We start from the raw sequence: 258,751 nt of genomic DNA, 5'->3' as shown, positions 1-258,751 counted from the left end.
CAGACACCATGCTCAGTGCTTTATATTTTTTAGCTTATTAATAATAAGACCTTTCAAAATCCATTTAAGAAAGCCATTTAGGAACATTAGGGACAGTGGGAGAAATTGGGTAAGACACTCCTTTTAAAGGAAAAAAATGGAGATAATATTTCTAGAATCTAGTTTTACTGTCTTTTTTTTTTTTTTTTTTTGCGGTACGCGGGCCTCTCACTGTTGTGGCCTCTCCCGTTGCGGAGCACAGGCTCCGGACGCGCAGGCTCAGCAGCCATGGCTCATGGGCCCAGCCGCTCCGTGGCATGTGGGATCTTCCCAGACCGGGGCACGAACCCGTGTCCCCTGCATCGGCAGGCGGACTCTCAACCACTGCGCCACCAGGGAAGCCCAAGTTTTACCGTCTTTTAAAACACAGAAGAGACACTGATTACAAGGAGTACAGTATGAATGATAGAAAATAGGTGTGTGCTGTGTGGGGTAGTTATGTATGGTGGTAACTAGGGTGTCATTTTTTACGCATTTGGAGAGTTTGTCTTATGATTGCTTTAGCTAAGTGAGTTAGTTCATCTTGTAGAAAGTAGAATATCCAAACCATCCCTAGAATGAACCGTTGATAACAATTCAGAAGCTAATCCAGAGCCAGTGTTTGCTTTTCTCTTAAAATATTCCTGCAGTAAGCTGCACAGACTAGCAACTTACACTTGAAAATAACTCACAAAGTCCCAGAATTACTGTGCTCTGCAGATTTACTGCATTCACTGGTGTTGTCGGAGACACAAGATAAATGCTGGCTTAGAAATTCTGTCTGGTGAAGCAGATAAAATGATAACTTCTCCACACAGATTTATCTTCAGAATGAGAATGGCAGTGCAGGGTATGGCCCAACTTGGTTGTGAAAAGTGTTGCCACAAGATAGGATTCTTGCCATCAAAATTCATTCTAGGTACTTTATTGCCAGATAAATTGCGTTATAGGAATCACTTTAATTAGTTAAGCATTAAGAAACTTTGGCAGTTTTAATACAGAGGAATATTATATACTCTAGTGAAATTTAGAGTAAGAACCCAGGACTCAGTTAATACATAGCTGGGTGCCTCTGAATATGTGGCAGGAGATTGTTGAGTCGATTTAAGCTGACAGACTTTACACTAAATAGAAGTTTTCTGAAAGTGAGCTGCACCTACACCTGTTCCCACAGAGCAGCTGGGAGGCAGAGGCTCAAAGGCTGCCTCTCTGTAGTAAGTGCTTCTCCCCATCAGTGGAGGCTGCGGCTGCATATCTGCATTATTGAACTGTTTCATAACAAGCGTGAAAATTTCCCCCCTTATTTCATCTGCAGTGGTCTAGTTTCACCACTATGTTTAGATACAGATTTATTTTCCTCTTGTTCAGCTCCCACCTCAGGGTTTTTGACTAAGAGAATTCTGGATGTTCGTATTTTGTTGAATATCAGCTCATCCCTGTTCGCTGTTCTTCTATTCTGGGATTTCTTTTAGCCTTACATTGAACCTATCCTCTTTCATATGTTTTAGGTTTCTTTGTGCTGTATTCTCGGTAACTTAGTATTTATCTCACTAATTATGTTCTCAGCCCTGTCTAATCTGTTTATCCCATTTGTTGTAGTTTCTAGTTTCGTTAATTGTACTTTTCATTTCTGAAATTGTGCTTGATTCTTTTTCAAAATTTGCCTGTCCTCTTTTCAACTTTTTCTTTTTTTTAACTATAGTTCTCATCTTTTAAAAGGGTCATTTTCATCGTACTTATTTTATAGTCTTTAGTCTGTGTTCTTGAGTGTACTCATTTTTTTTCTCTCAGCTACAGAAAAATTACTGGTGGTTTGCTTCCTCGTGGGGTTTTTAGGATTGTGAACTTATCTTCAGTAAGGGCTGTTTATTTTGTGAGTTGTCCCTGTCCCAGGGTTTTGCTACAGAGTAACTTGGAGGTTTCCTTTGCTGTCTTCCCAGTGATGAGGCGGTATAGTGGTCTGGACCTCTGTTGCTGTTTTCTCACCTTGCGGTGGTGAAGGTCCACTAGGACAGTTGTGCTGAGTGTTTGCTGGTTCTTGCAGGTGACTTCCATATGCAGTCCCCCGGCCCCAGCAGGAGCTGGGTTTTGCTCTGGGCCAGCAGGCGGTCCATGTTCTGCTTGCCTGGGCTGTGGGCTGCATGGCGTGGTCCTGTGCTTTGTGCACCGGGCCCTCTTCCTTGCATGGACTTAAAGCCATGTTTCCTGTCCCCATCTCCAGCCCCCGAGGCTTCTCCTTAAGACTTTGAGTTCTTTGTTCCCTTATGGCACCTGGGCATTTCTTGTTTTTTTAGGCTTAGTCCTAGATTAAAACAAAAATTAGTTCTAGTTTATCAATTTTATAGTGGAAGGAAGGGGTCATCTTGGCCAGTTCATTCCACCATCATACACACATACAAATAAATGCACATTTATTTTCATATGTGTGTAGTTTTTTTTTTTTTTTCTTTTTTGCGGTCGGGCCTCTCACTGTTGTGGCCTCTCCCGTTGCGGAGCACAGGCTCCGGACGCGCAGGCTCAGCGGCCATGGCTCACGGGCCTAGTTGCTCCGCGGCATGTGGGATGTTCCTGGTCCGGGGCACGAACCCGTGTCCCCTGCATCGGCAGGCGGACTCTCAACCACTGCGCCACCAGGGAAGCCCCATATGTGTGTAGTTTTAGGAGATACAGTTATGCTAAATCATGTTCCTTTGGGTTTCAGTTTCTCACCCATCATCATCCCTTTTACCAAATCTTAAATTACAAAGAAATTTATCTGAATGCCCCTTCTTTTCCTGGCCAAATCACATGTTTAACACAAAGTGAGAAATTGGAGAGACGCTTTGATCCATCCTTCTGGATCATTGGCTTCTGAACAAAATGCAGATCTTTTTAGTTCCACTGCATGAAGTAGCGGCATGGATGTGAATTTTAGGAGGTACCACCAGAGGAGAATGACTCTTAGGGTTCAAACTTTTGAGCCCCTGAAGCAAAGTTCTGGAATTTCCATGATATTTACCTGGCAAAACCCAGAATTCTGAAATTGGGACTGACTCCTTCCCTTCCTACCAAAAAAAAGGCACTGAAAGAGGTGGTATTTAGGATTCGGTTTTTCTGCCATTTGTCTACCTTACTAAAGGGACATTCAGAACACAGTTGATGGGAATGAGGAAAATATTTAGGCAAAATACATGTAAAGCTCACAGAGGTCACAGTTCATGTTGGAGAGGGAGCTTCACATTAACATGTTGAATGGGAAGAACAGTGAATTAATGCAGACAAGACTGGGAGTGGATGCGGCTTTGCTGTTTTGGAAGGTTAGAGTGCGGGCCGAGGACAATCACAGAAGTCCCCTGGGAGCCAGTTTGCCCTGGAGACATGCACCCGACAGCGGGGAATCACCTCACTCCCTACCTCCTATCCTTGCTTTCATGATACGTATTTTTCCTTTACTTTAACAGCACAGTAAATCCTGTCTTCTGCTGATGTTTCTCAAGAGACAAAATGCACCTCTCAGTTTAAGGAGACAGCTTGTTCAGTAGCTTGATTACTTATAACAATAAAACACATATTCATGCGGATTTATTATGTGAGTGCCCCAGTCTGTGTACCTTAATGATTTCTCTGCATTTTGTATACCATTTTCTTGATATTGGTGTTGATTTCTGTGGTTTAAAACATCATCCTCACCTGCCTTTTAAGCCTTCTTGCCTGCAGCTTGTGTACCCTAATGCCCTTTGCCACTAGCGTCTGGTCTGCCAGCCTTCTGACTTTCTCCATGCATCTGGCTTACGGCAGACCTTCCCATACAGCTGTAATAGTTGGGGGCGCGTACCTTCCCTAGTCTTTGTTTTTCTTCAGCGCTTTGTGACTCAATGTGGATAATTATTTTCAGACTGTCTGGTTTGGCCTGTTAAATACGCTTGGGTATTTCCACAACCCCCTCCATATAATCTTGTGTCCTATGACGTAAGTTAGCCGCGAGTGTTAGCTAAGTGTCCATTGTGTGAGCACACCAGAGGGACATGTCTCCAGATAGCAGGTCTCGCTCTGGCAGAAACAGGCTCTCTAGCTTAGTGGCCAAGAGCGGTCTTAGAGACAATGATCTTAGATCATTGTTGTGGTTTCCAAACTCTGAGTCCCAGCTCACTTGTTCCCCTCGTCCTTCTCATTCTCTCTCCATTCTCTATTTGTGAGCCAGGGAGCCTCCCAGCCCACCCCCGCCTTTAACAAGCACTGCTTTTTGACTTAGGCCCTGGCAGCTGGTCCATTCTCTTCTGAAGCCTGGGATCGTGACCCAGCCTTGCTCTTCGCTGCCAGCTCCCCACTCCTTTGTTATGCTGCCTTCCAACCCGTGTCAAGAGGGCTGAACCCAAGCTCTTTCTAGGGCCAGAATTTTCCTCTCAACCATTTCCCCAGGTGCCCATTTCTCTTAAGTTTTTGTCCTGCTAAGAGAAAAATTGTTAGGAAGTTTGAACTTCGGAAAAACGAGCTGAAAACATTGACTGAGTGCCTGTTGCCTAGTTTTCATTATTCTACGTCATGAAAGAAATAGTGAGCCTGGACTGAACTGTGAGAGGTGCGGCCATGGGGTCACCAGGACTCGGTGCTTATGTTTACAAATCTGGGCGGGATCCTTTTGTGGAGAAGGAAGGGTTTGGGCATCAGAGGGGGGATGACTCAGGGTCCTCATACCAGAAGCTCCTGTAGGAACCTGAAGCAGGGCCTTTGGCTGTGTCGGGCACCTGGGGAGCTTTGGGAACCCAACCAAGAGGAATGGGCAGGGGCAGGGTCCTGGATGTGCAGTGCTGCTCTCGCGCTGTGTGGGGGGCACAGAATATCACATGGAATAGTTTAGTATTCTCATGTGTAGGCAATAGTCTCTTGCTTACGCATGGAATAGTTTCAATCTCATACGGGAGGAGGAAAGACCCATAAAGAGGAAGGAGGGAGAAAGTGAAAGGATTAGACGTTTGTTGAATGTTCACACAGCCAGGCACTCTGCGCAGGGTCGTCCCCCGAACATTAACTCACTGGAAGCTCGTAGTACCACACTGGGCAAGTAGTGTTATCCTTGTTTTGCGGATGGGGCAACTTGCCCAGAGGTTAAGTCATTCATTCATTCCTTCCTTCAATGACCGTTCACTGGGGGATTTAGTTTTGCCAGGCATTGCCTAGCCAGCAGCTGGAATACCAAGAGGAGAGATCCTGTGGTTTTCTTGGGAACTCAGTCTGATTGCCCAGGCCACCACCATCTTTTTGGTTTTTTTGTCTGCCCGGCTTGTGGGATCCTAGTTCCCCCACTAGGGATCGAACCCGAGCCCCCTGCAGCGGAAGCGCTGAGTCTTAACCACTGGACGGCCAGGGGATTCCCCAGGCTACCAACTTCAACAGCTCTGCCTATTCTACTGTCCCAGGCAGCTGTTAGGAAATAATGTACATAGCTAGTATACCATTGACAGTGGTACTACTCATTGTCAACAATGAATGGGAACAATTCCAACTGTCAGGTGACTCCCAAATCCCTATTTTAAATCTCTGTTGTTTCTGATGTTCTTCAAATGAATGTCAAGGTAAATAAATATTACTTGCATGCTGCTGTTTAGAAAATTCCTTTATGTAGATTAGCTGATGTGCCTTAGTCAGGAGTGGGCCGGGCATTCTGCTTTCTTTCCAGAGCTCAAGCTTGTGCTCATCTATCTTCCTCACTCTGCACTGCATTTACCCTCTCTGATGAAACGGCAGGTTACAGCCTGGGTGGACTGCCCTTTCCTGAACTGGCTACGTTTTAAGATGTGTTTTTCCTGACATCAGGGAGCTGATTAATTGTTCTGGTTTAAAGTCTCCTGTGGGGTCACTGTTAGGTAAGCTAAGCAGGGGTGGTACAGGGCTTAACGAGTAGTTGAAAGCAGGCTGGGCCTCAGGGAAGCAACATGTTAGTGACAGATCTGGGAGTTGTTGAAAGTGGCCCAGAGAGTGTGCACGCACACCCCATTTATCCTAGTGGGCAGTAGGGGCTGTGAATGACAGGAATTACTAGAACTGTGATTCAGCTCTGATTGCAGAGGAGGTAAAAAAAATTTTTTTTTAATGATAGAGAATTAACTCATTTAAAACATGCCAAGTGTAGTCATGGGTTATGTCCCAAATTTGTACTTTTCCCACCTGGATGGTCCTTCTCCACAGACAGGCTGTAAATAGAAGAAAGAACAGCATTGTTTCTGCCTTTGAACTAACTCTGTGAATGGAAAACCCCTGATAGGAGCAGCATTAGTGATACTAAGTTGCTGGCACTTAATGGTGTGATCCTGAAAAAGCTAACATTCCTGTTTCTCAGTTTCCTTGTCTGTAAATTAGGACTAAAAGAAAAAAAAAAGTCCTATTAGAGAGTTGATGGGAGAATTATATTAGAGCACGTAGAAAGATCATACCAATATGGTAGGTCTAAAATACATAGGAATTTAAAACTAATGATTACTTCAAATATTTTGATTGGGGAATTGGGAAGTAAGGTGAGACTTTGGTTTTGAAATGGCAGGTTGTTCATTGTTCTTAGTGTACGTAAGTCTACAAGTGAAGAGCTGACACTTCTGGTCAATTGAGTGGTTAAACAAGGAAGCCATTGAGAATACCGGAAGCGCCACATTTTATTCATCTCATGAATAAATACTAATTTCAACAAACATTTATTCAGCACTTACCAAGTGCCATGCTGTGTAAAAGGAAATCTTGTCCTGACCCTGATGGAGCTTACAGCTCAGTGTGGGCCTCAATTAAATCATCATACAAAGGCAGAAAACCACAGCTGTGGTTAAGTGCGCTTCTAGAAGGAAGGCACCACACACAGCAGGTTTCCTGTAAGAGACCAGGAGCAACTGGTCTCGCATAAGAGGAGGTAGGAAGGAGGCACTTGGGAACTCTGGTTTTAAACAACAGGGGCGGAGGTGCCCATGTGGCCAACCCGTCACAGATTGACAAAGATGCCCGTGACTGTCAAGGGGCCCCCTGTGCTCAGGGCTCATGGGAAATGGAGAGGATTTCTGGAACGTGTTTGCAATCACTTCCCGGTTCTCCACCGAGATCCGAACGCTGAGAAAATCTTCTGGCTCGCGCCGGTTGGCCGCCCTTCTCTGAGTGCTCTCCTGGCGCAGGGCCTGCGAGCTGCCGAAGCCGAGCTGTCCTCCCAGCTGCCCTCGAATGCACGCTGCGCACCGACTTGTTGTGGTTGATCCACGGAACTGAGGAGACAGGATCTCGCTTGTCCTTGATGTGGTGCCTGTAGGTTGATTTCAGACTTTCATTTAAATAAATAATTCAAGCCTTCAGCTGGGAGAGGGGTTGCTACATCACCGGGCAAGGCCTCTGGCTGCTAAAGCAGCACGTGACCAGCCAGGGGGACTTCCCCCACATCCCCGTCCAGGTTGCTGGGAGAAGTAACTATGGGTCTTTGGCAGCTCTTTCCCAAACTGCATGATGAAGGTTGGGAAACACTGAATAATGAAATAAAGGAAGGCAGTCGGCGTGCTTCTGTCATCTTTGGCTCATGCATCCTAAGTTAGAGTTATGAGCTCAGCTTTGTGATGGTGTATCACAGGCTGCCTTGCAATTCTTCAGCAAGTTTTTTTCAGTGTGTTCTCATCAACAGACTCAGGAGGCAGGAGCTGACCTGTGAGTGACTCTGGGTGGTTATAACTGGGAAACGAGTCAACGCTCACCCATACTGTCTCAGCGGGAAATGAGGAAATGGACAGGATTCCGGAAGGCTGTTGTTTGAAGAGGCTCCGTTCAGTTCCAAGAATACAGGGGAGGAGCAAGAAATGTGAACGTGTTTACTACCCATTCATTGACTCACACGGAAATTGTCCCCATTTGGGGCCTTGTGACCCCTGCTATGTCAGAAGAGCCACCGGGAAGTTGTGGAGACAGATGTGTCCTCCCCTCCTCTCTAATGCTCTGACCTGGGCGGACATACGGCCGCTTTCCTGAGTCTTCCAGGGTCGACTTTTGCTTCTCAGAGCTGCTGCCTCGTTCTTTTTCCTCCTCAGATCACTGTGTTCCAGGCACTTCTTCCCTGAGTGGTGTTGAACTCAGGAGTGGGGCGGGGGGCGGAGAGGGAGGGGGGGCTTCAGAGGATGTCACCTTGAGACACACTGATACTGACAACGGAAAGAGTTGGCCTGTCCCAGGATTCTCTTAATGGTGTGTGTGTGTGTGTGTGTGTGTGTGTGTGTGTGTGTGTGTGTGACAGGGTTTTTTTGTTTTTTTTAATTTTTATTGGAGTACAGCTGATTTACAATGTTGTGTTAGTTTCAGGTGTACAGCAAAGTGAATCAGGTATACATATACATGTAGCCATATATCTTTTTTAGATTCTTTTCCCATATAGGTCATTACAGAGTACTGAGTAGAGTTCCTTGTGCTGTACAGTAGGTTCTTATTAGTTATCTGTATTACATATAGCGGTGTGTATATGTCAGTCCCAGTCTCCCAATTCATCCCCCATCCTTTACCCCCCTGGTAACCATAAGTTTGTTTTCTACATCTGTGACTCTATTTCTGTTTTGTAAATAAGTTCATTTGTACCATTCTCTAAAGATTCCACATGTAAGTGATGTCATATGATATTTGTCTTCCTCTGTGTGACAGGGGTTTTTAATGTGCGCCTGTGCACGCATGTGTGTGTCTGTGGGAGTGTATTTTCTGGTTCACAATTACTTCTTAAACTGCTAAGTTTTCCTCTAGGAGAAGTACCCCAGTTTGGGTCCTCTGTCTAGATGCTGTTAACTCATTTTGGACCACAGAGGGCGTTCGATTCACAAAGCTTTCTCCTCATTTTGTCCTTTGGATGGCAAGTCTCTTATGCCCCGGGGCCCACCAGACACATCCTCCTTGTCCCCGGTGGGGATGGATCAATAAGATGTGCCCTCACAGGGGCTGGGCTTTTCTGTCCATCTGGGAAGCCTGGCAGGGGTCGGGGCAGACCCGCCTGCCCGCCCTTGCACCTGCTTCGGGCCCTCGGAGCGCCCCGCACTGCCCGCCTTGACATGGGGATGCGGAGAGAACGCCGAGAACCAGCGCGTGAAAATCACTGTCTCACCACGAACCCCACCCCCGGCCTCCAAACCCAGCTGGGCGCGTGCCAGTCTTCCAGGGCGCTTGCGTCCTGTCTCCGGGGCGTGGAGGCCACTGCAGCCGTAGGCCTGGCTGATGGGCGACAGCTCACCGGCGCCTCCCAGTCTCAGCTGAGCGTGGGGTTTTTAAACAGACGCGCCGAGGACGGTCGGCCTTCTATCTGTGCCCGAAAGCATGGTTCGTGGCACAGAACCTGAGGCTGCTTCTCCCCCATGCCACCTCCTCTGGGTATCACTGCGCCGTCTGGCAGAGTTTCACTCCAGCGTGGCAAACAGCAAAGTAGTTGACCTCGGCGTGTATAACATCACTAAGAAAAATGACCAACCTTGACCCTACAGCCTCTGATTCAGGCCCATCCTTGGTCTCTCCTGTTCTTGCGGAGCTGCTCACTCCTACGGCGACAGCTCCAGCCCACTGCTCCCTGCCGAAGCCGTTTAGAGTTTGTGTCAGGCAGTTGTGTCCTACTACTTTTTTTTTTCTAATAAAGTTTTACAGTGGAAGAGTTTAAACCTATATAAAAGTGGAGAGAATAGTATAATGAACCCCGTGTACCCATCACCCCGTTTCAACCATGATCCACATCCGGCCAGTCTTGTGTCTTTCATACTCCCGGACTCTGCCGTCCAGAGGAATCTGAGATATTGCACAACTTCTTCATAAATTCTTCAGAATGTATCTCTAAGAGACAAGGGCATTTTATAAACATAGCCGTCATTCTGTTATCATACCTGAAACAAATAATTCTTTAATATGATCAAATATCCAGTGCTCAAAGTTCCCTGATAGTCTCATAATTTTTTTTTTTTAATATTTGGTTTTTCTGAATCAGGGTCCAAACAAGGCCCATATGTTATATTTGTTGATACATTTTAAAAAGTCTTCTAAATGAATTATCCACCCCAAAGTGTCAATAGTACTGGTGCTGTTAAATGTTGGTGTCATTTAACAAACGATCAATCTCTCTCACTCCTGTAAACTAATAGACAGCAGTGCTTGATCACAGGCAGATTCAGTTTTTTGCAGGAATATCTCATAGTGTTTCTGTGCACATCCTACTGCATCACATCAGGAGGTACCCAGTGTCAGATTTTCTCCTTCTTGTGAGGTTAAGATCGATCTGTGGGTTTGGGTGCTGAGGGTCTGACTTCTATCATAAAGTTCCCCATCAGCTAATGGTTTTAGCTAATGATCATTAGGCACATCCATGATTTCATTTAGATTCTATCATTATTTCTACACTTTTTAGGTGCAAGTCTTCTCTAAAGAACTTTCCTTCATCCTTCAATACCCCAAGGTACAGTGCACACAAGACACTTTTTAAAAAGCCATTATCGGAATAATGATTTGGTTCTCTAGCATGCTCCAAAGGTGGCCAGTGAGGGTTTTTTTTTTTAGTACCATTATAAACTCATGAATTTTAACATAGGTCATGTGTAACAATTCAGCACAGTCTTGTTCTCTGTGATGCCCCTATTGTCCACCTTAGGCCAGTGGGAGCCTATTTGGGTTTTATCCTGTGTCCTCTGGACATGACCACAGGAGTCCCCCTTGCTTTCTGATATGACAAGGTGCTTGCTCCAGTTTCATCTTACACACATTCCCTGTTCCTGACCTAGACTCAGACATTTCTCCGAGGATACCTGATTCTTTTTAGTAGGAAAAGGGTATTTAGAAACCACAACCAGGTGTGCCCAGTTTTTGAAGACTTTGCATAAATAGCAATGAGCCTGTAAGAGATCTGTATATACAGAGGGGACCCAGGTGGTACACAAGGGCGTGATTGATGGCCACTGCATTTTTCACCAGGTGCATTAAACATAATAAATCCCACCTGAACCTCCTCAAATAGACTGTGCTTTTGTAGACCCTGCCTGAGTCTGATTCCTAGTCCTCCTCCTGGGATGAAGTAAATTTACCCATAACCGTTAGATTCTTTCCTCTCACCCTTCCTGTGAGCACAGGCTTCTGAGAGGGGAGGTTCGGGCCGAGGATTCTCTGCGCTCTAGAGGTTGCTCAGACAGAGCTGCCCTGCTCTGTGAGATCAGCAGGATTGCCCCACGCCTTCCCAGATGGTGCATGCCTTCAGGGAGGTTCTCACACACACGGACCTCCTAACTCAGGATTGCTAATTTCGTTGTAAGATGTTGCCTGCAAGGCTTGGGTCCTGTACCCTCACACAGGCTGCAGAATAGATCCACTGGTGCTCAGATGACGTAGTCTTAGATCACTTCCCATAGACCCCCCCCGCTTAATCTGTCTCCGTGGTCTGGGGCCAGGTTGCCAGTGGCCCCTTGCTGCTGAGAGAACCCGTAGAGGGTGAGCTCTGAGTCAGTGTCCTGTGGATGTCACCAAGCTGCCCGGTACCCTCAGCTGCTGAGTTGGAGGCATCAAATGTGGCTGGCCCCGCGTTTACCAGGCGGGGACGGTGAGAAGGAAGGTAAATGATGGAGAAAAGCCAGTGACATTTCAAGCTCTGTAGGAGTATATTTTTACATTAGCAAAGTTATTTGCAAATTTCCCCAAAGCCAGTCTGAGCTTCCTGTTTAAGGGGCAGGAAAACAATGCTAGTTGTTATACTGTGGAAGTGATGCCAACTCACCCCTCGTGGGGGACACGCTCATCGCAAGCTTGTCTACTGCTTCCCGGGCCTCGAAGGGTCTCCACGCAGGTATGTGATGGATGTTCTGCACAGTCGCCCTCCCGGTCACTCCCAGACGTTTTCTCCCACAAATCTCCAGATTGACTTTAAAAAATCCTAACGTCAGCAGCCTTTAAGCCTTATCTGAGAACAAAATGCAGTTCATTTGTCTCCTAAGTGTTACTTATTTGCAGCTGGGTTAAAAGTCACGGATGCCTCCTTGCTGTGAATAGGGAGGGGATGGGGAGGGCGGGGGAGCCGGCCGTCAGGATGGGCCCACGCCGGTGCAAATCCTTTCCTGCCAAGCACTCCATTGCCCTTGGCAGACCCAGGGTCCCCAAGAGCCAGGGAGCTAGATGAGGTTACCCAGAATTTTAGAATAAAAAAGCACCTAACAGGGCCTCCCTGGTGGCGCAGTGGTTGAGAGTCCGCCTGCCGATGCAGGGGATACGGGTTCGTGCCCCGGTCTGGGAGGATCCCATATGCCGCGGAGCGGCTGGGCCCGTGAGCCATGGCCGCTGAGCCTGCGCGTCCGGAGCCTGTGCTCCGCAACGGGAGAGGCCACAGCAGTGAGAGGCCCGCGTACCGCAAAAAAAAAAAAAAAAAAAAAAAAAAAAAAAAAAAGCACCTAACAGACTTTAGCACTGTTATTTTCCTTTGGGTGAAATCTAGCCCAGATCCCCAGTATATGAAGCAGAAGTAAAGTGGCTGGAGCACCAGAGCCAAGGTTTTGGGGGCTCTTTCCATGCCCTGTTCCCCGCAGCAACTCAGGGCTCCAAGAAGGGCTTTTTGAGAAGTGCTCATGGCAGATACTATGGCAAACTTATCCTGAGTCTTGGCTCCCCTCACGTCCCCCCACGATCAACCCTGGAAGTGAGAAAAGAAAATAAAACCCCAGGAACACTTGGGCTGCAGAAGATGCGTGAGGAGCAGGGATGGATGCTTGGTGACATACCCTGGGAACAGGAAACGGGGGGGGAGGGGGGAGGTGGTCATGTCCTTTTCTCTCTCCTGTATAGTACCTTTAGATGCATCATCACCTGCTTCATCACATCCCAGGAAACAGAAGATAGCAGTGCCAGCCCAGTGCCACCAGGTCAGTGGGGTAACATTAGGGCTGCATTCATCCATGCTGGGGTAGGTGCATATAGCATACGTGCAGGGAGATCTGCCAGCCATATGGAGTTAACACGTGCCCCCCCGCCCCCCCATTCCCCAACCCCTCCGGGCCCCCAACTATCCCCCTATGCTTCAAAGGAAAGCTGATGGCAATCCAGGCAGATGAAACTTAGAAAATGTGATGGGGATAGAGATATGAGGGGCAGAGTCACTTGCTGGGGTGTGGCAAGTGGAGAGTGGTTCAGTCCAAACGGCAGCACAGAGTATCTCCCGCCCTCTCTGCTGACCCACCAGGGGTTTAGCTCCCCTGTCGTAGGTACACATCACTAGCCAAGGGAGTCAAGATCCCCAGGCGAGTATGCGATCACAGAAAAAAAACTAGACATGAAATAAGATGGTAGAATTAAGACCCAACATAATAGTAGAACAAATGTAAATGGATTAAAGTCACCAATCCAAAGATAGAGATTTTCAGATTAAATTGTAAGAAGAATATTTTAGCAGTATGCTGTCTACAGGAGACATAAAAGGATACAGAAATGTTTATATTAATTCAGACAAAAAAGCTTTTTAAAACATCAAAATGGACAAGCAGAATATTAGAATGTTATATTTGGGGAAGAGGAGCAATATATCAAGAAGATATAATCATAAAGATAAATCCATTTATATTGCCTCAAATACATAAAGCAGCTACCAACAGGGCTAGAGGGAAAAATAAATCAACAATTGTAATCAGAAATTGTGTATGTCCCTCTCAGAAACTGACAGATCAAGCATGAAAAAAAGCAAAGATAGGAAGATGTGAACTACACAATTGATAAGCTGTAGCTTATTTATTCATATATATTTGTAAAAATCAACCATGTATCTTTTTTTAAAATAAATTTATTTATTTATTTTATTTATTTATTTTTGGCTGCGTTGGGTCTTTGTTGCTGCATGCAGGCTTTTCCCTAGTTGTGAGCGAGGGCTACTCTTCATTGCGGTGCGCGGGCTTCTCATTGTGGTGGCTTCTCTTGTTGCGGAGCACAGGCTCTAGGTGTGCGGGCTCCAGTAGTTGTGGCACGCGGGCTCAGTAGTTGTGGCTCGTGGGCTCTAGAGTGCAGGCTCAGTAGTTGTGGTGCACGGGCTTAGTTGCTCTGCGGCATGTGGGATCTTCCCGTACCAGGGCTCGAACCCGTGTCCCCTGCATTGGCAGGCGGATTCTTAACCACTATGCCACCAGGGAAGTCCCTCAACCATGTATGAAGCCACAAAAACATGCCAGCATTTCAAAGAGTCAAATCGTCAAGGACATAGTCCTTTGACCATAATGTAATAATAACTGAAATACAAAACAAAAGAATAACTCTCCCCACCCCTGCTCATTTGCTGAAAGCTAAATAACTCACTCCTAAATGACTTTTTAAAAAATTTTTTTACTGGAGTATAGTTGATTTATAATGTTGTGTTAGTTTTAGGTGTACAGCAAACTGCTAAATGACTTTTGAGTTAAAGAAAGAAACATAAGGGAAATTTAAAGTACTTAGAACTAAAATTTAAACATTAAAATTTTCAACAATTGTGGGAGATAAAGTAGTACTTAGAGGAAAATTTATAGCTTTAAGTCATTTATCCAAAAACAAACAGGAAGACTGAAACAAGAGTGATTTTTTTCTTTTTTTTCTGGCCATGCCGCACCAGAACTAAGAGTTCCCTGACCAGGGGTCAAACCCAGGCCCCCTGCAGTGGAAGCTCAGAGTCCTAACCACGGGACAACCAGGGAATTCCCACAAGAGTGAATTAAAACAAACCAACAAGCAAACAAAACCCCCAAGAAGTAAGGCAATAAGAAAGATAAGGCTAAAAATCAATGAAATAGAGGACAAAAGAGGATGAGAAAAAGAGAAAATTAAGAAAGTTTTGAACTTACTCTTCAAAAAGGTTAATGAAATAAACCATTAATGCAGATTGGCTAGACAAAAGAATAAAAGACAAGATGAAAATAAGACACCAATGAATAAGGAAATAAGTACAGACTGAATGAAGGTGAGGAACGTCCACTGGCTGCACCAGAGTTTGGCTGGGATGTGACGGGTGGCCTGGCATGGGGTGTCAGAGACAGAGATAGATGGTGAGGGGGCCATCTACATGAGGGAGGGGATGGATGTGGAGACGAGAGACTGGCTACATGCAGAGAGGTTAATTAAATATAAGTAAATAAATAAAGACAATGAAAGCCAGATTTCCCATGGTTGGAAAGGGAGCTATAAATGTGAAAATGGGAAAAACAAGATTGAGCTCTGGTATTGGATTGGAAATGGTGGTGTTGGTTGGTGTGAACTCTTAATTTTTAATATATATAGAGAGAGAACAGAAAATATTACATAAGGTTTATCTACGAGTGAAAGGATAATTCAACAATAGTGTATCTTACTACACAGATTATAAAGTAGAAAGTCACACAAATTTCTCAATATTATATTGTTAATTATATTTAATTACTATCACTAATTAATTATGATATTTAAAATGATGATGTAAAAACTCACCGAGTACTAGAAATTGAAGGGAAACACAATAACTCAACAAAATTATATAAGAAAAGTGTGTAGCAAATATCAATGATGGGGACACTGAACACTCTTTAAGATGGGAACCAGCAAATAAGCCTGCTGGCACGATTGCAACAGACCAGTCCTGGAGGGCCTGGCCACTGCACTAAGACAGGAAAGAGCTGGCATAGAAGGGTATCTACAAACTGCGAGAACTAATACAGAGCTCAGCAAAGGTGCGAGTGCCCGATGACAAGAGTTCCTCTACACCAGCACTAACCAACGAGAAAATAGAATAGAAAATAAGGTATCACTTATTTTACCATAGCAACACAACTATAAACTAGAAATTAAACTAACAAAGCATGCAGAAAAATTTTACTGACAACATTTAGAACTCTTATTTCAGGATGCAAAGAATGACTGAATAAATGGTGTTATGCTATGATCGTCATAGGAGATTGGCTAAAAGTTGTGAAGATCTTTAAAGATTGTAATTTTCATGAAATTAATATGTAAATTCACCACAATTCCAATCAAAGGTCCATCAAGCCTTTTAAAATGACTTAACAAAACTCTTCTAAAATTTATACACAGGGATAAAAAGCCTGTCCACAAATAACTAAGTCAATTTTGAAGAATAGAGCGAAGTTGGTGGGGGACTGGGGAGGAGTTGCTCATTCCACTAGATTATGGCTATGGCTATGGGTTAAAGCCATAGACTGAGTATGCAAAACCAGATCGTGTTTATAAGGAACGGGGTACACAATCCAGGTGACACCACAAGTGAATGAAGAAAGGGGAGACTGTTTAGTAGATGGTGATGGCAAACCGCCTACCTTAGGGGGATAAAGTTGGATCCTTATATCAGGTACAGAGGTGAACTCTAGATAGTCTGAAGGCCTAAAGGTGATACATAAAACCATAAAGGAAGAAAATGTGGGAGACTATCTTTGTGATTTTGGAATGAGAAAGGACTTCTAAAATTTAAATAAGACGACCCACAGTACAAAACACATGACAAAAACTAGATTTGACTGTGTCAAAGTTAAGGATTGCTATTCAACAAAGTATACCGTAGAAAAGTTAAGAGAGAGTTGAACAAATGAGAGAATTTGCGGCACATCAAACTGACGAGGGAGACTAAAAAGGAAAAGGTAGTCAGCCCAACAGGAAACATAGAGAAGTGTAAATGTGGACAGATATAAGCAATAAGACCTAGGTTTATATTGTCAGATTGGCTAAAAATAAATAAATAAATAATAGCTAGTACAGGAAGGATGTGGAGAAATGGGAAAACTCAGCCACTACTGGGGGCCGTCTAAAGTGGTATAGTTGTCCTGGAGAACCATACAAGAATAGTGCAATTGAACATGTCAACATGCTATAGCCCAGCATGCCCACCGACCAGAGCAGAGGAACCCTCCAACAGGGCTTTAAGGAGACAGGTAAGAGGATGTCCATCACAGCCCTGTTGGATGTGGCAGGGAGTTGGAGGTTAACATGAAGGGAATGGAAAAGGAAATGGAATTCCAAGCAGTCATTGGAAGCAATAAGCTAGATGCACATGCAGATAAATCTTTAAAACATAGTGCTAAGGTGGGAGGGGGGTGGGGGAGAAGAACGAGATTTACAGCATAATCACTTTTATGTAAATTAAGGCATATACTCACAAAACAGTATGTTTTGCAAAGATATGTCCATAGTCAGTTTATATGTCAAACGTATTAGAATGAGTAACTAATGAAGGAAGGAGATTAAAGTGGAGATTAGGAATGAAGAGGAAATTATTATAAAACTAGAAGCTGAGAGGCATCACAGTGGTTAAGAGCAGGGACTCCAGAGCCTGGGTCTGAACTCCAGCTCTCCCCCTTACTAGCTCTGTTTCCTTGGGCAAATAATTTACCCTCTTTGGTTAAGCTTCTCCATCTGTAATAAGGGTCTGGTAGCTAATCTCCAAAGATGGCCCCAAACAATTCTGCCCCTCCCTGTATGTGCAGGCAGCTCCTCCCATCAAGAGGAGAGACCTGTGACTGCTTTGAACAATAGGACCAGAGGAAGTGATCCTCAGGGACTTCCAAGCCCAGGCAGGAAGCAGGAGAGAAGCTTCTTCCCTCTTGGAGCCCTGAGTGGCCGTGGAAAGAGGGGCCCTTTAACTGAGATGCCATGTGGAGAGAAACCACAGGAGAAGCACCTGGGCCGTCTGACTGTCTGAGACATATAAGTGCAACCAGAAAAGGCACTGCCCACAGACTGCCTGGTGAGCCCTAGCCATCCCATGGAACAGTGAGGTGCCATAGAATGGTTGTTTGAGACCACTAAATTTGGGGGTGTTCTGTTAGGCGACAATGGATGAAGTAATTGTAAGAATTAAAGGAGGCAGTTTTCAAAGTGCTGAATAGCGCATGGCTCGTGGGAAGTGCTTGGCTCTATGTACACATTTGTGGAATAAAATAGAACAGGGACCTGTAGAGGCTGACGGTGCCAGAAACTGTGTCCTGGGCTAAAGTATAGGAGTAACTCAATTCTTTGCACCTGGTGCCCACAAATAAGATAAAAATAAAACCTACAATAGGTCCATCTATTCATTTCCTTGATAGGGTAACTGTGGCCCAGGAGGTGAAAAGTTTATCCAAAAAAAATTTTTCAAAACGATGCAGGCCTCCCTGAGCCCATCTCTTCTGCTGTCTTTGTGCCCGGAATTCAGAGCCTCCAAGAAGGCACTAGATATATGAGCTCAGTGACTCACGAGTCCCTCATTTCTGGGAACACAGACAACTGATGGACTATATTTGTTTTCCTCTGTAGCTCTAGAGCCAGAACGAGCACATTTTTTATCCGTGATGAATTCTCAATTAGCCATAGGCTCCAGTATAAGGAAATGCAAGGATAAATGAAATCCACGCGTAATTCAAAGATCTCAATCAGGTCAGTCATTTCAACCTCCAGAAGGATCTCTTACAATTCTTTTTACTCCCAAACACAGTGTGCTCAATAAATATGTGTTGATTATTTAAAATTAATCCCTCTTCTTTTTGAAAAGGATTTAAAACCGTTTATGGTCCTTCAAATCATTGATCAAAGTTGTTTGTCAAAACCCAGGCGATAGACCAGACGTTAGCAACGGCGAGTGGAAGGAAGGGGTGGGAAGGGTGATGTTCATGCATGAACTGCTTACTGGGCACCTTACAAACCTTACAGGGACTGTCTGAGGTAGGTATCGTCCCCATTTTACAGAGGCAGAAACTGAGGCCTACATAGGTGGGACACCGCCACTGGGATACTGCAGAGCCCTATTCAAACTCAGGTAGCCTGACTCACAGCTGGTCCTCTCCCACTCTGTCCCACTGGGAAGCAAAGATCCAGACTCACCCCAGAGCAACTCAACAGCAAGGGGAAGGCAGTATGTCCCAAAGCCAACTCCAAGACACTAAGACTTTTGTAAAGTCAGAAAAGGTGGACTGTGGAACCTAATAGCCCGTGTATTTCTGCAGAACTGACACATTTTGGAGAGGGTCTGCAGTTCCCTGGGCATCACTATTTAGAGCCGATCTCTCATGACTGTAGCCTCCGTGGCAAGAAGCCAGCCTGCAAGATCCTGCATGTGCGTGTCTGGGAGGGATGGCGTCCAACCAGGTCCATCCTGGGCCCAACCTCTCCACCTAAAATAATCCCGAACCCCGTCCCCACCCACTGACCCACTTCCCATCCCACTTAAGCCTTCAGAATCACAACCTGTAATTCTGATCCAGCACGAGGGCTGCCTGCTCTGTGGCTGGTCTGCAGGGAGCTTCTGGGAAGACATTGGATGAAAGCGGAGAGGAAACATGTGCCGCCGATTCCCTTCCCCAGGTTGCTTCCTCCTCTGGGTCTTTCGGCCTGAGGACACCCCCTGGGAGGGCAGGTTGAGGACAGAGGTTTTGTGCGCACCAGGCCTCTCTGTAAGCTGCGTGAAGTTCCGGGCGAGGCAGACCCCGGCCGGGCCCAGGCCAGTGCCAAGAGGGGAATGAGAGGCCCCGGGGTAGGGAGCCTCCAGCCGGCTGGGGCCCCAGTGCAGGTAGCCAGGCTGCCGGTTCACTTCCATTTTCTCCTTTGGCTTCTCCACGTCCTCAGATGAGTGACTTTCACTGAAAATAAAATGACTGTGGCTACAGCCCAGCCGCACGCAAGTGGCCACCCTGGGTGCTCGGGGCACAGGGAGGGAGACCTGGACACAAAAGACAAATACACACAATTTCCAAGTCATGCCATTTATTTTTCCTTAATTGGGTTTCACAGCCCGTCTGAGCTTCTGCTCAGTTCTCTGAGGAACCGGAGAATTCGTGTGAACGCTCTGTGTCCCTGGCCTTCCCCAGAAGAGAAACAGGCAGGCACGTGAGTACACACAGGGGCCAGTGAGAGTGCTCGGCACTTGATTCTGTTGTTACTTTCCTCTCTGGCTTCACTGTGACACACGTTTGTCTCCATCTAATATTCTCAAGAAAAATGGTCCAGACAGGATACGGCGAGGGATGCGGGGAGAGGACTGTGTAAAGGGGTCGGTGGAGGGAAGCAGTGAACCAGTAGGATCATTTACCTGCCCCTCGTCGTTCCTTTTCCTGTTTCATTCTGGATTTTTCAAAAAGAAAGAAGCAGAGAGAGCGAGAGAGAACAAGACCACTGGTAACTCGTGCAGCACCCCGGTTAGCAAATGCACCCACCTTCGGACAGGTGCTGCGTGGCTTGTTGACATACGCAGAGCCTGGACCGAAGCTCCCGCTGCCTCTGTCCTCTTGGCTGGTGTCTTGTGCTTATGCTGCAGTTCCCGGACTCTCCCACCTTGAATGACCTCAGGGTTATTAAAGGGCCAAGAGGGGATGAAGTGTCTTCCAAGAGCTTTCAGAATCCCAGATGGGCCCTGGTGCTGTGGAGATCAGAGTCTCTCACTGGGCAGGGAGGCATTGATGCCTCCTTTGGCTGCCAGGGTGTCCTGCCCACCACCCCACATGCAACCCACTCCTTGCACGTGGACTCTGCTTAATCTCCCAGGGTGGGAGTGTGCAGTGGGGGGAGAGAGGCGTGGCCCAGGCACAGTACTACCATGCCTACCTTCCCAGCCCGGAAGCCCCAGCGAGCTGCCGGGGAGGGACCTGCCTGCTTTTGATATTTCGCTTCATTACATCTCATCTCATGAACCAAGACAGCAGGAATTTTCTGCAGCCAACCTCAGCAGGAAATGATCCCGGGAATCTACTGCTTCCTTAATTCATGGAAACAACAGGGAGGAGAAGGGGCATGGTTCTCTCATGAATGTTTGCATCACTCCGTTGAGAGGCTGGTTGACCTGACAGCTCAGGGACCAAGGCTGGGTGGACATCGTTTGTCAACTATATTACAGGGCTGCAAGTCATATGCTACCAAGCTGGACTCTTGGCTCTGGAAATTTAATGTGTGACAGCTGCGTGCAGCCAGTGGTGTCCAGCATTTTAGAAAGGTCAATTAAGAAACGGTTGATGGTGGTGCAGCTAATGACAGCCCAGAGGGGTGAGCAGGGCCGAGTAAACAGAAGGGCTGAGATGTATATTACTGGAATTGAAGTGTCGACGTGAAGCGTGGTGGGGGAAAACCTATTGTCACAGGCCATAAAGCACATCTGAGTTTTGCAGCGGAGAGCAGTACAGCTGTTTCTCTCCCCAGGCAGCGCGGGGAGCGGTCTGTGACCGGAGGGCTCGCCAGACAAAGGCAACACCTGCATCAGCTTGATCAATCTGCAGACAAAAATCATTACCCTCCTCACTGCCTGTTCCTTTGCACTTCCTGTAGCATGAGGCAGATGCTGGAGTGATAGTTGCAGTGTGGGTCATGTTCTAGAAATCCATATTTTAAGCATTCCCCAAAGCTGGGCTCCGCCTTCTCTTCGGGGCTGTGGGTAGGCGGGCGGACGGGAGCCTGAGCGCCAATCTGAGCGAGTGCTCACCTCAGACAGCATGTCTGCTCCCTGGCTTCAGTGGACACGCAAAGGCAGGGAGCAGTCTAGACCCTTTACACTGCGATGGATAAAAGAGGGACATGGAGCCCTTAGAAAAAGCCTATTTCAGCCTGTGACAGAATTGGCTCATGGTTGGGGGAAGGCACCGCGTGGGGCCTTTTTCTTTGTTTTTTTTTGGAAAATCAGACAAAGGGGTCTTAGACTGCTCGGACAGGCTTTTTTGGCCACGTCTACCTGTCAAGCCGGAAATTCGGCAGAGCAATGGGAATGCTAATTGATATGCAAAATAGGTCCAGGGTTCCTAGAAATGTCTAATGATCCTCCAGTTCAATGCGAATGAAGAATTAAGACATGCGCTAAATGAAATGGGAATAGGAACACCAACCTTTCTGCTTTTGCTTTTTCTTTTTTCCTTTTTCGAATCTACTTTGGGAAACTTCACAGGTTTTGTGATTTAAAAAAATAGTATTGCAATCAGTGGGGGTTTGTCTTTCACACACTGGATATTTATTATTAGAAAATAGCTTCTATCAGCTGTCATTACCAAACAAGTTGAAAGGAGCGTGCTTCTCACCATAAATTGTTTTCTCCTTAATGAAATTTAAGTAAACAGTTCACTGTGGGGAGAGTTGCCACGCTTGTTTTTCCTTTAAAAACTGAATAGTTAAATGAAGTTTAGTACAAAACATCCTTCAGATATGACTTGTCCTGCAGCTGTTACGCTGTCCCCTTGAGTAAGGGGCATGGAAGAGATGGAAAAGACACTCAAGCTATCAAATTACCCCAAAGAATCTACAGTAGAAACTGGGAAACAAACCAACGAACCCAAACAAAACCCATCCAAACCAACCATGAAATCAGTTTTAACATTGGCTTTTCAACTTTGATTATTATCTAAGTTTAATATATATATATATCTATATATATATATTTGAAATAGTAATAAAAAAGGAAGAGTTGAATTGCATCCTTAGCAGGACAACCTTCCTCATATGTTAAAGAGGTGTTCAGAAAATTCCATACAGTATCTGCTAAATAAACATGTTTGGCAGCTTAGCAAATATCATATGATTGCAGCATCCATGATGTGAAGTCAAAGAGCGATTTCCTTTCTTCAGGCGGAGTCTGTTGCTCAGGGCGACGTGATAACACGGCTCTGGATGTTCTTCGACCCACGGGCTCGAGGAAGGGTTTCGGGGTGGCCCAGTGCAGAAACTTCCAAACCCCAAACAACAAATCAGCCAACCAAACACACAAACATCAAACAATCGTCTCCTTTGAGTTCCTCTTGACAGAGTGGAGGCCCAGCAAGGACTTCTGGTTAGAAGGGACGTTGACAGACTTTGGAATGAGGAGAATCACCCTCTGATTGGTCCGACGCCATTCATTGTACAATCGACAGTGGTACCTAAATGACACCTGGGGTCAGGAGAGGAAAAATAAGGGAAGGTTTCAGGTAAGCGGAAGCTGATTATCAATCCAAACAACATACACGCCATTTCAAACAGCTCCAAACAGCAGTACAGCGGGGCAAGAGCCTGGGGGAAACTGCTGTAGCAGGCAGCTGAGCGCTGGGAGACTGGCCCCAGCCCCAGAGCACCCACGTGTGAACAAAGGGCAGGTCTCCCTCGTGCCTCTTCAAACTGGGTAAAGTCGGAGTATTAATAGGAAATGAGGTTCCTCCCGAGTTTGGATTTATTTTCAGGATAGTGGTCTGGGCCCCAGAGTATCAGTGGGGCAGAAAGGTGGCTGGGGGCAGTGGGCAGAGAAGGTACGGCGCCAGCCCTTGCCCAGCTGTGGGACTAGGCAATGTGCCTTTCTGGTCGTCAAGTTTCTCTCTGTTAAATGAGAGGGATGCTGGGGCCTCACGCACCCTTCTGTAGGTTGGACACTGCACAACTCGAAGGACCCCATTCACGGTATGATAGGAAGGGCACCCTTTGTACTGTGCTGTGGACAAACTGAACAACTGTGCTTGGCGGCCCCTGTGGGTGATCCCCATTGCCTCCAGCTCAGTCCTTCCATGGCATCCAGTGGGGAAGCTTTGGCCTGGGCGCCAACTCCACTGATGAGTTCTTCCTGAGCCAGTGCCTGTGCCCACCTCAGCGTGGCATCAGTGCCCTGTACACCACGGCCCTTGTTTCTCTCTCACCCTGCACTAGAAGCATGTTGAGGGCAGGTCTTGTGTTGTATTCATCTTTGCATGCTGTGTACCTATCACAGTGTCTGGCGCTTAGGAAGCTGCTTAGTTAAGTTCACTGAGTGACTAAGTATCCTGTACCTTCTAATTGCAACACTGCTTTAGATTTAGGCCTCTCTTACATGATACAGGACAGCACGAGCAGTAAACGCATCATCAATTGTGACATAACTTGCCCCCAAAGTGCTTGTTTCTTGTGTAAATAGACTGGAATGAGATGCTTACATCTGTGGTGTGCTTTGGAGAAGGCTGGCACAAAGCACTGATGAACCGCCCAGGAAATTCAAATAATCTGTTCTTCTGAAGATGTACAAACTGCCTTTAAAAGTGGCAGTAGGGCTTCCCTGGTGGCGCAGTGGTTGAGAGTCCGCCTGCCGATGTAGGGGACACGGGTTCGTGCCCCGGTCTGGGAAGATCCCACATGCCGTGAAGCGGCTAGGCCCGTGAGCCATGGCCACTGAGCCTGCACATCCGGAGCCTGTGCTCCGCAACGGGAGAGGCCACAACAGTGAGAGGCCCACGTAGCGCAGAAAAAAAAAAAAAAAAAAAAAGTGGAAGTAGGTTCTAGTTTGAGTATATCCAGATAACTAGGTAAGTGCTGGGGAGGAAGGTGCCCATGACCTGAGAGTGACAAATTATCCAGGTATGGGCTGTTTAACCACCTGGGTTGTGTGGGTCATGTTGACCCTGGTACAGGGTCTACGTTGGTCAAAGAGTGGGCTGACCCTGTGGTTTGAGCTCGGTGTTTCTGGAAGTAGAGGAGAATGCAGGCCCTTGATCAGCAAGGGCTTGTCTGTCTTCATGGCAGGCTCATGAAATCCAAGGCCACTCACTTAGATTTCTGAGGCTAGAAAGCAGATGCCACAGGCTGAATGCCAGAGAGATTTGAGTATGAAAATAAAAGCTTTTAAACTCACACAGATGTGCTTTTCTCCAAGAGGCTCTGAACATGCCAAAGTGGATCAGAGGTTTTTTCTTTCTTTTTTTTTTTTAAGCTTGATTCTCTTTAATCTGTTCTGTTCTGTCCTGCTGCTGCTTGGTGCTACTCATGAATGTAAGAGGCAGGCTGGAAAGCGTGCTGCTCAGGGCCAAGGGCAGGGATGGTGTAGGAAACAGACAAGTACTAATGAAGAGGTGAGGCAGTACAAGAAGTCTGGAACCTGGAAGTATTACAGGAAAGCTGGATTCGAAATCAAGAGTCCCTTCGTCCGGGAATGTTAAAGATCTGCGCATGCTTGGCGTCTCCCGTAAGCAGCAGAAGCGGCTGCAGCTGTGCGCAGGAGCGAGCAGCCCGAGGGCTCCGGCCGGGCGCACCGGGCCGAAGCCCCATCCTCTACGGATGTCTCCGCGACTTTGGGAGGGTTGTTTGCTGCCTCCAAGTCCTGGTGTCCTCGTTTGTAAAATATGAATAATGATATCAGAGATAATGCATAAAGAGCACTTAGCACAGTGCCACTGCCACACGTTAGTGTTCTTGGCCTGTTATTTCTGATGGGTTACATCTGGAAAAGAAGATAACTTTGTGACACTCCTTCTTGGATACAGGAAACTGGGGGCAAAAAGAAAAAGAGAGGCTGGTCTATTTCCTTGAAAGCCCTGCTCTCAGTGTGCCCCTGGAGGCCGTACCACCTGGGAGCTTGTTAGAATGTGACACCTGTGGGCTCCGCCCAGACTTAAGGAATCAAAGCGTGCATTTAATAAACAAGATCCCCTGGTGATTCGCACGTAAGTTCAAGCCTGTGAAGCCCAGGGCAACGTGGGGAGTCCATGACTTAGCAGGTCTCCTGGTTCCTTGGCCGGGAAGTAGAAAAATCAGCCCGCTTGTTCGGACAGACGAACGAGATCTTACTAAGCATTAATCTATCTTGATTGCCGTTCACCACCACGTCTGCAGGCAAATTCAACCGATAAGAAGAAAGCATCATGAAGATGACGCTGCATCGGGGAAAAGGAAGGTAGGTGCAGGGCAGAGGGACCGTGGGTTTGCAGTCGCCCTGGGTAGTCCTGGCTGTGGTCTCTAGGAGCGCCAAGACACTCCCTCCCCTTGTGGAACAGAAGCGGAATAAAGCAGGTTTGATTTACAGCAATAAAGAGGCAGTGAGGAAAAAATAAACAACATGAAGGAAGAAGAAGCTATGGCAGTAGTAACACTGGGAACTTCATTTAGATGTTTCTTACATTTCTGAGGTTTTAAAGAAAGACGGTGAAGAAAGAGCACAGGGCCACTATTCTAAAAACACTACTCTTTATGGGATGGGTTTCTTGAAGTGTCTTCATTTCTTTATCCAAAAGCTATTATTTATTAACCTCCTGTCACGGGCAAGGTCTGCACAGAGAGTTGCGGTCATGTGCATGGCACACAGAGGGCTGGAGCATATTAGCATCACCTCTCCCTGAGGGAGGTGATGGGCTGCACTGCAGCTCTGCTGTAAAGTCACAGCAGGCTTTGGGAAATCTCATTACGAATTTTGATTCTGCCCTCTCGGGAGTTTATGGTGCGCCGGAAGCATATTGGTGGGGCCAGGGCTTTGGAAGCTGCCTTCCCGGAACTGGGCCCAGCTCACTGACCTGTGATGGCACGTGGAAGAGAAGAGGGCGGCGCAGGTGTGAATCAGCCACACCAGGTCGTGCTGGACACCCTCGGGGTGTGTCTAGACCCGCCCCACAGTGAGCCTTGCCGGGACAGTGTTCTATGGGAACTTCCCCCTTCGTAAAGAGATTTTAAGTGATTAACCCGTGGGACTGGGAGTCAGCCAGAGGAGCCGGAGCATCATTCATTTCATCCTGTGATTTAACTGGTTTCTGGGCTGGGCACTGGTTGCATCAGCGACGTGGTGGATGGTGGTACCTCCTGGGGGTCACTGCACGTGGGCATCGCTACACTGGGCTAATGCAGATCCTATGTGGACACTTTCCAAATGCTTCATGTGGACTCAGTTCTCACCTACTCTTCTCGTGTCTGTCCACGGGCTTCAAATGGTTGGTGACATGCACAGTGATGTTTCTGGGGCATCTTCCCCACGCCCCCCAGCTCTCAGGGAGGAGGTGGTAGAGGTCTTGGCCTCCTGGGTCCCAGATACCTGTGTTTCCGCACAGTAGGTTCCAGAAGGCAGAACTCCCCGAGTCTGCGTCAAGCCTGGGCCCCTGTGGAGGCAAGGAGCTCCCAAGGCACCCGCAGGCAAGCAGCAGGGGCACGGGTCTCTCCTGACAGCGCCCTGCGAGGCCCTTCCAGGAGGGCTCCTCCGAGGAGCCGGGCTGGGACTGACACTGTGTTTGTTTATCTAAGACATTTTCACAGCATATTCTCCTTAAGCTTGACAGCTTGTTTACAGTGTGTTTCTGCTGGAGGGCAGTTTCCAAGTGCTGTCAGCTTCTGAATTACGGCTCTTGCTAGGGCCGCTCAGTACAGCATTTATCTGGGAAGGAGTTAGTCTAGATTCGATAACCTGCTGCTGAGCTATGGCCGCGCAAGGGGAGAAGCGCTTTCTTTCCCTCCAGCTGCTCGGCATTTTACAGGGAAGCCGGGGGCAGTGCGGGATGTGGTGGAACGCAGCAGTCAGAGGAAGAAAACCCATCCTCTGCCAGGTGCTCTGATGGATGTTCCCGAAGTCATCCCATCTCATCCTCACCATAGCACATTGGCCCAGGGGTTAGCAGTCGTTTCCCCAAGTTTTTGCATTAGGAGAAGGATGCTCAGAAAGGTTAGGGACCTGTTTGAAGTTACACAGCTATCAGGATGCTAAACCTTGGGTTTAAACACAGAGGCTTGGGATTCCGAAGGGACGTGCTTTTTACCACACAGCACTGCCTTTTGGAAGCATTTCTGGAATGACGTATGTTATCAGTCTCCTGAAAGAGCCACTCCGGGGACCTTTCCCTCCCAAATTTTCCTTTCACCTGGGATGAGAGATGAAATAGGATCACATCCTAGGTAATCTCCTTTTTTCTTTCCCTCTTTTGCCCACCCCCCTCTTTTTTTTTCTTTCTTGTTAGGTAAGTGTGTGCTTTACAAAGCAGATTTTCAAAAAGGCCTTAAGTTGGTTTGAATGCCCATCATTTAAGTCTATATCTTCATCCGTCCTTCATCTTAGGCACTTGTATAAGAAAAATCAGAGACTAGCAAACCTCTAAACATGGTAAAAACTTACACTTAATTATTTTCCAAAGCACTTTCCCATGGACACTTTCACTTCAATCTCGTAAGACCAGGGGAAGTTGGCAGGATGGGTATTAATCTCATCCCCACTTTACAGATGAGGACACTGAGGCTCAGAGAAGTGAAATGACTTCCCAAGGTGGTTCAGTAGTTAGACAGTAGTAGACAGACAATTTCTTTCTTTTCTTTTTTTTTTTTTGTTGGCCACACCACACAGCTTGTGGGATCTTAGTTCCCCGACCAGGGATTGAATGTGGGCCCTCAGCAGTGAAAGCTCTGAGTCCTAACCACTGGACCACCAGGGTATTCCCTAATTTCTTTTTTTTTTTTTTTTTTTGCGGTACATGGGCCTCTCACTGTTGTGGCCCCTCCCATTGAGGAGCACAGGCTCCGGACGCGCTAGCCCAGCGGCCACGGCTCACGGGCCCAGCCGCTCCGCGGCATGTGGGACCCTCCCGGACCAGGGCACGAACCCTCATCCCCCGCATCGGCAGGCGGACTCCCAACCACTGTGCCACCAGGGAAGCCCCCTAATTTCTTATTTTTAAGCCTCTTCCCATCACTGTGTCCTTGTGGCTTCTGAGTCAGCCTGGTTGCTTGATTCACAGTGAATCAGGACACACTTTGGAAGCATAGACATTTAAAGGAGACAATAATAGTTTTGCTTGGGGGCTTCATTAGGCTGGGAACAGAATGCCTACCTTAACCAGAGGACTCTGATAAAGCTCCAAGCATCGGAACACTACCTGCTTACCAAGGCTCATGTCATGCCCCTCTCACTGAGACTGAAATGTGTCCCCCAATTATTGCCTGAAATTCCCCCCTGAGAGGAGGCAAAGAGCTGGACAAGAGGGAAACGCAATGAGCAGGGGGTTGCGGTTGGTCAGTGTGGCAGGAATGGCAGCTGGTGGCACAGGACTCGGGAGACAGAGCAAGGGAGCAAGTGTGAGCACTAGAAGCTTCTACGTGCCGACACTGTGCTGCCGGTATGGGAATGGGACAGTCTAGACAGGAAATACATATTGAATAACAATGGAATGTGCTCGGATTAGAGATGAGCAGGCACAGGAGAGTCATGCCAGGAAGCAGGGGGCCCGGTTTCTGAAAACCTTCTAGAGGATCGTGACATTCTTCCCTGCAGGTCTCAGAGGGAAGCATTAAGAGACGGCAGATGCTGCGCTTTGTGGGCTCTGCCAACTGGTACCTGAGCAATCATGGGGTTAAAACAATAAAGAACCAGAGAGGGTTAAAGATTTTCCCCTCATATACAGCAGGAACACTTATTGGGAAATGGTTTTTCTTTAGTGACAGCTTCTCAGCTAGATGAATTAGTGTTTTTATGCGCAGCAGAGTCAATATCCCAACCCAGAATAATCATCAGGCGAAGTGCAGCTCCACGTCCAACAAGGACTTTAGGCCGCGTCAGGACATAAAAAGAAAATAACCAGCAGGAGGATTCATGATCTGTGCAGGCAGCGACAGCAACAGTGGCCAAGTGCATCATTCACCATACATTACAATCCCGGCAAGAGAGAGGAGCATAAACGAGAGAAGGAGAACGCCAGGCCTCCTAACAGATGGAGTCCTTGGCTACGAGAGGAGAGGGATGTCTGGGGTGCATGTCTTTGAGGAACTTTCAGAAGCTGGGGCTTTTTCTTTACTTCATCTGCTCTTCCCAGCAGTGCACACACACACACACACATACACACACACATTCACGTGCAGTAGTAAACCGAATCACACACTCTCGCCAGCATTTGAAGGTCTGTCTGCTCCCGGGTGGGTGAGGTGAGCTACAGACAAGAGGGGAGGCTGTGCCAGCTGGGGGGCTGCCAGCTCCCACCGACCTAACTCCCAGGCCCTGGGCCATACTTACTAGTGTCCAAAAGAGGTAAATAGTGAAGAGTGCGACAGTGAGTGCAATTAGTCCGACGGCTTCGAGCCGACTGCTAAAGTGCAGGTGGTCCACGGCGCCCCGTAGGCAGAGCCAGCCCGAGATGGTGGCCAGAGGAGTGATGAACAAGAAGCACACCATGTCTCCAAACAGAGTCCGCTTCTCGTGCTGGGGGCCTGGATTTCTGAGCCACTGCCAAGGGAAGGGAGACAGAGAAAAGCAAGGACAGGGTTAAACGCCAGGGAGGAGTGAAGACACACTACTCTGAGGTTGTCCTTGTCTTCAGCATCTGGAAAAAGGCACTTCTGACCTGTTCTGAGATCACACGGAAGCATTAAGGGCTCATTCCCATGCCCTGTCCCATGAACAGTAGTGATTATGATGTGAGTATAATATGACAATAGTGATTATGATGATAGGAATAGTAATAATAATAATAATAAAAGCATCCTTGCTGTAGGTGTCCTGCTGGTTTTGAAAAGAGTTCAATGGTTATTTATTATGAATCACAGTGACCCTATGTGGAAGGCAGAGAGGACCTTATTTTTGGAAGGTAACTGAGCTGCAGGAGGTGCTGTCATGTGCCAGAGCATTCCTGTGTCTTGACCCTGGGAATGTGTGCAGGAAAGGGTTAGCTCAGCAGGCCCCATTTGAGTTAACTCAAATCCTGCACATTCCTGAGAAAGCCCTGTGTTTTTTTTTTCTTTTTATGCGGTACGCGGGCCTCTCACTGTTGTGGCCTCTCCCGTTGCAGAGCACAGGCTCCGGACGCGCAGGCTCAGCGGCCATGGCTCACGGGCCCAGCTGCTCCACGGCATGTGGGATCTTCCCGGACCGGGGCACGAACCCGTGTCCCCTGCATTGGCAGGCGCACTCTCAACCACTGCGCCACCAGGGAAGCCCAAAAGACCTGTTTTTTAAGACTGGCTCCTAAGAGAAGAACTCTGAGTCCTTGTAATAATGTGCCTCATAAGAGCGTTTTTTGTATGCCTGAGGCCTTGGGCCACATGGTGCCAGTGTAAGCAGATAGTTTATGCCAACAGTGTGATTTATGCTGAACACCTATTTTTGCTGTAGGGGCTGGAGTCTGAGTAGCTTGAGGTCTTTCATGCAGGTGCTGCATGTCTTTTGTGACTGACCCCAATAAACACCCTGGACACATCCCTGAACACCCCTGAGCATCTCAGGGATGCTCACCCTGGAGGCTCGGGCGAGCATCCCTGAGAGATAATGCTTTGCATATGTTGTTACAGATTGTTGCTAGAAATATTAAGCACATCTGTGTGATATTACTTGGAGGGGACATCTGGGAGCTTGTGCCTTGTTTCTCTTGGACGTTGCCCCATGCACTTTCTCCCTTTGCTGATTTTAACTGGTATCCCTCTGTTGTAATTAACTGTAACCATGAGTCTAAGAGCTTTTCTAAGAGCTTTGTGAGTCCTTCTAGTCAGTCTCTGAGCCTGAGGGTGGTCTTGGGGAATGAGACTCATCTGACTCCATGTGTCTTGTAATGCCCCTGCCTCACGTTTTAGGACCCTGAACCTCCTACGTAGGACCATCTCTGACATCTTAATTGTGCTACCATCTTGACTGAACCAACTCCAGAAAGGGTGGGGAAAACGTCAGCTTGTTGAAAGACTAGAGATGAGCATTCCTGCAGGACGGGAAATAGGGTTGTTGTCCTCCCACTTGGGGAACTGCTAAATGCCTGCTGAGATGTTTTCCATAATCCATTCTAGGAAATGTCATGCTTACATATTGGAGTCAGTGCATAGTGGTAATGAAGCCAGGTGGCTTTCCTTTGGATTAGCATGGAAATGTGCCCAAGTAATTTGACATTCCCATCTCACTATCCCATGTAGTAATGACAGAGGCCAAGGAGTCCAGGGAAGGAGTGAGGTCACACACAGATGATAGGGTGGGGTGGGAGAGACACTGGCTGGCTGGCTTCCATCTCATCTCGGGGACTAGCAGTGCTGTGGGCTGCTGAGCAGATACCCCAAGAGGCCAGCATAGCATTTCCTACAAAACCATTGGTGGGAGGGAAAGGACCATGACAGGGGAGACAAGAGTGGATGGAAGTGACTGGAGAGAGGGGGAAGGCCAAGCTCAGGGCAGAGACAAGAGACATACGAGCTGTGAAGAGGGCGAGCGAGTTGAGGAGAGAGCTGTGTCAGGGCCAACAAAAACCTCAAGGAGTGAGCACAAGAGATGGGAGGTCAAAGGCACAGAAGACAGTTTTCTGGAACGTTTCCTCCCTTGAATGTTTGCCTGAGGAGAACAGTAAATGACCCCGAATGCCTAAATTACCCCTTTCCAGTGACAATCCGCTTTAAAAATGGGCTGAGATGCTGAAAGAAGTCACCTCAGCTCAAAAATGGAGCTGAATACATATGAAAACATAGACTATGGGGAGTTGACTTGTCTGTGAATATAAACGCAGTATTATACAAATTTAATACAATACCAGAATGATCAAGTGCAAACAGTATTAGCCCTGCTACGTGTTGTCGTGCTACCTCAGACATCTGGGCAGCTTCAAAGAAATTCAAAGAGCTCTTAGTTATCAACGTTTTCTTCTCTAAATACTGGCACTCTCTCTGTGAAGTGGAGAGTAGAAATGAGGCCTTGTTATCCCAACTTTACAGAGGCTCAGTGCGGGAGAATGACTGCTCCAGGTGATACTGAGAGGGGGATCAGAATCTCTCCACTTTCATTCAGATGTCCTGTCAGTAAACTATTTGAACATTGACATTGCAAGACATGGAGAAGTCCAGGTTCTTTACCGACGTGCCGACCTAGCAGCCGCCTGACCCCCCATGCCCTCCCCTCAACCCCGACGGCCTAGATTCTCCCTGGAAGCAGATCTGGGAGCCTGGCCTACTTTCCTCTGTGTCCCCACTGGTTGGAACATAGTAGGTTCTCAACAACTGCGTGACAGATGTGCACAGACAAGCTTACCTCATTGGCTAGGACTCCCCCCCAGTTTCTGTTCCTTGGGAATTCTGAGTACGTTTTATTACAACTACCTTAGCACTTTATGTGGCCCTTGACATTGCTCAATGAAATGACTCAGGAATGCAAGGAGGTAATTGTGGATGACTACTGAGCTCTGTTTGATGTAAAATGAATTGCAAAGGCAAACTAGAAATTGCTATTGCTTGTTTCCAGTTTCCTATTTTCTAATCGTTCTTTGATCTTCTATATTCCTGAAAAATTTCCAGGCCACTTTTTATGTTCATGACCACCAGTACCTGCATTCTGCACCGTATTAACACTATACGTGTTCTTCTTTGGCTCAGTTTACTCTTTGTATTGTTTGCTGCTGGGTCACGTTTAGGTATGAGGTTCTTCAAACAGGTACTGCTATGTTAAAATCTGTGACTTCTTCAGGACCCTAAGTATAATTTATCTCCTACACAAATGCAGGCCCCATGAATAAGACCACTGGTAATGTCTGTTGAGGAAAAATTTACCCTGTGCCATGGTAAGAACCTCTGCCAAAGTATCCAAATAGGCTGATACAGGATATTTACACAAACAGAGTTTATAACAGAGAAAATGGGATCTTGCCTCAAGTTTCCAGCGATAGGGGATTGTCTAACTACAATATGGAATTTACTTAAAATAGACTACTATAAAGTAATCTGAAATGGTAACGTATATTTTATATTTACTGACATGATATATTGCTGAACAGGAAAAGAATTCTACTAGACAGAATGTAGAGTATGATCCTGTATATGTAGTGAGGTATTTACATACACATGGACATTTAATAGATTTAGTGAATTTACGTAGACAAAGACCAGAGGGATACTAGCAAAATAGTTGCTGCTCTTGGTGGTGGAATCAGAATGGTCTTTAATTTTTTTTTTTTATTTTTTGCGTTACGCGGGCCTCTCACTGTTGTGGCCTCTCCCGTTGCGGAGCACAGGCTCCGGACGCGCCCGCTCAGCGGCCATGGCTCACGGGCCCAGCCGCTCCACGGCATGTGGGATCCTCCCGGACCGGGGCACGAACCCGTGTCCCCCGCATCAGCAGGCGGACTCGCAACCACTGCGCCACCAGGGAAGCCCTAATTTTCTTTTTGTATGTATATTCTTGTTCTTCTAAAATGAACATGGATTACTTGTGTAAATATATACATATATACATCCAGAGGGAGAGAGGGAGGGAGGGAGACAGGGAGAGAGGAGGGAGTCAGGGGAGGGAGGTGTCTAGTGCACAGCAAACTATAGCAATAAAATAAACTATTACAGAGCCAAGGCTGGGGCACGCCACTGCTAGCTATTTGGAGTGTCTTATGCAATGTCTCGTTGAGTCTTCACAATAACCCCGTGAGGCAGGTGCTAACATTATCCCCATTTTACAGATGCAAACACTGGGGAGCAGAGTTTAATAACTCGCCTAAGGATAGATTGCAAGTGGGTATTAGAGGTGAGATTGAAACCAGCCTCACTTCTGTTCCTTGCTCTCCATATTTATGTTTTCTTTCTGCACCAAATGGCATTTGCATGTGCGTGCGGACGTGTGTGTGTGTGTGTATACGCCTGCACATACACACACTAGATGTTTTGCAGATTTTCAGCTTGGTGGAATACGGTAAGTCCTGCTGTTTTATTGGTACATCAGATAACTGAATGGTTGGCTGGCCAGGATGTTATCATGGTAACTTTATAAAATATTTTTAGGCCGCTGTTCTGTTCTATCTTAATTCTTTTACTAAACCACAATAAGGTCCAATTTCTGGGCATTTAATCTCAGCTACATTGTCATGCATTTTAGCTTAATTCTTTTTTTAAATTTATTTATGGTTGTGTTGGGTCTTTGTTTCTGTGCGAGGGCTTTCTCTAGTTGTGGCAAGCAGGGGCCACTCTTCATCGCGGTGCTTGGGCCTCTCACTATCGCGGCCTCTCTTGTTGCGGAGCACAGGCTCTAGACGCGCAGGCTCAGTAATTGTGGCTCACGAGCCCAGTTGCTCTGAGGCATGTGGGATCTACCCAGACCAGGGCTCGAACCCGTGTCCCCTGCATTGGCAGGTGGACTCTCAACGACTGCGTCACCAGGGAAGCCCTAGCTTAATTCTTAATAGGCAAAAGGTTGATCTCAATTTTTGTTCAATTACATTTCTTGCTTTTATATGTCTTCTGCCTCTCTTACCAGTTATACTTATTATATAGAGAGTATTATACCTATCCTGTAGTAGCATCTTCATCTCCCACACATTCAGTAAAGAGCCTGCTGAGGCAGAATGGCAGGTTTGTTGGTGTGTCCGTCTTCCCACTGACCTGAGGTAGGCCCTTACCTTTATGTCACTGGCATCTATAGCACATTCAACGTTCACAAGGTTGAATGAATGACAGTAGCTTAAGTTTACATGTTTACTCAGACCTTACAGTACGCCAAGCACTATCTTATCTGCTACATGTAGTAACTGGTCTACTCTTCAATAATCTTTGAAAGAGGTACCATTATTATCATCACCATTTTATAGATAGGGAAACTGAGGCTCGGAGAAGTTAAAAAACTTGTAGAAGTTTGGCCTTGGCTTTGATCTGTGTGGTCTAGCTCCAAGGACTGTGCTCCTATTATATAATCATTGTCAATAAATAAAAGGGGGGGGGGAGGAGGAGGAGGATTGCACCTTAACTGGTGTTATCAGTGCAAGAAGGAATATTTACTTATCATGGTTCCCCTGGTACAAAATACCCGTTAATTTATCCTGCTGCTTGTGGACAGCTTTTGCAGCTAAAATATCATTCTTGAAGAGTCTTTAGTTTGACCTTAGTCCTCAGCTTGTACTTGGTGGTTAGCTGTATTTTTTTTTTTTTTTTTTTTTTTTTTTTTGCGGTACGCGGGCCTCTCACTGTTGTGGCTTCTCCCGTTGTGGAGCACAGGCTCCGGACACGCAGGCTCAGTGGCCATGGCTCACGGGCCCAGCCGCTCTGCGGCATGTGGGATCTTCCCGGACTGGGGCACGAACCCGTGTCCCCTGCATCGGCAGGCGGACTCTCAACCACTGCGCCACCAGGGAAGCCTGGTTAGCTGTATTTTAAGAGCAGAGGTCTGTGATCTAGAATGCTAATTTGCATGGCATCTTTCACTTGGCAGGTCCACCCATATGGCTTCCAGGGGGTCTGTGGGCAGCCCAGGGCACCTTCCTGCCTTTTGTTCTCTGATTCCATCAAAAACATAAAGCAGACAGAGATTGTGCAACTGAAAGCCCTAGCAGTGAGCTGCCCCTTTTTTGTGGTGACCTCATTCCAATCACTGACTTGTTCCCGAACCATGAGATTGATCTACTCTTGGAAGTAGGTACAAAAACAACCAACCAACCAACCAATGAAACAAAACAGAAACCTCCACCGTAATCAGCAGTATAGGGCCTGAGACAGCAGAAGGAATTAAAGCAGCATTCCATTGCCAGGGACACAACATCATTCACTGGCTGTAAATGTACATCCAAGGTGAGCCAGGCACTAGTGGTTACTTTCAAGGTGGGTTAACTGTAGGTTCAGTTCTAATGACAGTGTCAGTTTGTTAAATCCCTACTGGCGGGTAGGGGTGAGAGGGTGCAGTGCTACAGGACATTAGATCCTGCCTCCCAGACTCTTAAGTTAATCGGCTTAAATCTCCAAAGCAGACAGGACATCAGGCAGGTCAGTTTGTACTGGAACCAGATTACACTCTGGTGGCTAATAGCTCTGATCGATTACAACCTTCCCCATGAATCTCCTTAATAAGAAACCATCATGAGAATGAAAGAAACTGATAGAAGGGGTAAAGGTGATAGAACCATAACAAATTTATGGAGTAGAAAAAAAAAGAAAAAAAAAAGGCATGATCTCAGAATGTTTACTCAGAATGTTCACCTGCCTGAGCATCTCCTGTTTATCTGACACTTGGCAGAGTTATTTACCAAGCGCTTGCCTTTCTTGGGACAGGGCTTTTTTTTTTTTCTTTGCGGTACGCGGGCCTCTCACTGCTGTGGCCTCTCCCGTTGTGGAGCACAGGCTCCAGACGCGCAGGCTCAGCGGCCATGGCTCACGGGCCCAGCCGCTCCGCGGCATGTGGGATCCTCCCGGACCGGGGCACGAACCCGTGTCCCCTGCATCGGCAGGTGGACTCTCAACCACTGCGCCACCAGGGAAGCCCTAGACAGGGCTTATTCTTGAAGTCCAACACAGCCTGCACTGAGTTGTCTTGCTTTCCTGGAGAGCCACAATGTGAAAGGGGCAGTGCGAGGATCAGAAGTATGTGACAGGTCCTCTGCATAATTTAAAACTGAAGATGAAACCTGAAAATCATGCATTTCAGTTAACTTGAAACAGCAGAGAACAAAACCAAACAGACTCCCGCCAGTGTTTTAAATCCCCCAACTCCGCAGTCTGTCAGTGAATTTCCAGGACAGCTGAAGCTGCTCAGAAGGTGATTCTGATTCCAGGGCAGCTAAGGAGATGCTCGCTCCAGACATCCATCAACCCCGACTGGAAACAACGCACTTCAAATGAAAACTTCACAGATGATTTGCTCAGGACCCTAAATGCCAATCTCCAGCCTCAGCCTCTTTCCAAAGCTCCAGATGTGCATATTCAGCAGCCCACTCAACAGCTCCACTTACATGACTAATAGACAACTCAAACTTAATCTGTCCACAACCAAACTCTTGATTTAGCACGGACCTCACGACCTTTCTTTTCTGCAACCTGAATCAGTAAATGACACCACCAACCACCCAGTCACTTTGTCATCCTGTTTCCTTTGTGTGTCTTACCCTGCACCTCCAGCCCTTCTGTAAGTCTGGTCGGCACTCTTTCGACATACATCTGGAATCTGTGCACCTCTCTCCATGTCCACTGCTGCCATCCCGGGGCCACCATCACCTCCTACTTGGGAGGCAACAGCCTCCCTGCTTCCACTCTGGTCACCTCCTAGGCCAGTTCCAAAACAGCAGTCACAGTGACCTTGTAAATATATAAATCAGATCATGTTGCTCCTTTGCTTAAAATTCTCCAGTGGTTAGAATATAGCTCAAACTGTTTACCTGGGACTACAAGAAAACCTGACCTCACCTCTGCCTTCCTCTGTGTCTCTCCTATTACCTCTCGCCCTTCATTTTCAACTTTACACGTGGCTGTTCTCACATGGGGAATGGGCTCTGCCCATGTTCTTGCACGGTTGGTTCCTTCTCATCATTTAGGTCTCAGCTCAAATGGCACCTTCTTATTGAAAATGCTCTTTGCACCTGTGAGCACTACCTGGCTACATTTTCTTTTTTTTTTTCTTTTTACCTGGCTATGTTTTCTATAGAGCACATGACACTCTCTGAAATGATGCTGCTTATCTATTTGCCTGATTGCTTGTTTATTTTTTGCTCCCCACTTCAGTGAGAGCTCCATGATGGCAGAACTTCATTTTTGTTCCTTCTTGGATGCCTCGATCCAAGAACAGTGCTGGAACATTGTAGATGCTTCATGAAAATGAATGAATAAACATCTGAGATGCCAGTAGCCCTGACCAGAAATGATCTTACAATATTAGTTAGACTAATCAAATCAGTTGGTGAGGAGAAACTTTGTTGGCAGGTAAACATTAAGTCCTGAAGTTCACTGCTTTTAGCCCTCTAGGTTAGAGGTAGCATTCCTTATGTATCACTCCCTTTAGGTTCCCAAGAGAAATATCTACATAGTATTTTTTTTAATATTTAAAAAATTTGTTTATTTTATTTACTATTTTTGTCTGTGTTGGGTCTTCATTGCTGCGCATGGGCTTTCTCTAGTTGCAGCGAGCGGGGGCTACTCTTCGATGTGGTGCGTGGGCTTCTCACTGCAGTGTCTTCTCGTTGCAGAGCACGGGCTATAGGCACGTGGGCTTCAGTAGTTGTGGCTCGTGGGCTCTAGAGCGCAGGCTCAGTAGTTGTGGTGCACGGGCTTAGTTGCTCCATGGCATGTGGGATCTTCCCGGACCAGGGCTCGAACCCGTGTCCCCTGCATTGGCAGGTGGATTCTTAACCACTGCACCACCGGGGAAGCCCCTACATAGTGTTTTGTTGCTACAAGGTGAAAAACCTGTAGTTTCTGTTCAAGCTTTTTTTTTCTAAGATGTAAATAACCGTGGAATACCATCTATTTTTCCATAGATCATGAAATAGCATGAGAAATCCAGTAAATTATTCAAGGTCCTTTGTACTGTTTCCGTCACAATTACTATCTTTTTTTTTCTAGAATAAAACTACCTTGAAATATATGAGAAAAAGAGAATACCAAGTGTCCACTTAAAAATTATACAACTTGGGACTTCCCTGGTCCCAAGACCCAACGCAGCCAAAAATAAATAAATTAATTCATTAAAAAAATATATACAACTTGAGTTCAACCAAAAATATGTACTGAGTGCCTATTATGTGCCAGGTATTTTTACTGAATTTAGTAACACCAGGTGGTGGTGTTATTCCCATTTTGAATTAGGGTATTAAGCCTCAGTGAGGTTAAGTGACCTGTTCAATGTTATGTGGTGGAGGAGCCTGTATTTGAAATCTGCAGCCTACTTACTGTTCTTTCACATCTTCCCTTGAGCTTGCTTTTGTGCTACATAAAACCTTGATCCTAATTTTTGTTTGCTTTCACAATGGATAAGGTTGGAGAAGTAGCACTAAGCAGAGATAAAACACGTGCTTGGAAGCAGGAGACAGGATGCTGCTTCCAGGTGCCCCCTCTTGGTTCCCCCTTATGCTGTGTGACCTTTATCAAGTTCCGTCACCTCTCTTGGGGAGTGAAAAATGGGGGGGGGTCTCCCTCAAAGGAGTGGGAAGGTGCAGCTTTGAGGGGAGTAGTGAAAGCCCCTCTCAAGTTGTCTTAACTTCCCACTTTTGTTCAAAATGTCAGGTTCAACTGTAGAGTGGATATGTCATCTTTTGACCCTACTCTCTTCTGAGCCCCAGGCTTGTGGATCCTGCTGTGTGTACTAGATCTCTCTCCGTGTGTGTAATAAACATCTCACACTTCACCAGGTCCACAATGCCACACTGGATTCACAGCCACCACCCTAACTCTCCTACAAACCAATTCCACTCCCAGGTGGTTCCACACCAGTACACGGCAACACCAACACCCAAAGGCTCTTGTAAGCAACCTCCGTGCCATCCTTATCTGCCTTTCCTCATTCCCCGCCCCCTCTACCCAATCCATCAGCAGGTCCTGGCAGTTCTTCTGGAACACATCTTGAACACGTTCACATCTCACTCTCTAGGGCCACTACTCTTTTCCCAGCCACCCTTGTCTTTCACCTGAACCATGTAAGAGTCGCCTCACTGTTCTACTCCTGTTATCCTAGAATCCAGGTTCTATATATAAAGCAGCAATATCACACCACTTCTCTGGCTTAGATTTCCCCAGCGGCTCCCCATAGCGCTTAGTCTAACGCCTTGCCGTGGCCCAAGAAACCTGCGTGATGTAGCCCCGCTGTTTGTACCCAGGGCTCCACAGACCCCAGGGGGTCCAAGGAGAGGATTCACGGGATCTGTGATTTTACAATGGGGGGAAAAATCACAGCTTTATTTTCACAGCTTCTAATTGAAATTTAGTATTTCACTGAGTAATGCAGAAAATCTTAGTGGTATGAGCAGTACCTGTGACTTTGTCACCTAGAGAAACCACAGACATTTCATATCACATTACAACTGTTTCAGACAAACTGTATTTCATAGTTAGTTATTAGATCTACTACGAAATGTGTTAAAGCAGCACTTATATTATATGTCACAGCTTTGTCTTTTAAATATTTTGATAGCTGTATTATAATGTAATTGGTCTTCTTTGCATTCCTATGTATTTTTGTCTTATGTAATGAAAAACATGATTATGAGAAGAGATCCATCTGTAGGCTTCAACAGACTGCCAAGGAGTCCACGACAGAAAAGTTGAAGCACCTTCAAATCTAGCTCCTTTGACCCCTCAAACAGTGCTCCTTTGCAGTGTTTTTTCCTGTTTCAAAAAAAACGAACTGGCCTGGCTCAGAGCCTTTGCAGTGGCTGTTGCTTCTGCCTGCTACTCTTCCCATATCTGGTTCCTTCTCATGGGTCATGGGTTCACATGTCACCTCTTCAGAGAGGCCTTCACAAACCCCTACCTTCTCTCTCTCTGGTCATCCTTTACCACAAGAGCTTGTTTCTTCCTTTATAACTTGTATCACCATCACAGATAATCTTTTTATTTATTTACTTGCTTATTCTGTCTTTCTTCCTAGCAGGTAAACTCTATTAGTACACAGCGTTCTTCTGGCCTATTCACAGTTATATCCCCATTTCCTAAAATATTTAGTTTGTGCTTGATAAATACTAGCCGAAGAAATACACAAATGCTTCTTAACCTGGGGATTGCTTTGAGTAGAAATCAGATGGGTTTAACTGAAATGTATACATATATATATAAAATCACTTCCCCGACTCTTCTGATCAAATCCAGTAAAGTAATTTCTGTCACAGACACATGCTTAGCAGTTGCTCTGGGCCTTCACAGCTGTGATGTGGCTGAAGTGTACATCATATTCAAGGATGCCCTAGATATCTGTGATGCTCCCTGAAGTCCTCAGGCCGGTAAGCCAGTTAATGGGCTATAATGCTCCATAAGTATTATATTTGTGTCTGGAACATTATAATTTGGCTTCAGCATTATTTAAATAAATGCTACACACACTCACACCAATGGTTTGAAATTTTCCAAGGATAAGATTAGAAGCATAGCAGGATTAGATGGCAAAATAACTTTATATATTCACTTGCAATTTCAGATATAAGTAAAATGCGAATCATCTGGCTCTAATTAGTTTAGATCATCACTGTGTGATCACAGCCAAACGGAGATTGCTTATCCAAAATATGAGAAGCGGGACTTCCCTGGCGGTCCAGTGGTTAAGACTTCGCCTTCCAATGCAGGGGGCACGGGTTCCATCTCTGGTCGGGGAGCTAAGATCCCACATGCCTCGTGGCCAAAAAACCAAAACATAAAACAGAAGCAGTATTGTAACAAATTCAATAAAGACTTTAAAAATGGTCCACATCAAAAAAAATCTTAAAAAAACAAAAACAAAAACAAAATATGAGAAGGTACTGCAGAATTATGTGGCATATGTGATCCATGTAAAGCCGGAAACATAAGAAGATGAGATAAACAACCAAGAGAGGATGAAGAGAAAGAAAACAGAAATTTGCAGAAATTCATCAAAAAAATGCATAGTGCCAGCAATAAAAATGATTACTCTGGGAGCCAATGGAATCATACCGTGTAGTCTACTGTAAACAGGACACATACAGCAGCTCCCAGTTCCTGGAGCTCTGCTTCCTTTTGGCTCTTATGGGGCCCCTGGCCCTCAAGCTGGTAAAGCTGCTGGCATCTAACACCCTTTCTGCTCATCTGTGGTTGGAGCCCAGGTTTCTGGAGCTTCGAATAATTACTTCCAGCAGAAAGACAAGATCATGGGGTAAAAGATGCCAGGACAGGGTACCAAGTAAGAACCCCAGTTGGAACACTGTACAGAAGATGAGAATATGATGAATAACATGAATAAGGATAATACATCCCTATTTTAAGAATTGGGGATATATAAAGGAATAGAGAGGGAGAAATCAAATTCACAACCAGGTCCTCAAAATGGGACCACATTAAAAAATCTGTGTCCCTCAGATGTAGTGAGAATGTGAGTATGAAAGCTACCCAGGCAGAGTGTGGTGGAGGGATTTCAATAAAATATGATGCATGTGTAAAATACAGGATAGAAGAGACAGTCTCACCAGGGCCATATATTCCCAAAGTCAGCAAGGATGGGAATACTGTGAAAAGAGTAACTTTCTGCTAGATGGACAACTGTGAGAACAGAGGAACTTTTACATTCACAGTGCTTACAGTCCAATGTTTTGCTGCCAAAAAGTTCCCCAAATATTTAGGGCCTGTCTGACCTTGCTGACGTTAGACACATCTTAGCAACGAATGGATCTGGAATCTCTCAAGGCTCCACTGGAGGCAATGGCTTAAGTTCATGAGTTGCAGTATTTGCTGGAACCTCTTTAGTTTTGTTCGACACTCCTGCCCTCAGATTTCAAGGGGAGCCCACCAGCATTCATGTATTTTGGATCGTGCTACGAACGTCATGCTCATGTTATCTAAGTTGTTCATGATTTGTAAGATTTCAGACATGCCCTTCCTTAGCCTCCTCACATCCAGGTGAAAGAGTCTCCCCCTCTCTGTCCAGGCTCCCCCAGCCACCTGTTTTTACTGCTCCCCTGGACCCTTCAGATACCCTCCATTAGGTATGGGGCCTGGAATATCAGACCACCAGGTAAAAATACGCTGCAGTGTCACGTGAGGGGAGGGTGATGGTTTCCATTTTGCTGGCATTACTTCTTTTGATTATGTTCAATGTTTGTAGACCATTTTGCTACAAATCTCCCAGAGCTGCCTTCAGGGAAGACATTCTTAATGGGTAGAGGCAACGGCTCCATGACAGGGGTCATGATGTCAGGGACTGGCATTTACAGACGGGCAAGCAGGAGACTGGCTGGATGAACACAGCTGCTGCCTGTGGGAAAGCTCGACTCCAATCGGGAGACACACATGCATTTTTAGCTTGAGCGATCCTGAGACATGTGCCCTCATGGCAGAACCAAGCCAACCATGGAAGAACCCAAGTTAATAACTAGCCCAGTCCTGTATATGTGCAGAACGGAATCAGCAGCCCTCCCATCAAGACTAGCAAATCATATCTGCTGTTGTGGCACCCCAGAATTATAATGTGGCCTCCTCACAGAAGAAGGAATTTACAGTGAAGGGTTGATAAGTTTCCCTTACTTTTCATGCTTAAAACATTTTAAGGGTGCAAGAGACACTTTTGGAAAATCTACATGTTCCCTTGCAGCTTATATAACTATCCTTCTAGGTCAGGGGTCTTTGACCCTGGGCGTAGGGCTTCAGAAAACCTTTGTGACTTTATTTGAACACTGGGTGTCTGTGCATTTCAGGGGAGAGAGTTCAAGCTTTGATCTGATTCTCAAACATATTTGTGGAGAAGAAGCACTGTTCCAGGGTATCTTCCTAAACTGTCTTAAGACACTCTTTGGTCTAATGCAACTCTCTGAGCTTTGATGAATATAGGAATATGGGCAGTGGGATTTGACTGCCTTCTGAGAATCCATAATCTCTCCTTAGACCTTGGTTTAAGAAAAAATCAACCTAGGGCACAAACTATAATATTTAAAAAATTAATTGTGCAGTTGTAGGGCAGTAGAATCATGAAAGCAGCCAAATTAAATTAAAGGGCTTAAAGAAAAAAAGGACTTTTACTGGACAAAGATGGCAAAACTTCAGACCACATAAAAAAATCAATGCACAGATGATTTCCACACAATAAAAGAGTAAAACAAGTGAACAGGGTTTCATCACATAAATTGTGATAGGGAAAAGACAAAACTTTAAAAGGGAAGTAAACCATCCACACCTCTGTGCTAGTTTTCTCCTTTCTAAAATGGAGAAGGTTGTACATACAAATAGTAGAACACGAAAGTGCCTAGAACAATGGCACAGGGTAAGGACTCAGTAAATGGTAGTATATTAAGGTAAATAGGATGTTGAGGAGTCAAATAAAAATGATAGCAAGGAAGGTTAAGATACGTTTTCTATAAAATCTGACACTGAACCTTGCAAACCTTATGCTACGTGAAGGAAACTAGTCACAGAGGACCACACACTGCAGGCTTCCATTTATAGGAAATGTCCAGAATAGGCAAATCACAGACATATAAAATAGATTCTTGGTTGCATTGGGCTGGGGGGAGGGGGCGGGGGCAGGGATGTGAGGACTGGAGAGTGAAGGCTGAAGTGTGTGAGGTTTCTTTTTAGGGTGATGAAAATGTTCTAAAATTGACTGTGGTCTCCTCCTCCGGGGGCTCATCTCATCTTGAAGTCGCTGGTATATATTGTCACTTCTAAGTAGGGGAATTCTTTTTCAATTTTATTTTTTATTTTTGTAATACTTTTCTTTTTCCCACACATTTAAAAAATTGAATTATAGACACCTCCCTGGTGGCACAGTGGTTAAGAAGCCTCCTGCCAAGGCAGGGGCCGCAGGTTCGAGCCCTGGTCCGGGAGGATCCCACGTGCCGTGGAGCAGCTAGGCCAGTGCGCCGCAGCTGCTGGGCCCGCATGCCTGGAGCCCGTGCTCCGCAGCAGGAGAGGCCACCGCAGTGAGAGGCCCCTGCTCGGCCCCCGGTCGCCGCAACTAGAGAGGGCCTGCGCATTGGTGAAGACCCAACGCAGCCATAAAAAAAAAAAAAAATTGGACTGTAGGTGATTTACAATGTTTCAGGTGTACAGCAAAGTGATTCAGTTATACATATATATGAGTGTGTGTATATATATATATATATATATATACACATATATGTATATCTATATTTTTCAGATTCTTTTCCATTATCAGTTATTACAAGATATTGAATACAGTTCCCTGTGCTACATAGGCGGTCCTCGTTGTTTAATCTATTTTATCTGTAACAGTATGTATCTGTTAATCCCAGATATAGTAGTGTGTATAAATTAATCTCAAACTCCTAATTTATCTCTCCCCCTGTTTACCCTTTGGTAACCCTAAGTTTGTTTTCTATGTCTGTGAGTCTGCTTCTGTTTTGTAAATAAGTTCATTTGTATCATTTTTTAAGACTTCACATATAAGTGATATCATATGATATTTGTCTTTGACTTACTTTACTTAGTGTGATAATCTCTAGGTCTAGAGTAAGACAACTCCTAAAATTTTTTTAGCACATATAAAAAGTACACAAATCATAAATAAGCTGGTTGATGGATTCTCCCAAAGTTTAAAACCCATGGAACATACAGATCAAGAAATAGAATATTCCTAGAGTTACAGAACCCTCCTCCCCCTCCCATGCCCCCTTCCAAGGGAAATCACTAACCCTGATTTTTAATATCCTAGATTAGTTTCACCTACTTTTGAACAAGAACTTTGCCTGTTTTTGAGTCACCAGTGCATATACTTTAGTGTCTGGCTTGTTTTGCTTAACATTATATCTGTGAGATTCATCTATGCTATTGTTGTAGTTGTAGTTCATTTATTCTCATTGCGTATAGCATAATTTATTTGTCCATTCTACTGTCATTTCTGTGCCAAGCCATCCTGGAGCCTGAGGAAAAATCAGTAATACTGATCCTGCTTTTATTTAAAAATTTGATATTTTGTTTATCATGGAGTTTTTGCATTACTTTTGATTGAAAAAAGCCATTGCATTAAAATATTATTTATCTTGAGTATTAGATTTTTGGGCACCATTTAAATTTTGCTCCTGAGGTGAGTGCTTCACTTACCTCACTCTGGTTCCAGCCCTGTCTGCTAGAGATGGACACATGAATTTTATACAGTTTTTGGCAAGTATAGGTAGTGTTGCTCTGAACATTGCCGTACATGTTTCATGGTGAACATAGGTATGCATTTCTGTAAGTATATACCTAGGAGTGAAATTTCTGTAGACAAATTAAAAAATATTTTTTATTAAAAAAAATTGACTGTGGTGATGGTTACTGAACTCTGTGAATACACTGAATGTCACTGAATTGTATGCTTCAAATCCGTGAACTATGTGGTAAATGAATTGTATCTGAATAAATGTGTTTTAAAAATCTGAGACCGAAAAACAGCCTTGGTAAAAGCGACTTGAAGTGTCTTGTAGATTCCCCTACAGACCACCCCCACCTCTTGCATGAACCCTGTTTTGTAGATATTTCTTTCCGCCTTGCCATAGCTTCATCCAGTAGGGTCATTCTTCAGACATATGCATCTGTCAGGTACATCTTACAAGCAGCCGAAAATGTGTATATTTTGATGAACGAATGACTTCTGGGTTTCAACATTACACTCATAGCTTTTAAGCAGATGAGCCAGTGTTTAGCAAAATATGAGAGCCTTTTTCTTACTTTCATCTCTCAGGCCTTGTCTCCCATCATCTGCCAGCTTTATTGCAAAGATCTAGCCTTTGGAAGTGAGCAAAGTGTTAGGAGGGGCTGCATAATTTTCTAGGATGGTGAATGTTTTCTCTTCATCTGCTGATTTCTGTTTTTACTGATTCTACACAGATATGTCCTTAATGCCTATAAACTCTATTTTACAACTCTCCTGCCATTCCTACCTGCCAGCAGCATTTCACATATACTACACTAGCCATTTTCCCTCAGAGCCCTAAAAGATTTTGAACTTCACCATTTATGCCAACTTTCTGTCTCTAATAGGATCGCTGGAGGTGAAGTGATGATAAAATAATGAGTAGAAAATATTTCATTTTCTTCTTTTAATCTGACCTCAGTCTTCACAAACAGATGTTTTACACATTTTAATAGGTGGCACACTGAAGAATTAAGCCTGCTTTTCAGTATTCTAAACTAAAAGCTTCAAAAGACTTTTTTTTTTCTCTTTCATGTTAGACACACACAAACATAACTTTGCTCTCATGTATCCATCACAGCATAAACCTATCCCTCTAGCTCTGTAGTAATGAATGGCAAAGAAACAGTTTTATCCCAGACAATCTCACGGGGTCCCTGTCTCTTCACGAATGAAGTCAGGCAGCCATGAGGCACCGCACAGGAATGTAAGTTTAGTGAACAATATGGAGGAGGAAAGCAAAGCGACAAGACCTGGAGGGTCTTTCTTATCTTTCCCCAAATCTGCGGCACCTGTCAAGAAAGGGAAGCAAAGAACGGAGGCAATTACATACAGAATTCAAGAGAAAAACCAGGGTTCTCCTTCATGAGCTGCAAGACCAGTGTCACCAATCCGAGTTACGTAGATGACAGTCTTTAAAGAAATTTACCTCGCGTGTGTGTACAACCATATTATGAGCGATTAACCTTCACAACCTGTTCCTGAAAGGAGGGAAAAGGCTCAAACATTTTGAGTTCACCAGGCTTTCTAATAACATCTCTCCCTTAGGAGAGATCTCAGAAGAAATGGGTGACATAGTGACTCACGGAAATGAAGACGCAAGTGCCGAGAAAGAGTAACTAGATGGAAAGGGAAAAAGACAGGGTGTGTAAAGTTCCTTGGAAATGAAGAATGAGTTTTCTGGCTTCTAACAGGGTGGTGTACCTAAGAGCTTTGTTTCCCCGAGACCAGGGTATCAGGAGCACAGAGAAGAACTGCCATTCCACTGTCCCAGCACACAGGAGTCTGGCACAGCTCGTTGTGGTTGTGTTGTTGTAATGCACTTCATTTCTTAGAAGTAGTTTTAGATTCACAGCAAAATTGAGTGGAAGGTACAGAGAGGCCCAATACACCCAGTGCCTCCCCACATGTACAGCCTCCCCCATTATCAACATCCTCCCCCCAAGACTGGTACGTTTGTTACAATCGATGGACCTAGATTGCCACGTCATCACCACCCCAAGTCCACAGTTTACATTAGGGTTCACTCCCGGTGTACACTCTGTGGGTTTGGACACATGTATAACGACAGGTAGCCACCATTGCGGTGGTGTACACTGCCCTAAAAATTCTCTCTGCTCTGCCTGTTCATCCTTCCCTCCCCGCTAACAGCTCTGGATTTTACGGATGAAGCCAACGTCAAGAGGAAATCAGGGCTTTAATCATCACTTTTTGCATTCTCCCCTTTTTAAGGGACATTTAGTCCCTTAGAAAGGCTGGCTGTTGGTAAAGAAGCCCTCGCTTCTGTGTGTGCTTGCACCTGTGTGTGTCAATAAGCAAGTGAAAGAAAGCAGTCTTGAGCCAGGAAGGAAGAAGCCAGGTATGGTGGCAAGTGTGTGGACTCTGGAGCCAGAGGAACCTGCATTCTCCTTCTGCCTTCTCTGCTTACTAGCCCTGTGGAGATAAGATGACTATATAAAGTGTATAGCACATAATATTTCCTCTCTGCCTAGGAAATGGTTAAATAATTTAAGAAGAGAAAACTCTGGAGTGTGAACATCTTAAGGATAAAAATAGATGGAGTCACAGCGAAATGAATGAATGCCCCTGGATTGGAGTGTCATGTCAAGATCTGTGCCTGTGCTAGAAAACGAAGATCTTAGCATAAATGGGCAAAGCAGGGTGTTATGCAGTGAATAAATGACCACTGAGCTCCCACTGCCTAACTGAGGATACTTCTCCACTTGGCTCATTCGAATATAATTGCCCATTAGGCAGCATTTAACCATAATCATGTACTGCTCACAATATTTCACACCATTATGTGTTTAAAAATGTGTATTCTTTCTCTGGATTTAAAAGTGTCAGGTGTTGGCACTTAAAACTGAAAAGGCAAGAGGAGGGCAGGCACAAGCCCTCAGCGGGGAGTTTCATGCTTATTTGGTAACTCTGCACCTGAAGTCTGCACCAGGGCTTATGCAATTTATGCCTCACTTCAGTTCAACCTGGTGCCTTCTACCTGCACAGGGCAGCTCCTGTGAGCTAAATGTGCCTTGTTATTTTGGCAGGACTTAGGAGAGAGATGATTACTGGATGTAGTCATTCTGTGACATTTCACTGCTCCTGGATCACACTCGCCTTTACAAAGCTCTCCCGCCAGCTGCCCAGGGACACTTTCCCCTCCACCCGCTGCCCCCCGAACTCCCATATAGTAACTTCGAATGGTCTGCCTTTCCAAGAAATGGACCCCTTGGTGGCCAGCACTACCTGTACTGTTTGTTCTTACATTTGGAGGTAGCTCAAAGGGGCTGGAATCTTTCAGGATTATCTCCCTCATTCTGTTTACTTCTTGTTCTTGGCCCAGGTGTGCTTCAGGGAAACCTGGCTGAATTTTCTCCTGTCTTTGAGACTACCTGAGGATGAATTAGTGACGATTCCAGACATTTTCTCCCTGCCCCCTCAAGAGGCTGTTCTTTGAAAGGTATGCCACTCACAAAATGGTGACATTCGTTAATTCTAGGTGGTAGATACAAACCTGTTTATATAGTGTTCTTTGCCCTCCTCTGTATGTGTTAAAGCACAGAATAATTAAAATTAAAAAGTTGTGTGGGGGGCTTCCCTGGTGGCACAGTGGTTGAGAGTCCGCCTGCCGATGCAGGGGACGTGGGTTTGTGCCCCGGTCCGGGAATATCCCACATGCTGCGGAGCGGCTGGGCCCGTGAGCCATGGCCGCTGAGCCTGTGCGTCTGGAGCCTGTGCTCTGCAACGGGAGAGGCCACAGCAGTGAGAGGCCCGCGTAACGCAAAAAAAAAAAAAGTTGTGTGAAACAATTCTTGGTGTTTTGCATCTTTGCGCCTTGCTGCAGGAAACCCTCAGATGGGGAGGGGTTGAGGGCAGCTACTAGGACCAAGAAAGGTCCTCTTGAAAACCTGAATTCTAACTTGTATTTCAACCCAAGCTTACTGTAAGTATCAATACAATTTAAAATACTAGAATTGGTCATGTAATTCTTTTAGTGCATGGAACAGGATTTCCCCCCCAAATTAGTCCTTCCCCAGCAGTGGATGGGCTGAAAACCCAGGCACCAGGCAGTTAGCTCCCTTCCATCTGGCGTGGCCATGTGAACACTCAGTTGACTTAGTTTTTTAATGAAGTGATTTTTAATGAAGCAAGCTGTGAACTTAATAGGTACCTTAAAACAGCTTCTTTGTAACTAAGCTTTAAGTAACGAAGCAACTGCCAAATTAATCACCAGAACCAAGAGAAAAATCCAAGACTGAACAACTGTAGGATCAAGCATTGCTGGACTTAGGTCATCAGGCAGGTCATCTCAGCTGCTGGACAAAGGATGGGGAGGCTGGTGGCTTGCTCAGCAACCTTATCAGAGGTCAAGGAAGTGCTTGGCCAACACTAAGGGATGCTGCAGTGCAACGTACCTCTCACCACTGTTGGTGCTAGTACCCTGTCTCTTAGTGGTTCATTTATCGTGTGATGTTGAACCAGCCATCGCGGCTCACTAATAATGTGGGGACAATAGAAGGGAGACCATTGAGTTCAGTCTGTATTACCCTGGAAGAAAGATGTTGGTAGAAAGAAATCACATAGCATTAGCGAACTCTTTTAAACTCTTTGAAAGACATCACCCAATTCTGGAATCTCAAATGTAAATAGTAGGCACATAATGCAAGAGGGTGAAGAGGGCTGGGTGGGTGTAAGCACAAGGCAAGGCCTGGGGGAACTGGAAAGCGCATGCATGCCCCACCTGAAGGCATTCACACTAAAAAAAGTGTTAATTCAATAAAGCACACCTGTGTGCGTGAATGAGGTCGCCAGGTGGCTAGTTCTGCTCTGTTTCACTGGTGAGGAAGCTGATGCACTAAGAGGAGAAATGACTTGTTCAGGTTCTCACTGAGGTGGTGGGCAGCCAGCTGGCTGTCTCACGGTTCTAGAACAGTAGCCACAGCCAGGATGTTAAGCCCTGCTAGGAAAAGTCACCGGCACAGATGTCACTCAGCGGGTCTTTGCTGTGTTGTCCGGAAAACAGACACAAAGTCCCTCCACAGGCTCCCCTTTCTGGTACATTATCTTTCCTTTGTCCTTCACGCTACGAGTCCTGACTGCTTTAGGAGGCCTTAGCTTGGACTGGAGCGGGTGGAAGAGCTGCCTCTGCGAGATGGAGCCGTAGAGGAGGGGGCCTCATCAGCCCCAGGGTAGCTGAGGACCTGTGCTCAGTGCACGGGAAGGTGGGAAGTGGGAACTCCTGGCGGGTTCAGGTAAATCCCTCCCCCATCCCACTGCGCAAATGCTGCCGCGGTGCTTATCTTCCATTCGTCCCTCCAGCACACAGAAGGAGAGAGCGAGGCCTGAGTGTGGCTCCTGAGACCTTCCTTCCTCCTCACTGGGATCTTGACCTCACATAACCACCGGAAACCTGTGTCTTCATCTACCAAATGGGTAAGTCGATCGTTTCCCCCAAATACTATGGTGAAGCCTTTGCTTGCCCGGAGTTTGGATTCAGAGAAGCTTGACAAACGCCAGCTGGGCCTGAATCTATCCAAACGGCCTGGTCCTCCCCATCCCCCAAAACCCTCCTCTGACTCGGGCCAGCGTCTCCCTGCCAAGCCCTGAAGCACACGTTTTCTCCCCACTGGCTACCAGTGGTACAGGGCTCCTGCCACCTGCCATTCTTGAAAACCTAATGGAGGACTGATGACCGAACGGGGAGCCAGGATTTGTGAGAATCATCACATTTGTTGTGTGGCTCAAAGCAGTGGTGCTAGTTTGTGTTATATAAGCCCTTGTCCAACTGTGTCTGTCCTGAACTGTAAGGGCAAAGGGTCATTTTTTTTTGATTTACAACCACAGGCCCCAAATACGATACAGGGTTTGCAACTGGGGGAGGGAAGGTTCTCCATTCATCTGTTTATTCAACGAACAGAGGCTTCGTGATTGCCTGTCACATGCTGTGATTATGGTCCAGCCACCTTCCTCACTGGCCTGCCCTTTGCTCACGGGTTGGAATGAAGAGGGGAGCTTGCCTGCCTCCCTTCGAGAAAGTAGGTGGTCCTCATGCCTGGGAAGCTTTCTCAATCAGTTTATACCCCCTCTGGTGTCATTCCCTAATTATCCCAATGCTACAAGGGTTTGCTGATGAAAATGAATACTCTGAAACACAAAGCTCACGTTTTTACTTACAAGAATACATTAAAAATCAAAACCAGGGACTTCCCTGGTGGTCCAGTGGTAAAGAATCTGCCTTCCAAGGCAGGGGACGTGGGTTCGATCCCTAGTCGGGGAACTAAGATCCCACATGCCGTGGGGCAACTAAGCCCGCACGCCTCAACTAGAGAGCCTGAGTGCTGCAAACTTCAGAGCCCATGTGCTCTGGAGCCCGTGCGCCACAACGAATGAGAAAACCCACATGTCACAACTAGAGAGAAAACCGTGTGCTACAACTAGAGAGAAGCCCGTGTGCCGCAAGGAAAGATCCCGCACGCTGCAATGAAGATCCCACGTGCCGCGATTAAGACGTGACGCAGCCAAAAATAAAATAAAATAAATAAATATTAAAAGGAAATCAAAACCAAACCAAACCCACTACAACGAAGCGAGCAACGTCCTCACCTAAGTCTGATAGAAACACAGTAGGAGGGTTTCAGTGAAGTCTCAAATCTATTAAATAGTGAAGCGCCAAGGTACAAAGGCATTTTTTCACAGCAGTTCAACTCTGCTCCCTGTTGTATAGCTGGAGATGACAGTGAATCCAGGGCACACTTTAAAACCATTTTCCTCAGTGACTTAAAAAAAATTATAAATAAAACGTTTGAAAAAAAAATCCTTAATCCTCAGCTCCCTTTATATCCCATTATTCTGAGTAACTGATATGTGTGAAAACAGTCTGTTTCAATTTAGCTCAACCTCTGACTCACAGGGAACAGCTTTTAAATTGTTCATACAATTCTTATCAGTCAGCTGGGGTTGGGTAAAGGAAATAGGAATATGGAAACCTAATCACTCCTTCTGTGAAAAATCACCATGTCTCCCTGATTGGAGTAAGATCAGATCCTAGGAAGCCTTTCCTGCAGATTTCCACCATTTCCTGGCTGTTTCACTTTAATCACGACGTTGTTGAGCTGACCTATTACTTCATGAGTTTCCCGGTCAAGGGTGGGTGTTACTGATACACGTCTTAGGAAAGCCCACTGGCAGATATTCCCATCACTAGAAGCTGATGTTGCAAGCACGCTACTTGCACATAGCAAACTGGGCTTCCTTGGCAAACTGCTCAATCAGATATGCAATCATGGCAACAGGCTGAAGTCAAGGCACACATTTTTGGGAACAAACTGTGATATTTTTATTGGTTTGCTGTATTTCACCCTTATAAAAGAATGGTATTAGAGTTCAACTTACAGAGAGAAATGAGGAAAACTGAAAATGAGCAGGGAGGAGACCATAAAACTACCCAGGCTGGTCATTCCATGAATCCTTTTATGGTTAGTGGATGTCTATTTACTGCCAATACCAGGTCAATATTTTGGAGCTAATTCATCTGACAAATCGCCACTGGGTACGTTTTCCATCATCAACAAAAAATATGTAGCTTTCATGAGAGAAGTGCTGGCTGTGTATGTATGATATGTATGTGGGTTATATCTGCTCTTCCTTTTTGCTATGGACGGTTCGAATGCTCTCCTTTCAAGCTTTGCCCAAGTAGGCACAGATCTTAGGAGATTTACCTTAGCTGGACAGTAGAGGAAATCCATCCACAATTGAATAAACCGGATGATCGCAATGTATCTCTCTTGGGTTGAAACTAACTCTTGTTATACTTGCTTACTTAGCACCAAGAAAATATTTAGGGTATAAAACTGGCAACGGACTTAAAAGACTAAAAGATTTAGTTCCACCATGTAGGTGGGTAGGTAAGTAGACACACACAAGCAACTTACTGAAGTATAATTTACTTACCATACAATGTACACATTTTAAGTGTAGAATGTATTTTTTTGCCCAAGAATTTGAGGCTTATAGAGACCAAAGAGATCACAGAGAGCCTGTAGCTCATCCTCCACACTGCGGCTCAGAGAAACAGCCACGCCACCCAGATGGTCAGTGATAAGTGGAGAGGTGATGCCCTATTTGGAGAGGCTAATAGTAACCAGCCTATTGATTTGGCCATTTTGAGTAGAAACTCACCCTTTTGCAGGGAAAGGGAGGAAAGACTTTATGTAGCAGCCTGTGTAGAAGATGGCTCTGGGTTCCTGATATGTTAAAAATGAACATCCAACCGCTGGCTGCAGAGAGTGTAGGAAAGGATGGAAGGGGAAGTGTCTTCCCAACAGGAATACTGAGGAAGACAAAGGCTTACGGTGAATGAAGGACTGAGAGTTTACTAAAGAATGGGAGTCTGAGGTGTTACAACAATTCCGACTGATGTAACGTCTGGATGCTGACAAATAAAATTTATAAATGACTTTTTCAACCACTTCCTCTAGCAATGGAGTTGTTATTACCCCATTGATTTTGAAATGAAATGTTATGGAATTTTCTCGCTTTAATGAGGAGGCAGATCCAACTGGTAAATAAAGTAATGATTAAAGCAATTAAAAGAGTGAAAATGAGAAATAAAGTAACAGTACTCCTAATGCTTAACCCAAATAGGCAGGTTTTGCTGATTTACTAAAAAGATTCATGTTCATCTAGAGGTAAACATATTGAGAAGCAATGCTCACTGTGAATAAACCCGCCCTTTGGTAAGAGGATAAAAGTCAATTAGTAATGTCATTTGTTTAAAAATCTGCCTGCACCTGGTTCTCATTTGTCCTCCAGCTGAGAAACCAAAGACAACTTCTTTTTATTGCTTGTGGTCAAACAGCAAGTTCATTTCGCCATGGGATGATCAAATGGCCAGCCTCCCCGGCTTGAGAAGGTCTGCCTTTCACTTTCAACTTGTTCAATCATCATTAACTCTGAAAAATGTCACATTCCATTTGTGCAATGAAAATTTCACCACCAGTGACCGTTTGGGTGAAGTTTTTGTAGGCGAGGCCCTAAATCTTGCAGAGCACCTCACACATTCTCAAGGTCATTTGCCTCGTTTCCTTGTTTAATGACAGTTGCCTAAGATGCTGGAGTCCGTCTATAGCCTGACATCAGCAGCTCTGAAGAAACCTCTGTGTTGGGGTACGTGTCCCTCTCTGAGACTGAAAGGGTTCACACATGTGTGTTATCTGACACGCACACACATACACCCCCTCCTTTGTTATCTATTGTATTATGCATACACACACTGGGTTTTTACCAAGCAAAAGTCTTCTTTACTGGGGAGAGACTGGTAAAAAAAAAAGACCACTGGATGTAGCCCATTCAAAGCAGGGTTTCCTTACTCTGGGAAGTCGGCTTCCCTGGAAGAAGATGCAATATCAACTTGGGAAGGTTCCAAAAAGTTTCTGGAAAGGAGAAATAGGCTTCTTTTTTTTCTTTTTGCGGTACGCGGGCCTCTCACTGTTGTGGCCTCTCCCGTTGCGGAGCACAGGCTCCGGACGCGCAGGCTCAGCGGCCATGGCTCACGGGCCTAGACGCTCCGCGGCATGTGGGATGTTCCCGGACTGGGGCACGAACCCGTGTCCCCTGCATCGGCAGGCGGACTCTCAACCACTGCACCACCAGGGAAGCCCTAGGCTTCTTTTTTTTTTTTTTTTTGTGGTACGCGGGCCTCTCGCTGTTGTGGCCTCTCCAGTTGGGGAGCACAGGCTCTGGACTCACAGGCTCAGTGGCCATGGCTCATGGGCCCAGCCGCTCCACGGCATGTGGGATCTTCCCGGATCAGGGCACGAACCCGTGTCCCCTGCATCGGCAGGCGGACTCTCAACCACTGCGCCACCAGGGAAGCCCCTAGGCTTCTTTTTAACGTTTGCCACTGGGCTTGGAAGTCTTCACCTCCTTTGTTTATTATTTAATTATATTTCCCCCTCTGCAGAGAAGTTCTGAAATGCAAATCCCAATGAATGCAGCATTGGGCCAAATCCCTCACAGCACTCTACAAAAACGAATTTCTGGAAGTGGATGTCAAGCAGCAAGATGCCTAAATTAAGAGGTCACTTGATCCAGAATCTTAAAAAGAAGCATAGAGCTTATTGGGGCAAGTCAAATAAATTTTGTGCCATTTGGCAAGCAAGTCATAGTTAAAACAGGCCCCAGTTAGAGGTCCTGATTAAATTTTCAAGGTCAAAACCAAAAGAATGTTTAAGCAGAGCTCCCTATAGAGTCTTAGTGCCAGGGTGCTAATACACCATTTTAAATAGCCTCCAAGAAGGGCTTCTTGATTTCTAGCTCTAGTTTAATGTCAAAGTTCCACTGGGTCAGCTGCTGAAATAAGGAGGAGGTTATCAGCCTGACTGGATTATAGCCACAATGTGTTGGTCCCTTTCAACTAGCTATGCTTCATAATGTATTAGAATATTTATTGTTGCCAATATCCAAGTTTTGAATGACTAGAAGTTGGGGGTAGGAGAGAAGGCAAAAATAATCTAATAATTTTTTCCAATTCCCCCAGTTAATACAAGACCAGACCCTGGGTCTAAAGAAGCATCATATGGCCCCTAAAATAGGAAAAGGAATGTCCTGACATTTTAATGGCTGAGTTGACAGCATCACTTTTAAGAAAAGAGATTCCAATCCTAAGAATCTCTTTAAGAAAAGAGATTCAGGTTATTAGCTGAAAAAAGCTTGCATGTAATTTCCTAGGAGAGACTGAGACTTTTCTTATTCAAACACTTGAATATGTACCTGGTATTATAAGTGTATAGTAAATATTAACTCATTTAACCCTCATAGTAATTCCAATAGGTGAAGTCACTTACCTAAGGTCGTAGAACTATTCAAACCCAGAAGTCTAAGTCTATATGCATTATACAATGCAGCTATTTTTTTTCACAAAGACTTCTCAGACTAGGCAACCCAAATGCCCATTTATCTGTTGCTTCAAGGTGAGCAGAAGGTGTGCAAAGAGAACAGTGTTTGATCTGTTTGCTCCACGTCACAGGAATGGGAAATGGAGATCAAGTCTCTAAACGTCCCTTCTCCTCACACTGATTTCGCCCACTCTCTCGTCTCCACCTCGTGGAGGTCACCTTTCTACTGTTGGCTCCTGAGTGCTGGCTCTGTCTGTCTGTCTCTCTCACATACACGCACACACACACAGAGCTATTACTGTGCTTCAGTGAAGCTGCACAGGGTTTATGATCTGGGCATAAAAGCAGACATCATTTGCTCATTAGAGTTAAGTTTTCAAGACGTGCCCCAATTACTGACCTCCACTAACGGCCTGGGTTTGCGCTCGACTGCAAACCTGAAGTGGCAGAGTTCACAGTAGCTGGTATTTGAGGATGACAGCCAGTGCTCCAGGCAGCTCCGATGAATTGTCCCCAGGGTCCCTGTACATTCACATGGAGAGAGCAAGTCCTCTTGGCTGCTGCCCTCGTGGCAGATCCTGCACATCGGCCGGTCATTGAAGGGGCTGCAAGAGAAGAAGGGGCACCTGCTGGTAACGGGCTGGAAACCACCGCCATGCCGTGGTCCTCTGGCTCTGTGTCCTTCGGACCCTCCCCCGAGGCAGCTGCTCAGAACAGACACCTGGTTTACAACCCGAGATCTATACTGGCACTCGGTAGTGGGAGCTGGGGTCTTTGGGCGTCTACTTCTGTCAATACAAAGAAATAGGGGGTGACCAATACCAGAGCAGGTGGGCCCAGGGCCATAAGCGAGTGAAAAGGAGCAATGTGTTAATTTTACCTTAGACATCGATGTAGTTCAGGCAAACTACCAATCAAAAAATAAAAATCATCCCTAGCTATTAAGAAGTTGTTTGAAACGACACCAGTTGTAGTTTCTAGACAAACTGAATCTTTTGAACCAGGGTGGGACACTTCTGAATGCCCAGAGGTTCCTTTCCTTTCTTCTTTCAGTGGGATGGGCGAGTGAGAGGAGGGAAACGGACTGGCAGCCAACCCTGAAGCTGCCACACAGAACTGCAGTCTGAGCCAGAGCACGACGCTGTGGCAGCTTGGTCCTTGGAGCTTTCCTAGGATGCACTTTGGGACACTCAGGACGGTAAGCTGAAAGTGAGTAATGGTACGTGCTACCAAGGTGGCCTCAGTCCAGAGCTTGGCCTTTAACCTGGAAACACCACCCCTGCACATTCTGTGAGGACACACAGGGTAGTGGTTTTTGAGGCAGGCTCTGGACTACAGCTGCCTGGGCTCGAACCCAAGCTCTGCTGCTCACGAGCTGGCTAACTTTGGGTGAGTTACATCATCTCTCTGGACTTTAGTTTCCTCATCTGTAAAATGGGCACAAAGCGTGGTGCCTTCCTCATATGGCGACTTTGAGGATGCGAAAAGATAGTCCAGATTACAAGCTTAGAAGAGGGACCAGCACGTGGTAACTGCCTAGTTAATGGTAACTATTTTCACTTGTAGAAAAACTCAGGTTGGGGAAAATCAAAAAACATGGCACTCATCACATAAGTCAGAGGCCAATGGAAGGCTCAAACCAAGATGGCCTCACTTCTCAATGGATACTGGAGGACTATCCCTCTCTGATGAATGTCTTCTTATATTGCTAGAGGTCCTTACTGGGTATTAGATTTTAAAATGTCATCATTGTATGCGCCAACCCAAGGACCAGACTCTTTACCCACCCTCTCCCGCCTCTTCCTGTCCCCCAAAGATGACAGTGTTCCAGGCTTATGCCCACCACTCTCTTTGACTCCATCTTTGTGGAAAAGCCTTTCTGGGGATGATCCTGGGAATGAGTGAAGGCTAAAAGGGGATTAAAAGAGGAAAGGATCTCCTTCCCACTCGCCAAAAGACCCCCTCATGCTCAGGGGTGGCAAAAGAAATTTTAAAGAGCTGACTGTTTTCTCATTATTACTGGCCTCCGTCCTTCACACTGAGCCAAATGCGTGTAAAGCTGTAAAAGCTCTGGTTTACATTTCTACGTGGTAGGAGAACACACACGTACACTCACGTTGGCTCACAGGTCTCAGTTGTTTCAGCTCTGCAGACTGTTCTTCCTGATCAAATGAGGTGACTGATGGCTCCAGGGTGATGGGGGCATATGCAGACAGATCACTATCTGTCTCACTTCACAGCAGAGCAACGATGCTCACTGCCTCATCGTATACTGAGTTCTACCTAACCGATTGTTAAAAGTTTTCCCAGAGGTGGAAAAATATATATTGACCTTTTTTTTTTTTTTTTCCCTATTTCTTCCCTTTGCAATAGCCGCACAGGTTGCAAGTAGATGGCACATGGATAATGTTTACAACACATGGCGGTGTGTGAGTCCATGTCTGGTGGCCACCATGTCCGGGGCTAGGAGGGGGGACAGAGAATGTTGTGGTGTCACTAGGAGTCCTGCTGCAGGGGCACGTAGGTGGGCCTGTATCTGCACCAGAGGGGTTGGCTGAATTGCTCAGACCAAGGTAAGCAGTTGAGGTCTGAGTGACTGACCCAAAGTTTCAGGGCCGGAAGTGTCAGCACTGAAATCAGTGGGCAAGTCCAGTATTTTACAGTCGTAAGTCACAATCTCACTTACCCATTCTGAAACTACTGGAGAAGCCAAGGAGTACCTAGTGGCCAGGCAGCCTGTGGCTCTCAACCTGCCAGTGGGCAGCAAGAGCACCAGAGGAGACCTCCAGGGACCAAGTGCCGGGCCTGGATAAGCCGTCTCTGGGCTGCTCAGAGCCTTCATTCTGGCTCTGGTTTATCACTTGGGGGAGACAATAATACTTCACGGGGCAGAGTGTGTATGAAGGATCGTGGCTGGGATGCAGGGAGAGTGAAGGAGGAAGCAGCAGAAGAGGCCCCCATGTGGGGATGTGCCAGAGGAGACTGCCCCAGGAAGTAGCTGTGGACAGCCCCCATCACGGCATGCTGATTAGCGTGCACATCAGAATGTCACTTCAAAAGTTTTGCCCACATATCCAATCACTTTGGCTCAGTCATCTGAAACCAGGTGCCTCCTTCATTCTATTCTAACAAAGGGCTACCTTTGTTAGCACCTGGAGACAATGAGAATGTAATTACTGTAGTAAGGTCAACATAACAAATGTTAAGCAAGCAACCCTGTGCCTTGTGGGATCCTCCCCTGCCTGGCTCTCTGCAAGTGTGACTTTAAGCGGAAAAGTCCACAACGTGAGTTTTATCTTTTTGCCCCATTGCTACAGAAACGGCAATGACAGAACATGTGTAGTTTTTTTTTCTTTCCTCTAAGTACCTCCTCTCACCTGACACAAAGACCTGAGCACTAATTACATTCCCTTTAGCATTTCCCATCTGACAGCCCTCCGGATCGATTACCGATTCATTGATTTTAACTGTGGTACTACCTCTGGGTGGCAAGGGTCCGCACTACTGTTGACAGCAGCTGCCCGTCCTTGGCTGAAACTTGCATGACATACTGCGGCTGCCCATTCACTAGGCTGCCACAGTCCTCCACGGTCTTCACCACGGGTGCAGCTGAACTGGTGCAGTCTGGCAGCACTTCGGGCAGGTGACTGCAGCGGCTGGTTGTCATGGTAACGGACAGCAATTACTCTGCTAATGGCTTCCACATTCATACAGGATTTCCATCTAAGAGAGATCAGAAAACAGTTTACTTGGTCAGGGTGGTTAATAGAAAATGGACAATTACAGGCCACCATCATCATGTCATTATTTAATAGAAATAACAGGGGTGGCCTAGATGCGGTACATTATCTTGCTACCATTTAAAACACATGTGCACACTTAGCCCACAAGAAACAGTGGACGTGGTTATGAACAGGACCGGGAGCGTGTCGGTGTCCGTAAACATCGAGGATCAGAGAGGGGAGGCCACGATGGCCCTGCAGCCAGATCTGAAGTGAAGATAAGCACTTCTCCCACTCTGGGCCAGAGAAGCAGTAAGTCTTTGTTCTCTCAAAGTTACTAGAACCATTATTAAAACCGCTTGCGGGGACTTCCCTGGTGGTCCAGTGGTTAAGACTCCACGCTTCCAACGCAGAGGGCCTGAGTTTGATACCTCGTCGGGGAACTAGATCCCACATGCTGCAACTAAGACCCGGCGCAGCCAAAATTAAAAAAAAAAAAAGCACCACCTTTCTGACTTTTCCCATATCTGTGTTCCATAACACAATTATCTGCTCAATGTGTCTTGAAAATTACTTTCCTTTAAAAAGTTAACCTATTTTAGCCTTGTCTTAAAGTTATTCATGAAATGATAAGTTTGATGAGCTTGTTATATATATTTGTAAAGGACATTACAATAAATACATTAGTACTAAGTTTTTGGTTATTTGTGTACCACTTAAAATCCAGGGACACTGCCTTATCATAGGGGAACACATAGGCAAATGCAAGAAACTGATGAATGAGATCTCTACCACTTATTAAGAATAATCCATTCTTAATAGGGCCTTACCTCGCTGACACATAGTCTACCACATAGACTGCAAGAAATTCTGTTCCCAATCTGTGTGCTGTGGGCTTGAACTTGACCTCAAGTTCAAAGCATTCAGATCCAGTGGAGTAAGGAACACCGCTGCATCCAATAATAGAGCTGCATGTGATGTGTAAGAAATAGAGGACTTAAGAGAAACTTGCAGGAGGAATTCTTTTTTTTTTTTTTTTTTTTGCGGTACGTGGGCCTCTCACTGTTGTGGCCTCTCCCGTTGCAGAGCAAGGCTCCAGACGCGCAGGCTCAGCAGCCATGGCTCACGGGCCCAGCCGTTCCGCGGCATGTGGGATCTTCCCGGACCGGGGCACAAACCCGTGTCCCCTGCATTGGCAGGCGGACTCTCAACCACTGCGCCACCAGGGAAGCCCAGGAGGAATTCTTTATGTCTAAAGGTGAGAGGACACAGTTTCATGGTCTGTACGGACCATCTCTGCCCAGTCTGCTCACCTCGAGCTCCTGAGCCTGGGACAGCCTGGACTCAGTGGACAGTGGCAGGCTTGATGGATAGACTGAGTTCCTGTCAATAACCAGTCTGGGTGGTCAAGGCCCCAAGTCTAAATAAGTTTGCTTCCCAACCCTAAGAGCATGTTTGGAATTCCTCAAAGGGTTATTTTCTCCCAGATATTTGTTACATTTTAGTCGACTCTTACAGGTTTGGAAAATAGGATCTGCCCAACTTCCAGAACAATGTGCATCAACTGGACGTTCTCAGGAGGAGAACGCAGTGTTTCCAGATGAACTTGAGCTGACACTGTCCCTGCTGACAAGCACATATCCCACAGGCCTGACCATTGGATGGGAACGGAATCCCCTTCTTCCTGCCGAGGTGTCTGGCTGGCTCCCTTTCCTGTTCTCCTAGGCTGCCTCTAGTCCTCTCAGGGTCTGCGGTCTGGCCTCTTCCAGGAGCCCTTTGGAACCTGGCAATGGGGCGAGGGCTGTGGACACCAGCCCTGGTCTTAGGCCTGATGTGGGGCAGAGGCAGGGCTGCCCCTCCCATGTCATTGTCACGACTCCGGTGGGCTTCTCAACCCCCAGGTACCAAGCATTCAAGAAACACAATGAGACGATTAGCTAGTATACTTTTCCTTGTTAACTAGGATTTGTTGCTTTTTTTTTTCTCCACATTGCAAAAACAAGAATATACGTTACAGAAAGTACAGAACAGCACAAAGAAAATAAAAATCACTCAAAACCCCACCACTTGAATAACCACAGTAAACTTTTTAATTTTTGGCAGGGTTGGCAGGGTGGAGTCGATTCGTAGCTGGGGCCACAGAACAAAAAGGATGTTCAAAGGTCGGCTTCGAAATCTATGTCTAACCCCTGTCCCCTGGCCTGCCCTTATAAATCCCCATTGACATGATTTTAAATTCTCATGATGCCTCACAGTCACAAAGTGTAACTTCCTGGCACAGCTCTCTTGCTTCACAAGGCAGCCACAGATTAAGAGCCAGGGGTGTGTTGGCAGGAAAAGGAGACACAGTGACCTTCTTGCCGCAAGGAATCATTATGTCTGGGTGCAGTCTGAGAGTCTATTTTCGGGTTTTGCATTAACTCCAGCTCAGAGGGCCAAGCATTCTCTCCCTCCACTCCACGGAGCTGGAAGGAGGCAAAGAAGGGATGCAGAGTGAGAAAAGGAGGCCAGGCTGGTCAACGGTGAGGCTGCCCTTAGTGAGGGGAATGCCACTCAGACACACAAGGTTCCCAAGTTCATTCACTTATAACTAGACTAGATTAAGTCCTCACCAAAGGAAGTAGTTCTAAATGTCTGACCTAAATCTGCAATAAAATGCCCTTCAAACAGTTCTGGAAGTAGAGTTTCCTTAAAACTGTAGTTTCACTTCTGGATGATATTCTTCATTTCACTTGTCTTCTCAAGGGTGAAAGGGATATTACCCACCATCTGATCAGTTTATTCCATTCACAGAGAGTGCCAGGCACTGAGTTGGGCATAAAGAAATAAAAGGCTCCTCTACCTTGCCTTCTTCTGCAAGCAAGCCCTGGCTGTTTCCCTCGTGCCATCTCTGCAGAACCCTGAACCCAACTTAGGATTGAAATGATACTCGAGTCCAGCACTCACTGAAGAACACGCCAGCACATCCACTGACCAGCACACATCAGAATAACCCTGAGATGCTAAAGTCCTGCACGCCAGGGTGAGTCCGCACACTCCTCAAAGACCATGTCTTGAATTGAAAGTGGGGTGGGAGGGGCTACACAGAGGATGGGCACCTCGATCCTGGTGGGAAGCACTGAGTTGGTTCCAGCCCCAGAGAGGGAATCAAAATCAGGTGGAGGAGGAGACAAGGAAGCACACCTCCCCAACCTCAGTCAAAAGAAGCCCAGGGTGGGCTTCCCTGGTGGCGCAGTGGTTGAGAGTCCGCCTGCCAATGCAGGGGACACAGGTTCGTGCCCCGGTCCGGGAAGATCCCACATGCCGCAGAGCAGCTGGGCCCGTGAGCCATGGCTGCTGAGCCTGCGCGTCCGGAGCCTGTGCTCCGCAACGGGAGAGGCCACAACAGTGAGAGGCCCGCGTACCGCAAAAAAAAAAAAAAAAAAAGAAGCCCAGGGGGACTTCCCTGGCAATCCAGTGGTTAAGACTCCGTGCTTCCAATGCAGGGGGCACAGGTTTGATCCCTGGTCAGGGAACTAAGATCCCCACATGTTGCGTGGTGCGACTGGAAAAAGAGATCAAGGTGTGGGGCAGGAGTGGGCCTTGCAGGCTGCGGGCACCAATTGGCATGCATATGTTGCACCTCAGGCAGTGACAAATGGCCCACTGCATTTCCCTGTCTCTTTCAGAGCCACCTGGGAAAACAGCAGGCAGGCTGTTGCCGGGGATGCTAGAAAGAGCTGAGCTGTGGGTTTGTAGCCTAGCATTGTCTTCCACTGATCTTTCCGCAAAATTTCAAGTGCCATTTGACCGCTTTCTTATCAATACCGCTCCTAGGAAGTCCACCCAAGAGTGCTGCTCTCTGGGATTTCTCTGGGAGTGGTGTCCATATACACTTGAAACCTCAAATTACACTGATGGGAGGAGTTCTTTGTTGGCCAGGCTTCACACCTTATATAATTCCTCAGGCTGAGAATAAAGCATGATTTGGCATTGGCCAAATTCAGCTGCACTCAGTGGGAGGGCTGGGAATAGGTGGACGAGAGGGAGACAAATAGAAAAGGAAGGAGTGGCTACAGAAATGAAAGCCTGATTAGACAATTGTGAAGATAAAAAGGCCTGTCTGTGAAACTGTGACCCCTTTAAGGGACAGAGTACAGTTTCATAAAAGCAAGGACCCAACCAGGCTGCAGCTAATTGTGGCTGCGTTTCTGCTGTCAGTAAGTGATTTCCATGGGAACATGGTTGGCATCACGAGGATGCGTCCAGAGGACGAGCGGGAACGGCAGGGAAGAGAGCCCTGCTCACCTGTGCAGCCCTCTTGCCTCACAGCCCCCGAACCTCCATAAGGACCACAGAGTTATGGGCAAGGCTCTGTTCTTAGAGGCAGGACACCCAAGCTTGCACCCTGGCTCACCACACACCAGCGTAAACCATTCAGTCTCTCCGACTTTGCTGAGATTACTTGCATTTGAAATTAGGGTATTGATACTTCCTGAGCCACCTCATCTGGTTGTTTGTGAGGCCTCAAATAAGATGAGACATGTGAACGTGCTCTGGGAGCTGGAATGAGCCGTGCACAGGGAGCCATGCACATGCGTATTTTATTACTATATTAACCTTTCCTGCTCTTTTTCTGGCCTGGGTTGCATCTCGTTTCCGTCTTGTATAACTGCTCTCCTCCATGGCTGGTCAGTTTGTACCCACTGCTCCCTCTGGATCACACTTGAGCCCTGACCTTGTGCCACTCCATCCCTCCCCACAGGGAGCACAAAGGGAGTCTTGCTCACACCCTGTGTCTCCTCACCCTCCCAAGACCTGTCACCTTCACGTCCCCCAACACAGGTTGCACTTTTCCATGAAAATGTTTAGTACAGATACCCGATGAAAAACTGCTATTATGTTTGATATTCGTGTCTATTTGTTCCAGCAGCTACCATTATCTTAGCTAAACTAAATACACTGGAAAAGAAAACACAAGCCGCACCCAGCTGCCTTTTTAAGTCTGCTTCTATCAGAACTGTATTTTCAGTGCCAAGTCAACTTTAATCTCTCAGATGTAGGATAAGAAGGCTATTTTGGGGAGGTGCCTGATGCATTGGCATCTCTATTTGGGTATAAAAATTACCCACAGGATTTAAAGGTGAAAACAAGAGCATAAGGGTGTGTGCGCCCTGGCGCTAATTTGGTCGTGTGGGCTGCCTGGGCAGGCCCAAGCTCCGCGGGGCAGTCTAGAGCCAGACTGGACCTCCAAATTCAACCCTAATGCTAATTCCAGAGATTTTATTTTATTTTATTTTATTTATTTTTTTATTTTGCGGTATGCGGGCCTCTCACTGTTGTGGCCTCTCCCATTGCGGAGCACAGGCTCTGGACGCGCAGGCTCAGCGGCCATGGCTCACGGGCCCAGCTACTCCGCGGCATGTGGAATTTTCCTGGACCGGGGCACGAACCCGTGTCCCCTGCATCGGCAGGCAGACTCTCAACCACTGTGCCACCAGGGAAGCCCTAATTCCAGAGATTTAAAAAAGTAGGCTCCTCAGGTGCTCAGTATGGCCTGGAAGGGCCCTGTATGACCTCCAAAGCCAGAGTTGGCCAACAAAGCAAATCAAAGGATTCGTTCATTATCTTATCCATTCAAAACAAGCATTTTTTGAGAACTTACTAGGTATTCCTAGGAAGTTTCTGGTGGTGCAGGGTCTAACCATTTCAAGTCCTGCTTTGCATTTCCCAAGGGAAAGCACAGGCCACCAAACAGTATGGAGTGTTCCCCAGACCCTCTCCAGGGCTGCAGAGCCATGAGGACATGGCACCTTCCCCCTAGCAATCATGCCCTTGCCAATTCAGGGGATACCACCCAATGCCCTAAATTTGAGGGAATGAAAGTGCAGAACTATGGTATGGCTAGATGGCTTTCTGCTCCCACAGAGCTGTGCATCATTAATGCTGTTCCAGGATTCAGAAAACTGACCCTTAGTTTTACACGAGCAAATCTGCCTCAAAAAGGATCTCAAAAATGTCCTTTAGTCTCCTTCGAGGAGCTGCATACTCAGGGAGCAAGGCCTCCTCTAATGAGGCCAAGGAATGTATGCTACAAGTCGGTCAGTGATTGAAAGGGGAAAAAATAGCAATAATGGCCTGTCCAGGAACTTTCCCCTATGAGTTGGATTTTTAGACTTTGAATTCTAAGAACAGTCTCTGAGAATAGGATCGCTCTTTGATAGAACATTTCCCTGGCTTTTCAGGCATGGTATAAACAGACAGTGCACTGCATGGCTGATGAACTGACTTAAGAGTATCCTGAATGTTCAGAAAAAATGAAGACAGGCAGGAAATCACACACTGACCTTCCTTTCCAATGGAAATGGAGCACATGACTAATTTCAAAACCATTAACATGTAAAAGCAGCATATTTCTTCTGAGAACATGGCACAAAGGCTCTCCAAGGAGATTGCTGGGACATGATTACCAGCAACACTTAAGTTTTCGAAAACGCACCAAGGAGGCTATTCACTAAGAGTGTGTTAGCGGCAAAATAGCTGCTTCATTAAACTTAAATAGCCGCAGCAGGGCTGTGCCTACAGACCCAAGTTACCAAATTATACATTTCTTTTCTGGATGCTTCACTGACCTCATTATGTAGAGCAGAGAGTTTGTCATTCCAAATAAAGTGACCATCCAAGTCTTTATAAACATGTCCATCAGGTGCTTGATGAGTCTGCAGAGTGAAACACTGGGAGCCCAGTGAATTAAAAAAACAAACAAACAAAAAACCGACTTCTCTTTTTGTCGTTTCATTCTTCCCTGCTACGTGCTCATTGTCACGCTTACAGAGCAGAGTAAGCAGGTGAAACGCCTGTTTCCGAGCATGAAGGAATTTTTGATTTGGGGGTTATGGCATTTTATTGAGAAACGTGTAAACACCAACGATGAACCATGGGAAGAAAAAAACCCAGACCAGCATAAGGCAAGTTGGATCCAGAGAGAGTTACAGCTTGTTCCCAATGTTCTTTTTGAAACTTATATCCAGAGTTATTTATCATTTCCCATCCACGTTATTAATTCTGATTCTCAGCCACAAGAAGTATCAGGCTAATTTTACTTCCATTTAAAATTACTAAATTTTTTTTTCAGCCAGGTAAAATCCTCTAGTTCTGCTGAAGGCAAATCAAGTAATGATTATAATATTTATACATATTTTTTCCCCTCAAGAAGTACTCATGAAATTAATTCAGATTTTGGAGGCTATCCCATTTTTTTCACTTCATTTTAATTATATAGAGGAAAATGGCAATTAAAATCCCACAACAACCCTGTGTGTTCAGAGACACAGCGACAGCTGAATCACACTTGTAAATAACAACTGGTCCTGCACAAGGAGCCCTGCTGAGCTAGGGGAGCCACGGGGAAACAGAGCTGCCCGGTTGAGTTCCAGGGGCTCGGGAACAATCAGGGCACATCAGAAAAGTTTAAACGTCAAGTTTAAAAAATAGAGGGGAGCAGGCAAAGCAGAATGAGATGTTCACGGGACGTTACTCAAAGATGAGAAAAGTGTATGCTTCAAATGATATTCAGGGTGCCCAGTGCCAAACGGCTACCTGTTCAGCATAAGGAAGGTATGGAGGGTACGGCACACTGACCAGGATATCTGATGATATGGAAGGAAAATATTTTGGCTACAAATGAGGGCTGAACACGCTCTAAGGACTACAAGTTCTGGATTTGTGGATAGGTTCATACACATCTTCCACCAGCCTCCAAGTGAATGCCCGCCATTAAAGGAAGTTGATTTGGGGTTCATTCCAAGTCGTATCTCACCCTCCTCCATACAAACAACTCCGTACTAGCTACACAGATGTGCTCCATCTTGACCCCAGCCTCCCAGAGCCTGGAATAAGGCCAGCTGTGGCTTATTTTAAGCCCCAGGGTTCCATGGGGCTTTCCCTAGCTGCATTTCACCAAGACCATGGGGAGGTTGCAGTCTTGCTCTCTCACGGGGTAGGGTGCAAGCTCTGCATTCTGCCAGGCTCGGGGGCCCAGGTCTCCCTGCAGTGTTTGCTGGAGCCCCAGGAGACGTTTGGCTGGTGGACCTCCATTTACACATGAGGATATCCGAAGTTACTCAGCTCGCCAAGAAATAGTAAGGCAAGTGCAGAGCAAAGACCAAAACTCTTTGGATTTTGCTCTTTAGCTGTCTTTGGCATTATGGGTGGGCTCCCTATCATATGCTTCATATTACTGAAAGTCCCCCAAACGCCACTTGTTCTTTCCCATGTGGTCAGAGTCTCCGGGTGTTTCTGTGTTGCCTTTGTACGTACTTGGCTTTGGATTCAGGGGAACCTCTGGGAGCCTTTGTGGGGGAGGGGACAGGGCCCTAGTTTTGGATCAAGGAGTCCTGGCTTTGAACTGCTACTCAGAATTTACTTGGCACTAAGCCTCAGTTTCCTCCCTGACACGCTGGACCTGGGGTAGGTATGTGCCTGGCCTGTGGTGGTCACTTGGTAACCGGCAGTGCTTAAGATTGCAGTGCAGCAGGGTCAGCTCATATCAGCCGAGGACCAGGGTGGAGAAGAGAGGTCCCTTCCAGACCCTACCTCTAATCCCCTTGCCTAGCCCACCTCTCTGTAGTCATTCTTACTACCCTGCCATCTTCCCAAGCGAACGTCTTATGGGGGCAGAACTGCTGACAGTTCTGTTTCGACAGTCCTGTATAACACAGGTAACAAACACAGAAATGCTCCCTGGAATTACTCTTCTCAGCTCTTGGACACTGCTCCCCTTTCCCTCCACTACCCACACACTCACACATGCACACAAAAACCACAGTTTCTTTTTATTGGTTCCCTAGAATGTGTCCAGTCTTTTAAACCATCAAGATATAAACAAGCACAAGAAAAAGCTAATACTTAGCCAAGGACCAAGTTATCTGAGATCACTTTATCACTTAATTTCTTGACAGTTGTATCCTCTGGATTCTTGTGGACCGTGAAATTGGTGGCAAATAGGGCCTCATTCGTATTGATACTTCCTATTTACCTCAATGCAAAGCACTTCCAAACCCCTTCAAAGGGGCCTCTTAGGCCTTCTGTTTTCTAAGCAGAGCACATGCCCCCTCCCGCACTTGCTCCTCTGGCCGTCTGTCCCATCTTGCCCTGCATCTTGACATTGGTGGTTGCGTTGGCCCCGCATCTTACACAGCCCACACCCATTGGAGTGTCAGCTTCATCCGGCATTTTTTAGTGTGAGAACCAGCCCACTCTCTCCCCAAGCCTCCACGGGAGCCGAGTGTTTAAAGTCTGCTAGAAATGCTCCAGGGCATCAGCTTATGTGGAGGGCTGTCTTCCCTTAGGCCACTCAACCACTCAGGAGGAAGGTCCTAAATAAAATATCTGGTCTGTTCATTTCTTTGTATATTCGTCCTTGAAAAAATAATGAGTGAGTTTCCTTAAAGTGACCCCTCTTGTTTGACAGAAACAAAAACAACCTTACATGGACACTGAATTAACCTATTATCCAAGACCAAACAACCAAATATTAAACCAGAGGTCTACCTTTACTTTAAAATTTTCGTCTGATGGTAGTTTTCCTTCAGGACAGACAAAAAAATTACACTATTAATAGCAATAGTGAGAGTCTATTTTTCTACTTTCATAGCACTATTCATTTTCTATTCTCTAAGTACTTAATAAATACAGTGGGTCTTTACTGCCTTCGAGGGTGAAAATAACAGTTATACCTCTACGGAGCTCGTTCATTTACTTTATGGGCTAAAAAATCTCTAGTGTGTCACAAATTAACACAGTGTTCCCGAGGACTGTGTTTTACTCTTGAATCTCCAATTTCACTAATAAATGTGAAAAACACATGTAGCCAGATAAGTCCCTAGAGACCAGCCACTGCAGATGCTGAAGAAAGCAAGTTATTCCAGCTCAGATCAGCATTCACTTTCACATTGGAGACTGTTTGTCTCCCAAATTCTCCTGCAATTGCTTGACATGAAGCAATGAAATTGGTTTCCAGTGACTACCCCCAAAATCTTAGAAAACTAGTTTTCTTTTTTTAAAATAAAGGGTATCTTCAAAAAAAAGAAAAAAACATAAAATTTTTGATCATCAGATAATGACCTTTTTCTAATCACATCTCCAGTGGATTCCCCACCACCTTCTGAGAGAGCTGTTACTCTTTTTAAAAAATATTTTTATCAAGAAAAATTTCAAACAAATAGGGAGAAAACTACAGTAACCCCACATATTCTTCATCATCCCAATCTAGCAATTAAGATTTTGCTACACTTGTTTCACCCTTGCTTCCTTCCTTCCACCCTATTAAGATTTTTATGCAAGTCTCAGAAATTGTCATTTTACCCCTACATACTTAAGTATGAATTTCTAAAAATATGAACATTTCTTATAGAACCACAAAACCATTATCATACCTAACAAACTTAATAATTCCTTGGTATCATCTGTTACCCAAACTGTATTCAAATTTCTCCAACTGTCTTGAAAAATCGTTTATGGTTGCTTTGTTTAAGTGATCCAGACAAGGTGTAACATTTGGATACATCTAAGTCCCTCTCACTTGCACACAGCCACCTCCCTTTTTCCCCCTTGCCAATGTCTTGCTAAAGAAACTCTCACAGGGCTCCTCTTAAGCCCCATCCCAATAGCTACGTTCTTAATTTGTCTTGTAGTATCATTTAACTTGTTCTTCTATCCCCTGTATTTTCTGGAACCTTACCGATTGGTTTAAGTTCAAGTTCAACGCTTCTGCAACAATAGCTCATGTTGTGTGCTTACTTATTGCATCATAGCGGGGAGGCTCCTAAGATAACAATGAACCACTTTTAGTGGGTTCAAGTGAGGGCAGCCTGATTCCCCCATTGTGGAGTTCCCCATAACATACCTAGTGGTCTAATGATTGCATCCCATTTATGACAGGTGCTTGAATCAATGATTTCATTTGGGGGCTACAGAATTATGCTTTTCCAATTCTAACTTCCCTTCCACGTTTAGTGGCTAGAGTTCTCATGTGAAAAAGAATTTTCCTTCATCAACACTTGCAATCTGGTCATTCTGAAATACAATTTGCACAGAGAAGGCATAATAACTGCTTAATTCTTTCCTTTGACTACCAGTTTTCAGAGTAAGGAATTGATGCTTTAGGTACATCCTACAGTAACTGAGTTGTTTTTGTTGCTTTCTATGTTATTCTTAAAGGTCCATCTGTCCTTATTGAAATTAAAAAAAAATCAAATCACCACCCAATAACTAACCCTTCTGCTTGAGTATAGAGAATTGGATTTGTAATGAAAAAGGACACAAAATATGTCTGAGCCCAAGTCCCTGCCATTGTGTATCTCTCTTCTCACTGGAAGGCCAGGCACTGTTTCCCTTGCCTACTTTGGTATATGACTCTTGTCTTTAGGGTTGATAGAGTCTTTCCCTAGGCTGAACACTCCCTGAAGACAGAGGTCTTCTGCATTTACTGATCCCTTAGGAAAACAAGAACAATCTGAAAATCTACCCTCTTCGGCTTACTGCGGCACAGTTGACTTGGTGTCACTTGCTCCTGTGGATTTCCACTGTCTTATCATTCACTGAATATATCTGAAGGTGCCGCCCGTGTAGAAGCCAGTCAGCAGAACTACACCACTTCAGACTGACTAGCTAAGGTCATCAAGTCTGTATTAGATTTTTGGGCTTCATCTGTGACCCATCAGGAAACCACTCCTGTCCAATGAAGCCTGCAGGTGCCATCTGGCATGGCCACACCCAGCTCCAGGCTGCAATGGTGGCACATTAACACGATGGGCAAGCTTCCACTAGGGGAAGAAAGAAACTGCATGTGGGTGAAACTTGCACATGTATGAGAAACAGCTCCCTTTTCACCTTCTCACTAATAAGGGTGAAAACATTCAGGCCATTCAGAGGTATTCGCCACAGAGGCATTTATAAGTCTTCCCTAACAAGGGCTGACAAGTGTCTCTGTGACTACAGGAATCCAGGGTCTTTCTTTTTTGCTCTCTAGGAGCAGAGATATTTTCTGCCCATTATTGCCTTGTTTTACTGACAGGCATCTGTCAGTTAGACATTAAAACAGAGTGATAATGGGAAGATAATATGCTGACTTTGTCCACACATTCCAAGAGGGAAGCACTCATGAAAAATGTGTATTTTGGTAAACCTAGACGCTCATGTGCCCATCTGCATTTCTATTAAGTTGGAAACTGAGTATAGCATAGCAAAGCAGTGAGAAGAGGAATAACAGAGGGATGGGATCAGAGGAGATTCCTAAATGGCCCTGCAGACACCAGTGTGGGGATCCGCTGCTCTGCGCAGGAGGGGGATGGGTTAGGAAATGCTCGCCAAAGATGATGAGCAGGATGGCAGCAGTTTTTTTCTGGCTTAACTGGAACTCACTGAGAGCTGCTGAACCAGGGAACTGGCAGAAAACATCTTCCATGGCTCTGTAAATGGAGGATGTTCACACATTCTGAAATAGCGTAAATACTCCCTTTTGAAACAGAGGTAAAAAGGGAAATGCACACTTTAAATAAACTAATAAAAGCAATTCAATTCCTACTGAGAATCTTCTAGTAAATAGTTCTCTGTCAGAAAGTAATATTGTTACTCAGATATTTGAATCTCCAGTCATACGTTCAGGTTCTGACTTCTTGGCTAATGCAAGTAAAAGCATATCCTACACACACACACACACACACACACACACACACACGTGCCCCGTATAACGCCATCTTTTTTTCAAACAAATAAAACTTTAATTTATTCAATTAATGATTATAATAGAATGCCATGCTTATGCTGACAATTCACCATAAAATCTTACCATTCTGTACTGAGCCATGGAGCCTAGAGACTATTCAAGTATAATCCCTACTGTAAAGTTCTAATATGTGCACAGTGGGAGGAAAATAGGTGCCATTGTATTCAGTGGCAGTAGTCAACTTGAATAGTATAGAAGCCAGAAATCACTAGCCTCACCAGTAAAAAGTGTTACAATTTTCTCTTTTAATTAAAAAAATTTTTTAAACATCTTTACTGTAGTATAATTGCTTTACAATGGTGTGTTAGTTTCTGCTGTATAACAAAGTGAATCAGCTATATGTATACATATATCCCCATATCCCCTCCGACTTGTGTCTCCCTCCCACCCTCCCTATCCCACCCCTCTAGGGGGACAAAGCACCGAGCTGATCTCCCTGTGCTATGCAGCTGCTTAGCACTAGCTTTATTTTACATTTGGTAGTGTATATATGTCAATGTTACTCTCTCATTTCGTCCCAGCTTACACTTCCCCCTCCCCATGTCCTTAAGTCCATTCTCTATGTCTGCATCTTTATTCCTGTCCTGCCCCTACGTTCTTCAGAACCATTTTTTTTTAGATTCCATATATATGTGTTAGCATTCCTTTTTCTCTTTCTGACTTACTTCACTCTGTATGACAGTCTCTAGGTCCACCCACCTCACTGCAAATAACTCAATTTCATTTCTTTTTATGGCTGAGTAATATTCCATTGTATATATGTGCCTGCCATACCTTCTTTAGCCATTCATCTGTTGATGGACACTTAGGTTGCTTCCATGTCCTGGCTATTGTAAATAGTGCTGCAATGAACATTGTGGTACATGACTCTTTTTGAATTATGGTTTTCTCAGGGTATATGCCCAGTAGTCGGATTGCTGGGTCATATGGTAGTTCTATTTTTAGTTTTTTAAGGAACCTCCATACTATTCGCCATAGTGGCTGTATCAATTTATGTTCCCACCAACAGTGCAAGAGGGTTCCCTTTTCTCCACACTGTCTCCAGCATTTATTGTTTGTAGATTTTTTGATGATGCCCATTCTGACGGGTATGAGGTGACACCTCATTGTAATTTTGATTTGCATTTCTCTAATGATTAGTGATGTTGAGCATCCTTTCATGTGTTTGTTGGCAATCTGTATATCTTCTTTGGAGAAATGTCTGTTTAGGTTTTCTGCCCATTTTTGGATTGGGTTGTTTGTTTTTGATATTGAGCTGCATGAGCTGCTTGTAAATTTTGGAGATTAATCCTTTGTCAGTTTCTTCATTTGCAAATATGTTCTCCCATTCTGAGGGTTGTCTTTTTGTCTTGGTTATGGTTTCCTTTGCTTTGCAAAAGCTTTTAAATTTCATTAGGTCCCATTTGTTTATTTTTATTTCCATTTCTCTAGGAGGTGGGTCAAAAAGGATCTTGCTGTGATTTATGTCATAGAGTGTTCTGCCTATGTTTTCCTCTAAGAGTTTGATAGTGTCTGGCCTTACATTTAGGTCTTTAATCCATTTTGAGTTTATTTTTTTTGTATGGTGTTAAGGAGTGTTCTAATATCATTCTTTTACATGTAGCTGTCCAGTTTTCCCAGCACCATTTATTGAAGAGTCTGTCTTTTCTCCATTGTATATTCTTGCCTCTTTTATCAAAGATAAGATGACTATATGTGTGTGGGTTTATCTCTGGGCTTTCTATCCTGTTCCATTGATTTATATTTCTGATTTTGTGCCAGTACCATACTGTCTTGATTACTGTCGCTTTGTAGTATAGTCTGAAGTCAGGGAGCCTGATTCCTCCAGCTCCATTTTCCTTTCTCAAGATTGGTTTTGCTATTCGGGGTCTTTTGTGTTTCCATACAAATTGTGAAATTTTTGTTCAAGTTCTGTGAAAAATGCCAGTGGTAGTTTGATAGGGATTGCATTGAATCTATAGATTGCTTTGGGTAGTATAGTCATTTTCACAGTGTCGATTCTTCCAATCCAAGAACATGGTATACCTCTCCATCTATTTGTATGATCTTTAATTTCTTTTATCAGTGTCTTGCAGTTTTCTGCATGCAGGTCTTTTGTCTCCTTAGGTAGGTTTATTCCTGGGTGTTTTATTCTTTTTGTTGCAATGGTAAATGGGAGTGTTTCTTTAATTTCTATTTCAGATTTTTCATCATTAGTGTATAGGAATGCAAGAGATTTCTGTGCATCAATTTTGTTTCCTGCTACTTTACCAAATTCATTGATTAGCTCTAGTAGTTTTCTGGTAGCATCTTTAGGATTCTTCTCTATGTATAGTATCATGTCATCTGCAAACAGTGACAGTTTTCCTTCTTCTTTTCCGATTTGGATTCCTTTTATTTCTTTTTCTTCTCTGATTGCTGTGGGTAAAACTTCCAAAACTATGTTGAATAATAGTGGTGAGAGTGGGCAACCTTGTCTTGCTCCTAATCTTAGTGGATATGGTTTCAGTTTTTCACCACTGAGAATGATGCTGGCTGTGGGTTTCTCATATATGGCCTTTATTATGTTGTGGTAGGTTCCCTCTATGCCCACTTTCTGAAGGGTTTTTATCATAAATGGATGTTGAATGTTGTCAAAAGCTTTCTCTGCATCTATTGAGATGATTATATGGTTTTTCTCCTTCAATTTGTTAATATGGTATATCACATTGACTGATGTGCGTATATTGAAGAATCCTTGCAATCCTGGGATAAACCCCACTTGATCATGGTGCGTAATCCCTTTAATGTGCTGTTGGATTCCGTTTGCTAGTATTTTGTTGAGGATTTTCGCATCTATGTTCATCAGTGGTATTGGCCTGTAGTTTTCTTTCTTTGTGACATCTTTGTCTGGTTTTCATATCAGGGTGATGGTGGTCTCGTAGAATGAGTTTGGAAGTGTGCCTCCCTCTGCTATATTTTGGAAGAGTTTGAGATGGATAGGTGTTAGCTCTTCTCTAAATGTTTGATAGAATTCGCTTATGAACCATCTGGTCCTGGGCTTCTGTTTGTTGGAAGGTTTTTAATAGCAGTGTCAATTTCAGTGCCTGTGATTGGTCTGTTTATATTTTCTATTTCTTCCTGGTTCAGTCTCGGAAGTTTGTGCATTTCTAAGAATTTGTCCATTTCTTCCAGGTTGTCCATTTTATTGGCATAGAGTTGCTTGTAATAATCTCTCATGATCCTTTGTATTTCTGCAGTGTCAGTTGTTACTTCTCCTTTTTCATTTCTAATTCTATTGATTTGAGTCTTCTCCCTTTTTTTCTTGATGAGTCTGGCTAATGGTTTATCAATTTTGTTTATCTTCTCAAAGAACCAGCTTTTAGTTTTATTGATCTTTGCTATTGTGTCCTTCATTTCTTTTTCATTTATTTCTGATCTGATCTTTATGATTTCTTTCCTTCTGCTAACTTTGGGGTTTTTTGTTCTTCTTTCTCTAATTGCTTTAGGTGTAAGGTTAGGTTGTTTATTTGAGATGTTTCTTGTTTCTTGAGGTAGAATTGTATTGCTATAAACTTCCTTCTTAGAACTGCTTTTGCTGCATCCCATAGGTATTGGGTGGTTGTGTTTTTATTGTCATTTGTTTCTACGTGTTTTTTGATTTCCTGTTTGATTTCTTCAGTGATCTCTTGGTTATTTAGTAGTATATTGTTTAGCCTCCATGTGTTTGTATTTTTTACAGATTTTTTCCTGTAACTGATATGTGGTCTCATAGCGTTGTGGTCAGAAAAGATACTTGATACGATTTCAATTTTCTTAAATTTAACAAGGCTTGATTTGACCCAAGATATTATATATCCTGGAGAATGTTCCATGAGCACTTGAGAAGAAAGTGTATTCTGTTGTTTTTGGATGGAATGTCCTATAAATATCAATTAAATCCATCTTGTTTAATGTATCATTTAAAGCTTGTGTTTCCTTATTTATATTCATTTTGGATGATCTGTCCATTGGTAAAAGTGTGGTGTTAAAGTCCCCTACTTTGATTGTGTTACTGTCAATTTCCCCTTTCATGGTTGTTAGCATTTGCCTTATGTATTGAGGTGCTCCTATGGTGGGTGCATAAATATTTACAATTGTAATATCTTCTTCTTGGATTGATCCCTTGATCATTATGTATTGTCCTTCTTTGTCTCTTGTAATAGTCTTTGTTTTAATGTCTATTTTGTCTGATATGAGAATTGCTACACCAGCTTTCTTTTGATTTCCATATGCATGGAATATCTTTGTCCATCCTCTCACTTTCAGTCTATATGTGTCCCAGGTCTGAAGTGGGTCTCTTGTAGACAGCATCTATATGAGTCTTGTTTTTGTATCCATTCAGCTAGTCTGTGTCTTTTGGTTGGAGCATTGAATCCATTTCCATCTAAGGTAGTTACCAATATGTATGTTCCTATTGCCATTTTCTTGTTTTGGGTTTGTTATTGTAGGTCTTTTCCTTCTCTGTGTTTCCTACCTAGAGAAGTTCCTTTAGCATTTGTTGTAAAGCTGGTTTTGTGGTGCTGAATTCTCTTAGCTTTTGCTTGTCTGTAAAGGTTTTCATTTCTCTGCGAATCTGAATGAGATCCTTGCTGGGTAGAGTAATCTTGGTTGTAGGTTTTTCCCTTTCATCACTTTAAATATGTCCTCCACTCCCTTTTGGGTTGCAGAGTTTCTGCTGAAAGATCAGCTATTAACCTTATGGGGATTCCCTTGAATGTTATTTGTTGCTTTTCCCTCGGTGCTTTTAATCTTTTTCCTTTGTATTTAATTTTTGATAGTTTGATTAATATGTGTCTTGGCGTGTTTCTCCTTGGATTTATCCTGTATGGGACTCTCTGTGCTTCCTGGACTTGACTATTTTCTTTCCCATATGAGGGAAGTTTTCAACTATAATCTCTTCAAATATTTTCTCAGACCCTTTCTTTTTCTCTTGTTCTTCTGGGACCCCTATAATTTGAATGCTGGTGCGTTGAATGTTGTCCCAGAGGTCTCTGAGACTGTCCTCAATTCTTTTCATTCTTTTTTCTTTATTCTGCTTTGTGGTAGTTATTTCCAATATTTTATCTTCCAGGTCCCTTATCCGTTTTTCTGCCTCAGTTATTCTGCTATTGATTCCTTTCAGAGAATTTTTAATTTCATTTATTGTGCTGTTCATCATTTTTTGTTTGCTCTTTCATTTTCTAAGTCTTTGTTACACGTTTCTTTCATTTTCTCCATTCTATTTCCAGGATTTTGGATCATCTTTACTATCATTACCCTGAATTCTTTTTCAGGTAGGCTGCCTAGTTCCTCTTCATTTGTTTGGTCTGGTGGGTTTTTACCTTGCCCCTTCATCTGCTGTGTATTTCTCTGTCTTCTCATTTTGCTGAATTTACTGTGTTTGGGGTCTCCTTTTAGCAGGCTGCAGGTTCATTGTTCCCATTGTTTTTGGTGTCTGCCCCCCAGTGGCTAAGTTTGGTTCAGTGGGTTGTGTAGGCTTCCTGGTGGAGGGGACTGGTGACTGTGTTCTGGTGAATGAGACTGGATCTTGTCTTTGTTATGGGCAGGACCACGTCCAATGGTGTGTTTTGGGGTGTCTGTGTACTTATTATGATTTTAGGCAGCCTCTCTGCTAATGGGTGGGGTTGTGTTCCTGTCTTGCTAGTTGTTTGGCATAGGGTGTCCAGCACTGTAGCTTGCTGGTTGTTGAGTGGAGCTAGGTCTTAGGGTTGAGATGGAGATCTCTGGGAGAGCTTTTGCCCTTTCATCTTACATTGGCTGGGAGGTCTCTGGTGGACCAATGTCCTGAACTCGGCTCTCCCACCTCAGAGGCACAGGCCTGAGACCCGGCCGGAGCACCAAGCCCCTGTCAGCCACTCTGCTCAGAAGAAAAGGGAGAGAAAAAAAGAAAGCAAGACAGAATAAAGTAAAGTAAAATAAAATAAAGTTATTTTAAAAATTATTTTTAAAAATGTAATTAAAAAAAGGAAAGAAAGAACAACCAAACCAAAAAACAAATCCACCAATGATAAGAAGCGCTAAAAACTGTAGAAAAAAAAAAATGGATAGGCAGAACCCTGGGACAAATGGTAAAAGCAGAGCTATACAAACAAAATCACACAAAGAAGCATACACGTACACACTTACAAAAAGAGAAAAAGGAAAACATATATATATATTTAAAAAAAAAAAGGAAGAGAGCAACCAAATCAATAAACAAATCTAACAATGATAATAAGGTCTAAATACTAAACTAAAATAAACATAAAACCAGAAACAAATTAGATGCAGAAAGCAAACCCCAAGTCTACAGTTGCTCCCAAAGTCCATCGCCTCAATTTTGGGACGATTCGTTGTCTATTCAGGTATTCCACAGATGCAGGGTACATCAAGTTGATTGTGGAGATTTAATCTATTGCTCCTGAGGCTGCTGGGAGAGATTTCCCTTTCTCTTCTTTGTTCGCAAGGCTCCCGGGGTTCACCTTTGGATTTGGCCCCGCCTCTGCATGTAGGTCATCTGAGGGCGTCTGTTCTTCGCTCAGACAGGACCGGGTTAAAGGAGCAGCTGATTAGGGGGCTCTGGTTCACTCAGGCCTGGGGGAGGGAGTGGTATGGAATGCGGGGCGAGCCTGTGGCAGCAGAGGCCAGCGTGATGTTGCACCAGCCTGAGGTGCACCGTGTGTTCTCCCGGGGAAGTTGTCCCTGGATCATGGGACCCTGGCAGTGGCAGGCTGCACAGGCTCCCCGGAGGGGAGGTGTGGATAGTGACCTGTGCTTGCACACAGGCTTCTTGGTGGCTGCAGCAGCAGCCTTAGCATCTCATGCCCGTCTTTGGTGTCCACGCTGATAGCCGCAGTTCACGCCCATCTCTGGAGCTTGTTTAGGTGGTGCTCTCAATCCTCTCTCCTCATGCACCCCGAAACAATGTTCTCTTGCCTCTTAGGCGGTTCTAGACATTTTCCCAGGCTCCCTCCCAGCTAGCTGTGGCGCATTAGCCCCCTTCAGGCTGTGTTCATGCAGCCAACCCCAGTCCTCTCCCTGGGATCTGACCTCCGAAGCCCAAGCCTCATCTCCCAGCCCCCACCCGCCCTGGCGGGTGAGCAGACAAACCTCTCGGGCTGGTGAGTGCTGGAAGGCACAGATCCTCTGTGCGGGAATCTCTCTGCTTTGCCCTCTGCACCCCTGTTGCTGTGTTCTCCTCCATGGCTCTGAAGCTTCCCCCCCACCACCCCCGTCTCCACCAGGGAAGGGGCTTGTGGAGTGGAGACTTTTCCTCTTTCACAGATCCCTCCCAGAAGGAGGGAAGAATAGGGTCCCGTCCCTATTCTTTTGTCTCTGTTTTTTCTTTTTTCTTTTGTCCTACTGAGGTACCTGGGGGAGTTTCTTGCCTTTTGAGAAGTCTGAGGTCTTCTGCCAGTGTTCAGTGGGTGTTCTGTAGGAGTTGTACCACATGTAGATGTATTTTTCATGTATTTGTGGGAAGGAGGGTGATCTCCATGTCTTACTCCTCTGCCATCTTGAAGGTTCCCCAATTTTCTTTTTTAAAAACAAAGTTGGGGAAGGTTATTTTCTGCAGTGATTCAGCACGTGAGCTGTAGAACTGGACACCTTTGGTTTGAGTTCCAGATTTTCCATCTGTCAGTTTTGTCTTTTCAAATGGTGGGGTAAAATGGTGCCCATCTCACATTTGAGGATTCAATGGGATAATGTATATAAAGTGCCTAGCATAGAGCTTGGCACACAGCAAACACTGCTACCTGCAGTACTGTGCTAGGGCCACAGCAACTTCAGATGTCTCTAGGGTGAACTATTGTTTGCGATATTTCTGCTCAAGCCACAGACGTTTATCACATTTATCACAATACTGATACTAATATGGGAAGCAACACAGTACTTTGAAAGGCACAGTGGAGGATCAGAAAAAAAACATGAGCTTAGGAAGGAATCAAGCACATGGCTCTGAATACTGGCTCTTGCCACCAGCTCCCAGGGTTCAATCTTGGATAAGCTGCTTCTCTGCATGTCAAGTCGCCCACATGTGAAAAAGTGAAGGATGGCTGACTTCCTTACAGAGTCATTGTGCAGTTAGCCCACAGGGTATGTAAAATGCTCTGCCCAGTGGGGGGCCCTCTCAGTGGTATCTCCCATTATTATTAGAATGTTATATAAGGCTCTGGAGACTGACAGAGGTGGGCCTCATGAGTGCTGCCACTAGATAGTGTGATCCTGGACTGGGGCAGACAGGTCAGAACTTGCCAGGGGAACTTTTGGGTGGGACTGAACACACATCCCCAGGCACATCAGGAACCTAAAGAAATTAAGTGCTACTGGAAGGTGAAGTGTGCAGAGTCTATTATCTTAAAACACAGCATCAATATAATACAGAATAGAAGATTAGCTCCCTCTGTCTAGAGGGCATATATGAGGCTCTGGGGAGCCAGGTGGTCCACTATAGCTCTTGGAACTTTCCCTTTATCCTCCCTGGGTTTACTCAAGAGCTAGGTACCATTTGGCCCCAGAATGAGGTAACTACTCTGAGGCATTTAGCATTGGGGACGATGTGTCTTTGCACTTTCCTAACAATAAAGGGAGAATCAAATTGAGTCTGTAATTCCACTTCCATCTGTTGATGCCAACATTCCTAGAACCAGGCACTCTCTTTATCTTGTTTACACAGTACTCAGCACAGGGCCCACTTAGATGTTTACTAGGTACATTAGGGAGAAATGGATGTTCTTTTAATAAAACAGGGATATGCGGACAGAGAAATTTACAACTTTTTGGATATCTGGGTCATAAGGATCTGCACACTTGAAAGAGGCTGGAATAAACTGCGTCATGATTTTTAACAAGTTCTACTTTCAAGGTGACATAAAATATGTGTCCTGTCTGCTAGGGGAGAAAATGCAACCAAAGGTAATCCATGATGACAGTGTGTATGGATACAAATGAGGCATGCTGATTTCTCCTGCTTCATCTGTTCATAAATTGGACTCTCTTCTTAGATTTACAAACGATGATCACTATGGTAAATTCAGTAATAAAATTTTCTGCTCTAAACATGGCATTCTTCTCAGTATCTTTTTAGAGCCCTTAAGTGGTTTTGATGTACATGAAAGTAAAAGCTGGGGGAATTAAAAATTACACAAATAATGAAGGTGAGTTCCTAGGTGAATTACCCATTACTGTGGAGGTTTTTGAATATTTTCATTAAAAAGAGTAAAAAGGCCATTTAAAGATAGTTGTATATCTACAAATGATTGTAAAGTCATTCTCTTTATTTCTTTCCAACTCCCATAAGCCTCTTTTATTAGTTTCAAGGAATAAAGCTCCAATCTGCTTCAGTAAGCTGCATTATTTTTTAAAGTACAAAACATACGTGGTTTCTTTACATGAGCAATCTTCTTTAATGGCAATGCAGTGACTGGGAAGACTGCATTAAAAGGTATGTTTTATAGATCCTCCCTCCACCTTCTATACCTCTCTACTTTCTTTTTAAAAAGAATATTAACACAAAAATAAACTCAAAATGGATTAAAAACCTAAGTGTAAGGCCAGACACTATAAAACTCTTAGAGGAAAACATAGGCAGAACACTCTGTGACATACATCCCAGCAAGATCCTTTTTGACCCACCTGCTAGAGAAATGGAAATAAAAACAAAAATAAACAAATGGGACCTAATGAAACTTAAAACCTTTTGCACAGCAAAGGAAACCATAAACAAGATGAAAAGACAACCCTCAGAATGGGAGAAAATATTTGCAAACAAAGCAACTGACAAAGGATTAATCTCCAAAATATACAGGCAGCTCATGCAGCTCAATATGAAAAAAACAAAAAACCCAATCCAAAAATGGGCAGAAGACCTAAATAGACATTTCTCCAAAGAAGATATACAGATTACCAACGAACACGTGAAAGGATGCTCAACATCTTTAATTATTAGAGAAATGCAAATCAAAACTACAGTGAGGTATCACCTCACACCTATCAGAATGGCCATCATCAAAAAATCTACAAACAATAAATGCTGGAGACAGTGTGGAGAAAAGGGAACCCTCTTGCACTGCTGGTGGGAATATAAATTGATACAGCCACTATGGCAAATAGTATGGAAGTTCCTTAAAAAACTAAAAATAGAACTACTATATGACCCAGCAATCCCACTACTGGGCATATACCCTGAGAAAACCATAATTCAAAAAGATACATGCACCACAATGTTCATTGCAGCACTATTTACAATAGCCAGGACATGGAAGCAACCTAAGTGTTCATCAACAGATGAATGGATAAAGAAGATGTGCATATATACAATGGAATATTACTCAGCCATAAAAAGAAATGAAATTGAGTTATTTGTGGTGAGGTGGATGGACCTAGAGACTGTCATACAGAGTGAAGTAAGTCAGAAAGAGAAAAACAAATACTGTATGCTAACACATATATATGGAATCTTTAAAAAAAAATGGTTCTGAAGAATGTAGGGGCAGGACGGGAATAAAGATGCAGACGTAGAGAATGGACTTGAGGACACGGGGAAGGGGGAAGGGTAAGCTGGGATGAACTGAGAGGGTGGCATGGACTTATATACACTACCAAATGTAAAATAGATAGCTAGTGGGAAGCAGTCGCATAGCACAGGGAGATCAGCTCAGTGCTTTGTGACCACCTAGAGGGGTGGGATAGGGAGGATGGGAGGGAGACACAAGAGGGAGGAGATATGGGGATATATGTATATGTATAGCTGATTCACTTTGTTATACAGCAGAAACTAACACACCATTGTAAAGCAATTATACTCCAATAAAGATGTTTAAAAAAAAAGTATTAAGACCCACTTCTTTTTCACAAGTATCTGGCATAATACTTGCTGACTCATTCAATGAATAATGAATTCACTGTCTTGATATCAAATTCTGCATCCAGGTCATCAAGTCACACAATCAGGGCTGATATAGACCTCCACTTTAGAAATACAGTATACTCTATCTGGCTTAACTTCTAAGCAGTCTAGTATCCCCTCTACTATTTGATAGTTACCTATATTTTAATCTTTTTCTTGAATTTTGAATAATCCTTACGTTCATTCCCAAACTTGAAACCAGGCACTCCTATCTACAGGTCATTTAGGAATGGTAACCAGCAGACCATGAATTTGAACTCTTAAATTGGAAATGACTTGCAAGCATCTCTAAAACAAAGAATTTCTAATTCCCTTCCTCACTTGTCCCTATGCATGTAGTCTTCTTAAGTTGGCATGGAGGATACTGTTGAAAAATGAAATAAAAAATGAATGAATGTAATGAATAAATAACTGTATGAGTAGACAAAGATACATAATACTTCAGAAGTAAAGCAATTCCCATTTTCCTATCAATTCAGGACATTTTGAAAGTATAGAAAAGGAGGCTCTTGGGTCAAAGATCTTATCCTGTCTACCCAGGCCCAGGTTCCTGATTTGCTGTATGAAGCAGAAGCATGGCGCAAGCTGCATGTTTCTGGCATCCTGATTTGGGACTCAAGGGTACATTTTTCCCAGTGGGGATAAAATGGCTGGTTAGAGTTGAAATGGTACCCTTACTTCCACATTCAGAAACACTATTATGTGACTGGGCTCTTAAGAGCTGGTGTTGGAATCTAACCATCACATCATCAGGTTTCTGTATGTCACAACATACCATGTTTGCAAGTTAAGGGAAGCCTGCCCATTCTGTTTCTGAATGACGTGAAGTAGCAAAACCACCAGAAAAAGCTCCTGTCCTAAAGAAAAAAAAATGTTGTTATTTCAGTCCCCTGAAGCTGTTGGTTTGGGTAGACAGGCAGGCAAAGGTGGCACAAGAGTGTAAGTGTGATGGTTAATTTTATGTGTCAACTTGACTGGGCCACAGGGTGCCCAGATATTTGGTCAAATAGTACTCTGGGTGTTTCTGTGAGGGTATTTTTGGATGAGTTTACATTTAAATTGATAGATTGAGTAAAGCAGATTGCCTTCCCTAATGTGGGTGGGCCTTGTCCAACCACTGGAAGATCTGAATAAAACTAAATGTTGATTCTTCCCTAAACAAGAGGGAATTCCTCCTGCCTAACTGCCTTTGAGCTGGGATATTGGTTTTTTTCCTACCTTCAGCTTTGAAATAAAACGCTGGCTCTACTTAGGTCTCAAACCTGCCAGTCTCTGGAAGGGAGCTTATGCCACTCACTCTCCTGGGTCTCCAGCTTGCCAACTCACCCTGCAGATCTTGGTATTTGTCAGCCTCCATAATTGCGTGAGCCAATTCCTTATAATAAGTCCCTATCTATCTATCGATCTATCAAATCTATCATCTCCCTCCTATCCTATTGGTTTCGTTTCTCTGGAGAGTACTGACTAACATAGCAGGAAGCACCAAAGAGCTGATAACCTAAAAAATATATATGTATATACATGTATATATGGCTTTAAAATCCATGAAGTAAAATCTAAGCAAATTCCCAATTACCTTCTTGTTGACGCTCAGGCTATTGTAAAAAGTAATGCACAATCCCGGATCACACACTAAGAGTGGATGACAGGGTTCTGCCAGGCAGAAAAATCACGGGTTCTTCTCAGCATGTGAGGAGCCCTCACACACACCGAAAAGTAATTTGGAAGTGTGTATCAATGGCCTTAAAATGGTTGTGCCTTTCCTTTTAAGAATCTCTTTTTAAGACATAATGTTTGAACCTCTTCTTAGGGAATCTATTTTAGGGACATAATCAGAAATGCAAACAAGGACTAAGGCACAACCTTCAGTGCTCTTTTATACAGTGCAGTATTCCTTTTAGTAGCACAAGACAACTGTCCAACAGTTGGGGAAATGTTAAATAAATGGAGTACCTCCAAAAATGTATTGTTAGTGGGACCATCAACATTAGTTTTATAATCAACATTTAATGGCACTGAAAATACAATACAAGGCTATGTGGGGAAAAAAAAAAGTAGACTATACAAGTATTTACACCTATAATTTCAACTACCAAAGACAGAAAGGTGGTATATCAATGTATGAACAGTGGTTCTCTCCGGGTAGTAAGTGATTCTTATTTTACTTTTAATGTTTATGCTTTTCGTATTTTCTAAAATAAAAAAAAATATTTTTATTGTATTTAGGAAAAAAGGATGAGCAAATAACATTTTAGAGCCCTCAAGAGCGGAAGCATATTAAACTACCTCCTGAGAAAGCAAACAATAAACACAAAGACCAAACCAGCCAAACCCAAACTCAAAAAAAGCACATGCCCTCATCATAAATATTCCAAAAAGCAGCCAAAAGGATTTCCTTTATTCCATAGGTGCAGACATGACATTACAGATCTCCAGGTAAGGAAATTTGACAACCCCCATCCACAGGAGCCTGCCCTAGGAAATGGCTAGTTTAGTGGGATGATCCCTGGGTCGGGTCCCAGAGGCCCCAGGCTCTTTGCTGCTGACTGGCTGGGGCCACCAGGGTGTTGTTTACTTTCCCTCAGCTTCGGTTCTTTCATCAGGAGTACATGAGAACTAAATCCACCTCTATGAGCTACACTGGGGGTTGTCAGAGTAAAATGAAGTGGTAAATTCTCAAATACCCCCAAGTGCAAAGTACTGTAGCAGTGTGACCAACGGTCATCAAGGTCCCCACCACCAGGTTCATGACTGAATCCTCCGGTGGCCCCTCCTACTCCCCTGGTGCCAGACACAGATGTCAACAGTGGAGAGACAAAATGACCCAGACAGGATGCTCTCTCACTCTTTTTCCCCCATATAAATACAATGTGCCCTAAATTAACATTTGGTTGACTTTTTTCTTTTTTAACCAGAAACATGTCAATTTAGATTAAAACCCCATACTTAATGTGAGTCATATCCTTGCTAGAGAAGACAAATGTATAAACAGAAGCTGTAATAACCAGCCAAGGTTTTCTAAAGCATCATTTACTATTCCTGTTTGGAATTGTTATAATTGCCTGGCCATCGATTGTATATTTAAACCACGTGGCCTTATGAGAATTGATGAGCATTTTCACCTCTGTTTCATAAATGAGGAAACCAAAGCAAAGGGATTTTATGATTTTCTCCACACCCTAGCGGAAGAATCTGATAACTCCATCTCTGACCCCAATTTCTGTGCCTTGTTACCACTATTATTATTTAATACGGATCAAATGCATATATGATGCAAGGTACCCTTAGTCATTCTGGCTGGGGTGAGAGGGGGAGAGGAGGAGGAGGAGGGAAGGGGACATTAAAAAAGTGAAAACCCTTTTCCCCAAAGTTAAGGTTAACACAGTAGGTGATTTCTCCAGTTATGACAAATCTTTGATATTCTACAAAAGAATTCCTGAGTGTCCTAATAACACTGAGTAGGATTGAATGCTTAAAGGGAAAGTACATGTTCTTTTGATTAGACTAAAATTTGGAAACAGGAAGAATTCTTGGTATTTAATGGTTGGGCAAGACAGTGTGTAATGGTTGCAAGATTTCATGATTGAATCTTACAAAATACACTGGTAGTGGCTATCACATTGATGTGTACCTCAGATTTTTTTCAGTATACATTTTACTTAGATGTGAGTAGAACATGATTCTCAGTTGATCATAATTCTCATAATTGTCTGTTGATCTGATGCTATACAACTTTTTTTTAACAAGTAGAGCACAAAAGTAGAAAATAATTTTAAAAACCTTGAGGCCGAATCACCTTCCTTAGTATTCCCAAAGGCTCACACTGTGGATGAAACTTATCTGTGAATCATCACACGTTTTATTTATTTATTTATTTATTTATTTATTTATTTATTTATTTATTTATTTATTTTTTATTTTTTGCTTTATCACAAATTTAATCAGTTATATGTATACATATGTTCCCATATCCCCTCCCTTTTGCGTCTCCCTCCCACCCTCCCTATCCCACCCCTCCAGGCGGTCACAATGCACCGAGCTGATCTCCCTGTGCTATGCGGCTGCTTCCCACTAGCTATCTACCTTACGTTTGGTAGTGTATATATGTCCATGCCGCTCTTTCACTTTGTCACAGCTTACCCTTCCCCCTCCCCATATCCTCAAGTCCATTCTCTAGTAGGTCTGTGTCTTTATTCCTGTCTTACCCCTATGTTCTTCATGACCTTTTTTTTTCTTAAATTCCATATATATGTGTCAGCATACAGTATTTGTCTTTCTCTTTCTGACTTACTTCACTCTGTATGACAGACTCTAGGTCCATCCACCTCATTACAAATAGTTCAATTTCATTTCTTTTTATGGCTGAGTAATATTCCATTGTATGTATGTGCCACATCTTCTTTACCCATTCATCCAATGATGGACACTTAGGTTGTTTCCATCTCCGGGCTATTGTAAATAGGGCTGCTATGAACATTTTGGTACATGTCTCTTTTTGAATTATGGTTTTCTCAGGGTATATGCCCAGTAGTGGGATTGCAGGGTCATATGGTAGTTCTATTTGTAGTTTTTTAAGGAACCTCCATACCGTTCTCCATAGTGGCTGTACCAATTCACATTCCCACCAGCAGTGCAAGAGTGTTCCCTTTTTTCCACACCCTCTCCAGCATTTATTGTTTCTAGATTTTTTGATGATGGCCATTCTGACTGGTGTGAGATGATATCTCATTGTAGTTTTGATTTGCATTTCTCTAATTAGTAAAGATGTTGAGCATCCTTTCATGTGTTTGTTGGCAGTCTGTATATCTTCTGTGGAGAAATGTCTATTTAGGTCTTCTGCCCATTTTTGGATTGGGTTGTTTGTTTTTTTGTTATTGAGCTGCATGAGCTGCTTATAAATTTTGGAGATTAATCCTTTGTCAGTTGCTTCATTTGCAAATATTTTCTCCCATTCTGAGGGTTGTCTTTTGGTCTTGTTTATGGTTTCCTTTGCTGTGCAAAAGCTTTTAAGTTTCATTAGGTCCCATGTGTTTATTTTTGTCTTTATTTCCATTTCTCTAGGAGGTGGGTCAAAAAGGATCTTGCTGTGATTTATGTCATAGAGTGTTCTGCCTATGTTGTCCTCTAAGAGTTTGATAGTGTCTGGCCTTACATTTAGGTCTTTAATCCATTTTGAGCTTATTTTTGTGTATGGTGTTAGGGAGTGATCGAATCTCATACTTTTACATGTCCCTGTCCAGTTTTCCCAACACCACTTATTGAAGAGACTGTCCTTTCTCCACTGTACATTCCTGCCTCCTTTATCAAAGATAAGGTGACCATATGTCCGTGGGTTTATCTCTGGGCTTTCTATCCTGTTCCATTGATCTATCTTTCTGTTTCTGTGCCAGTACCATACTGTCTTGATTACTGCAGCTTTGTAGTATAGTCTGAAGTCAGGGAGCCTGATTCCTCCAGCTCCATTTTTCGTTCTCAAGATTGCTTTGGCTATTCGGGGTCTTTTGTGTTTCCATACAAATTGCATCACACGTTTTTATAAGCATCACAATTCATCCACTTCCCATCTTGTGCAATGATTTAATTTTCTCCACAGCACTTTAGAACTGTGGGCTAGAAAGTTCTGTGAGCTGTCCTACTGAATTACAGAAAATTAGAGTCCAGTTTGAGGGAAATAACGTCACATGTGCATTACAATGAAGAAAATGTGACATTTCCTTGGTTTTACAGAAGCCAAAATAAGTAATTTTTCTTATTTCTTACAGACAACAAGAAAAACCCACCTTGATCTCCTTTGCTATTAAAATCAGGTATTTTGGGAGTGGGGTTGGAAATCAAAGATTGTTCTCCCATTGAATGAAAGTGAATTCTGTGGATACAGCAGTCACTGAAGTTGCAAATGGCTTTTTTTCTTAGAAAAACCTTATAAAGATTGCCAGAGGTTTCCCCCTTTTTGGATATTGTGTAATAACAGCTCATGTACAAATTCCTGTTAACATCCACCTACAAGCATAACCTTATGCTACGGTTGATTTTAACAGGTGACCCCCAACTTATATACCATTAGTATTATTTATTCATTGACAGCTCCATCCTCTTGGCTATACTTTCCCTATAGGAAAAGGCTGGATCAACATCTCATCCACATAACCCCACCCTTCATGCCCTTTCCTGAAAGGAAGCCTTCCCTAGTGGTATAAACTTTTTGGCCAGGGTGAGCAAAAGGTCTCAGAAGTGGTTGGGATGGGTAAACACTTACTAATACTTCCCTGGCTGCCACCCATTTCTTCATTCCCTTCTTATCTCCGACCCCTTCCTATATCATCTGTGCTGGGTGTTCAGCCTTCAGTATGGTTCTTTTTTGAACATGGTACAGTATTAATAAAATAGAGAATTGTAATTCTCTTGGAAGGACTGGAAGAAATTCTTGTTAGCACTTTGAGAATAATTGTTGTAATTATAAAACACAGTTGTAATTTTAACAGCCAGAGACTCTTCTGGACTAACAGTACATAAGCCCCAAATCTAAGACTTGAATAGAAAGGAAATCCAAATGTAGTTGATTCTTTTTATTTGAGGTAGTTATGCTTTATAAATTGCCGAGAACACTGAATTAGGGAATACTGGACCTTTGCTCCTAGGGGAAATACAGGGTCAGGTTCCTGTGAGCCTCTGGTCACATTTTCATCAATTGATCAATACATAGCCTTGCTTCATGTGTGTTTCTGTTTAAAGATATCTTATTTAATATATATTGTTGATTCATTAACATTGACCTCAGGGCTAACAATACTATAACTCATGCCTGAATGAGATTTATCTAACTTACATTTTCTGCATAAGGCACATCACAGCCTTCTTGTGCATAGGAACAGGTAGACAGCACTTCAGCGCTATGCTTGGGCCATTTTAAAGAGCAAAATTAGCAACAAAAAACACAAAAGTAGAATGTGAAGAAGACACTTGTTCACAGTATGAGAGTTGAAACAAGAAGGCAGAGCAGAGCGCTGCCTTGTTTGACCTCGGCTGGGAATGTGTGCATAGGGTGACTCAAAATTTTCACCACCCTGTGCATGTCTGTATATTGCAGTGAAAACACTACAATTATTGATTTTGGGTTACCAATAAATTTCAGCAAGTAGGTGTAAATTGTCAAATATGGAATCCACGAATAATAAGGATCAAATGTAGAAATTCTGCCTTTTATCCAATAGCAGATCATGCTTTGTTTATCTCCTTTTCTCCTAAGCACTGATAGTCTCAATTAAAGTGACCTCTCATGCTGAACACTGAGAAATATCTTTATGCTAGATGGCCATTACAATTTTAGTGCAACTGTATATTATTTATTTGCTTGCTTGTTTTTGTTTTATTTTTTCAAGTAGATGAGTGTTAGAAGCTTTGATTTTCAAAAACTAATGAATGTTACTGTGAGTGGTAGAAAATATAAAACTACAAGTTCACAAAATTTCCTCCAATTCCCTGTTATAGAAAAAGATAAAGTGTTGGGTCTGAGTTCTGATTTGAAAAGATACAGACGTTAATTTTTATAATTCAGGTAAAACTACCAATACTGCATTATAACTTATTCTGGTTTGGAAATGGTATGCTCAGAATTTGGTAGAAGAATGATGACCAATTCCTAAATGCTCTAGAAAGGGAGAGATTCTGAACTGAACATGTGAAAATGAGGCTTCTGTCTTCTCAAGCCCTTTTATCCTGAGTTGCATTTCAGGAACTAACACTCCAGATAAGATTAGAAGTTCAAACCTATTTTAAAAAGGTTGTCATCTTTTCTAAACTGTGGAGAAAATTTTTGACACCATCCACCCAATAAGCAGGTGTAATAAATAGGAAAAAAAAATAAACAACAGGTGGGAAAATTCACACTTGTTAGAAACAGTTTCAGACTTGTGCCTGGGTTTTCAAAACTTAAGCCAAAGCATGTGTGGTATGTGATAACAGTGTCCCATGGAGTAGAATCTGAATAAGGCAAGACTGACTTGCATCTAGGTCTAGGGCAGCATTAAAGTAAGATTCTGGCAGACTCACTGTTTGCATTTGGGTCAGGACCCCAGGAAAGCACATTCATTCGTTCATTTGTTGGTTCATTGGAGGAAGTGCCATGGAAGTGTCTGGGGGCCCTTCTGTTGGTGGAGCTGCCGACAGTCACCCTGACCACACCACCACCATTGTTTCATCCCAGACAGGTTCCCAGGCACTCCGCCTGTGGAAGACGTCCAGGAAGGAAATGAAAGTCAAGTGATATAAGGTATAAGCACGCAATGAGGGTATCTTATAATAACAACAAACAGATCATCCCAGTTAATCTTCTAAACAGCCCTGTGCAATATCAGTTATTATTGCTGGTTTATAGATTACTGGTGTTGTTTGAGACTCAAGGTTGCAGTCGTCCTGTCTTGTGCCTCTTACCTAAAATGAACTTCATAGCTATCTTAGAGTCCGAAAGTAAGCCTTCTTGAGCATCTTGAGCTATTTAATCCCACTGTAGCTTTAAAAAAACTGGCATCGCATCGCAGTTTCTACCATTCTCCATGTTGTTTAAGAAGCAATGAAAATCTTGAAAGCCATTTTAAGACATTGAAAATACAATGACAATATGGCCATTGTCGTATTTACTGATGAAACCTCAACTTTTAAGGGGATCTACTAGTTATCCTAGGCCAGGAGTCAGCACAAATCTTTTCTTTACAGGGCCAAAGTGTAAATATCTTAGGCTTTGCAGGCCATTTGATCTCTGTCACAACTCTTCAACTCTGCCATTGTAACATCAAAACAGCCACAGACAATATTAAACGAATAAGCATGGCTATAAAAAACTTTAAAGTGTTATTTATGGGCACTGAATTTTGAATTTCATATAATTTTCCCAAGTCATAAAGCATTAGTCTTTGTTTTTGTTTTGTTAAAAACCATTTAAGAATGTAAAGACCGTTCTCTTGGTTCAAAAAAGCAAACATAGTCCCTGCCTGAATGGAGTTTACCATCTAAAGTGATGACTGTGGACACAGAAATAAAAACAAAACACAGAGAAATAAGTATAACCAGACATGGAAAGAAAACAGGAGAGGATAAGTCATTTATATTAGATGGAGTTTAATGTCTCTGTATGTTTTACTCAAGATGGTACTTTGCAAAGTATTATCTTATGCTTTGTAAAGCCACCAGTAAATTTACATGGAGAAGGAAAATCATCAGAGCTCTCTACGAAACAAGTCCAAGTGGTCACTGGCTTCCACTTTAACTCTGTGACTGTCTCAAGACAGTTTTTTGACATGTTTTAGAACTTCCACAAAACAGTAAAATATTCCTGAGCTCAAAGGCTGGATGGCATTGTAGCCCTACTAATGGCACTTGCACTATTGGCAAGGCTTTTTTTCCTATGATTTACATCAATAAAAGATGCTTAATCACCTCAGTGTCATAAAAAAACACTGATAAAAAGAGAGAAAGTAATAAAAGGTACAAAAACAATACTGAGTGTTCACTCCACGACAAGCACTGCTCTAAGCATTTAACATGAATTATCTTATTTAATTCTCAATCAGTTATCTGAAGGACTATGCAAAAAAACCGTTAGTAGTAGGAAATGATGGCATTAAAAATATTACAGGCTCAAGGTCACACAGCGAAGAGGTGGAATAGGATTTGAACCCAAATTCCTGAACCTCTGCTCTTAACCACTCACAATCCCACCTCCCAATACCAGGAGATTTTGCATTAACAGCTGTCACTCCCTTGGTATTCCTTTCCCAAGATACGGTGTCATGTGTGCTGGCCCCTGGTGTCATGTGTGCTGGCCCCCGTGCGTGCGCACGCAAACACACAAACATTCATCATACCTGGACAGTCTTCCCTGCACCATTACCCTCCCCAATTCTACCTGTGCATGTGTCCAAATATCTGCTTTCACAGTGTGAGCAGGTATGTTGATATGGGAAGTCACCCTGAATAATAAAGGAATGTGAGGCTAGAACTCAGGGGACCTTGGTTCTAGCTCAGGTATGAACTGTGTGACCCCCTATGTAGATCACGTCACCTCTGGGAGACAGTTTCTTCATCTACTGAATAACACCTGTCCTTTTAACATTTCTGTGAAAATGACCAAATGACACAAAGCATGTGGAAGCATTTTACAATCTACAAGGAAGGGGTGGGTGATTGTTGGTTGTTATTTTTATCACACACAGCCTTTATTCTTTCCTCTCCCATTCCTTCTTTACTCGTTGTGACTTAGTATTTCTCAGAACACCAGTCCCTTTTCCTGCCTGCCCCTTTCTCTCCTCCTTTTTATCCACTGAGGAGTTATACAATGGTCAGCAAAGCAAAGATGATCTCTCTCCTCTGCCAGGTCAGAGAAGACAAGACAGACGTTCAATGGTGTTCTGGAGCCAGTTTCTTTCCAACCAGTTCTCACCAGTTTCTTTCCAACTCCATGTTCAGTGAAGCCATGCTGATGGCTTGAAATGGGCAACAGTGGAAGTATTTACACTATGGAAACTAGCAAACGCTAGAAATCCCTCCTTCCTCCCCCTTTTCCCAGAGAGCTGGATGTTGAACTTTTACCAGCACACCACTGGACAGAGAAGCAAAATAATAAAAGGGCGCAGGTGCTAGGATGGAGAAAGCACAAGAGTGGTCTGGGAGCATACAACGAGGCACTGTCATTGCTGCTGGGGTGGGCAGAGGCATTCAGAGAAGGTGTCCCGGAGGAAATGAGGTTTAAGCTGAGGCCTAAATAATGAGAGGAGCCAGGAAGGCAAAGGGGAGGGAGAAGTAACAACTTGTGCAAAGACCCAGCACATTAGAGCAGCTGACGGAAGTTCCTTAAGGCTACAGTGCAAAGCGGGAGGGAAGCAAGAAGAACGAAGCTGGAGAGGTAAGAGGTTCAACTTGACCCCGAGGGCAACGGGCGGCTACCAGTGGGCTTTGGGCAGGCAGGGTCAAGGTTAGGAGTGTGGGGTTCAATCAGAGCCATGGCATTTGATTTCTGGCTCCACCAGTGGGGGGACCTTAGGCAAGCTTCTAACCCCACCTGAGCCTCATGTGGGAGTGAGAGTAATTATAGTGCTCAGACCTCCTGGCGTTGCTTGTGAAGCTGCAGGTCACGTGCTCAGCACAAGGCGTGGCCCCTCAGAGCCTCTTGGTAGGCGTCCCAGCACAGAGCAGCTAACTGAGAAGCAGATGCACACGTTCTCTGGGAGAAGAGCTGTCTCCGCAGCCTCTTTCCACCTTTAAAATACTGCTCTTCTGCTAGTCTAGGACAGTGTTTTTCATACTCTGGATGGTGACCCACTAGGGGGTTGTGAACTCATTTTAGTGAGCCTTGAGCAGCACGAAAAGAAAAAGAAAGGAAAAAGAAATAGAATTAAGTGGAATTAGAAAGAAAAAAAAGCAAGCACCAGAGCCCATTGTACGTTGCAAGGTAAGTTTTGTGTTTGTGTGTACTGGGTTGCTGTGTAAAATTTATTTCTGAGGGTTACAGTTAAAAGGTGAGAAAGCCCTGGCTTCCACAGGAAACTTCCTGTGAGCTTTGGGGGTTGGGGAGGCAGGATGAGAAAAGCAGGGCCACCCTGGTTTTCTCCTGCTTCCCGAGCTGGAAATGTCTCAGGAATTTGCTCCCCTGAGTTTCCAAGGCTTTTTAGCTTCCAATAAGAATTAATGCTCCTTGGGCCAGGGAGGACCCTAGCTCTAGTCTCTCTGCTGTCTAGTGGCCCATGAAAGTGACCAAAAGCCAAAGGCCGGGTAGGGAAAGTGTTTCTTCTAAGTCGGGGTGGGTGTGTGAAAGGGGGGAAGGGGTACTAAGGACCTCCAACTGCCCTGTGGTCACTAAGCCCAGCCCTGACTAAGTCAAACTCACTAAAACCATCCAAGGCAGATTGCTGCCCAAAGGCTTGGTGCACGAAGGAACTGAGAGGTGAAACAGACATTTAGTTTGGAAAGATAATTCTGTATGTGAATAGGTTTTAGGATAATTTATTTTCATCATGTGTCAAAACATATCCAATTTGCCCTTTGGAGCTGCAAGAACCACTTGGCATTTCTTTTTCCTTTGCAATTTAAAAAATGGAAAGTAATGGCAGATGCCTGGTATGCATTTGGGAGAAAAAACAAGCGCCGCTTGTTTTAAACCACACGATGATTTAGTTTCCTTGAGTTTCCACAGGGCTCATTCCCCAGGCATATGCAATTGGCGCTAGATTAGCTGCCGGCCTTTATTGACAAAGGAATTAATCTTCACCAATGATGTTTTTTAAAGCCCATTCTTTACAGTAAGTTGCCACAGAACCAGGGCTTCTTCACTTTCCCTTTTCCTCCTTTCCCTTCTGACAAGAGTGGCTAAAAATAACTTCTTAAACCCTTGATTCCATTGACGAAGGTGAGGGAGCAAAAGTGCAGAAGAACATCTTTGCCTTCATGCAGGCAATCGCATGTCCAGTTCAGGCAGTCACTGAAATCACAGCCATCAGGAGATCACCTCTCACCCGGGATTAGGAGGATGTATGTGGGTGTGGGGTGCAGGCAATGTGATAACAGATACCCTAAACATGACAACTGTGTATTTGGTCAGAGAAGAAATTTCCATCAGTGATCTGCAGGTACCCACTTCTTGGCTTAACTGCATTTTCCTACTTGCTTTTCACTCACCAAGATCATCTTTTGGTGGAGGGAGAAAGCAATATATAGTTCCTACAACAATAAAACAATGCCAGGCCAGGAACTGCCCACTTGAGTTTCCCAAACACCACTGAGAGCCCCTCCCACCCCAACCCTGGGCAGCCACTGCAAGGCTTTGTGGGCTCTCTTCAATGGGGCTGCCCAGTTTCTCACCTGTCTGTTGATAATTGAGCATCCACTGTGTGCAGCAGGCCTGGGCTTGTGCAGAAACACACAAAGACATAGAGAAAACGTTGTCCCTGATAATCTCCATGCTCCTTGGAGAAACAATGCATTGAATGAAACAACGTGTGAGAGTTGAAAGTAGCCTAAAATTGTGGTACTGGAGTTTCTCTGTTATGTGGCATTCTGCATAATGACCTTTGGGCCAGGTTCAACGGGGGTTATTCCTTAAGTGCTCATAGATTTCATCATGTCTATGTTATCTGTGACACAGGCCAGCAGCCTGGAACTTGGTGACACTTATGGATGAAAAGACTCTAGTGTGTAGAGGGGACACTGAGATGACAGAGAACTAATAAAGGTGGATGGACCCTCCCTAAGTCGGTCCTGACATGGTCTTAAATATCTGTGTGTGCTTGGTGGGGCAGGCTGAGGAAGTTGTCATGGTGAGGGCAGACTTCTTGGTTTGAAAGCATCTGTTGTACGTGTTCTGTGGGGGTGTGTCTTTGCTGGTGTGCAGCTGTGGAGGTAGGCAGCCACACCTGGCCATGTGGGCATGTAGAGGGCAGAGAGGAGTTTTCCCACCATGAAGGGAAATCTTCCTTGGCAATCAACAAGCCTTATAGTACCAGCATAAAGGAATTCTTTCTTTTGAAGTGAGCTTTAGCTTTATTAAAGGAAATCCCAGTGGAAGAAATACCTTAAAAGACAAGGCTTAAGAGGCAAACACAGGTTTAAATACACACAAATCTAAATTCCAACTCTTTCATGTACATATGTTAAAACAAGGCACTAGCCAGCTAGTAAATGACACAGAATTTCAAAGTCATCCTCCCTAAAGAATTATTTAATTTTCCTGTTAAACTGATTTCCCGTTAGAGAGCATAACACACAGGCCATTCAAACCAAGAAAAATATGGTGACACCACAATGATTGGTGTATCTCCCAATAATATAGTGGTTCCGATGGAACAGGAAATAGAGAATATCTTCTAGGGCAGAGTGACAGATCACACTCCACTCAGCGAGAGACGTAGAAAGGTGGAGCTATACCCTGCAAAACTTAAACTCCCTTTTCTTTGCAGTTCTGGACCAGGGAGCTAGAATTTCAGCTGTAAAAGGGAAACACTTCACCTATGTCCATTCTAATGCTTCATCCAAGACTCAGTTCTTGACAAGGTGGGTTGCCCCCGAGGAGACCCTGGAGGGACAGGCATACGGCAAGTGGACTGGTTTCCCCTTGCTTTCCTTCTGGTTCTCAAAGGAATCACAGAATTCCCAGCATAATTCAAGGACAGATGTTAGAGTTGACATCACAGAGGCAAAGGTGCTTAAATAGAATAGTTAGATTGGGGTTAAGTGATCTGAGAATGATGGGAATGAACATGGCAGAAATTCCTGGGCTCTCAGGGAGAAACAGCAATGACCAAGAAATAAGAGGTGGCGGAAGTAAAGAAGATGGCTTTCATGATCCTATAGACTTACCTAAGAAAAGGGTCCTAACTGGCTAAACAAGCTCTGTACACACATATAATGGAACACTGTGCCATGTGAATACTCTCCGACCACCACCCTTACCTTTCCAGCTCCCTACTTCCAGTATCCCAACCCCAACAATCTTTTGACTCCCCCAGGACCTCCAATCCATTGAGTCTACCATCTTTTCACCCTCCCTCTCCCCTTGGATGTCCTTTCTTCCCTCCTGATCCAGTTTAAACAAATGGTCCATCATTATAACTAATCTCTTGCACGCACTCACAAGTCTTTGGCCTCTCTTGCTTGTCTATTCTCTTGGCAAAACCATGATCCAATTCTTTGCCAACTCTATGCCTGCATCCTTGCTGTTGAACATGGCAGGAGGAAAATGTACAATTGCATTGAATGGAAATTCATGACCACAAGACTCATCAAGCCCTAAATGCTGCCCAGCAATCATTCCTTGCTCCATTCCTTTATACCTTGTCAATTCCCTTGACAATGATTTTACTATGACCTTTCTCTCCTCAGACCTCCAATGCCTTCTTCCCTATCCTCATTCTCAGTTCATGACCTTGCTTCCCACTTCATGGAGAAAAGTGAAGTGATCCAAAGAGAATTTCCACAGACACTCACCACCCCATCTCCTCCCCTACTGATACCTGTACATGTAGGCTTGGCTTCTCTGTCACCATAAGTGAGCCACCTGTGTTCCTCTTTCTTCATTTGTGCACTAGATCCCATCCCCCTGCAGGCCTATCTACTCTACAGGATTCACTCTCCCAACCCTCCCCTCTTTAACAGCATCAGTTTCTCTCTTACTGAACCATTCCCAACAGCATACATATGTGGTTATTTCTCCCACATCAAAAAATTCCTTTTACCCCACTTCTTCTGTAGCTATCACCTTACTTCTCTGATCCCCTTGCAGCTAATCTCCTCACAAGAGGTTTATTCATTTCTTTCCTCCCACTGTCTCTATTTTTCAGCTTTATTAAGGTATAACTGAAGTACCCTAAAGTGCAAAAATTTAAAGTGTACAGTTTAATCAATGTATGTACTGTGAGACCATTACCAGAATCAAGATAATGAACCTATGCATCATCCTCAAGAGTTTCCTTTTCTACCTTTCCTTCTCTTACACCCACTCCAATCAGGCTTTGGCCACCACCACTCCAAAGAAACTTCTCATCAAGTTACCTCCTTATTGCTAAATCCAATAGTCAATCTTCAGGCCTCATCTTATTTGACTTCTCTGTAGCATGTGACCTAATTGTTTTCTCCTTCCATCTTGATACATTCTCTTCACTTGGCTTCCAGGGCATCGAACTTGATTGGTTTTCTTCCTACCTCATCGACACTCTTTATTAGTTCCTCTCCTCCTCACTAGCATCTTATGCTAGTGAGCACCAGGGTTCAGTCCGTGGTTCTCTTTTCCTCTCTATGTACACTCAATCCCTTCATAAGTCTCAACCAGTAACATAGTTAACCCCAAATTTATATTTCCAGCCCAGACTGCTCTCCTCTACTCTATTCTTGTATATCCAGCTGCCTATTTGACATCTCCATGTGGCTGAGTAGTGACTTCTCAAATTTAACATGCCAAAGCTGAACTCCTTAATCCTCTACCACCAGCAAAAACCATTCTATGTGTAGTCATCTCCATCTCAGTCAATGGCATCTCCAACCTCCCAGATGCTCAGGCTGCCAAAAGACTTGTAGTTATTCTTTTCTTTTCTTTTCTTTTTTACTATAGCCACCAAATCCATCAGAAAATCTAGCTGGCTCTACTTTCAAAACATATCCAGAATTTAACCACTTTCACTGCCTCCACTGCCTAAACCCTGGTCTGAGACACTGTCATTTCTTGCTTGGATCATGACAGTGGCCTCTTAATCTTCTCTCCCCTATAGTTTATTCTCTGCATGGCAGCCATATTAATTCTTGTAAAAATGATGCCAGGTCACATCATCCCTCTGCTCAAAGCCCTCCAATTCTCTCAGAATAAAAGCCAAAGTCCTTACAATGGCCTAAAGGGTCCTGTATGTTCTAGTCCTCCCCCCATTATCTCTCTGACCCCATCTTTGGCTCACTCACTCCACTCCAGCCACAGTGGCCTCCCTCCTGTGCTACAGCCATGCTTTTGCATTGGCTGTTCCTTCTGCTTTAAACACTTTCTTGCTGGCCCAGCCACTTTGTAAAATAGTCTGGCAGTTACCATGTGATCCAGCAATTCCACGCCTAGGTGTATATCCAGCAGAACTGAAAATACATGTTCCCACCAAAACTTGTACATGAATATTCAATGCAGCATTGTTCATCATAGCCAAAAAGTGGAAATAATCCAAATGTCCATCAAGTGATGAATGGGTAAATAAAATGTGGTATATCTACACAATCAAATATTAGTCAGCCATTAAAAAAAATTCATCCATGCTATGACCTGGATGAACTTTGGAGACATTTGCTCAGTGAAAGAAGCCAGACGCAAGAGGTCACCATTGTATGATTCCATTCACATGAAATGTCCAGAATAGGCAAAGCCATAGAGATAGAAAGTTGTTTAGTGGATGCCAGGGACTGTGGGGAGGGGGCAATGGTGAGTGACTGCTAATGGGTACAGGGTTTTTTGGGGGGTGATTATAATGTTACAGAATTGGATGATGGTTGCACAACTTTGTGAATATACTAAAAGCCAATGAACTATATATTTTAAGAGATTGAATTTTATCTTACGTGAGGTATGTCTCAATTTTATAAGTGCTTTCTCCCCAGATATCTGCCTGGATTACTCCTCTACCTCCATCAAGGCTTTGCTCAAATGTCATTTTCTCAGTGAAAACTTCAATCACCTTACCACCCTCCTAGCTCTCCTGATCCCTCTTACCTTGTTATATCTTTTAATCCATGTTGTATGTTTCAGCTTCCAACATAATATACACGTCACTTACTCTGTTACTGTCATTTTCCCACACTTAAATGCAAACTCCATAAATTCATAATTCAGGGATTTTTGTGGGCTTGTTGACTTGTGTAGTACAAGTGTCTAGAATAGTGCCTCGCTCATCAATAAATATTGATCGAGTGAATGAATAAATACCAAGCAGACTTTAAAATTGATATTGCAGAGGACTATGGAATCATATGGAATAATATCCAATTATTCTTAGATGAAAAAAGTTGATTATCAAGCAATATATTGTGTGTGTATATATATATACATATACACATGTACACTCTATATAGTATAGATAGAGATTCATGATCCCCAAATTGGTAAGAAATAGAAAATGTGTCACATGTGGAAAGTACGTTGGGAGGATGAGAAACATTAAAGTACCTAAAAATCAGAGGGTGTTGAGACTATAGTATTAATTTATTTCTTAAAAAATATATTCATATTTTCTAAACTCAGAGGTTTTGGAATTGGGCAGATTTGGGACCTATGCACCATTTCTTACTGGCTATATAATTCTGAGCAAGTTATTCAACCCTCAGTGACTCAGTTTCCTCATCTATGATTGGGGACAGTAACAGTACTAACCTCATTGGAATCTCTTGAAGATTAAATGAAATAATACACATAAAGCACTCAGCACAGTGCTTGGCATGTAACAGGCATCTGGTAAAATGTTAGCTATTATTATTTATTATTATCTTTAACGGAGTTCAAAATGTACTACTTGCAGAATTTTTTTGTGGTATACTTTGAGTCATACTTTGACTTTCTTTGAGCGAACAATGAATTTGAGTCTAGAGTCTCACCTTTGTTGTTGTATCTCTGTATATTCCCTCGAATCATTTTGAGCCCATCCGTTTGTTTGCTGACTGGCTTCATGAGACACATCTTTTTCCTGCTAATTTTGGATAATGTTTGATTCATCTGGATAAGAGTAGCAGGTTAGATGTACACTAACAGCATTGTCTGTAAGGCACTGACCTTAAATATTTTCATTTGATTTCTTTGGACATTTTTGTCAATTGTTCAGTGTTTGCTCTATAGGTTTTTGAGTTTTGGCCAAACTGTAATCTAGGCTCTTTACTCTCTAAGAAGACTACCGAAATTACAACGCAAAGAACTTTGACAGAAAGCTCTCGCCCTTTTCTCTGGCTCAACTCTTTTTACGGAGTGGTGTTGGAGGAATTAGCAAGGCAGAGGGAAGCTTACGACTTTTTATCTCCTTTTTAAAATTTATTATAGAAGTAATGAATTCTCACAGTAATACAAATTCACTCACTAAAGTAGGATATAAATGGAGGCATAACACCTCCAGATCATATACTACCCCTGGTTCCAGTAACCACTTGCTAGAATTTCTGGTTTTAGTTCTTCTTGCAGTACTTATGCCTCCTCTCTTGATTTATCAAATTTTAGCAGCATCAATTAACTTTCTGTTTTAAAAAAATTAGAAATTTAGCTCACTACCTTTTCTTCCCTCCTTCCTCCTTTCCCCAAATTTTGCTATATTTTTTACTTCTAAGTTCTTTGTTAGCTTTAGAACTTTAGATAACATGCCTAAACATTTATTTCTTAATCCATCAATTTAAACCGTATCTCTTAATTGTGTAAGGTGAGGAACCTGGCACCATTTAATCTTCCTCCATTGCTCCTCTCTTCCATCACCTAAACTCTCTCAGCCATAGCGTGTATTTTGAATTTTAGGGTTTATAATTTAAATTGTCTGTAATCTCAATTGCCTTCCACAAAGTCTCTAGAAATAACCTTCAAAAAATGAAAACCAAGAAAGAGCATTTCAATATTATGATTCTATAGATATCTCACTCACTTCAGACCCTGACAGAAAGAGATACTGGGTTGCTTAACTCATGTTGCTTGAAAGAGAATCCTCCAAGCCTTAAGGTCAAAACTTTTAAAAATTGTATTATATTGCACCAGTTGCTGAAAATCAAAATACGTTTTCATTGTTTCATAGTCAGACAATGTATGTATTTCTTGTGAAGCTTTTTGTTTTTCCTGACGGTTTCAATTGCCTTTGTTATTGTTTTGTTTCTATCTTGTTGACAGTAGCAGCTTATTTTTTTGGCTTAATACTAACTTCATACAGTTGGTTAATCAAATCAATAAGAAAATACACATTTTTCTTGAATATTTCCTGTTGCTTTCTTCATGCTGTAATTCAGACATACTGTTATCTAAACATATGTCTAAACATATGTTTCTGGAGCTCTTATTAATCAGATGTTTGACTTCTAGGATTGAGTGTCCATGCCCATTAAATTTTCTCTTGAATATTCTATCTTCTTGTCTTTTTGGTCTAAGGTCTAGGACATTTACCTGACTTTATTTTAAATCCAGTAAATGAATTAAATCATCCACTATATTTTGAATATCCACTGTTTTTTATTCCTTACTCCCATTTATATAGTTACACCTTTTCTTATTTTATGAATAAAAAGTATTCTTTTTTTAAAAAAAGTTTTTTTGGGGGCCGCATTGGGTCTTTGTTGCTGTGCGCGGGCTTTCTCTAGTTGCAGCAAGCAGGGGTTACTCTTTGCTGCGGTGCGTGGGCTTCTCATTGCAGTGGCTTCTCTTGTTGCGGAGCATGGGCTCTAGAGCGCAGGCTCAGTAGTTGTGGCTCACAGGCTTAGTTGCTCCGAGGCATGTGGGATCTTCCCAGACCAGGGCTCGAACCTGTGTCCCCTGCATTGGCAGGCAGATTCTTAACCACTGTGCCACAAGGGAAGTCCCTAAAAAGTTTTATAATCAGAGAAAATAAACATGTATTTACAAGTCAGATATTTTTAGATAGTTTACACTTTGTCATTTGTGCTTCAGATGAGTTTTTCTTATTAGAAGAAATAAGACCATAGAGGTAAACTGAAGTCTCCTTTTGTTTCCCAACTTCTACTCTCATTTTCCTTCTTCTCCCTTTCTCTTTCCTACCATCCTTCCCTTCTCTCCCAGAGGCAACTACCATTAAAATTTTGTGTGTTTTCTTCTAGACTATGTTTTAATATTTTTACTACATATACGAGTGTCTATGAACAATATGTAGTATTGTTTCCTGTGCATTACATTTGTTCCATAGTGTACAAATTCCAAAATCATTTTGTTCACCCAACACTTTCTGAAATCAACTGATGTTGATACATACGGATCTAGTTGATTCATTTTTAATGACGTAAGTTGTCCTCCATATTCATTCATTCATTCAACAAATATTTATGCGCACCAGCAGTGTTCCTGGTACTGTTCTGGTGGCTAGGGACACAGCAACCAAGGAAACAAAATATGAACATAGCATAATTCATTTTATCTTTGCTCCATTAACAGATATTAGGTTTTTCCATGACAAAGAATGCTTTGGTGAATGTCCTTGTACAGGGCTTCTGTTGCAAGTGCTTCTCTAGGGAATATTTCTAGGGGTAAAATTGCTGCTTAATAGACCACATTTTCAACTCTACCAGGTATTGCCAACTTGCTTTCCAAAAAGTTACATCAGACTGCATACCTAGCAAGCTGGGAAAATGCTCTGTCCCATTCATCCTGCCCAACATTTGAACAGTCATACTTTATCTTTTGTCATTCTGATGGCTGAGGAATGGTACCTCTTCGTTTTAGTGAGCATTTCTCCTAATTGTTAGTAAGGCTCAGCATCTCTCTTTTTTTTTTTTTTTTTTGCGGTACGCGGGCCTCTCACTGCTGTGGCCTCTCCCCTTGTGGAGCACAGGCTCCGGACACGCAGGCTCAGCGGCCATGGCTCACGGGCCCAGCCGCTTCAAGGCATGTGGGATCTTCCCGGACCGGGGCACGAACCCGTGTCCCCTGCATCGGCAGGCGGACTCTCAACCACTGTGCCACCAGGGAAGCCCTTCCCACTAATTTTTAATGCTTTAATTTACCCTCTGCCAAATTCCCACATAGATTTGGGGGATTGTTTCTGGGGTTTCTATGCTATTACAATGAATAGATCTGAGATTTTAGTCAGATTCTCTCTCAAAACAGTTCTCTTCTGGTCCCTAAATTTCCCATCTTTCTCCCCGTCTCAGGGCTTCTCTTGTCTTCACTTAAACTGACCATATTTTTAAACCCACCTCTTTGTTCACAGATGAAAAAACAAAGATGCAGAGTTCTTACACTTCCTGTTCAGGTTCACACTGCAAGACAGAAAGCTTGGAGTAGCTCTTAGCCTGCATTCCATGCCTCTTTCCACTTATGCTCCCTCCCCTACAAGTTTCCATTTTCTGTCAAATTTTTACTTCCACTGCTAGTGAATGAAACTACTCATCTCACTGAATCTTTCTCAAGACTGGGTTTTCATTGTTTTAAAACATCTCTTCAAATTGGCAGATCAAAGACTGTATTTCATTATTAGTTTCTTGATATAAATAAATATTTAAATACACAAATATCAAGTAAATAAATACTCCTTAAAAACGTTATCATGGGGCTTCCCTGGTGGCGCAGTGGTTGAGAGTCCGCCTGCTGATGCAGGGGACACGGGTTCGTGCCCCGGTCCGGGAGGATCCCACATGCTACGGAGCGGCTGGGCCTGTGAGCCATGGCCACTGAGCCTGCGCGTCCGGAGCCTGTGCTCCGCAACGGGAGAGGCCACAACAGTGAGAGGCCCGCGTACTGCAAAAAAAAAAAACAAAAAAACCCCAAAAAAACAAACAAGCAAAAAAAAAACAAACAAAAAAACGTTATCATGGAGACTTCCCTGGTGGTCCAGCGGTTAAGACTCCACACTCCCAATGTAGGGGGCCCAGGTTCGATCCCTGATCAGGGAACTAGATCCCACATGCTGCAACTAAGACCCAGCGTGGTCAAATAAATAAATATGTAAAACAAACAAAAAACTTTATCATGTTTTTCTTGGCCCATAGTATTCTGTCTTTCTGATTTATCTATTCATGCCTTTTCCCTAGTTTTCTTTCTTTTGTTGTTGTTTTGGGTTTTTTTATTAGTGGTGTTTAGAAATTCTATGTATATGTTAAAGACAGTAACCTTTGCCATATATGTTTAACTTAAAAAAAAATCCTGTCATTTAGCTTCTAATCTTGTTTATAGTCTATTTGACTCAGAGGTTTTAGAATTTAAACCTATCAATCATTTTCTCTGTGGTCTCCTCTATTACTCCTCTACTTAGAAGGGTCTTCTCGGGACTTCCCTGGTGGCGCAGTGGTTAAGAATCCGCCTGCCAATGCAGGGGACATAGGTTCGAGCCTTGGTCCAGGAAGATCCCACATGCCGCAGAGCAGCTAAGCCCATGTGCCACAACTACTGAGCCTGTGCTCTAGAGCCCACGAGTCACAACTACTGAGCCCATGTGCCACAACTACTGAGCCTGTGCTCTAGAGCCCACGAGTCACAACTACTGAGCCCGCGTAGCCCGCGTACCACAACTACTGAAGCCCACGCACCTAAAGCCCGTGCTCCGCAATAAGAGAAGCCACCACAATGAGAAGCCTGTGCACTGCAATGAAGAGTAGCCCCTGGCTCGCTGCAACTAGAGAAAGCCCACGCGCAGCAACGAAGACCCAACACAGCCAAAAATAAAAACAAATAAATAAATTAATTAAAAAAGGGTCTTCTCATTCCAAGTGCAAATATTCAACCTAGATTTTCTATGACTTTTATGATTTCATAAACTCTTCAATCCATTCATAATTTACTTTGGTGTATGGTGTGATGTCAAAAGCTAACTTTCATTTTCTCCAAATTGTTTGTCACTTGGTTCAATCCTATTTATTGATAACTTCTTCATTTATGTATCACCTTTATCGATAGTAAGTTCTTACACATACTAGAATCTCTTCCTAGGTTCTGCTTCACTAATCTGTCCATTCTTATAAAACATCACATTTTAAAGTTATTTTAGCTTTATAATTCATTTTAATGACTAGTAGAGGAAGATGTCCAACATTATTGTCTGCCAGATTTTACTGATCATTTCTGTTTATTCTTCCCTATTTTTCTTTTGAGTCACCATTTAAAGATGAGATTTAGTCTTCCCAACTAGAAACACAGCATTTATGCTAATTTTCTTTTTTTCTCTCAGTATTTAAATTTCCCAGATATTATTTATTACTATTTAGTATTTTATATTCTAGTAAATGGGATCTTTCCCATTATATTTTGTAGCTACTTATTGTCCATACACAGAAAAGCTATTGATTTTGGTTTATTTTGTACACAGATTTTAATTTTTTAATAAATTTTTATTTATTTTTGTTGGTTCTATTACATTTCAAGGTAAATAGGAATATAACATACAAATAATGATTATCTTTTTTCTCCTTTCCTCTGACTTTTATTTCTTGGGGGGGTTGTAGCTCCCAGAAGGATATGGAATGATCATGATGAAAAGCAAGTCTCATTCCTGATTTTAATGCAGTGTCTCCAGCTTGCCATTCCGTATGCTCTAAGTTGTTTCTCTGGCTGAGGAACTCTTGATCATATTAAGATGAATGTTTGTTTAATAAATGGTCTAGTGTACTTATCTTGAATTTTAAGCCTATTTTTTTACACAGCTCCTTTTTCTTATTTCTAAAAGTGCACTGCTTTTGTATTCTGTATTTTTTTGTCTTCATTATCTAATTCTTCATATTCCAGTCTTTGTCCCTATTCTGATCTAATCTGTTTATCACTGCTTTTAAAAGAATTAATCTTTGAATCCAAAAAGGGTCTCATGACTGGGTAGTATATACAAGGAGAAGAAAGATCGAGGGTACTGAATAATCTTCTAGTTAATAATCAAATGTGACTCATTTAAAAAAGATCCTACTTGTTCACTTGAATAGAAATTTATTGATTACTGAAATCCAGGAGAAAAGTTGATAACTACCAATTTGGCTGATTTTTATGTGCAAGAAACAATTAACTTGAAAACAAATAATCACGAAAACCCCACAAAAAACAAAAACCCACAGTGGTGAGGGGTTATGTCAAAGAGATATAGGATCCAAGTGTTAAGAACTCCAGTGGCCAAAGGTGGAACAATCTGAGAAACAAAATTAAGTAGTACTGCATTATAACCCAAAGTATAAGAGTCCATACTGATACAAATAATTGATTGAATAAATAATGGGAGGGGGGCAAGAGAAGAGGCAAATCTCCTGTGAAGAAGAAATCCAAATAATTTACGTACACACTCCGACCTGCAGGACATGGAGCATACCTCCCTATTCCTTAAGTGTGGGCTGTGCATAGCAACTTCCTTCCAGAGTGTACAGTACGGAAAGGGGAAAAAAAAAGTAAGTTTACACTGGAGAAACCTGACAAATACTACTTCAGACAGGTGATCAAGATTAGCATCAACAATAAGTCATGGTAGTATGTACCCTTCATATGTGATGACATTAGCACTTTATTTTGGTCTTCTCCAAAACTCATAACCCCAGTCCATTTATGAGAAAAATATCAGACAAATCTCACTTGAGAAACATTCTACAAAATACCTAACTAGTGCTTTTAAAAACTGTCAAAGTTGTCAAAAACAAGGAAAAGTCTGAGAAACTGTCACAACCAAGAGGAGCCTAAGGAGATGTGACAACTAAATGTAATGTGGGATCCTGGATGGAATCCTGGAACAGAAAAAATGGATATTAGGTAGAAACAAAGGAATGTGAATGAAGTATGGACTTTAGTTAATAATAATGTATCAATATTGGTTAATAGTTGTAACAGATATACCCAACTAATGTAAGATTTTTTTTTTTTACTGTCTTAGGTACTTTCAAATACACAATACAGTATTATTAACCATAGTCACCATGCTGTACTTTACAACCCATGACTTATTTATTTTATTACTGTACCTTTTGGCCCCTTTTACCCATTTCATCCACTATACCTTTCTCCCCTCTGGCAACCACTAATCTGTTCACTGTATCTATGGGCTTGGTTTATTTTTGTTTATTTATTTTGTTGTTTTAGATTCCACAAATAAGTGAAATCATACAGTATTTGTCTTTCTCCGTCTGCCTTATTTCACGTAGCATAATGCCCTCAGGGTCTATCTGTGTTGTCATAAATGGAAAGCATCCATTCTTTTTATGGCTGAATAGTATTCTAGTACATAGATATCATATCTTCTTTATCCATTCATCCATCAATGGACATTTACAGTGTTTCCATATCTTGACTATTATAAAATATTGCTACAATGAACATGAGGGTACATATATCTTTTCAAATTAGTGCTTTCATTTTCTTTAGATAAATACCCAGAAGTAGAATTGCTGGATCATATGGTAGTTCTATTTTTAATTTTTTGAGGAATCTCCACACTGTTTTCCATAGTGGCTGCACCAATTTTCATTCCTACCAACAGTGCACAAGGGTTCCCTTTTCTCCATCCTTACCAACACTTGTTATTTCTTATCTTTTTGATAACAGCCGTTCTAAGAGGTATGAGGTGATATCTCATTGTGGTTTTGATTTGCATTTCTCTGATGATTAGAGATGTTGAGCATCTTTTCATGTGCCTGTTGGCCACCTGTATGTCTTTCTTGGAAAAATGTCTATTCAGATCCTCTGCCCATTTTTTAACCAGATTGTTATTTTGCTATTGAGTCATATGAGGTATTTATATATTTTGGGTATTAGCCCCTTATAAGATATATGATTTGCAAATATTTTTTCCCATTCCACAGTTTGCCTTCTCATTTTGCTGATGGTTTCTTTTGCTGTGCAGAAGCTTTTTGGTTTAAGTCTCACTTGTTTATTTTTGCTTTTATTACTTTCACTTTTGGTGTCAAATCCAAAAATCATTGCCAAGACTGATGTGAAGGAGATTACTGCTTATGTTTTCTTCTAAGAGTTCTATGGTTTCAGGTCTTACACTCAAGTCTTTAAGCCATTTCAAGTTAATTTTTGAGTATGGTGTAAGAGAGTGGTCCAGTTTCATTCTTTTGCATGTGGCTGCCCAGTTTTCTCAACACCACTTATTGAAAAGACAGGCCTTTCCCCATTATATATTCTTGGCTCCTTTGTCATAAATTAATTGACCGTATATGCATGCGTTTATTCTTGGACTCTTTGTTCCATTGATCTATGTGTTTTTATGCCAATACCATACTGTTTTGATTATGATAGCTTTATAATGTAGTTTGAAACCAGGGAGCATGATGCCTCCTGCTTTGTCCTTCTTTCTCAAGATTTATTTGGCTACTCAGGGGTCTTTTGAAGTTCCATAGAAATTTTAAGGTTGTTCTATTTTTGTGAAAAATGGCAAATTGGAATCTTGATAGGAATTGCACTCAATCTGTAGATTGCTTTGGGTAGTATGGATATTTTAACAATATTAATTCTTCCAATCCAGGAGCATAGAGTATCTCTCCATTTATTTGTGTCTTCAATTACTTTCATCAATGTCTTATAGTTTTCACTGTACAGGTATTTCACCTCTTTGGTTAAATTTCTTTCCAGGTATTTTACTCTTTTTGATGCAATCATACATGGGATTATGTTCTTAATTTATCTTTCTGATAGTTTATTCTTAGTGTTCAGAAACACAACAGATTTTTGTATATTGATTTTGTATCCTGCAACTAAATTCGTTTATCAGTTCTAACATTTTTTGGTGGAGTCTTTAGGGGTTTTTTATATATAAAATTATGTCATCCTCAAATGGTCTCAGTTTTACTTTTTCCTTTCCAATTTGGATGCCTCTTATTTATGTTGCCTAATTGCCATGGCTAAGCCTTCCAATACTATGTTAAATAAAAGTGGCAAGAGTGAACATCTTTGTTTTGTTTCTGATCTTAAAGGAAATGCTTTCAGCTTTTACCATTGAGTATGATGTTAGCTGTGGGCTTGTCATATATGACTTTTATTATGTTGAGGTACGTTCCCTCTATACTCACTTTGTTGAGAGTTTTTTTCATAAATCGATGTTGAATTTTGCCAGATGCTTTCCCTGCACCTACTGAGATAATCATATAATTTTTATCCCTCATTTTGTTAATGTGGTATATCACACCGGTTGATTTGCAGATGTTGACTCCATCCTTGCATCTCTGGAATAAATCCCACTTGATCATGGTGTATAGTCATTTTAATATATCGTTGAATTCAGTTTGTTGGCTTTTGTTGAGGATTTTTGTATCTATGGTCATCAGGGATATTGGCCTACAACTTTGTGTGTGTGTGTGTGATGTATTTCTCTGGTTTTGTTATCAGGGTAATGCTGGCCTTGTAAAATGAGTTTGGAAGTATTTTCCCCTCTGCAATTTTTTGGAAGAATTGTGAAGGATTGGTATTGATTCTTTGAATGTTTGGTAGAATTCACTGATGAAGCTCTCTGGTCCTGGACTTTTGCTTCTGGGGGGGTTTTTGATTACTGGTCAGTCTCCTTACTAGTAATCAATCTATTCAGATTCTCTGTTTCTTCATGATGCAGTCTTGGAAGGTTGTATGTTTTTCTAAGGACGTATCCATATCTTTCAGGTTGTCCAATTTGGTAAGATGTTAATAATAGGGGAAACCAGGTGTGAAGTGTATGGGAACTCTGTACTATCTCTGCAATTTTTCTGTAAATATAAAACTGTTCTAAAAAATGTTTATTAAAAAAATCACACCTTCAGTAATAATATCCAATAATTCCTAGGTGTTCTTAAAGCTTCAATTATTATACCACCATGAAAAACAACTCAGTAACTAACAGACAGCTAGCCCTGCTTGGTATTCCAACCAGCATCACTTCCTGGACTAATTACCAATGTACCTTTTCTCCTAGGTTATTGCTTAGTTATAGTTCCACAGAGGGTACTCAGTTATACTCTAAGAGCTCCTTTGAGAAAACAGCAAGAACAAATGGACATAAATTGTACCTGGAGGGTTTTGAGTTAAGAGTTTTGGAATGCTATGAATTCAAGTTATGTGATATTCCTTGCTAATTAATCTTTTTTTTAAAAATAAATTTATTTATTTATTTATTTTTGGCTGTGTCAGGTCTTTGTTGCTGTGTGCAGGCTTTCTCTAGTTGCGGCGAGCGGGGGCTACTCTTCGTTGTGGTGTGTGGGCTTCTCATTGTGGTGGCTTCTCTTGTGGAGTGAGGGCTCTAGGAGCGTGGGCTTCAGTAGTTGTGGCATTCAGGCTCAGTATCTGTGGCTCGCGGGCTCTAGAGCACAGGCTCAGTAGTTGTGGTGCATGGGCTTAGTTGCTCCGTAGCATGAGGGATCTTCCTAGACTAGCGATTGAACCCGTGACCCCTGCATTGGCAGGCGGATCCTTAACCACTGCGCCACTAGGGAAGTCCCGCTAGTTAACCTTTTAAAGGGTGAGATGACAATACATCGGTGTGGTCCTGCCTGAATTTCTACACTTTCCAGAAGGTTTTTATATCTTAAGTACAAAATTTACGTAAACTAAAAGTTGGCATAAGTGATACTGATCACATAGAAATTGTTCATCAAATTATCTATGGTCTCTGCCATTCTCTCCATCAACACATGATTTATTAATTTTGTTCCATAGATTTGAGTTCAGGCTGCATAAATCATGAATAAGGATTAGTTTAACAGTCATAATGCCCCCTGGGACAATGCTTCAAGTGAAGAAAACTCAAAATTGTCATGATGTGAAAATAATGACAGTCGTACCAATATTGGCAAGTTGAAATGATATTCAACACCCTTACAGAGGCAGAACATAAAGCTTATTTCTGCTTGTTTTATGCAAACTCTACAGCTTTTCCTTTTAATGTTTTATTAATATTTGCCCTTGTGAAAATGTTTTGAAACCAAATCTAAGACCATCTTGATCTGCCTCTAGCTATTAAGCAACACTATGAGACACGGACCTCCTGCTGCCTCTTTGACGACTTAAATCCTTTAGGAAAACAAGACTTTACCAGGCCCCCAAGCCATTTACAGCAATGATATTTTGCCACCATTTGTGATTAAAGAGAGAAGTGTCTGGCGGTGTGGCCCCTGTGTCCGTTGGCTTATTCCACCTGATTCCTTAACCTTTACAAAACTCTAATTTTTTGTACACTCAAATATGTTATAGTGATTTAGAAAAATGACCAGATAATAAATACTCTGGTTAGAAGTTACATACTCACCAGAATAAATAAGAAGTGGCCAGGAATAAGGGAAAATGGCTCATGGAATAGATAACTGAATTTTCTGTTATTTACATGATTCTCATGGAGCTGATGGTGTGGTTAGTACAGATGATATGATGATGTGTTAGAGGCAATTCTAGCTATGACTTCATTCATTCAGTGGCATCTCTTGTTACAAACACTTACTCCAAATGAATGAATACTGGGTGTGCTGGATGAAGAAAAGAGAAAAGAGCAAGCAGAATGGAGCAAACCACAAAGTCCACCACATAAATTCTGTCTCCACTTCACTAATGATATGTTGTTGGAAAGGTTTCAACACATTCTCTTTGACAGAAATGAGAAACATTGATCTGCATGCAGGGTTTGCATAGAGGTTATCAAAATAAAATTTTAGAGAATCATTAAAGGGCTGAGTACAGCATGTTAAATCCTTAATCAGAGATGCCAAAACCCAGAGTCAGACAGCTGTCTTTCAGAAGCGACCACCATAAGGCTGATGAAAGAGGGTTCATGGAAAGGTCAGGAAAAAAATGCCAACAGTTATGCTTATTGTTATAAAAAATATTTATGGTAAGCAATATAATTTGTTACTTTTTTTGTCCTATGTTGTCCCCTATTAATTTGTATAAACTACAGTACTGAATTTATTTCATTAGCTAGTATTGGAGAATGAACAAAGCTTAATTAAAATTCAAATTATAATTCTATCATGATGTATTCTGCTCTGGTATTCTCTGGATCTAATAAGAAATTATGCCTCATCAAACATATATAATTTGGCTTGAAACGGTAATAGTAGGAAGCCAAAATTATAGTCATAATAAAGTTGTCTATGCTGGATATTTTCATTTCAGAGTGCAATATGCGCTGGGTAACCCGAGTCCCCAGACAATCATTTAGTCATCCAGGCTCACTCTGGGTGGAGCTTGTTTACATCCTATAATCACACCATTAACACTCACTGCTAAATATAAACACAAGGAATGGATATTAATGTTTGTTTCACAACTCCAGAGATACTACTACCCAATTATATTGACAGGCTCGATAGTGAATACACTGAAACTACCATGGTTACTCTTTGAGAGTGTAAACAAACAGGCATCTGCAATACTGGACAGCAATATACAGCATATTTCTTGGTCCACGGAGGTAGGGAGGTGGCATCATGTGAAGAAACAAGGATGGGTCTATGCCATGAGCACGGTGGTTTTGCAATGTGAGAACTCAGGGAAGGAAGGAAATTTTGGACAAACTACCAGCCTTTGAGGAACTCATGTTCACAGGAGGCACACAATATACATCTGCTGATTGAGTCTGGAATTCATATAGCTGGCTGTGTCCTTGGGGGCTAGTCATTTCACTTCCATGAACCTTAATTTCTCCATCTGGAAAATGAGGGCATTAGATGTTCCATGGGAATTCCTTTCCAGTGTAAGGTTATACAATAGTGATCATATATATGTGAGTGTTTATGCATATATATGGTAACTATGTGCTTTCAACAGTAGCAACAATGATTAAGCTAAATATGAACTTGTGATTCTGTAATTTGTTACTGAGTCTATTTTATTATTTTTTAATAACAAAAGATTTTCTTTCAGTCCATGTGACTGTGGGCAAGTTAATGTTCTCCAAGTTTTCGTTTCTTTTTATATAAATTAAGCTGATAATAGCACCTATCGTTGTTTATAGCATGTTGTGAGCATTACCCAGATAATGTATATAAAGTTCAGCCCAGTGTGGGGGCCACAGTAGGTACTTGATACATTTCTTTCTATTCCTTTCTAGCCCTCTTTATTTGGTTTATAAGACAAGTGAGCAAAGAATGAATAGACTTATGATTGTCCACTTAGAAGGGAAACTATTTTTAAGAATTGTTACAAAAAGACTTTTTTTTTTTTTTTTTGCGGTACATGGGCCTCTCACTGTTGTGGCCTCTCCCATTGCGGAGCACAGGCTCCGGACGCGCAGGCTCAGCGGCCATGGCTCACGGGCCCAGCTGCTCTGCGGCATGTGGGATCTTCCCGGACCGGGGCACGAACCCGTGTCCCCTGCATCGGCAGGCGGACTCTCAACCACTGCGCCACCAGGAAAGCCCCCCAAAAGACTTTTTAATGAATTACAGTTATTTAGAGAAGAAGCATCTGAGTTTTGGAAATACATTTTTTCAACAGAAAGAAGGGATCCGAAAACAATGCGATCCTCCTTTAAAAGATAGAGTAATTATACATTGGTTTTACTATTTTGTAAATAAACCTAGACAGTATTAACTGTAATACCCATATAAAACCAAAATAGAAGATGTCACCAATCTTAGGTAACATGTCAAAGTTATCAAGGAAAAAAAAAATCCTTAGACTGTTATTGCTAACAATTGAAAAAAAGGGAGGTGGGGGGAATGCTACATATGAAAAGAAAATTAAACCAAGCACCCACATTTTCTGCCTGAGTAAATGGCGTAAAAGATGTTTGCTACAGAGACTGACTTATTAGTTAGAACTAATATAAGATAAATTTGATCTAAGACACTAAACATTTTTAGAACTAGAAGCTCAAAAAAATTTAGTTTTAAAACTAGTAAATCTTTCAAGAAAAAATCTGGTGAGTTTCTGAGGAGTTGAAGAAAAGCTAGCAGAGAATCCTGATTCTTCCTCAACTGGTATATACTCTTCTGTCAGGAAAACCAAGGAAAAATAGACTAGGATGTCAAAATGTCAAGGGTATTGATTGTAAACTATTGAAGCTCATCAAAATAATTCACCAACATTTTCTGTCGTTCTCTCTTTTCTGTGTAACAGAGAACTGACCTGAGGGGCACATCAGAGGCCTAAAAGCCTCTCTAAAGAGCATTCCTACTTTGGGGCCTCCTTTCAATATTTAGTACAAAATTTGACTGTCTCACACCTTCACCAATTCTGGTTGAGGAGACTCAGTGAGTGAGCTAGATGGTAGCTTGGACCAAGTGGTCAGAGATGCAGGCCTATCCTTCAGCTGGTGCTTTGTAGGGAGGGTATTTGACAGAAAGATCTTGACCTAAGGTTAGCATGACTTCATCCCAATACTGCCAGACCATAACCTCTGGCTTCCGCCCCTCTTCCTCTGTGCTATGCCTCATCAGTCCTTGGCATGAGGTGGAACTAACACCATAGGGCAAAGGGCACAACACACACAAAGGCGGGGATAACAAGATTTGCCTCAATGTGATGTTCAAAATAGTAGTTGATGCCATAATGCTGGTTCAACCTGAGTTTCCCTGGTTGCTCTATTTGCTAGATATGTATAAACACATTACAGTTCTTAATTAACTTACTTCTTGGTATGATTCATTTACCTCCTGACAGATTTCAGTTTCTCCAGATTCAGGAGCTAGGGAAGATGCAGTACTGGCTACTCCATAAAGGCCCTATGTACAGATGTGAAGAGAAACGTTTACCAAATGGTCTTTAAATTGAAAGCTTGAGACAGGGGAGTTTTCCTTTCTTATGGTCCATGTCTTTGAAAAATTAAACTTAAAAAAATGATTTTCTGGACTTTTAAGATGTGAGTCCAGTGAGTTTTTTTTTCCTATTGTTCTATTATGGTTGTTTGAGGCTGGGGTCCACACAGCAGCTGCATCTTAATCCCTCAGCTCACAGGTCTTGTAATTCTCCTGAGCATGTGGGATGTTCATTAAGGTTAAATTCTGGAGGGAAGCAGGTTGTTTCAGTGTGAGATTAGATGAAACAGCTAGGCAGAGGGCAACATGGTAAGCTAGTTTTGAGTCCAGGCTTCTGAGCAGGTGAGCTTGACTGGAACTGGTGAGAGAAGGGTCACACACACCGCCCCCCCTTAGACTAGACAGCCCCAGGAGGAGTGGAAGGTGGGGAGGGAAAGACCTCGAGGAGGCTGGGTGGGAAGCTAATGGAATGGGAGTCTCCCTGATGTCCAAGGGGAGAGAGGGAACATGATTCTGGTCAAAGCAAGGAAGAGAGAGAATTCACGTTCTAGAACACACCTTGTGTTTCCTGTGATGAGTTTTTTCTTCAATGATATTGGAACACATCTTTTTTAAAGCTTCCATTTGTTGAGCAATAAATATGGACTAGGAATACTGCCAAAGACTTTATATACATGAGATCACTGTCCTCAGAACAATCATATGAGATGTGTATAATTATGACCCACCCCAGATTGCAGATGAGGAAACCAAGACTCTATATGTTAAAGAATGTGCCCATGGAAAGAAGCCAAGATTCTCACACTCGTCTGACTACCTCTTAAAGGCAGAGCTCTTTATCTTTAAACTGTCCTACTCTTCTTTCATGAACAGAGGCCCTGAATTCCACAGAAAGTTGATTTTCAAAAGGGTAAACAACAAAAATTGCCAAGATGTTGAACGGTCAAGGATTCATTCATTGTTATTGCCTACTTATTAGAAAGGAGCATAAATAAATGCTGTTTCAGAAACAGTTTTTAGCTACCAGTGCTGGGAAAAAATATTTTGTGTTTAAAGTTTTAGTTTTATTAATAGTATATTAATTATATACACTGTTATTTATGTGTATATATATATATAAATTACATATGTAATTAATTAGCAGTATTTCAATATTAATGCTGGTTGAAGCCTAAAAAGGGTTTGGAACTGTATGAAGAATGTTTACATAAGTAAAAGGTGAAGCTTCTAAAGCAGCAGACAAACTAATGAGCCAATGAGAGATGAAAACCATTGAAAGAGAGAGGGAATTTTCTCTCTACTAATTCATAAGCCAAGGTTATGGGCTTTAACTGTCACTCTCATGCATTGCCAGTGGGAGTATAAAATGGTGAAACTACTTGGGAAAAGAGTTTGGCAGTTTCTTATAAAGTTTAACATATATTTAACACATGGATATGTCCATAAAAAGACTTACATATTTTTATTCATAATAGCCCCAAATAGAAAACTACAGGTGAATGTATAAATAATTTTGGGTATATTCATATAATGAATACTACTTAGCAGTAAAATGAAATGAACTAATAGCATGCAGTAATATACATGTATCTCATAGTTACCATGCTGAAAGAAGCTGGACACTGGAACACATACAGTATAAGTCTAGAGGCAAAATTAATCAACAGTCACAGAGATCACATTCAGTGGTTTCCCGAGGCAAGGCAGGTATTGGGGTGGGGAACTGACTGCAAAGGGGCACAGAATTCTGCAGAGGTGGAAGTGCTCTGAGTTTTGAAGGGACAGTGTTTACATGAGTGTGTATACATTTGTCAAAGGCATTCAGATGATATGCTTAAAATGTGTAAACTATACCTCCAAAAGTTGACTTAAAAAAAAAAAAAGACTACTGGCTTAGAAGAGAATATGCATTAAAAAACAAAAATTCCTCCATCTCAGTTTCTCTCCTCCACAATGTTTTCTGTAACCAATGCTTGTTTCAGGAAGTTTATATCCTGTTATTTTTCCTTAGTTGCAAGGTAGATTTTGTTTGTAAAAGCCAAGGAGAAAAAAAAATTATTAGACTTTAAAATAAAGCGATTAAGAATTTTTAAACAATCTTACCCAGATAATCAGATTTCCTCTCTATATAAGGTTTTACCACTCAGAACATTCTTAAAATGCTATTTTCTAAAATGAATAGTTACCTCCATATGCCTTAAATAACATTTACTGAATACAATTTAATCCTCTCTGAATGCCTCCAGGTCATCATTATGAATATCAAAAGTTGTGCTATTCTGTAATACAGTGATGATTTCAGTTTGTTATGGCACATAGGACTGTTTGCTTCCATGCTAAATGGCCTCAGGGTACTGAGCTTTTTAAGTTTTTGTACTTGTATCTTATTCTTTCCTATTTTTCTCTGTTGGGCTGTCAGCAATCTTTTCTTTTTGCTATTGCCTATTTGTCTCTCTGTAGGAGTTGCTTTCCTCTCTTCTAACTTCTAAGATATCAAATTATCAGGAACATACGTATAGAGCAGTGGTTCCCGCCTATTGATTTTCAAACCAGCAATTGATTGGTTTCAAACGTATCACCTGGAAACTTGTCAAAACTACAGATGTGCAGGCCCCATCCTTGGTGATTCTAATATCTAATTCAGGATGCATCACACATTATTTTTTTATTATGGAAATACGTTTGTGTATGTCTGAACACAAAAGTAGAAAAAAATAGTGTAATGAACTACTACATCATTCAGTTCAACAATTATTAGCATTCTGTCAATCTTTTTCATGTATCTGCTCCCCGCCCCACCCCCCCTTCTTACACTAGAACTAGGATTGGCAAACTGTGGTCCCACAGGCCAAATCCAGCTTGCTGCCTGTTTTTTAAAAATTGAGATATAATTCACTCATAGTAAAATACACCCTTTTATTCAGTGGTTTAATGGTTTACCAAGTTGCACAATCACCACCACTATCTAATTCCACAGCATCACCATCAGCCCCAAAGAAACCCCATACTCCATCACTCACTCTCCACTTCCCTCAGGCCCTGACAACCATTAATCAACTTTCTACCTCTATGGCATTACCTGTTTTGGGCATTTCATACAAAGGGAATCATACAATATGTGGCTTTTTTGTGTCTGTTTTTTTCACTTAATGTTTATAAGGCTCATCCATGTTGTAGCATGTATCAATACTTCATTCCTTTTTATGGGTGAATAATATCTCATTGTATAAATACACTACGTTTGGGGGGTAAGGGAGTGGTAGAGATAAGTTGGAAGTTTGGGACTGACATATACACACTACTGTATATAAAAAAGATAACTAATAAGGACCTACTGTATAGCACAGGGAACTCTACTCAATACTCTGTAATGACCCATTATGTGGGAAAAGAATCTAAAAAAGAGTGGACATATGTATATGTATAACTGATTCACTTTGCTGTACACCTGAAACTAACACAAAACTGTATGTCAACTATACTCCAATAAAAATTTTAAAAAAAGCTCCCTCTAATTGTATATTCCCATTAAATACAAAATGAGTCCCAAAAGGTTTACTGTAAAGCATAACAAATACAAAGAGTGCAGAAATGTTTATTTTTATGTTTTTTAAAAGTATCAATGTTTATAATTTGTTATTTTAAGTAAAATCAATAATAAAGAAAAAAGTTAGTATACCACATTTTATTTATTCATTCATCAGTTGATGGACATGTGGGTTGCTTCCAGTTTTTAGCTATTATGAACAATGCTGCTGTGAACATTCATGTAATTGTTTTGTCTTCAGTCCTATTGGGTATACACCTAGAAGTGGAATTGCTGGGTCAGATGATAACTCTATTATAACTTTCTGAAGAACTGTTAGACTGTTTCCAAAGTGGCTGCACCATTTTATTCCCGCCAACAATGTATGAGGCTGCCAATATCTCGAAATTCTTCCCAGTATTTATTGTCTTCTTGATTCTGACCATTCCTAGTGTGAAGTGGCATCTCATTGTGGTTTTGATTTGCAATTCCCTGGTGATGAATGATGCTGAGCATCTTTTTGTGTGCTTATCAGCCGTTTGCATATCTTCTTTGGAGAAATATCTATTCAGATTTTTTGCCCATTTATAAATCAGGTTATTTGTTTTTTGTTTACTGTTGATTTCTAAGAGTTTAAAAAAATATATTCTAGGTACTGGACTCTTTTCAGTTATGTGATTTGCAAATATTTTCTATCCTGTAGGCTATCTTTTCACTATCTTGATAGTGTCCTTTGAAGCATAAAAGTTTTAAATCTTAATTATCTAATTTTTCTTAGTTTGCCTGTGCTTTAGGTGTCATATCTAAGAAACCATTGCCTAATCCAAGCTCACAAAGATTTACACCTAAGTTTCTTCTAAGAGTTTTGTTTGTTTGTTTGTTTTTTGCGGTACACGGGCCTCTCACTGTTGTGGCCTCTCCCGTTGCGGAGCACAGGCTCCGGGCGCGCAGGCTCAGCGGCCATGGCTCACGGGCCCAGCTGCTCTGCGGCATGTGGGATCTTCCTGGACCGGGGCACGAACCCGTGTCCCCTACATCGGCAGGCAGACTCTCAACCACTGCGCCACCAGGGAAGCCCCCCTTCTAAGAGTTTTATACTTTAACTCTTACATTTAGGTTTCACGCATCTGAATTTTTAAAAAGCTTCTCATATGATTAGTTTTGGAAAGTAAGAGTAAATAGATTCTGGCAGCCTCCAAGAATTTTTTTTTAAGTATGAACTTTGGTGCACAGTTTTCTTAATAAGTTGAATGATGAGAGGTCTTTCTAATCTACTTTTTGGTTTTTTGCTATATTGCAGAATGCTGAGATGTTCAGAGAGCTGATTCAGGCAAAGTGTGTACTACTATTTAGGTGTATGGTTACCTCTTAGTACCCCAAAACTAAAACGGTCCAAACATATTTAGGAGGCGCTCCTTAGAGTTCCAAGTTTAAAAACACAGACTGTCATCTTAAGTCACTTTCAATGTATGGTGCCCCTTGTTCTGATCCATGTAGTGGGAAATGCTGGGGAGAAAAGAAAGCAAAAATCAGCAGCTGGGACCTAGCTTCTAACGAAAAGAGGACAGCATGATGGCCACACTTTTCATCTGCAGAAAGAAAGACATCCAGATACATCCACAAACCTTCAACTGTTAGTTGACAGTTTGTTCCAGACCCTGAGGCCAGTGGTTCTCAAACTTGAGTGAACATCAGAATCACCAGGAGAGCTTGTAAAAACCCAGATTCCTGGGCCCCATCCCCAGAAATGCTGTACAATAGGCTGGGTAGGGCCCATAAATTTGCCTTTCTAATAGGCTGGGAGATTATGCTGATGATTCTGGCCCTAAGACCAGAGGATAAATGGGCTGCCCATCCCACCCTGTTGCTTACTGAACCTTGAGCAAGCAAGCTTTAGGCCAGGAGACTCATCTGGTGCTCCACCTTGGTCAGGAACATGCTAATAGTATACTAAGGAAGTCACAAGGCCATGAGTATAGTTTCCAAGTTTGTTTTAAATTCTTAGTCACTGACAGTCTCATTTCAGGTTCCAAGAATATGATCATTTTTCCAAACACTATTCGGTCACTTGGGAATGTATCCTGATTTCAATAAAATTAGCAGGGATTATCTAAATTATTTTGTTTTTCTGATTTTTTTGGTATTTGACTTGCTTGATGCATGTGGATGTTAGCTGTGGTTAGGAATGCTATTCAGGAACATCCACTGTGTTTGTGATAATGGATTTGACCTACAGCCAAATGGTACTCTTGAAATGTGGTTGTGACTTTGACAGATTGAGCCAAAGTTAAATTCTGATGAACTGCAAAGGAATTTTATCAGGCCCAGGATGTTTGCTAGCTGAGTTGGGCAAAAGAGTGAGCTTCCAAAACGTCCTGAGCAATCCACATTTATTCTGTCACCTATACTTCCTATTTTCTCAAGGGTCAGCTAAAAACTTCATTTTCCTACTTTCTGTCATTTCTAGGACCCACAGGCTTAAACCTGAGAACCAAATATTAAGCTGTGTTCCCGTCTCTTACAAATCAGCAAGGGCAGAGTTCAGCAAGCAGAAGGGAGTTTACAGTTTTGCTGATGTCACAGAGGCAGAACGAGACCTCAGCTTATTTGGCTATTCAGTAGAGAAGGTAAGTAGAAAATGTTTCTGTTGGTAAATTGAGGAGATCTAGGAACAGAGAGAAATCCGACAGGCTGGACACAAGAAGACATTTTGCATTTAGGTTCTTATAGCAATGCCTGAAGTCAGCTCATCATTTTTTGAGAGAGAGAAATGGGACAGTGGCTTTGAGAAGAAGAAACAAAAGTTCTATGCTAACCCTGTCTGCAACAACCCTGCTGCAGGCCCAGCTCTGCTCTAAGCTTCATCTGCAGACTCTCAAGCTCTCTGTCTCCCAGACCACCCACAGGAGGGATTCAGCATCCACCCCATAGCAGCCTTCCAAAAGGAGGAAGGAAGCTTTTTATTTTAAATAGACTGCAACCCAACCCAAAGGAAAGCCAGTTATCCATACAACGACGAGAGGGAAACATACACGTGTAGCATTTTAATCCCAGTGAGAGATATTAGTCACCAGGCTTCTAAGAAGTTTGATTGTGTTATTCCTCTCCTATTTTCTAAATTACAATGGCAAATAAGTGCATTTGCACAGAAATCACCCTAACTTACTAGCTACTACATTAAATGATCCCACGATTCCTATTTTACGGGTACAAAAAAGTTGATCTCATTGAACTGGCAACTTAGAAACTTGAGGCAAATTAGAGCAATTACTAATAAATTATACATGTCGTAACTAACAATTTGTCTATCACCTAGAAATATGAGGAAAAACTGCCAGACTCCCTGGCCCTGCAATTCTAAACAGGTCTTTTCATTTTTTCCTTTCCAAGACCAAAAGCTTTTATTATCCATGCCAGTTCCACCATTACTGTTGATGCTCTAACATTTATAATACAAAGTTAAGAATACAAGGGATGGGATTTGCACTCCGTTTGGAACAGAGGGTGTGGCCGCTTAAAATTAAAAGATTTTAAAAAATACGCAACAAAAAACACCCCACCCTAAAAAAACAAGTGAGCTTCATTTCAGTTTTCCCTAAAAGAGTTAGTTCATAGAGGAAATAATGGCAAGAGATAGTAGCAAAATATCTTCTTGTTTGTAATCACTGTTCATAATCACTACTGTGTCTCGCTCCTGGGTAAGGCGGTTTGATAAAATTAAAGGAATTTCCGTGTTATAAGTCATCTGTAGTTCTGGGGGAGGAGGTGAGATTAGGTCAATTAACAAGATAGGATCTTTCTCTTTTTCCTGCTTGTCTCACCTAGCCCTCGGGTGTGCCATTCAACATGAAAGGCGTTGACGTCATTCATTAATTGAGGGCCAGATTCCTCCATCAGCATATTCCTCCCACCTGGTACCGCCTTACTGCCAACCACTCACATCCCCATCAGGTTTCATCTTCTGTGACGGCTGTTAAAATGTGAGAGGAGGGAGAGAGAGAGGCTTTTACTACTGAATGCTGGAATTCATTCTTACTGGTCTCCTGTTCAAATGAGGAAAAAAAAAAAAAAGTATCCAGATTCTGGGGAAAGGAGGTCCAATGACTGGGACCTAGTTGTTGAGATAGGATGTAAGAAACAACACTGAAAATAAAACTTGCAAATTCAGGAGGATTTAGATATGAATCCCAAATACCCTCTGGCAATGGAGGAAATTTGTTTCCTGCATAATTTATACACTGCATGTCCCCCCCTCCCCGTACCCAGCAAAAATTATATACCTATTTCTCTACATCACATGATCATCATGTCAGTTTTAAAATAGTTTCTCTCTTTTTGCTTTGAATACAAATGATACCTTTGTTCATAATCGCATATTTTCACACTTTACTTTTACTTATAATTTCAGTATGTTTTCCCAGGCTCTTCATTTAGCTATTTTTGCCATATACCTGGTTACAGGACCTAAGTCTATGTCATCGTGTCTCCCTGGAGAATAAAATGGCAAACATCTCCTCTGAGAATCACTAATGTTAGAGAGAATAAAGGGTAATCAACATTCATTGTTTTCTACCAGTGCAATAAGCAGAGTTTAAAACAAAACCAACCTCCCAGTGAATTCCAAACGTCCTTCTAAATTACCAGTGGTGCTATTTCACAACCTGACCTGCATACTTCCTTCAGGCTGCAGTGGGAGTTGTGACCACTCTGTGTCCACATGTTTGCGGGCGGGGTCATGGTAACTGAGTAAACACATTCTGTGGCAGCCTGTAGTTTGTGGAGGCCTGAGTGAGTGCATCCCAGTGAATTCCATCTCTGTGGGGCTCCTGCCAGGTGGGGTGAGTCAGAGGAAGTAAGGCTTCCCCCTGCAGGGGATGCACCTGCAAACCTGGCGGCCTGGAGGTCACACAGCTCCTGATTCATGCGGTGTCTGAGCATCTCACCTAGTTAGATGCTAAAGCAGGCAATCCCAGAGCAAAGAAAGTAGCAGAGAGAGTTTGGGGGAACAGTCCTCAACTCTCACATCTCTTTTGCCTAAAATGCATTGTGATGACTCCACTCGGTTCAGTAGTGCTAGAAAAGAAATGTTTGCGTGTGGATTATTGTTTCTCTTGTAGTTATAAAGTAAGAAGTGATCTCTGTTAGTGAGAACATATATACATCTTTGTAGTTAATCACGATACAAAAGCTGCTGAAGTTCATGGCAGAAAAGAACATTAGTTAAAAACATTATAAATTGGGGGCCAAAGGATGTCTTAGAGGAATATATACTTCATATCCATAATACTAAGCAAAAGCTATTTTTCAAGATGGGGGCCTAGAATGAAGAAAAGATGGATAGGGAACCCTCCTTCTACCAAGACGATCTGATTGCTGGGGATGATGGTCCAGGCCCCTGGCTCCCACTTTACTCTGTCAAAGCTACACCTAACTGAGCAGAAAAAAAATCCTGGAGACCACCACCCAAGGAGGGAGAAGTCTCGTCAATATGTTCTACTTCTTTTATTTAGTTATTTATCTATCTATCTATCTATCTATCTATTTATTTATTTTTGGCTGTATTGGGTCTTCGTCATTGGGTCTTTGTTGCTGTGCGTAGGCTTTCTCTAGCTGCAGCGAGCAGGGGCTACTTTTCCTTGTGGTGTGCGGGTTTCTCATTGCGGTGGCTTCTCTTGTTGTGGAGCAGGGGCTCTAGGCGTGTGGGCTTCAGTAGTTGTGGCATGCAGGCTCAGTAATTGTGGCATGCAGGCTCAGTAATTGTGGCACGCGGGCTCTAGAGCGCGGGCTCTAGAGCGCATGCTCAGTAGTTGTGGTGCACGGGGCTTAGTTGCTCTGCAGCATGTGGGATCTTCCCGGACCAGGGCTCGAACCCGTGTCCCCTGCATTGGCAGGTGGATTCTTAACCACTGCACCACCAGGGAAGTCCAATATGTTCTACTTCTGAATTCTGTTCTTTTGACCAAAAGAGGAGCCGCTTTCCTCCATATTTGGGCATTGTTATTCTCCGGATAATCAGAGGTGGAGGGAAAAATAAGTAACCTTTTTATAATACTCTAGTTCTTGTATTTTGTTCAAAACTTTCTGTTACCAAGGAAATGATTAAGATCTTTAATTAGGGGTTTTCAAATCAAAAGCATTACAAGGATCAGAGGTGGCACCTTTCTAGCAGTGTTCATATGATGAACTCATTTTAAAATAGATTTCAGGGAGTCCTGACCAAGATTTCAGATCAACACATTAAATTTATGGAAACTGTCTATTTAGACATTCAGAAAATGGGTATCTTTTTGTAAGCTGCACTCTATTAAGTTTTTACATATTCAGTCACGTTCTGAGTATTACTTTATTCCAACAAATTAATTTTTATCTATGACTTAAAAGTCTTAATGAAAAGCTATTTAAGTTTCCCGTGACAGTTGAAGTCACCTGGCTATCATATCCTTAAATCTATTTTAAAATAGAATATGGTATTCTAACACTAAAACTTTATTATTGCATTTTCTTGTTTTCCCATGTGTAAGTTCAAATTATATTTTCACTTGCATAATATTTGGGTAAACTTATACCAGAATTATACCAGAACCTAAGCTGGGGTCATGTTTCCTCATCAATCACATTCTGTCAATACAGTAAGCCAGACATCCTAGGAAGCTCTTTGTCAGCAGCCTAGAGGGATGCAGAACATGGGAATGAGGAAGCCTTTCTCCCAGGTATAGCAAAAGCAGTCTGTTAGCAAACTGATGTGAAGGGAGGTAGGTTTTTATTTTTTAATTTTTTTTAAGATTTTTTTTTTGATGTGGACCATTTTTAAAGTCTAAATCGAATTTGATACAATATTGTTTCTGTTTTATGTTTTGCTTTTTGGCCTCGAGGCATATGGGATCTTAGCTCCCTGACCAGGGGTTGAACCCACACACCCTGCTCTGGAAGGCAAAGTCTTAACCACTGGACCGCCAGGGAAGTCCCCAAGGTCTGTAGGTTTTTAAACAGTGGATCAGAGTCTGTGTGGGTGAAGCTAAAACCCAGAACAACTCTACTGGCTAAAACTCAGGATGATTTGAAACGCAAATTTTCGCGTGTATGCACCTGAAAGGCATCAGGGAAATTTAAAGCCCCTCGAATAGATTGATCTCCTCTAACAGGAAAATGTACCTCCTTTTCTCCCCGTGCCATGTCATATCCCCAACAGACCTGTCCCAGTACCTCTTTTGGTTTCTTTTGGTCCCTTTGGAGGTGCCTGCTGTTCTTACACCCCTATCTCTCTTTTGTGACTCCCCAGAGTAACACTCAAAAAAAGCTCCTTCAGTCAGGTTCTCACTGTTTTTTTTCTCCTTGGATAACTTTCTCCTCCTTTTTTCTACTTTGTCACCCAGGGAATGACAAAGGAAGATATTTCCCTTTCTACATTCTTGGGGCTGAACCACATGTTTTTAATTCTTTTTTCCTGCTCGTGATGCATTCCTGACATGTCCTCTACAGGACATGGCTGGGTGGCCACACTACAGTGCAGGGTACCTTGAGGGTAAAATTATCCACAGCTCACTGGGGTTTGGGGACAAACTCTTATGTGACTCAATCAGTTTTGTTTTCTGTTTTGTCAGTCCTGACCCTTGGAGTCTCTCTCCTTTCTTGCTAGTTTGCCCTGCTTTCAAATCCAGGTCCAAGTCCAGCTCTCTCTTAGCAAGCCTGCTGCTTGGTATCTAGTTTCTCTCCCTCTGCTTTGGGTCGGAGCTTCCTTGCAGAGCTGTCTGACCCTCTGCAGGGGCACTCAGGCCCTTGATGATTTCTGTGACGCTTATCTTCTTTCTCTCTCTGCCCAGGCCTCCTCCCATCCTCCATCGGCTCTCCACCAGTGGCACACCTAGGGGGCTGATTAGCGCAGTCTCCCCACCCAGCTGAGCTCACTCGGCTCCCTTCCATCTCCACTATCCAAGGTCTGAGCTCTGGAGCTGAATTTCCCCAGGCCCCTTCAGAAGCCCACTCTTCCGCACGTACCATTTGCACAGGTGGCCCCTGGCTCCTCGTTGGCTCCAGGGATCCTTGCCCCTAGCCCCAGGCAGCATGGAGAGCACAGCCATCCGGCACTCCTCCCGCTCACCCAGCAGGCAGCCCATGCGTCCTGCCTGGGGTGTCCTCTCAGGAGTGTTCTCCTGACTTGCCTTACACATACTGACTGACCCAAATTTGCTTCTGGTCTCATCCTCCAAGGCAACTCCCAGAAGCTTTTAGGAGAAAGGAAGGTCTGCGTGCTAGAGAGATGATGCCTGCTCTGAATGCCTTGCTATCTGGCCACGTTCAGAGGCAGGGACTTGGTTTATCAGTCTCGGCCAGGCTGCTCCCCACCCAACATCATCAGTACACGGGCACCTCAAGATAGGGCTCTGCTCTTGGGCAACACGTTTTGGGTCTGAGAAAAATGGGCAGATACAGGGGTGCTGTAGGGTTCACATGAGGTCACACTGCTAAGGCCACTGTCTTACAGTACAATGTTCTTTCTAAGAAGCTGCCAAGCCATGGCTTTGCTTTCAGGTGTGGAGTCTGTAATTGATCAGTGTCCCCTCTTTACATTGGCTGCTGGAAAGCTTAGTGCCAAACCTGAGGGTTGCCTGGGGCATACGATGAAGTTGAATGAATTTGTATCATAACCTTACTCACCAGTCCATTTTATGTCTTTATCTTTGTTTTTCATGTTCCCTCCCATCCACCTCTCATTTATATTCCCCTGCTAACCACCTTAAACCCTTCCTGGATCAAGGTGGGACATGTATAAATAAACATACAAAATGAGGTAATTTTATGGCAACCTGAAATAGTCTCTTTTACACAGTTGGCTGGAAGATAACTTTCTGGACAGCCATAACTACTAAATGTTTTAACGTACATATTCATGAAATAGAAATACCTAATCCAGAAGTTTATCCTACAAACATACACAAGTGCGCAATATTTGTCTGACTGTAGCATTGTTTGTAATAGAAAAAAAAGGAAATAAAGTAAATGTTCAGGAATGGCTGAATACATCATGCTACACTTATATGATGGCACACTGTGCAGCTGTTCAAAAGTGAGACATGGGTTTACATGTTTAACACCGAGGATGCCTTTAATGTATTAAGTGAAAAAGAGAAAAGCCTGTGGTGACGGGGAAGAGGAGGCTATATTTGTTAATTTAAACTTTCTCCCAACCCCACCACAAACAGCATGAACACTAAGGGGGCTTGTTGCTGATTGCCTGGTATAAACAAAACCGTCATACTCTGCACAGAGGCTTTCTCATATTCAAGGCAGTATTAAATAACAGGAATGAGGAAGTAACATTTGCAGAAGCTCAGGGAGCTACATTCTCTGAATTAGCACACGCTATAGAGTAAGGAGAGGGGAGGGTAAAGAGGAAAGACGAGGGAGGGGGCTGGCCTTTGAAAGAGACAAGCTTTGGCAGCTGAGGGTTTTCTTTTGGGAGTTTTGGTGTGAAATGCTATAAATTTCCTTTTCACTCTGCCTGCCAAACCTTCAGTAAAATCTACCTGTTTCCCAATACGTTTGTAGTTGGATTTGCTTTGGAGGGAATGTGATAAAGGGTTGCATCCAACCTAAAGGTCAGAGAGGGTCAAGGGCAGAGACGGCAGAGAATGACCATCTGGGTCATCAACAGATAACCAGATCCCATGTGCAATCAGTTCTGTGCATATTGGGAAGGGCAGGTTGATGACTAAGACGAGACTTGAAAAAAGGGGGAAAGTGCAATAAGTCAAACCAGCCTTCTGCAAAAGCGGTGGTCTGACTTAATAAATACTGAGATTAGTTTTCATACCCAGGATGACATATAGCAATTCAGAAAAAAACTGTGAAAGGATCACAGGTGAGAAGATGATTTCAGAACTTAACTTATGCCAGAATAGCCACAATTATTTACATTACAGATGCACAAAATGCTAGCTCTGACTACGTTAGCTTTTATAGAAATATCTTCTTCATCTGAAAATAAAAAAAAGAGTGATATCTTCATTAAAAATTCCCTTCACTGCCCACTTCACCTCTGTGCACCTCAGCCCCTTGGCCTCACACAAAACAGCCCTGTCTGACTGTTGTTTATGTGCAGCTCTCTGTCTCTTCCAGAATCACCTCTCCTGGAACCACTGCTTCCACATCCTGTGTGACCAACCCAGTGAGAAGGTTCTAGAGATGAAGCAGGCCCTGTGGATGGGCTTCAGGGGCTCCCAAACCCTTGGAATGTCATGCAAACTATTGTGTGTGGACAACTTTCCAGGGAAGGGGTCATACTCTGATTCAAATATCCATGGGCTGATCCCCTAAATGTCAAGGGCTTCTGATTTAGAAGCCTGATATGGAACTCCTCTAAAAAAAAAATCTCTTATTTCCAAGGCCTAACACAAAGCTTGGCATTCAGTTGCTCATATTTCCAAGGCCTAACACAAAGCTTGGCATTCAGTTGCTCATATTTCCAAGGCCTAACACAAAGCTTGGCATTCAGTTGGTACTTAATAAAAAAAAAAAAAAAGCTCACAGTGACTGAGTATACAGAGTATGCCAAACACTGAGGTGTTTGATATTATGTTCCTTATTTTATAGATGAGGAATATGAAGTCCTACGTGCTGATCCATGTTTGCAAGACTCAACCCTCAATATCAAGTGCACTTGATAAATGTTGAATGAATGTTGAATGAGAATAAAGGTGGCAGTTACGAAAGCTTCCGTCATGAAAGGTAAGGAAGCTGACCTCTAATCAGCATGGGGTGAGGGGAGTTGAGTCAAAAACTCAGGTTACCTGTCTTCCATGCAGTAGGCATTTCCTTATACATCTCTAACTTTGTTCGAAATAGTCTTTATTCCTTATTAGATATGAATGTGGACTCTTGTATACTAAATTGAACTCATTTCACCCGTCTCTGAATTCAGGACTCTGGCATGTGTATGATAGCTTTGTTCATCAGTAGATCAAATTTCATACTGGCAGGGACTTTGTCAAAAAATCTTTGCTCTTCTGGGCTCCTTCTCTTGTTGGGGTTTCCAAACCCAAACGCCTACAGGGACTAGTAGGGAATGGAAGTGATTCAAGTGGGCTGGGTGAGAACTGGGGCAGCCCAGCAGGGAGCCACATCCAGTGTGAAGGGCACAGCTGCCCCTTGGACTCACCACATCACTGTCACTTGAGCATGTGGGCCCAGGATGTTCAGATCTTCTGAATTTTAAGAGAAATCAGAAACGTAGATTTAATGTGGAATTTCCTGAGTTTTAGATGTTGACAACTCATTCAAACATTAAAAAAAATAGAGTATAGGCCAAATAAAACACATCATCTATGGCTGGGTGGGCCTGTGAGCCACCAGTATGCAAACTCCGTTTTCGTTTGGGGAACATCCGGAATCATGCTCTGGTCCAGTCAGGCAGATTAAGTGTATGGAGGGGAGGTGAAAGGAATATTTTCAGTTTTGCTGCTTGCTAGATACTTTACTGAAAGGTTTGTAAGGGAAGTGGTTAAAAGAGAGGCTAAAAATTTTAGACTATCTGTGGATTTGAAAGAAGCCATCCATGGCCCCAAATGGAACATCAACTTGTATGTGACTTCCTCCCTTAAGCTACCAGTCAAGATCACTGCTGCAAAGCCTTGTCCCAGTGTGGACTGCCACATGACTTCAGCACTCCTCAAGCTGCTTGTTAGCATGCAGCACTCTGCTGAATCTGCAGAAAAATCCACAACCCGCCGCATGTCTTCTTGCATTGCATGTGCTTCTGCGGGGCAACAAATCAGCCTCCAGCAGTGAAAAAATGACTCTTCCCAAGACTTCTCTGGCTAGTTGGTGTCCACTGAGGAAGACCAGCTTCTCAGAAGAAGGGACCTTCTCCTAACAGGGGGCCCCTACTTCACCTTGTCCTCTGTCAAACAAGGCTGTACACAACGCCAAATAAATCTGGATCCATTTGGGGATCAATTACTCCAGCATTTGAGCACCTGGGGCCCTCAGCCCGCTTTCTGGACAGTATAGCCTCTAGGGTTTGATGGAAGAAGCCATGCAAAAGCATAATGGAGAAGATGAGATTTTTGAGACCTTTAAGCATTAGTTCCTGCTCCAGATCTAAGAACTGTATGTGGAGAAAATTTCCTCGAGCTTTCTTCTCTTTAAATACATTAGTGAAATGGAAGCAGAATACTAATGTATTTTTCAAGGCTTTGGTAATACTGAACACAGTGTTCTCTTCAAACTGAAGGTGTTGTATACGTGTTTAGTTTGGAGTGAGATCTCTGTTTATGCACGCACAGAACTTCCCTCTCATCACACCAGCAAATTGAGAATTTTCCAACCTTTCTTCTTTGAACAGCAACAAAAGAAAATATCACATCAGATACCTGAGCCAACAGTAACAGAGTACTGAAGTGTGGACAGTATCAAATATTATGTTTGGAGTGAAGCTTAGCTCTTCACAGGCTGCCAGGCATGCTCGTTTTAATTTTACAAGGAGAACACATGACTTGACTACTATGGTATTTAGAATCCCTATACTGGAGTATTCCCAAGGTTTTTTGTGAAATATTCAAGGCTGTTTCCAAAGAGTACTTTCCACTTTTGTTAACACTTTCCTTTCCCTTTAAGTCAACTTGAAAAATAGTGCCTAAGTTTCAGGTTAACTCAGATTTTTCTATACCCATGTTTTTCCATAAGGACAAACCAGTGATCATGAAACCTGGTACCACTGTCTAAACATCTGCACTTTTCAGGTTTAAAAACTGTGGACCGAGATCAAATTCATATTTTAGTGTCAATCTCAAAGAAAGAATCCGTTCAATCTTTCCTTTTCTACCCCACTTTTTCAACTCCTAAATATGTAAGAACATGTATGTTAAATAGAGGCCAAGTAAGAATGGTTCTCCCAGGGAACAAACAAGGCAGCAAAGGATCATGGGCTCTTCTCTCCTGCAAACAACTGTGGTTCTTTAAACAAAGAATCTAATTATTCCTTAAATTGCTTTCCCATCTCCTCATTCACAGGTTTTTGCTTCTTGCGCTGACAGTTAAGGTAACATATGAAGGGGAGGTAAATAAAGATGTGAATTTTCTCTGCATAAGGAATCAAGGTGTCCATATGTACTTGAGTTAAAGGTTGGATACAATTTGGAATTAGTTTTTTGTTTGGGTTTTGTTTTCAGTCAAGTAAATAATGACAATTTGAACAGGATATATGTATATACCCTTATATATATATATATATTTTTTTTTTTTTTTTTTTTTTTTTTTTTGCGGTACGCGGGCCTCTCACTGTTGTGGCCTCTCCCGTTGCGGAGCACAGGCTCCGGACGCGCAGGCTCAGCGGCCATGGCTCACGGGCCCAGCCGCTCCGCGGCATGTGGGATCCTCCCAGACCGGGGCATGAACCCGTGTCCCCTGCATCGGCAGGCGGACTCTTAACCACTGCGCCACCAGGGAAGCCCTATACCCTTATATTTTTATTGATATATAATTCACATGCTGTACAATTTACCAATTTAAAGTGGGTTTTAGTATATTCATAGAGTAGTGCAACCATCACCATAATCAATTTTAGAGCATTTTTATCACCCCCAAAAGAAATTCCACACCCATCAGCAGTCAGTCTCTACTCCTCTCTGCCCCCAGCCCTGAAAACCACTAACCTACTTTGTCTCTATGGATCCACCTATTGTGAACATTTTATATAAATTGTATCATACAATATGTGGCCTGTGTGTCTTTTTTTTTTTTCCACTTGGCATAATGTTTTCAAGAGATCTATACACATGTCATACACACACACAAGAGTATTGTCTGAATGCTCCAAAAGCACCTCGGTGGCACTGTTCTGCTGTTAACTTTCTCACCTTTTTCAGAGACTTCACCTCACATCTCAATTCATTTAGGAAGTCGAGAAGTCCTGTGGTCTCTCATCACAAATGTTCACTTGCCAGTAGCCATCTCCTGGTCCAGTTCTTCTAACACCTCACACTCAGTGTGTACAACACGACCTCAGCATTTTCCCTCTCCAAACATAATATTCCTCTGCGTTTACTTATCTTTGTTAATGAAAAACCTTCTGCCACACTAACTTGAAAACCTAGTCATTTTTCCCTCATTCAAATCTCACGCATCCATCCCTGTGCTAGATGCCGGTTCTTCCCTTTCTCCCTCCACAGCTTCTCCTGCCTGCCTGCCTCTGAGCCCTCAGTGACCCTCACTGGCCCAACCTCTGTCACAGTCTCCCTGCTCGGCTCTCTGCCTGCAGTCACCTGCTCCAGTCTTTCCTGTACCATGGCTGATCCCTAGGCTGAATGAACTGCAATGAATGGCTTCCTTCCTTCCTTCCTTCCTTCCTTCCTCTTTCTTTCTTTCTTTCTTTCTTTCTTTCTTTCTTTCTTAATTTAATTGAAGTATAGTTGATTTACAATGTTGTGTTAGCTTCTGGTGTACAGCAAAGTGATTCAATTATATGTACATATACACATTCTTTTTCATATTCTTTTCCATTATGGTTTATCACAGGATATTGAATATAGATCCCTGTGCTATATCGTAGGACCTTGTTGTTTATCCATTCCACATATAATAGTTTGCATCTGCTAATCCCAAACCCCCAATCCATTCCTCCCCCCCCGCCTTGGCAACCACAAGTCTGTTCTCTGTGTCTGTGAGTCTGTTTCTGTTTTGCAGATAAGTTCATTTGTGCCATAGTTTATATTTCATATATAAGTGATATCATGTGATATTTGTCTTTCTCTTTCTGACTTACTTCACTTAGTATGATAATCTCTAGTTGCATCCATGTTGCTGCAAATGGCATTATTTCATTCTATTTTATGGCTGAGTAATATTCCATTGTATATCTGTACAACATCTTCTTTATCCATCCGTCGATGGACATTTAGGGGTTTCCATGTCTTGGCTATTGTAAATAGTGCTGCTGTGAACATAGGGGCGCATGTATCTTTTTGAATTATTCTTTTGTCTGGGTATATGCCCAGGAGTGGGATTGCTGGATCATATAGTAACTCTGTTTTTTTTTTTTTTTTTTTTTTTTTGCGGTACGCAGGTCTCTCACTGTTGTGGCCTCTTCCGTTGCGGAGCACAGGCTCCGGATGAGCAGGCCCATCAGCCATGGCTCACGGGCCCAGCCGCTCCGTGGCATGTGGGATCTTACCGGACCGGGGCGCAAATCCATGTCCCCTGCATCGGCAGGCGGACTCTCAACCACTGCGCCACCAGGGAAGCCCGTAACTCTGTCTTTAGTTTTTTGAGGAACTTCCATACTGTTCTCCATAGCGGCTACAACAATTTACATTCCCACCAACAGTATAGGGGGAGCTTCCCTTTCCTCCACACCCTTTCCAGCATTTATTGTTTGTGGACTTTTTAAACCATGGCCTGAAGGCTTTGTCTTGAGGGAAGAGACGGGGAAGGAAGAGCAGGGGAGATGGTGGTTTTACTCGGACCTATGCCGGGCCTGGGGCGACGGTGAGGCAGGCTGTCCTCTCAGTGCAGAAGAGGAAGCCGGGTGCTTGGCAGCTCTTCCCTAGGCAGCCTGGGCCCCACCTGAAGAGGTTCTGACTTACGTATTTTCAAAGTCTCCAGATGACTCTCATGTGCAGTTCTGGGATCTTACAGACTGTCACAGTAGCATGGTGTTAGGACAAGCAAGGGCTCTCGGGTCAGAAGACCTGGGTTACGACCTTGGTCTATCAAAGGTTAACTGTGATACCTGGGGCATGTTAATCTCTACGCTCAATTTTGTCACCTGTAACATGGGCTAAATACACCTTCTCCATGGAACTGTTCTGAGTATGAATGAAATCAGATGAAGTACAAAGTAGAGTGCCTGGCACATAGAAGGTGCTCAGAAAGTCGGGGGGGGGAGTAGGGTTATATGCCTTGGTTCTGAATTGTCCTTTTCACACGGCTAATATGGCTCCATGCCAACCAAGAACCATTGTTTGTCTCCTACAAAGACCCACATCAGGGTGACTCCTTTGTTGACAGGCAAAATGACAGCTGGCTGAGGGTACCGTGGCCCTTAAGCTAATCCTGACACAGGTGCAGAGCTGAGTCCCAGCATGTTGTGCCCGTTTAGTGTCTGACGGTGCAGGGAGGAGTGGTCATGCCCGCAGGGTGGTGTGTGAAGGGACACTGGGTTATAAGTCAGGAGAACTCACTGTGCTCTGTGATGGGAGGAAACTTGCGCTGTACACACATGGCTCAGGTTGTTCTTGACACCCTATTCCACAGCCAACTAAACACGTCATTTTTCTCCCCTCCCTCAGGCTCTTCGTATGGATTAAACTGAGATACAGGGTAGTGATGGGCTCTAAAATACTTCTCGTGCTCGAAGATAATTAACACATTAAAGTAAAAATTAGGGCTTCCCTGGTGGCACAGTGGTTGAGAGTCTGCCTGCCGATACAGGGGACACGGGTTCGTGCCCCGGTCCAGGAAGATCCCACATGCCGCGGAGCGGCTGGGCCCGTGAGCCATGGCCGCTGAGCCTGCGCGTCCGGAGCCTGTGCTCCGCGACGGGAGAGGCCACAGCAGTGAGAGGCCCGCGTACTGCAAAAAAAAAAAAAAAAAAAAAAAATATATATATATATATATATATATATATATAGGACCAATAGAGCATCTTAAACTTCTTCATACTTAGAAAAATATATTTTTAAATAGCAGTCTGCATCACTTCCAGTCTTCAGGAAACTACAGATAAGCTAAACAGCAAGTTCCTGAATGGAGAGTACTGATTTTTGGCAGCATTTAAAGAGAATAGGAGTAAAGATCTAAGAGTTCAGCCCCAATCCACCAAAAGAGGAATTTTTATAGATAAGTTTTACAAGTGGACGTATCTTCATTCCTTCTGGAAGTCAGACAATGGGGTGACAGACATCTAACTAAACAAATTTTTCCAATAGAAAAAAAAAGGTTGTAAAAATTTTATTTCAAGAGTTACTAAATTGTATAACTTTGTAAATGTGAACTTAGCGCTTTAGTTTACATGTTAAACAATGTTTCTATTAGACTACATCTTTAAATATTCAGTATTCTCTGCCAGTTAAATACTACTGCTATATAAAACCTTAAACTGTAAATAAATAAATAAATAAACAAACAAATAAAAATAAAATAAAATACTTCGCCAGGTCTCACTAACAAGTCTTAGCCTGGCAAAGCCTTCTTGCGGGGTCGGCTGTGCATGCCTTCAATCTCTCGTTCCTGCAGGAGGAGCACTGGCTTCAGAAACAGCGCGGGCGGAACCGCAGAGCTGGATGGCACATGGACTGCCCCGCCGCTCCCACACGCCCCAAAGGGCAGGTGCCTCTGGCTTCCCAGGAGAGCTGCTTATTTGTTTTTTAGCGATGGAGGGACAGACGATCCCTTTTGAAAAGCTGGCCTCGGGGTGGGAGGGAAGGGGCGGGCAAGCAACCTGGCAGGGCCGTGGCACCTCCGTTGCTGTCTGACAACAGGAACTAGCCCTCTGCCTGTGACCAGGCTTTCCTGTGAGTCTGTGAGGCCACAGGCTGGTCACTTCCTCGGCTTGGGATCGAGTATCATAAGCAGCCATGGGACTGCTCAGAACTCTGACTGAGGGCAGGGATCTGAATATGGCAGGGCTTGAATTCTCTCATCTGGATGTTGGCAAGGGCTATGGGAAGTCACAGCAGGCTCAGAATGCAGACCTCGTGGGGAGCTAACTTTGGACTAGAAGGGCAGTTTACTCGGGGTCCCAAATCCTCCCTCGCTGCCAAGTGACTTATGATGTTGGGATCCGTCCACTAAGGCTCCTGTGGCCGGGGAGCCAGATCCCTCAGCTTCCTTTCCAACTGTGCCCCTCCGCCTCCCAGACCCTTCACTGGCGGCCAGTCAGAAGAAGCACAGGATGCGAGGGGTTCTCTTAGAAGAGGTGGGTCAGATTAAATAAAATGAATACTTGAAAAATTCTAAATAAGTACAATGCGATAGATGCCTAAGAACCAACATTAGTAAATCCATCAGGAGTAATATGTAAAGCAAATAAATTTGAGCTGAATCATGTGATGCCTTCTTCTTCTTCTTTTTTTTTTTTAAATCTCAAAAGGACTGCTGATCTCTGCCGACATGGCAATGTATAGGACAGGCACTTCCGTGAGCAGTTAGGGTCTCTTTGACTAGGCAACTTGGGTTTCTACTAGTAGAAAGAAGATGGTGGAATAAATACAAGCATTTGTCTCCCTGGACGCCAATAAAATGATACTAAAAGGGGGAAGAGGGACATAACAGTGGAGCAACCGGGAAAAGAATATAAGGGAAAGGAGAAGGATTTCAACAGATTTCTGGAGGTCAAGGAAAGGATGGCAAAGAGAACAGGGCAGATGACGGTTAATTTTATGTGTCAACTTGGGTAGGCTGTGGCGCCCAGTTGTTTGGGGAAAAAAACTAGTCTAGATGCTGCTGTGAAGGTATTTTGTAGATGTGATTAATGTTTATGAACATGTGAATTTCTGTAAAGGAGATCACCCTCTGTAACGCGTGGACTGTGGGAGAGAGGGTCTGGCCAATGAGTTGAAGGCTTTAAGAGCAAAAACTGAGGTTTCCCAGAGAAGAAGGAACTCTGCCTCAACACTGTAACATAGAAATCCTGCCCAAGTTTCCAGGCTGCTGGCCAGCCCTACGGATTTGGGACTCAAGACCGCAATATTAGCTCATCTGAATTTCTAGCCTGTTTGCCTGACCTATGGATTTTAGACTTCCCAGTCCCCACAATCATGTGTCAATTCCTTAACATAAATGAACCTCTATCTCTATCTCTCTGTCTATGAATATCCATAGATATTCTTTTTCTCTGGAGAACCCTGACTCATACGGAGTGAGAATGTAAGAGCCTAGAACATGTAGGAGAAAACTTTGGTTAAGTGGGAGGGTGGGAGTGAGCCGCCTGGCAATGTACCAGTAAAACCCCAGGCTCACTGAGCAACTGCAACAGAGACTGGGATTTTGAAGGGGGTTGAAAAGCAGAGAGGTTCATTTAAGTCTACCTGATGTACAGGGGGCCTGCAGGCACCCCTTACTCTTCTCCCCATCCCCAGCCTTAGGTCCATGCGCTGTGGTAGAAACACAAAATTGACCTGTGGGCAAACTATTAGAGGACTCTTTTATCTCTAAAGAAATTTTAGGACTGCCTGGAAATTGTACTATATGTAAGTTATTAACATTAGGGGAAGCTGAGTGAGGAATATAGAGAAACTCTGTATTATTTTTGTAACTTTTCTCTAAGTCTAAAATTAGTTCAAAATAGAGCCTTAAAAAAATGTCTGGAAAGATGTAGGAGGGATAGAGTGTGTGCCAACACCCTAAAGAAAAGCCCTCCCCTCAGGCATTTGGAGCACCGCCCCCAAACTCCTGACTAAAACCTAGCCCCTTCTCTGTGTTGGGGCTTGGGGAGGGACATGGCTTTTCAATACAAGCATTTCTGTGCTATTCTTTTTTTAACTTATACATGTATCATTTTGATAAAAACTTAAAAGGAGAAAAAGAAGTTTCTTTCAGACTTGAATGAGCTGTTTTTTATGTAGGTGACACTCACTGATATCACTAATACATTTCACTGCAGAAGAAAAAAGCCTATAATAATAGGACCAAAGGGAAACAATTTCAAATGCAGACTTAGAGGCTCAAACAGCAGGACAATTAGGAAATTTCTGAACTGTCCTCTTTGTCAGAAAGCAAAGGAAGTTTTTAAAAAACACTTTAGCAGCCCTCTCTCTCCCCCAGACGCCATGGATTTTGTCAGTGTATGAGTGCTAGTCCACCATAGATCTAAGCGTAAAAATGGACCAAATGTGTCATAAGCTGGTCCACTGACACCATCTCTTGGCTGAGGAATGAGATTTGTGGATTATTCAGTTCTACTGTGACCTAGCAAACCACAAATTGTAATACACATAGAGGAGAGAAATGTTTTACTGACAGCACCAGTATGAATATATTAATTATAACACTTAAAGCACAACAATGACAATTATGAACAGCTTCCTATGATGTTATGCTCTCATCCTCAGTGTCTTCTGCAATGATGCCAACATGCCTTATTAAGAATGAAATTTAGCAGCATCAGGCTTCTTCTCTGAGTTTTTTCTCTCTACCTCCATTAGCACTGTATTCTTTTCCTTGGCAAATGTATTCATTGGTCTGATAAAATGTCTAGTTTTGTGAACTCGCCACATGCCTAGCAAGCAAAGGTCCCCAAAGATGTTTTCATTGACTTCACTGCCTTTCGGAATTGCTGTGCAAGGCCTGCCAACTGGGTCTTCTTCAGGCCACGTGCAATATACAAAGTTGGGCAATTCACTGGGGCTGCAAATGCGGGCGGCTCTGGGGAAACAATTTCCCGGACAATAAAAGGGAAAGCCACCCCGTGGGTTTAGTTAATGCCGAGTGAACAGTCACAAAACTGCTGGGTGCCCCAGGGTATGTGGCACAATCAAAACCTGTGATTGCATCCCCACACTGCCCCAGCTTCTCTTCTGCTCTCGAATTCTGATAGCTCAGCTCCGAAAAGTTCACCGGCAGTCAAATCTGTAGCTGGAAACAAAACAAGCTGCTTCCTCTCGATACCACAGGTATCATATTTACTGGTCCTTAATATTCTGTCCAAACTGGCATTGCTAAGGAGAATGTCACATCAGCCCCAAACACAAGACCTACCAACTGATGCTGCAGAACCTTCCACAGCACCTCCGAGCATGTGAGCTCAGGGAAGGAAAGGGAGCTGGTAGCTTTGAGGCTGACAGGCAAGCATTGAATGGACAGTCCCCTGAAGCAGAATCAGACAGAAAATCATCATTTTCCATTTGCTTTTCCATCTCGTTTCTGTTGTATTCAAGTAGAAGCTGTGCGTAAAATACAAAAACCCCACTGAGTCTAGTGCCCTTGGCTGAAAGTTTTCCTTAGTTGGGATCATTCCGTTAATTCCTACTTAAACACTGTAAGTAACTGGTTCCTGGAGGTTACTGGTTGGATTTCCAGGTCAGGGTGCTTGATATGATTACTACAGAACTTTAAAGGTTACAAAAAGGCATCAGATGTCCACAAGTCACTGATTTTTTTTCCTTCCCGTTTTTGATGCCCAGCTGATTCTAAAGCAAACCACTGTGACCCACAACAGGCTGTAGGAGGATGAGGCCTCCAACCCAAACAGCCTTTGAACTCACCTTCCTGTTGAGTCCAGTAGTGCTGATGGCAGCAAGAGCCAGATAGCACACAGATACAGCTCTCCTGAATTTGGGCTGAGGTTCAAAGGCCAGTGGTAGAGGCCAAATCCATAATCCCCTTATACCAACCATATGAAATCTAGATGATAAGAAGCCTTATGAGCAAAGTATCTCCAGTGGTCAGAATCTGAAAGCATTTAGGTGAGGTGCTAAATCAGTTATTAGGCAATTGATAATTTGAATAAAACTTGGAAAATCATCCTTAAAAGATGTGCCATCTTCAGGTTCCCAGTATTCGATGTTATCAGATATCATCACACCACGACACTGGTGACTGCCCAAAAGGCCTGGGAAATGACTTAGTGGCCCATTAGATTTTCTGAGCTTATCTGCAAAGCTGCTCTAATCTCCCCTGAATATCAGGTCAGTGTCTTGCCAAGCAGCCAAACATTCACTTTAATCATTTTCAGGCAGAAGAAAAAAAAGTTCTCTGTATAAATAAAAAGCTTAACCCACTGAGATATGGTCTAAATCCCTCTTCCACTTCTCTTCCTTCCTCTCGACTCACCCATAGCTGAAGCAGAACAACTTCGTGGACAGCTTTAAGCGACTTTCAGTGCACCTGAAATATATAATCCTACTGAAGTGACCTAAGATGGCATAGCTGTAACCTTAATTATAGAACTTTCTTAGTGACTAGTATAGGAATGCACAATAAAACAGCCACTTTGGAAAATGATTCGGCAGTTTCTTGTAAGAATTAAACACACACCTGTCATTCAACCCAGCAATCCCACACCTAGGTATTAATATTTACATAGGAGAAATGAAAATATGTTCACATAAAAAAATGATATGTGAATGTTTATAGTGACTTTATTCATAATGACTCAAATCTGGAAACAACTCAAACGTCCCTCAACTGGTGAAGAGATAACCTGTAGTATATCCATACAATAGAATACTACTCAGGGACAGAAAGGAACTAACTGCCGATCCACACAACGACATGGACGGATCTCAAATATATTATGCTGCATGAAAGAAACCAGACTCAAAAGGCTACATACCATCTGATTCCAAGTATGTAACATCCTGGAAAAGGCCAAACTATAGAGTCAGAAAACAGGTCAGTAGTGGCCAGGGGCTGGGAGTGAAAGGGAGAGTTGACTATAAAAGGGCATGAGAAATAAAATCTCAACTACCAAAAGTACTCACCAAAAAAAAAAGGCATGAGAGAATTTTGGGGGGGTGATGGCTCTGTTCCATATCTTGATTATGGTAGTAGTTACACGACTGTACGTATTTGTTAAAAATGCATAGTTCTGTACACTAAAAAAAAGTGAATTTTACTGTATGTAAATTATACCTCAATAAACCCAACTTGAATACAAAATCTCAGCAGAAAATGCTCAGTGATTAAGAAAGGCAGCCTTCAAAACAGCTGATTAACTTCCCGCCTACATTAAGATCTCGAGGCCTTCTCCCATGCTGGATCTGGTGATGCTCAGAAGCCAGGCACTCAGTCACTCTTGGACACATAGTTTAAATAAAGCGCTAATATGTAAATCAATAAAGCTGCGTGCCAGCATGCCACTGCGTCTGGGGTTACTCATTTAGGATGTTTTCAAGCCTGTACTTCATGAGAGAGCTTCTGACATTTTGACATGAAGGTGCTGTTGATTTTACAGGGTGCTGCATATGTTCCTACCTTGCTTTGCCTAGAGTTCTCACTGCCTGGATGTCACTGCTTTGACAATCATTGGAGTCAAGAAGTTATTTCAGACTGAGAATTCAAGGCTTCCCTGTGTTTGTGTTTTCGATGATAAAGCAAATTAATCTTTATTATTCTGACCAGACATAACACAGAGAAAAGAGACTTCCCTGATTCAGTGATATTCTTATAGATTACTTGTACAGAATTGTTTTCGGCCCCAAAATATTTATGTCCTTGACATTCAAAGGATTTTGTTTAATTTTCTTCTGGATGCCATGACGGTAATATACTGTCTCCATTTTGAATGGCTATGATTTGAAACTAGGCTTTATTTCCTCTCTATCCTTCTCCCAGTAAAAACATTTATTAGAAATCTGCTATATGGAAATAAATGCTAAAGGCAGACAGAATGAGAAATTCAAAGATGCAGGCTTTTGGGCGGCCTACATCAGCTCTTCAAAACCTCCCATGGAAGGCAGAGTGTGATGTGTTATAAGCAGAGGCTGAAATATAGTGCTAAAGCAGCAAGGGGGAGGGGAAACAATCTGGGAAGGTGGAGTTTAAGCTGGGCCCTTGAAGGATGAAGAAGATTGGGACTGAAGGCAGTCCAGGATGAGGAACTACTTTGCATAAAGGGTCTTGTGAGTGCACGTTTGTTTAAGCCAGTTATCATCAGCTGGCATCCTGGAGCCTGAAAACCATGACTATTTAAAATTCTTTTGGAATTTCCATGTCTCAAGGCCTTGGGGCTCTCCATTTCTCCGTGAACCCCAAAGTACCCTATTCTCTCACACACTACAGCTTCATGTACTTAAGTTACCGTCCTTGTTCAAACGGCATTTATTTCAGCGGGGACCCTCGTTTAAGTGGATTGCTTGTGGCCGAGTGCCAAGTTATGAAGAGGGGAGAGAAAAATAAAAATAAAACGAATAGGAAAGGGAGAAGAGGGCACACTGGTGTCAGGCTTTAAGATGGGGTGGAGCACTTGCTCCTCTCCAGTGGGGTATGGATCCAGGATCTTTAATCTCCTTGGGGAGTGGTGTTAGCAAAAAACACTAATAATGAATGCAGGAGAAACTTCATTGTGGAATTGTCATTACTAATAAGAAAATGAAAATCATCTCAATGTTCATCAACAGGGAACTGCTTAGGACTTCCCTGGTGGCACAGTGGTTAAGAATCCACCTGCCAATGTAGGGGACATGGGTTCGAGCCCTGGTCCGTGAAGATTCCACAAGCAACTAAGCCTGTGTGCCACAACTACTGAGCCCGCGTGCCACAACTACTGAAGCCCGCATGCCTAGAGCCTGTGCTCCGCAACAAAAGAAGCCACCGCAATGAGAAGCCCACGCACCGCAACGAAGAGTAGCCCCTGCTTGCTGCAACTAGAGGAAGCCTGAGTGCAGCAATGAAGACCCAACGCAGCCAAAAATAAAATAAATAAAATAAATAAATTAAAAAAAATACTCAGGCCCTTCACAATTAAGTAAACTTAAAAAAAAAAACAGGGAACTGCTTGAATCGATAATTGATTATTTACATAATGGGATATTATAGTCAGTAAGAAAAAAAATAGTGTGAAGAGATAGGAAGATCTCTAGGATAAATTACTCATGTTATTTAAAAATCAGGGTACAGAGGAGTATGTATAATGGACTCCCTTTTATATTTGCATACGCACACAAACTTCTAGGAGGATACATAAAAATTGTTCACGTTGGTTACATCTGGAGAGTGAGAAGTGAGGGTAGGAGAAAGAGAAAAATTTACTTTTCAATTTATACCCTTCATAACTGAGTTTATTTTTAACTACTTGTGCAGATGATGATAATCATGATCACATAAAGTATTAAAGAATACTTAACAATAGTTCCTGGGCTGACTTGCAATTTAATATGAAGACCACTGGCTACTGTTGTTAGAGGGCCAATACAGAGACTAGAGGTTCATTTCAATAACTATTAAATAGTTTAAAAGTGGTTACTGGATATGTCATTGTCTCAGTCCTTGAGGAGCCAACAGCAGAGTGCAGCATCAAGTTAAGACAGAGAAACACAACAGACATGATGTGAATGTGTGGGAAAGCCAGGCAGAAAAGACTTCCTGGTGGAGGCATGGATTAGGGTTTGGATTGGTGAAGCAGAAGAAGCAAGGAAAGGGCAACAATGAGAAAACAAGGAAACAATATGGTGAGCCCTTCACTTGACATACAGGCATTTGCCCTTCTTATTTCTGTTTTGGATCTGATCCGCGCTGGAAGCAAGAAAGAATTCTAAGATCTGAAAATCCCAACCCCTCTCAGTCACAATGGCAATACCTTTCCATCAAAGACTTTATAGACTGAAGCTACTTGGACCAAGACCCATGAACTAGACTTAGTAAGGAGACAACACTACCAAGGAATTCCCTCCCACCGCCCACCCCCCAACGCACATGCATGCTTCAGCATGTACACAGGCACTTTAAAACAAATTCTCATCTCCTTTTCTTTGTCAGAGGTAAAAAAGCTTTGCCACATATATGAATAATATTTGACTAGCCAACCTCCCTTTTAAAGGATTGTTCTTTATCAACGTATTTGCTTAGTGCTCTATCCCAAGAAGTTTCTCCAGAAACACTGTCCTCTTTTTGCCAGTGTGGGGACAGAGTAGGAAGAGGAAGATCTCTGCCCTGATCAACAGTCTTACGATTTCTCACCATCACTGGTACCCCAAAGTGGAAGGGCCAGGGGACTCAGGACAGTCTTTCCTGTGGATTCAGATTCTCTTTCTAATGGAAACAGTAGAATAACCTATTCAGTTTATTCTTCTAAATGGCAGTTTAGCCAAGATGACTGGATACCTTATTTTTTGGTAAGATTATCATTTTTTCAGACTTCCTCCCTCTCCCTCTCTGGAGAAATTATGTGAGATGAGCAATAATTCTCTGGGTTCATTTAGTACATCTGACCGACCCAGGCTTAACTGCTACTATTGTCAGGGAATTCACCATTTGTGCTATGGTATCAATATAGCAAAGAAACACTGCCAGTTACCTTAGAAAATGACCATAATAAATAATCGGCTGATTGTTTATCACTAGAAAGAAAATACTGAAGCACTTTTATTACAGAAACCCATTGGAGGCTCTTGGCAATCTAAGAAGAAATGAGGAAATATTAAGAGAAAAAACAAAATAATATTAGCCTATTCCTAAAAACTCTCCTGGCTGGCATTATAAAACAATCTCTTGAATGGCAGGAAATAATATATCTCACAACATGGGAAATCTTGGGTCTTGGTGGGCTATTTTCTTTTATTTTGTGTAGGTCCCAAAAGAAGTTAGAAAATGTCATGTGCAGGGGAAGGAGGGAGCGTGGAAGTGCAAAAGCAGCAGCTTCCAAGTGGCCCATGTGGCAGCCAGTGAGCCCGGTAACCAGGAATCAGCCTAGTCCGGCAGTGGATCAGAAAGCAAAAAATGCTGACTTACGGTGGAGCAGAATTCTGCTCTTGTAGCTAAAAATAAAGTACAAAATTCCTGCTCCCTTTTCAAGCCGCTCTTTGGCCTTCCTCAACTTGGAGAATGTACTCCAGCTTGGGTCAGGGATGAAACTGGAGCAGCCACACTAGAAGAGCACTTGGCCTCACACCAACATGCTTCTTTCTCGACTTGGCTCTCTGCGAGCTCAGTGCAAACATTCAGCATTCCACGGCCGAGGCCACACACACGAAAGCCATCAGGTGGAGATGGCCACAAATATACTTTCTCACAGTGGGGAGAACAGGTGGGAAGATGAGGTGGGGGAAGGTCAAGAACAGGGTGGAGAGAAGGGAACCTCATGAATGCTTCAAACTCTATGCCAGGAGGACAACAAACAGATATTTCCCTGGCTATCAACCTGAGAGTAGCCATTTTTTTAAACAAAGTCTCATATGTTCCCCTGCACCACTCCCTCCGTGCCAATCCCCAGATGCCAAACAAAGTGAAAAGCTATATCACAGGGAACTCTATTCAATACTCTGTAATGGCCTATATGAGAAAAGAATCTTTAAAAAGAGTGAATATATGTATAACTGATTCACTTTGCTGTACATCTGAAACTAACACAACATTGTAAATCAACTATACTCCAATAAAAATTAAAAAACAAACAAACAAAAAACAAATTGAAAAGCTATAAAGATTTGTGGTTAAAAGAACAAGCTCCAAAATATTTGTGGATGTTACCTAAAGACGCCTCAAAGCGATGGACTGAAGTGAAAAAAAAACAACAACTAAGAACTGGGAGAAATAGTACCACATGCCACAAGACATCAGGAGGAATCATACATGCCAAGAAACCAGAGAGGCTCCCAGAAGGTTCTTTCTCAGCAACCCCTCTCAAGGAGAACTAGCATATTGAACTTGCCACATAATTGCTTTTCAGGTCTGTTTCCCAAATAATCCCTCAGTGAATACCTACGTCAGCAAAACAACAGGAATTTTTATATTGATCCTATAATACTGGCAGGTCTGTGGGCTATAGGCCTCAGTCGGGGCAAACACATAAAATATTGCCAGTGGGGATGTGACGTTTTTATCTAATGTAGATGATGCAGAAAGTGGGTCCATTTTCTTCCTTTTTCCAGATGGCAGAATTTCTTTCCTTATACAATGCCCATTTTTTTTTTTTTTTTTTTTTGTGGTACGCGGGCCTCTTACTGTTGTGGCCTCTCCCGTTGTGGAGCACAGGCTCCGGATGCACAGGCTCAGCGGCCATGGCTCACGGGCCTAGCCGCTCCGCGGTACAATGCCCATTTTAATGGCAATTATACCCAGACCAGCTTTCAGTGAGCCCATTAGAACCAGCCAGCCCAGAACAACCTCTTGGACTACCTGCACCCTGGGGACAGGGAGGCTATTTACAGGGCAAAGTCCTGGATGACTTGACCTACATCCTGGGCCTCCCAGCTCCAAACTTTAATCCTTGTTCTTGAAGGTTACTCTGTCACTGACTTGCAGATTTGACCCTCACTATTCTATGCCCAGGCATAAATTTACCCCAGTACAGCTTCTGCCTAGCCAGTCCCCTTGCAGTAATGCCTCCCAGCTGATTCAGCCCCTGGTCCTCTGGCACCTGGCTGCTTCGGGGGGCAGCACTCCCCCTCAAAGAGATGTATTTTTAAGGCATGCTATTTGTTTCCAGATAGTGAAGTTCTCTATAAATCAAATATGCAATCTAATTTATTTGTTTCAACAGACATACCAAAAACATATGATTGTAAGACTGTTAGTGCAGAAGGTATGACAAATAAGGCACTGCTCTCACCCTCAAAGAACTTACCCATTCCTAATGCCCCACACTGTGTAGAAATCAGCCCGCTCCATGGAAGCCATCTTATGGAACAAAAGCAAAATAATAACAATGCCTTAGAGTCATTCTAAACTTTATAGATTCTAAGAGGCTAGTACATATATTTCAATATTAATGATCTTAGGTCAAATTCTCACTAGTGAATTGAAAGAGATCCTTAACATCATTTAACCAACTTCGGGCTATCTCTATTCCCGCCCCCCTTAGCACACCTCCCTCATTAACTTCCTTCTCCCCAAAACTTAGGAGGCGTCATGCTTCCACTCCATTCTTCATCCCACATATTCAATTCATTTTCAAGTCCTGTGTGTTCTGCCACCTTGAAATTATACACTTCTCTCCAGCCTCAATGCTGTCACCTTACTCAAGCCATCTGAATTACTATGGTAATCTCCTAATTGGTTGCCTTGCTTCCCCTTTTGTCCATGTACAATCTGTTTGCCACGCAACAGCCAGTGATCAGGGTGCCCATAACATGCAAGGAAATGGTGGTGAATTTGGTCCCAGCAACTTTTATTCCTCTGGAATGCTGGGCAGTGATCTAACATGCAGGAGGATGAGGAATAATTTGGATTTGGCAGTGCCAGTGACCTCAAAGCATCACTCCTCTTTGAAAAAGGCAAGAATGAATTACTGTATATAAGGTTCCAGGAAGACAGCTGTAATCATGCGGATGCATGCCACTCAGAGACACTACAGAATGGACACTACACATAGTGACATATTCCAGAGGGTATGGAATGAGAAACAGAGGTAGACCAAGGAAGAGTTGAGTACATTTAGTGAAGAGTGACAGGGCGCAAAAGGATTTCAAGAATGAAGCTGGGAACAATACCCAGCCACCAGAAAGATGTTAACCCTGTCATGAGTGATGAAACCAGTTAAGAATTCCAGCCACACAGTAAGGCCTTGAAGGGTAAAGAGCTCACATTATCTGAGCCCTGATAGCATTTGTCTGGTGATTATCAGAAGACTGAGGAATAGAGACGAGGGTTATATTTAAAATGGTTATTAGTTTTCAAGTTCCTTCCCTACCGTTTGTTTGAAGTCTGGCCTATATACAACTGGCATAGTTTTGTGACTGTGAAAGATGTACTGCCTGTCACTATTCTTGGTGTCTCTTTCATTGAAAATAAACTGATGTTGTATTTGGATGGGCAGAGGATCTTATAAAAGATCTAAAGGGAAGAGGTGGACACAGAGATGATGGAAAGCAATTTTACCAGCCTCAAACTGGAGTAAACTGTTACCATGCTTAGCCAGGCTTGGTTTGCTTGTCTGTTTTTGGTACTGATTTTAAAATGGTTAGTTATTTTAGCAGTCCAGTGTTGCATTAGCACTAAGACCACCATATCAGAGTGAAAACTATCACCAGGCCATTTCCCAGAGCCTGGACAGCCTTGCCCTCAGGTGAAACAACATCACTGCAGAGGTTTAGAAGGTGGTCAGGCTCATTAGCATCCCTTAGGCATTTTTAACACACAGAATCCAACCCCTTCTTATATCACATTTTGAGGCAGTTGAGCCCCTTGCTACAAGCCCAGTTCTTTTCACAAATCAGAGGTTACTGGGGGTTTAAGACGGAATTCATTTTTACTGAACCAGTGCTTTGCTCTTACTACAGTGGAGTATGCTGGCAGGAAACTCTGCCTGGAGGGTGCGATCAATAACTAGAGCAGAGGGAAGAGGGCAGAGCATAGACCACATGTCCTACTGGACTGAGCAGCTTGAGGATGAAGATTCTGTCTTGTTTGTCTCTTTAGCCTCAAGCCTCAAAGATGCCCAGCACTCACTCAATGCTTGTTGAATTGAACTGACAGTTGTAAAAAAAAAAAAAAAGAAAAAAAGAAGCCCAAGGGTTGAAGCTTGGTGAGTGGGGTGGAAGGAAACTGGAAAAATAAGGGTTTGGGGGTATTAGAGGAGTAAATAACTCTGGTAGGAAATGAGTGGAGAGAAAAAAAATTACAAAAATTTACCAAAAATGAATGGCGAACCAAATGTCAAAAGAGGATCCCACAAAACATTCCATTCATACACAGGTATGCATGAGTGCACACAAACACACGTGCGTACACATGTGCACACAAGCATGGTCAATACCAGTGGAGAATAGAACTCGCTAGAAGGACTGAAGGGCAGGAGGGGTCTGGGAGGAGGCACCCTCTTTGCTTTTAGCCCCTGCTCCCAGGATGGGGAGGTGGGGGGCTGCAGCTGAGTGAGGCTGGGTGCAGCCAGGGGGCGAACTCCAACTGGAGGCCCCACTCTGGTTGGGAGCTCCAGACACTGGGCTCCACGGTTCTTTCCTTTGTTCCACAGGAACACAGGGGATGATCCCTCTTCACTAATTCCAAAGGAGATCCCTTCTAGTTCAATTTCCCAATGTAAACCAAAATTTAGCTGACAATTCACCTTGTTTCTATCATCCATATACAGCAATGAACGAACTGCCCCCTATAAATAGGTTTGCAACACTGGGATGTGCCTTTTGCAAACATGAAAGTGGAATTGGCCTGACAGCGATCAATAATGCTTGCCTACTTCCCTGTGCAGCTCTGTTTATTTTTAGTCCCTACACAGAGCACAATGTTTGTAGGAAAAACTCTATATATCACCTTCAAGAATAGTACTAACTAATGACCCAGGCAGAAAAAAAATTGCACCTACTTTATTCCTATCATTCCCTTTTTTATAGGAATAAATTCAGACTCAGCAGGAATTTGTTCTACTACCTTATCACATAGATTCAGGCCTTTGGGGAAGGAGATCATGAAGCTTATAAATTTCCATACTTCCTTTATTACTCCCTGTTTTCTTCCATTTGCCAATTTAGCTAAGAGTTCGTTTCTACATTGCACAGGCAAAGAAGTGCATCCTAGTGCACATAAACCCCAAAAGAGAGCTTTCGGTTGCTTAGAAATAGGAAGGCGTGTGACCCGCTGCCTCACCTCTTTACTTGTTCATCATCATTGAGAGCACGAAGCTGCAAAACCCCAATGAGGAGCATCACTGGGTTCAGCAGTATAAAATGTGCATTAGAAAAAGGACTGGAAGCTGGAGCAAGTAATTGGGACTTGATTCTCCGCAAGGGTTGTCTTGCCCATCTCTGCGTTTCCTATGGAGTTCAGCATAATGCCCTCACACATCCTTTAATGCCAAACAAGTTTCTCCTAGACATAAATTGTATTTGGATTATTTGTTGCATATTGGAGTCACCAGTGAACTTGTGAATTCCTTGGGAGCCCAACTAGAGTTCCATCCTCATGTTTGCATCCTCAGCAACCAGACCAAAGCCTAGAATGACATCAGCTCAGGAAGTCTTGATTGAAAGGTCAGATTATGTCACTGTGTGACCATGGGTAAGTCGCATAACTCCTTAGGTCATTCATGTCCTTATCCAGGGGGTTGAATGGAGTCTATGACAGTAACCATCAGTGGGCATGTGATTGCCCTGAAATTCTGGGCAAAATTTTATTTGGCAGAGTATGTGTATCATTTTTCTGAGAAGAGGGTACGTATCTTTTATTGTTTCAAAGACTCTGTGACTGTTCTCTGCCCCCAAAAGTTTAAAAATCTTTAGCCTAGAGCAGTAGTTTCCAAAATTATTGAATCATGAATTCCAACACTAAAAAGCCTTTGAACGTGCACACCATGCTCATGTACTAGATATGTACCCATGTACTATATTAGGTCCATTATAAAACAAACATCAAAATGACAAATGTACAAGGTAAATATGAAATAAGCAATACTTTAAATATTTATTTTCTTTAACTACATCTAAGAGTAAAAAACCCTTTTCATCTTACTGAACAATCGTGATTTTATCGAGAGTAATGTGACTGAACTTACTTCGTGTTGAAAATCTAGATTTAATTATTTGTGATGTGTTAATTTGAAGGTCTAGTTTTAAGTTCAATTTATTTTACATAGGTGGGTTTTAATGGCTGTCATAATTTTAAGCAATAAAATCACATACAACATAAACATTTCCAAACTCTGTTTTTATAGTATTCTCTCTATAATAAGAGTTTCTTTAAAATTCAGTTATTTTCTTACTTAGTCTTAAAATGATACCTTTATTTTGAGAGGACAAATTAATTATGTTTTTAATTTTTTAATTTTTATTTTTTTTAAATTTATTTATTTATTTATGGCTGTGTTGGGTCTTCATTGCTGCGCACGGGCTTTCTCTAGTTGTGGCGCGCGGGGGCTACTCTTTGTTGTGGTGCACCGGCTTCTCATTGCGGTGGCTTCTCTTGTTGTGGAGCATGGGCTGTAGGCTCGTGAGCTTCGGTAGTTGTGGCGCACGGGCTTAGTTGTTCTGCAGCATGTGGGATCTTCCCAGACCAGGGATCAAACCCGTGTCCCCTGCACTGGCAGGCGGATTCTTAACCACCGTGCCACCAGGTAAGCCCTAATTATGCTTTTTTAAAAAAATGACCTCTAAGTAGCATACTACTGAAGTTGCTTATTATCACAGAAGTGGTCAACAAAATATGAAACCATTTCCTTTTCATACAAAGAAAAATGAATATAACTTATTGGTAGGTTTGACATCTCAAGTGTTTTTCAACAAGATAACCAGCAAACCTCTGTGAGGTTTCATGGTCCCTTCTTAACCTTATACAAAAAATATGGCTTCTGCTATATGGTGTATTAAAGGTTTGTTTTTATAAAATTAACTACAAAGTAGCATCCTGCAGAATTTTGTGTTCCTCTGGCTTCAACAACTTGGCTGCACTAGCTTGCTTATGAATGATACAGTGAATGAATTTCTCTCTTGTAACCTTACCCTACAGTCCTTCTCTAAGGAACAGCTGCTGTTTAAGAGGAAACGCTACTTAGGTTTTTTCATAAAACATTTTCATTAAGATTATAAATAAATCTCATCTAGTGGTGGCTCACCAAAAAGAAGCACTTAGTATATTTCATCGGTAAAAGAGAAATGAACAAATACAATAGGTTAGATCTAACATCTTACCAATGTAGAACAAGTCTTTTGCTCCCCATAACTTGTTCTAATACGGTATTTGCTTCTTCAAGATTTCAGCAATATCTTCAATAATACTTTCAGCAGCATTTTGACAAAGAAACTCATTTTAGATAGATTGTTTTTAACATATCTGGTCTTATATTAGGAGGAAGAACAAGCGTTTCCTAAAGATACGTAGCTTTTTTACTTTTGGGTACAAGTAAAAAATGTCAAAAGAGGTTCAAACCACCTTTTAGTTTGATGAAATTTCATAAAGATTAGTAGGTGAATTTAAACATTGGTTAAAAAAAAGTTGCAGAGGTTATCCTCCATGTTTTGCTAATCATGGTACCTTCATATTATCATTAGGAAATTTCTCAAGGCAAAGTATACACCTCCTTCTAAAGTATTCATTCTTAATGATAGTAGATGTAAGTCTGTATTTCAGTTATTTGTCTTGATAATTTTGAGATCTGAGGGCTGATTTCTGATCAGAACTGATTGTACTGTTGTTTTTAACTCACAACGCAGCTAACAAAGAGCCTGTCCTAGAATGAAGTGTCAGCTCTTCCATCCTCATATTGCTCCCTTGTGATTGCTTTCACAATTAGTGATATCTTTAATCCATATTTTGTTTTCGCCAGAATCTTTTTAAGCTACTTGCCCTGTTTTTTTTTATGGGGGGGTGGTTATTGTTATTGTTGAAAGCTAGTTTAATTGAAACTAATAATATTCTGCAGATTAACTTAATTGGACACATACGAATACAGTGCAACATGCTGTACACAAGTGAGGGGATCATTGTCAACCCTTGCATGTTGAGGGAAACTTACTCCTCCCTCAGAATATAGCGCCTCCTGACTTGAAGAACAGGGGAGGGTACAAATACAAATTCATATATAGTAGTAAAATTTAATTTTTCTTATTTTTGGAGTATAAAAAATGAACAGACATTCTAGTACTTTTTTCCCATGCCCCACTGGTTTATCTTGGAAATTTCACTTTCTAAACCCTGATCTAGATAATCTCCAGTGCCATTTCCAACTCAAAAATTAAAAATTAATGGATGTCCTGCTAGAAAGGTACTCTCATTGACTGCTCAAACAACTCTTAGATAATCCCCAAACTTATGTTTCCTGGTAGCTCTGGAAAAACCCTCCATCTACAAGTCTACTGAGTGAGGAATGAAGGCAGGTTACCTGGGTGAGTCTTCTGCTGTCACCTAGAAGAGAGCCTGGTTGAATTCATCCAGAAGAACCAGGTAAGGTCGGCCAGTGTCTGTCTCCCTATTAGCCTACATTCACATACTCCTCAAATGGACTGGCAGTTTTTAGCCTCCACAAACATTAAAACATGTGATTGTGATGTGTCTCCAGGCAAAATTATTCAGCACACACAAATTTCACTTGGAGGCCTTGACAGCTGCAAGTGGGAAGTATGTGATGGGGTCAGGTGTTCTCATGGTTGTTCTGGACAGCTCCATTTTGTGTGGGAAGGAGAAGCAAATTGTATTCTATTATGTGGAAGGGCTAAGTTTTCTAACTTTAGAATCTGTTAGCACCTGGATTATTTTCTTTGAATGTGGTTTTCTACATTTGCCATGCTGAGGGGCAGGAGCTCCAGAAGTCTAGTGTGTTCTCTGTGGCCAGTGGTAACAGTCACCTACCAGGCAGTGGGCCAGACAACCCAGTTCAGTGACCAAAGCCTATTTCAAGAGTCTGAAAGGACAGACATAAACATCTAGGAGAAATTATTTGTACAGCGGCAAGACCTGGTTACCCTTAACTCTTAAGGGACTAACTTACAAGAACATAGGTAGGTTTTAAAATAAAGAAAGACAGGAACTTCCCTGGTGGTCCAGTGGTTAAGAATCCACACTTCCAGTGCAGGGAACACAGGTTCGATCTCTGGTCGGGGAACTAAGATCCCGCATGCTGTGTGGTGTGGCCAGAAAAAAGAAAGAAAGAAAGACAGGACCAAAAGGCAGTCTTTGGAATTTTGTCCAGTCAAATTTCCTCCATGAAAATTAGCTTCTCTTCTGTTCTTTGAGAACTCCCAAGAAGGAGATTACAAAGCCTCTAATTCCTTTCCTCTCACAACCAGAGTCTTTCACGAAAGCTAAGGATAGTCGCTCTTAGGAAATTAACCTTGATTGGCTATGTCTGTATTTGAGGACAGGATAGTGTAGAGACTATAGGTAACATTAAGGCTTTCTTTCTTCAGAAAGAAAGTTTTGTTAACAAAAAGAAAGACAACAAGAAAAATAATCCTATCTAAGTTGTTTTCTATATTTAAGAGATTCCACCAACATTATCTACTATCATCAGAAAGCCTAAGATAATAAACGGTTGTATGTATCTCAGTTAAAATTATGTAATACGCTTTTCAGTGGGCTTTTTAGAAAGTGACAAGATGGCTCTTAAAAATGAAGCTTTTATTTGTGCTACTTCCTTGCACACAGGTTTATAAGCACTGGTACTGTATTTCCTATATGAAGGGACAGAGGTTATTAACTGTGTGAATCTTGACTGGGTTCCTGTTACATGTTTGCATACTGGATTCCCTCTCTTTATTTTCCTGTGAACCTAGACCCTCCATACCCACCCCCATCCCCCCATTTATGCCCTTCTTGCGTTAAAGTATGAAACCTACTGGTTAATCTTGCTTGGAATTTGTGATCAGACAAATGGTATTTGAGCTCTTCCATATAACACAGGTAAAAGAAACGGCCAAAATAGGAACTCAAACAGCCAACCAGTAACTGGTGAGCATTGCCCTTACAATTAAAAGTTGCCAACCAGAAAATTTTACATCTTTCTCCCTACAGAAAGGAAAAATAAACGGTCTTGAAAGATGAATATAATCATAGAGTATTAACACTGGAACAAGTCCATAAAAATGGTCCATTTTTTTGGTTCCTTTTCTAGAAGAGAGACGTCAGGCTCAGAAAGGAGCCTGGGGACTTACTGCATATCCACCTCTTGTTAGAGGCAGAGCCAGACCCAGGCTCAGGGTTCTGACTAGGGTCAAAGAAGAATGGGGCACCTGGCCTTCTGGTCACTTACGTTGACATCAAAGAGAAATCTCATAGCAGTAACTAAAATTAGATAACCATTTTCATAGGGTGGTAAGGAGTTCTACAAGGCACATAAAGATTTAAATATTTATTAGTTATTCATACATTTTTGAAACTAGAAAGGGATTTTCAAAGCACGAATCTATTTCAGGCACTCCTAAATATTTTCTAGGATGTTCCCACCAACATCTGTCAACTGACAGAGGCCTAGAAAATGAGCTAACTTTATAGCTCACAACCAGCTTACTTCATGGTGGGCAAGAACCCGGCACACACAATGGTGCAGCCAGACCCAACTGCCACATCACTTGTGTTTGCTTCAATCAGAAGCCAACAGACCTCTTCCTGCCAAATGGAAACCACTCCCAGAATTTTCATTCCAGAGGGATGTCTGTGAGAGCTGTGCTTCTAACCCTTTTCGAACATACCATATCTGGATCAGGAATAAAAATGTAGGCTCTGTGTTTAAGCTGGAGAAGGAATAAAAACTAAAAAACACTGTCAAAATACTTTCTTTTCATTGAGCCTCCAAACCACTCAGCTCACCTCTTGAAAGTTATAACCTGCATGAAATAATCCTAGTTCAAAGTGGAGTGTTTTAATCTGCATTAATGACCTTTGAAAAGGTGAGCCTAGGAAGGCCTCTGAGATTCAAGCAGTGAAGCTATCTATGCAGAGTACATGGAATCCATGAGCCAGGGTACTCCTGTGAAGGACTCTGTGCTGGAAGTGAATGAATCCTCGGTGCTCTAAAGATGGACTCAAATTCAGTCATCTCGGCATGCCTCCATCTGCTCATCCAAATAACCGCCGGCTCTCTGTGCTGGCGTTCAATTGCTTAATCTAGCGTGAGGGGATGGTTTTTCTCAGAATCCAAGGCTCCATCTTGGTCTGGCTCCCCCAAACAAGGTATGGGGCAGATGCAGGAAAGCACTGCTTTTATTCCTAGTCTTTTGTTAAAATTAGAATATGCAAATGTATGCAAAGTTAGGTATCTTCTGTGGTGAAAATTCCCACATACAAATATTAAATCTTCCTCATATTACCCCAAAAATAAAAGTAAAAAGCAACTGGATTCCCTAAAAGTGTACTTTTCTCCCATATCCATATATAATACTACTTCACATTCAAATATTAGGATAAATGAGATTTTAAGAGAATTCACTTTTAACTGGCTGCTTATTCCTTGTTAGGAATTTCAACCACCAGGTAAATCTATACCTATAACTGTATATAGCTGATTATCGCTTCCCATTTATAGTTCTAGAATGTGAAGGGTACCATTTTAATTGGTATTCAGAGGTCTGCTAATGTGCAGACCCAAGCAGTTCAATTATTTTGCCCAACTGGGAAAGTGAGTTATCTAGAAACAAATGGGAATGACAGATTAAAAGGCTATCCTTGTTAATACTTTCAAATTGGGCTAAAGTTAGTTATACCCTGTTGAGTTCTTCCACTTCTTAGGATGAACAATGCAGTAAGCATGTCGAGACATATTGCTTGGGCCTCTAATCTTAGCTGTGACATTTCCTGTCTCATGTCCTACCATCAATAGTGACCTACTTGCTATACTGTGTGACTTTCCAACTGGGTCTTTTAATGCTCACACATGGGAAACACAATTATTTTTATATTTAGCACAAGGTATAGCTGTGAAACATTTCAAATGATTTCTAGTTCAGGATATCCACACTAATCTTATTTGGTGGTAATCTTTTTTTGCTTTGTCATTTAGAAACATAATAATAGTTATAACCCATTAAAAACAAAGCTTTCACCTTTTTTTAAAAAAAATGTGAAAATGCCACACTATGTTAGTATCTAATAAATTGAAAACTAATGAGCAAAAAGTAAAAGAATCATGTCCTAGTTACTTATCTTGTTTAAAGAACTGGACACAAATGATTCTTGTTGAAATTGACAAGAAACAACACTGCTGGTATTATTTAGGTTTGAAATTCTTGGAAAAGTGAAAATAACTTATTAATGATGATAAAAGAGTAGACAAAAACTAACATTCAGAAATGCAACAGAAGTGTACAAAAAGACAGAGCCACAGGATTTGTTAGGTAAAACTAAAGCTCATCAAAAAACAGTGCACAATAAGATTACAAATACTGAGCAAGAAGGCCTTATAATACAACAAAATATGTCTGAAAGTAACTCAGGAAAGTTGGTTTGCTAGGCAAAGTAAAACTGTCATCCATAGTTTTATAATTAAGAAGAAAGCCATCATTGCAAACTTATGTAAGTGTGTATGTAACATAGCAAATGACTTTAAAATTTTAAGTCTTTTCTTGTTAGCTTTGATCCACAAACCCCAAAGAAATGAACAAAGGATCCAACACTCTAATGAGGAATACTTGTTCCATGTCACTAGTGAGTAAGCAAATTCCCAACACTTAACCAAATCTCCAAAACAGATGTCAGGAGTCTGCAATACACCTATTTAAGTGAATTTCCAACTCTGTGGCTATACCAGCTCAAAAGCAGCTGCTTTTGTGAATCATAAAGGGCCTTTCAAAGCACAGTGTTCACACATGGAAAAGCACATGTTCTACTTTGCCTCCACCAAAGAAGCCTCACTGCCACCCCCCAAATCCTTGGGAAATATTCCAGCAATGTGTGTGCACCCATTATGGATTCTTTCTCATTGCTACTGCTTTTGCTATACTTTTTCTATAACCTCATGCTGTTTCCCACCCACACAGATTAGAAAGAAAAAAGAAAGAAAGAAAGACAGACAGAAAGAAAGAAAGACGGCTTTGTTGAGCCATAAAAAGGCCAATCTACTGTATATGAAAACTACCCTATCAAAGGCAGGCTCTCAAGAGCTTACATAGACCATGCACCTGTCCAACTTTAGTAGTAATGATACGCTGACCCAGCCCTTTAATTACTGATCTCATTGTCACCTGGATCCTGATGGCCTCTTACCCAATCACACACCCAAATCTACCCAGGTTATAAAGTGAGGAAGAAAGGGGTCCCTGCCAGGATACACATGAAGGAAGATCTGCTTTTGGAAATCTGATATGGGGAGTGTAGCTGAGAAGTGTACTTCATAGTAAGCGACTCTAACAGGTTTGTGTGGCAGTGGAACACCAGAAGACAGAAAACAGCATCAAGTGGGTTTGGACTGATCCTGGGCACAGACGCTGTAGTTTGCGAGGTCACCTGGGGAAAGATCTGGGGAAGATGAGCAGGTAGGACAGAAATGTGAAGTTCTTGTCAAAGTTGAAATGATGATTTATTTAGTTGAGTGGTAAAGGCACACTGCAAGCCTCAGAAAATAACGGCTCACAACATATGTAGCAAATGACACGGCAACCCACACAACTACAGGGAAAGAAAAAACACAAACGCACGTACTTTAATCGAGAAGGTCCTGAGCTGAAAGCCAAAGAAAAGGGACTTCAGAAGAAGGCTCTCTGTTTCATTTCTGTCAATCCCGTCCAAATTAATATGTGAGGTAAAGCTATTTTTCAATTTGCACCTTCATAATTACTTCAGAATAATTAACAACACAGTTCTAAGAATAAATCATTTTAGTAGATACCTGAGTGCAAATGAAAGATTGTGTGTAAGAGAAAACAATTTTAAGTGAATTTGCCACTCCAAATTATCATGCAATTATTATTCTCCCAATTTACAATTTAGCTTTATATGTATAATACCTTCATTATTTTAAGCATTTATGCCCTGAAATTAAAGGAGTTGGCGTCCTTAAAATTATAATCAATATAAAAACTAGAGTTAAGAGTATTACTCAAATTTCCCTCTTGGATTAAGCTCTTGAATTCTTATATAATAATTGTAGTAAGTCTATCTTGTTTTCCAAAAAACTTTGATATCTATATTTTATTTTCCCTCAAAGAGAGAAAGAAAGCAAGCAGGCTTTTTTAGTTCTCAAATTTTACAGGAAAAAAAATCTACAGTGTGCATACTCAGCTCATTGACAATTATTACCCTACCTTATTCCTAGTGTAGGAGATAAAAGACTGGTAATGGATTCTTAGAGATTAATACTTCTAAATATTAACTCCATTAACTTATTCATTTGATCGTTCATTCATTTTACATATACAGCCAGGGTCTCTGCCCTCATGGAACTTACATTCTACTGGGCGAAATAGAAAAAAACAAGTATACAAGTCGGTAAATTACATAAGATTGTTCAAGTACCATACTGGAAACAAAAGTGGGACAGAAACAGGTAAGTGGGTGGGCGCCCTAAACAGATTAGATGGAAGAGTCCTGGGAGGTGCCTGTGATGAGGAACCCAGAATGGAAAAGAGGTAGTTGTTCAAACCGAGGACGTGTGATCCAAGCAGAGGGAACAGCAAATGCAAAGGGTCAGAGGTGGGAGTGAGACTGGCTTATTAGACAAACAGCAAGGAAGCTAGTGTGCTTGGAAAACTGAATGAGGGCAAGAGGATAAGCGGCAAGGTCACAGAGATGGGCAGGGCCTGATCACTTAAGGCCCTACAGGCCACAGAGTCTTGAGACTGTCTTCCAAGGCAAAGGAAAGCCAAGGAGCGGAAGGCACATGAGCAGATGAAATTGAGTCTCAATCTGAGCTTGCCCACTACGTGGCCTAAGCGAATTGCTAGCATCTCTTAGATGCTAAATTCCTAATTTATAAAAGGGCACTAAGTAAATAAGGACCAGTTGCAATCATCAGTAATAATCATTATTGTTAATGCTCTGATATGTAAATAAAGTTAATAAAAAATTTTTACATTCAAATAGGCCTATACTGTAAAATAATATATCAGAAATATAGAATTATTGAGAAATAAGCAAATGAATCTTTTTTATTCAGTAAAGATCATATTCTTTATTTATTTTTTTTTTTTTGCAGTACGCGGGCCTCTCACTGTTGTGGCCTCATCCCGTTGCGGAGCACAGGCTCCGGAAGTGCAGGCTCAGCGGCCATGGCTCACGGGCCCAGCCGCTCTGCGGCATGTGGGATCTTCCTGGACCGGGGCACGAACCCATGTCCCCTGCATCGGCAGGCGGACTCTCAACCCCTGCGCCACCAGGGAAGCCCGATCATATTCTTATTGAGGACAAATAGACATAAATTAGTACATTCATTAGGGCTTATTGTGGTTCTAATCAGAATAATTATTGATCTTGGCTCAGTTCTGTCCTTAGTTAGCCTGCATTTTCTCTCCTTGTCAACCTAGCCTTGTCATTGTGTATCCAGAAATGTGTAGCAGTTCAGTGGTACCTACCAACTACACAGCGGTCATAGGGTGAATTTCACAGCTATTTTTCAAATCACAATGTGTAGTAGACAATTATAATTGCCTGACAGCATCTATTGCCCCCTCACTTCCACACACATATTTCTTCCTTACTAACAGAATCCTGATTTTGTTCAAATTCTTCTCTTTCCTCCCTCAGGCAATGATGGGAGATCCTCTTGCTAGTGACTGATTTAGAGATGGGGCATGTGATCTTGTTCTAATCAACAGAAGAAAAGGCAGTTCTTCTTAGATTCTTCTGGGTAATGTTTTCATACTCTTCAAAAGGAGAACCTCTGGAAGGGGGATCCATTTTCTGTGCTGTAGATATTCTCACGCTTGCAATGACACGTCTGCACTACTGCAGCCGTCTTGCATAAAAGAAGAACCAGTCTTAAGTGAAATGGTCCCTGAGGACAACATTGGCAGAGATGAAAGGAACCTGTATCATTGTCATTGTGCCACTGAATCAACCAATCCTGCTGCCTGCCTTGCTTCTCTCATGAGATAATATACTTCCATACCGTGTAGGTCAATTTGGGATAGTCACCCAGAAAAGCCCAAGGGGAAAACACCCTAGAAATCACAACAGGAAGATGGTACTTTGGCATGTGAAGCTGGTACCAAATGGCCTGTCTCTGGCTTTCCTAATCTTTCAAAAACTGTGACTTTCATCTCCCACTTGCCTAGGACATCTGTTTTCCCCCCAAGACCCAAATAAAGCACAGCTCTTTTTGGTCTTTTTTCCCATAAGGCTGCCAATTGTGAACCCTTATCTAATTACAAGAATATCAACAGAGAACACGTGGGACTAGCACAGATCCCAGGCACAGGCAGAAGCACTCCAGAGAGGAGGTGCAGTATTGTGATTTGTAAGCAGGAGGTATTCCTTTTCAGGAAGGAGGAACTACCATGATCATAATAGGATACTGCCTGTTTTTGTTTTAGTTATGTAGAGTTATTTTAAAATTAGGAAAATATTAGGAACCAATAAAATAAAAAATCCATTTTAGAAAAAAGGCATAGGGCTTCCCTGGTGGCGCAGTGGTTGAGAGTCCGCCTGCCGATGCAGGGGACATGGGTTCGTGCCCTGGTCTGGAAGGATCCCACATGCTGCAGAGCGGCTGGGCCCATGAGCCATGGCCGCTGAGCCTGCGCGTCCGGGGCCTGTGCTCCGCAACGGGAGAGGCCATAACAGTGAGAGGCCCGCATACTGCAAAAAAAAAAAAAAAAGAAAAAAGGCATAGATGATAACTGACTGTGTAGGGAAGGGATGCAGTGGGCTTATTGCTTGGGGAGCTGCTGGTGGAGGATGGGAATGAAGTAAAATGAAAGATTATATAAGCGTCTAATGATTCACAATAAGCAAAAAAGCAGTATGGCTTGAAACCAAAGTAACCATTCCAGTCTAATAAGCATTTTTCCTACAAGAAAATTATAGAATTATAAATTTAGTCCATAATGGAGAGCAGAAACTGTAATGCACACAGATTTCATAATTTTGTATAGTATTTGAGAAACATGACTTAGAAAATAGGGTGAACATTATAACTGGTGAAAATTTGCTAAGAGATCATAATTAAAACAGAATAGTAAATGGTGCCTTAGCTCTTGAAAGGGTCACTATCAGGATTCCACTTAATGTCTCCACTACTAATCTGCAGCGAAAATGGAAATTCGTTGAATGTGAGGATGGTGTCTAGCTGTGAGAGGCTGTCAGGGGCAGGAAAGTGGGAGAAAGATATCTGGAGGAGTTAGAAACAATACACTTTAAGTAGATCAGGAAAAACAACCTGAAACACCAAAAATAAAAATTAAATAAATGAAGGAGAGGAAACTGAAACTCACTGGCAATAATTCTGAAGGGAAAGAAAAAAATGACAACTGTTAACATTAGCTATAAGGCAATCACCCAGCCTCAAAAGAGAAACAGGCCAGGGTTTGTTAAAACAACAAATTAAGAACTTATCAACAAAAGATGCATCAATTCATGTGTCCTGCTTTTAAAGAAATCAGGGTAGGGCTTCCCTGGTGGCGCAGTGGTTGAGACTCCACCTGCCGGTGCAGGGGACACGGGTTCGTGCCCCGGTCCGGGAAGATCCCACATGCTGCAGAGCGGCTGGGCCCGTAAGCCATGGCCGCTGAGCCTGCGCGTCCGGAGCCTGTGCTCCACAACGGGAGGGGCCACAGCAGTGAGAGGCCCGCGTACTGCAAAAAAAAAAAAAAAAAAAGAAATCAGGGTAGCCCTACCCCTCTTTTCCCTATTCTGTGTATGCCTGATTTGGCTTTTGTAGAAAGCTTCATCTCTTTGGTTGTAATGAATATGTCTATTGCTAACAGAGATGCATGATCTTGTTTCTTGTTTTTTTTGTTTTTTTAAATTTACTTATTTAATTAATTTATTTTTGGCTGTGTTGGGTCTTTGTTGCTGTGCATGGGCTTTCTCTAGTTGTGGCAAGCAGGGGCTACTCTTCACTGAGGTGCGCCGGCTTCTCATTGCGGTGGCTTCTCTTGTTGCGGAGCACAGGCTCTAGGCATGCAGGCTTCAGTAGTTGTCACATGCAGGCTCAGTAGTTGTAGCTCGAGGGCTCTAGAGCACAGGTTCAGTAGTTGTGGCACACGGGCTTAGGTGCTTCACGGCATGTGGGGTCCTGGACCAGGACTCGAACCTGTGTCCCCTGCATTGGCAGGCGGATTCTTAACCACTGGGCCACCAGGGAAGTCCCGATATTGTTTCTTAATGATATAAAAGTGAGCAGGAGGTGGTAAGAGTGATTAGGCAGGTGGGGGGCGGTCATTGACAAACATGGGTAAAGTTGGTGAAAACTGAGGTTTTGTGAGGCTAATCACTTTTGCACTGTGTAAGGCTGTCAGAGCATGTAATATCCCAGCGAGCAGGAGCTGCATTATTGTGATCTTTTTCTTAGCTCCAGAAAGACACACTGTAATGCTCTAGGAAAGTTTTTTGAAAATGGTCAAAAATGCAGTTACTCCTGCAGGAAAAAGATTAATGGTAACACTGATTATAAGAGCTTTTATAATGTAGAGTTCTTACCTGAACAGAAGGGAAAGAGAATGTCAAAGAAAGGAAAACATTATTGGAGGGTGGGGCTAAATGAAGGAGAGAAGTTAAAATTAGGGAAACTTAGAAGGTTAAGGATGAGAACTTTCCAACTATGGGAACCTCTGTTTGGGTAACATGTTCACAAAGGGTAAGAGGAAGAAGATTTGCTATTAGGGATGCTGAAAAGCAGATCTGAGAAAATGCCAGTCAGGCACCACAGGGAGAACCTCCACTGACTGCAGGGAAGGGTGACCTGTGTGTTGCACAGATGTTTGCTTTCACCCCTCACCCAAGCCTCCCTCAAGTCCTCCCAGGCCCCAGCTCCTAGAGGAAAGCAGAGCCCCAGGATATGCAGGGGCATGTGCTCCTGACTTACAAGATCCAAAGGAAACCAGTATTTGAGTCTATGACCTAATCTAGGGTGGCTCATCTTCTCTGCTGCCTTGAACATTGAAATAACTTTTAGATGTAATCAGTCAATTTTCCAGTGATATTTTCTTGGCAGGTATGAGAAGAAAGCACCTATGTTAAGTGAGGCTTAATCTCCCAGATGAGACAGAAGATAGGGGTCCTTGATCTCTTGCAGTCATTTAAAGCTCGTTAGGATCTAACATAAAAGGGCTATACTAATGGCCCTGACCTCAGGCAGTTATGCTTAACTCAGCTGATCCATAAACTCTACCTGGATACGTAGGCTGTACAACACCTCAGTAACCCAGCTCTGAGGTGAGAGCTGGTACTTATCGAAGCCCTCAGACTACATCATAAACCTGACTATGTAGGGACACTTACTGAACAAAAGGTGGTCTATCAATGAAAAATATTATACAAGTTAGTCTCTGAAATAAAAATCTGCTGGAATTTTTTTTTTTAAAAAAGCTTTACTTAAACAAATGCCAAGTTTCGCCATTCAGTAGCCTCTAGGCCCAGCACCATCTAGTTCCTCCAAGGCCCCCAAACCTCCCATGGCCAAAGCTAGGTCATCACCCACACTGGATGGCAAAAGGGACCAAGCCATCTGAGACTTCAAAAGATGCGAGAGTAAAGCTGTCCCAAGTCTCAAAGTGGGGTCCATGAATCACCTGCTTTGTCAAGATGTGACAACAGGTATGGGAACATCAAAGGAACCAGGGGAGATGGCCTAGACTGGGTGTGGGAGGGAGTTAGAGATATTCTTTTTTTTTTTTTTTTTTGCGGTACGCGGGCCTCTCACTGTTATGGACTCTCCTGTTGCGGAGCACAGGCTCCGGACGCGCAGACTCAGCAGCCATGGCTCACGGGCCCAGCCGCTCCGCGGCATGTGGGATCTTCCTGGACCGGGGCACGAACCTGTGTCCCCTGCATTGGCAGGCGGACTCTCAACCACTGCGCCACCAGGGAAGCCCTGGAGACATTCTTGAAAACACAACAGGGGGGCGGTGAGAGAAGAAGGCAAGTCAGGAATGGAGCAGAGACTCTGAACATGGAAGGGGCAGGCATGGATGATAGTTTTATGAAGTGTTAAGACTAGGGCTAAAGCAGAAAGTCTGGGACTATGATTCAGTTATTACTACCATGCAGACTTTTGGTGAATATCCTGTGCATGTCCTTTTAAGGCCTTGCAGGTGTTCACCTGTAATTCTTTGCGGCCCCTAGTGCACCTAGCAACTATTTCTTGAATACCATCTCTTGAGAAGCTACAAGATGACAGGTGTGGTCCCTGCCCTCAAGGGGCTCCCAGTTTGGAGGGGGCGATTACAGGACATAAGGACTCTGCTGGCTGTATACAAGTAGGCCAAAGAAGGGCATGGAAAATGTTCCCAAAGGTGCAATACTTGAACTGCATTTTGAGTTAGCTAAGCTGAGAAGAGGTGCTACCTATGATAGGTGTTCAATTACTACTTGATAATTCATTTCCATTCATTTTGATTTGTAATGTTTACCTGGAAGATTGTTCAAGGACTAGGAGATAGTTCTTATCACCACTGTTTTTATTATTGTCAATCAAAAAGATAAACCTATCCATTTTAGTGTCTAGGGGTATAATCTGAAAAATACTATACCCTACCTTTGGCTGAGGTGAGGAGTGCACTTGTAATTTTTCTAATTACAAGACATCTTCATAGCAAAAAGTTTTAAAAGCTTTTGAAAAGATCCCATTTTGTTCACTTGAAATGTGTGTGTACATTTTAGCATAAAATATACTTGGCAGCTGCTAACATAATTGGGTGGCTACGTCTGGCAAAAACTTGATTTCTTTTTAATCAAATTTTCAGAATCATACTGGGTTTCTTGCCAGTGCTGCAATAGTGAGCAATAAATACATCATTAGATCAATGGTGGTCTGATGATGGATTACTCAAAAGATAGTTCCAGCCAAGATGAATAAGCCCAGAAGTCTCAGTGTGCAAAGATTAATAGAATATTGTTTAAAACATAGATACTGAGTTAATATAGCAGGGAAGAAAACACTGCAAAATACAACAGAACAGCCATGGGTTTATAATGTAGCGATATTGATCATGGATTTTCCAAAGTATTCTAGAGCAGCCACACTATTATATATGCCTCTGATTAGACTCAGAGATGAGAAGGAAAAAGTTATTAAAAAAAGAAAGAAAGAAAGAAAGAAAGAAACCAGGGGAAGGCCTGCTGTTATAATAAATTATTTAAAGCAAGCAGGGCTAGTAGGTTGTGAAGACAATATAAAACAGAATCAATGCCTCCAAGAATCCCCAAACCATCAGCACCTCTATAAATTTCTTACCACCCTATCTGGCATTTTACTGGAGGTATTTCTTTCCCACCACTCTCTCCATCCCATCCCAGCCGTGACCCTTCACTTTTTGCCGGTTCTTTTCTCAGAGCTTCATATTTGTCTTTCTTCTGTAACCCAGGATGCTATCTTCAGTTATATTTCTCAGCTTGTATCAGAAGAGTGTCTGTAAGGACACAGATGAGTGAATCTGTCAATTCATTCATCTGGATCTTAAATTTCCCATAGAAACTGTGCTGGGAATATCTAATAAGATACATGTAACAATGTGACTTTAATATTATCCTTCTTCTTCTTCTTTTTTCTTAATATTGTTATAGTTAAATCCACAAAGTTAAAGCTAGAGTAGAACTTCTATAGCTCAATGAGTGTTCTATGAGTAGAAGGTATTATTGGATCCAAAAAACCAAAGTGAATGTAGAAGCTTAAGGGGGCATTATAGAGGAGAAAGAGTCAAAATGGCTAAAATTTAAGTATTAGGAGCTGTTAAAAGGACAGAGTGATTTGAAAAGTAAATTTTTTATAAGTAGATTTCACAATGGGAATAAGGGTATGGAACGAAGGGCCAAAAACTTGAAAAGAATTTGTCATATTCTTTTTGCCAAAGAATTTTGCCAAAAGTATGCCATGGCCAAAAAAAAAGGAAAAAAAAAAAAAGAGTGAGAATTGTTGCTTAGAAGCTTGTAATGACCTGTGGCCCACTTTCCAGAAAAGTAGCATTCTACTGTAGTTTTTTAACTGGGCACAAATCAGTACCATTGTATAATCAGGGGCTGTGATTATACCTTAGGCTTTGGAAATTTTCTAGGTCCATCCAATCATGCAGAAGCTGGGCAAATAAAATATGAGCAAGTTCCTTTTGTCAGTGTAAAGACATTATTAGCAGCATAACATGACTCAATAGGCAAAAAGTACAGGTCTAAAATATTAGTCCCCCAAATTCTACATATAGGCTTTGCTGCCTTTGGGTTCTTTGACCTTTTGCAAATTACTTGCCATTCCAAGTCAAGCCTGGATGGTTAAGGTCAGGATCATTGAACCAATTATTATATATGGTGGTTAGCTTTAGAAAGAAAACTGTTCCAAGGTCACAGTCAATATAAAAAAAATTCTAAGAGGTGAAAAAAAACCTGTAGATGATATGAATGACTAAGCATGAGTCTATCATCTCATCATGAAGCTAAATAAAAACAATTCAAAACACATGGGCAACGTCTCAGTTAGTGGTGTCATCTTTGAATGTGAAAGACAAAATCTAAATAGGGTTGGCTTTCGGTATCCACGGATGAGGAACCTGCAGATATGGAATGCCGACTGCACTCCGCAATTTTATATAAGGGGCTTGAGTATCCCGGGATTTTAGTATCTGCAGGGGTGGGGGCCCTGGAACCAATCCCCCAAGGATACTGAGGTATGACTGTATTATGATCCTTTTGTGGCTGCTGTTTGCTCACCTGTAACAAAGTGGGAAAAAAATCCTTGCACTCAAAGGATTGTTAAGATAAGCAACATAGGTTGCTATAAACATGCTTGCCAAGTGTTCCTCAGAACATAAATTGCTCCATAAAAGTCCCACTAACGATCCAGTGGCCTGGAAGAATCTAAGTTCAGTGTCCCAGCCTATACAGGTCCTTTTGTCATCAGGGAAGTAAATATTCTGGGCACTTCTGACCTCAGAGAAGTTATTTGTTTTTTAGGTACCTGGAGGGTAGAAAGAGGGAAGGTCAACAACTTCTGACAGATCCTTTCTTTTTTAAACTTTATCAAGGGGTTTTACACTGAGAACTATGCCAGTCTGAAATGGGAGAACAGAATCCAAAGGTCAGTATCCAACTACATATAGAAAAGCTAATTGGCAATAATTAATACACCAGAATCACAGTGATTTGAAAGGAGAGGCGGCAATCAATTCTCAACCCCTCTCCCTGCGTTGCTAAGAAAATCTACATACCCGATTAATTGGACACCACAAAATACTTCTAAGATGACTTTCTGAAAATGAGACTCCCTGGGCCTCTGGGTAGGTGGCCTGAGACACTCTCGCGACCAACAGGCAGACCAGCTGCAGCTTCCCAGGGAGCTCCTTGACCTCAGATGAGTCTGTACTAGCCCTGCTGAGGTCCTAGCCCCCAAGCTCGAAAGAGTATTAGTGAGTCAAAGGTGGCTCTCAAGGACTGGGATTCTTCTACCTTTCAGGGAGAAATGCCCAACAATGTGAGTTAGGACTGACAGAGTTACCCCAGAGCACCCCAGGAACTCACTGGACCTGGAGTAGGGAATGGAACAGGCTGGGGTGAGGTCTCAAACTACCTTGCTTCCCGAGACAGACTTCTTTAGAATTGGGGCTAACCTGGTTAGGGGATTGCTAAGGAGTCCAAAAACACTTCTGAACACAGAACAAAAGGTACCATTGTTGAGGACAGAGAGTTAAAACATTAGCTATAAATTTCACATGGCTGGTAAATGCCACCTGGAAATTTTGTAACAATTATTTGTTGAATCAACTCACAGACTGTAATTATTCTTTTATATCATAAATGCCATTCCAGCGTTTCTCAAAATATGGTGAGAGGATCCCTGACATCAGAATCACTTGTGGGTGCATGTAAAAGATGCAGATTCCTAAGTTCCACCCCAGATTTCTGAATCTAATCTTGGAGAATAGAGTCCAGCCCATGAACTGAATTTTTAAGGAGCAATGCAGTTGACTCAGGTGATCCATATCAAGGCAGGAGAATTATTGTGTCTACATAGTCCATCAGAAATGTAAAGACCCAGATTAGTGATTAGAATATTTTCCCCCAATGTTTAAGTACCATAAAAATGAAAACAACACTTGTGATGAGTTCTTAAGAACCATTCCAGTATTTTCTACCCACATATAATAAACACGGTATTAAAATATAATTATGAGCATAAAATTATTGGGTAAAATATCAACTGTGCTTCTCAAAAATATTGTCTTTATTTTGTCACCAAAAGTAATTATGCTGTTAAAGGAATTTATAGTTTTTTAAGTATCAGTCAGTTTGCTACAGGAAATTAATAAGCTGTTATACTCCTCCCATACCCTTTTAGTCATCAGAAGTTTTGTGATAAAGGCTTTTATTCTTATTATTTTTTAAACTATAAATTGTGAACCATTGCAACTAGTGATTAGGCTGAATATGAATTTATATACAAGTTATAAATTCCTAAAAATACATTTCATTAGAATTACCAAGGCAGTCTAGAGCTAGTAGATTAAATAGCCTCTGTAATAAAGCTCTATTCTACTTCTGTTAAGATTTTTTTTTTTGGTGCAAAACAATTCAGTTTTAATGCATTCTCTTAAGAAGTGAAAGGAAACAGTTTCTGATATACATGCTACTGCAAAGCAGTAAACCAGTGTTGCATGGTTATGTGACAAGCACCACATTTCTTTTCTAGAGGGATTTTTTTCCCCCTTATATACTCCTCCTTCCCAAACCATGCCTATTAATTACTTCACAAAATACAGTTTGCCATTTCTGAAGAATCAAACACTCGTTTTCTCCCTCACCAAAAATCACACGTTCAGACTGAATTCTGAATGAAAATGGACTTGAGAGGCAGGCTTTGTTTATAGCATGTTGTTTCTACTAAGGGTTGCCCCCTACCCACGTTCCACCCTAGTGCTCCCACTGAAGTGTACATGTTATCTTTTAACAGATGGGCCGGCTGGCGGCTGCTGGGCTATAAAACAGGAACTGGGAATCTGCTTGGAGTGGTATTGAACTGAATGCTCGTAAAGTTCATGGACATACACTGACCCAGACAGACTAGGAAGATCCAAACATGCTTATACACACACTCATCATACACCCCACAGATCAGAGGGTCCATCTCTCTACCCAGAGGAAGTTCAAGGCTGTTTCCCCCTCCATATCTCTATTTCATTTGCTTATCAATTTTATACACACACATATAAGTACACACATATGTAGGCACATCTACATATGCATGCATAGCTATATATCTCAATGTTTTTATACATCCTCAAAGATCAAAATATTCCCCAATTCTGTTGCCAAGTCTCTACCTAGTACTTTCAATAAGCTCTCATTCACATCAAATAAGAATTACAAGAAAATATTGCATTCAATTCTATTTAGTCCACACATAATATAAACTACATGTATGTAACTGCCCTCAAAAAAAAAACAGCTGCTTTTACCCCTTACCAATGAGAGAGAGAGAGAAAAAATTTATCCCAGACTGAGTCACAGAAAGTGTCAGGTTTAACCTTGTATCCTCTGCTGTCAGTTCCTGTCACAACTTCATCACTTAAACACACAGGTGCTCAAACAAACACCAACCGACCAGCCTGGTGGTCGTTTTCACGGCCTCTTCTTGGATTCCCCGAGGCCTCCCTGCACTGGGACAGTCACCAGTTAGCCCCGGTCTTAACGAAGTCCTTTGGACACACCTTGCAGGTGGATGTGGAGGTCTGAGCACCTCATGAGGGATGCGGATTCAAGTGCTAATAAAAAGTAATTACAAAGTTTAATATCCGCGCTGTCAATTCCTTTCAATAATTGCAAAACTGTGAAGCCCCTGCTACGGAACCCGACTGGTCCTAAAGTTCTCTGACCCCTAAAGATGCACCCGGAGCCCGATGATCACTGGCTCGGGCTACGCATCAGACACACACAGGACTACCTCGTCTCACCGACGCCGGTGCGTGTTAATTTTTCAGGAACCCGTCTTCAACCATCTAGGAACTGCTGTCCGCACGCCACTGGACTCGAAGGCCGCCCCTAGCGCGCGTGTCGCCGCTGCAGAGGGCCAGGGGACGCGTCCCCGGACCCCACCTAATGACGGCAATTACAACATGCCAAGTTCTTGCGAACGCAGAGCCGCGTCCCGGGCTGAGTTGGGACGCTTTGAAACAAGAAGTTCGGGAGTGGGGGTGCTGGCAAGGAGTGAATCCCGTCAGTCCTGACCTCCCCACAGCCGACACGCTCGGACGGACAGATCGACGCGCGCCAGGACGCGTCCAGTCCCCCATTTGCCGAACAGCGCGAGAGGAGCCGCTCCCCTTGCGCGCGGCGACTCACCCTCGTCGACGAGTCCAGATGGCAAACCGACGCCCCTGCTGCGGGTCCTGAATCCCAAGTTGCCCCGAACCGGCGACAGCTCTCGCCCTAGCCCACCGGGGCACATTGGCTCCGGCAGGCACCTCGGAGGGAGCACAAACCTGGCGGCCGCCCCGGCTCAACAGCTGCCTGGAGCGCGGTGACAATTCACGGACCTGCTCAGCGAATGAGACGGACAGCAGGGCTGAAGCAACCGGGATCCGAAGGGAGGCGGGGCCGGGGGCAGTAGGGGCGGGGTCAGATCGGGGCCCGCCCCGCCAGGGCGGGGCGCTCTTCAACGCGTGACTGGCGGAGCCCGCAGCCAATCAGGGTGGCGCCCGGGCCTGGGGCAGCCGCGGGCGGTGCCGAGCGCCCGGCTCCGCCCCGCCGCCGCCGTCCAATCGCCGGCAGCCGAGGGCTGGCTGAGGGACGCGCCCATGGCTGGGAAGTTGGCTGAGGTGAGGAACCGGGGTTCTGGGCTGGCGCTGTGGGGGCGGCTGCGGCGGGACCCCGACGCCTCGGAAGGGAAGTGGCGGCCCCGGAGGGCCCCTGGGGGCCTGGGGCCGCCCGGAGCCGCCGCGTGTCGGCGCGCTGTGGTGCAAGAAACCCAAGCACTGCGCGGGCCGAGACTTGGTCGACACCGCCCACCCCTGGCGCCCGCAGGAGGTGCGGAACTTGGCTCTAAACGAGGCCCAGCAGTCGGAGGAAACTGAGACCCAAAGAGGGTGGGTCCCGGGCCGGATCACCCAGCCGCCAGTGGAAGCCAGGGCCCGGAACTGGGAGCTGCGGGCTCCCTGAAAAGGCTCTGTTTGCGGTCTGGTGGTTATCTCCGAAACAAAACTCCAGCTCCGCCCGCCCCCTCTGGAAGGTTCGCGACACATCCCTCCTCACCCCTGCCCTTCACAGCACCGGCAGCGGGGACTTACCAGACGCCTAGGCTCCCTTCCCGACTCAAGGCGCCCGGGCACTTGCGCAGAGACCGGGGGCGAAAGGGAGGCACAGGCGCTGGACAGTCGGGCTGCCCGGCAGGATGGCATCCCCAGCGGTGGCTCCCCCTGCTGCTGTCCCTGGGGCCTGCCGGACGGACCAGGACCGTCTTCGCGGACTGGAGCACCGCAGAGTCAGCCCTGGCCGTCGCACTCTGCACGCCCTCGCACCCTCCACTTCGGCAGCCCCTGGGCCTAGCTTAGAGACCCCCGTAGTGGCGGGCCTGGGGGCAGCCTGAGCTCGCTGGGTCAGTCGTGGCTGAGGGGCCCCGAAGGAAGGCTTTGGGGGCTCTGCCCTTCCTGTCCGTTCCGGTCGCTGCTGCTCGTTTGGTTGGCGGATCAGCTCTTCAGCCGGGCTTTAAGCCCTTACCTTGGCTGCAGCACACATACATAGGGAGCTGGGGGTATCAAGAGTCAAAAAGCGGAGCTGGTTGTTGCTTTCCAGACTGAGGCCTAGAATGTTAGCAAGCCCTCGACTGTAGACTGGGCGTGGGAGCGGTCTCTGTGTGCTTAGAACTGCACCTGCCACAGGTAGACACCCACCCCATGTTAGTAAAATGAAGGTGTGCATGGCAGGCGAGGGGTCAAGCTCCCTGGTGCCCTGACACCACTGACCATTGTCTGCCTCAGATCCCAGAAGTCCTAAAGGTTTTAGTCTCTCAGTATGGGTAACTATTCAGACTATCATATACGAGGGAGTATGGACCTCCACAGGTGTTATTTCAGTGGCTGCCTGGCCCCCATAAGGACCTGCGTCATAGGTAGCCCACCTCTCATGAGCAGGTTCTGATGAGGGTCATTGGCAGAAGGAAGGCAAAAGTCCCATGGCTGAAAAGTAGTGAAATGGCCCCTCTCTGAGGTGAGCTCTGGCTTGGAGTCAGTTTCAAATTGTGTCACCTCAGCTCCCTGTCTCAATGGGGAAAAGCAGGCAGTCAGGTGGGCAAGAAAATCAGGGTCTGGACAGTCCTTATTGGGCCCTGACTGATTAGTGATGCAGAAATTGTGCATGTTTAAACCTTTCGTCATCTAATGAACCAAAGGACTGGTACAGGCAAGGAAGACCATTCCATCCAATTCCAACAGTTGCTTAGCATGCCGTGGAGTGGCCTGGGAGAATGGCCTTTGCCCACAAGGAATTAGATGTAGACCACGTGAATGGAATATATACTAAGTCTCTATGCTGAAGACGGGGTGGGGGATAGAGGAAAAATGTATTTCCTTGGATTTTTTTTCCCCACTCCTGGATATGACTAGAGAAAAAGTTTGCCAACAGTGTTTACCATATTAACACCCTGTGAAGGTTTTTCACAGATGCTAATGATTGTTTTAAAAATCACCTTGGTAATAGGAGCCAAACATTGGCTGTTGACTGTACTTGATGTAGTATTTATGTTAAATGATGAAAAAAGGAAATAGGAGACTTCCTTGGTGGTGCAGTGGTTAGGAATCTGCCTGCCAATGCAGGAGACACGGGTTCAAGCCCTGGTCCAGGAAGATCCCACATGCCACAGAGCAACTAAGCCCGTGCGCCACAACTACTGAGCCTGCACTCTAGAGCCTGCGAGCCACAACTACTGAGCCCGTGTGCCTAGAGCCCGTGCTCTGCAACAAGAGGAGCCACCGCAATGAGAAGCCCGCGCACCGCAACGAAGAGTGGCCCCCACTCGCCGCAACTACAGAAAGCCCATGAGTAGCAACGAAGGCCCAACAACGCAGCCAAAAATAAATAAATTAATTAATTAAAAAAAAGGAAATAGGAAATTTCTTTTTAGGAAATAAGTTACAACTAAGCAAGTGACTTCCATGTCCCAATTTCCAAGGTTTTCTGTTTGTTTCATACAGACATTACTGTCATGGGTTCCTGGACAAGCAACTGGTCTCATTTTCCCTTATAGAATGGATGGCATTGGAAGACTGTAGATTACAATTCATATTTCCGCACCGTGTTCTGTTGTAATTGTATTTGACAGGAGCTTATCACTCAGGCACAGACTTACTCCATTTGTTGCCAGTCCCCCTTAATGATCTCTTGAGTTTGGGCCATCCCCATATTCTACAAGGGAAAATTAGACCTGTTACTTGGCCAAGGACTCATTATGGTCCTATTTGTATTAGACAAACAAAAAAACATGGAAATCTGGACCTGGAAATCACTTGTTTAGTTTCACCAAAAGAAATGTTCTTTCCCTCAAAGGAATGAGGAAGTTTATGGTATGGCTTGGGAATGAGAAGATTGAGGTGGGACCATGGAAGCAAGGCTGGTCCCTTTGTGGATGGTGAGCAAATTTGCCTTCAGGCACTGTCATCCACCTCTCACACTGAAAGAATATTTTGGGACCTTCTAAATTTCAATAGGGTGTGACTGATAGGAGCTGTGGGTTCTAATCTGAGTGGCTGCTGTGGTGAGCGCTCCTGGCAGCCACTTAACCTCTGTTCACCCTTGCCTCCTTGGTCGTAAAACAGCAGTGGCAGAATCCACTGTGTTTATCTGCTTAAGGCGGACACCATAATGATGGTGACACAGCGCTGTAAATGTACCAACTGCTGAAATAGAGAACAAAATGATGTTGAAACTGGAAAATGGTGGGGCCTGAAGAATTCCTTTTTACACTTACAATTTCTATTCATTTTAATCTCAATGGATTACTGTCCTTTCATTCTACGAATGGAAATGAGGGAAAACAGCCCTCACAATCCTTATTCTTTGATTACCGAATGTTTCAGAAGCTTTACTTAAGTGAAAAGTATTTTCCCCCTTTCCCATGTCTACCACCTCTCCTAACATATATTCAGCTTGGAAAATTATTCAGAATTTGAACAGGTTGAGCAAAGAAATGCAGTCGGAAGTAGCAGATTCTAATATCAGCTATGCTGTGTGTTCATTATGAGACCTTGGGCAAGCTGTTAACAGTCCCCATACCTTAGTTTCCCACCTGTGAAACTACAGTGATACTTCTGATTAATTTCACAGAGGTAGGAGAGATAACTAATGATAAGGCACTTTGAAATATTAATTGTAATATAGACTACAAAATATCATGTAGGTGTTTTTGGCAAACTAAAGTATGGTGTTAGTTTGTACACCACAACTAGGAGATATTTTTGTAACAGAGAGAGTACTCTGGCACAATATCTGTGGCCAGGGTGATACCACCCACAAAACAATGACAGCTTATTGCATTTGAATGAAAATGCCACTGTTCCATATGAGAGTTATATTGCTACAGACCCAACTAAGTAAAAAATATGATAACAGAAATGGGTGGGGAAGGGAAGCCTCTATTCCACAAAAACATGGGATTTCCTCACACATGCCCCAGAAGAAAAACTACATTAAACTTAAACTACATTAAACTCACTATGTGAGTACAAGTCTGATGAAAGACTAAAATGATCGTGAGAAAATGGCCTGATATAAAAATTAGGCAGACTGGTCAGAAGTATACCAGAAGATAGAAAAATAGTCTTAATTTAAAAATTTCATAACAAAATGAGTAACACTGAGGAATTAGACATTGGGGAAGGGAGAATCATGTGCTCAGGGAGGAAAAATGGACTCCTAACCTAAGTAAAAACTAGGAACAGTAAGGCTACTAAGAAACAGGACAAAGAATATGGGCTCTGGAAAGTACCGTAGACCAAGGGTTGGATTTTCTTTCCACTGCTTTCTAACTTTGAGACCTTGGACAAGTACCTTAGTTTCTCAGAGCCAGATGGAGTGGGGGTGGAGGTGATAAGGTTTTTCTTACTGGCTTGTTATGCGTCTCAGACAAGAGTCTCAAACTCTCAGCACAGGGCCAGGCTGATAGTGGGCCCTTTACCAGTAATAATAACCTCTAATATTAATTGAGCAATTACTTTATGCTCTGCACTGTTCTGAGCCTTTTCATCTAATGACTCACTTGATCCTCACAACTACCTTATGGTGTCGCTGCCATCTCTTCCTCACTTTCTATCTATGTGGAAGTACTATTCCAGGAATAGTATCCTGCTATGCAGTAAAAGTCAAAATTCTCTTTTTATAGGTACTGGAGATATTCCAAAAATCATATTTTTCTATAGGCAACCTCTTCCTTGAACATACTAAGAAAGGAAATAGCATTTAAAACTACCATTGTCGGGCTTCCCTGGTGGCGCAGTGGTTGAGAGTCCGCCTGCCGATGCAGGGGACGCAGGTTCGTGCCCCGGTCTGGGAGGATCCCACATGCCGCGGAGCGGCTGGGCCCGTGAGCCATGGCCGCTGAGCCTGCGTGTCCGGAGCCTGTGCTCCGCAATGGGAGAGGCCGCGGCAGTGAGAGGCCCGCATACCGCAAAATAAATAAAGAAATAAAACTATCATTGTCTTACTTTCATGTGGAGTGGGCTAATACAGCCTTTCCTGGTACCTAGAAAATCAGGCTACAGTGAGCACTCGGTAGCACATACATTACAGCAAAGCAAATGAGGGATTCAGAGTTCAGCAGAAAGAAGGCCATAGAAAACAAGTGCTTCAAAACTCCAAACCAATTTCCAGATCTTAGATTGTAAGCTCCTAGAAGATTTGGGCTTCTAAACTGTGCTCATCATCTGGGTTTGGGTTTAATGGAAGTTAGTTCCCTTGAGGCAATAATATTGGAATGATAACTGGCTAGCCAAAGAAGGAAAAAAAATGGATGATCCCTTAGAAATGAATTCTATCATTAGTTATTATGAATACCCCAAATAATGACAAATTCATGTGTAAGTATGCCAGGGAAAAGTAGCCATGCACTATAACACACACAATCATTTATTACCCAAGAGAATTTAGGTGCTAATGTGCATGGTATTGCATCTGTGAAATTCTGAAACTCACAAAGGATTCCAAGATATAAAGCCAAATAAAACATAATACAGAGGGAAATGATTTTGATTATGTAACATTTATATATAGCATTTCATTTTACATTTCAAATGCTTTTCAGTCATTGGTTTATTCTTCACAGCACACCTGGGGAGTACATCCGTGCTGTTATCCTCTGTTCCCAGCTGAGGCAGCTGAGACTGAAAGAGGCAAAGTGTTTTGTCCAAGAGCACAACAGGGGCAGGGTGACAAATCATGCATTCATTCAATCATGAGTCTAATCAGCACCTACTCTACTCAGCTTAGTGTTTCCACTAAACCAGAATCTCTTTCTGGAGTTGGTCAATTCTATCCTTCATCCCTTCCCCTTAGCATGTAACCTAACCTGTTTATCTTAGTGCCCTGTGAGGTCTCCATCTCAGATTGAATTTTGCCCATCAAGAAATAGCTTTTTCTCTCCAGATACAGGCTACTTGTACACAGAGGTGGGTACTGTATATGAGGCCCCTGCATTGCAGGAGCTTGCAGTCTTCTGGGACAATAAGTGGTTGGTGGATTATGTCTTCCAGAGTGATCTAGACAGGGTTTAGAGGAGGAGAGGGTGAGTGCCCTAAGATTCCTAGAGACAGTGGGATTTGAGACCCTTGAGAGATGGGTAGGATTTTGGCAAATAGAGGCTGAGGGTGGTGGGAATGACACAGAGACACAAAGATGGGCAAATTCAAGATGTATTAGAGAATGTTTGACTGAAGCAGGGCAGTTGAGGAAAAAAGGCTGGAGAGTGGAAAAGAGCAGATTTTCCAGGGCACTGAATTCCCAGCTAAATATATAGATTTTAGCCTGTGGGCAATGGGCACTGGACTCATTTCTGACTTCTCCCATTCACTCATTATTCTAACTTGTACTGAGTGCTATTATTATATGCTTAGTTTCCAGGTATTTTCCCATACATCAGCTTTTCTAAACTTCACAGCATTCCAACAAGATACATGTTATTTTTCCTTCCTTAACTGGATGAAAAAACGATCATGTAGGTAATAACTGACAGATGAGGAATTCCAAAGGAGCACTCTTCACTTCCTCATGAATATGTACTTATGGGGAGAATGAGTGCAAATTCCGGACAATGTACTCAGGATGCCCATCTAATAATATGCCCCTCACTCTAGCCATTGTCTTTCCAGAAACAAAAAGTAAACAGGCTAGAAATAAATCTAATTTCTTAACATGTAAGTTATTCCATATCTAAAGTCAGCTCCAAGTTAAAAAAGACAAAGGGTATTTCCCCCTATTCTCTCTGCCCTACAATTAATAACAAATGTCTGCATTTTTATAACTTTAGTCTTGTGAGTATCTTTAATACATTCTGACCTCAGCTTAGTGTTTCCACTAAACCAGAATCTCTTTCTGGAGCTGGTCAATTCTATCCTTCATCCCTTCCCCTTAGCATGTAACCTAACCTGTTTATCTTAGTGCCCTGTGAGGTCTCCATCTCAGATTGAATTTTGCCCATCAAGAAATAGCTTTTTCTCTCCAGATACAGGCTACTAATTAGCATTTTTACTGTTTAATCATCTGGACTAAAATACAAGTGAGAGAAGCATTACTGTTAACCCAAAAATATTTAGCAAGGAAAAAGATTGCTTACTTAAATCTTTCTGTAAAGGAATAAAGAGATGCTCTAAGGAGGTGGGTGGATGTTTAGGTGACGTAAAAATTAAAAGTGAAAAAATTTAACGTCTGTTAAGAAGGGTGCTTTTTATCTCAATCTGGTTTTGTGGAAGAGTTTTCTTTGAAAATGCCTATCCATGATCAGTTAGGGAAGTCTTCCTCCAGGGTAAATATCTACCACAAATGACAGGCCAGTTTTGACTTTCTGCATGAAGACAAGTAGGAACCACCAAAATGGGGCATTTAAAAACTCTAGATGCAATACACAACATTCTCCTATCTCTCAACCCTCTAGTGCCTTGTTTGGCTTTGCCCAGATTGTGTTTTATGACCCAAGCCATAGATTCATGAGTAAATGGTTGTTTCTCCATATTTGTTTGTGTGTATGTGTGTGTGTGTTTTAAGAAGTTGAAAGAAAGTACAGTTAATAGGTAAGGATGATTAAATTTCATCTCAGATCTTAAGATCTTAAGGATCTCCTGTGAAAGATATGGGAAACAAGCACTAGACCAGAAAATTGTACCTGATTTCTCCTGTCTTAAAATGCATGACTTTTCCCTCTGATTTCAAGTAAAGCAATGGGCTGAGACGTGGTGACCTGTGTTTCACTGAGGAAAGTGATGAAACTAATTTATAATATTTTGACTTCTAGATCTGCAAAGCTGGCATGCTTACCCTGAGATATGGAGAAAACAGGACTTTGAAAGACTCACAGGAAATCAGACAACTTATTGTAACCTTTTGCATCTCTTTACAGAAGAAAAATCCACCATGGGTACTTCTGGGGATTCTCTGTATTGATGGAAGAAAGTGTTCAGAGTACCAAATGAATCCCATTGAAGGCATGTATTAGCATTAATTTCTCCTAACCATTGAAATGAAGCCTACATGGCTCTTTCTCCCCTTAAGATGTTCAGCAAAAATGCCGAGACTCTCAAAGATTATTGAGGTAGAAACATGCTGGAATTAACCTTATTTAAAAAATAATAACTATGCAAAATAGATAATTTCCCCAACCAATAGTCTTCCTGTATGGAGGCTCTTTACACAGGAGCTTCTGAATTCTCACAGAGGGCTAATGGGATGTCGCAAGTAGGAAAATGTTGTGTGAGAAGTTAAATGACATTTCAACTTGGTGTCTGCCAAAGGCCAGTCTAGAAGTCCCCAAGAAATGAGTATGTCAGCTGACCAAACCCTAGGAGTTTCTGTGGGGAAGTTGTTGGTCTTGTCCTGACTCAAGGACCCAAGGTCTTGAGTTATAGCAACACTGTAAGCCTATCAAGGAACTCTTGGTAGCCTCCACAATAAGCATTACAGTATTATCCACAGATATAAGTACTCAATAAATTTAATTGTTAGCAGGTCCTGAGCTTAATCAAAGGAGACAACTTCCCTTAGGAATAAAACCAAAACCCTCAGAGGCCCAAGGAGGAAAGAGCATGGTCAATGTCAAGTGGCCCCAGAAAGTTCATGCTTGGCTCAAATCAGCTGTGGTGGGCATGAGGGCACAAATTCACATTCAGAGTCACAGAAACTATTCAATTGTAAATGAACTAAAATATGTAATTGGACCTGGCCCTTGAAATTTTTGTGGCCCTTTCAAAGCAAAATGGAGAAAAAGAAAAACCATGTCTGTTTTCTGACCTTTTCCAAGAAGCTGAAAATATAGTGCAAATGAGTCCTTGGTTGTGGGTCATCATCCTTATGAGATTTGTCTCTGATTCCAAGGCTGGAGACTGTTCCTCTGCCTCCCCATTTTTACCTACCTCCAACTTGAGATAGGTATCAAAGTCTCATTTTGGCCATATATTCTTCCAGCCACGTGAGGGAGACGGGAGAGGCTAAATATAACCACATTAAAAACCATCAGCAATGTTGGAAACAGCTTCAAGCTTAACATCAACAGTGAGTATGCAGCAGCAGCTTAAAGATTTGTGTGAACATGCCCAAATGTTTTCTAAGAATATTTTTCAGAAGAGTGTATTTATAGATATAGTCTTTAATTGCATTATGAATGATAAATGAGAAGGTTAACAAACTATATTTCAGGACTGTTTTATATATTTATTTGCTGCTATCATTAGCTCTTTCTTTGTGACTGCAGATTATTTCTGCTTACTAGTCTTAGTGGAAGGAGAGAATTGCTGTACTTTAGTGCTGGGAAAGGATGTTTCAGTTGACAATGAAGGTTGCAGGAAGTCTTGTTTAAGAGTTATTTTGGTATTTGTCTCATTTTAAAGGCCGTGACTAGGACTTCATATCTGTCTAATAAGCATGCATGTAACATTTTTATGTTTGCTGAGTGCCTTATAGTCCCCCATTAGTCTCCACAGTACCCCTTGAGGGTGGGTCAGTATTACCGCCTACAGTTTACATTTGAGGAAATTTAAGATACTAAGGGATTATGTGATTTGTACAAGGTCACCCAGCATGCAAGCCTAGCTAATAAAAGATGACTTCAAAGCTCTTTCAAACTAAAAGTACCTTATAAATGTTAGGTAGTATTAATGGGCATGATCCCACGATGAGTAAAATACACTCCAGGAGTAAAGTGCTCATACGTGCTCTATAAAATTAATTCTTTTTAACCTCAGAGCAACTTTTGAAATAGGAATTCTTGAACCTGGCTGTGTATCAGAAACATCATTATAGCTTTAACAACATGTGAGCACCTGGGCCCCTACCCAAAGTACAGAATCATAATCTGGGAAGTGGGACCCAGATAATGTGTATCTTGAGGAGGGGATTCTGCTGCTCAGCCAAGGTTGGGAGCCACTACAGTCGATTAGAATAATAACCTCAGTCAAGCAACAATAAGACATCGTGGAGTCAATTTAGGAGAAAAGGTCTGGTGTCTCCCAGGTTCTGCCCACCAGTTCACAACTATTATTAGCAAAAGAACTACCTCCATGAAATAATCAACTGTGGAATACATGTGTGGAATTCCAGGTAATAATGCAGAGATGAAAGTTTATTTAAGAACTAACATTGTTTGAATGTCATAATTTACTGGGTAAACTTACCGGGTCCACTCTTGGATTATTATTGGGTCCACCCTAATGTTTTTATTCTGAGTACCTTGTATGATATTCAGCATACTAAGAACCTATAGTATCTGCCTTTTCATCCATTTTTCAAACACGTATTTAATACTTGCTATGTGGAGATTGCAGAGTAAAATAATGGTTTTGGTCCACAAGGAGTTTATAATCAAGTGATAGAGCAAGACATAGGCCAAAAAAGCCAAAACCCTATAATACTAAGCTGCACGTATTAAGTGATAATCAAAGTGTATATGAGGCATTATTCATAATCGCCAAAAAGTTGAAACAACCCAAATGTCTATCAGTTGATAAATGGATAAATAAAATGTGGTATATCTATACAACAAACTATTGTTCAACAATAAAATGAAGTGAAGTACTGATACACGCTACAACAGGGATAAAGTTTGAAAAAATTATGCTAAATGAAAGAAGCCAGTCAGAAAGAACCACATATTGTATGATTCCATTTATATAAAATGTCCTGAATAGGCAAATCTATAGAGAAAGAAAATAGAAAACAGATTAGTGGTTGCCTAGGGCTGGGGAGTTGGGCCAGGGGAGGAGATGGGGAGGAACCGTTAGTGGGTACAGGGTTTCTTTTGGGGGTGATTAAAATGTTTTAAAATTGTGGTGATAGTTGCACAACTCTGTGACTATTCTAAAAGACGATTAAATCATATACTTTAAATGGGTGAGTTGTATGGTATATCTCAGTAAATATATATATATATATGCACACTTTATATGTGTGTGCTATATGAACTTGGTGAAAAGAGTGATTAATTAGTACGTACTGGAAGAAAGTGGTGGAAAATTTCCTGGAGGAAATGGCATTTGAGCTAAGTCAAAAAGGGTGATTTTTGTAAAGAAGAAAGGCATGCTCAAATATGTAGTCAAAGTGATTATGCTTTCATGCAAGGGCAAGTTATCTGGAAAAGATGAAGTTTAGGTTACGTGAAGGGTACAGGAGATGGGGGCTAGGTGCAGAGCTTTTACTGCCATACTATGTTCTGCAGTTTGGTTTTCATTTTTGTAGAGCCATGGTAGGTTTGTGAGTGGTTTGATTAGGGCTGTGATTTGGAAGGATAATTGGAGGTGGTGATGAGGTCGATGGGGGATGGGGTGGGAGGGCAGTGAGCAGGGGAGACTATTTAGGAGACTAGGCTAGTGTAGTGTATAGGCAAGAGATGATGGAGCCCTCAACTATGACAGCAGCGGTGAGCACTGGAACAAGGACAGATTTGAGAAAACATTTAAGAAGTAGAATCATAAAATTTTGTGAACTGAGGAGTAGGTGAGAAGGCACAGGATATATACAGCAGGGTGTTTTAGACCACAGAAAGGCTGGGTCCTTTTTTTGTTAAATTATTTAGAATCCTAATGTAAAAACTATTGTTGAAATAACAGCAAGCAGCCAAATTATAGCTTTTTAACACCTTGTCAACAAGGGTTTGATTACAGAGATTCTTACATTTCTTTTTATTTTTTTTTACATCTTCATTGGAGTATAATTGCTTTACAATGTGTGTTAGTTTCTGCTGTATAACAAAGTGAATCACCTATACATATACATATATCCCCATATCCCCTCCCTCTTGCGTCTCTCTCCCACCTTCCCTATCCGCCCCCCAGGTGGTCACAAAGCACCAGGCTGATCTCCCTGTGCTATGCGGCTGCTTCCCACTAGCTATCTATTTTACATTTGGTAGTGTATATATGTCCATGCTGCTCTCTCACTTTGTCCCAGCTTACCCTTCCCCCTTCCTGTGTCCTCAAGTCCATTCTCTATGTCGGTGTCTTTATTCCTGTCCCGCCCCTAGGTTCATCAGAACCATTTTTTTTAGATTCCATATATATGTGTTAGCATACGGTATTTGTTTTTCTCTTTCTGACTTCACTCTGTACAACAGACTCTGTAGGTCCATCCACCTCACTACAAATAACTCAGTTTTGTTTCTTTTTATGGCTGAGTAATATTCCATTGTATATATGTGCCACATCTTCTTTATCCATTCATCTGTTGATGGACACTTAGGTTGCTTCCATGTCCTGGCTATTGTAAATAGTGCTGCAATGAGCATTGTGGTGCATGTCTCTTTTTGAATTATGGTTTCTCAGGGTATATGCTCAGTAATGGGATTGCTGGATCATATGGTAGTTCTATTTTTAGTTTTTTAAGGAACCTCCATGCTGTTCTCCATAGTGGCTGTATCAATTTACATTCCCACCAACAGTGCAAGAGGGTTCCCTTTTCTCCACACCCTCTCCCGCATTTATTGTTTGTAGATTTTTTGATGAAGTAATGTGTATTGTGAATAAAGGGTGGAATGAATAGAAATGCTATCACCCCATTTTGTGAGATCTTTGGAATCAGATCTCCACTTGTTGGAGGTGAAGCAGTTATTTATGGCCTGTTGAATGACTAAGTATTTACCTCTTGCTCAGATAGCTTCCCTAGAAACACTTCCTTTGGTGTGAGCAACTTGGATTTACTGCCAGGGCAACACCTTCCTTCCAACACCCACGCTGCCTCTTGGCTCAGTCCTCACGGGCAGGTGTTAGTAAGCAGAATTTTGTTTTGCTTCTAATAAGAGCACAGCCTCTGAAAAGCATAGGCTGAATGTACCACACATTGTAACTTTCCCTTACAAGTGTTCTTATAGAGAAGATCTGAAACTGTGGGAGTCTTAAGGATCAGGAAGATGAAGACTGCTTTTTCTCATAATCGTGCAGGGCCACACCTATGTTTTCCATCTGAAGGAGGGGCAGCCAGTTCCTGGGCAAGGTCAAAATAGACCAAGTCTCTCTCATTGCATGGTGTTACACTCACTGGGGATCTGTTATGGCCATCTCTGGTGGCTGTGGAAGGTGTTGCCATGACACTGCCTGCTGCTAGCCGAGTTTGGGAACAGCATTTCCGATAAGTGCCTTACATGAGTTTAACCAAGCCCGGAACACCGTTTAGAACACCACTTGCTAACATGTGGCTCATATCTGTGCCTGTCGGTGAACAATGACTACAACTAGCTGTGTTCAATCACAGTTGTTAGCAGAGCTAATTACAACAGTCTTGGGTGGGAGGAATCCTAGAAGATACCTCTAAGGGAGGTATCTATCTATCACACATTCAAACTTTGGCTTTATAGGTAAGCAATAGAAACAGGCCCCTTGGGGAACCTTTAAACAACAGTTCTCTGCAACTCTGAACAGGGATCCATCTTCACTCCACAGTTGGTGAGGGATGACGTTCAAAAGAGAACCACCAAAGGGAAAAGGAGGAAAGGGACGCTTAAAGCCAGTAGGGTAAATTTTCTGGATTAAATGAGAGCAGAACTGGGTATTCTTCCTTGGGATGCCTTTTACTCGCTGCATGACCTGATGGAGGCCACTTCCCCTTTCTGGGCCTCACTGTTCTCATCTCAAAAATAAGGATAACAATTGTGGCCCTATTTATATCCCAGGATTTCTGAAAGGAAAAAGTAAAAAATATATATTTAAAAAATAAAAGTTGGGGTAACATAGAAAATGCGATATAACTCTAGGTAGTGTAACTATTATTTCCGATGGCTTGTTCCACATTTTACTTATAAATGATGAAAAGGAACAAGGAAAAAAAGTCTGGGCTGTTGTAGAATCTCAGACTACATTTTCTGATGCCTCTGAGTGATTCTGCTGTTTGCTCGTCTTAAGTCTTCAGATTTGCCTCCCTCTCCCCCAGTGCACTGATTCTGGTGTAAACTCATCTCCAGTTTGAGGGGTGGAGAAGACCTCAGGAATCTAAAGAGGCAAGGCCCTGCAGTCATCTGGTCTTGAATCTTAATGTCACCTGCTGAAGCCCAAGTCCCAGAGGCTTCCTCTCTCCCCTCACTGAGACACCCGATTTGGGAGGACATCAGCTATGAATGAGTCACACGGTCAAACTGGGGCTTCAGGGGATACCTCCAGGATAGAACCAAAAAGAATTTGTAATGTGCTCTGAATGTGTCTCAGTCTGGGTCTCTAACTACAGTCTTGTTCTTGCTGAAAATCACAGCACACTTCTAACCAAGCAAGGCAGGTCTACTTATCTGATGCTGCTGTCAGTGATAGACTAGGATCATATTATGGATTTGGCAGGGAGGAAAAAGATTTATTTCCAAGATTTGAAGATTTATCTTTTCCACATATGCAAAACCAGTCAGAGCATTAAAAAATATTAGTGAAAAGTGATCATGTTTTGTGAGCAGGAGGAACCATTCTTGACTTCAGAATAATACAGAAGATTTTTAAGGATCCCAAATTCATGGTTTAAAAAAAAATGATTTGACGATAGGATACCAGCAGGATTATCAGACTCTTAACTGCCCCCTTATGGTGAGGTGCTGTCTCCATTTAAATGAACGCCTTACATTGAATGCTTAAATTTCCCCCTTTCTTTTTTTCTCCTCCCCATCATTTAGCTTTTTTCAATGTTCAGCATAACTAAAAAGTCTAAGTAGGGAATTTCACATAATTGTAGGCTCTGCACCATTAGCAAAGTGATGCTTCTTTCTAAGTATTTGTAATCATCTATTCCACTCTTCCTTCCTCCTCCTGGAAGATTTACTTGGAGTGATTGTAGTGTCCTTTTTTTCTCTTGAAGGCATCCTTTTGACCTCACTTTGTGTACAGGCTATAAAAAATATCAAGAAATGAAATACTGTATTTTCCATGTAGTCACAATATACACAAATAGAAAACACCACTTTAAATGAATAGAGCAAAAGGGGGGGCTAATCTCTAAATTGCGTTTTATCTTTCGAAGTTGTTTGGTAAGGTAAAGAGATTTAAAAAAATACTTTTGTAGCTCAAAGGTCATAATCACCCTGGATGTACGGGCTGCACCTGCCAGCTAGGAGGTTGTTTTGTGCTATTAGGTGAGAACTCAGTGGCATCCTTTGCCCTCTCAACCTTTATTACTGGCTTAGAGAAATGTGACATTACTAAAAAAACTCTAACTTGAAAATGCTTCACAGAGCAGGATCCTTGCCACATTCAGGAATCTTGCTAGTTTGCAAGACGGGAGCTGTCATGCAGAACAAAAGGCTGATACTAGAAGTCAGCAATCACAATGGGAATAAATACCACAAACTGTGGTTTCCTAATGTCTTAATCTCCCCCAACCTTAAAAGAGTGATGCTGGCCTTACTTTGAAGATAATTTTACAAAGAAAATGTAGGGACAGGTGGAGTTAATTCCTGAATCTTAGGTCCTCTGGCAGTTCTTCCCCAATTTCTAATGCCTCTTTATTACCCAGATTATAAATAGATGCCCATTTTTCTTGTCTTGGCATTAAGCTCCTGACAAAGAACATACAATAACACCTTCCTTACCTGCTCAAGGAATAAGTTGTCTCGAGTAAAGGAGTTTGCCAACTGATAGTTAAACTAGTCCCATGATGCAATTGTATGTTTTAACCCAGTTTTGAGGAAAGTGTTTTTTAATGATTTGTTTCTCTCTCTCTCCTGCTTTGGTGGGCAGAGCATGGACTGACCTTGTTGGGAGGACGTGGGATCACTGCTGGGGTTTTGTACAATACAATGCTGCAGTAAGGCCATCAATGTTTCTCAGGGGAGTTGGGTCACACTGGTACATTGTGAGTAGCACAATGAGACCTTAGGCTGAACTTGCCTTTAACTTGTATCCTTTCTACTTCTTCATGTTTCTGAATCATTAAGAAAAGTTCTACTTAATATGCTCTGTACCCTGTTTCTGAGGGTAGAAAACTTTCCATCAAGAATTGTTCAAATATAACATTTTGGCATGAGGAAGGGATGCCTATGGCTGGATTCTTCTTATTATGTGTAATCTATTGGTTGGCAGTGCTCCTATGAGTTGTTCTCCATCTTTTGTATGATTTTAATATTTCCCCCTTTTTCTGAAGCTCTATGCTCCTCTAGGCTTTAGAATTCAGAAGTACTGTGGCTTTGGTGGTCATTCTTTTTGAACCTGAAAGGGGAGGTAAAATGTGAAACATCAGTGCCTAAATTAAAGACTGGCCAGATGAGGCCATTCTCTGTTGGCTCTACCTCAGTGGTTTGGCATGGGTTTCTGTGTTAGTGGAGAGATATAAGATCTGTGCCAGATGCAGGACTTTGGCTCACAGTATCAAAGTATTCTGGTCTCTGCGGTGAGCAAGAGTCTTGGGTCTGGTGCATGTCTGCAGACTAGAATGGATTGCCATGGTTTACTCTCCAGTGTCAGGGTTGCTCTGGAAGCCCCTGAACTCTGTTGCCCAGTTGCTTAGCTCTTCTAAGATAGATTGAAGGGGTTATGGTACTTGCCCATCACTGCTTACCGTTTTGGGGATTTGAGCTAATCAGTTCATCAGGTCTTCAGCTCTTCTCTAATGCTTTTTCTCAGAGGGTCAATTGAGGTATGTTTGAAAACTTCCTGGAAGATATGTACCCTGCCATCTCTTCTGAACCTCTCACTCATCATTCACATGCAATTTTCTTTGTCTACGTCTTCTTCCCTCTCCCCACCAAAATTGTTCTCAATAAGGTCAAGTTATCTGTTGTATTAGTTTCCTATTGCTGCTGAAACAAATTACCACACACTCGGTGGCTTAAAACTACACAAGTTTATTCTGCGACAGTTCTGTTGGCCAGAAATCTGAGAGCAGTTTCACTGGGCTAAAGTCAAGATGTTGGCAGGGCTTACCCCTTCTGAAGTCTCTAGGGAAGAATCTGTTTCTTTGCCTTTTCTAGCTTCTGTAGGCCACTTGCATTCCTTGGCTCAGGGCCCCTTTCATGCATCACTCCAACCTCTTGCTGCCATTGGCACATTTCCTGCTTCCTCTCTGTAGTCAAATCCCTCTCTTTCTTCCTTTTATAAGCACACTTGTGGTTCATTTAGAACTCATCTGGATAATCCACAATAATTTCCTCATCTCAAGATTCTTAACTTAATTGCATCTGCAAAGTCTCTTTTCCATATTACATTAACAGGTTCCAGGGATTAGGTACTGGATATTTGCCGGGGGTGGGGGGGCACAATATTCAACCTATCACAGCATTGATTTCCTAATTTTCAAATCCAGTATCTTCTTTTCAGTCCCCATCCTAGCTGGATTGACATTTGATACTGTCAGTTACTCTGGGAAAAACTCCTCCTCTGACCTCAAAATATAGGTTATTTTATTTTGTTATTCTTGTTGTGATATTTTTGTCTGTCTCTCCCTCTAGAATGCAAGCCCCTGAATAGAGTCCTAGGTTAACTTGTTTCTAAGCTCTATCCCCAGAGCTTAGAATAGTCCCTACTACTATCAAATAATGAAAGAAATTGGATAATACAAATTGGATGAACTTTCCCACTCCTAGGTCTATCACCTTTCATTATTATTTTCCTTCAGTGGCCCTTCCTCTTCCCATGCAGTCAAGATTGGTATTCCCTTCAGGACTTGGTCCTAGTCTGCTTTTCTTCTCATCTGCCAGGTAAGTGCTGCTCCTACCATATTCTGGGGTCTCTCAAATCTGTACCTCAAGCCCAGACCTCTGATTTGAACTTCCAGCTTTAATCTTTACCTGGATGTCTCACAAGCACAGCCCACCTTTCCCATCTAGATCCAAATACAACCAAAAACTAACCTCACCTTCCTCTTATACTCCCAAGGAATGGGAAGTGCCAAGATTTACTCAATAGCCATAGCAAGAAGACTGGGAGCCATCCCAGACTTCATGCTTTCTCTCTACTTACTCTTCCCCTACCCCCTCCAGTCAGTCATGAAGTTTTGTCAACCTGACTCCTAAATATCTCTTTCTAACTCCCATTGCCCTGGTTCAAATCCTTATCGCTCCCATGAGTAGGAGTGATGAACTTACCAAACTCTTGACTTCTCTTGAATATGGTAGAATGACATGCTCTTAAACTTTTGGGATGTGTACCAGAGCTGCTGATCATCGCCAGCCATGCCCTCAGGCTCTGCTGAGTGGGCAGTGACTATGATTTGCATACCACATGAGCTTGGTCACCATAGCTGATTGGGCCAGGGATGGGTGCCTGATCCAAGGGTGGCTCTTTCTATGGGCTTGATCAGCCAACATATGATTTGGGTGGCTGGTTGTAAAATATAAGTTGAGTAAAATTCCTCCTTTGGAGTTTCAGAATAGAGAAGTTGAGAGACTAGGATCACTGTATTGCTGAACAGAAGGTCAGCAGGAATGGCGGGCATAAGCAAGCTGGGATTATAAGAAAGCAGGTACTGTGAGTAAGGAGGGGAGCTGGTGAGCAAGATGAGAGCAGGAAAAGAAAGAAGCTGAGGCACTGTGAGTAGGGTGCTGCCTCAGTTTCTGTGGTTCTTTTTTAAAAAAAATTACCATTTATATTTAATAGAATTTTTAAAATTCATATTAATCCAGTGCTTTATTTTTCAAGTTTTATTGAGATATAGTTGACATATAGGACTGAATGTTAAAGGTGTACAGCATAATGATTTGACTTACATACATGATGAAATGATTACCACAGTAAGTTTTGTTGAACATCTATCTTCTCATATAGATACAAAATAAAAGAAAAAGGAAAAAAATATTTTTTCCTTGTGATGAGAACTCTTAGGATTTACTGCCTTAACAACTTTCATACATAACATACAGCAGTGTTCATTATATTTATTACGTTGTACATTGCATCCCTTCTGTGGCTCTCTAAGAGTATTTCCTGAGGCCTGGCCCTACTGTGATTCCTATTGTCAGGTTTCTATGAGTCTCTGCAATTATTATAAGCAAACAAACAAAATAATCCTCATCTGAGTGAACCCCTGCTTCCTTCAATAAATTGGCCAAAGAGTTATGTGTTCCGGTAAGCCGTTATGATGTTATGATGAGACATCTGGAAGAAAGCAGCACTGTAATCAAGAGCAGCAATATGCAGTCCCAAACTCAATGTTAATTCCACTTCTTTTTAAAGCATTAGCTTAGGAAAAAAAGAGGTTATATCACTATTTCCTTTGGGACTGGGAGAATATTATGAGCTTCTTGTGTCAAAATCAGTTTTTATTTAAAAACAAATCAATCCCTAAACATAATTTTAGAAAGGAAAAGTAATTGCTGCTACAAATATCATAGGAAAATGACTATAATAAGTGACATAACATTGTCTGATGCTTATCAACAGTGGGATAATCAAACCACCTTTTTAGATGACATGTTTCTAGATAGCTGCCTTTCCATTTGCCAGCTGTTGGGACCAGATGGATTACTGAAAGTCTCCAGGATTCTTAGTCACATGACCACATTCCTCTCTCAAATAAGAATAATTAAATTCATTGAAGATCTTTAGGTAAAAAACATTAGGCACATGTAATCAATGCTCTGAATATGGAATACAATTAGGAAGCATTTTTATTTATGTCTCTCACTATCCCTATAAAATGTATTCACTGGGGAGTTTCTCACTCTGTCTAGGATAAAATAAAAACTAGGTAGTGTTAGGACTGTTTCAAGCATTCTTAAGCAACAGATAGTCCTTGGTCACTCTAAATACTGTTTAGTGCATCTATTCCCGTGTTATATAATGTGAAACTTGGTTGAAAATTAAGTCTTACCCTTATCCCAGTGAGAAGTCACTTGCAGGTGGGCAGCTGTGGAAGGGGAAGGTCTTGCTCTTCTTGCTCCTGGCAGGAGCAAGATCCTTCTGGGGCTGGGGTGGGGCAAGGTGGGAGAATCAGGGAGGGGCAGGAGTGTGGTTCCTTGAGTGATGACGTTGTAAGATGGCCTCCAGCTTTCTGGGCCTGAGAAACATTTAAAGCAGACCACATTTCACAGAGACTTTTGCAGGTTCTTGGGAGATTGCACTCATAGCTGGTGTTGTCTCACTTGCCATTTCCTTGATTCAGGCCAATGCGCTCTCCACTTGAGCAGCCGCCTACTTCCTCAACCCTGAGGAGCCAGTCTTGCTCTGCTTCGCCTCTTCCGAGGCCTGCCCGCACCCAAGGCTCTCCCCAGCCAGCCCTCTCTCCCGTTTGGCACACATCAATCCATGAAGATACACACGCACACTCCCTTTCTTCCCTTCTTCCTTGGGCAAACTCAGGGCAGCAGCCTCCCTCCTTCGCTCTGCACCAGAAGTGCTTGCAAGCTCCTCTTTCACATGATTTTCCAGAAGGGAGCTTAACCACCATGTTCTTCCTACCCAGAGACATACATTAGGCTTTCTGATGAGTTCCACTCACATCCCTTTTTCTTGACATTACATGACCTCAAGCTTTTACTTTGGTGGGAGGTGAGAGCACATTTTTCTCTTAAAAAATCCTCCAAATATCCAACAGTCCTTATGTGATCTAGTATTTCCTTTGGAATGTAGCACCTTGTGTGTCTTGGTGCCTCAGCCAACACTTTAGTTTTAACACCCTGTTAAGTTTGTGGTGGATTTTTGTTTGCTTCTTTGAAATTCTAATGTCAGAAATGTGTTATTTGGATGAAGTCTGTGTACATCCTACACACCTATGACCACATGGCTATATTCAAGCAAGAATTGCTCCAAAAAACAAACCTACAGCGTCTCTGGCCAGCCCTAATTTCTGAAGGGAACCAATGGATTCTCTCCTCCTTAGCTCAGCAGACCCTGAAACTCTCTGATCAACAACCCTAGGACACGGCCCACGTAGCTTTCAAGCTGTCTGGAGCAGGAAGAAAGGAACACACAGTGCCAAGATACATGAGAGGGCGATCCTGTCTACGGCCCTCTCACCCCTGGTTGTATTGAAGATGTGAATGTCCTGCAGGGCTACTCGGGGGACTTCTGAGCTTAGCATGCTTGAGGACTAGGAAGACTGAGAAAGCCTGGAATAGAGAGGCCAGATACCTCTGAGGAATCAGGAGACAGAAGGGCTGACTCTGGATGAGGGCAGAAAATAAGGGAGGATACTGCTGCAGGGGAAAAAACCACCTTACCTGAGGTCCTCACAATGTGAACCCCAATCTTTCTTTATCAGTCTCATGTTCCTCACTTCCCTCGCCTTCACTCCAGTTACACAAAGCCACCCGACATTTTCTAAATATGCCATTCCCTTCCACACTCTTTTATTTTTCACCTAATTTAAGTCTAATTTTCTATGATGCCTTCCTGCCACTTTCTTCATCTGGCTGCTGTACCATTTTTTACATGTCTCAGCTCCAGCTCTCACAGCACTATGTTGTAGTGCTTTTTAACTTTCCTCTCTCCACTGCCCAAGACAGTGAGTGTCCCTAAGACAAAGACTGTGCCTTATTCATTTTTATACTCCCACCACATTCCATTGTGCTTCAGTGTTGTAGGGACTTCTATTAGTTTTCTACTGCTGTGTAAAAAATTACCATAAACTTAGCAGCTTGAAATAACACACATTTATTATCTCACAGTGTCTGCAGATCAGACGTCTAGGTGTGGTGTGGCTGGATTCTGATCAAATTCCCACTGCGCTGAACCCAAGATGTAAGCCAGGGCTGTGATTCTCACCTGGGTTTCATGGTCCTCTTCTAGGATCACTAATTGTTGACAGGATTCATCTCCTTGAAGCTGTAGGACTGATCTCTCCATTTTCCCGCTGGCTGTTGGCCAAGAACTACTCTCAGCTCCTAGAGGTTGCCCAGTTTCTTGGCTTGGTGGCAGTTCACAACATGGAAGGAAGCGTGTTTGCTTCCTTCAAGGCTAGCTGGAGCACATCTCTTTGATTTCATCTTCTGCAACCAGCGAGAGAGAACACTCTCCTTTTAAAGGGCTCACCTGATTAGACCAGGCCCACCTGGATAATCTTCCTTTGCCCTGTACTGTAATGTAACATAATCACAGCAGGGATATTTCATCATATCCATAAGTTCCACCCATATTCAAAGGGGAGGGAATACAAGGGTAATGGTTCATTGGGGTCACCCTAAAATTTTGCCTACCACAGGGCTCAATGAATATTTACAAAATCAAATAAGATGTGTTCCAAAAATTTATAAATTAGAAACAATGGCATTCAATTGTAAGATTTTTTTTCCTATTGTTACTTTGGAGGGCTTTTAAAGTTGTTTCTTAATTTGTGTTGGATCCATAATGGTTAAGAATGCTTTATGTGAGATAGCACGAGGCCTCCGCAGGGAACCCAGGTAGTACAAGAAATTTGGGATGGGTGCCAAGACCTGGTCTGATATCTGACTGTCTGTGTGACCTTAGCTAACTTCCTGAAACTCTGAATGTCAGAGTCCTCTTCAGGTATAAAATGAGCGGGGCGGGACTAAACAATGTCTAAGGTTGGCCAGCTTTTAAATTCTCTAATTTCTAAGACTAACTCATACTGATAAAATTAAAATCTAGCTAAGTGAATCACACTATCCAAATTCATAGAAATAGTTCTCAAAAGAATTTCATTACAGATGAAATTGCAATGATGCGATTTTAAGAGGAAAAGGCAGTTTTGTTTTTAAATGAATCCATTCCTCTACTGGCTGAACCTGACTAAATACAAATAAGAGTACACAACTACATTTTTAATACTTTACATAAAATGGTGAAGAATATTTTTTCTTCAGATGACATATCTGTTCAGTTATGGTCAGATGTAAATTTTCCCCAAGATATTAAAACTTGATAAAACCACTGTCTTAAAAATAGCTGAATTGGGCTTCCCTGGTGATGCAGTGGTTGGGAGTCTGCCTGCCGACGCAGGGGACATGGGTTCGTGCCCCAGTCTGGGAAGATCCCACATGCCGTGGAGCGGCTGGGCCCGTGAGCCATGGCCACTGAGCCTGCGTGTCCGGAGCCTGTGCTCCGCAACAGGAGAGGCCACAGCAGTGAGAGGCCCGCGTACCACACACACACAAAAAAGCTGAATTAACTCAGTTGATGATAACTGAAAAACTATCAAAGGCAGTACTCAAATATTACAAATCAGTTTACTGGCTACCTGTAAAACACGTTGAGATTCTTATATACATTTTGGGGTTTAAGTCTTTTGTTTTCCTCAAACAAAGTGTCTTTGGCTAGGATAATTATTCTCTTCTATCGAAAAAAAATGAGCTCTAATTTTAAACAGGTATTATTAAATTCCTCTGAGATAGACTTCATACAGATGCATTTGTTAAAACATCCTTTTATTGACTGTGCACAGTTATTAACAATTCACATTTCACTTTATCTACCAAGTGGAAGAACATTTATTCTTTCATTAAAAAGTTAAGCCCTTAGGGCAGCAACAGGGACACAGAGCATTTTTCCTATAAACGGCTCTGTCCAATGAATGTGAAATGCTTCCATACTAATACAAAGGAGAAAAATAAATAAAACAAGTAGATTTCTCCTGCCTTCCATCATCCCCTCCCTGCCAATACACTCCTCTTATTTTATAAAATGCCAACAGGTAAACAGTTCCCACATTGGTACTTCCATTAATCACAAGAGGAATATTACCATTTATTTGGCACCACTGAGTTCAGAACATCCTTAGAGCTGTGTGAAAGTGACAAAAGGAGCATGAGCCCACAGTCATTTCCTCAGGAAAATGAGTTCTGGACAGAGAGGGTGGAAAATCATGAGGGCATTCATCAGCCTCCCACACCTTGCTGCTCAAGTTTCTGGAGCTGTTTTTCAAGTTCTGAGACATCTACTCGATGCATCATCAGAAACTGGTCATTCAAATGAAAGACAGGGATGTCAAATTTATACCTGTCATACCAAGCAGAGTTTTCTGGAAGTGTGATGTCCACCTCCTGTAAAATAAACTGAAACAGAGACAGACTAAAGCTCTAGATTTCAGAGAACATGGAACAACGCAATGGCTGTAGTGACAAACTGATCCCCAGACTGGTTCTAATGCTGAGAGGTTTTTACTGTTGTTGTTTGAGGTCCACAGGCAGCTAATGACCCTGAATTGCATAACCTGATTGATTTCTTTACATTCCCTAATTTTGCTACTTTTCTGTTACATCTGTTAGGTTCAGCATCCACCTACTACTCAGTTCCCAATGAAATAAACAATGTCCCAACTGGGAAGCTGCCTGAGAATCAAGAAAGACATGTTTTGGCTGTAAGATTGGGAAAGGTGTTATGGTTTGCTACAGGAAAACACTTTCATGGAAATGACAACATAAGATAAAAGGAATAGGGACAAAAACTTAACAGAAGGCCCAAATGCTGTACCTGCTAGTTAACTTTGACTCATTTTAAGAGTCAGAGTAAGAAAACCAGTACTGCTCAGAGAAAAACACTTAGGTGTAATGACTTTTATGGAAATTAGCACTAAAATCTCTCTCAATAAAATTTAAATGAAAAAATCATTCAATCTCTTTTCTTAAAGAAAGGATCCAGGCAGATACTTTATACTACATACAGTATCTATTCCATATACATAAAGCCACACTGTATTATATTACCCTGTTTTTATAAGGCTCCAGTACTTCCTTGGCTTCATCACAAAGGGGGCACGGATCCTACAGGACGAAAAAAGCCATTAAACCCAAAGAATGGCATTCAGCCTGACAAAAACCACAAGCAGCAGATTATACTTATTTTAAAGGACAGTTTTCTACCAGGTTATACTGTTTTATTTTCCAAAGCAAAACACTGCCACAGAATCTTATAAATAGCTAGTATTTCATGGTGAATGGGCTTTCAGCATTTTTTAGTTGTGTTTTGATTTTTCTTGACAAATAAATCTATTTAGTAAATGTTGATGCTTATATTTGTTATACATGTATGTATGTATATATGTACATCTGTGTATATATATGTACACACAATACATTTAGATGCTTACACTTTTTGTTACTGGCTTCATCTAATTGATATCTAGGAAGATTATTTTCCATATCATTTATAGTCCTAGGGCTTTGTCCTTCCTAGGTCAGGAGCACCTTCCAGGCCTGGCTGACATCACCAGAATGTCTTAAAGTCTGTTTTGATTGGGGGGCACTGAGATTTGCCAGCCTGTTTTTCTGTTTTTTGTTTTTGTTTTTTTTGGCCGCGCCGCGCGGCTTGCAGGATCTTAGTTTGCTGACCAGGGAATGAACCCGGGCCCATGGCAGTGAAAGTGCAAAGTCCTAACCACTGGACTGCCAGGGGATTCCCCAGCCTGTTTTTCCTAATAACCCATTGGGATGGAGTTAGATAGTGATCGTCCCATTTTTAAAAGGGAAAAATCTCTATTTTGGGTGATGATTGTACCAACTCTTCAATGTTTTGTCAGTTTTCTCATTACAAGTGTCAGCAATAGGTTTCCCAGACTAACTCTCCACCTTAGGAGCAAGGGAGTTTTAGTGCCCATTGTTGTTTGCACCCTAACCATCTAGAGGAGAAGTCTGCCGAGAATGCTATGGATCATTGGCAGATTTTAAAGGCTTCTCAGGTCTTGACTCAATGAACAGGTACTACTATAGGTTCTCTTGTATGAGCTAAAAATAGATTCAACATTACTGATGCTTATATAAAACCTGCTTTTTAACATGACAGGAAAAGATGAGCTGTTATGGAGGCCCTTCCTCCAGCTTAACTCACCTTATTTTGAAATAAGAACCTGGATCATCAAAAGACAGTTTTCCTTCAGAAAAGTCCTTCTGGCCATATTTTCCTGCTTCAGGGCTCATTATGTTATTTTAGCATTATCAATAAATAGATTATGGATAGTCTGTGACTGTTTAAAAAATTATTTATTTATTTTTGGCTGCGTTGGGTCTTTGTTGCTGCGGCGGGCTTTCTCTGGTTGCAGCAAGCAGGGGCTACTCTTTGTTGCAGTGCATGGGCTTCTCATTGTGGTGGCTTCTCGTTGCAGAGCACAGGCTCCAGGCATGTGGGCTTCAGTAGTTGTGGCGCGTGGGCTCAGTAGTTGTGGCGCACGGGCTTAATTGCTCTATGGCATGTGGGATCTTCCCGGACCAGGGCTCCAACCCATGTCCCCTTGCATTGGCAGGCAGATTCTTAACCACTGAGCCACCAGGGAAGCCCAGTCTGTGATTTTTAAGATAACCACGTTAAAATTCTCTGAGAAAGTTTCAAAAAGTCAAGAGAGGATCTTAAAAGCAAAAGCAAAACAAGAACCAGTGAAATTGCAGAAGTACCAAATTTGGTACTATTTGCTTTTATAATAAAAAGACTTTAGTAGAGCTAGGATCAGGTGTTTTATTTTGTTTTTTTTTTAAAACACAGAGAACGGGAATTCCCTGGTGGCCCAGTGGTTAAGACTCGACGCTTTCACTGCTGTGAGCCCGGGTTCAAACCCTGGTCGGGGAACTAAGATCCCACAAGCTGTGCGGTGCAGCCAGAAACAAAACAAAACAAACAACCCAGGGACTATGGAAGTCTGGGCAAATTATCACGTGTGTATGTATTTTTATGAGGAAAGGTCATCAAATTTTAAAGAAATCTATGAGCTGAAAAATGACAAGACCCAGTGGTCTGGAACATTTGTACATCCTTGTCTAGGATTTTCAGTGTGCCAATACAGCACTTATTTACCCTATCCCTGAATTGTAGTGGACATTTGGTGGGTTGGCTGTCTACCACCCACTCCCCTTTCTTGTAGCAAGAATGCTGTGATTTTGCCTCACAGAACTGCTCTCAGTATGTGGCTGACTCCTCCCTGAACGGGTGTGGAACACCTAATTTAGGCTGAGGCATCCAGCATATTGTAGCCCTTCGACTACAAATGGCTCAGGGATCGGCCAATCAGAGCCAAAGGATAGTGTGACAGTTTTGCTGGAGTTTCTGTAGATACCTGAAATGTGAGATCTGAGGCTTGGGATCACTGCAGTTACCCATATGAAGAGCCAGAGTGTGAACTGATTTAACCTAGAGAATGGAGTGCTGAAGAGACTGGTAATGTGCTTAAGTTTCAGAATCAAGCTACTCCTGAAACCAGACTAACCCATAAAATCCTTTTTTTGTTTAAGCCACTCTGGGTAGTACTTTCTGTTATTTATAACTGAAAGAGACCTGATACTGTACTTTTTCTTTCAGAGGACTGTGAACTCCGGGAGCTGAGAGTAATGTCTTATTATATGTCTAATGACACAAATGAAGGGTTTGGTACAAATTTTAAGCTGAGTGGAAGATTAGTGTGTTTTGCTTTGGCACATGTTTTTGGCTAACCTGGCTGTTGTTCAAACTGAAAAATAGTGCAGAATAGTTAGGCTGAGTGAGCACCATTAGCCTTAAGGGATTATTTTATTTTTGTGGTTAATTTTCACACACATTTCTCATATGTAGACACAAATGATGAAATATTTTTGTTCCATAATAATGCAACATATACTTATGAATATGAAAAGTAAAGATTAACTATTTTCAATAAGAAATTTTTAAAAGACTTAAACTTTGTTATTAGGTAACTGTCAGATATATTCAAATTGCTAAAATGCCTGAAATCTGAAAAAAATCTATCAAACAAGAGACCTTTTTTGTTTGAATGGCAATATTATTCACTAAAGGTAATTCTATTACCCTGCAGTTTATTTCTGTTTTGATTACAAATCACACAAAGTAATGTTAACTAGCAAAAGGAAATCCATAATGTTTGTCTTATAAATTTTAGAGGAAAAAGCTCTTAAATTTAAACTTGCTTTATAGCTTAAAACCAGTGTTAGGGATAAGAAAATAAGTACAGTCAGTCCCATTATTTGTGGATTCTGTATTTGCAAATTCATCTATTAGCTAAAACTTATTTGTAACCCTAAAATCAATACCCAAGTTTCTGTAGTCATTCACAGACATGCAGGTGCATAGAGCAGCGAAAAATTTGAGTTGCTCAAAGTGCACATTTCTGGCTGAGGTGGGACAGGATGATGCTCTGCCTTCTTGTTCCAGCTCTCATACTGTAAACAAGTGTCCTTTTCTACTTAGTGCCACTCTTTTTGCATTTTTGTGCTTTTTCTTGGTTATTTTGTGATTTAAAATGGCCCAAGCATAGTGCTGAAGTGCTGTCCAGTGTTTCTAAGCATAAGAAGGCTGTGATGTGCCTTACGGAGAAAATACTGTGTTAGATAAGCTTTGTTCATGCGGAAGTTACAGTGCTGTTGGCCCTGGGCTCAGTGTTAATGAATCAACAATATATGTTAAATAAGGTGCCTTTAAACAGAAACACACGTAAAACAAGGTTATGTATTGATCAGTTCAAAAATGTTGTGACCAGAAGCTCATAGGAACCTAACCCTATATTTGCCCTAGGAGCAGTGGTTCAGTACTTGCTAATTCAGTGTTCGTGGTGACTTTATAGAACATGACTATCACAAATAATAAGAGTTGACTATATTTCTAAGTGATACACTTGTAAACATCTGATAGTTCTTTTCTTTCAATGTGTGGATCAGATGACGATTAAATATATTAATTTACCTCCTGATAACAGTGACACAATGAAGCAGGATAGGGTAGTAGGGTAGGATAAAGAGTTACCACTGTTGTAACTGGAACTGAAAAATTGAGGAGCATGTCTGAAGAAAATTTATACCATTGCTTTCCTTTCAACATTTTTCCCCTTTCTTAAATGTACAACTTTCTTCACCCAACATTTTAATCCTTTATGTTTTTAAAGTAGTGATTTTACTTTTTACTCTGTACCTTTGTGAATAAGGTTAGCACAGGCAGAGCAGTCTTAGAGGCAGAGAGATTTCTGAAGAGCAGTTGAAAGGAGTGTTTGGCAAGTTGCATGCTATTTCCTTGAAACCAGAGCATCTTAATCCTGCCAAAAGAAAAATAGAGAGTAAACTTATGTGCCATAGACTTTGCTCTTTATAACAGAAACAGTAAGCTGCAAATCTATGATGGAATTTGAAAACTTCAGATGTGCTTCTTGGAGTCCAGGAGTGTCAGAGAGGCCAAGATGTTTGGCAAGTCTTCATGATGCCTCAATATTCACTGTATTCCAAATTTAGAATTTAGAATGGGAAAAAATCCAAATGTATGGATTAGTTGTGTGTCTAATAACTTGGTTTCTGTAAGCAAATTCCATGGGCTTGTTAATTAGAATAAAAAATTAAATTTCACCTGCAGATTTTGCTAGCATCCTGATGATCCCCTAAAATGTGGGAAGTTTCCTGAAATGGTTTTTATTCACAGAGATAGCTTATCTTATAGGTAAGCATTCAACAATGCCCAGCCACCTTCATGGTAAAGGAGATAGAAAGCAAGAAGCACAAGTCTGCAGCTGAAGGTTAAGGCTATTACTTATGAGATTTATGCCCCTCTGCTGCAAGAGGTGGGGAAACACAGAGCTGTCCTTAGAGGAACTTATAGGGGAGGTTAGGCTGAGTCAACCTGTCAAAAACAAAAATCTACTCAGCTCTTCTAAGAAGTATTTTAAAAGGAGATGGTCATCGTTTTTTAAAACATCCACAAATGTACTAGTGTTTCTACTGGAGATATTCCAATAAGAACAGCTTGGTAATAGCAGCATGTCAAACACTAGGCTTTGAAGCTCTCTCATCCTGCTACTTTGCTCGACATAAGACACCCTACTTATTCCTAGTTATTCTACTGAGCCTCCAGCTTTGTCCTTTAAACTACAGATATGATGATTTCACTTTTAAAACACATATACACTGTTGACTTTATCACTTATCAATATTCCCTGCATGAATTCATTCCTGGTATCTTCATTTCTTAACTTCTCTTTACTCTATCTCTCCAACTTCATCTATCAGTTTCCCCTCCCTTATCTTGGCAACTTGCAGCACAAAGGTTCTCTTTCTGTTCCTTGAATAACCAAAGATCATTTCTTCATCAGGATTTCTGTACTTGCTGTCCCTCTGCATGAAAAACTCTTAAGTAGCTTCTCATCTGGCCTGGGCTTATGTCACCTCCTTAGAGATGCCTTAGTGACTACCTTACCAGTGTGGGCCAGTCCACCACTCTTCTTCCTCATATCTTGCTGTGGTTTTCTTTTATCCTTTACTATCTAAAATTAGTTCTTTACCTATATGTCCCCTCTCCTACAACATGAGTTCCATAGGAGCAGATACTTGTTCACCCCAATATTCCTGAGCATCTACAATTAACCTGGTACATAGTAGGTGTTCAAACAGTTGTTCGAATGTTAATAGTACTGGAGTGAGCCTTTCCCCCCCTCTTTAGTCTCACCTCTAACCCTGATCAGACACTCAGTGTGCACAGCAGTCACTATGTGGGCGGATCTCATATCCTAACTAAAGGTCAGTGCTCCTCATGGTGTCCACAAGATGCAGGCCAGGGCACTGCAGCTGGTCCCAGCCCCTTCACCACCACCTTGAATCTCCTCCTGCTCTGCTCCAGAGAGCATGCCTGTAATAATTATGTACTAATCTCTACTGGTGACCAGGCTTCTCAGCATAAGATTAGCTTTAAACTCATTTCAGACAGAATGATATGACTTCAGAGAAAAGCACTAAATCCATATCAAACCAGAGTAAAGTAGACGGGACAAAAGGATTGGATTCTGATCTGTGAAAACAATAATCTTTCCTTCTCTCTTAAATCCTTAGTCTTCCACTTCTCCCTGGATCTCCCTGCTAACTAAATGGTCCTGATAATGCATAAAAAAGGAAAGTAATAAGGATTTTACAAGGACCCAGCATTATTCTAAGGAGGAAAATGGATCTAAACAATTTCACAATATGCTGTGCTGCTTTCAACTAAGTGATAAGCCCTGGTATATATAATGTTCCATAAATTCAGCAGAACCAACACTCCAATAGGTGAATGTGGTTGGAGACAATAGCTTCCAAACATGGCTCTGTCTACAGAGGATATAAAGGAAGGGGAAGTATCAATGGAATGCTAGCCATGTTTTTGACAGGTAGAAATTTCTGCATCGTTGGTTTTGGCAAGGCCTTATGCCAACAGTGGCACACCCTCCTAGGGTATGAAGTTAAAGAAACTGTCTTAAATGAAGGAGAAAGAAAAATTTAAAAATCAGTTTTGTGAGAGTAAAGGTAGAAAGATAGCTCTTGGAAATGAGAAGGAGCAGGCTATCTAAGGCAGTGACCTGAGGTTACAACCAGGACAGTGAACGGCAGCTGTGTGCTTTTGGTGGAGGGATTTAAGATTTATTGATGTCAGGCTGGTAAGGAATGGAAAACTTACTGCTTTCACCTAACTGAGTTGAGACTGAGGTGTTAAGGCTTTTGTTAAAAAAAAAAAAATTCACATTCACAATGGAAATCTGCTTCAGTATTTCCAACATGACAAAACACAGCATGTGGTCTTGGTTGCACCCAAGACAAATAAAACCTGTCAGAGTAAACAGAGTTGCTCTTCATTCCAGATTTGCTAGAATACTTGTTCAACCAACCCAAAAAGCTAAGTAAAGTCTTCAGAGATGCCACAACCATCTTGTTTAAAACTAGTTCTCTTTTCCATGTTAGTCTCTATTTCTCCTTTTTTAAAATATGTATTTAATCACTTAAACATGGCACATATGTTTACTGAGAAATGCATTAGCATTATGCAATTTTACTACCTGCATATTTTCCAAATGCCCTAGTGCACTAGGGCACGTGCGTTTTACCACATTGTTAAATTAACTTATTTCTTTGTAGGCACTGTATTATAAAATTATATTAGAGTCTGATACAAAAAAAAAAATTCCCATACCTCTCCTAGGCAGAAATAAGATATTATGGCTAAAGTTCTGAACACTGGAACTCAGTTCTAGAAATGAAAAGTAAAATGAAAAATGTTACACTGCAAGTGGAACACCCCAAACCCTAACACCACTGCTGTCAATGTCACAGTCACCCCATCATGCTTTCTTGAAGTAAAATCTTAATATTGGCTACTCTGACAATGTGACATTTTCATTAGTTCTATTATTTTTGAACAGTATCTCAGCACTATAAAAAATACTCTGAAAGGCGGTCTATGCCTGTTGGCTCATGACTGTGGGAGGATAGCACCTTTTTGATTATGTCACTGAATTTAGTCATGAAGTGTGTGTCCTTACTACACACGAAGACACAATTTTATACTTTGTATTTTGTTACATGCCTCTGTGATATGAGCAAAAAGAGCTGTGTTCATAATATCAAAGAAGCACAATTGGGTCACCTTTGTCACAGACAAAAAAAAAAGCATAAGACTGGATTTAGAATGTGCCTAAAACAAATTCCACAGCCTAACAATAAAGATGGTGACTCCTGCTGTTTCAAGTCTGCTGCCGCTCAGAGGCATGGATCACCCTGAAAGAGAAAGGGAATGCTGGCTTTTCAACAAAACTGAGGCCCACTTCAGTGGTCTTTATGGCAGAATCAAATAACAACATGGAGGAGGACTGACTGGACCAATTCAGCCCTCCTTGAAGCAAGATAAGGAAGATAACTTTATAGCATTTTCCCTGCGAAGCACTGAAGGACATACCATTAATACAACTGATTACTGCATAGAAAGAAGCCAGGGTCATTTGAGCCTTTATTAAGGATTATTCATTTCTTGCATGAGGAGCCGCCCAGGCTATGGCTGCACATCACTTATGTGGGGTTCTTGGATTCTTCAAATGCTGTGTGTGTCTGATTAGAAGGGAAACAACATTGTTCTCACTTGAGTAGAGAAACTGACCTTCACTGACCAGAATTTTTATTCATATGCAGAGTCCTTGGGCACTCCGAATCTCCAAGCTCATATGATCCCTCATCAGCAAGCTGCAGTGTTCTTAGCTCATGTGCAAAATCAAAAAGTTTATATAAACTCAGGTACCGCCTTCATTATTAACAGATAATGTTGGAGCTTCTTCACAAGAATACAATGTAAATTTAATGCTGAGCTGACATTAACCAAACACTATTACCGTCACTCTCGCTGAACCTGTGTTCCAGAAAGAGAGGCTCAAGGCTTCCGTCCCGTCATTTATGCCATGTGAGATGTTAAGTGCTCCATTTCACATTCATTACCATCTAAGTACAACATTCCTATTTTTACACAATGACTAGAAACACATGTGCGCGCACACACACACAAACACATCCCTCTCTTGGGAACAAAATCCATTATTTTAGATTACTGAAAGTTTATGTAATGAGGTAAGGTTGCTCTTAGGGGACTCATCTGGGTCACTGGGCTCTACTTAATCCAGGGAAACAGGGACAAATGATGCCTCCCCAGTGGTCTTATATGCTTTTGGTCAGTCAGCTGTGTCCAAACCTCCCTCTCTCCCCAACAAGTGAGAGCCGACCCTAGGATCTTGGGTCCCAGTGTGGAGCCAAGAGTGACAAGGAGACGCAGCACATAGAGACACAATCAAAGCTGCAAATTGAGCAGATACTTTGAGGTGTCAATTCCAAGGGGTTAAGCAGGGTTAGAATGAGGCTGTAGAACAGAAACAGAGGGTAGGGGGTGGAAGGCAACCTGGAGCGGGGCCCTCACTCCCTGCGTGCGTGAGATCTCAGGTTCTTTTTCAGCACCTCAGCCACAGCAGTCAGGGTGCCTGGCCAGGGGAACCAAGGAGGTAGCACCAACTCAGACATGATATTACAACAAGGATCCCCAGCTCACCAGCCACCTGTGGGCCCACTTGTACATGGCCTCATGCTCAGCTTCATTCTTTCTTTTTTTTAAATAACATAACATTATATTAGTTTCAGGTGTAAAACATAATGATTTGATATTTGCATACATTGCGAAATGATCACCACAGCCTCGCCTGGCTATGCATTTGGACTGCTGATTTGATCCCACATAACACATGAAACCCTGAGCAGACATACCCTGCATGTCCACTTCATTCCCTGCAGCTTCTACTTCCAGGCTTCAGTGCCAGCAGGTTTACCACATGGGGGCAGAGAAGCCTGTAGAGAATCAGTCCCAGAAAGGAATGACTGGTCATATGAGTTCCTACAGACAAAACCCCTTTTTATTTTTTTTTAAATTATTACCATGACTGTGGGGTTTCCAAGTATCTGGATGTTTCTACTACACTGTTTGAATGCAATGGGTGTTCTGTTAATTTGCATTCAACACACTGATTTGTGCAAAAGTTTTCTAACTATTTGAAGTGTGGGCCTGGCCTAACCAGTAAGATTATAATTTCACTGAAGGTATATGGCATTTACATATCCATCACTTGGTACATACACTCTGCCCCCATATCCCCCCCTCACCGCTTCAAATTCTTAGCAAAATAAGCCATTATTGTTTTTTCTTCATCCTGTCTGGTGTTTAGTCCATTTCTTTCCCTCCAAATAAAACTCTCACATGGAGAAATCAACTCCACATTCTGTATACAAGCAACAAGAATTATAGAGAGATGTACTCCAGCAGATTCAGGAGGAGGGAGTTAAATTCCTCACGGAAACAATATAAATACAAGAGAGATCACAACAGGGACATCTAATGGGCAACTTTAAATGTCATAAGAGAAAGGAAGAGTACTGTGGGCTGAGATTGGAAGCGGTTTCACGAGAGAAGGATCCTAAATCATGTAGGATTTCGATACGTAGAAAAAGGGGAAGCATTCCGAAGCCAGGGTTAGACACAAAGGCATGAAGTAGGAATGCTGTGGCCTTTTGGATGGGAGCCAATGAAGGGTTTTAAACGAGAGTGATGTGATAAAATCGGTGTTTTAGGAGATTGATCTGGCAACAGCGAGCAGGATGGCTGCAAAGGAAAGAAGAATGGTGATGGGAAAGAGTTCAATTATGAAAATCCAGGTGTGGGATGAGATCATTGATTCAACAATTACCTACTGTTTTCCATGTCTTAGATACTCATAGGTACTGGGTTCAGTGGTGAACAGAAAAGTCAAGTCCCTGGCCTCATGGGGTCCATATTATAGGGAAGTTAAAGAGACTCTTTTATGTCTCTCAACATCAGACAGTGGTAAGCAGAGGGGAGGGAGTGAAACAGGGTGATGTGATGGTGACTAAGGCAGGTCCTTTAAATAAAATGCTCTGAGCAGGTGTCATTTTTGCTGAGGCCAAAGGCTGAGAAGGTACAAAGATCTGAAGGAAGAGCATTTTGGGGACAGGGAACAGTAAGTGCAAAGACTCTGGGGTAAGGACAACCTTGACTTAGTGGAAGAAACAGAAAGGACCGTGTGGCTAAAGCACAGTAAGCAAGGGGAAGAGTGGAGGAGACAGGTCAGTGGGGGTTGGATCACCTAAGGCCTCACAGGCTATGTTAAAGAACTGAGGTTCTATTTTCACACAGTTAGATTTAGAGGAGGGAAGTGATGGGTCTTATGTACATTTTATATTTATTTAAAATATATTTTTTTGATGTGGACCATTTTTAAAGTCTTTATTGAATTTGTTACAATATTGTTTCTGTTTTCTGTTTTGGTGTTTTGGCCACGAGGCATGTGGGATCTTAGCTCCCTGACCAGGGATCGAACCCTCACCCCCTGCATTGGAAGGTGAAGTCTTAACCACTGGACCGCCAGGGAAGTCCCTCATGTACATCTTAAAAAGATGACTTTAATGCTGTGTGAGAATGGATGGCAAGAGTGGAAGCAGGGACCCAGTTAGGGGCTACTGCCGTAGTCCAGGTGAGAAAGGAGGGTGGTGTGGACAGGGCCCAAGGACCTGCCAATGAACCGGATATGAGGAATTAAAAATGACAGTAAGGACTATTCTACTTTTGGTTTTGAGCTGCTGGGTGGGTGGCAGTGCCATTTACTAAAATGGCAGCTGAGGCAGGAACAGATTGAAGGATGTATGGGTCTGGGAGCTCAGTGAGGGAGAAGCTGAGACTCAAGTAGAAAGTCGCGTGTACAGGTTTGGTAGTCAGGAGAGAAACCAGGGCTGGAGATAAAAATTTGAGACTCCCTCAGTTTAAGGGCTGTAATTACACCTGAGATCATGAGATCATCTAAATAGCAGAGAAAAAGAAGAGGACCCAGGACAAATCTCTGAGGCAATCCAACATTCAGAAGTTGGGTAGAGAGGAGCCAGCAAAGGAGGCAGAAAGGCTGGTGAGGTAGGAGGAGAATCAGAAAAGTGGGCCATCATGGAAGCCAACAGGAGAAAGTGTCTCCAGAAAGAGGGGAGTGGCCCACTGTCAAAAAGAGTGATAAGGGCTTGGACTAGAATAGGGGTAGTCAAAGAAGCTACCACAAATCAGATGAGATGCGTCTCATGTTGCTCCAAAAGAATGAAACCTTCCAACCAATGCCTACCCCTAAAATGAACTACCTTGTCTGACTCTTGCCTAATTTCACATCTTAAGTAAAAGGGGATATTTCTGGTGAGGATGGAGGCAGTGGGGTAGGGGAGAAGAGTAAAAGCAAAATTTGGTTGGGTGTCTTAAAAAGAGATAATAAATGTAAAAATCATTGTATAAGTTAAAAAGCAGAATAGAGAAATAAGGCTTAACTATTTATTACTAAATAATACAAAAAATAAGGTATTATTATTAATAATGATAATGATGATGTTTCTACTGACTGAAATGTGCTTTTACTGGCCCCAAAAGGAAGATTTAAAACTCTAGGCATGATAGTCTCAGAAATAGGGAATTGCAAAACTGAAAAATATTTCAAACAGAAATAGCTGAAAACTTCAGATTGTGAACATTACTTAAATAGGAATTCCTAAGACATGATATCACTGATCAAAGACCCAGCATATTTATCTTCTCCTAAGACTGAATACCTAGACCAGCAAATACCTCGGCACCAGGTACTGGCTTACCTTACTCAGGTCTCACATAGTTACAGAACAGGGCACTGCAATTCAGTTTGCAAGGGGTAGAGGTTTCCCCTTGATAAGTTCTGAACAAAAGTCACTTCCCTTCCAGTTGCTCCTTCCCAATACTTGCCTTTATATTTTCAAGGAAGAGAAAATTCGGTACCACTATTACTTTACCAGTGATATCCTCAACCCAACCCTTGTACATCAAAACAGAAGCTGCCTAGGCAGTGGTAAAGTTGGACTTATTAATAATCTTTCAAGACAAAACTTGTTCCAAAGTATTTTTGAATAAATTGTGTAGAGAGGTCAAAGTAAATTTAAATGAACATAGTTCCCATGAACTCATCAGTCAGGGGAATTAAGCACAAGTGGTATGATTCTTCATCTAGAGCTTTAAAGTGACTATTTCTTACAGAGTTTCAGTTGGAATTCAGCATGTTTGAATTCCTGGATGCATTTCTGTGTGCAGATTTCATAAATATAAACCCCAAAGACAGGCAATTCCACTAATTAGTTCTCTGATGCTAGGCAATTCCTCATCTCTTTAAACCTGTTTCATCAACTGTAAAATGGAAATACAACCCCCTGCCCTGTTCTCTCGTTTTACAGAGACTAGGAGAAACTCTGCCCATAGGCTTTGCTTTTTAAATATCCTCCAGATCAGAGAAGGGGAAACCACACACAGAAGAAATGCCATGGCAATAGCTCAAGACGTCAAAGGTCTCCAAAGAAAGGCTTGGAAGTAGTTACCTGTAGGAATCTAAAATGCTAGGCCATTAAAAGAGGACCAAAATTCATACACAGATCTGGGCAGAAGTGTAAACGGGCTTGCTCTTTGCAAACTCGCTTCTCTAGATCCTCAGTCATAACTGGGAAGCCTTGGCATCAGAAAAGACCCAGCAGGAAAATGGGGGAGGCGACATTAGGGTGGCTGGACACTGATCTTGCAACTGTTTGAGCATCTGAGATGGAAAAGTGCCTCTGAAAAGGAAGAATAATGCGTTTCTTTCTTAGTGATGGACACATTTAAAGAATGATTTTTAATGGCAGACCCTCATCATCTTGGCATTCTCCTCCATGTCCAGAAGTGCTGCTGTGTTTGCCTAGGCCTATAGCAAGCTGACAGATGTGAAATGAAAGGGAGGAGGAATCTTCAGAGTAAGCAAGAGTTTGTTTTAGAATCTTTGGACCTTAGCAGTCACATTTTCCAGATCATTGCTTCAGAGGAGTCTACTTGGTAATGGGGTTGGTTTCCAGAAAAACATTCAGCTAAGAAAAATAAAATGAAGATGCTGATCAAGAACAGTAATATACTGTTACTATACACTCCCTCTAGCACCCAGGGGTCCCAAGGGGATTCTGGACTAATTCTTGTTAACACAGTGGGGCTTGCACACACTGTACCCCTCCCCTTATCCTCAACCCTGAAGATACTGACTCAGCATCTGGCCTAGGGCAGAGGCATATTCTGAATTCAGAGTGTGCAACAATGTTCAGTATTATTAAGACATAATGGCTGCTCTTCAATAAGCGGTGCTGGGAAAACTGGACAGCTACATGTAAAAGAATGAAATTAGAACACTTCCTAACACCATATACAAAAATAAACTCAAAGTGGATTAAAGACCTGAATGTAAGGCCAGACACTATAAAACTCTTAGAGGAAAACACAGGCAGGACACTCTATGACATACATCACAGCAGGATCCTTTTTTTTTTGCGGTATGCGGGCGTCTCACTGTTGTGGCGTCTCCCGTTGCGGAGCACAGGCTCTGGACGCGCAGGCTCAGCGGCCATGGCTCACGGGCCCAGCCGCTCCGCGGCATGTGGGATCTTCCCAGACCGGGGCACGAACCCGTGTCCCCTGCATCGGCAGGCGGACTCTCAACCACTGCGCCACCAGGGAAGCCCCAGGATCCTTTTTGACTCACCTCCTAGAGAAATGGAAATAAAAACGAAAAGAAACAAATGGGACCTAATGAAACTTAAAAGGTTTTGCACAGCAAAGGAAACCATAAACAAGATGAAAAGACAACCCTCAGAATGGGAGAAAATATTTGCAAACAAAGCAACCGACAATGGATTAATCTCCAAAATATACAAGCACCTCATACAGCCCCATATCAAAAAAACAAACAGCCCAATCCAAAAATGGGCAGAAGGGCTTCCCTGGTGGCGCAGTGGTTGAGAGTCCGCCTGCCGATGCAGGGGACACGGGTTCGTGCCCCGGTCTGGGAGGATCCCACATGCCGCGGAGCGGCTGGGCCCGTGAGCCATGGCCGCTGAGCCTGTGCTCCGGAGCCTGTGCTCCGCAGGGGGGGAGGCCGCAACAGTGAGAGGCCCGCCTACCGCAAAAAAAAAAAAAAAAAAAAAAAAAAAAAAAAAAAAATGGGCAGAAGACCTAAATAGACATTTCTCCAAAGAAGATATACAGATTGCCAACAAACACATGAAAGGATGCTCAACATCACTAATCACTAGAGAAGTGCAAATCAAAACTACAATGAGGTATCACCTCACACCAGTCAGAATGGCTGGCCGTCATGAAAAATCTACAAACAATAAATGCTGGAGAGGGTGTGGAGAAAAGGGAACCCTCTTGCACTGTTGGTGGAAATGTAAATTGATACAGTCACTATGGAGAACAGTATGGAGGTTCCTTAAAAAACTAAAAGTAGAACTACCATATGACCCAGCAATCCCACTATTGGGCATATACCCTGAGAAAACCATAATTCAAAAAGAGACATGTACCACAGTGTTCATTGCAGCACTATTTACAATAGCCAGGACATGTAGGCAACCTAAGTGTCCACAGACAGATAAAGAAGATGTGGCACATGTATACAATGGAGTATTACTCAGCCATAAAAAGAAATGAAACTGAGTTATTTGTAGTGAGGTGGATGGACCTACAGAGTCTGTCATACAGAGTGAAGTAAGTCAGAAGGAGAAAAACAAATACCATGCTAACACATATATATGGAATCTAAAAAAAAAAAAGGTTCTGATGAACCTAGGGGCAGGACAAGAATAAAGATGCAGATGTAGAGAATGGACTTGAGGACACGGGGAGGGAGAAGTGTAAGCTGGGATGAAGTGAGAGAGTAGCATGGACTTATATACACTACCAAATGTAAAGTAGATAGCTAGTGGGAAGCAGCTGCTTAGCACAGGGAGATCAGCTCAGTACTTTGTGACCACCTAGAGGGGTGGGATAGGGAGGGTGGGAGGGAGGCGCAAGAGGGAGGGGATATGGGGATATATGTATACGTATAGCTAATTCACTTTGTTATACAGCAGCAACTAATACAACAATGTAAAGCAATTATACTCCAATAAAGATGTTAAAAAAAAAAGACATAATGGCTGCAAAGCTGTTCCTGAAAGCCAAGAAAGCCTGAATAATGTGGTTGGGTTATATTATACATGAGGGCTTAATAGAGTTTAAAAACCAATTTGAAAATTCCCTCATTCCATAAAGATAGCATTTAAGATGACGGCAAAATCAAGTTAGTTCAAGGGATGGGAACAAAGTACAAAAGGAATTATGCAGACTCCTCTCCACATTATCCTCCTTAACCAAAATGACCCATTCCCTTTGAAGGTATATCTGATACTTAATACTGACCCAGAAAGAAGGCAATTTCATTAAAACATCTTAGTCTTATTGTACCCAGCTAGTAATGCCAGTTTCCTTGATATTTAAAAAGCACACAACTTCATTTCCAAAAGTAACTGTTTGCAATTCAAACTCCATCCACCCAGGCAATGCTTTCCATTTGTCACTAATACTCCATCATTTCCAATTCATCTTGCCAAAGAGGCGTGTTATCCACATGACCACACAAGACCTGAAAGATGCTTCATTCATTTTTAGCCGTTTTGTAGCAAATGACTTTGGAACATTTGAGATATTAAATCCAGCATTTCTTTGGACTTGTGACACTAATACCTGAATGTTGGGAACTATCCACCCTTGAGGTCATGCCTCAGCCACCCTCAGTTATGTGAGATTCTGCAATTCTCTGAGTCCTGTTTTGTTACTTAAAACTTGTCACTGATAGAAAATCTTAATATTTTGGAACTGGATTCCAAGACACTTTGGAGATTTCCCTTGCTTTATGGATAAAGAAACTGTTTTACCAAAGCCTTTTATACTGCAATTTTTTCCCTCTATATTTCTCTTTGAACAGTGCCTATTTTTTTTTTTTTTTTTTGCAGTACACGGGCCTCTCACTGCTGTGGCCTCTCCCGCTGCGGAGCACAGGCTCCGGACGCGCAGGCCCAGCGGCCATGGCTCACGGGCCCGGCCGCTCCGCGGCACGTGGGATCCCCCCGGACCGGGGCACGAACCCGCGCCCCCTGCATCGGCAGGTGGACTCTCAACCACTGTGCCACCAGGGAAGCCCCTGAACAGTGCCTATTTTTATGTATAATGAGACCAACACAGAATTCTCAGAACTGCAAGGGACTTCCAAGTTCAACCCCCTTTTTCCAAAAAAAGTCTCAAAAAGTTTTATACGTTAATCCTCAGAGTATACTGAATAACAGATACCACATTTTGTTTAAGATTTAATTTAAGGATGGAGAGAATGAGGAAAAGTCTCAGCTTCGGACGGCAGAATTCTTTTACTATAAGAACGAGGTTCTGATCTTTAAATCTAAGATGATACAGATTAACTTTATTTTCGAACTTGGAGAAACAGAGCTGAATTTAGATCTCTCTTTTTTTTTTTTTCCAGTCTATATCCTAAGCTGCTTTGGCTGACTAAATTTCTATTAAATAACAGTATCCTTTCTCTTGGCTGACTAGAAGAACTACATGTTTTAAGAAGAAAAGAGTTTAAAAAATTAAATAATTCAGTCTTATGTCCTTCCCTCTGACTAAAGTAGAAGCCACTTCCCCATTATTTCATGATTAATATGAAAAAGTACAGGAACAATGAGAGGAAGTTCATCTGTTTCCAGTAGTAACATTCTGGTTTGGTTTCTGTTGGAATTCCATTGGCAACAGAGGAAGCAGCATATACCACATGCCTGCCCTATTACAATACAAAAAGCTGTCAACTTTGAACTCTTTTGAAATGTTAGTAAAGTAGAAAAGATAATTGTGGCTTTCCTTCAATATTATTTGGGTAACCTAGCCTTAAAACAGTGAACAAACATAAGTCCTTTATCCTTAAGGCAGGACCAAACCAAGATATTAGTGGCCTAGGTAAGCTAATAATTTGGCATACCTTCAAATGGATACTTTTCAAATATTCACTCAACAGGTGTTTGGGTGAGGAGTTGGGCATGGCAGGCCTTGAGAGAGAGTGGAAAGGGGGCTGGTGGGGCCTTTCAGTTTGCATACTCTATTCAGTATAACAAAGACCATGCAAACTGATCAGGCTACATCTCCTTGGAAGGCAGTTTGGTGACCATCTGTAGATTTTCAAATATGCCCTTCCCTACTCCAAGCTGTTTATCGAGGCATTAGTAACTGCAGCATTTATAACTGCACTGGTAGCTCCTTGAAAGGTTACTGCTTTATATTCTTTTCTCTACCTTGTTGCATTCCCAGTGATGCTTTCATACTCCTTATAGATCCAGCCTCCCTTCTATACCATGTACTGAGTGTTTGTTATGTACCAGGCACCGTGCCAGATACTAGAAATATAAAAGTGATTAAGATACTTTCCCTGCCCTTAAGGAAACACCTTGGGTAGGGGAAAGATTTACAAACAAATAATACAGTACCACAGTGATGAAGCCTATAGCAGTAAAATGGTTATTACTAGATTTTAGTGGTAAAATGCTCTGAAATCCTTTCTTAAAATAGAAAGGTATTTTGCATTTGCCTCCATCTCTGGAAATCTTATCTTGGGTAAGGATTGGAATAAAAAGAGAGTAATGTTTTCATGCCTCCAGTTCTCTGCGGCTGTAACTGAGATGGGAAGGTAGGGATGTGGAATAATATCTACGTGAAACTTAGCCCAAACCTTTCACTTTGCATATTCTTCCTCAAATAATTTTGTCTCTCAAACTTGCTATGTGATACTAGGGGAAGGATGAAGGAAGCTCACCTAGTCCCTGCTACCTGTGTAGCTACACATCCCTGGATCCAGATAGTTTCTCCCCTTCAAAATAATTGCAAACAAGATTAAAACTGCATGCAGGAACTATTCCAGCTGGCTTTTGGCTTCCTCTGATGTACACTCCTTGAATAAAGCAGTGGCAAAATTAGATTTAAAATAAGGAACATTAAAAAAAAAGTACTACTTGTACCAGATCTCTTCAAGGTCCTGCTACGTGTGAAACCCTGAGCCCTGGCATTAGAGTAACTAAACGCATCAGCCAGCTGGAGTATGCACATGTTATGAAATACAAAAACCTTAATAATAAAAAAAACCTTATTTTGAAGGCATATTTCCACATTGCCTCTGGGTACTTAAGAGTCCCTGAGAACCAGGCATCTGGAATAAAATAGAAATACAGTCCAATAAATTCCCAAGTTGGAAAATCCTCCTATTTCCTTACCTGCCATCAATCCATCTAAAGAAAACCACATAGCCATATTTTCCTCCGATAAAGGAGACATAAAAATATTGATCCTTCCTTGGCAGGTAGCTACTACTGACCACAATAAGCATGAAGAAAGAAACTCTGTGGAGCCTGCCTTTCTAAAACACTAGCCCCGCCAACCTTAATTTTCACAACAGGACCTTTCTGGTTCCAGGCAATTCCTCAGCAGAACAGGACCCTGGTTATTAGGCTACGACATTTCACACAGAACCATGATTAGTTCTGCCTTACCCCCAATATTACTATAACCACTCAGTATTTCCAGGGCACACTTCTTTTTCCAGGTGTTTTAAATCTCAATGCATACAGCTGTAAATATTGGTAGAGAGCTTCATAAGCATTTTCACACAGTATTCCTGAGATAATTAGTAAATGAGAAGACTGTGGCCACTAATAGCCACTTCATCTTTAGCAGTCCCACACTGAGACATGGCTCTCATGGCTGCCTAACCAAGGTAATGTGTGGTTAAGGAGACGTGCTTATGCTGGGGAATGTGCTAGAAGGTGTGGGGGGCATAACAGATCTTAGATACTATCCCTGTCCTGGAGGAGCTGAGAGCCTTGGGGTTTAGCTGGGTCATACTGTGGAATTAAGTGCTCTAAAATATAAAGTACGACGTAAAATACTTTCTGTTAAGAAACAAGAATAAAGATCTGCCAGGCAAAAAACTCCTTGTTCTTCAACAGAACAGCCTTAGAAACGGACACTTGCCTATTCAGGTTAGTAGCAATTTAGTAGGGACTTTTTGTAACTCTGGACTTACTTAAAAAATTGTATGAGGGATATTTGTCAGGGGTGACTGACAAGGCTAAGTATTTGAGAACTGTACAGTCTGATTTATTCTCTCATGGTTCAGCACCCAGAGGGCTGCTTTTGCCCAACAAAGGCAGACAGGAGGTCCAGAGAGCCCCAGGACTCACAGTGCTCCTGCCAGCACCCACGATTAAACCTTTCAGCCCTCAATTAAAGGTCAACATGGTTGCTCAAAAATATTTATTTAAAAAGGCAGTCATCTCAGCCAGTCGAGATTATATTACCTCTTCATAAAACTCGAATAAATCCGAAGCAGGGCATCTGTGAATCACGGAAGAAGCATTAAGTTGTTATGTTTTCTGCTTCCTCTTAAAAAGCTACCTTTCCCACCCGTCATTCTGTTCACTTCCCAAAGCGCCATCGCGCGCGCGCCCGCGCACATGCACACACACACACACACACACACACACACACACACACTCACGCTTATAATTTGCCCCCGGAGGTTCACGGATTTATGGCTCCCGGTTTAATTAAATTTCCTGTAGTGACAATCGAAATCGGCAGCGTGCGGCACAGTGTGGGGCTCCCGTGCCCCCCTCTCCAGCCCGCGTGCCGGCTCCAGGAGGGGGCCCGCGAGCGCCCAACTGCCGGCACCCGACCACCGGCACCCACCTGAGCTTCGGCTGCTCGGGTCGCCGCTTCCGCCGTGCGCCGGCACTTCCGCCCCGGCCGCCAGGCGCCCGCCCCGCACTTCCGCCCCGCACTTCCGCCCCGGCCCGCAGCCGCTCGGGCAGGCGTCACTGGATCACAGGTCTGAGCCGATCGTCCCTCTGAAGGGTGGCCGCGCTTGGGCTGTTACGCGTGAAAAGAGAGATACAAGAACCAAGTCCACACTGTTTAAAAAAAAAAAAAAGTCCACGGAAAAGTGACCTGGCATGTTTGGGAACCATTAATAACGAGCATCAGGTGTGAGAAAATAATGAATAATACTCAAAACTAACACTTATTGATTGCTCACCATCAGCTTTACGTTCATAACTTGATTAATCCTGAAAATAATCCTATTAAGTGTTATTAGTACTATTTTACAGAAGAAGAAATGGAGGCTTAGTAGCTTGCCCTAGTTCTCAGAACTAGAAAATGGCAGAGTTGAGATTCCACCCCAGGCAGTCTGATGTCAGTATCCCTGAGCTTACCACTATGCACTCAGTATGTATTCCATGCTTTAAGAGGAGATACAAAACAAACCAAGGTCAGGAATTAATCCCCTAAACAAACCACATTGGTCATGTGATAACTTTTAGAGCGCACATCTAGAAAGTAGAGTTTTCAAATTCTAACTTTATCATTTCAACATGTGCTGATAACAAAAGAGGGGATTTTGTGACTGTCAACAGACTACCTATGATTATTTTTGAGTTGATACACTTTGATAAGACCTAATTTATCTGAAGAAAATTTAAAAAAGAAAAAAAAATCAATCGACAAAGTATGCTCCACCTAACAGTTGCTGGTATGTTATCTTTAAAGAAGTTATCTTGGGTCTAGTTATAAACACCTTGGTGGTACATGCATAACTTTGTGGAGTGATAGAAAAGCTTCCTAGAAATGCAACTCCAAATCAGCTTCCAAATCTCATTTCTTGTTGGAGAATGGAAATACTGTAAATTGGATTTATGACACCTGATTTCATCCACTGAACGAGAAGAATGACTCCACCCAAGGCCACCAGTGAAGGCTTTTAGCATTGGTTACTGGTAAATTTCTCCAAAGAGCCAAAAATTCACAAATTTCCAGAATTTGAATTTAATTAGTAAGAATTTCTTGGATTGTTCAGACCTCCTCATGATTGTTTTAGTTGAGGGTGGAAGTCCTGTGAAATGGCTGGGCATCCCTGAGAACTCACTGTAATCGATGCCCAATCACTTTGGGAGAGCTTGGCTGAGTGCTGCAAGCCCAGAGGACCAGTTTACCTCTAGGTGTAAGACTCACAGTGCTGGGCATCTGAGCTAAGCTTGGGAAAATGTCTGAAGTCTGACCAGGAAAAATTGTTGTCTCCAAAAAAAAAAAAAAAATCTACCAAAGCAAAATTAATAAACATTGGGCTTCCCTGGTGGCGCAGTGGTTGAGAGTCCACCTGCCGTTGTGGGGGACGTGGGTTTGTGCTCCGGTCTGGGAGGATCCCACGTGCCGCGGAGCGGCCGGGCCCGTGAGCCATGGCCGCTGGGCCTGCGCGTCCGGAGCCTGTGCTCCGCGGCGGGAGAGGCCACTGCAGTGAAAGGCCCGCGTACCGCAAAAAAAAAAAAAAAAAAAAATTGATAAACATTTATTAATGGTTACAAACTGTAATACTGCGTCTGCTATATTAATTGCTGGATTCAATGTTCAGAACAATTTCATTATATTTGAAAACAGTTTTTAGATGAGATGCTCTTCGTGAGGGAGAGTTCTTAAATATACATGGTGAGTGTTGAGAAATCACAGCATATTTTAGTTACTTTAGCCAAATTATTTCAAAAGCAAAATTATAAAATCTTACATAGCAAAATTATGAAGTGTGAGATGTATATAGATTTTAACATTGGTCACGTGATGTGAAAAGTAAGAGTCTTAAGAGAATATGAAGGTCTTGGGACTTCCCTGGCGGTCCAGTGGTTAAGACACCCCACTCCCAACGCAGGGGGCCTGGGTTCGATCCCTAGTCAGGGAACTAGATTGCACATGCTGCAACTAAAGATCCCGCACACCACAATGAAGATCCCAAGTGCCGAAACTAAGATACAGTGCAGCCAAATAAATAAATAAATTAAAAAAAAAAAAAGAATATGAAAGTCTTAGTGTAGCCATGGGTCTTGTGCAATTTTGTTCACTCAAAATGGGCTTGTCATAGGTACTTGATCTCCATCTTGTCCTCTAGGTCTGGACTCTAATTCCAAGCTATGCTCTTGGAATCTGGATAGGACCGGTGCAAGGATCTCTGTGTTCTGGAACATCTATTCAGAACTCACATGGGTTGAGTTGTCTCTTAGATCTCAAGACCCTGCCAGCTTTGCTGTCAGTTCTGAGACAGAAGCCTGCTCTAGAGGAAGCCTGCTGGTAGAGCCTGGTCTGCAGCTCCTGAGTTAACTCCAAGGGTACTTTAGAAAACACATTACCTGTTCTTCCAGCGATGACCTAGAGCCAGGCTGCCTTCAAGACCTCCTAGGGGCTGGACGTGTGGTGAGGAGTGAGGCATCTTCACTCCCTCCTGCCAGGCTTTGCCTCCTAGAGAGCAGGAGCAAAGAAATGGCTTTTGGTGTTAACACTTTCTCTTGAGAACACCTTAGAAAAATAATGTATGTCCTGACAGTTAATGACTGTCATTCATGCCAACTCTATTTTACAGTAACCTGGCTCTGTGCTGCCACTGAAGAAACATGCAGTATGAACTTTGACTAGGAGGGACAGCCCCAATAATTGCCCCAACTGGGTGATGTGATCATGATGGTGGAGGTATTTAGAAACCTGGTAGGTTTCCTTCCCTGGTTTTTTTCTGGTCTTTATAGTGAGCTTATTTGTTTATCTCATGAACGTCTCATCCCCAGTACTGCAAACTCTGTGGGAAGTCATCTGTAGGGACCAGATATTGTGTTATGTTTAAGGTCATGAGAAAAACAGTGGCAACCTCCCAAAGAAAAGACTGGCTTCTGAGTCTGGATGTGTAGGGTCAGTGGGGTCGCTGTTGACTCCCCCAGGCCAACCATTACAGGAAACAGAATTACAAGTCTGTCTTACCAGGGGAGAATGGATCTCAGTAGCCTGATTTCTATATTCCCCTTGACATTTAAAAAACTCTGCTCTTGTGCCAGACATTCAGAGGAGAGTGAAGAAAATTTTAAAAAGAGAAAAATGTTTATTTGTTTTAAGGCTTTCTCAGTAATCCACTTATGCCATTTACATTAGTTAGAGAAACTTTCCATGTAAACACCATTAATTATGTAGCATAAGAGCCAAATAAAAATGCTAAAAAAATAAAAGTAATTGTAGAATAAATTAGTGTAGCTTGAGTGCACATATATTATACAGAGACTGCAGACTTAATACATTTTATTGAGGGAGGTGGATTTGTAATTTTCTATTGTTTGAACTACTCGGATGGAACCAACAGAAATGACATTTTACAAATGGATACCAAAGCTGTTAAAGTTTAAACCCATACTGGCAATGAAATTATGGTTTTCACAGGGGCCTTGACTCATGCTCCCTCTCTAGATCTGTCTTGAAAAGACTATGGGAGGAGTTACAGGTTGAGTGTTCCATGGATTTCCCCAGAAGGTTTGCTGGAGCAGGACCTGACTGTCTACCCCGAAATCAGTAGACTCCAGCATCTTCTCAAGTGCAGTAACAGAAGATGGCCTGTGTCTGTGTGAAAGGCAGTGAGTTGTCTGTACCCTGCCAGGCAGAGAAGGGCAGAGACTGAAGCTGCTGAGGAAATCTGGTGTGGGGACCTTGTAGTAACAATGACAGGAAAAATGTACTTTACCTTTTGTAGTATTTTAGAAGTTTTCATGTATGTTATTTATTTTGATCCTTCACAGGAATGCTGTAACATAGGTAGGGCATGTATTTTTACCAAGCCCATTTTCCAGACAAGGAAATTGATGCTTTAGGGAGGGAGATCACAGTGAAAGCATGTCCTAATTCCTATCTGTATTTTTTCCACTACCACACTCATATTTCTTTTTAAATGTAAATGAAAAACTTGTGGTTTAGTGTATAGCAATATTTTGTGCTATGTGGCATCTTTTAAGAACATTTGAGTGCATTTACATCATTTCCTCAGGGAAAGCTTTGTTTTACTTAGAGGAGCAGGAAATGGAGTTGAAATGGGAAAATTTTTTCATTTTTATGGATTAAACCCATCTGTTATGTTCACTAAGCCTGGATCATGGAGGAGGATAGATTTCTTACAGCATAAAGAGACGAGAGAAGACGAAAAAGTGCTTCCTTCATTCCCTGCTTCAGATCCACGACTATCCAGGGAGTCCTGTTCAGACAAAACAGGGCAGCCAGCCCATCAGTCAGAAAGAGACACGTCCCCACACTCTGTGGAAGAACAGTCTTCCACAGGGTTGAAGTTAACACTTACTGCTCAGAAGAGTTCTGAGGGATAATTTTTTTCACTGCTTTCAGCACCTTTCAGAAATCTGCTTAAATATTTTGCTATATTATCTACTATGTCTGCACAACACAAAGTAAAGGGAAATTATCTTTCATTCATTTATTTGGAGTAATGCTTACTGAGTATGTACATTCCAGTGCTAGGCGCTAGAACTCTGGGGTTGAACCCGGTAGACATGCCCCTTGGTGTAATGGAACTCACAGTCAAATCTATAATGAAATGATCACATCAGTAAATATTTACTGATCTTTACTGTAGAAGTCCCTTTACCCAATGAGAGGGAGACTGGTAGCTGATTAGGTGATTGGAAAATGCAGGTAAAATGGGAAATCATTAAAATGTGTATAGGGGTATATGTGTGTGTGTATGTATGTTTATGTATATATAACAATTTTATTTTTTACTTAAAACAAATGAAAATTTATTTGCCAAATTTGGTAGGACCAAGGTGCTTTCTTTGAGGATCAGTCTGGTAACTGAAGGTTTACATTATCTTTCTTGCATAAAACCCACTCAAAATGTATATCATCTATAACTTTCAGTTATAGACACTTTAAAGTAGAGGGAGAACTTAAAGACACTTGTGAAGTAATTTGAGCTCATTTAGATTTTTATTATTTTTCCTCAATCTTTGATACTTGTCTTGCCTACTGTTTAAGAGCAATTTTTTCTCCAGCTTTTTCAAGTTTTTTCATAGCATTGAACTTAAGTTTTCATTGAAACAGTGACTCTCTTTTTATGCTCATATTCGATCAGTTTATGTGATATTTAATTAAACTATATAATTACAGTAATCAAGTTCAACTGCCATAAACAGGTTTGGGAACAAAAACAACCCTCTCTTAGTAAGGCTAGAGCTCAGCTGGTGGGGTGGAAGTGATGAAGGTATTAGGTGGCAGAAGTCACAAGCATTTATCATACTCTGGCAATCAGTCAATACATTTTCCAGATGGAGTTGAAAACATCAGTTAATTTCCCAGAGGAGCTCAATTAAAAGAGTTTCTATTATGATTAAAAACTAATAAACATTAGTAAGGAAAAGCAGGGGGTGCCATAAGGGTCTGTAATTGGGGGGATGTGACTCAGTCCTGTGGTGTCAGGAAAGGCCTCGCAGAGAACGTGACAGTTGAGTAAGATCAGAGGATGATTAGGCAGCTGCTCAGAGAGCGGCTGGGGCAGGGGTCCGGAGAAAAAGAGTTCCAGGCAGCAGGAGCAGCAGAGGCAATGGTGTGAGGGCAGAGGGAGTATGTGTTGAAAAGGAGGAAGTGAAAGAAGCCAGTCTTGTCAGAGCCAAGAGCAGACGCTGGGGAGCAGTCCAGGATGAGGCACAGGGGGGCGGAGGCCAGTTCACACCAGCTTTCTAGGCTCTGAAAAGCAGGAGGATCTTCCTGGTTATGGTTATGGTTATAAAGCAAGAGTCGGCTTATTTGATCAAGAGCAACAGCTGATTTGTGGAGTTTTGACCTCCAAATCTGATTTGGGCACTTCAGATTATTTGTTTTTACAATCTCAATACACTAGAGGTAGTGGAGAAAAAAATATTTTCTTAACCTCTGGCACCAGGATGTCTCTTAGGGATGGAACTATCCTTGAATAGGAAAATACATGCATCAGCTGCTGGTCGGCAAATTTGAGGATCTGAGCGTAGATGTCAAGATCATAAAAGATGCTAAATATCTCTGCTGAGAAAGTGGGAGGGAGGGAGAAAGAAGGAAGAGGCAGGTACTGTATTACTTTCCTAGGGCTGCCATAACAAAGTGGGGGCTTAAAGTATCAGACATTTATTCTCTCACAGTTTGGGAGGCTAGAATTCTGAAATCAAGGTGTCAGCAGGGCCATGTTTCCTCTAAGAAGCTGTGGGTAGAATCTTTCCTTGACTCTTCCTAGCTTCTGGTGGTGGCTGGCCATCCTGGGTGTGTCTTGGCTTGCAACCGTATCACTCCACTCGCTGGCTCTGTGGTCACATGGCATTCTCACCATGCTTCTCTGGGCCTCTTCTCCTCTTCTCGTAAGGACATCAGTTATATTGGATTAAGGGCCACCCTAATGACTTCATCTTAACTTGACTACATCTGCAAAGACCGTATTTCTAAATAAAGTCACATCCACAGATACTAGGGCTTAGGACTTGAATGTGTCTTTGGGGGGACATAATTCATCCCATAACAGGGATGAGGAGGCGGGAAGGATTAGCAAAATTGTGGGAGGTTAAGTGGCTAGGGTGGATACAGCCAGTAAGAAATTGATGGTGCTAGGATGGCAGAAAAGAGTAATTCAGGGTTTTCAAGTGCTTTTTTTTTTGTGGTACGCGGGCCTCTCACTGTTGTGGCCTCTCCCCTTGTGGAGCACAGGCTCCGGACGCGCAGGCTCAGCAGCCATGGGTCACGGGCCCAGCCGCTCCGCGGCACGTGGGATCTTCCCGGACGGGGGCACGAACCCGTGTCCCCTGCATCGGCAGGCGGACTCTCAACCACTGCGCCACCAGGGAAGCCCTCAAGTGCTTTTCTTACAGTGTAAGATGTAGCAGCCTGCATAACATCTCCCCCATTGTATCCATGTGTTGGCTCCCACCTTTCTGTTGAAAGTTTTGATACCTGTGTTTGCTGATGCTTTGGATGTAAAGGGGAGAGAGCACGTGACAAGTGGAGTCATGGAGAAGGATTTGGGTCCCATGTTAGGGTGATGGACACCAAGGGTGTAAACACAGGAAGCCTCACAGAGAACGATTCAATAGAGGCTGGAAAGCTGAACAAAAGTACTTCTGTGACTGTAAATCCCCCCACACCTAGATACTCAGAGAACTATTGGATTTCCACAGTCTCCAGCATGGGGGTTTGGGTCAACCTTATCTCCATCTTATTGGGCTAGGACCAGGGTTTCAAATACAATTATTAAAAACCTTCCGCTTCACTTTGTACTGTCAGCCTTTTTAAGGTATGTGCATGACTTTAGCTAAATTAGGAGTGTTTGTGAGTTGCTTAAAAAAAAAAAGATGGAACTTCCCTAGTGGTCTAGTGGTTAAGAATCTGCCTTCCAATGCAAGGGATGCAGGTTTGATCCCTGGTCGGGGAGCTAAGATCCCACCTGCTGCAGGGCAACTAAGCTCGCACGCTGCAGCTACTGAGCCCACGTGCTTTAGAGCCCACACGCCACAACTAGAGAGAAGCCTGCATGCCGCAACAGAAAGCCCGCCCACCGCAATGAAAGATCCCGCATGCCACAACGATGATCCTGTGCCACAGCTAGGACCCAACGCAGCCAAATAAATAAATATTTTTTAGAAAAAGATTAAAAATTCTGTTTTCTAAATCTCTTGCCCTAGCATTTTCTGAATATAAAAACTCCATGTGGGGACTTCCTTGGTGGTCCAGTGGTTAAGACTCCGTGCTCCCAATGCAGGGGGCCCAGCTTCGATCCCTGGTCAGGGAACTAGATCCCGCATGCTGCAGCTAAGATCCTGCGTGCCGCAACTAAGACCCAGTGCAGCCAAATAAATAAATAAATATTGAAAAAAAAAAAAAACAAAAACAAAAAACAAAATGCAGTCTCAGCCCCAGTCCTGGATGGACTGAATCAGAATCTGCATTAAAAAACAGAAAACAAAAACTCCATGTGGAATCTCACTTTGATGGCAAGAGAATGTTCTCTGAAGGTTAGTTCTTATTTCTAGTCAGTCTCTCCTTCCTTCTCAGAACACCTTTCTATTGCAGTTCTCTGCTGGTGGCTGAGGCATGGAAGCTCTTACCCACCTTTCACTCAAGTTAGCGTCAGACTCTCAAAATGAGGGAAAGGATTTCCTGTAGTGAGTCCAGATGTTTGTGCTAGCATTATTGCTATTAGCCATCAAGTCTGAGCATTGTACAAAATTAAATCTGTCCTTGAGGCCTGGAAGGGAAGACGATCTTGATAACAGTTTAACATCCTCAGAGTGAAATAGCAGAAATGGGGGAAGAACCACTATCTCCATTAACTATGATCTCACATGACAGCATTGCTGTTTATTTCTGTGCTTCATTTACGCTGGGATTTAACATAAATGTGGTTTTGAAGCACATAAAAGCCCCCTTAAAACCTAAGTAATTGGCAAATGGTTAGAATAATTAATAAAGCAGTTTTTTCTGTAAGCAGCTTGAAGAAAATGGGAAAATTTGCAGTTGGCAAAGACATTATTTGTGGCTAATCCATTATGCCTCTGTGCAGGTTTTCACCCCATATTGTAGGTATTTCATGAGTGCTGAGGCTGTTCAGGCAAAATGAAGCAAAAAGCAGAGCAATTATTCCAGAGCCTATGAACACAGTATGAGCTTATGGTTAGATATTTAGGCAAGAAGTCTCTAGGGTCTTCTCCTACTTTGTGAATCCTGTGTGAGTTGTTGGCTGGAGTAGCTGGATAATGCTCTTCTTTACCCCTGAAGGAGCTGGCTCACCCATCCTTCTCCTCACCTTGTGCCAGGGAAATCGTGTCCTCTGGCTGCCGAGGGAAGATGGACCCTCTTGGTAAACCTGATAGTCATCCCCTTGTGCTTTCAAGAACCAGCCTGTCTCCCCCTTGAACCAAGCTATCTCTGCATGACTCCTGTCTGCTGAGGGAAGGTGTCCTCCACAGAGAAGATACCCATGTCAGGGCCAGGAGTTCTGAGCATGCTGGAGGAATGGCCTCTGAGGCTGGACCCAAGGCCTATGCCATGTGCTGGGCTCTCTCGTTCTGGACAGGGTTCTTTTCTACAATTCTTGTGTGAGGTTCTATTTCCACAGTTCCTGCTCTGCCCTTATTAGTCCTCGTAACAACCCTTTTATGACAATTATTCAGCAGATATAAGAGGTGCCAGTTTTCTCTGACATCCACATTTTGACCACACCTTAAGCCCCAGACCATCTTCTCATAACTCTATATGAACTCTCAGTGGCTAACTCATGTTTAAAAGATTAAAGCAGAGAAAGAAAAAATATATATATCAGCTTGAACTAGCTCATTGGTGTCAGTTACCCTGAAGGCATAAAGCATTCTCAAGTTTTAAACATTTCATTTTTTAAAAATAACAGCAAGTCAAGTGGGCCAGGATTCAGGAATCTCTTGAAATAGTAATAAATTTTAAAAGATTCTTTCTAAAATCAAGAGTGTTAGCTACTTTCTGGGAAATAGCAGGAAGACTGAAAAATCACAGTACTTGGGCAGGTGTGAATGTTAGAAAGAAAGTGGGGATCAGTTATTCCCCATTAGTCAAAGAGACAAGTCAGGAGTAATTGGCATAAGCTTGGTGAAAAAAAAGACATTTAATATAAGAAGAAAACTCATTATAAGTACAAGGAAATTTTGGCATTGCCCTCTTATACTGCTGGTGACAATTCAATTATAGTATAGTCATAGTTCTTCTTTTGTAATTGTTAATCGGTTAAGGCATAGATTATCTTTATGAAATTTCTCTTTGCGCGCACGCGCACGTGTGTGTGTGTGTGTGTGTGTGTGTGTGTGTATGTGTAAATGAAGAAACAGAGACACAGCAGGGACCTAAGTTACTAGCTCCATTCATCTGGGGAAAGCTCACAACCCAGAATTACTCTTTGCTTCCACTACTGTTAATGAGGTAGATGGTTGCTTGTGAAGGCATCTACTCAGGTTTTTGCCCCCCAGGGTGTAATTCTGGGGTTATTCGTGCCTTCTTGGGTTAGCACTGGTCTCCTTTATGATCATCGCTCCCTATCACGTAAGAGCAGATGATGAGGCAGAATCTAAGCAAATGGAATGGTCAGTTCATGTTTCATTGTGTTATCTCTGCCCATCACCCATTTTTAAAGCTTATCTGGTTGTATATTCTCTCATAGCTTGCTTGGATTTCTTTCCTCTTGGTCTGGAAAGAGAGAGAGGGGAAGAGCGTGCGCATGCGAGAGAGAGAGAGAGAGAGAGAGAGAGAGAGAGAGAGAGAGAGAGAGAAGAATAGTGCACGCGTGCGAGAGGGAGAGAGAGAGAGAGAAGGAAGGGAGGGAGGGAGAGAGGGAGAAAGGGAGAGAGAGGGAGAGGGAGAGAGAGAGAAGGGAGGGAGGGAGAGAGTGGGAGAGAGGGAGAGGGAGAGAGAGAGAGAGGGAGAGAGAGAGAGGGAGAGAGAGGGAGGGAGAGAGAGGGAGAGAGAGAGGGGGGAGAGAGAGAGAGAGAGGGAGAGAGAGGGAGAGAGAGAGGGGGAGAGAGGGAGAGAGGGAGAGAGGGAGAGAGAGGGGGAGAGAGAGAGAGAGGGGGAGAGAGAGAGGGAGAGACAGAGAGAGACAGAGAGAGAGAGGCATTTGAAGGTTGCTGCCACCTCATGTCAGCTGTGCTTCTGCAGGTGACTTGCATGCCGTTGTCTGTGTGCTGTAACTCAGTAACTCAGTGGTAGCCTGACCCTCAACAGCTGCTGAACCTTTTCGTCTCTAAGCAGGGGCAGAGGAGGCCATTATTGCAAGGAAATAACATGTGGCTTTCCAAGCTGCATGAAATACATCTATCGTGACTAGATGAATTACATGTTCATGAACACTTTGAAATGGAAGATCCTCCACTTGCCAAACACTCACCTTGACTGAGCACAGGGCCCGGCAAACAGTGCAGAGCTCTGGCGTGCTCATTTCTTTACGTGTGCATCACGAGCACTGGTTTCTAAGACATGCCATGAAAAGAAAGCTGGGAAGAGTTCTGCATTTCCATGAATTTCCAGGGGAATTCCATGATGATTACATTTTTATTTCATATCAACAAGTACTTATTAAGTTCCCACCATTCTAACATTATCGTAACAAACCTGCAATACTGTATTATTAGGAAAGGAATTTACTGGTCACATGATGAGTTTCTGCAAATACTATGAAGATCACCCTCCTCCCATTAAACAGAATATCTAACTAGCCTGTGTAAAACTATTCACACCAAGATGATGAGTTTTGATGTTTCTATGTCTTATTAATTTCTGATTAATTAGTAGAGAATCATAGAAACTCTCCCTATCTTACACATGGGAAAAATGAAGCCAGTAACACTGATGACCAAAAAGATTGTGACATTTAAAATGCTGTCCTTTGTTCTGTTCATAGCTCATCAGGGTGTTGTTCCAGCGCTGGTTAGGTGCATGTACACGCTGTTCCTCCTACCTTCGGCCATCCCTTTCTCGGCCCTAAGATCTCTCCATTTTTACATTCTCTGCTGGGCTGACTGTGCTGGATGGATGAGTCCACTCACAGCTGTTCACACCTCCTTCCAGTGCTCTGGTACTGCAGGGGCTGGAAAGAGACTCCCTTGCAATAGGGCTCCAGATGTGATTTAGGGCTCTGCTAATCAGATGCATTCACACAATACAAATTCAGAACTGAGTTAAATGGTGAGAGCAATGGTGGTATATTAGCCTCCCCACCGCCCCAGCAAGGGTCTAGTAGGAGCCAACAGTGGTGATCCCTGGAGAGCTGCTAGTGAGGCCTATTCTTGGAGCCAACATTGCACTGGCAGCCTCTTGATTCCCAAGCTGCCTGAGTTTGGCAGAGAGGACACTCCCCTTGGGGGTGGGGAGAGCTCTGCAGTGTTGTTCTAGAATTCTTCTCTCCAGGCTCAGCATAGAACTGCTCCTCCTGACTGTTCAGTGATTCTGTTAGCATCTCGGTCTCTGTAGTAAATCTCTTTCTACTTACTAGCTAGAGTGGTCTCTCTGATCTGCAATGGAGTCCTGACTCATCCACTGCTCAAAGATCACCTGGGAGCCCAGTGCACCCTGAGTCAGCCCTTATTCTGTCACATCAGATTACACTTAAGTTGTTCTCTCTCTCTCTCCTTCCTACCACCCCCTTGACCTCAGGCTGTAAGGTTATTCATCTTTTAGTCCTGCTCTATCTGTGATAAAGCCTGGCCCATAATATTCACTTAAGAGATGTTTGTTTAAATAAATGGATGGATGACTAAATGCACAGGACCAAATGTCCTGTGACACTGAGTTCATGGCAGAATGCAAAACTTGTTAAAAATGCAATTTTATTTCATACATATGCCATGAGTGTATTTTATTTAATAAAATGTAGCAAGGCAGACACTTTTAGCTTGATATTAATCATTACCTTTTACTTAAACAGTCAAATGGGATTTGCCGCTCAGCAGTTAAATATCTTGCTGTCCCCGGAAGACAAGCAACGCGCATTGATGAATGTGAGCCTTGCCTCTTGGCTCCTGCCTCCTGCCCATTACATTTCTTCCTGGGTAAATTCCAGACAGGTGGTACTAGATGCCTCTACTGCATGGAGCTATCGAAATTGTGGGTGAGATGATCTCTCACCGGAAACTAAGCCCTGCATTTTTTTTTTTTTTTTTGCAGTACGCGGGCCTCTCACTGTTGTGGCCTCTCCCGTTGCGGAGCACAGGCTCCGGACGCGCAGGCTCAGCGGCCATGGCGCATGGGCCTAGCCACTCCGCGGCATGTGGGATCTTCCCAGACTGGGACACGAACCCGTGTCCCCTGCATCAGCAGGCGGACTCTCAACCACTGCACCACCAGGGAAACCCAGCCCTGCATTTTTTAAACACTGCCCTGGACTTGAGACATTGATTCTTTCTGTGTTGCCGTCAGCAACAGACACTGGCTTATGGTGCCAAGAGCCTGAATTGATGTTACATCTTACCTTCCCTCTGATCCTCCCTTCTTGTTATTATTCAGTCTGCTCTCCATCATTTATCTGTTTCATTTCCCCATTAATGTGTATTAAGTGCCTACAGGTTACATTGTAATAATAATAATATAATTTTTTAAACCATTTTAAAAGGCTTTCTCAATTTGTAACTCATTTAATTCTTGTTAAAACTTTCTGAGATCGGGTGGGTAGGCATTGTTATTCTCATTTTATTGGTGAGTGCAGAGAGATGCATAAAGGATAAGTGTCCTGTTAAAAGTTATTCAGCAGAACTGGGCCTACATGGTACCAGCTGACCTTACTTATAGGTTCAGTGTTTGCCTTGATCCCATACTTTTTATGGCAAGAAATAAGACAAAGATAGAGACATAAAATAGATGATATCAAATCTTTTTAGGCTTTGCACTGCAAACCAATATATCACATAGGAGAAGACATAAAAGGAATATCTAGATGAGAGTTTGAAAATACCTCAGCTAAATTACATAAGGTGTTACTACTGTCAATGAATGTATGTGGTGCATCTACATGAAGCGCCCGTATGGAGAGGACACAGGAAGCTTAGCTGGCAATGATGAATTTCTTTGGCATTAATGATGCCACTGCAGCAGCAGCGGCAGAGAAGGTCACACACTCACGGTGTCCTGACCTGGTCTGATGACACGTGGGATATTGAACAACATTCCCAAGTCAGAGAGCAGCCAGGGGAATCGGAAAGCCAAAACATCCCAGAAACCAAGTCAAATGGGGATTGCTCGAATAGTCTGGGGAGGAGAGAGGAGGAATGGGGCATGGAGGAAATGGTGTGAAGTTTTTTCTATGTGACACCAGAGAGTAAAATACTCACACCAGTGGGAAAATTACAGGGAGGTAGAACATTTTCTGACAATTACAGGAATCCAAAAATGAGATGAGCTACGCTGAAAGGTAATAAACTCCTCGTCACTGGAAATGTTCAAGAAGATGACCACCTGTCAAGGCTACAGGAAGGAAGCCTCCCTTGTGAGGAGCTTAGATAGTCATCTAGTTGTCAGACCGACACAGGCTGGGAGCTGGTTGAGAAGCAGGCCATGCCTGGGAGTCTGATTCAGCAGCTCTGTGTGGAATCCAGAGAATCTCTGCTGGGAAACCACTGGACCAGATCAGTGGACTCCACGGTGGAGGGAAGAATGAAGAGGACAACTCTTTCATATTTACATTTTTATCTAAAAGTTAAAAAAAGGAAGTAAGCTTACTGATGTTTGAGGTCTGGTGAATCGGATGGTCCCGTCTCACAACTGAGATGCCACATAGGATACTAGAGGCAGAGCAGGAGTACTCCAGCACTGAAAGTTGCAGCAGTATCTTCACTGTTCATTCACATTAACATGTTTCCATATATTGTAGTTATATGGAAATTTAACTGTTAAAGAAATTTATGGACGATATTATTTTAAATAACAGAATTGCAAATAGTAGAGTCTACAATATTTTGAATGAAATGGGGAATAACCATGACAATCTTTTGTGTCACAGAGAGGTTTGTAGCTTATCTTGGGTCAAAATAATTAAAGCATAGTCAAACATGAAGTTGTGCGCTTTTTTTTTTTATGAAAAGACATGTGTCCAATTATGCTGACCTTCTGTGATGACAACTAGCTGTTGGTAGTAGAACTCTTGGCAGAAATTTTTGTAAAGCAAAACACACTTCATTCCATTTATATAGGGTTTAGTATGGGCCAGGAGTTGTTCTGTTTTGAGTTAAGTCACTGATTCTTCACACAGTCTTAGAAGGTAGAGACTGCCAACTCCTTTTTATAGATGAGGAAACAGGCACAGAAAGGTGAAGTGACTTCCCCAAGATCACTCAGTTAATGAAAGAGTGGAGTTTAAATGAAGGCCTTTAATCAGTCATCTAAACTAATTTACTCCTTCTCTAAAATGAGAAATCAGTTGTTTTTTGACAGTAACTTGTGCTTTGGAGAAAGCATTTTGAAAGTAATGGCTGAAACTGTTTCCATTATTAATGTTATTTTTGTTGCCAAAGCTATATAAGTGTTTAAACTTTAAAAACCATAACATCACAAACTCAGAAAATTTAGAAATAGATTTCAAAACTGATTTAAAAATGAAGAGTTTCGGGCTTCCCTGGTGGCGCAGTGGTTGAGAATCCGCCTGCTGATGCAGGGGACACGGGTTCGTCCCCCGGTCCAGGAAGATCCCATATGCCGTGGAGCGGCTGGGCCCGTGAGCCATGGCCGCTGAGCCTGCGTGTCCGGAGCCTGTGCGCCGCAACGGGAGAGCCCACAACAGTGAGAGGCCTGCGTACCGCAAAAAAAAAAAAAAAAAAGAGTTTCAGTATATTTTGAACTCATTTATTAGATATATAAAACTATAGTAAGTTTCAATTTGTTGACAAGAACAAATGATAGAGCAGGAAAAATATAAATTTACTAGCAAATTTCTATAAAAACTTTCACATAATTGGTGAATGCGATTAGAAATAAGTTTCGTAATTTAGTAAGCTCAGCAGCATTTTTTTCTCCATTTTGTTGGATATGTTTTTGAGAAGTAGCTTTCTCACCAGTGGCAGCCATTAAAGCAGTGCCAAACTTTCAAATCCCAGTATCACAAGGTATTAAACTAAGATTTAAAAAAATAATGAATCATATTCGATTGCATTATTCTCAGCAGAGAAATGTTATCAATAGAGGTGTCTTTTTAGTGAGAGAAAAAATTCTTTGCTCCTATTAATAAAATATAATAAAATAAAAATTATTTTAAAACATTTTATCTCCATGTTACATGTTACCTTTTTAAATTTTCTCATTTTGTGGCTTTAAAGATGGTAATATATTGATACAATAGTGTGTGTATATATGTATATATGTATATATATATATATATTTATATAAAACGTATAAGTGAATATATAAAAATAACAGGGTGCATGCTCAGATAGTTTACTGAGATGGGCCCATGGTCAGCAAAGGTCAGAGTGGGGTTGGAGACCACTGGATGTGATGTCCTTCAAGGTCCGTTCCCTAGTTTGGAATCTTCAATTCTCAGGTAAATGCTCTGTTCTTATTTGGTGAGTGATAAAACCTAAGTGCCAGAAAGACACTTCCCTCCAGGGCAGGCAGCACCTCATTATCCAGCTCACTGCCCAAAATCCCCTCAAAAAAAAAACAACAAAAAACAAGGCTAAAGACCCACATTTCTGAGTCAACTTGATTTAAGACTTGGAGCTCTTTGTGTATTGTACAACATCTAATGCACTGTCGATACCCAATAAATAACAAATCATGATGTTAATAATTAAAATTTGATGTTACTGCTCCTGTGAAATGATTTTCTGAAGAATTATTCCCTATTCACTCATGAAGAAAAATGACAGGTAGAGACAGAGTAATAGCTTTTAAGAAAATTTAGTTCCAGCTACTCTGCACGTGGTTTTACTCCCCCATCTTTGGTAAATCTGATGAATAACTGAGCAAGACAGACCCAGAACCAGCCTAAGCTGCTCCATACCGCCCCAACCTTTTGTCTTTCAGTGTTTAGGTGAGAATGTCTAGGATGTTGAATTGTATGATTTTAAAGTGCTGACAAACATTAATTAACTAGGGGAACTTCTTTGTTGGAAGAGAGTTATGTCTAATTGTGAATATGTCTCCAATTATCTGCTCTCCTTTTTTGACTGTATTATTATCTGAAATCTGCAGTATCTAATTTGCTTGTACATTTATTTTAGTATGCTTTTTGAAGTAGGTGGCAACCATGAAAAAATGGACATATAGTCACCTTAATGAGACAAATCATAATTGTACAAGATTTATGTTTATGCTCATGTATGTGCATACATGTATTTACACACACACATACACACACACATCCTTACTTCTATTTGTAACCTGTTCCCTTTCAAGGTGTGAATTTTGACAGTTGTCATACCCACATTGAACTGGACTTCATTCCTTCTGAGCTGAGATTTTGTTGAGATTTGTTTAACAGCAGAAATCAGAAAAGTGCTCCAGAAAGTAAATTAATCCTCCTGCAGAAGCAAGTGTAATTAATCATGAGAGAAAACCGGCCATGCATGTCAACAGAGTCCAGAGAATTAGCTGAGCCTTATTGATTCATTACCTACCATGGACCCCTCCTCCCACCCCATGCAGGAAGAGAGGTGACATGAAGACGCTAGCCATACCTGACACTGGCAGCATGGGCCTGGAGACCAGATGGATTACAAACTGCTAGGGTTGCTGGGCTTATGTTTTGGCATAAGCAGTGCACACTGTTAATTAGGAGCATAGCTTTGAACAACGTCTTAAATAATTAGCCAGGGCAGGTATGTGCTTGTGCAGGGGCGGATTACAGATTTTTCTGTTGCTTAGAGAAATTTTCTCTAGTAACAAAGGAACAAAATGTAAATTAATCTACAACTGCAGGGCTTAACATTTATTATGAATTTCAAAGTAAGCTTCTAAGAAAACCATCTACCAAAACCTTCTAGACATAACAGCGTATAAATACTGATGTTGATGTCACACCTACCCTAGTGTCTGCACTGCTAATCAGATTCTAGAGGCAGTGTTATATGGTGGACATAACAGGCTTTCAAACAGACCCAAATTCAAGGCTTGCCTTTACCATTTACTAGCTCTGTTAGGCACAGCAGTTTTTAAAATCCTCATAAGTAAGATAGGAATCATAGTACTTGTTATGGGCTGAATTGTGTCCCCCCCAAATTCATATGTTGAAGTCCTAACCCCCAGTGCCTTAGAATGTGACTGGATTTGGAGATAGGTTTTTTTATTTTTTAAATTATTTTTATTTTTTTAAATTCTTTTTTAAAAAATTTTTATTGGAGTATAGTTGATTTACAATGTATTAGTTTCAGGAGTACAGCAAAGTGAATCAGTTATATACATATACATATATCCACTCTTTTTTTTAGATTCTTTTCCCATATTGGCCATTACAGAGTATTCAGTAGAGTTCCCTGTGCTATGCAGCAGGTTCTTATTAGTTATCTATTTTATATATAGTAGTGTGTATATGTCAATCCCAGTGTTCCAATTTATCCCTCCCCCTCTTTATCCCCTGGTAACCATAAGTTTGTTTTCTTTTTCTTTTTTTTTTTAACCAGGGTATAGTTGTTTTACTATGTTGTGTTAGTTTCTACTGTACAACGAAGTGGAGTTCCCTGTGCTATACAGTAGGTTCTTATTAGTTATCTATTTTATACATATTAGTGTATACATGTCAATCCCAGTCTCCCAGTTCATCCCACCCCACCCCCCGCTTTCCCCCCTTGGTGTCCATACATTTGTTCTCTACGTCTGTGTCTCTATTTCTGCCTTGCAAACTGGTTCATCTGTACCATTTTTGTAGATTCCACATATATGCGCTAATATACGATATTTGTTTTTCTTACTTACTTCACTCTGTATGACAATCTCTAAGTCCATCCACATCTCTACAAATGACCCAGTTTCGTTCCTTTTTATGGCTGAGTAATATTCCATTGTATATACGTACCACATCTTCTTTATCCATTCGTCTCTTGATGGACATTTAGGTTGCTTCCATGACCTGGCTATTGTAAGTAGTGTGGCAATGAACACTGGGGTGCATGTGTCTTTTTGAATTATGGTTTTCTCTGGGTATATGCCCAGTGGTGGGCTTGCCGGGTCACATGGTAATTCTATTTTTAGTTTTTTAAGGAACCTCCATACTGTTCTCCATATTGGCTGTATCAATTTACATTCCCACCAACAGTGCAAGAGAGTTCCCTTTTCTCCACAGAAGATAGGTTTGGTTTTTTTTAATTAATTTATTTTATTTTATTTATTTTTGGCTGTGTTTGGTCTTCATTGCTGCCCGCAGGCTTTCTCTAGTTGTGGTGAGCAGGGGCTACTCTTCGTTGCAGTGTGTGGGCTTCTCATTGTGGTGGCTTCTCTTGTTGCAGAGCATAGGCTCTAGGCGTGTGAGCTTCAGTAGTTGCAGCATGCTGGCTCAGTAGTTGTGGCTTGTGGGCTCTAGAGCATAGGGTCAGTAGTTGTGGCGCACTGGCTTAGTTGCTTAGCGGCATGTGGGATCTTCCCGGACAAGGGCTTGAACCCGTGCCCCCTGCATTGGCAGGTGGATTCTTAACTACTGCGCCACCAGGGAAGCCCGGAGATAGGGTTTTTAAAGAGGTAGAATGAAGCTGTTAGGGTAGGCCCTAATCCAATCTGACTGGTGTCCTTATAAGAAAAGGAAATTGGACACACACAGGAGTCTCCAGGGATGCAGATGTACAGAGGGAAGACCATGTGAAGAGGCAGCAAGAGGGTTGCCATCTGCAAGCCAAGGAGAGAGGCCTGGAGGACATCCTTCCATTATGACCCCAAGAGGAAACCAACCTGCTGTCACCTTTATCTTGGACTTCCAGCCTTCAGACCACTGACATAATGTATTTCTGTTGTTGAAGCCACCCAGTCTGTGATATTTTGTTATGGCAGCCCTAGGGAACTAATACAGGACTTGTTATAGGGTAATTGTGCAGATAAATGGGGTAATTTTTGTATAGGGTCTGCATATGTCCTTAATAAATGACCATTGCTATTATCATGTAAATATTCAGTAAATATCATCTCCCTTCTCCTCCTCACTGAAGAAGTTGTCCTTTCCCAGGATTCCTCACCATGCCCCTGTGGTATCTGTTTGAAATTGGACTTGGGGCAGTATGGTTCTTTCCCTTGTATCCAAGAGGATGCTGCCAACACAACCTCTTTATGGAGCAGTAAGCCACCTCTCCCCAAACACCCCTCTTATCTCTGTTCTGGATTCTTCCCTCTGGCTTTTTTCAGGTTTAGCTCCAGGAGAGAGTGCCTCCTCTGGGATAGGCTTTCTGAGTAGGTAAATCCACCTTCCTCTGCCAGTTCAAAATCTACAAAGGAAGGGTTGTCTGCCAATGGTGGAGATCATGGTAAAGAGAGGGTGAGAATATCTCATTGGATACTGCTGGCATCATATATTTCTGCACTTTTTTCACTGACATGAAGAGCTGGATACCTAATGGCTCCACAATTTGTGCAAAGTCAAAGTAGATGTCATCTTAGAAACAAACATGAATATCTGTGAGGTTCCCACTCTGACGCTTGGCTTTGGAGCAGGTAAATTAACACAACCCCATGGTCACAATACTTATGCCCCAATTCTAGACAGAAACAGTTGGTAACTCACAGCCCTGTTGCTGCTGCTGGCCTCATGTCTAGCCTCTTGTCTGGGAAGGCAGTGGGTGCCACCGCCTGCTCTCCTCCTGGGTTGACAGGGGAGAAACTGCCATGATGACAGCATGGCAAATGAAACCTGGCCTGGGCTATGCACAGGTGTTACCTTTAAGATGTTGAGGAGGTAAGGTATTCTTCAGGCATGGAATTCAGAAGAGTTCTCTTTCTTCTGTGGGCCAAGAAGTTTGTTGGCTGCAACTGTTTGTGTATTCATTAAATTGACAAACATTTACTGCAAGCCTACCAACTGCAAACCACTGAAATGCTCTGTGAGGAGAATAATAATAATAATAGTAACAATAATAAATAGTTTATTATGTCATAGGCTCTGGGCTAGGCCCTTTATATATTATTACTGATTTTATTGATAACATTTGTTCAATGTCTGCTGTGTAGTAGGAACTGTGCTAAACAGTTTGCATGCATTTTATTCTTATAATACCTGATGAGGGGAGGTCCTCTTGGTCTCATTTCACAGGTGGGAAAGCTGAGATTCGATGATGCTGAAGGTCACATAGCTGGTACATGCTGAAGCCAGGGGTAAAACTTAGGTTGTTCTGATCCCAAAGTGTATTCTTGCTTTATTTGGCTGTCCAGAAGATAGTTGAGATAGAAACATTCTTTGATAATCGAAGCCCCTTGTGCGTTATGCTTGGAAGTCACTCTCAAGAGAAACATTCTATAAACAATGCTAGCTTTATTTCACCAAATCACGTGTCTGGTGTGGTTTTCAGACTACTGCTCAAATCTCCACCCCACACCCTGCAACCAGCTTTTCATGGACATTTGAGAGCTATTACTTTGGGTTAAGGCTGTGCCCAGTGGTGTGTGTGTGGGGGGATGTTTATGCCATTATGTCATTTGCACCTTCAGGTGAGAGTGTTTGTCATGTCGTATTCTCTTGGGGGTGCTGGAGAGGTCAGTGCATGTTGATAGGGAGAAATAGGGCCACAGGATGTGTGAAAGTCTGAGGTGCAGGCCCCTCCAGGACAGAACATACAGTGAGGCTCAGGTCTTCTGAGGGACTAGCTGGTTTGTGTCACTGTGAGCTGGGATTTCCTGAAGCTCAAGGCTGCTCTCTTTCCAAATCCATCTAATCTCTAGATGGATGATGGCTTGGATAGAAATGTTAGGAAGTAGGCAGAGTCAAGCTGTTTGTGAATAAAAGAAAACTCCAAATCTCTGAAATTAATCTAACCATGGTCATGTCTACCTACATGTAGCCCATTTGAATGGAGATATGATTCTCTCTGTTTAATCCAACTACAACCTATTACTCCTAAACTAATGTTTATATCATGCTGACCATCTACAAAGCACTTTTATCAGCATCAGCTCATTTGGTTATTCCAGCAAACTCTGGGATGGATCATTTTCTTCCTTTTCCCTCTAAGGGAAGAGAGGCTCACATAGTTGAGTGATTTGCCCAGGGTCACAGGGCCAGACTGTGGGGCATGTGAAGGGAAGCACACCTCATTTTTGGGCAAAGCCAGAAGTCCTCGGCCACATCAAGCTGCCTCCTTGACTGAACGCTCATTCCCCTTATGGAAACCTGAAAACGCTGGGCTCCCAAATCACAGACAAGTTTCAATAAACAAAAAGGCTGACGAAAGTCTTTCTACTCCTCCTGGGCATACACAGTCAGTCTGAAGGCCTAAATCATGGAAGCACTCCCTCTAACGCTGCTGTCACTGGAGATGACTCTCAAGGCTTTGCAGCTGGTTGAGTCAGCTCTGCTGTTGAATGGGTGGAGCAGATAAAGTCAGTCCTCTGGCCTGATTCCTCAGACCTCTCCTTACTGTTTGTGTGTGCCAGTGGGTTTGGTATGATTTGCTTTCAGCGGTCAGGACTGTGGCTTTTTTTTTCTCAGGTGATGGCCCTGACTGACAGATGTGGCAGTACCTCTGGTTGGATGACTGTCGGGTGGAGCTAACATTCCAGAGCTCCCCTGTGGGATCTGGTGAAGTCACTCCGGGAGTGTCTACCTAAGATCACACCTTTGCTTGATTTCCTGCCTTTCCCAGTCCTGCTTCCGTATCAGTGGCCTCTGGGAGGTCTTCCTGGATAAATCACTTGCACTTGAATCCTTGTCTCTAATTCTGCTTCTAGAAACCCTGACCTAAAATAGAGTACCAGAAGTATATTCTAGAATCTTTCAGGTGCCCTAGTTTGGTGTTTATTTTCACATCTTTGATTAAGCAGTTTTGATGTTAATTAGTTGTCTGACCTTAAATTATTTAAAATCTCCGAGCCTCTTTTGGCATCTCTAACATGGGATAATCACACCTGCCTCTCAGGGCCATGGTAGGGATTTAATGAGATAAGGTAGGTGAAGCACTTAATATTTATAGGTGGTGTTCAGATATTATTACCTATTCTTCTAATATTTTGTGTGGAAATTTCTATAGTGACATTGGATCAAAGTCACAGAATAATTCTACAATGGTGCAGCCTTGTATCTCTGTGAATTTCCTAGACTTAGAGACAAAAGCTGTTTATAGCATGTAATCCAAGTGTCTCAGGATTTCGCAGCTGCTGATTGCAAATGCAGTCACATCACATTAAACCCCAAATGTCAATAGCAGCAAGCAAACCCCCATTTGACTCAAAGAAGCCCAGTCATTTATAGAGCCCCTCCGAGGGGTGCTTACATATGTCCACAATTATTCCACGCTGCTGTTTGCCGAGCCTGGATTTACAGATTTATGTCCCATCGTTTGCACAGAGTTGCTGATCCCAGCCTACTACTCTTCTCCTGTCAGCGCTGTCAGGTGCTGCTAGGGAAGATGGAGAGCCCCACGCCTAATGTCATTTTCACAGTGGAGCAAACCCGCTGCCCCCTAAGGCCTAAAATCCTCATTATTGTTTTTGTGAGGATGGGAGGATCTTTCTTTTTTATTTTTTGTGCTCAGCTGGGAGGGGTATGGCCAGGTTGCTTGAGTTCTTTGTGATTGCTGATAAAGTTCATTCAGCTGCAGATGGTAGTGCCAGGACTTGACAGCAGCCAGGCCCTATAATATGCACAGACTCTGGTAAAGCTGGAAACCCACTGCCCCCAGCATGAAGAATCAGGAATCTCTCCACTGTGCCTCAAGGTCGGGACCCCGATGGCCACCACGTCTGATAGCCACCAAATGAACAGAATGCTCCTTTTTCTTTGTGTGTGTGTGTTTTGGCAGGGTTAGGGATGGAGTGAGGTACAGGGGTGGGAAAGCAGGAACAGTGAAATGTACCCATAATGAGTTCACCAGAGCCAAAAGAGTTTCAGAATTTATTTATTTATTTTTGGCTGCCTCGGGTCTTCGTTTCTGTGCACGGGCTTTCTCTAGTTGTGGCGAGTGGGAGCTACTCTTCGATGCACAGCCTTCTCATTGCGGTGGCTTCTCTTGTTGCAGAGCTCGGGCTTGAGGCACACGGGCTTCAGTAGTTGTGGCTCACAGGCTCTAGAGTGCAGGCTCACCAGTTGTGGTGCACAGGCTTTGTTGCTCCATAGCATGTGGGATCTTCCCGGGCCAGGGATCGAACCCGTGACCCCTGCATTGGCAGGTGGATTCTTAACCACTGTGCCACCAGAAAAGTCCTGAAAGAGTTTCAGAATTTTTTTATATTTTCAATTAACACACAGAACCCTTTTCTCCTCAGGATAAACACATGCTGTCAATCTCCTTGAGTGGCAATGAGTTCTTGAACCTGCCACCACCTATAACCATAATCACCTGTCCCTCCAAATTCAAGCCCTGTTGCTGGTCTTAGAGCACAGGTAAAGCAATTACTATTTAAAACCACAAGTGGCTGCAGCAGCTTCAGCCTGTAAGTAAGTAGCATAATTTCTCTCTGGAGTAAATAGCCTTTTATTTAAGCAAAGATGAGGCCTGCGGGGTATGATCTGGAAGGAGGAATTGAAACAGAGAGATAGCTAAACCTATCAGCGTAAAAAATAAACAAGAGGGCCTCCCTGGTGGCGCAGTGGTTGAGAGTCCGCCTGCCGATGCAGGGGATACGGGTTCGTGCCCCGGTCTGGGAGGATCCCATATGCCGCGGAGCGGCTGGGCCCGTGAGCCATGGCTGCTGAGCCTGCGCGTCCGGAGCCTGTGCTCCGCAACGGGAGAGGCCGCAACAGTGAGAGGCCCGCGTACCACAAAAAAAAAAAAAATAAAAAAAAATAAACAAGAATTTTCTGGGGAGAAGAGCCGAGAAAGGAGAAGAAGGGAACAGGAGCCGCAAGGGATTAAACCGCAGCGTGGAGGCCGTGGGTGTGGAGGCCATGGGTCTCTGAGAACGGCACGCGTTAGACATCACCAGTGGCCAAAGGATGTTCAAAGGCGAGGATGTTTTGTGTTTCCTTTTACGCTGCTTGCTCTGTGCTGAAAAGTAATTGCCTGAGGCGAGGCCTTGTGCCAGTGGTGTTTCTGGGAAAATCAAGGGAAAGAGCCTGTGTTACTGATCTAAGAACTAGAACGCAGAGCAAATGGAGCAGCCCTGGGACTGGCTGGGGAGAGACAGAGAACTTTTACTATGGAAAGGAGAAATCAGAGGGAGAGCCTCTGGGGAGTCATGGAGCCTGAATTTCCATTAACCATAGGGAGGGAGGGTGTCAGCCCATTTTATGTAATTCTCAGAGGACAAGGTAACCTCAACTAATATCTGGATGACAGCCTAACTAACCCCCCTTGTCATCTGACTGTCACCCACCCCAGCCCATCGAACATGGCTGTATATGTCTGATTCCCAGTTTGTTTCTAGGTTTTTGCCCTGTAAGGAAGCTCCTCAGATCCCAAATAAGTCACTGGATGCAAACGGCTAAGTGGGAGGAAAAGCGTGTGTAACTGATACGGTGACTGAGCAAGACTCATGAGGTGTGATCATACAGCAACTTTATTTTGTCTCTCACAACCATTGGAAAAAATTTTTTTGGTTACCAAATACAATCTTTATTCAAAAAGGCCAGCTCATAAAATAACAAACACTCCAAGCTTGATTTGAAGTCAAATCTTCTCGCTTCCCCAGTTAAGCCTGCAGAGGTGGGGAGCTGGGGTCCTTGCCAACTCTTTGCTAGAGTCTGTTTCTGCTCTTCCAGGGCTTGAATACAGTAGGGGAAGAGCAAGAGTTGTTAATTGGGGCACAGAAAAGTTCTCACGTGACTGAAACTGTCTTGTGGGTTGGGTTTGCGGTCTGTGGGCTGGGCAGCTGTTTAAGTTAAGCTTTGGTTCTTTGGAGAACCCCATCACCGCGGGCCTTTCATCTGAAGCTCGCTTGACCCAGGGGGAGGCATCTCCATTATGGCCGATTGCCTCCTCCTTCTGCAGCCCCCAGACATATTGCAATGTCCTTAGCTTCTCGCCACTAGGGCCTCACTGCCCCTCTAGGAAGTCTCACTGGACAGAAGCTGACCCCATGTTCATTCTTTGTTATGTGACCCACTTCTGCCCATGGGAAATACACGTCCATTTGCACCCTTGACAGACTCTGAGAGTGTAGGCTGCCCCATGCACTTATTCTTTGACTCATTTGTCAGCTCATTTTAAGTTTTAAGTGAGAGTCAGACACCAGCTCACGTGTTCTTCAATTGCTCTCCTCAAGTATATGTCCCCCACCCTTCCCAACTTTCCAGATGCAAAGGTTGCATAGTACACTTCTCTTCAGGGAAAACCTCTTTCCCCATGTCCTCTGAGTCCAGGTGTTTTTATGCCCTCTATGTAAATGAAAAGTCTAAGATTTCTCACCTGTACTTGTCACCAACTCTGACATTTCTGCATGGAAATATAAAACAGTTTGGATTGTAGGATGTTGACTTTATGCTGTGGCTGAAATATTCCCTCAGAAGCCCCATTGCTCCTCTTTGTAATCTGACTTGCATGAGGGCCACCCACCCATCAGACATGGCGGTTTATGTCTGAGTTCCAATAGGATGATGGTTCAAGTCTTTTTTTCCTCAGGGAACTCTTCAATCCCAATGACAATAAGTGGATACAAATGGTTAAGGGGAGGGAGACTATTTCCTCAGTCATTTCCCAGAAACATTTGGGGCTCAGTGCCTGTCTCACTGAGCCTCCCTGTGACAATTAAAAAATGTCCAATTGTTCTCCTTTTTCACTCTTGGTGGAAGGACAGAAAGTGCTGAAGTGAAGGTATATCAGGATGCTTTTCTCTGATTGGTTTTGAAAATTTTTTCCTAAGTCTCATATAATGAACCTCACATGTTAGGATCTAGCAGAGTTTGGAGAAATACTGTAAGTCTATGTAACCACAGAGCAAGGTAGAAAGTGATTTTCACCACTCTCTTGTTCTTCTCATCCTCTTACCTGGAAAATACCCCTTGATTCTCACTCAGACTGATCTTTTCTCATATAATGTAGTGACCTTCATTTTGAAGTTTTGAATTGAATATGATGCTTGGCTTAAAAGTTATGTTCTGAAGGATGTGAAAGTTACATCAAATTACAGATTTATTTTGTGCAATGTGGTTGCTGGTATTGGTTGCCTGAAGCCAAAGAACCATGAAAGGTACACTAAGAAATAGGGCCTATGGTTTTGCCAATGTGTCATTTGAGATATAGCTCTCCTTCTAAGTTGGCCAACTAGGTTGAGATTAATGAGGAAGGTGTGTGTGTGTGTGTGTGTGTGTGTGAGGGTGGGTGGTTGTGTGTGTGTGTGCGTGCGCATACATTTCATTCACCCAATCAATTCCAGTGAGATAATACAGAAGTGGCCATAAGGAAGAAGAAGTAGACAATGGGCACAGATAGCCTCCTGTTCCATTCAGCGGTATTAATTAGTAATGAGCATAATATTCATTTTTTTTAAAAAAGGTTAGGCAGTGTAGTTTAGTAAAACAAACAAACACCAAATGGAAACCTCGCTGCCATTTACTTAGAATCTGAAACCTTGGTTGCTAGGTCTACCTCCAGCTGGTACTGGCCATAGGACCCTAGACAAATTACTTCTTTGAGCCTCAGGTTTCTGCATCTATAAAATGGTGGAAGACCTATCTATTGTGTGGAACTGTCACTTAAAGGAGACACTGTTCAGGAAGTTCTCTGTGAACTGTACAATGGGACCTGGTGTGATGGGTCATGGCCAGGTGATGGTTGAGTTGACTGGAGATGAGGAGATCTGACACTGGCAGCTCAGGGCCTTGAATCAGGTTTTCAATTTCAATTTGAGTGTGAACCCACTGCCTGTATTGACACAGCACAAAGCCAGGGGCAGATTTGACAGTGATTTGTTTAATTTGATTGATGAGGGCTGCAAAACTGGGTCATTCAGTCTGCAAAGTATCTAGGCTATAATGATCTGATATTGACTGTCTACATTCATCAAGCTAAGTGGATAATTAGCATTTGACTTTGTGATGTATAGACAGTAATTGTGACTCTTTCTCAATTAAACATCTCATTCAAAGTCGTGACTTTGGTTGTCACGTCTGTGCAGATGGTTTCCACATTTGTTTGTATCTCCAGCTCTGGCTTCTTTCTTAAAAAACTATTCTATTTCTCCGTCAGTCACCAGGCATCTTCTGTAGCCTGTCTTCAACATATGGTCCTTCCCAAATCTTCCCTCCATCTGTAGTCCTCATTTCAGCCAGTCTCAAACCCTCAATGTTAACTCTGACCCCTCCCTACTCCACCCCTTCCACATGCCATCAGATGCCAGACTCTATCAATTCTACCTATGAAATATCTTGAAATCTTTTTCCTTCTGTCTAATTCTGCAGCCTTGCTATCCTATGATTTCATCAAGGCCCAGCCTATGATTACAGAAACCCTGTAACTGGCCTCCCTTTTCCGGGGTGTTCTCATTCCAATCCATCCTATACATTAACGCTCTCATCTTTTCTTCTGCTCCAGAACCCCCTGGAGGATTCTCACTGCCTAAGCAATGGAGCCCATAGCCTTCCACCTGGCCTTCTCAGCATAGCAAGGCCTGGCTCTAACTGGTCTTTCCGACTTCATCGTCTCCCGCTCCCCTTCCTGCCCAGTCCTGAGCGTTCTATCCCTGGTTCCCTGTGCTGACTCATGGCCTCCCAGATGCTGTTCTGTGTTCACACAGGTCCCTTCTCTGGAAGATTCCTCCCCTCATTCTAGCTCTCTAAACCTCACTCCAAATGCTACCTAACTTTCAAAGGTCGTCACATACCTCTTCCTCACTGCCTTCCTTTAGGTTCCTGTTTAGAAAGACTCTCTCCCTAATCTGTACTCCAGGCATGTTAACAAGATTTGCCCTACTTTCTCCTCTCTAGACTGTAAGTTCCTCCAGGGCAGGATTTGTGTCAGTCATCTTTGTATTTACCAGGGGCCCCAGATCTTGCCTCTAATGCTTGCTTCTTAAATAACTGTTGAATAGATGAATGTCTATAAAGAAAGCAAGTTTTCCAATATATTTGTTTCTTACTTTCTTGTGTGGGAAGCAACTTCTTATTTGAATATTGTAAACTCATGTGCTGGAATGTTTTGAGATTATGCAATATGCTCCTATGGCTTTTTTCTTTCTGATAATGTAGGTCCTTTATCAGTGGTATGTGGCACTAATTATAGGGAAGAGGAAAGGAAATTCTGGAAAGTAGTTCACTGAAGAGGAAAATGAACATGAAATTTCTAACTATAAATGGAATAAATATGTTTGCTGAGAAGGATGTCTTGAAAGGCAGTATTCTTCTAGGGCAGTGCTGTTTTTAAGGGGAATACTATTGGGTTGACAAAAAGTTCTTTCGGGATTTTACAGAAAAACCCAAATGAACTTTTTGGACAATCCAATAATAATTTTATAAAGCAGCATCTTGGAATTTTGTAGGAGAACTTGTAAGAACTGTAGAATAATCAAATCATTGAGAAACTGGGCCAGACTTTTCCTAGAATTCTGTAGCCCATTGGATCTGACAAGAGAGGAGAAATTGGCTGTTGGGCTGGGGAAAAGGACTAATGGAGACAAATTACAGGAATGGTAATGGTTTCATCCCGAGGATAGATGGATGGTGTTTTAAAAGACCATCATGTCATACAGATGGTGAACTGCTATTGTCACTCCCATCACACTGGGGAGCACAGCGGAAGAGAATATGGGCAAACCCAAGCATTGCATTTTGATGCAAAGGGTAGGACGAAAGATGGGATAAGTCTTGAGGATGGAGGTAGCATTTCATTTTGACACATTTCATAGTAATACAATAAAGTGTGCCTTTAGTGCTTTATTTTTAGGTTCACCAAAAGAGCCCAAAGTCATGAAAATGTCCTGCACCAAGATCTCTCTAGGAGATCTGAGTTAGAGCTTTCTGATGATGCAGTGTGATCAGTGACTGAGGAGAGCCTGAAAAAGATCAATGCTCAGTATATTACTTTACACACAGTAGGTGTTAGGTTAAATGCTGTTGGGTAAAAAACCAAGATTAACTCTTAAATATTCATAAAGGTTCAGATGTAATTCTGCCTAAAATCAAGAGGATGAGCTCCATGTAGACAGAACATCTATGATTTTTAAGTAACTTTGCTATTTTCAATACATGTGTAAATGTAAAAGTAAAGTTTTGTGATTAAGTTCACAACTCAAAACAAACAAACAAACAAAAAAACAACTTTGGGCTTCCCTGGTGGCCCAGTGGTTAAGAATCCGCCTGCCAATGCAGGGGACACAGGTTTGAGCCCTGGTCTGGGAAGATCCCACATGCCACGGAGCAACTAAGCCCGTGTGCCACAACAACTACTGAGCCTGTGCTCTAGAGCTCGCAAGCCACAACTACTGAGCCTGCATGCCACAACTACTGAAGCCCACACACCTAGAGCCCATGTTCCGCAACAAGAGAAGCCACCACAATGAGAAGCCTGCACACCACAATGAAGACCCAACGCAGCCAAAAATAAATACATAAATAAATAAATTAGTTAATTAAAAAAAAAAACTTTGTGGAACTTTTGGTGCAGAAAATGTAGAGACTGTAATTATGTAGCCTATTGGGGTCCATTCTCTTTGGGGAATTGATTCCACTGTAATGGATTTTTTAATTTTACAGAGACACTTTGTAAACTAAGATTGGGTTTGTTGGTCCTAATAGGGCCAAATTTAATTTCAGGGTCTCCCCCTCTCTCTTGTGTTCTCCCCACTTATTAAATGCATGGGCTCAGGTTAAAAAGATAATCAAAGGACCAAGGGGAAGGTAATATAAGGTCAACATCTCTCCCCATTCCCACTTTCAGTTGCTTTCCAATCTACTGAAGTTGTTCTTGTCAAGGCCACTCCAGGTGGCTAGATTCATTGGCCAATTTTTCCTCCATATCTTACTTGACTTCTCAGCAGTATTTGACACAATTGACATTACCTCTTTCATGAACTATTTTCCTCATTTTTCTTTCAAAACACTTTTCCTCCTACCTCAGGGGCTGATCTCCTTCAGTCTCCTTTATTGGATCATTCTCTTCTCCACAGCCTTGAAACATTAGTGGTTCCCACAGCTCAGGCCTTAAATCCCTTGTCTAGCTATAGTCACTCTCATTTCCATGACTCAGAACCATCTATTGGCTGATGACTCTGAAATATATATATCCGTAGCCCCATCTTCTTCCTGAGCTCTCTTGACTTATATAAGCAACTGACTACCCCACATCTCCACTTGGATCCCAATAGACATATTCACCATTTTCTCTGTGTTCTAACATAGATAAGTTCAGCTATTTTTACTTGCCTTAAAACTTTCAAGCTTCTAATTAAGCATATAAATGTTCAGAAGTACATATAATTATCATAAATACTGCAGTTTACTGCATTCAAAAGAGGTGACTTGTTTAACCTTATACATTGTAGAAATTATAAGCCTAATTTTAAAATGATTAAGTAAATATCAGAAACTAATACCATTCTTAAAAATAGCTGCTACCTGTCTTTCACTGTCAGTATCCACATTATAAATAGTGGTGCGATTTTCAGGTGATTGCTGCATGCTTTCTTATTCATCCATTAGAGTGATTATGTTCCAACCCAAATCCAGCTGAAACCCAATGGAGTTTGCTTATGTAATTGACAATTTATGATTGTACAGCTTTTTACAATTTTTCTCTTATAATGTACCCCTTGAGATACACTGAGAACACTGAGTGAAATAAGGCAGGTATCATTTTTTTTTCCTGCCAAAAATTGAGGCTGAAAGAGACTTGGTGATTTGTCCTAATCACACAATATAAATGTTATTGTTGCCTTTTGAACTCTGGGTCATCTGACTCCCAACTCCATTCTTCTCCCAATACCTTAAGGTATTTCCCCTTCAAAGTAACATCCACGAAGTTTTTCAGGCAAAACACACAGTAAAGTCATGACAAGAAGGATCAATTTTTTAATTTATAATTTTCAGTGATTATCCATACTATTAAGAAAATTGTACTATCCCCATGCCATTTTTCGAGGGTGAGCAACCTGCATTAGATATTCCGCTCTGTTGATGTTTCCTAGTTTTAAAAATTATCTTTAATTATCCAAACGATAAACAAATAAAATGGAGAAATAGAGAAAGAAGCAAATAACATTAACTTTCAAATGAACATTCCAAATGAAAAGAAGTGATTTTCCACACACGTTTGGGCTTATATTCTGATAAGCAGGAGATCAGTGTTCAGCTTCATGCTGTTTTTCTGAAGCCCCTTTATTTATTTTTCATTAGTCTGTCTCCCTTGTGGGCCTGGTGTTTAGTAATCTGCTCATCTCTAGCGTGATCCATACTATAATCCATTGCTTCTCCTTCCATGCATTTTAATGAAGCCATTTTTACCTCCTTTACATAACTGCTGTCCTGATTTCATACTACAGCATAACCATTCATTGTCACATCATTGAAAGCAAATCTTTAAAGAAATAACTCAAAAAAAATGGGATGGATACAGATTTTTCATTCCTTTTTTTTTTTTTTTAAGAGAGCTTTGTGAACTCAGCAGCATTTTCATCATTTCGTCTTCAGTAGATGCTCAGGGTTGGAAATAGATATCCCCTGAACACAAATCCAAGTGAGAAAAACATTGGCAGTCAGAATCTGTGTGCCAGGGCTGCTGGGTCCCTCTGTCCTCTTCATGCCCCATCACTTGGCTGGATGCTCTGAACTCCTGCCCCCTGCCCTGGGCTGCCCTTTTGGGAGGGCTTCTGTAGCTGTGGAACCATAGAAGACCTGTGTAAGAAGTACTTGCTTGTCATCGCTGTTTGGCTTCCGTCTTCCTGCTAGCTTGTCTTGCTCCTCTGTTTCCTGCCCGTTGTTCTGGACTTGGACCTTCTGCTCTGCTCTGCTCACCGGCGTTTATGCATTCCAGGCCTGTATGTGTCTGCCTGGCTTCTGACCCATGCTCCCTGTGTGAGGTCTGATTCATGGCCTTGCTCTGACCCTGGTGTCCTGGCTAATGTCCTCTCCTGGCTGTTCTCAGGGGACCAGGGTGCTCCTTGTTCTGAACTTTACCTTCCATGTCTTGCTTCAGCTTGTCTCTCCCTCCCTTCTCAATCTTGCCTTGGATTTCTGGGTCATTCATTCATTCAACAACTAACTACTAAATGCCCAGTGTGTGCTGTTGATACAAAGTTAAATAAGACAGGCTCTGCTCGTATAGAATTCACCAACTAGAGGATAAATCGGCCCCAAAAGAGGCAGATCCTGATTTTGTGAAGCTTATGTAAATTTGGGGGCCCTTGTTATGAAAAAGAATTCAAAGTTATGAATACACACTTAGGAAGAGGCCTTGGAAAGGGCCTATGTGAGCAAGATCCCTGAAACTTTATTACATAGTAAACTTACCTGTGTGGATAGATAATTTTTAAAAAAAGGAGTTAAGTTCTGGGGTAGAACTATGCAGGGGACCAAGGAAGGGCGAGTAACCTACACCTGGATGTCAGAGATGGCTTCCTGGGGAAGTTACCGCCAATGAGTTTTATAGCTGAGTACTGTTTAAGTAGATGAAGAAGAGAGGGAAGGAGAAAGAGGCAGACAAGGCCTTGCAGGCAGAGGGTTCAGCATATAAACATAGACTGTAGTGAGTCCTGGGTGCTCCCAGCAGCTCTGTTTTGCTGGAGGATCAGGTGAATTTGGAGAAGGCAGTTGGTACTAAAACTCTAAGAATCTGTGCCACAGTAAGGCTCTTGGATTTTTCCTGTTGCTTAGGTTTTCATCTCAAACACACCACTCTGGCAGGAGAATATGCAAGTGTGCATATCACTTAGGAGATGTGGCAGTTGTTCAAGCAACAGGTGACAGAGTTATGAATTAAAGCTATAATAGCAGGAACAGAAAGAAGAGATGGGTCAAGATATATGTGGAAGATTAGATGTAGGGCCAGTGAAGAGCAAAGAGGAAGCTTGGGTGAATGTGAGGATGGCAGGACCATCATATGAAAAGGGGGTAGAGAGGACAGTGGTTTAAAGGGAGTTGATACGTTTAGTCTTAGGGCAACTCATTGGCAGCGTTCTTTTAGAAAAATCATATCTGAGTCTGAGGCTGGAGGAGTCATGTGGGTAGTAGGTGCAGATTAAAGAAGTATCAGCATATAGGTAGTAATTGAAAGCAAGGGAATGAATGAGCTAACTCAGGTAAGTGTGGAGAGAAAGAAATGGAGGGTGGGATCCCAGGAAGGGCGCTTGGGAAGGTGTCGGAACAAGCCATAGGGAGGTCTGAGGAGGTTGGGAGAGTCCAGTGTCATAACAACCAAAAGAGTAAAACATGTCAACACGCCAAATGCTGCCGTCTTGCAATAAGAAGACTGAAAAATGGGCATTGGATTTGTTGACAGGAAGTAATTGGAGATGAGGATGAGAGTAGTGATGCGAACAAGCCAGGTTTCAAAAGGCTGAGCACTGGATGAGAGGTGAGGAAGTAGTGATGAGTGTGGAACCCTGGGTGGAGATTTTTGCATGAGAAAACCATCCAATTAGCTCCATTCATTAGCATTAGCTCCAGTCACTAGAATCTAAGGGACTTTTTTTTTTTTTTTTTTTTTTTGAGATGGGAGATACTTGAATATATATTTAAGATGGGAGAGATGCTTGAGCATTTTTATAGCCAGAGAGTTTAAATATTCAGAAGCTGGGATAGAATGTGGGATGGAATAAAGGCTTGTTATCTGTGACCCTGTTTGCTTGTTTCCCTTGGGAACTCCCACTCCTGATCCTATTGCTCCTTCTAAGAGATGAAAATTGTCCCTTTCCAAGGTGGCTGATACAGATCTGGCTGGTTGGTCTTCAGATCTTTTATGTTTTCTGTCAACTCTGAGGTTCAGTGATTGATTTATTGATGGTCCAAAGAAACATTGGTGTATTTGTCAGCCTACCGTGGTCTTGAGTCAGGCCACCTTGGAATGAGAACAGCAGAAAGCATAAAATGGGGTGAAAAGGAATTATCCTGACCCTCCAACATCCCTCTCCTTTGTAATCATCATCACCTCTCTGACTGGGGAACAACTGCCTGGTAGGGAACAATTTGCTTCAAAGGGAATAGCATTATCTAGGGGTAGAAAAAAAATCAAGAAATGGTCAGTTTGCTCTTGCTTCTGGAACCTCTGATTTAGGCCATTGTTAAAACCACTGGTATCCATTCTAGAGGCAAAGAAGATCAAAAGCTACATCCCAGAGGCCATCTCAAAGCTGTGAAACTGAGATCCCATTTGCTAGCAGCTGAGAGCAGAGCAAAGTTGGGCACTGACAATAAATGTGAAAATGCTTTATAAACCAGAACATGCTCTACAAATGCCAGCTATCACAATCCTTTCTGAAAGCTGTTTGCAGAAATATTTGCCTGAAGACCCCATAGTACTCAAAATAAAGCAACAGTAACTCAAAGGCAATTGTATTCCTTTTTAAAGCATATGTTTTACTGCAGCATGAGAAACTAAACCTCATTTTCTGCTTAATGCCCACTTGACAGACTTGGTGGAATCTAAGAGCTGGTCTCCCACCATCTCTCACGTATTGCCTAAGTGTGTGCTGAAGTGGGCCTGCTAGCCATAGCCAAACACAAAATGAAAAGCACTTTGCCAGGCGCTCCCCCCGACGCCCTGCCTTGACTGCTGTTTAAATGATAAATATCCAGTAAAAACCACAGCACTAGAGCCCAATTAGTATTAGTGTTAAAAAGACTTTCACCCATTTCAGGGAGAAAATGTGTATATACTACATAGTTATGATCAAGGGAATGATGAGCTATGGGCAAATAAAAAACAAGAAAACATTAGGACTCATGGTAGGTGACACATTTATCATTAGTACTCAGAGATACCCTGAAGTTAAAATAGGAACATCGTCTTGTGTGATCTGATTTTTAGAGAAAAGGGAATCCAAACGCAGTTACTCTTTCCCAAAGTCAGTCATCCATATCTTACTTATTGAAACCTGAATATGTATGATGATGATTCTATTTCTCTAATTCAAGGCTTTGCTCCTTGCTAAAACAAATTCTTGGGGAAAGCAGCATTTAGAAGTTCTCATCATTATCCCCTAAATGTGAATGAGTTTCTGTTTTTTTCTCTTAAGTAGGAGAGTGTTGCTTCCTAAGTGGGGGTGAGAGGTGGAGAGGAAAGGCAAGGAGCAACCCATGTTTCTCTTCACAGTTTGCTTCGGATCAGGGCAGCCTGAGGAATTATGGCAGAACTAGTGGTAATTTACCCATATTCATGCATCCAGCCATCCATTGGATATCCATCCAATATCCATCCATCTCTGTGGCATTAGAATCCCAATTTTCATTTTGAGTAGACACATATTCAGCAAAAGAACATGTTTCTAAATTTCTCCCCATCTCACTCCTTACAGCTAGGGGTGGCCAATAAGATATAGGCAGAAGTTACGTAGCAGAACTTCCAAGAACACTTCTTAGAAAAGTGATAGGACCCTAAGAACATTTGTTTTTACCTTCCCACCTCCTTTAGTTTTCTTTGTCCTAGGGATGCAGATAGGATGGCCTATAACGGGCTAGTGCTCTAGCAGCCATCTTGTAAGTATGAGGATAAGGGATAGCACCATCAGAACAGAGAGTTGAAGGGAGCCTGGGCTCCTGGTGACAAAAGGGCGTTCACACACCAGCCCTGGACTGCTCACCTTTGGATTTCCATTACATGAGAAAGAAATAAATATTAGTTAAACCACTCTTTTTTTCAGGTCTCTGCTACTCACAGTTGAACTTAATTCCTATCTGATGCAGATGAACATAGATTTTGTAGTAAACACACACACACACACACACACACACACTCACACACACACACACACAAATAAAGTAAAATTAAAAAACCCTGGGCAGGGTTCTGTGTTTACCTTTGGATTCCACAACCAAAGGTCGATAAAGACAATTTGGTAACCTTTCAGAGAAGACCCTCCTCCACACACACACACACACACACAAATGCATTACCTTGTCTAAATACATTTATCAAGCATGTGATTACCTGTAGTATTCTACTGAGTTTCATGATAGAACTATTTCTTGTTTTCAAGTAGTTCACAATCTCTGATAGATCACACAGATGCAGGCATGATAAACTATTTGAAAAACAATACCTGCAAAGAAAAGTTAAAAAGACTAGGTAGATTTGAAGAGAATATAAAAAGTGATATAAAATGTCTATTCAAAAGGATTACTGTGCAAAGAATTTTGACCTGGCAGTTCACATATCATGTAAGAACAAAGCAAGTGGGAATGATACCGATCTAGAAAGGATTTTAAGTGAAATGGGAATTCAGGGGTGGATTTACTGAGAAGCCAGTGAAGCTCACCCTTCGTGGCCCCTCATTTGCATGCAGTTCAGATCACTGTTTCTTTCCAGTTCGACTTTCCTTGTGTTACACTTCCCCTTGTGTTGGATGGTGGAGGAACAAATGAGGCATCTCTGGGATCGAAATAAGAGGAAGTTGAGATAAGGATGCCTTTAGTTTGCATTCAGTGGGACATAGTTATGAGGGTCACAATCACTTCTGTGTGTAGTAAGTTATTCCTAGCCATCGGGAGTAGGAATGGCTTCCAGAAATACTCCTGCTGCCCACAGTGGCATCATGACATGAAGGTGCAGAGCCAGAGGTCACATAGTGATATGAACTTGTACTACTACAGCTTCCAATGCTGGAAGTATGTGAACAGTAGAGCAGAACCATGTTTGAAATGCACAGAGCCAGAAGCTACTCTGGAAAATTCTTTTAATCATCTGATGTATAAAATTTTTTTATTTTTTTAAATTGTGGTTAATTAGACAAAACAAAATTTACCATGTTAACCATTTTTAAGTGTCCAGTTCACTGGCATTAAGTACATTCACATTGTGCTGCTATTACCACCACTCATCCACAAAACTCTTTTCATCACGCGAAACTAAAACTTTGTACCCATTAAACAATAACTCCACATTCCCCCTTCCACCATTCCCAGGAAACCACCATTCTTTCTGTCTCTGAACTTGACTACTCTAGGTACCTCATATAAGTAGAATCATATAATACTTGTCCTCTTGTGACTGGCTTATTTCATTTAACATAATATCTTCAAGATTGATCATATTGTAGCAGATGTCAGAATGTCCTTCCATTTAAGGCTGAATAATAGTCCGTTTTATGTATATACCACATTTTCTTGTCCGTTCATCTTTTGATAGACACTTGAGGTCCCTCCACCTTTTGGCTATTGTGAATAATGCTGCTATGAACATGGGTGTACAAATATCTCTTAGAGACCCTGCTTTCACTTTTTTGGGGTATAAGTGATGTGTAAAATTTTAAGTGGAGGATGAGGTTCTCATTGATGCCTAGTTAAAATGGACATTCTTGCCTATAGAAATTTTTTTATAATGCATTATATGCAATTATAAACACACCACACATACAGTCTTTTTCTTTTTTTGATGGGGATTGCACAACTTAGAACCTATCAGGATTTCTGTACTTGTTGGCACAAACCTACAGTACGACTACAAAACAGCCACAATGTTTATTTGTGAACTCATGTTTCCTGCATCCCAGCTGTCAAAAAAAATATTTTCACCAACCATACTAAAAAGACTGATTTATCTTTCTATTTTCCCTATAAAAAGTGTTATAACATCATCCGTATGAAGAGGCAATCAAATATTATTCAACCAATTAATGTAGAAAACAATTATAATAGAGGTGTGTCAGGTAATTAAGGAGTAAAACATATTTTGTTATTTTCCTGGACTTTGTGGTGTTTTCGGGTTTTGTGAGCTTTAAAAAATTTGTAATTTGTTATGCCCATCTCAGTCTAGATAAATATTCACATTCTTACCTAATTTTGTATGTGTAATGTTGTATTCCTTTTCTCAAAAAGAGTGCCCCAGTTGTATATGTTTTGGGCTCCACAAAACCTGGGTCTGCTGCTGTGGAGGTCCCACAGACCCCAGTGCCGGGCTCAGGAGGTCTCAGTTTCTTTACTTCCCTCCCACTAGATGTCCTGGCTTTCTTGTGTCCTGGTGCCTTGTGTAGGGAATGTCTGAGTGGGGCATTTGGGGCCAGGCTGAACAGAACATTTGGCACCCATGGGTGCTTGGTCATGAGGTGCTGGGTGCCCACAAAGTGTACTTCTCTTTAGCCAACCACCAGGAGGACTAACAGAGGAGGGCAGGTGAGGGAGGTCCATGTCTAACTGAAGGCTGGGCACTTGTGGTAATGACTTGGCTCCCACTAGCTTCTGTGAACTCATAGTTATCTTTAAATTCTTGGGCAACTTCCTCAGGAGAGATTCACAGACTCCTTCAACAACCTCTTCCTACAAGGCCCCTACCCAATATCCCCGATTTCTTTTTAGTCTGGAGGAAATCCCCCCTCTTTCTTTGAGTTTTTATCAGAGGTACTCCCTCATTATGAACATCTTTTCCCTTGTTCTTTAAAAATGGACTTTTGGTCCCCTCGAAAATAGACCCTGGAATCACTAGCAGCCCCAGATCGAATTCTCCTATCCTAGGGTGGCAGGTGGGGCTATTATTCTTCAAGTCCTCCCAGGAGGATAAGAGAAAATGTATGTATTCTATCTCTTTAAAGCAGCAAAGCAAAGGAAGAAATACCACATGGTTAAGTTGCCTTATTAAAAGAACCTCACTATTCATATCCTGGCACATACGTGATAAAGATTTATAGAATTTCAAAGTTGTAAGTGAGCCTACAGATCCTCTTGTCAACCCCTATGATTTTTTTTAAAATTTTTATTTATTGATTTATTATTTATGGCTGTGTTGGGTCTTCGTTTCTGTGCGATGGCTTTCTGTAGTTGTGGCAAGCAGGGGCCACTCTTCATCGTGGTGCACGGGCCTCTCACTATCGCAGCCTCTCTTGTTGCAGAGCACAGGCTCCAGACGCGCTGGCTCAGTAATTGTGGCTCACAGGCCCAGTTCCTCCGCGGCATGTGGGATCTTCCCAGACCAGGGCTCGAACCCGTGTACCCTGTATTGGCAGGAGGACTCTCAACCACTGCGCCACCAAGGAAGCCCAACCCCTATGATTTTACAGATGAAGCATGTACAATCCCTAGAGGGTAAATGATGCAGCCAAGGACGAGGCTCTGTGAGCCGCAGAGCCAGCCCCACTCCAGGCCGCTTCGTCTCCAGTCCTGTGTTTTCTCTTTGTCACATTCACGTTAGATATGGTGAGGAAGTTTTAGATAGAGTTGTTGAATGCCATGTTAATACTATTTTATAAAAATGGATTTAAAATTTTTTGCTGGAGGTTGAAAAGAAAAAAGTTCTCATTTATTTGAGTTGGCTTGACTGTGACCTGCCTGAAGGCTTCAGAAAAGGCTAGATGAATTTTCAAGATCATTGTAGCTTTAATAGTGTGTGGTATTCACTCATTCATCCTCTTTAGCAGGAATTTCTTGAGGCATCTTCTATAAACAGAGCACCATATTGTGCACACAGAATAAAACAGTTATGGGATAAAAAATGGAATGTAAAACATGGTCCAAGCCCTCTGGGAGCTTAATATCCAGTTGAGGAGCAAACACTGTGCCCACCTTCCTCCAGTATACAAACGCATTTAGTATTAGTACATGGCACTTATCAAAATTATGATACAGAGAATTGAGCACCACAGCATCTGTGTGAGCATAAGTGTTTGCTGGACCAAATTCTTCTCCTTAAATTAAGATGAGTGTCAAGATTGTCTTACAGTTATTTAAGAATCATAAGC

At 42.6% G+C, this 258,751-nt stretch overlaps 2 protein-coding genes across 4 annotated transcripts; both read right to left on the bottom strand.

Annotated features, from left to right (window-relative positions):
• Positions 1–21,896: 21,896 nt before the first annotated feature.
• On the bottom strand, positions 21,897–173,322 carry MARCHF3 (membrane associated ring-CH-type finger 3; the record flags this gene model as incomplete). 3 transcript variants are annotated; one of them, XM_079703104.1, is made up of 5 exons in its annotated part: positions 173,139–173,322; positions 60,462–60,705; positions 57,383–57,587; positions 29,624–29,833; positions 21,897–22,810 (listed from the first exon to the last, which is right to left on the bottom strand). In XM_079703104.1, exons 2-5 carry the CDS (start codon positions 60,647–60,649, stop codon positions 22,652–22,654), a joined length of 762 nt encoding a protein of 253 aa, XP_079559230.1. In that variant the 5' UTR covers positions 60,650–60,705; positions 173,139–173,322. The 3 variants fall into 3 exon arrangements, with proteins under 3 accessions (XP_079559230.1, XP_079559228.1, XP_079559229.1); XM_079703102.1 differs by lacking the exon at positions 21,897–22,810 and having other exon boundaries at positions 29,405–29,833; XM_079703103.1 differs by lacking the exons at positions 21,897–22,810; positions 173,139–173,322 and adding an exon at positions 67,316–67,342 and having other exon boundaries at positions 29,405–29,833.
• Positions 173,323–196,741: 23,419 nt separating this feature from the next.
• Positions 196,742–218,278, bottom strand: LOC307051835 (glutaredoxin-like protein C5orf63 homolog). Its single transcript, XM_079702409.1, has 5 exons — positions 218,246–218,278; positions 211,944–212,183; positions 202,214–202,334; positions 198,037–198,093; positions 196,742–197,385 (listed from the first exon to the last, which is right to left on the bottom strand). Coding segments are annotated over exons 2-5 (357 nt in total). The 5' UTR covers positions 211,946–212,183; positions 218,246–218,278; the 3' UTR covers positions 196,742–197,208.
• Positions 218,279–258,751: the final 40,473 nt, after the last annotated feature.

This window comes from Hyperoodon ampullatus (assembly GCF_949752795.1).
Source record: "Hyperoodon ampullatus genome assembly, chromosome: 4".
NCBI classification, from domain to species: Eukaryota; Metazoa; Chordata; class Mammalia; order Artiodactyla; family Ziphiidae; genus Hyperoodon; species Hyperoodon ampullatus.
Note: the sequence above shows the minus strand (reverse complement) of the source record. Positions and strands in the feature narration are given on the sequence as shown.

Coding starts and splice junctions, on each gene's coding strand:
- LOC307051835 (XM_079702409.1), bottom strand. Junction 198,094..202,213: donor TGCTAACCTTATTCACAAAG/GTACAGAGTAAA, acceptor TTCGTCCTGTAG/GATCCGTGCCCCCTTTGTGA. Junction 197,386..198,036: donor TGGAGCCTTATAAAAACAGG/GTAATATAATAC, acceptor TCTCTGTTTCAG/TTTATTTTACAGGAGGTGGA.